Source organism: Sorex araneus, chromosome 8 (genome assembly GCF_027595985.1).
Source record: "Sorex araneus isolate mSorAra2 chromosome 8, mSorAra2.pri, whole genome shotgun sequence".
NCBI lineage: Eukaryota > Metazoa > Chordata > Mammalia > Eulipotyphla > Soricidae > Sorex > Sorex araneus.
The window spans coordinates 37847511-38131520 of NC_073309.1; the positions used below are offsets into that span (position 1 = coordinate 37847511).

The window sequence follows — 284010 nt, forward strand, 5'->3', positions numbered from 1 at the left end:
GAGATGGAAGTAGCCCCCTCAGTCCCACTAGTGTGGCCCAAACTCCAAAACTAAATAAATAAACAAATAAATAAAACTAAAATAAAGTATGTAGTTAAAACTGGCTTAGTAGTCTTCATCGGGGCCCTCAGAGGGGATGGGATGCCTTTCCCTCCCCACTCCAAGCAGAGCCTTGACAGTTGAAGAACTCTGGAACCCAGCCACAGCCATGCTCAAGGCCACTCTCCACACGTTCAAACGAGCCTCATGCATGAAAGAACCGGCAGAGGAACCCAGGTGCGCGGGACCTGGGGCTGAGATCTCCAAGCCTGCTCGGATTGGGACTGGGCCTTCTCCACCCAGACCCCCCCATTTTCCAGTAGCTTGGCAGCCACACCCACAAACTGCCCCCGGGGCCATGTAATCCCACCAACGGCCAACATCCAGAGACTAGAAGACCAAGCTCCGGGCTATTAGATATCTAATAGCCTTGCTCTCCCTCTTGGAGAACCTGACAAACTATCTAGAGTCTATTGCCCGCACAGGAGAGCCTTGCAAGCTCCCCATGGTGTATTCATATCCCAAATACAGTAAAACATATATTCATACCTCTTGGAGAGCCCAGCAATCTACTGAGAGTATCCCGCCTGCACGGCAGAGCCTGGCAAGCTACCCGTGGCATATTCAATATGCCCAAAACAGTAACGATAGGTCTCATTCCCCTGACTCTGAAAGAGCTTCCAATTCATTGGGAAAGATGAGTAAGGAGAGGCTTCTAAAATCTCAGGGCTGAGTGTAATAGAGACGTTACTGATGCCCGCTCCAGTGAATGGATGAACAACGGGATGACAGTGATACAGTGATACAGTTAAAACTGGCTATGTCTCAGAGGAAAAGGACCCTCTAAACTTACCTCTTCCTCTACATTAAAATTATCTTGAGATACACCAGAGACCAAAATGAAAAACTGAAAGTACAATACCCTTAGAAGAAAAATAAGAAAAAAAGAAATCATTGTGACCTGTGCAGTTTACAATGCACAATGGTTATAGCATATTCACAGCATTGGGCACATATCCCCCAAACCAACTTGCAAGAATTTTGATTACTCCAAGAAACTCGACTCCTTCTTGGAGTCTAGGCTGCTCCCCACCCAGCCAAGACTGATCTTTCACCACCTCTACCGACATGTCGAGTGCAGGGCACTATATGGCCTTCTGTGCCCAGCTTCCTTCTCCTTCTTTGTTTTCTACATTCATCCCTGCTGTCGCATACAGGAATCCGGGTCTCATTCCTAATACCATGCCCTGTTTAGATGGCTATGCTGCTGTCCATTTCCCGGTTCAACAGCTGGTGAAAACTTAAGTTGTTTCCACAACTCACTCTTTAAAATTGCACAAACGCAGTCAGACCCAGTTCAATCGCCGGTCACTCCACACGGTCCCCCAAGGACTGTCAGGAGTGACCCCTGAGAGCACAGAAAAGGGAGAAAGCCCTGAGCACCTCTGGGTGTGGCCCCCAAACCAAAATAAATAAATATGCACAAGTGACTCCAGCGGGCACTTCACTGAACAAAATGCACAAATGGCCCATAAGCATAAGAAAAAGTGCTCTGCATGGTTAGTCGTCCGACAAACACAAATTAAAACCACAAAGTGATTCCTCCACACCTAACCAGAGCTCGTTTCTGAGGGACCAGGAGCAAGGCGAATGACAAGCCACTTGGCCTGGTGGTTTGCAATCACGGCCACTGCAAAGTCAATTGGGCTGTTTGGGGGGTTTGGGTTAGGTTTTGCATTTGGTTTTGTGCCAAATACAAAACCAACTTACTCCTGGCTCTGTGCTCAGGGATCACGGCAAACAGAGCTCAGGGGACCACATGGACTACAGAGAATTGAACCAGAGATGGCCATGGACAAGGCAATCTACCTTAATCCCTCTCCTATCTCTCTAGCCCAGGCAGTTTTTAGACAAATGGCAACTACACATAAAAGTATAGAGTATACGGTTCCTATGTGGTGGCTAGTAAACAGAATTAAGCAAATATTTTGGCTTTCAAAAACTACCACTGGGACTCCGCAGAGTTTGATTATGTCAGTAACAAGCAAGAGAATCCCCAGCATAGGTTTAGTTTAAAGTTTGTCTTTCTCCTTAAAAAAAAAAAGAAAGTAGCAACTGACATTAATGTCAAAATTACATTAGCTAATTGAAACCATGATGGGTCAGTTGCAGATACAAAACTCCGACAAAAACCAAAGAAAACACTTTGTAATAATAACCAGTTAACTAAATGGAATTTATAATAAAGAACACAATATATTTTATTGTTATTACTAATAAATTGTGTCATCCTTTATTGAGAAAATTTATAATATGTTTCACTTTAAATTATTAATATGTTAAATAGATGTTAAATATAGAACAATTTTTTCCCAGGGAGCCTGCAGCTGAACATTTACCAGTGCACTACTGGGCACAGGGGAATATCTTGAGTGATGGAAATTATCTGTATATTGATTGCAATGTTGATTCCATGTGTTTATATTTGTCAAAGCCCCTTAAACCGTATGCTGAAAAAGTGTGCATTTTATTATATGCAAATTATATCTCAATAAATTTTATTTTAAAAAAACAGGACCAGAGAGATGGCTCCGAGCAGTGGAGACCAGGCCTTGCTTTATTGGCAAGGCCTCAAGTTCAATCTCAAGCACCTCATGCCCCCCCACCCCGCCCTGTGCCAGTAGGTGTGGCCCTGGGGCCCCCAGTCTCTGCCCTCTTCAAATAGCATTGCATCATTGGGCCAACCACTGCACAGTCAGGCCCATAGCACCAGGCAGAGAATCTGTGGGGACATTGGTATCAAAAACAATAAATAAGGCCTGGAGAGATAGTACTGGGTTAAGGCACGTGCCTTGCATGATGCCAACCCCACTTTGACCCTTGATACTGCAAGCCCCTCAGAGCACTTCAGCTTCTGGCTCTGCCAGTCAGTGGGTTAAGAATTTCTGAGAGGCATCTCCAATCTCCTGTTTATCTTGGGAGACTCACCCCCTCAAATAATTAGTATATAAATAAGAATACAACGTAAAATTGAGAACAACTGACTGCTAAGCTAACCAAGACTTCAGTAAAGTCCACATTATTGGGCATGAGGAAACATTTTGAGGGGACACAGCAGTTTTTCACTATCTGCACCAAGCAGACAGATGCAGCAAAATGTCCCCTAACTACTCGCCTGGTTCGGTCAAAAACCCTTGTTGGGATGCGGGGCCTCTGTCTCGGCATACGTTCCTCTCTCATTCATTAAATAATCCATCAAAATGATATCGGAGGTGAGCAGCTTTCACGGTAACCCTCGGCAGTGTGAGTGAAGCAAAGGTGTGTGTTTTGTGCCTTTCCAGCCTCTTGTATCTGTCTAGTCTGGATCCCCGGGTGCAGCCCCTCAGTCCCCGCCCATCCAGGTGGGGGTGAGCGGGGGCACCTTGGCACTGCACAGACAGGTAAGCCACGCCTGACAATGGGAGTGACAGCTAGGAGGGCAAGACTCAGACCTAGACCTGGACACTCAGCCTCGTGCAGCTGCATTTTCAGTGCTAGGAACCACCAGTCAACTCAGCCCAGCTTTCGTGTCTTTATCCACATCATCTTCATTAGGTGTTTCAGCCACACCATCTCATTACATATGTGAAGTGTGTACATGTAAGTTTCTATATTATTTATGGACTGTGTTCCTGCACATATGTCATATATGCAAGTTTTTTCAAAAAAAGTCAAGATACGAGGGCTGGAGCAATAGCACAGCGGGTAGGGCGTTTGCCTTGCACGAGGTCGACCCGAGTTTGATTCCCAGCATCCCATATGGTCCCCTGAGCATCGCCAGGGGTGATTCCTGAGTGCAGAGCCAGGAGTAACCCCTGTGCATCCCCAGGTGTGACCCAAAAAGCAAAAAAAAAAAAATCAAGATACATGCTTATTTGGGAAAATAAGGTTGTGCCTGTAATCTTTTATCACCCAGTGGGCCAGAGCAATAGTACAGCAATTCAGGTGCTTGCCTTCTGCACTGCTGATGAGAGTTCGATCCCTGGCACCCCATATGGTCCCCTAAGCACTACCAGGAGTATAAAGACAGGAGTAACTCCTGAGCATCTCCAGGTTTGCCCACTCCCCCCACCACACACAAAAAAGTTCATCATCCCCAATCTTGTCTTCAGCAGACCCAGTGGTGACAGAAACCATAGACCTCTGTGGAGTGGCTCTGAGATGCCTTCCTAGCATCTATTGAACGAAACAACTATTTCATGCTTCTTTATTTGACTCAGGTGAGTCCAGCTCAGAGCTTCCTTCTTGTTCCTCGTGTGGACCCAGCAGCGGAAGTATATGCCTTGAAACTGTCACTTGGTGGTTATTAATACCTACTGACCAGGATGGTTTTGTTCACTGCATTTTAATTCCCGGTGGATCTTTGAATTTTCATAGTGAAATGGTTCTAGCACGTCTCATAAATGAAAAAAAATTTTCAGAACAAACCCCAAGGGGAAAAATAGATGTGAGTGAACAGCGGGGGAAGTGATTTGATCCCAAAATGCATCCACGATTCTGCCCCAGAAAGGGAACGCATTCTGCTCTGTAGTATCACAAAAGGAGATGCATGGGTGCCAGCACAGGGTTTTGGTGCTCCTTACTGTCCAAACGGGCTAGAGCAATAGCACAGCGGCTAGGGCGTTTGCCTTGCTCTCGGCCAACCTGGGTTCAATTGCTCCGTCCCTCTTGGAGAGCCTGGCAAGCTACCGAGAGTATCCTGCCTGCACGGCAGAGCCTGGCAAGCTACCCGTGGCATATTCGATATGCCAAAAACAGTAACAACAAGTCTCACAATGGAGATGTTATTAGTGCCCGTTCGAGCAAATCGATGAGCAACAGGATGACAGTAATGCAGTGATACTGTCCAAACACAGTCGTGGTCTCAGTGTCCCACTTTTTCCATGTGCCAGGAGAGTCAGTCCCTTAGACCACAAAGAAGCCCTTCAGATGCGGTGACGAGGGCCAGGCCCAGGGTGTTTGGCTGGTGACAAGCACTGAAGATGTGGCAGGGAAGCTTTGTTTCTCCGCCCCTGTGCTGTCTGCAGTTCTTCCCATTCCCACCGGAGGCCTCCAGATGGTCAGTGTGTTGAGTCACAAGCCACGGCCTTGCAGATGAGGTCATTTGCTCACCCGCCAGCTCGCTTTTCCGTATCTGTTCAGAGAAGCTTAGAGGTTAGCCCCCATCAGGTTGGGCTGCCCCTTGCCTGCACCGGGAGAAAGCCACGTTCTTTGTACCTGAGCGGGTTAGCCTTTTACCAAGCACACTCTTCTGACACGAGTGTCTGGCACGTACCGTTCTTTCTTTCTTTCTTTCAGAGACTCCACTCTCAGATTCTGGAGCTCATCATATGGGGAATCTGGTCTCTTCCGGATGGATGAACCGGAATGAGAATCACGATGCAATCGAGATGCAACTGTTGGGGCCGCAGCAATAGTACAGCAGGGAGGACATTTACCTTGCACACAGCTGACCCGGGTTCGATGCCCAGTGTCCAATACAGTCCCCCCAGTCCAGGAGTGCTTCCTGAGTGCAGACCTAGGAGTAACCCCTGAGCATCGCTGGGTGTGGCCCATAATAGTTTTTAATCATAATATTTTTAATAATGGGAATTATTTAATAAAGGGAGTTATTTTTAATGCAACAAGGTTTTTTGTTTTGTTTGGGAGAGGGGCAAATTGGGCTGCATCCATGAGTGCTCAGGGGTTACTCATGGCTCTGTGCTCGGGCACCACTCCTGGCAGGTTCAGGGGACCATATGGGGTGCCAGGGATCAAACTGGGCTCAGCCCATGCAAGGTAAATGCCCTCCCACTGTATTATTGCTTTGGCCCCAAGATGCAAGAGGTTTTCTGGGACTCCTTGGCCCCCTCTCCACATCCCCTCACCCCCCCCCTCTCTCCCTGAGCTCCAGGAGATGGTTTGTGAGATACAGACTCAGCTGCTCTCCCGGGCGGAGAATAAATTTCCCCTCAGACCACTAAGTGTGGTTGGGGTGAGGCTTTCTGTGCCACAGGCGAGAGACCCAGCTTTGCACATAATTGTCCCCATATGCCTGCCAACTGCACCCAAAGGGTTGTTTTACTTGCTGGGTGCTAAAGTAACTCCTCCTGGCTGACACGGGATTATGATAACGGTTTCAAAAATTTTGCAAGCTGGTTGTTGGGCATAGTCATTATTAAAAATTAAATTTTATGAACTTTTAATGAGATTAATTGCATTGAAATACAAAAGAAATAAATACCCCAAGCATTGTTCCTAGTAATGTTATTAAGTTCACCCCATCTCCCCCTTCTCCTCCCCAATTAGCTCTTAAGGTTAATTTTCAACTATTGTAGCTCATGTGGGAATCTCTTCCCACTTCAAACACCCTCCCACCATCCATCCCCCTTCAGGGACCTCATACTGGAAGCCTGGAATTGGTCCTACAGGGGCTTTCGCACCAGAAAATGCTGACAATTGCAAACAAGATTCTTTTCTTGGGTTTTATTCACAGAACTCACCACTGGGTTTCGGCCTTTCAGCTAAGCCCAGGGCAGGCTGAACTGTGAGGGTGGTGGGAGGTAGGGACACTCCCCGCACATCGCACAGTAGGCAAGGGCTCAGAAGACTTTCAAGGACTGAGTTACCCATGGGCAATGCAGAAAAATAAGAACCAGAACTAACCAAGGTGTGTGGGGTGGAGGGCGGACAGGGTGGAGGGTAGGTAAGATAGAGAAGAGACCACTATGATAATAGTAGCTGGGAAGATCACGCTGCACAAAAGCTGAGGGTTAAAAGTAGGGAAGGGATAGAAAAAGAAGAAGAAAAGAAGAAGAAGAAGAAGAAGAAGAAGAAGAAGAAGAAGAAGAAGAAGAAGAAGAAGAAGAAGAAGAAGAAGAAGAAGAAGAAGAAGAAGAAGAAGAAGAAGAAGAAGAAGAAGAAGAAGAAGAAGAAGAAGAAGAAGAAGAAGAAGAAGAAGAGCGTTACAAAGCCATTCATGATTTAATTTCAGTCATACAGTGTTCCAACACCCATCCTTCCACAAGTGTACATTTTCCAGCATCAGTGTCCCCAGGTTCCCTCCCATCACACCCCACCCCTTGCCTGCCCCTATAGCAAACGTTTGTCTTCTCCCCCTCCCCCCTCTTTCTCTCTTTCTGCCAGGAGAGATTCTTGAGTGCAGAACCACGTCTAACCCATGAGCATTGCAGGGTGTGCCCTACCCCCCAGTTGAAGAACAAAGTGGGACTGAAGAGAGAGAATCCAATGGCTGGGGCATTTGCTTTGCATTTGGGAGACCCGGATTCCACCCCAGCTCCATTTGGTCCCCGAGCACTGCCGGGAGCAATCCAGGAGCACTAATTCAGGAGTAGGCCTGCATATCTCCCTCCCCCACACACACACAAAAAAAGTAAATTCAAATAAGTAATTGAAAGACTATTGTAGATTTCTAAATGCTTCCTCTTGTCACTGCCTTCCCCAGGCCTGAACAACAGCTGTGAAGGATCAGAATAAAGGAGGGAGGGGGGTGGGGGAGTGCTCCCCCTCCTGAGAGCAGAACCTGACCATGAGGGTGGGGTGAGAAAAAAAAAGCAAACATTTTTGTCTTTCCCAGGAACAGAACCACCTTGGAGTGACTTAGCTACAGGAGCCCCCACCCCAACCCCCACCCCCAATAGCAGACCCCATGCCTGCTCCCACAGACAGCCCAAACGGGCTTAGACAAAAATCCCATTCCGGGACCACATGCAACTGTGTGTAAAATAAGTCCGCGCTGAGCAAAGCAGCATCAATATCTATTACTTAGAAACAAATGAGAAGGCAAATCGGCAGCTGCTCCGCTATCCGAGGACCCCCCACCCGCCCCCGCCATCCCACCCCGTTCCGGGTGCGCCTCTGGATTTTTTCCCCCCCACTGGACCAAACTTTCCCTTTGCTTCCTCCCCAAAGGTAACTGGGTCCAGTGATTAAAAACGGACGCCTCCCCCGCTCCGCAGCCCAGCGGGAGCCAGAGCACGGCTGGTCCACGGGGCGGCAACCAACCTGCGAAGCCCTAACCTTTCAGCGGCAGCGAGAACAATGTGCAATTCAACATGTGGCACAAAATAGATCCGGAAGGCCAAGTTCCCTGGCACGCCCGCGATGGCGTCCTCGGAGCGCATCGGGCATATGGTGCCATAATGGAGCATGAATTTACAGCAACAGAGATGTACGAGGGAGATTAAAGCTTCATCTGTAAGGACATACTGCACGGCAGAAAAACAACTATTGTGCTTTCTGCTTTGTATTTTAATGAGGCACTGCAGCCGTTCGGTAGAGTGAGGGTGCCCTCTGCTGCTGGCTGCAGGCCCCGGGACTCCCAAATTCTTCAGGGCTGCCCCAGCCCCTTGCTCACAGCCCGGCTTGACCTGCGAGGGGGGGCGGGTGATGAGAGTAGGGGACAGAGGGGACCACAGTGCAGCTGCTGCGAGAACGGGGGGCTGAAATCACAGAAGCACACGGGGGAACGTGTCAGCCGGACCACCCGCCACCCCCGTGACGTGCTGAGATGTCTCAGGAGCCACGCTGATGCTGTCTCTCTCCCGACCCTTCTCTCTCATTTATCTTCCACGCAGCCATTGCCAGAAGTTTCTCTGGAGGGCGGGAAGGAGTGTGTGCCTTGCATGCAGGAGGGCCAGTCCCCGACACTGCAGGGTCCCCTGAGCACGGCCTGGAGTGACTCCTAACCCCGGTACCAGGCAGGGAGTATAGCCCAAAAGCACCACCAAGGGAGGCCCAGAAAGAAGTGGTTCCTGTAGTTGTGTCTCAGATCCTGAGATTCTCTGTGTCCTGCCTTGCCTAGGGACAGCGACCAAGTGCCCAGTGTGGTGGGTGCCCAGGAAGTCCCATCTCCCCAAAGGTCAGCAGGCAGTGGGCAGTGCTTCTCAGCCAAGCCAGGTCCACTGCCCCTGACTCAGACCCACCGAGACCTTCCAGGGAGCACAAATATTTCAGAACCACACGCCGGAAGTGTCTCTTCTTAGCCAGCCCACGAATTAAACTCCTACAATCCGATTCTGTTCCTGCATTACAGGTGATAGCTCACCAGGCCCATGCCTTGGAGGAGGCCTGTGGGGCGGGAAGAAGATGAGGGTCAGGAACCGGACTCAGAGAAACATTCTTTGAAACCAGGACACTCTTCTCCCTGGGATAGATGGTCGACTGGCCCAAGCTCGCCAAACATCCAGGTCGGTCCCTGACAGAGAGCGTCTTGTTGATAGGGTCAGTAGCTCCGATTCTTGGATTTCGCTTACAGTTCATACTCAAGTATTTGCAGCCAGCCAGTAGAGATACTGTGGATGGGCAGGATTGGTGAGAGAACATTTCCAGGTCATGCCGGGTACTGCAGGACGGGGAGCAAGATGCTTACTCGGCCTCGGGGTGACCTAGGTTGTTAGGGATCACCTATTCCGACGCCTGCGGTCTCCCTAGGAAGATTCTATTTCTGATGCTGTATTCAAGTCATACACATTTGTGTCTCTCCACCATCAATCATTCATTTCTACACTTAGAGCATCTAGTCATCTGCGCTGAGGGAGCTATGACAATCACCTTCTGGGTGAAGAAAGATGGTTTGGCCATCAAGGTGAGCAGAGGAGAAGGAGAGGGGGAGGTCCTGAGAAAAACACCCTGATCAGGTGTGCTGGAGGTGGAGTGAGACGGTGAGAGGAGTCTGGGTGAGCCTCAGTTCACTGGTGCAGGAACAAGGTCATCTTCTGACCTTTGTAAAAGGGTCTTTGACTGAGTTGGTGAGCCATGAAGTGGGACTGGAGAAGTGGAGGGGGCTGGAGCCATAGCACAGTGGGTAGGGTATTTGCCTTGCACGCAGCCGACCCGGGTTCAATTCCCAGCATCCCATATGGTCCCCAGAGCACCACCAGGGGTAATTCCTGAGTGCAGAGTCAGGAGTGACCCCTGTGCATCTCTGGGTGTGACCCAAAAAGCAAAAAGAAAAAAAAAAGAAAGGAGAAGTGGAGAATTTATGTAAAAGAGATTCAGCTTCTCCTTGGTGTCAGACACCCCCATAGGGGTGTCAAATGGGCTAGTAGACACCCTGAGTTAAGGTGATAGTCTGGGTTTGCGACCCAGCCACACATTGAGGACCCTGACTGAACTGTCAGGGAAGAGCATGAAGGGCCCAAGGAGGTCCCAGAGGTGGAAGGAACAAAGAATAGAGGGTTTGAGGGACTGTGGGGGGGAGGACGACCCTTCAGAGTTGGGCAGGGTGTGGGAAAGTACACTTGGAAAAAGAGTGAAGCAGTTCCAAAACACAGAGCTGTAACCCACCCCTCATTATCTCAATGGGAAAACTTAAGTAAGATAGTTTTTTTAAAATAATAACTAAAAAGAAGAAGAAAAAGAAAAGAGAAATAAAAGGCAAAAAAAGGAATGAGGGTAAGGGAAGGAAGGAAGGAAGGAAGGAAGGAAGGAAGGAAGGAAGGAAGGAAGGAAGGAAGGAAGGAAGGAAGGAAGGAAGGAAAAGAAGAACTGAGGAAGAAAAGGGAGGACAAATGGCAAGAGATCTATCACACATATTACTTTGCTAAGGTCTTCCACAAAATGCACTGTAGCACTGTTGCACTGTCGTCCCATTGTTAATCAATTCGCTTGAGCATGCACCAGTAACGTCTCCATTGTGAGACTTGTTGTTACTGTTTTTGGCATATCAAATACACCACGGGGAGCTTGCCAGGCTCTGCTGTGTGGGCGGGATACTCTCGGTAGCTTGCCGGGGCTCTCCAAGAGGGGTGGAGGAATCGAACCCGGGTTAACCACATGCAAGGCAAATACCCTACCCGATTACTATTGCTCCAATAATTGTTAAAATAAATAAATAAATAAATAAATAAATAAATAAATAAATAAATAAAAACTGTGGCTGGAGTGAAAGTACAGCGGATAAGACAATTGCCTTGTGTGCTGTCCTCCTGGGTTCAAACTCTGGCATCCCCTGAGCCCTACCAGGAGTAATTCCTAAGTGCAGAGCCAGGGGGAAGCCCTCAAAGAGGGGTAGGGAGACTGCTCAAGGGGTAAAACAGATGGTGAGCAGCACAGGTGAGGGTGGGAGCCCCCACTCCTAAACCCCCATGCCACCCTCTGTACCTGCCTCGTGTTATACAGATAACAACTCCAAAGGAAAAGAAGCAATTCTGGGGGACAAAAATTCTCTTTGTAATTATGAAAAGTATATTTAAGAAGTTGTCTCACATGATGATTCAATAAGTAAATTTATTTTTAAAAAAAGAAATCATTGCATTAAAAAAAATCTAAATCACACCCAATCTCTGTGATATGAAGGGTGTACCCCCACAGTTCCTGATGTGTGTGGCCACTGTGTGGCTGTGCGTTCATCTAGTCAACAAACTACAGGCTGCTCACAGTTATTCTTCCTGTCACTCTGTGAGGCAAAGAAGACAGAGAGGAACCCTTAGCTAGTCCTTCACCATCTTCCCCGGGCATTAACTACAAAAACTCACCCTCAGCACAAGAACACTAGAAAAACAATGGGAGCAACACATAGAAAAACGCCAAGCTCAGTGAGCAGAAACAACACCACTGAAGATATACACAACATCAGTAACTCCTCAGACAGTGTCTTTAATGACACTACGATGAGGATGTTAGATGAGTTCAAAGAACAGGTAGTCAGCAGAGCACAAGAAAGTGTAAGTCAAAATGAAAAAGCTACTAAGACAAAAATGACGGAAATGAAGAACATGGCAGGCGATATTTTTAAAAAGTCAACAGAAGTTCTGAACAGCAGAATAACAGAAGCTGAGCAAAAGATTGAGGAGCTTCAAGATGAGAAAGAGGAAACCATTAAGAAACAGAAGGCAGAAAATAGTCTGGAAAAAAATAAATAAACAGCAAACTATGGGATAAGGTCAAGAAGAGCAATATAAGAATCAGAGTCTTGCTGAAGAACAGGAAGGCCAATAAGAAGAAACAATCACTGTCACTGTCATCCCGTTCCTCATCGATTTGTTCGAGCGGCACCAGTAACGTCTCTCAGTGTGAGACTTATTATTGTTACTGTTTTTGGCATATCGAATATGCCACGGGTAGCTTGCCAGGCTCTGCCGGGCGGGTGTGATACTCTCGGTAGCTTGCCGGGCTCTCTGAGAGGGACGGAGGAATCGAACACGGGTTGGGTGCATGAAAGACTAATGCCCTATCTACTGTGCTATCGCTCCAGCCCATGAAGAAACAATAATTAAAGAAATCATTGATAAGATGATTGGGCTGGAGCGATAGCACAGCAAGTAGGGCATTTGCCTTGCACGTGGCTGACCTACGTTCGATTCCTCCATCCCTCTGGGAGAGCCCAGCAAGCTACTGAGAATATCCCACCCGCACAGCAGAGCCTGGCAAGCTACCCGTGGTGTATTCGATATGCCAAAAACAGTAACAAGAAGTCTCACAATGGAGACGTTACTGATGCCTGTTCGAGTGAATTGATGAGCAATGGGATGACAGTGACAGTGACAGTGATGGATAAGAAATTCCCAGAGATGAGGAATACAGGCACCAAGGTCCAAGAGGCCCAAAGGGTCCTGGTGAAAATAGACCCAATTAGGAGAACTCCAAGACATATTATACTCAAAATGGTAAAAGCCTAACTATAGAGACAGAATATTGAAAGCAGCAAGATCGATAAAAGAACTTGATACAAAGGAAAGGCCATAAGATGTACAGCAGATCTCTCCAATGAGACTCTACAAGCCAGAAGAATATGAAAAGATACAGTAACAAAAACCTCAGTGAACAGAACACCTCACCAACAATACTCTCTCCGGCTGCATCATCACTCCTATTTGAAGGAATTATGCAGATCTTCATAGACAGGCAACAACTCAGGAAATTCATACCTGTGAAACCAGTTTTCCAAGAAGCGTTAAAAGAGCTCCTTCAAAGGACGGGAGAAACTTCCCATTGGGTGGCACTGAGTATGGCATTCACTAATGGTGCATCTGGTTGTCCTCTACTCAATTAAGAAAGGTTAAAAACAGATAGCAATTAATCATCGTAAATGGACTTTCATTGATTTAGTTTCTAATATTCCTATTTACCATTCTTCTAATATCTGGGGATCAAGTAATATGAAATAAATTTGTTAGATGCCTGCCAAGGGGACAAAAAAAACCAAGAAGCCTCATTTATGACAGGAAAGATAGGATGATTACCGCAATAAGGTTCAAGTTCAAAATAAAAGTTAGTGCAATATGTTTTAGATGCCAGAGTTGAAAATTTAGTTATGTAAATGAGAATAGGCAGTATGCTATATTGTATTAAATGACTTAAATTTTCTTATTTACGTAGGCTAAAATCATATCACAATTAATCATTGCAAATTGACTTTGGTTGATTTATCTTCTGATAATTCCACTTGCCATTTCTTTAAATTTTGTTGAACTTTCTTTTTACCTAAGAAATACGAAATAAATCTGTGAGAAGCCTGCCAAGGGTCCAGGCTTGGGGATGGCAGGAACTCTGGGGACAATGGTGGTGGGATTGTGTTGCAACACTATATGCCTGAAACGGTCCCGCTATGAACAGCTTTGTCAATCAAAGTGTCTTAATAAAAATAAATAACAATAATAATAATACATTTTTGATCAAAATATACAATGTAATGGTACAACCATACCATCACACAGAATCATAAAAGCCTTTAAAATAAAAATATGATTTTGAAATGAATTAGCTAAAAAAGATAGCTTACCAAGCACAGAACTTCTCAAAGATTTTTCTCCTTTGTAGAATTTTAGAGTAAGTGGGGAAAAAAAGAAAAAAATCCTAAAACTCTGTTCCACATAGGAAAAACAACACTATTTCTGAGGGAATGCTATCATATTTAAATGTTGAAGAACAGATGAGCTACACACCTTCATACCCCTAAGGGAACAGCTGCCGAGTACAACCAAATCACAGATTGACAAGAAGCAATCACTGGGAGAAATCTTGTCTGAACATTTGGTGAGATACAAAGGTAGGTGGAATGTCAACTAAATGATATTTTATCCATATTCATAAATTGGGTACAGGAACTATCCAATGTGTGAGAAAGCCTTTGTTCTCGTCATATCTATATTTAGAAGTGGAGAGAAAGAATACCCCACGTTGGGCTGGAGAGAGAGTACAGGGCTTATCTAGCACTTGCCTCACATGCTCCAGTCCTCCAGGGCTGCCCCTGAGCATCACTGCATCACTGAGTGTGGTCCAGAGGCTTCAGCTCCACTGAGGTGGCCCTTGTGGTTGCTGACACAGAAGGGCTGGAGCAGCACTGCATCCTCGGGCCCTTGTATTGAACCACCAGCCAGGTTAACCAAGTATTGCCAGGAGCGACCTCTGGGTTCCTGAAACAGTGCTTGGAACAACCCCTCCCCCCCCCCAAAAAAAAAGAAAAAAAAAGAGAAAAACTCTACAAGTTGACATCGAAGGGTTAAAAAGAATTGGATGGGTGGAACAAGGAGAGAGAACAGAAAATAACTATGGCTAGGGAATCGACAGGTGTTCATTTCCTTCACTTTTTATAGATCTTAGTTTTTCCAAAATGCAAAGTAAGGAATTGAAGAAATAAACAATATGTAATGAAGATATATTGGAAAATATATAATTAATTTGTTTTGTTTGGGGGCCACACCTGGGAGTGCTCAGAGCTTACTTCTAGCGCTGCCCTCAGAGGTCACCCCTGGCAATACTAGGACTGTGCCAGTCTGCTGTGTGCAAGGCAAGTGCCCTGCCTTGTATAGCTCTGGCCTTAGTTAATTTTTTTCGTCTTTTTTTTTTCCTGCTCTCAGGTTTATTTGTACAAACAGCACAGGAGGACCCAGACTGGAGACAGCCCAGAGATCGCACCAGTCCTTCCACGTCACACTGACAGCAGCCTCTTAAGGAGCCTGGGCACCTTTGGAAGCTTGAGCTGGTGCTGGAGCTGCAGCCGTCTGGGTCTTACTCTGGGGCTTGGCTTTAGCCTTCATTTGGGGCTTGGCTTTAGCCTTCATTTGAACCTTGGTTTTAGCCTTGGTTGGATCCTTGGTTTCAACCTTGGTTTTTGGCCAGCAAAGCCTGAGACCCTTGGCAATGCGGGCACGAGCATTTTTCCCAAGCCTAGGGTGAGCAATATACACAAGTCGACTGAGCTTGAGACTGTTCTTCTTTATGATCACAGGCCTGGCCTGCTTGGGCTTCACCAGGGCCTTGATGGCCTCGGCACGGCCTTAGCATTATTGGCCTGCATCTTCTTCAGGCCCTTCTTGTTGTGCTTCTTGGCAAAACACATGTTCCTTAGGAATCTGGGGTCCACCCCTTTAAGAGACTCATATCGCTGTGACCGAGGTTTCTTAATGCCATTTCTGTGCCATTTTCGAGACTGGTTGTGCGTGGTGTGGTCCTTGGACTTGGCCATGTCTGAACCACAACGGCGGCTCCCCGAGCGCTTGCCTTTTTTTTCTGTGTGTGATGGAGGGCCCACACCCAGCAATGCTCAGGAGTTACTCCTGACTCTGAGCTCAGGAATTACCCCTGGTAGTGCTCAGGGGATCATATGGGATGCCGAGGATCAAACTCAGGTCAACTGCATGCAAAGTAAGTATCCTATTTTCTGTACTACCTGGCCCCTTTAGTTGATTTTTATTCCAAGTCATTTGGAGGTGAAATTATTTTATCTGGATGGTTTCTAAGCTGCCAATGTGTCAAATGTCAAGGTGGATGATGTACTCAGACGCTCCAGAATGTAGAAAGCGTGCCTGCTAACTCTTAGGACATTACTAACGGTGAATCCCAATACAACGAGGGCTCAACCTGAAAATCAAATAGGGACTCTAAGAAACAGAGAGTCCCTACAGCCTGAGGCAGCAGCAAAGGGGAGTTCAGTGGTGGAGATGTGTGGGGGTGTGATAGGTGTGTGCCAGGAATGTGACAGGGTCATGACAGGCCTAAAAAGAACCAGTGCATGCAAAGGAATGTATGGTTTTCTCTGATGAAGAACAATAAGGCACCTCCGCCTTCACTGCAGCCTTCTTCCTCTCTTCCCCTCCTCCTCCTCCTCCTCCTTCTCTTCTCCTATTCTTTTTTCCTCCTCTTCCTCTCTTACTCCCCTGATGTATCTCTCTTGCCCTTAATTCCTTTTTTAAATTTATTTTTTATTGAATCACCCTGAAAAAAACTTTTGTAATCGCATTTCGGTCATACAATGTTCCAACACACATCCCTCCACCAGTGTATGTTTCCCACCATCAATATCCCCAGTATCCCTCCTGACCCCGATCCCCCGATCCCCGCAGCCTGCCTCTATAGCAAGCACTTCTCTTTCTTTCTCTCTCTCTCTCTCTCTCTCTCTCTCTCTGTGTGTGTGTGTGTGTGCGTGTCTCTCTCTCTCTCTCTCACTCTCTTTCTCTTTCTGAAGGCACTGATTTGCTCCTGTCACTACGTGGTCATGCAAGCATCAACAGAGGATACACCCAAGCGCTGAGCTATAAGTAGCACCTGTACACCCCTGGTGTGGCCTGCACTGTAGCACTGCACTGTCGTCCTGTTGTTCATTGATTTGCTCAAGCAGGCACCAGTAACGTCTCCATTGTAAGACTTGTTGTTAACTGTTTTTGGCACATCGAATATGCCACGGGAAACTCGCCAGGCTCTGCTGTGTGGGAGGGATACTCTGGATAGCTTGCCAGGCTCTCCGAGAGAAACAAAGGAATCGAACCCGGGTCAGCCTCGTGCAAGGCAAATGCCCTACCTGCTGTACTATCACTCCAGTCCCGGGTAGCCAAAAATAAAAGGAGGAGGATTTTGGAGGGTCAGAGTGAGAGCTCAAGGGGTAAAGCACTTACTTGTCTCACATGTGCAAGACTCTGAATTTGGTCCCCAGCACCATAGAAACCCCAAGAATCACGCAAAATATTTCTGACAAAAATAATGGAAAGACCTATTTTTCCATTTGGACCAACAAAGCCAGGAGCTAGGTTGGAAATCAGGAGATGTCAGCCATTGAACACAAACACACAGTTATCAAGGGAGTGGGTTCTGGAGTCTACTATGTAGCACAGTAATGACAGTCAAAAATACTATGCCGTGGGGCCAGGAGACAGCTCAAAGGGCTGGAGCACTTGTTTGGCTTGTGGGAGGGGAGCCCCAGGTTCAATCTCCAGCATCACATGGTGCCTGAATACAGCTGGGTAAGCCCCTTTTCACGAGCCAGACCAGTAGTACAGCAGGTAGGGTGTTTACCCTGTATGAGGCCAACCCAAGTTTGACCCCTGGCACTGTATATGTCCCCAGAGGCCTACTAGGACTGGTCCCTGAGTGCAGAGCCAGGAATAAGCTCTGAGCACTACCATGTGTGACCCCCACCAAAAAAAATACAAAATACACTTTTAAAAATGACAGGGACCACCTCTCCCCGTCCCTACGAGGCCCCGAGTTGCTGCCCATGAACAGCTCCTAGCTCCTGAACAGCCATGATCCCAGAGGCACATAAACCAATCTGGGAAACCAGAAATCCCTCCAGACTTATTACTAAAATATCAGAAATCCAGCAATAGAAGACAAATTACCTAATGATGCCTTTTCAGAAATTCTGATTGTTGGGGGAAATTCCAAATAATAATGGTGGGTCTTTTGTCAAAATATTGAATGTGATCAAAGTGGAGGGAAAGTAAAGTGGAAATCATCTGCCACATGGGCGGGGGGGAGGGGTGGGATGAAGGGGTATACCGGGGTTCTTGGTGGTGGTGAAGGGACAGGTGTTTGATCATTGTATAAGCAACACTTAAACTGGAAGCTTTGTAACTGTTCTCACGGTGATTCAAAAAATAAAAATAATTTTTTTTAAATTACAGGGGACTTGGGGCTGGAGCAATAGCACAGCAGGTAGGGCGTTTGCTTGCACTCAGCCAACCCAGGTTCGAATCCCAGCATCCCATATGGTCCCCTGAGCACCGCCTGGAGTAATTCCTGAGTGCAGAGCCAGGAGTAACCCCTGTGCATTGCTGGGTGTGACCCAAAAAAGCAAAAAAAAAAAATTACAGGGGCCAGAGAGATAGTACAGCAGGTACTTGCCTGGGACATGGCCCTTCTGAGTTTGATCCACAGCATGCTATATGGTCCTCTGAGCACTGCCAGGAGTGATCCCCAAGCACAGAGGAAGGAGTGACCCCTGAGAAATAATGGGTGTGGCCCCAAAACAAAAAAAAACAATAATAATAACAAAATAATAATAATAAAGAAATAAATGACAGAGGAAATCCAATTGTATTACTACAACAAAACAGCAAACTAAAAAGGAAGGCTGTAATGGAGAAAATGAAGAACAAAAATATTATAAAATAAAATAAATAGCAAGATGGCAAAAGTAAGTGCCAAATAAAAAGCAGGATTTACCTGTCTACTGCAGGAGGCTTAATTTTAGAGCTAAGGATGTGAAACTAAAAAGCTGTGAAAGAGGGACAGACATAGAAATTGCACCCATTTGTGGAATGTAAAGTAACAGAATGAGAGACTAACACCCAAGAATAGTAGCGATAAGTACCAGGAGGATTACTCCACAGTTTAGAAGCCGGCCTCACATGCTGGGGGAAAAGGCAGCTCAGATAGAGAAGAGACCACAAAGTCAAGGGTGCTAGGAGGACCTGCTCGGGATAGGAGATGTGGCCTGAAAGTAGATTATAGACCAAAAACATGATGGCCACTTAATACCTCTGTTGCAAACCACAACACCCAAAAGGAGAGAGAGAGCCAAAGGGAATGCCCTGCCACAAATGTGGGGTGGGGTGGGGAGATGACAGGGTGGGAGGGATGCTGGAACCATTGCTGGTGGAAAATAGGCAGTGGTGGGGGTATGGGTACTCGATCATTATATGACTGAAATGCAAGCATGAAAGTTTATAAGTCTGTAACTGTACCTCACGGTGATTCACTAATAATTTTTTTTTAATTTTCAACCATAAATTCCCAAATATTCTTTATATCTGGGGACCATATTGGTGTTAACAAATCCTAAATGCATATAACCTATATGCATATAGGTTATAACATATTGTAATATGTTACATATATATGTTATATGTTATATATGCTATATATACATTATATACTATATATACATCATTATATAATATATATGTTATATAACATATAATGTAATGTGTTATAATAACATATTACAATAAAATTGTAATAAAATTTGCTTTTACTTAAAAAAAAGGAGCTGTAAAAGATACTCCCTGCAAATAACAACCAAAGAGAACAGAAGTAATTACATTAATAATAAAATAGACCTGAAATTAAAAACTGCTACAGCAAAGACATTTTAGAATGATAAAGTGATCAATTCACCAGAAGGACATACATATGCAACAGACAAAGCCCCTGGTTATTTTGAATGCCTTTAGAGTAGGAAGCTTCAATATTTTACTTTCCTTTTGAAGGGGGGGAGCTACTAGGCCATTCCCAGCAGCGTTCAGGGGCTCCTACCAACTCAATCATTGGGGGGCGTTTCCCGAGATGCTCAAGGGGATCATGCAGTGCAGTGCTGGGGACCAAACCCAGGCCTCGCCTACACAGAGCTTATATCCAACCCATTGAGCTATCTCTCTCTCTGGCACCAAGAAATGTCTCAATGTCAATAATGCAAACATCAGATTAATCATGCTTTTTTCAAAAAGAAGTAGAGGGGCTGGAGTGATAGCACAGTGGGTAGGGCGTTTGCCTTGCACTCGGCCGACCCGGGTTCAATTCCCAGCATCCCACATGGTCCCCTGAGCACCGCCAGGAGTAATTCCTGAGTGCATGAGCCAGAAGTGACCCCTGTGCATTGCCGGGTGTGACCCAAAAACCAAAAAAAAAAAAAAAGAAGTAGAGGACATGGTCAATACTAAAGACCCACAGAACCTAACAGACATACAAAACTCTACCCAACAACAGAATACATACGTTTTTTTTTTCCAGATGCACTTTGAATGTTCTCAGGATAGACCATGTGTTAGATCACAAACAAGTCCTAATAAATGTAAAAAGACTAAAATCACATAAAGTATCTCTTCTGATAGCAAAGAAATGAAACTACCAATCAATAGCAGAAGGGAACCTGGAAGGTTCACATATACATGGGTGTTAAACAACAATAAGTCCTTTAGCAAAATTAAAATGAAACCATAGGGCTGGAGCAATAGCACAGCAGGTAGGGCGTTTGCCTTGCATGACGTGGCCCACTCGGGTTCGATTCCCAGCATCCCATATGGTCCCCTGAGCACCGCCAGGAGTAATTCCCGAGTGCATGAGCCAGGAGTAACCTTTGTGCATCACCAGGTGTGACCCGAAAAGCAATAAATAAATAAATAAATAGATAAATAAATAAATAAAATGAAACCACAGTTGGGACTGGGGAGATAGTTGAAAGGTTAGATGCATGCCTGGCATACACCGGCCCTTGGTTCAATCCCAGCACTGCGTGGTTTCCTAGCAACCACCCAGGTGGCCCCAGAACTACTTGGGAAGCCTTAGACAAAATAAAAAGAAAGGAAAGGAAAAACGGATACAAAACCTTGTGAGCAGCACTAAAAGCAGAGCTAGAGGAAAACTACATCTTTATAAATCCAAGAAACGCCTCAAACGTCTTAAGGAATCATAAAAGAAGAACATCCATCTCAAAGCAGCAACAGGAAGAAAAGGATAGAGATTACAGTGATGATAAACAAAATACAGATTCAAAAAAACAGTGAAATCAGCATAAGAATAGCTCACTTTCTATCTATTTAACATAGTACTAGAAGTCCTAGCCAGAACCATGAGGATACTGGAAAGAAAGATGTAAAATTGTCTCTGCTCACAAATGTCAAGGTTTCATGTTTTTAAAAAAAAATGGCAAAAGATTCCACTTAAAAGAACCTGTTTGAGGGGCTGGAGAGATAGCACAGTGGGTAGGGCGTTTGCCTTGCACGCGGCTGACCCGGGTTCAAATCCCAGCATCCCATATGGTCCCCTGAGCACGGCCAGGGGTAATTCCTGAGTGCAAAGCCAGGAGTAACCCCTGTGCATTGCCAGGTGTGACCCAAAAAGCAAAAAAAAAGATAAAAAAAAGAATCTGTTTGAACTAATCAACAAATTCAGCAAAGCTGCAGGATACTAAATCAACCCACAAAACAACTGCATTTCTATACATCCACAATCTGAAAGGAAATTAAGGATGCAGTCCCATTTATAAAAAGAATAAAAGACAAATAAACAACCAAGGAAGTAGAAGACTAGTGCTCTAAAAACATCAAAATGTTACTGAGAGCATCTCCTCCCACCCTCCCAGCACCTCTGGGTGTGACCCCAGTGGCCCCTGGTGGTTCCTGACACTCTACAGCCCAAACAGCACCACTTCCTCTGGCTCAAGCATCAGATAGTCTCGTCTAGTCTAGATGGTCCTCACAAAGCAATGGAGAAGAACAGAAGAGAGCTTAGAAATAAAGGGTGCTGGTCCGACTTTAGGGGGGAGAAACTCCAAACAATAATAGTGAGTTTTTTGTTGAAATATTGAATGTAATCAAAGTAAAGTGAAAGTCAAGTGAAATTTATCAGTTACACAGGCGGGGTGGGGGACTGGGGAGGTGAGGGGGGTGTGGGGGAGGTATACTGTGATTCTTGGTGGTGGAATATGTGCACTGGTGAAGGGATGGGTGTTCGAGCATTGTATTACTGAGACTTAAACCTGAAAGCTTTGTAACTTTCCACATGGTGATTCAATAAAAGAATAAATTTTTTAAAAAAGGAAAAAGAAATAAAGGGTGCCAAGACAATTCAATAGGGAAGGGACAATATTTCTCAATAAATATTGAAAAGGAAATTGCCACTTACAAAAAAAATTTTTTAAGGGACCCTCACTTTAAACAATATTAAAAAATTAATTTAAAGTTAATGAAAGATCTTGGGGCTGGAGCAATAGCACAGCGGGTAGGGCGTTTGCCTTGCACGCGGCCGACCCGAGTTCGATTCCCAGCGTCCCATATGGTCCCCTGAGCACTGCCAGGAGTAATTCTGAGTGCATGAGCCAGGAGTAACCCCTGTGCAATGCCGGATGTGACCCAAAAGGCAAAAAAATTAAAAAATAATAAAAAAATAAAGTTAATGAAAGATCTCTCCTAAAACTACAGAATTACTAGAAGAAAATGAGGGTGAGGGATTTAATAACATTGGATTTGGCAACGGTTTCTTGGATATGCCTCCAAATGCAGAGGCAACCAAAGAAAAATTAAAAACATCAAAACCCAAACCTTTAATATATCAAAGGACACCCTTAATATAAGAAAGACAACCCAGACAATGAGATAAAAAAACATTTTCGAATTATATATTTTTGCAAATACATAAAGAATTCTTATAACTCAACCACAAGAAGAAATAACTCGAATTTTAAAAACAGGCAATGAAACTGTGTGTGCACGTCTAAGGAAAATATGCAAATGATCAATAGGCACATGAAAAGATGTTCAACGTCACCAGTTTAAAAACAAATCAAAACCAGAATGAGGTAGACCCAGTGTGATAGCTATTAGAAAATCAAAACAAGTGTTGGTGAGCATGCAGAGAAATTAAAATCCTTGTGCATTGCTAGTGGGAATGCAAAATACTGTAAAATTCTTTGGCAAATGATATGACAATTTTTCAAAGACTTAAATAAAAAGCTACCATATGATCCAGGAATTCTTTTTCTGGGGGAGAAGAGAAAACAAGGACTTAAATAGGTTATTTGCATATTATACCAACAGTATTAATCACAATTGTCAAAAGGAGACAGTAACTCATGTGTCCATTCATAAGTGAATGGATAAATAAAATGCACTTACAAATGTATTTATAAATAAATACCATGTAGATTATTCAGCCCTTTAAAAAGAAGCTCTGACATATACTACATTAAAGATGAATCTTGCCAATATTAGGTCAATCATAAAAGAACAAGGCATGTGACTTATCAGAAGCACCTGGGATAGTTAAGCCCAGGAAGACAGGAAGGAGGTGGTGGGTGTGAGAGTCTGGGGGAGATGGAGGTCAGCCAGAGAAGACAAACTTTTCTAGAAATAGATGGTGGTGATGGTTGTTCAGCAATGTGAATATACTAATGCCCCTGAGCTACACTCTCAAAGATGATCAAAATGGTGACTCTTGTGCATAAATTACCACATTAAGAAGACAAAGTCATAGCTGAAAAGGCTACTTTGAAGTTTTAAAAGCTATTATTTAGAATAAACCTATTTTGCTTTTAGAGAAAGCATAAAGTTCTCATTGTGAATACAGATCAGAAATCAATGAGATACGGAGATAAAACCAATGATAAAAGAAGCTGACAGCGAGGCAATACTACAGTACTACAATACTACAGTATTACAATATTACATTTGCATTGCTTGCGGCCGATCCAGGTTCAATCCCCGTCCCACCACCCAGGGCCAAGAGTAAGCGCTGAGCACCACCCAGCATGGTCCCCGAACCAATCAATCAATCAATCAATTAATAAAGCTGAGAATGTAGGAGAAAGGATGACAGTTTATTCAAAGGGGGGAAATGCTTAGATTCTCTTCTTTTAAAGTGGGAATAGGGACACCATCTGTATATCATTAGAGTAAGAAACAGAAAGTCTAAGTCTATTGCTTAAAGACATTAAGAACCACAAATAAATAAATATGTAATATCCAGAGCATGGGAGATAGTTCAAAGGGCTGGAGTTCATGCTTGCATGGGAAAGGTCTCAGGTTCAAATCCAGCACTGCAGGGGCCAGAACTATAGCACAACAAGCAGGTGGTGTGTTTGTCTTGTATGTGGCCAAACCTAGTTCAATCCTTGGCATCCCATACAGACCCCCAAGCACTACCAGGAGTGATTCTGAGAAGGAAAAGCCAGGAGTAAGCCCTGGCCCCCAAACAAACAAAACAGCAGTGCATGGGCCCCAATATTTCCTGCCCGAGGTCCCAGTGGCCCTAGCACCATGGGTCAGAGCAACCTCAGGGCCTGGGACCAAGCATCATCTGGTCTCACAGACTGGCCAAGTATTACCCACCACTGTGGCCCATGGGAGCCCCCGCACTGCTGGGAGGTGGGGAGGCCAAATACAATAACCAATTTGGAAAATGAAAACAGTGTTTATATCAATGTTAGGAAGCTCATAGGAAGTTATGGTTGTGGGAGGCATTAAATCCTTATCCACGCTGTGGGGATGGGGTGATGTAAATATACAGCCTTCCAGTCATTCACTCCTCCTCGGGCTTCGTCTCTACCCCAGTTCATCTTCCCTCTTTCCCCTCTGTCTCTGTTTCTCTGTCTCTGTCTCTGTCTCTCTCTGTCTCCCTCTCTGTCTATCTCTGTCTCTGTCTCTCTGTCTCTGTCCATGTCTCTCTCTCTCTCTCTCTCTCTCTCTCTCTCTCTCTCTCTCTCACACACACACACACACACACACACACACACATGCACACAGGACTTTAACTCAAAAATCACCTTCGCAGTGAGACTTTCCAGCCTCTTCCTACTCTGCCCCCAGCTTCCCTGCACTTATTGCCTAAGTAGAGCCTACAAAGGTTTTCACCTCACCTTGTTTTCCCGCCTGCCCCAGGACTGTGTAAGGAGGAGCTGGGGATCTATGAGATTTTCTTTCCTCACTCCTGTACTCACCGGTGCCAGAGAAGTTCGTTGGCACACAGGAAGCAGGCGGCACTTAGCAAATCTCGGCTAGCAGTATAAATAAAGGCGATGCTGCCACGTGCTGTGGGTGAGATCCGTGTACTCTGGGCTTGTTGATATGCCAAAAAAAAAAAACCAGTAACAAGAAGTCTCAAAATGGAGACGTTACTGATGCCCACTCGAGCAAATTGATGAACAACGGGAAGACAGTGCTACAGTGCTACTTCTGGTTAAATAAGGATCCATGTCTGGGTTCAGATGAGCCACACCCAAGAGGGGACGAGCCTCACCCGGACAGGATGAACCTTACCCAGAGTGGACTAGCAGAAAAACCCAGCTATGCGGGAACCCGTGACTGAGACCTCCAAGCTCGCTTGGATCGGGACTGGGCCTCCTCCCCCCATGTCCCCAGTTTTCCAGGAGCTTGTTAGTCACACCCACAAACTGCCCCCAGCACCATATAATCTCATCAACGGCCAAGACCCAGAGACTATAAACTAAAGCTCCCAGAGAATGACACAGAATTTCCTGGACATTATATTCTATTGATAGCAAGCAATACAAAACAAACCGTCTAACATTGTCTTTTCAGCAGGTTTGAGTGGTGGTGAGACTGGTGTTGAAATATCAAACGTAACCAAAGTAGAGAAAGAGTATGGGGGAAATTGTCTGCCACACAGGCAGGGTAAGGGTTGGAACAGGGGTGGAAGCGTGCAGGGGGGTGGGGGGAATACTGGGGATTTTGGTGGTGGAAAATGTGCACTGGTGAAAGGATGGGTGTTTGATGATTGTATGACTGAAGCTCAAACATGAAAGCTTTGTAACTGTATCTCATGGTGAATCAAAAAAAGGGGGAAAATAATAATAAAATCATCATCGTCATCATCATCATCATCATCCCGTTGATCGTCAATTTGCTCGAGTGGTCTCAGTAACGTCTCCATTCATGCTAGCCCTGAGATTTTAGAAGCCTCTCTTTACTCATCCTTTCCAAATAATAAAATAAAATTAATTAATTAAAAAAAAGTCTGTGTCTGCAGGCTTGGTTTCCCATGCCTCTGGTTTCCTCACATCCTTATGTGTGTGTGTGTTTCCCTGATGAAGGCCGACCTCTATGAGTTCATGTCGCTGAGCCATCACATCTGCCACTGCCCAGCAGTCTGCATGGCAGACCTTGACATGCTATCATGGGAAGTAGGGCACCATACTACCATTTTCATCATCCCTCCCTCCAAATTCTTACCTGTTGGCACAGGTATTGTTGATGTCGAATCACAATGCATGAAGTTAATTCAAAGGTGGGCTGCACGCCTTGTGAGTACCTGGAGACCCCATTACGGACTCCACGTCCCACCCTCCACTCCTGAACAAATCAGGGAAGGTCCCCAAATACAAAATAAACAGGCCGTGAAGTGTCTATACCCATCACGGAAGGTGATATTTGTAAATTCAGCATTAGTCATAGTAATCGAAAGGGGGAAAAACCATGTCCATTGATGGTTGTTTGGCTGCTCCATGAAAGATCAATAAATTAAATTTATTGATGGGATGGCATATAAAAACGGGTCCCTTGGGCCAGAGAGATAGTACAGGGGCGGAGGTATCAGCCTGGTGTGTAGCAGGTCTGTGTCTGACCCCTGCATTCCATATGGTCCCCTGGGCCTCCCCAAGAGGGAGCCCCCCACCAAATGTAGACCTAAGCACTGCTGGGTGTGGCCCCAACATCAAAATAAGAAAGTATTCTTTTTTTTTTTAATTGAATCACCATGTGGAAAGTTAAAAAGCTTTCAGGCTTAAGTCTCAGTTACACAATGCTCGAATACCCAGCCCTTCACCAGTGCACATATTCCACCACCAAGAACCACAGTAAACCTCCCCCCCTACTCCCCCGCCCCCAACCCCCACCCCGCCTGTTTAGTTGATAAATTTCACTTTAAATAAAGTATTCTTAACATTAGGAAAAGGCAGTAGCAAGGGGGAAAAGCTAAAACTTCTTTGGAGACTTGTTTCTTACCAGCTATTTCCTTTTGACTAAGGAAATAAAGACAAAGGTGTTTCTGAGGCCAGAGCAGAGGGGATTATGGTGTTATCTCATGGCTATAGAGTTTCCAACCTTTCCATTTGTTTATTACTGCCTTGGAGATCTCAGTCCCGGGTCCGCACACCTGGGTTCCTCTGCCGCTTCCTTCATGCATGAGGCTCATCCGAACGTGTAGAGAGGGGCCTTGAGCATGGCTATGGCTGGGTTCTGGAGGTCTTCAGCTGCCGGGGCTCTGCTTGGGGCTGGGAGTGAAACTCAACCCACACCCCCCAAGGGGCCCCCGTGAAGACAGTCAGGTGTGGGGGCAAGAGACTCTGCCTTCTCCACCCAAACCCAGATGCCCATTTTCCAGTAGCTTGGCAGCCACACCCACAAACTGCCCCTGGCACCGGCGTCATGTCAAGATCCAGAAACTATAAAACAAAGCTCCTGGAAGAGAGCGACATAGAGTCTCTTGCCCTCTTATAAAGCCTGGTTCTCCTTCTCACTGAACCTGGCAAGGTACGGAGAGCATCCTGCCTACAGGGCAGAACCTGGCAAGCTCTCTGTGGCATATTCGATATGCCAAATACAGTAACAATGATGGGTCTCATTGTCCTTACCCTGAAAGAGTCTCCAATGTGACACCACTGGGAAGAACGAGTAAAGAGAGGCTGCTAAAATCTCAGGGCTAGGACGAATGGAGATATTTCTGGTGCCCACTGAGCAAATTGATGATCAACGGGATGACAGTGATACAGTGATACAGTGGTATTACTGCCTGGGGGAGAAGGGATTCTTCCAAGGGGTGCTTAGGGGCTCAGGGGCCTCTCCCAGTGATTTTTGATGAGGGTCAAAGGGAGGGACTGACGATATGAGCTGCTCAGACCCTGTGTTATCAGGGGCCCTCAGAGTCACACCGGTGGTGCTGGGGGCTGAGAATGGGGGACCATGTGGGGCCTGAGGGCTGGCCAAACCCCTGAACCATCTCCCTAGACCTAGAGTTTTAGACTCACGAGACGAAAAGTTCTAAATAACTTGCAATTAAATAAAAATTGTACCTCAGTGTGAATGCAATTAGCACTGCTGCACTGTGCACACACAAGACGGTCTTTTTAATAATTTAATTTGCCACAGTTTTAAAAACAGCACAGGGTCAGAGAGAGAGCACGGGGGGGGGGGGAAGGCACATGCCTTGCACGTGGCTGAGTTTGATCCCTGGCACCACATACTGTCCTCTAAGCACCACCAGGCGTGACCCCTAAGCACCGAGCCAGCAGTCAGCCTGAACCTGAGCAGCCAGGTGTATTCCCCAAAACCTAACCGTAAATAAATAATAAAAACAAAACCCTGCACAGGTGACGCCTGCAGGAATCACAGGGGTAGGAGACTGAGCATGCCACCCCCCAAAAAACCCCACCCTATCCCCCATTCCAGAGGGTCACCAGCACAGGGTTGGGGGCTCCCTCCCCATAGACAGGTCTTTCTGGGATGGGGAGGGAGTGTTCCAGGAGCTCACATACCCCCCACAATCACACACACACACACACACACACACACACACACACACACACACACACACATATATATCTCCAGCTGCTGAGGAAAGATGGGTCTGTACAAGGTCTCAGCCTCCAGGTTTGCCTTGTTTTTTTTGTTTGTTTGTTCATCAGTTTGTTACTTTTTGGGTCATACCCGGTGATGCTCAGGGCTGATTCCTGGCTCTGCACTCAGGAATTACTCCCGGTGGTGCTCTGGGGACCATATGGGATGCTGGGGATCATATGTGTGTCGGCTGCATGCAAGGCAAAGTTTGCCCTACCCACTGTGCTATCACTCCGGCCCTCCGGGTTTGCTTTGTGCAGTGCTCAGGGATTGAACTCAAGGTTCAGGAGGGACCGTGCAGCGCCAGAAATCAACTCCAGGCCAACCCCAGGCAAAACTTCCACAGCCCGGGGCTGGAGCAATAGCACAGCGGGTAGGGTGTTTGCCTTGCACGCGGTTGACTTGGGCTCGATTCCCAGCATCCCATATGGTCCTCCAAGCACCTCCAGGAGTAATTCCTGAGTGCAGAGTGAGTAATTCCTGAGTGCAAAGCCAGGAGTGACCCCTGTGCATCGCCAGGTGTGACCCAAAAAGCAAAAAAACAAAAAACTTCCACAGCCCTTGGTGCCATCTCCAGCCTCGAGACGACTCCTTAATGGCCAGGTGACAACAACACGCTTCACCTTTCCTTTTCCCCTTCCACCCATCTTCAAGTGAGCAGGGTTTCAGTGTTTCGGAGTGAGCTTCAGAGTTGTGACCAGCACTGGTTGGAGTATGTTGCTGTCACCCCACTTAGACTTTCTCAGACCCGGATCCTCCTCTGGAATGGAGACACCATGACCTTGGCACAGCGCTGGAAGTGAGCCAGCGTGAGTGACGCCATCATGCTCCTCATCAATGTGCTTCTCATAATCAAATTCCTCTCTGATCCTTTTTTTTTTTTTGCTTTTTGGGTCACACCCAGCGATGCACAGGGGTTACTCCTGGCTCATGCACTCAGGAATTACTCCTAGTGGTGCTCAGGGGACCATATGGGATGCTGGGAATCAAACCCAGGTTGGCCGCGTGCAAGGCAAATGCCCTACCCTCTGTGCTGTTGCTCCAGCCCCTGATCCTTTTTTTAAAAAATGTTCTTTATTTTTTATTTATTTTAATTTGATTGGGGGAGGGTTGGAATATATCTGGTGGTGCTCAGGGCTGAGTCCTGGCTCTGTGTTCAGGGGTCCCTCCTGGTGGTGCTCAGGGGGACCATATACAGTGCTGGGGATCAGGTCCAGGGCATGCGCCTTAACCCCTGTACTCTATCCTGCCCCTACTCCTTAACTTCCTCCCGACCTTAGCAACTTCATGAGCTGTTCGCTGCTGTGTCAGGTGGTCATGGGTAAGGCAGAGTCAGAGAGACAGAGTAACAGGCCCCTGGAAAGACTCCTTCCTCCCACTGACCAGTGTCTCACAATTGCCTACTAACTCATTTTCCAAACCAATGACTAACCTCAGCCTGAGAGAAGACAGGAAGTCCACATCTCCTCCGCTTATTAGCATCTGAACAAAACTCTGCAACCCTGTAGCTTGAGTCATTTACCCCTGACCGGCAAACAGCTAAACTTAGTATCTCTCTGGGTACCCGAGGGGAGGTCCCTAGAATTTGATGAGCCACTCAGAACCAGCCAGGAGCCAGCCATGGCACTCAGGCCAGCCTGGCCTTCAGACCCCAAGGGTCAGAGTGACTGCCTGCAGCCGCCTGCCCACCCGGATGCAGTTCTGTTGCCCCCAGTAAACTGATGCTGTGCGTGTGTTGGGGAGCTGTCACCTGCACCCCTAGCAGAGCTGAGATCCCTTCCCTTCTCAGGGACCCGCTTTTTTTTTAAATTGAGAATTTTTTTAATTTGAAGCATTGACAAAACTTTCATGATCTAGTTTCAGTCACGCAATGTTCCAACACTCATCCCTCCACCAGTGTACATTTCCCACCACCAGTGTCCCTGTGGGGAGCTGAGTGGCCAAGGACAGTCATCTGGGAATGATGACTCCTACTGCCCATTCTCCTCCTCTGACTGGTTAACCTGGAAACGTTTAAATTCATCATACTGCAGGGACAACCCCCACCAAGGATGACTGATTGATTGACTTCTATTTTTAACATACACACACACACACACACACACACACACACATACACACACATACACACACACACCACTCGGGCAGATGTACAAGCTATGAGAAATATTTCATTGACTGCAGATGAGAGGTGACTAATATGTCCAATGAGGAAGCACTAAGCTTCCATCCAGAATAACCCCCAGGGGAGCCCAACCCTGCGGAAGCTTCCCTTCTCGTGGAAGCCAGCTGGGACACTAACGATGGGAAAATGAATCATTTAGATCAGAGGAGGACATGCATCCGGGCATCCTCGAGAGAGGAACACCTAAACTGAAGAGTTTAAATAAAATAGAGCAAAGACAACAGAAGCCAAATGCCAACACTCAATGTTGATGCAGGAATCTTAGAGACTCCTAGGAAAGGTAGGTATGATTCTCATTGGGCAGAATGCATCTAACATTAGATGCAAACAAAACAAAGTAGAGGAAGCTTTGGGGTTAAATCTGTCCCAGCTGGTAGACATTGCCTTAAGCTCCACAGCATCAGGGAAGAGAAAGGAATGGGGTCATCTGCAATCCTGTTAAAAAGGGCAAGGCATGGGGCTGGAGTGATAGCACAGTGGGTAGGGCGTTCGCCTTGCATGAGGCCAACCCGGGTTAGATTCCCAGCATCCCATATGGTCCCCTGAGCACCGCCAGGGGTAATTCCTGAGTGCAAAACCAGGAGTGACCCCTGTGCATCACCGGGTGTGACCCCCCCCCAAAAAAAAGGGCAAGACATAGGTAGTTTACAGAGGATCCAAAAGAACAGCAAAGGGAGGGCCCTGAATTAGAACCACTATGCATACTGCAGGGAAGGATGTAGAAGGCGGAATGCCCCAGGACTTTGGGAGGACCGGGAGAAAAGAGAGAGGAAGTGAGAAAGAAAGAAGAGCTAGATGGTTCAGGATCCAGGCCTGGATGAAGCCCTGGGGCTCCCCTCAATCCATCCAGACCAATTCTGATCTCCCCATAGAGCCACAGGTACCCCGACTGTGAGGAACCCGGTGACAGACTTTCTATACCCACTGGTGCTGGTTCCTCCGTTTTAAAATTCAAATCGAGCATTAACTGAACAGTACCCATCACTGGAGTCACTGGGGAACCACAACACACACCTTTTTCTTACACCCTGTGGGGTAGTCCACTAGGGTGTGCTTCTTAGCTGCACCTAGTTATGTGGGGCAGAATGTCCAGTTCTGCTATGGGGAGGTGGGGAACAGGGGGTGGGGTGGGAATCGGACGCGCAGAACAAATTGCATGCTGGCGTCAGTGTGTCCTGAAAGACAGCAGCGCCGCCTACAGGTTCCACCTGGCACTGCTCCACCATTTCTAAAACGGTTCACTCCAAGGGAAAAAAAGCAGCTCTTCCCACCAGAAATTCATGAGGAGGTGAGTGACGACACTGGGCCCGTGGAAACTGGAGAAGGGCTAGATATGTGGCACCAAAAATTGTGGAATATCCCAGAAAGAAATAATTACCTGCGACTAAAGAGGTAATACAGGGATTACAGTGGTTGCCTGCAGGCAGCTGATTCCAGATTGATCACCAGCATGGCCAGGAGTGCTCCCAGAGCACAGAACTAGGAGTCATCCTTGAGTAGTGCCAGGTGTGGCTCCCCAGAACAAAACAAACAAAAATGGAAACAACGTCCTTTGAAGCATAATGCCCTTAGAGGGAGCTTACCTATTTGCAAAAGCTTTTAAGTTTAATTTTAACTCAACCATGCTAGTCCCTGTATGTTACACCTTTATTGCCAATGAGGAAACCCCATTCAGAGGATTACAGATTTGCATGGGAGGTAAGGGCCATTACCTAGTTCAAGTCACTCATCTTACTGTGCTCAACCCATAATCCAACTAGCTTCTATTCCATGGGGCTGGCTCTCAGTGCTAGGTCTAAAAGACACTTTCTTCTGCATTTCCACAGGGAAGAGGCATAGATACCATTTGCCTTTGAGTGGCAGAATCCAGAGATGGTGATGACATCTTTATGGTCTTGTTAAATCCAAAATGGTTTAACAATTCTCCAACCATTTTCATGAGGTCTTGGCTGAAGATTTAAGGACTCTACAATTAAGAGGGGGAATTATTCTGCAATAAGTGGATGATTTCCCAATCGCCATTCCCAGTTATGAGCTATGCTTGGAAAACAATAGAAAATATTCCCACAGAAGGCTTAGGTATGTAAGAAGAAAGTAACTTATTGGGGACTTAAGACAAGAAAAAGGGAGTCCAGGGCTGGAGCGATAGCACAGCAGGTAGGGCGTTTGCCTTGCACATAGCCAACCCGGGTTTGATTCCCAGCATCTCATATGGTCCTCTGAGCACTACCAGGAGTAATTCCTGAGTGCATGAGCCAGGAGTAACCCCTGAGCATCGCCAGGTGTGACCCAAAAAGCAAAAAAGCAAAAAAAAAAAAAAAGTCAAGATGAAGAAAAATGACCCAAGAAGAAAAAAAAAACTATGAGGTTCTGAGGCCTTACGCTGGACAACTGAGTGCAAAGAAGCCTTTGAAACTATCAAAGATATCTTGCCCTTGACCTCTCCTTAGTCCACCAAGCCGTCAGAAGCCCTTGAAGGGGCTTGAGCAATAGCACAGCGGGTAGGGCATTTGCCTTGCACACAGCCAACCTGGGTTTGATTCCCAGCATCTCATATGGTCCTCTGAGCACTACCAGGAGTAATTCCTGAGTGCATGAACCAGGAGTAACCCCTGAGCATCGCCAGGTATGACCCAAAAAGCAAAAAAAAAAAAAAGTCAAGATAAAGAAAAATGACCCAAAAAGAAAAAAAAGAAAAGAAAAAAACAACTATGAGGTTCTGAGGCCTTAAGCTGACAACTGAATGCAAACAAGCCTTTGAAACTATCAAAGATATCTTGCCCTTGACCTCTGCTTTAGGTCCGCCAAACTGTCAGAAGCCCTTGAAGGGGCTGGAGCAATAGCACAGCGGGTAGGGCATTTGCCTTGCACGTGGCCAACCCAGGTTCAATTCCCAGCATCCCGTACGGTCCCCCGAGCACTGCCAGGAGTAATTCCTGAGTGCATGAACCAGGATTAACCCCTGTACGTCTCCAGCTGTGACCCAAAAAGAAAAAAAAAGAAGAAGAAGCCTTAAAGTTGTATGTTCATGAAAAGCAAGGCACGGGCCTAGGAGCACCTGTTAGGAACAGTCCCCCAGTCCACTAACTATTTCCTGAAACGATTAGAACAAACTACAAAAGACTCTCCAGGCAGGGGCTGCCCCAAGTGATGTTTTTGAGGAGTAGAAACGTCCACTCTGGGGCAGCCAGGGGTCATGTTTGTGCTCCTTCACATCGGCCTCTCCTAGAGTGGAAGCGGGAACTGAGTCACCGAGGGCAGCTCCGATAACCCTCCTGGGGTTTCAGGGAGACCACCAGCTTTACATGTAGGCACCCTGTTGTTGCCTCTGGCAGAGAAACTGAGACAGAGTCTGCCCCAGAACATAACTGCCCTGACATTGTGAGTTCTCTTTGCTCTAGCCGCTCACACCCGTCTGACCAGGCCCTGATTAACCCTGGTTGAAACCTGTTTGCTGAGGGCAGCAGCCCTGGAGGAAAGGCCACAGTGAGCTGGGTGTGGTGCCCACACCTCCGCCCAGGAAGCAGAGCTGATACATCGGACCTGGACTGTCCAAGCCAAGAAGGTTGATTTTTATACAGACTCCAAGCACGGCTGCATGAGAGTGCATGTCATGATGTAACTTGGAAGGAAAGACGATTGTTGGCACCAACAGGGAGGATATCAGCTCTCCCCCAGGAAATCTGGTCGTCCTCATTGCTATCCACAGCGATAGCTGCCGTGCATTGTTGGGACATCCGAAGGACCATTCCCAAGTGACTAGAGGGAATCAATCAGACCAGCTGACAAGGCAGCCAAACAGGCCACACATGGCTCAAGCATGCCAGGAGTTTTTTGTTTGTTTTTTGTGGGTTTTTTTTTTTTTTTTGCTCTTTTGGTCACACCCGGCGATGCTCAGGGGTTACTCCCGCTCTGCATTCAGGAATTACTCCTGGCAGTGCTCAGGGGACCATATGGGATGCTGGGAATGGAACCCAGGTCGGCCACATGCAAGGCAAACACCCTACCCGCTGTGCTATCACTCCAGCCCCAAGCATGCTAGGAGTTTTGATTCCACATCTGGGCGTGTCACTGTGTAAGCCCCGTTACTCTGAGCTGGGTGAGGGATGTGCCCGAAAGTGGGGCTTCTCCAATGCAGAGCCCGTCTCCACATGGAGGATTTACTGACATGGGATGGATTTGCTTCCTGAGACCCGGTGGACCCTCTTCCCAGGCCCCTGCATGAAGGCGGTGGTTATGAGAGAGTTACTATGCTCTCCTGGGTACAATTAGACCTTATTCTACAAGGAGCCCCCACTTGAAGAAAGCCCAAGAATTATCCAAGGATGTCATCTCTGTGCAGAAGAGAACCCCAGAACTGAGGTGGAATTTGCCCCCTTGAAAGTCTGGTGAATTAACGTCACATAAATGCCTCAGACAGCGGGAAATTTCAAATCTCTTCTAGCTTTTGTGGATGCTTTCTCAGGGTAGGTCATGGCTGTTCCCACCGGGTCAGAAAGGTCTCCTGAGAGCCATGTCTTGGTTCAAAGATATAATTTCCTAATTCAGACTCCCCAGTCGCATTCAGAGTGACCGTGGACGAGCATTTGTGCCTGAGAGGACTCAGAAGGCGACAAAGGTGGTACACATAAAACGGAGGCTGCCTGCAGTGCAGAGACCTCAGTCCATGGGGGAGAAGAGAGGAAGGACCCCACCCTGGAGAAGATTATCACCCAGTTAAGCCAGGAGACCAAGTGAAGTGGGATCCAGTGGGAGAAGGGCGTCCATGGGATCAGGGCTTCCAGAAGCAGACACAAGTTGAGCGCGTTGTTGTTGTTTGGGGGGCTTTGTTTTAGTGCCATCCCGGAAGGTGATCCAAGGTGACTTACTTTTGGCTCTGAGCTCAGGGATCACTCCTGGCAGGGCTCAGATCAGACTTGGTGCTGGGAATCAAATTCAGGTCTACACAAGTCTTGTCTTGTGTAGTGTGAGATAAGACTCTTATCTGCTGTGCCCTCTCGCTCTCTCTCTCACTCTCGCTCTCTCTCTCTCTAACCCCCCTCGAGATGAATCCTTTTGGACTTGAGCTCTAAGCTTCCATTTTTGGAAAATTCTCGCAGGACTTAGAAAACAAGGTAAAAATGAGGAATCATGTCCAGCAGAAAGGATTATTTTGTGAGCTCTCCCCCAATTTGCTCTCTCCCAGCCCTCCTACCAAGTGGACTAACCCTCCATCCTTCAAACCGAGAGACGGCCTGTTGCTGATGACCTGGAGGCCATGAGGGTCACAGGGCCTCAACAGCAGGTGGAGGAGAAATGGACCAATCTTGGGGCCAGAGTGATAGTACAGCAGGTAGGGCGTCTGCCTTGCACATGGCCAACCTGGGTTCAATCCCCAGCACCCCAGATAGTTCCCTGAGCACTGCCAGGAGTAATTCCTGGCTGCAGATGCAGGAGTAACCCCTGAGCATCGCTGGGTGTGGCCCCAAAACAAAAACAAAACAAAACAGAAAAAGGAATGAACTGATCTTTATGACTGCTGCACATAGCCATTTAAATTGAAAACCAGAGAGATAGCACAGGAGGGAAGGCACCTGCCTTGCCTGCAGCTGCCTCGGCCACGGTCCTGGTTTGACCCAGACACTGTCTACGGCTCCTAAGCACTGCCAGGAATGATCCTGGAGCACAGAGAGGTCAGGAATGATCCTGAACATAGGCAGACCAGTATAATCCCTGAGCATCACCCAGAGTGCCCCTCCACAAACAAACAAAAAAAACCTTTAAAAATATCAATTAAACTGGCATCTTTTATTAAGTCTTGGGTGTGTCACTTAAGAATCAAGATGAGGGGCTGGAGCGTTAGTACAGAGGGTAGGGCATTTGCCTTGCATGCAGCCAACCCGGGTTCGATTCCCAGCATCCCATATGGCCTTTACGCGCCCCCCGCCCCCCCCCCCGCCCAGCACCGCCAGGAGTAATTCCTGAGTGCAAAGTCAGGAGTAACCCCTGTGCACTGCCGGGTGTGACCCAAAAAGCAAAATAAAATTTAAAAAAGTCAAGATGAAGAAAAACGGAAAGTTTTTCTGCCTTTGGAGAGGACCTGGAGCTCTGAACTTGTTGAAGGACTGAAATGTCTCTTCGAGAAAAACATATCATGTTGTTAATTTTTGCTTTCTGACCATTTATATGCAGCCATGCCTGGAAGGACAATTATTTAGAGTTATTGAAACTTTGGCTGGTGCCACAAAAGTTGTTGGCTGCCAGGTGTAATACCATTCAAAGCCACAGGCGGTGAGCATGGGAACCACCTAGTCGGCCCTGAGCTTGACCTCTCCCTCCCAGCTTCTTGGAACATAGAGGCAATGAGAAGCCCCAAACCAGATGGCACATAAGGGTAATGCAGTGACACACAACTCTTTTGGTTTCTCCATCCCAGTGAAGTCCAGCACCAATGGGTTATATCATGAATCTACTATCTGTGCCCACAAGTCAGTTGCTATACTCCTGACACGATTTGACGGATTCTCCTGGAGAGAGAGTGTTGCTGTTTGGCTCAGATGCATCCAGCTGAGTTCCTTCCGAGGGCTACACATTCTGATGCAACCGTAAAGACCCGTGGGCATACAACAGCCTGTGGAATGTGACAGATTCTTGACAATGTTTACTGGGCACCTTAATAACTCTTTTTACTCTTTACTCACCAATGATACAAGATGCTAGACTGGCTCTCTAGAATTATTTTTCTTCTTAGTATGTGATTGCCTGCGGCGTGGGAAAACTGGATGGAAATGGAGACTTCTTCAGGTATTCCTTACTTTCTTGGAGAGTGGCAATCTGCCAGCATGTGTTAAGGACCTTACCTAAAACTCTTAGAATCATTGCTATTGGGAGCACAACTTCTCTTGCTAACATTGGGGGGAGAGGGGAATCTTAGATTCACTAGCTCAAGTTGTAGTCCTGGATAACAGAATAACCCCAGATTACACTTTAGCTGAACTAGGAGGGGTCTGTGGAATGATTTTCTGCTCGTGTTGTTCCTATAATTCTTCCTCTCAGTGTTAATGTGACCATGCTGTAAGTTGTCTGGCTGCAATAATCTCTGGGGCCACACACACATACACACACACACACACACACACACACACACACACACACACACACACCGTTTCCAGAAAGATCGACTCAGAGCTCTTCTCCTGGATCCCAGCTGGGATTCCAGCCAGGGTAGGAGATGTCCCAAAACTAGGCTGAACCATTTTTGCTGGGGGCCCTTTTGGGTAGGAAGAAGAATAGGGACGATTGGAAAAAATCTCAAGAGTTCCTTCTCCCATCATCCCCCTCTTCTATGCCAAATTCACACAGAGCCCCTAGCCAGCAGGAAGCAGCCAGACCAGATTCAAATCTGGCTGAATTCCCACAGAAATGGGAGTAGGTATTGGCAAGCTAAGCAGGCGTTAGACATGCCATCCTCACAAACGTCTTTGTCATGACCACACTCCTCCCCGCCCCCTGCAGGGCCTCCCAGTCTTCAAATAGGATCTCATGCTGCATGTCAAGGATGAAAGGCTGTGGGGGAGAGGAAACAGCAGGCCCTCTGCAAAGATTCCTGATCCCCATCAGGCCCCAGGACTCCTTCCACGCTGGAGAACAACAGGTCCCTGGAAAGATTCCCAAAGCTTTTGGGGTCCCTTCCTCCCATTGACCAACGCCTGCAACTCTCGGCTAACACATTCCCAGCCACCCAGGGATAAACTACCAACCCCACGGTGTTGAGGATGAAAGCTCACTGAAAGCTCACGTCCTCTCAATTTGGGTTGCTTGTCCCACATAAAACTTTGTTTCCTTATTTGGGGGCCACTCCCCAGCAATGCTCAGGGGTAAGTTACTCCTGGCTCTGTGCTCAGGATCTACACCCGAGGGTGCTCAGGGGACCATCTGGGGTGCGGGGTGGAGAGGGGGGTGGGTGGGCAAACCCTGGTCGGTTGCTTGCAAGATAGCCACCTCACCCGCTGTACTATCACTCTGCCCCCTGAATAAAACTTTTATTTCTTCCGCATCAACCCTTGCCTTCTAGTTGCAAGCACCTGAACTTGGCTTCAGAGACGTCATTAAAGGTGAAGGGTCTGGGGTTGGAACTCTGGAGGTGCGAAACTCAGTCGTGAATCACTTTGTCCACTTAATCATGAATAACTTTGTAAATGTGTGACTTCCGTTGTTTGTTTGTGTTTGTTTTCAAAAAAGAATTACAGATTTAAAAAACAACAGGAGGGGCTGGAGCAATAGCATAGCGGGTAGGGCGTTTGCCTTGCACGCGGCCGACCCGGGTTCGATTCCCAGCATCCCATGTGATCCCCTGAGCACCGCCAGGAGTAATTCCTGAGTGCAGAGCCAGGAGTGACCCAAAAAAGCAATAAATAAATAAATAAATGTAAAAAGTAAATAAAATAAAAAACAAGAGGATAAGATACCATCAAATGGCATCTAAGATTACTCCACGGAGGGCTGGAGAGAGAGAGACAGAGAGACAGAGAGACAGACAAAGACAGAGAGACAGAGAGAGGCCCACAGGTGAAGGCGCTTGCTTTGCAAGAAGCCAACCCAGAGGCAGCGCCAGGAGGGAAACCTGAGCACAGCCAGAGGCAGGGGTAACCGCTCTGAGCGTGGCCAGCCCAAGCCCCACCATCACCACCACCACCACCACCGGAAAAATAAAACACATCCAGCACGCATTATGATGCAGGCGTGCCCGGAAGGCACTGGCTCTCGGGGAAGCCGCACGCGCAGCCGGTCGCTGGGCAGCGGGCGAGCGCGGGTACCAGCCCCGGCGCGCGGCCGGGAGGATGCGCCGAGCGGAGCCTCTCGGCCTCCCATCGCAGGTTCGGGCATCTCCGGGAGGGCCTGGGCGCGGCGCGCGCGCTCGGGGCTGGATTGGTGACGCCTGGGCGCGGCGGGCGCCTGCGCAGAGGGCGGCGCGGAGGCCGAGGGCGCGGGCCGGGGCGCGGCGAGGCCCGGGGCGCGGCGTGGGTGGCAGCGCGGGACCCCCGGCCATGGCGGACGAGGAGCTGGAGGCGCTGAGGAAGCAGCGCATGGCCGAGCTGCAGGCCAAGCACGGGGTGAGCGCGGCCCGGCGCCGGGCGGCGGCGGGCGCGGGCCGCGCGGGGCGGCCTCGGGGCGGGGGGCGCCCCTGCCGGGCTTGGAGGGTGGGGGGGCGGCGGCGGCCGGCCCGGGACGCCCACCCCGCCGGGGCCCCCGCGGGCGCCGCACTCCCGGGGCGGGGGGAAGGGTCTCGCCCGCCGGCACCCCCCTTCGCACTTGGTCCCGGGCCCACCCGGCCCCCAGTTAGCTTCTAGGGTCCAGCCGTGCCGAGGGGAGCTCGCGGCAGTGTTGGGGGTGTTTGGATTTTTTTTTTTTTTAATTTTCCGGACCTGGCCCACTGTGCTCAGTGCTTGCCCTTGTGGGTCGGGCTTGGCCGGAGGCGCCGGGCATCCCCCCCAACCACGAGCACGCGCGCAGGTGCCCGCGAGAGCCCGCCCCCCACCCCCCTCCCAGTTTCTTTCCATCCTACAGTGGAGTCGCTTGGCCAAGGGTCGAATGGTTTGGGTTTTGTCTTGCAGGATCCCGGAGATGCAGCCCAGCAGGAAGCGAAGCACAGGTAGGGGTCGGGGAGCCCGGGTGTTTTTTTTTTTTTTTTTCGGGGGGGGGGAGGGTTGTTTGGAACTTGGAACTTGTCTTCTTAACTTTGAGTCTTGAAATGTCATTTCTTAGTAGAGAGGGTTCCCTCCCCCAACTTGTTAGGATGCTGTTTTTGCGAATGCGGTCCTTGTATTTATTTTTAAACTTTTTTTTGAGATTGAATCACTGATAGACCCTTATAAAGCTGTTCAGGATTGGATTTCAGTCAGACAGTGGTCCAGCACCCATCATCTCTCCACCATAATGTGCTCGCTTTACTCAGGGGCGTGGGGGAAGGCTGTAAGGACGTTCACAGCTTTGGTGGTGATGGGCTGATAAGTTTGTTTTCAAGCCCAGCTGTGATTGTCTTGGAAAGAAAGGTGGGGCTAGGAGTACCTTGGGGATGCGCTAGGCATCCACGTGTCTGACTTATCAACTGAAATACTAGCCTTACTAATTTTTTTTTCTTTCATCCCAGTACATACAGAGCACCTCACCCGCAGCAGAATGAATACTGAATTAGCATATGCAAACGATTTTTCTCATTGATAGGGCTTTGGGTTTTTGTGTTGTTGCTGTTGTTTTTAAACAAAATTTAACCATCCTCACCACTAACCTGCCGTCCATGGGTGCTACCTGTACTGTCCTTTTGGTGCCACCAGTTACTAAAACGTGTCACCCTACAAACCTAGCAGTGTAAATCACATTGGAAGGGAGGTAGAATGACTCTGGGGTTGTTCCTGGCTCTGCGCTCAGGAATTACTCGGGAGCTGCTCAGAGGACCGTATGGGGGAGGGGGTCAGAGGCAGGTTGGCCTCATTTTCCGCAAGTGCTCTAACCTGCTGTACTGTCCCCCCAGCCCCGAAGTGTAACTCTTAAATCACAGCTCACATTCCCTTCCCCGCTCCTTGCCATTGAAAAACTTATGCAGCCTTTACCTCCTGAGCACTAGCTCTGGTCCAGGCATTTACTGTGTCAGGAATAAAGGCAAAGAAAAGTTGCTGCCCTGAAGTCACCTGCATCTGTCTACTATTGGACAGGCAGTACATACCTGGGATAGTGCCTGGAAGAAAATGCCTTTCATAAATTCTGGGACTTGCTTTATCCTCACGTTTGAGATTGGGTCGTCTTATGATGCATCACTCATGTCCTGTGTTCTTCAGGGGACTTCCCTTTCTTCTGCCATCACCTGGGTATATCAAACCCCAAACCTCTTAGAATTAAAGTCTCTGCTTGAGATTCTCCCCTCCCACCACCTTGCTCTTTTGATTTCAGACAGCAGAGCTGCAAGACCGAAATACTCAACACTCAAGGTCTTGGTTTTGATTTGCGGGCCAAACCTTTTAGGTGCTCAGGCTCTGTGCTTGGGGCCACATCCGAGTCCCCAGGAAGGGACTCGGGCACAGCCACCATGCTATGGCTCCAGCCGAAGTTGGAGTTTTGAGGGACGTTTCTCTTCCTCTGCTTGGGGCCAGTTGAGTGCCCACATCTTTCCTTGCTGCTCTGCCGGGGAGGCAGGTTGGTTTCCTAGTTATCTCGTATTGAGGATGCCGTGCCCTGGTACCCAGCTTTAAGTTGGGTTTTCCCATTAGACATCTCAAGGCTGTTATGTTTTCATATACCAAACTGGTGTGTCTGTGTTTTATATATAGAAATGATCTATAAGATATGTTACACAGTTAACCCATTGAAGTGATAAATGACATAACAATTACACATTGTATATATAAAACCTATGTGTGTGATACATAAAACTGGTGAGATAGTCGAGGCATTTTATTTTATTTTTTAGCCGAGGCATTTTATTTATTTATTTATTTATTTATTTTAATTTATTTATTTTTAATTAGAGAATCACCGTGAGGGTACAGTTACAGATTTATACACTTTTGTGCTTATACTTCCCTCATACAAAGTTTGGGAACCCATCCCTTCACCAGTGCCCATTCTCTACCACCCGTAAACCCAGTGTCCCTCCCACCCTCCCCAATCCCATCTCCCCCCCACCCCACCCTGCCACTGTGACAAGGCATTCCCTTCTGTTTTCTCTCTCTAATTAGCTGTTGTGGTTTGCAATAAAGGTGTTGAGTGGCCGCTGTGCTCAGTCTCTAGCCCTCATTCAGCCCGCAACTCCCTTCCCCCACATGGCCTTCGACTACAATGTAGTTGGTGATCGCTTCTCTGAGTTGACCTTTCCCCGGAACGTGAGGCCAGCCTCGAAGCCATGGAGTCAACCTCCTGGTACTTATTTCTACAGTTCTTGGGTGTTAGTCTCCCACTCTGTTATTCTATATACCATAGATGAGTGCAATCTTTCTATGTCTGTCTCTCTCTTTCTGACTCATTTCACTCAGCATGAAACTTTTCATGCCCATCCACTTGACTACAAAATTCTTGACCTCCTTTTTTCTAACAGCTGCATAGTATTCCATTGTATAGATGTACCAAAGTTTCCTCAACCAGTCATCCGTTCTGGGGCATTCGGGTTTTTTCCAGATTCTGGCTATTGTAAACAGTGCTGCGATGAACATACATGTGCAGATGTTGTTTCGATTGTACTTTTTTGCCTCTCTGGGATATATTCCCAGCAGTGGTATTGCTGGGTCAAATGGGAATTCAATATCTAATTTTTTGAGAGTCGTCCAAATTGTTTTCCAGAAGGGCTGAACCAGTCGGCATTCCCACCAGCAGTGAAGAAGGGTCCCTTTCTCCCCACATCCTCTCCAACAGCGGTTGCTTTTGTTCTTTTGGATGTGTGCTAGTCTCTGTGGTGTGAGGTAGCCGAGGCATTTTAGACTCAGTGAACTGTAGTAATAGTTCATGGCTTGTGAGAGGGAAATGGTCTTGGAGGTCTGCGTCAGGCTTGAAACTCTGAGTCCTCAGATGGGGAGTATTAGCACAGCCAGCTCACTCCCTCTTAGCTGCAGCCAAAGACTCTTTGGGAGGGAAGGGTTGGCACTGACAGGCAGCCCTGGGCCTTGCATGTGTTTGGGCCCTTCCCGTTACCTCCCAGGCCCAAGAACCTTTGCTTTTGTCTGTTATGTGTTAAGTTTCTCGAAGGACTTGGTTTGGTGCCTGTGGATTTTGCAATATTTGAAGCTTCTGTCCTTTGACTGTAAAACTAGCTCCTGCGTAGGAAACTGCAGAGATAGCTGCGTTGTTAGTTTCCTTTGCACGCCCTCCCTAGAAACAAAGTGGAGCCTCTCAAAACTACAGGACCTTGTTCTAGCTTGATCACAGTTACTGAAATCTCCTGAAACTCCGCCCTGGCTCACAGCTGCTTCATCTCCAAGAACATTACATGGATTAATCACTTGGTTCTTCTGGGTTGCCCAAAACCTCACCGCAGGTTTCTGACACCTTTCTCACACTTGGTACTAAATAAGTGTTGTTAGAGGTTGAACTAAATATCCACCCTGAAGTATGGAAAATGGAAATGTTAAACGTGGTAAACCGGCTCTCAGACCCGTGTTTGTTGGGGGCCCACACCCTTCGGTGCTCAGAGGTAATTACTTTTGGCTCTGGTGTTGGGGATCAAACTCAGGTTAGCCACGTGCAAGGCAGGCGCCCTCCCCACCCTGCTGTCTCCCAGTTCCTCTTCTGCTGCTGTGCACCCTGCCCCAACCATAGCTGTCTCCACACACAGCCGGCTTCCCTCTTGAGAAATGTACTACTGAATCACATCTTTATATGCTCAATAGGAATGCTGGCGACTTCTTAAATTTGCATGACCTGTTTTTTGTTGTAGGGAAGCGGAAATGAGAAACAATATGTTAGCCCAAGTTCTGGATCAGTCAGCCCGGGCCCGGTGTAAGCATCTTCAGTTTCCTTTACGTTATTTCCATAGAGTTGACTTAGTTGAGCAGGGAGATCTATGTGAAGTTACTGCTCTCTCTAGATTAAATACTGAGTCTCACGTAATACTTGCGTTCCAAATTACTTGTAAGATGCGTGACATGTCTAAGTTAATATGCTTAGATCATGTTGAAAGTACCGTTTCAGTCCCTCTTAGCACAGGGATGATCTCTAAGTCTGTGAGGGTTAACATGTAAGAAGCAACTCTTAGTGGAGTCAGGCACAGGATATAGCTGTTCGTTGATGTGCTAATGGCCACTTGGGGGTTTCTTGCAATCGTGATTACACTGTATGTTATAATTTATCTTAAACAAAAATATAACACGTAGAATAAGCCAGTTGGAATGTTTTTAGTATCTTCTGTCTTGTAACTTGAAGCTCTTTAGAAGCCTCAGAGCACCACAGTTGTCTCTTTGTAGTACTCTGTGTGTACATATATTTTCAGAGGGCCATCACACATTTTCAGAATCAGTATAGTGTTTAGAATCCGCTGTCTCCCTTTTAACCTGAGATCAACCACTACCTGTCTGTGGCCTTGGCTGAGATTGATGTGCCTGAACTTTTAAGTTTCTTCATTTTCAAGAAGGGTCACAAAACCAACTGGCCTGCCTTCCTTGTTAATCTTCATACATAAAGTCTGAGTGCCTTAGTTAGATGTCAGCGTAGAGTTTAAACATGTCATATAGACGGTATAACATGTACATTTGTACAACTTTTTGTATGTTTGTTTGTTTTTAGTAAGTAATTTAGCACTTGTAAAGCCTGAAAAATCTAAAGCTGTAGAGAATTACCTCATACAGATGGCAAGATATGGACAGCTAAGCGGGAAGGTAAGCCTGGACTGCCTCATTGCAGCTTTTCTTTTTCTTCTTTTTTCTTTTTTTTAAAATTTTTTATTAGTGAATCACCGTAAGATTCAGTTATAGACTTAAAAACTTTACTTACAAACTTTCATGCTTGTGTTTCATTCATACAATGGTCTAGTGCCCATCCCTCCATCGGTGCCCATTTTCCACCACCAATGGTCCCAGCATCCCTCCCATCACCCCTACCCTGTCTTCCCCCCCACCCACCCCACCTCTATGGCAGGGCATTCCCTTTTGCTCGCTCTCTTCTTTTGGGTCTTGTGGTTTGCAGTAGAAGTATTAAGTTCATCATGTTCAGTCTGTAGTCTACTCTCAGCCCGCATCTCCCATCCCGAGCGGGCCCTCCTAGCACCCTTGACTTGGTGGTCCCTTCTCTATATGAGCTGCCTTTTCCCCCAGCACGTGAGGCCGGCTTCTGAGCTTTGGAGTAATCTTCCTGGTACTTATCTCTACATCTGCTTTACCAGAATATATTTTTTTAAAAAATCAATTTTCTCTTCCAGTAACAGAGTTCTTGTTGATAATTTCTATGAAGAGATTTCATAGAAAAGAGTTCGACTTACCATAAGCCCTAAAAGATAACCGATGGCCCCCCTGGAATGTTTCACTGCTCTCCCAGTAGTGCTGTGGATCGTGTTGGCGTCTCTCAGTTCCGGGCCTCTGAGGGTCAGCTAGTTTTAAGAGCTTGTCAATGCCCCTGAGTAATGCAGAGGCCCTGCCGGGTATGTCCTGTACACCAGGACCCAGACGCGCCTGCCTGCACCGGGACACAGTGTCTCCCGCTAGGAATCTGTCGATGGCTGAAAGACCGGCTCATCTTTCCATTATCTTTGTGTATCTCCTAAAATTAAAGTTTTCAGTCCCTGACACATGATTACATGATTACAGTGGCCTCAGGTGACTGTGCTTGTCACTGCTGGTGGTGACACAGGCATTCCGAGACACCCCCTCCCACCCTCCACTCCGGGTTTTCCTGAGGAATACTGAGGGGTACTGCCTCCCTCCCTCCTGAGGTTTTTATTTGGAACTTAACAGATCAGACCAGTAGTTTCAACCTTCCATCTCCTCCCCTCTTCCACCTGTGAAACAGTTCAGTCTGCTGAGAGACATTCTGTGTTTTAAGAAAGTATGTTTTTCTTTCCGATTATTCTAGGTTTCAGAGCAAGGTTTAATAGAAATCCTTGAAAAAGTTAGTCAACAAACAGAAAAGAAAACAACAGTTAAAGTAAGTTTCCCGGATGCCCATGGAAAAGAAAAAAGATGGGTTATTTCGAATAATGTGTTAAGTCTCTTCTGCTTCTGATCATGTGCCATCCCATCCTTTTCAATTGTAACACTTGGAAGTTTTGGGGGGAAGACTGCATATATTAAGTAATCTAATATTTTTTGGTAGGATTTACTCCTGGCTCTGTGCTCAGGGACTCCTAGTGGCGGTCAGAGGACCATATGTGTGTGGTGCCAGGCATAATACCTTCGTCTTTTACATGCAAGGCAACCACCCTGCCCACTATACTATATTTCTGGCCCCAGCACTCTTTTTTAAGATTTCTATCTTCATTCTTCTCCTCTTACAAGATCTTAAACATAGGTTGTTTTAAAGAAAGACAATAAATGTCTTAATGTCTTACAATACTAAGGAATTTTTTTTTCCCCAGAAATCTGAATTAGGCATTATTTTATTAAAAAAAAAATTTTTTTGTGGTAACCAGGGATCAAACCCAGAGCGTCACACATAGGAGGCATGTGACCCTCCGCTCTGCTTCCTTAACAAGTTGATGCCAGTATACCACTGCTGGCTCAAATGTAAATGGGGTTAAATTGACAGATTGCAATTAAGTGTATTAAGCATGTTATGCCACTCATATAATTCCCCCTCTCCCAGTTCAACAGAAGAAAAGTAATGGACTCTGATGAAGATGACGACGATTATTGAACTTAAAATGTTTAGAGACTGGACCTTAATGGAGCAATTTGAGGACAGATAATACTTGGCAGAAGTCCCAATCTAATTAAATGTTTACTTTGTTTACTGTGTATATGCCTTTAAAAAAAATAAACTTGTTATGGAAAACAAAACAATTTAGGCATAGTTGCCGAATGAACAGAAGGTCTGCATTTTGAATTTTTTCCTTTCCTACCGAAAGCATATGTGTAACAGCATGAATATATTCTCTCTGTAACTGTGACATTAGTGTTAAGTAGGAAAATGGCCTCAGCAGAAATAGAAACTGCACAAGCATTCTGCAGTGAGAGGGAACTAGCAAATGCAGGTTATAGCGCAGAAAGTAAAACCCGTCTGAATTACACTGGGCCAACTCTAATAGTTGTGGTCCAGTACTTCTGGACAGAGAGAATACAGAGGTGAAGGCACTTGACTGGCATGCAGTCCACCCCAGCACTACGGGTGGTCCACTGAGCCCAGAGCCAGGATTAGCGCTGGAGTACCACCACTGGCCTGCCCCACCCCCCGCAGGGAAAATAAAAACTGGTATTTCTAAAGCATGACCTTTGGCAGAGATTTCTTCCTAGGGACAGTAGCACTGTCTGTAGCACTGTCATCCCATTGTTCATCGAGTTGCTCGAGCGGGCACCAGTAACGTTTCCATTGTGAGACTTGTTACTGTTGTTGGGATATCGAATACGTCATGGGTAGTTTGCCAGGCTCTCCCGTGCGGGTGGGATACTCTTGGTAGCTTGCTGGAGAGGGGCGGAGGAATCAAACCCAGGTCGGCCATGTGCAAGGCAAACGCCCTACCCGCTGTGCTATTGCTCCTAGGGACAATACTTAGATTTAATGAACATTGATTCCTAGCTTGATTTCATTCGTAACCTCCTTTCCAAAGGCAATGAGAAGAATTATGTAACAAATATCCCATTGTCAACTGGAATTTCTTGTTAATTCAACAGCAGTAAACTGGTTTGTAGAAGAAATTCTTTTTTTTTTTTTTTTTTTTTGCTTTTTGGGTCACACCTGGCGATGCACAGGGGTTACTCCTGGCTCTGCACTCAGGAATCACCCCTGGCGGTGCTCAGGGGACCATATGGGATGCTGGGATTCGAACCCGGGTTGGCCGCGTGCAAGGCAAACGCCCTACCCGCTGTGCTATCACTCCAGCCCCTTGTAGAAGAAATTCTAACAATAAAAATCCAGTTGAGGTGACTTCATAATTAAATTGTTCAGTAAAATGTTTGGGTCCTTTGTGATTAGATATTTTGATAAATGTGCTGGGTTCTTCACTTATAAAGTTGTAAGGTAACTTAAAGTAGATGGGATCTTTTGTATTTTACACCTGCTAGGTCATGAACATGAAAATAAGCTTAAATCTTGAGTTACTGGTGTTTGACCTTTTAATTAGGTGTCTTAGCCCTCTGAAGCACCACTTTAGATAAACTTTATTAAACATTTCATGAGATGACTAGAATTAGTGTTGGGAAATGTGATTTACAGTCTACTATTTTTGACTTGAATTTGTGACTATAGTCAGTGAAGAAAGCCAGCATTCAGTTTCCAACAAATAAGTAGAACCATTAAGAACATTTGAAAAACAGGAACAGAAGGAAAGTAAAATTTGAGGATGTGAGAGCAAAATAAAAATAAAAGGTCTTGGGGCTGGAGTGATAGCACAGCGGGTAGGGCGTTTGCCTTGCACGCGGCCGACCCGGGTTCGATCCCCGGCATCCCATATGGTCCCCCAAGCACCGCCAGGAGTAATTCCTGAGTGCAAAGCCAGGAGTAACCCCTGAGCATCGCTGGGTGTGGCCCAAAAAGCAAAAAAAAAAATAATAATAAAATAAAAGGTCTTTTAGATCTGTTACATAATTCTCAGCAAGTTTTACTACCTGCTTTCTCTTGCAGAATGGTCACCATCCAAGTGGCAACTACTGACATAAAATAAAACATCAGATGTCTTGGGGCCAGAGCACCAGAGCAGTTATAGAGTGGGGAGGGCGCTTGCCTTGCACGCAGCCGGCCTGGCCTGGGTTTGATCCCCCATACCCCATAAGGTCCCCGAACACCACCAGGATGCAGAGCTGAGCACTGCTGGGTGTGTCCCCTCCCCACCCCCAGGGAAAAAAAAAAAAAAAACGAAATAAAGCATCAGTTCCCTGTCTTTAGGGACACTTGGGAATGGAAAGTGGTTCTGTGGAGAAGGGACGCAGCGCCACGGCAAAGCTTCAGGGTAGAGGCCTTCCAATCCTCTGAGAGGGGAGTGGTCAGTGTAGACCGTTACAAAATTCAGGGGCCTCTGCAATAATACAGCAGATAAGTGTTTGCCTGGTGGGTAGCCAATCCAAGTTCAATCCCTGACTCCCCACACAGCCCCGAGAGTCCACCAGAGCCAGGAGTGATCCCTGAGCACTGCAAGGTGTGGCCTGTACAGCAAAACCCAGCAACTAAAACTTTCTAAAGTCAGCTAACAATCCTTTGTGTTCAAAACTTGCCTCCACGAGATAGAAATTTGGCTTTCAGTGCCTGAGTGTCAAACCAAACTGTACAAAGGCTTATGTACAGAGAACATCTGGAGAAAAGCCTTTTTTAAAAATAATTAAGGCAGTTGTTCAGGATATCCCGAAGCCGGCTGGCTCACTGGTTACCAGAAGAGCTCCTGAGGAAATGTCTCCCTGGAGACTGGCAGTCCCAAACACGGTGCTCCCACTGCCAGGAAGCAAGTGCAGGCAAGTTGGAAACTCTTGACAGTATAGGGCCGGGCTGACTCAGCCAATCTGGCCTTGACCCCAGCAGATCTGGGGACTCAAGCCAGTTATCCACCCTTCTCTAGTCTATCATTAACCTATCATTAGACATCTTTAACCAGCCAGAGGAATTGTTAAAGAGGTTATACATGAAAGTTCAAAATTGCAGGAACCCCCAAACGAGGTAGTATCAATTACATGTATTTGTATCTTGGAAGTGACTCTGCTAGTAAGTTGTATAGGCCATAATTTTTTAATTAGGATAGCATGGAACCATAACAATTTAATTCATGATAGTCTCTTAAAAGTTGGCATGAGGGGCTGGAACGCTAGCACAGTGGGGAGGGCGTTTGCCTTGCACGTGGCCAACCCCGGTTCGATTCCCAGCATCCCATTTGGTCCCCTGAGCACCACCAGGAGTAATTCCTGAGTGCAGAGCCAGGAGTAACCCCTGTGCATCACCAGGTGTGACCAAAAAAGCAAAAAAATAGTTGGGATGAGGAGGGGTCAGGGTAGAACACAACATGCCTTACATGGGTAAGGTCCTGTGCCCAATACCTGGTGACCTGAGCCCTGCTAGATATAGCCCTGGTGTCCGCAAGTACCACCAGGTATGACCACTCTAAAGTGACAAAAAGAAAAAGAGGAAAACTGGCAAAAAAATTTACAAATTATTAATGCTTACCCTCTTTGGGTTGTATTACAGTGATATTCTGATTTTTGTTTTAGGGGTTTGGGGCCACACCATGCAACGCTTAGAACTTACTCCTGCCTCCATGGTCAGGGGTCACTCCTGGAGGTACTCAGGGGACCAGATAAGAGTGCTGGGGATTGAACTGGTGTCAGTCACATGCAGTGCAAGCACCTTACCCACTGTATTGTCTCTGGCCCTGTGTTCTGACTTAACAAGAAATGTGTGGATCGTAGGTCTGATGTGTACTGAAGTCAGCCAGGTCAGGTGTGAGTAATGATGTGTTCTGAAGTTGACATGTTTCAGTCCCACTCTGGTCTGTAACTGGAAAATAAAATATGTGTCCACCCAGCAGGAAAAAGTTTTCTACCCACAATGTATATGTCTATAGTGGTGACGCTGAGAAACATACAGTTTCAAAAATAGAAACCAAAAAAACCTTTCAGGACACACTGAAGAATCATAAAGTTTACTGTTTCTTTTTCCATCATTTGGCACATATCCAAGGCACGTTAGAAAATTAGAAATCATAAATTACTTCATAGAAAAATAATGAGCCCCTCCCATCTGTACATACGACAAGTTATTTCCATAAACATGCACAAAACCATCGCCCTATTACAAAGTTATTGGGAAATGTACTCAGACAAACCCTTGTTCGCAGCTCTAGGCCAATTAATAACGTAAAAAAATAAGAGTTTAATCTGTAGAAATTTATAAAAAGGAATAAATGGCAATAAATTTCAACTTAATCTGACCTGGTTTTGTGCTGTGTTGAATCGGAATCAAGAGACTAAGAAAAGATGTGCCAGACCTACTCGAGTTCAGTAACCATCCACCAGGGGTGACGTTTTAGGGAGATCCTTAATGGGAAAGGACATTTCTAGAGACACTGCAGCTGGTACATGTGCAGTGACAAACATCTCATTCGTTGGAAGAGATTATCCTAATTATTCCCACATACATGGAGTAGAACAGGCCGAACCTGTCCTTGGCTCCAAAGTGAACATTTAAAATGGCTTTTAGGCATCTTTGGGTTCAAGTGCTGCTTTGTAAAGGAACATTGTCTGGGTCCTGTCTTCCTCATTTCACTGTGACACTTCCGCCCGGCCTCCACCATACTAGGAAACCTCAGTGGCTTGGCTTCAGCTGATCCCAGATGGGGGAATTTTTTTTTTTTTTTTTTTGCTTGTGATTTGCTAACTTGCCCACATCACAGAAGGCTAGCACCTTACAGGAGGAGGTCAGGATCTGGAGAGGAAGAGCCGGATGCTTAACGGGAACCGGTCCGTCGGCAGGGCATGGAGAGCCCTGGGATTTCTGCCCATTTCCTCTCCAAGTGTAGCCATCATTGCACTGCTTCCCCTGGGCACAGAAAAGCTTTCGGGAACTTTCTCTTCGTCTCTCGAGCCAGTTATCTGAAAACTGTTACTTCCTAAGCTGTGCTCGTGCTCACATTTTGTGGAGGACTCTTCTCAGCAGCAGAAGTTACTCTGTCTCACTGCTAAGACTGGGACGCGCTGGCCTCCCGGGCACCCGGCAGGCCCTTGGCGACAGCCTCGTTGAGTGTGTGTCTCCGGAGCATGCGCCTGTTTCTGGGGGTGCCGTGTTTCACCTCTGTGCTGCCACTGCCCTGCTCGGTGGTCGGCGCTCGGCTCTGGTCCGGCGGGTTCTTTTGTTTCACTGGACCTCTTGGAAGCCCCGCCTACAGGAAGGTACAATGCAGACAGTTCCCGTTTGCAGGGTGCCGGAACTACCCCCACGAAGGTGAGCATCACCCATGAGCACTGGGTACAGATTCCTGTGACTGAAACCTCCCAGGCCTCCTTGGGAGTTGGGACGGGCGACCTTCCCTCACCTCCCTCACCTTCTGGAAGCCTGGGAAGCCACAGCCCAGGCTGCTGCCATCTAAGCCTGTCCACTGGCCCTGTTCCACCAGAGACTCAAATCTCGCAACGGATGACAGAGTTGCAAAAATTTCTCGGGCCCCTGTTCCTGGCTGAGACCTTTGGGGCACTCTCAGAGTGGGGTGGGCCAGCTCCTACCCCATGCTCTGGCAGCTGCTCCCACATCCCCAAAGCGGCTGCCCAGTTAAAACTTTAAAACTCCAGGGGCTGAATCGATAGTACAGGGGAGGGCGTTTGCCTTGTAAGCAGCCGACCCAGGTTCAATTCCCGGCGTCCCCTATGGTCCCCCCCCAAGTGCTGCCAGGAGTGATTCCTGAGTGCAGAGCCAAAAGTGACCCCTGAGCATTGATGGGTGTGATCCAAAGAGGGGGAAAAAAAATTTTAACTCTAGCCAGAATGCCCAGTAAAGAAGAATTCTGGATTTTCTGGCGTGCCTGGCCACTCTCCAACACTGACATCACAGTAGTATGTGGATGGGATGGAACACAGAAGCCAATCAATCTCGACTAACAAAAATACCAACACAGGTGGTTAACTTGCAACAACCACTTAGTAAATCCTCAGACAAGAACTTAATGTCCCCAGCATGAGATACAATCATTTTTAAAAACTTTCCTCTATAGAAAACGTTTCTGAGCATTCTGTATTAAGGGGTTACAAGCAATTATTGACAATAAATGACTGTCATCGTTCGACAGGGGTAGGCTTGAGGGGTGACTGGGGAAGTGGATACAATGGCAGAGGGCCAGTGACAGTGGTGGCGGCACTGGTGTTGGAATCCTGAATGCCTGGGAACAGATCATCATGAACAACTTTATGGTTTTTTGGGTTTTTTTTTTTTGCTTTTTGGGTCACACCCAGCGATGCTCAGGGGTTACTCCTGTCTTTGCACTCAAGAATTACTCCTGGCGGTGCTTGGGGGACCATATGGGATGCCGAGGATCGAACCCGGGTCGGCCGCGTGCAAGGCAAACACCCTACCCGCTGTGCTATCGCTCCGACCCCCATGAACAACTTTATAAACCACGGTGTTTAAACCCAGCGAGGGGGCGGAGGAAAAACCTACTTTCTCCAAAACAAGAGATTTAGCACGGTTGGATATCTCTCCCAACAAGCCTGGCCACATCTCATGATCAGTGGACACAGAGGCCAGCAGCAGTTCAGACATGTCCTGTTTCTGAAGCGTTGTCCCAAGCAGCGCCATGGGGGGCTGCTGTGTCCAGTCCAGCTGCTAACGCTGCAGGACTAAGCGAGAGGGCCACGCACGCAACTGTGGCTGAGCCACGCGGCCTCGTGTCTGAAGAGGCATCACCACCGATACACAGACGTGTTCTCTTAGGCAAGGGGGCTGAGAGGAGCAGAGGGGGCTTAGAGGAGCAGAGGGGGTTTGGAGAAGGGGTCATTGCCCCCACAACACAGCAGGGGCGTGGCTTCCTGTGCACGCGGCTACTTCTCACTTGCCCTCAGTTCCTTTCTTAGCCCCAAAGGGTCTTTTTATTTTATTTTTAATTTTAATTTTTTTTTTTTTGCTTTTTGGGTCACACCCGGCGGTGCACAGGGGTTACTCCTGGCTCTACACTCAGGAATTACTCCTGGCGGTGCTGGGGGACCAAATGGGATGCTGGGAATCGAACCCGGGTCGGCTGAGTGCAAAGCAAACACCCTACCCGCTGTGCTATCACTCCAGCCCCCGGGTCTTTTTAAATGTAATACGTGAAATCTGTCCCTCTGGCTGCCCCAGGAAGTATTCTAATTTTTATTGTTAACTTTCAACAGTCAAAGGAATAATGAACCTAGCAATGTGTTCACCCTGGATTAGTTATGGAAAAGTCAGGCTTAAAATAAAGCAAAGGTGATAATAAACCAGTGTTTAATAACTCACCTCATGCAAAGAATCCTCGGTAAAATTTGGGACACTTCTATCTCTTGTCATGATCTCTCTTGAACTCTTTGCCCTGAAACTGAAAGGAAAGGGAAATGTCGGAGATGGGGCTATGACACTCCGGATGCCCTTGGGCAGTGCAGCTCTGACTCAAAGCTGGGGACAGACCCCGCCCCCACCCCCCCACCCCCCCCCCACCCCCCCCCCCCCCCCCCCCGTCTGTCTCAGCGGGGAAACTGACCGCAGGGAAAGAGCCGGGGTTCTACTCACTTCAACTGACCAGCCGGGTGAACAAAGTAAAATTGTCTTGTAAAAGGTTCATCGGGGAGATCGTACATTTTTGAGTTCCCTGTAGATAAAGAGATAACCTTCTGAGAACATCCAAAATTTAAGCATTGATTTAAATTTAAAAGATACACACTCTTGCCATTTTCTTCGTTCGGCAAAAATGTAGAAAATAGCATGGTGCACTTGCTGAAGGAGATAGCTGACATCTTACTACTGTGTGCCGGCAGAGAAGAGACAAATCCTTAATACACTTCCATTCCCCCTCAGGCAATCACAGCCAGACAGCCTCGGGGTTACACAGATACAGAAATAAACTATAAAAACTTTTGGGGAAAAAAAAAACCAACTTCATTCCCATCCTGTTTATAACTTCTGTTCTCAGTGCCATCCACCAGACAACTGAAAAATAGTTTTTAGGTAGCCTTTGCCCCTGGCTGTCCAGGACACGGTCCCAGGAAGCTCTGAGAAAACTTTCCGGGGGGGGGGGGGGGGGGCTCCTCCCCAGACAGTGAGTGGAGGCCTGTCTTCAAAGGCAATGCAGAGGGGCTGGAGCGATAGCACAGCGGGTAGGGCATTGGCCTTGCACGCGGCCGACCCAGGTTTGATTCCCAGCATCCCATATGGTCCCCCGAGCACTGCCAGGAGTAATACCTGAGTGCAAAGCCAGGAGTAACCCCTGTGCATTGCCAGGTGTGACCCAAAAAAGAAAAAAAAAAAAAAGCAATGCAGAGAGCATCGGTCTACCTTCTTAAGAAACACTGCAACCAACAAGGGAGCCAGTGTTCCTACACCTCTGATAGAGATGGAACATACACACCCAGAGTGTATGCCTTTATCCCAAGCAGCCCAGCCTGGGTCATAATGCCACTTTACATTCACAGCTAGAACCAGCAACCACTCGTGAACTTCCACATCAACCCCCCCGCCCCCAGGAGAACAGCAGAAAGAATGTGAGCTCTTACATTTTTTCCTGATCTTAACTGTAACGTAGTCCTTGGGGTCAGTTTCACCGACATCATCTAACGTGGCCACACAGCTTGGTACGACCTGAAGTAACTCCATTATTTTTGAATTCTACAATTTGAAAGGGAAAATATATATATATTTTAAAATTCCTTCTATGCAGGTTATTGCCTCTTTTCGACCTGAAAGTCCTCGGCATGGCCTGGGTGGGAAAGCAGAGTGGCAGCTCCAGGCAGGACGTGGGCGCCGTCCAGCCTGGCTCTGCTCGGGGCCTCCCATCCTGTGGCTCCCAGTGAGCAATAGGGTCTATTCGTGTGGGGGCGGGAGCTCACCCACACCCCCGAGCATGCATCCTTATCACGTGACGGACAAAACATACTAACAGAGCTTTCAAAATGTCAGTTCTGCGGCTGGAGAGATGGGACGGTGAGTAAGGCACTTGCTTTACACAGTGGACCGGGATTCAATCCCCGGCACCCCTGTGATTCCCGGAGCCCCCTAGAACTGATCCCTGAGCCAGGAGTAAAGCCCTGAGTACTGAGTGTGCCTCCCCCTGACACCCCCCCAAAAAAGAAGTCAACTCTGAAATGACCCTGCAAGTCAAAAGCTGATAACAATAAATCTGAGTGGGTTGGATTTAAGGTGACTTTCACATGACAACCTATGTGGAAAACGAGGTAAGAGATTCAAAACCCCAACAGTAAAGAGGTAACCCCAGCACCCGGCGGGGGGGGGGGGGGAGGGGGGAGGGAGGCCTTTCCCTGGCATTTCTGCAAGAGAAAATCTCAGGGCTAGGGAGCGGCGACCTGGCCGGACTCCAGACGTCTCAGAGCAACCGGGAAACGAAAGCCTTCTCCTTCCTGCCGCCGAGCCCAGGGCTGGGGAGGGGCCCCTGAAGCCAGGGGTGAGCCAGGACAGGGCCCCTCGAGGGTCTGGGCGCGCTCCCTGGGACCCGGCCCCAGCCCGGGCCGCGTGCGCGCTCACCTGCTCGGCGCAGTCCAGGGCCGTGCGCTGCCTCTTGTTCAGCACCTGGACGGACGCCCCGTGCAGCAGGAGCAGCTCCACCACCAGGACCCGCTTCTCCAGCACGGCCGCGTGCAGCGCCGTGTTGCCCTTGTCGTTGGTGGCGTTGATGGAGGCCCCGTGCTGCAGAGAGAGCGGCAGGAAGGTGCGTGTGTGGGCGGTGGCACAGCTGGGGGCCGGGGTTGGTGGGGGGTGGGGAAGGGACACGCCGCCGGGCGCTCACCTGCAGCAACAGCGCGGCCACTTCGTGGTGGCCACCGGAGCAGGCGTAAATGAGGGGGGTGTTTCCGCTGAGGTCCTTCTTATTGGGCTTGGCGTGAGCCTCTAGGAGACACTTCACCACCTGGCGGGCAGAGGACAAGGGGGCGGCACCGGTCAGAATCCAGCAGCGGCGGGGCTGGAGTGATAGCACAGCGGGTACCGCGTTTGCCTTGCACGCAGCCCACCTGGGTTCGATTCCCAGCATCCCATATGGTTCCCGCCAGGAGTAATTCCTGAGTGCAGAGCCAGGAGTAACCCCCAAGCATCGCTGGGTGTGACCCAGAAAGCAAAGAATAAAAGAATCCAGCAGGGGAGCCCTCTAGGCTGCAGACAGGGAGAGCCAGGGAGGACCCGCCCAGCTGAGGGCAGCCCTGCTGCAGGCTGGGACTCGGGGGTTCACTCCATCCTGTGAAGAGCTCGCACCCTCGCCTCAGGCTCTAGGGGCAGGAAGAAGGGAGTGGAGAAGCTGACAGTGGAATTGAATGTCCCGACTGTCGGACTTGTGAACAGTCCACAGTCACGTTTCTGGCGTGGCTCAGCTTTGTCTGGACCACACGTGGCTGTGCTCGGGGATCAATCCTCGGGGATCATCACAAGGGCAAGCAGATGTGGTACCCGGGGTCACACAGCGGCCGACCAGTGCCTTACCCATGATACTCTCTCCAGCCCTGTCTGGACTCCCTGACCCCCCCCCACAAGCCCCCCTAAGTCTATCAAACATGGGGTCCCAGGGATCACACTGCTGCGGACCAGTGCCTTACCCATGATACTCTCTCCAGCCCTGTCTGGACTCCCTGACCCCGCCCCCCTGCTGAGTCCCCCTAAGTCTGTCAAACATAGGGTACCAGGGATCACACTGCTGCCGACCAGTGCCTTACCTGCTGGACTCTCCTTCCAGCCCCACCATGATTTTGGGCCCCCTTCTCTGGGGCCCCAGCTTTAGGGGGTACCACTGGGCACAGACTACGGGATATAAAGGTGGGGAGAGTTGGGCAGAGCCTCAGTGACAGGCACCCCAGCACTAGACACCGTGCCAGCTGGGGTGAGTCAGAACTGCCCCCTTGGTGCCCCCAGGAGGGGCACGCAGTGGAAGGAGGGGTTGGTTGGCTCTTGGGTTCTGGGTTCTGGAACGGAGTGACTGGCCAGGTGCATCTCCAGATCTCACCTGGGCAGGAGGAAAGCCCCCCCCCCCCCGCCGGCAGCATCTCGGCCAAGTGATCTACGCACCCAGGGCACTGCCCCTACCTGGAAATGGCCCTTCTGGCTGGCCAGGTGGAGCGGGACGGCCTGGCTGGCGTTCCTGGCGCCCACGCAGGCACCATGCTTCAGCAGGAGGGGGACGAGGTCGGCCCGGCCGTGCAGGGCGGCCACATGCAGTGGGGAGGAGCCGTCCTGGTTGGTCACATTCACACCCAGTCCGCTGGCAGGAATCTTTGCCAGCTTCTACTCGGCACCGATGGCGGGAGCAGAAAGGACAGTTCATAGTTGAGGAGCCAGGTGGCAGAAACCGAAGCCCTCCATTCCTGCACACACCCTGGACAAAACCTGGGGCCACAATGGGCTGCAGAATCAGGTCCCCTGCAGGGGAACTGCCCCTGGCCGAGGAGGGAGCAACACTTCAAAGGGTGAACTGCCAGGCATGGTCCGAGCCCCTCCACCCCTCTCCCCCCCAAGTAGAGAAATCATTAGAAATAAGCGGGAAGGCAGGAAGAGGGACACTAGCCGCATCATAGGGATTCTGGAAGAGAAAGGGGGAAAGTGCTGGTGCAAGAAACAATAGCCAAGAACTCTGAGGAGGGCGACGCATACTCTGATCCCAGAAGCCCCAAGGGATCCAAACAAACCCAAACAGGAGGACACAGGGTAATCAAATAATCAAAGTGGCAGGCGGGGACTGGGGGATGGGGGAGAAGAGAGAGAGAAAAAGAGAGAGAGGGAGAGAGAAACAGAGACACAGAGAGAGAGAGGTGAGAGACAGAGAGGAGAGTAAGAGAGGAAGGAGAGGAGAAGGAGAGGGAGAGAGAGAGAGAGAGAGAGAGAGAGAGAGAGAGAGAGAGAGAGAGAGAGAGAGAGAGAGAGAGAAGCAATAAGAGAAAAGCAAAGACACATACAGAGACCCCGTAAGATTCATAGAGTTTTTTCCAGTGAAACTTCAGGTCTGAGGAGAACGGTAGGATATTCATTCCTCAATGAAAATACTCTATCCTGCCAGGGAACTCCTCATATTTGCAGGCATGATAAAAGCATTTTCCGACGACTGATAGTAATCTTCACTGCCTCTAAACCATTCACTACCTCTAACCTTATTTGCCCAACATACAGATGGCCTCCAAGAACAGTCTTATCTGAAAGGCAAGGAAACAGCACTCGGAAACAGAAATGTAAGTGAGGGGAAGAGGAGACTCACAGAGGGAACCCCGAGAGTGAACATGAGATTTGTTTTTAATTCCAAAGGGCCAATAAGCTGCGAACTCTGGATGTAAAGTACCCAGAAACCTCAGAGCAACGGTACTCGGGAGAAGCCAAGAGGAAGAGTGGAATGGGAGCAGGTCTCTGCAGGGACAGGCCCGCCTCCCCACGCAAGCCGCCAGCACAAGGGCAAGCCAAGGAAACAGTCATACGGCAAAACACCCAGACTCTCAGAGAAAAATGGCAATTTTTGGTCAATAACTTTTTGTCAGTAATTTCTGTAAACAACAATGGACTGAACCCCACTTCTGCCACCTAGCAGAGATGTGCCCCAAAGCTCACAGTGAGCACAGGCTGGAGCCAACGAACAGCGGGGAGGGCGTTTGCCATGCACATGGCTGACCTGGGTTTCATCCCTGGCACCTAATATAAACCCCCCGCCCTGAGCACCTCCGGGGGAGTGATTCCTAGTGAAGAGCCAGGAGTAGGCTCTGGGCACTGCCAGCTCTGGCCCCCAAACCAAAATAATAATAACAACAACAAAATAATAATAAAGGCTCTAAGTCAAAGGCTTACTGTAAATCAATCTTATAGGTCAACAGTTGGTTTTTAGCAGAGGCAAGGATGCCATACATGTACTGGGCCAAACAGCACTCAAGCTAAAGGTGGAGATGAACATTACATACTAAGGCATCACTGTATCGAGAGAACCAAACGCTTATAAACATTATGTGCCAAAGAAAGGGGTAGCAAAGTACTTAAAGCAACCACTAACAAACCAAAGAGACACCAACACAATGGAACAGGAAACTTTATGCCAGATCACCCAGGAAGAAAAAGAGTAAAGAAATGAGGCCTTATGTGAAAAGCTGAAGAGCTGGGATTAACAGGCATGTATAGGACCTCCCTCTCCCTCTCATCCACACCTCAAAAAAATGGAATGCATATTCTTCTCTAGAATATGTAACACATGGGACATTCTCCAAGACAAATTACATGCTGGAACACAAAGTAAGTGTCCATAATATCCTGAGAATAGAAATCATTTCAAATCTCTTCTCAGACTACAATGCTACAAAGGTAAAAATTAACCATTAAAAAAAAAAAAACAGGAAAAGCTCAACCTTAGAAAACTACACAATGTACTACTCTGTTAAGCAACCATTAGCTCAAAGGGAAATCAAAGAAGTAAACAGATCCTACAGGAAGCCAAAAGCCACACTCAGGGGAAAGTTCATAGCAATACAGATTACATCAGGAAATAAGAAAAAGCACAAATATCCTAGACTCACCTCTCAAGAGACTATACGAGTAACAAATAAAACCCAGAGTAAATACGTGGAAAGAAATAATAAACCAAGAATATAGAAGTCAAGGAAGCAATTAAAAAAATAAAGCTTAATGAAGCCAGGAACTGGTTTTCCAAATGAATAAACAAAATTGACAAACTTTTAGCAAGACTCGCAAGGAAAAAAAGAGAACAATGCTAATCAGAAATTCAAGAAGAGAAGCAACAGTAAATAACCACATAAATACAAAAGATTGTAAGAGATCATGAACAACCTTACGCTACTAAGTGAGAACATCTAGAAGTGGAGAAAAATTTTTGTTTGTATTGGGGCCATATCCAGTGGTGCTCGGGGGGTTACTCCTGCTCTATACCTCTATACTCAGGAATCACTCCCGGAGGGCCCAGGAGAACATGTGAAATGCTGGGGGCTGGTCACAGGCAAGGCGAGTGCCCTTCCCACTGCATTATCTCTAGGGGCCCTTAGAAGTAGGGAAATCTCTAGAATCACCCAGCCTCCTAAGACTGAATCAGGAGGAAGAAGGAACCTTGACCAGACCAATCACTCGTCAGTTCAAGGGAATGGAACAGTCATCAAACATCTCCACAAAAATGCCCAGATTGATACATCTTTCACCTCTTTTCCCTCTTCCCTCTCCTTCTTCCTTCCCTCCGTTCCCTCCCTCCTTTCTTTCTTTCTTCTTTTTTGGAGATGGCGGTGGGGGTCCCACCCAAAGGTACTCCTGGCCCACTCCTCGCTCTGTGCCCTCCAGCAGGCATGGGGGACTCTATGATGCCAGGGATTGAACCTGGGTCGGCTGCTTGCAAGGCAAGCGCCTGACTCCAGCCCTCATTTTAACTAATTCATTTTTTTAAATTTTATTTTGTTTCTGGGCCATCTGATGCTCAGACTTACTCCTGGCTCTGCACTTAGGGATCTCTCCTGGTATGCTCCGGGATCATATAAGGGTGCCCAGTACGGAACCTGGGTCAGCAATGTGTAAGACAAGCATTTATCTCTTCGGTCCCAACTCGAGTCACCTTTTTTTTTAATGACTGTCATGAGAGAAAAGAAAACTAAGGAACACAGTCTGTATTCCTGTATTCGGACATCTGAATGGCAGAAAGAGGGAGAGAGAGAGAGAGAGAGAGAGAGAGAGAGAGAGAGAGAGAGAGAAGACCCCTCCCCTGCCTTTCCCACCTCCTTTCTTATTTTGGGCCACTCCAGGTGGTACCAGGGCTGCCCCAGGGGTGTCTGGGGGCCCACACAGTGCCAGGTTCGGAACCTGGGCTTCCCACGGTCAAAGCACCCTTGGCAGGGGCCTGACCCTGGTTTGATGCCCAGCCCCGCCTGACCTCTACCTCCACCCAGCACTACCAGGGTGACCTGGCAGCCAGGCCCTTGCCCTGAACCATCCAGCCCAGTTGCCCGAGCACAGCTGGGAGTGGCCCCGGCCATGCTGAGCATCAGTTATGAGACCCCAACCACTACAAAGAAATCGACAAAGGATTGGTTTGGGGGTGGGGTGGGGGGCAAACTCAGCTTAAAGAAAGGGCTTCTCACAAAGAAGTCAGGAAAATAAATGGGCAGTCAGTGAGCATATAAAATTTAGCTATCAGAGAAAAGCAAGTCAAGATCAGGGCCAAAAGTCAAGTGCTGTGGTGGATGTCCAGAAGCCAGACCACAGCCAGAGGGAGGCCAGTCTGCCCATTCCAGATAAAACCTCGTGACCACAGCCGTGGTAACAGGTAAGCCACACAGGACCCAGAAATGGCACTCCTGGGCTTTCAGCTTAGCCAAACCGAACTTCATGTGGCCACACAAGCCCTTTTTCTCTGTCGTATCTGCAGCTCCAAATCGACCTGGGTGTCCTGCGGCAGGTAAACAGTTCAACCACGGCACACACCGGCCAGGCAGTACCACGGGACAATCAATTGTTCATTAACCTCCACAACTGGGGGTTCATGCAGCAGGAACAGCACCAAGCCCAAAAGGGTGAGATTAGAGTCGCATGAATTAAAAAAAAAAAAAAAACAGGGCCGGAGCGACAGTACGGCGGGTAAGACTTGTCCGGCCAACCTGGGTTCAATCCCCAGCATCCCATATGGTCCCCTGAGCACTGCCAGGAGTAATTCCTGAGTGCAGAGCCAGGAGTAACCCCTGAGCATCACCACGTGTGGACCCCCAAAAAATAATAGAAATGGAGAAGAGCTGGGTGGTTGTCGGGACTCGGGTGAGATTGGGGACAGAGGGTGGGGAGAGAGGTGTGCGAGGAGGGAGTGGACACATGAGCCTTGACCGCACACACAGCTGACAGAAGTGACCACAGTGAACCAGGGAATCTGGATGAGCGGGTGAGGCCCAGGCCTGGGCAGGCCCTGGCTGGGATACGGTACAATGGTGACTGGGACCCCACGGCAGCTGAGCGCCTGTGTCCGTGTCCTGCTCACTCACAGGGTGGGCTGCCCGCACCATGTCCTCCACCCATCCTGAGCGAGCCCCCCTTGATGCCCCGTCTCTCAGCTGGCTGAGAAGCCAACAGCGCACCAGAGGGGAGGACACAGAGCGGGCCCTTGCGCCCTCCCGCACCTCAAAGCAGCAAACCAAGTCAAACCTTTTGAAAGGGGGCACATCTGGGGCACTGGCACAGGGGGTGACACAGGTCCAGGCCTGCACTGCCGACATCATCCTCCGCCTCCTCCAGGTCTTCCTCCGTCCACTCCAAAAGGTAACGGACCTGGAGTTGCAGGAGACACAGGCAGGCCCTCAGCTCCAGGACGGGTCCCCGCGCCCGTGGCCCCACATCCCTGCTACAGCCACGGAAGCCACCGGTCTCGGGAAGGCTCTGGGCACCACCTGTACTCACACCTTTCTGGACCCCCCTGCTCTGTCTGAGGTGTCGGGGATCAAACCCAGCACACTCGAGGCCTGTGGTCTGTCTACCATGGTCTTTTTAGACCTCTTAATAAGCTTATCTCACACACACACACACAAAAAAACAAACACACACGCAAAAAAAAAAAAAAAAAACCATCAACATTCACCCCAAAAGGGCTATGTGCAGTAAAGATGAGATTCATGTAAAATTTTTTCTTTGAAAAGACAAAATTTGGGGCTTGAGTGATAGCACACCGGGTAGAACATTTGCTTTGCATGCGGCTGACCCGGGTTCGATTCCCAGCATCCCATATGGTCCCCTGAGCACCACCAAGAGTGATTCCTGAGTGCAGAGCCAGGAGTAACCCCTGTCCATCGCCAGGTGTGACCCAAAAAGCAAAATATCTTTTTAAAAAAGAAAAAAATTATAGGAATGTAGATTTCAGCTCCAGGCATCTTCAAACGGAGCTTGCAAGCTCAAGTGGGGGTTTGTGCAGCCCCGTGAGGGTCTCTGCCTCTGTCTGACACACGGGTGCATGGGTCTGGCTTCCGGGTGGTGGCGCCATGCTGCTCTGGGGTCATCTGAGCATGCCCGGCAGGCCCCCCTCCCTACCTCCGTCCTGGGAGATGCTCAGTCCCACCCCTCACACAGGCCACACGACCTAGTGGGCATGGGAGGCCTCCCAAGCCACCCACACCCACCACAGAAGGCACGGGTGGACGCCCACCCAGGCCTGGCCCATTCCAGTCCAAGTTCGTATCTCAGTGACCGTTATTTGAGGAAGGAAATGGCCCCAACACACAGGAGGTCTGGCCCCAAGCACTGCGGCCTCTCTGGGGTGGCCAAGGGCTCAGGAAGCCCCACCCAGCATTGCCCCCTCCAAGGTGGCCACAGGAGCCCAGGCGGGAACGACCAAAGGCTTCTGCCAGGCCGACGCTGAACAGGGCTTGGGGGCCGGAGCCCCAGGCTGGGCTGCTCACCTCTTCCCCCATGTGGGGGTCACTCTGCTCTGTGGCCAGACCACATCCAGTGGTGACTCCTGGCTCTGTGCTCAGGGGCTCAAACCTGGGCCTCCCGCACGCACGGCCCACTGCAGCCCCTCGAGCTGGCTCCCCACCCCAGATGGCGTACTTGCACGCTGACCCGGGCACTGGTCGGGGGCCTCCGATCTCAGGGGCCCGGCCAGAGGGAGGAGAAGTGGCGTGTCTGACACGGGCCTCCTGTCTCCTCTCCTCTCCTCTCCGGCTCCCCCGAGGCTCTCGGGGGCTGTGAGAAGCCCTCCTTCTGTGTGCCCACAGCTCCTCTCAGGGCTGCCTCGGCAAGCCAGGCTCAGCTTGACACAGCACAGGGTGACACGGAATACCCATGCGCAGACCCTTCCTACTCCAGGGTGGCTACAATCAGGGTCCGGTCACTTCTGCCCACTGCCTCCAAGTCAGTCGGCAGTGGAAGGACCTGAATCTCTTTGTTTTGTTTTTCTTTTTTACTTTTTGGGTCACACTCGGCGGTGCTCAGGGGTTATTCCTGGCTCTGCACTCAGGAATCACTCTTGGTGGTGCTCAGGAGGCCATCTGGGATGCTGGGAATCGAACCCAGGTTGGCCGAGTGCAAGGCAAACGCCTAACCCGCTGTGCTATCTATCGCTCCAGCCCAGGACCTGAACCTCTCGGGAGGCATGTTTCAGTCAGGCTTAGTTTGGCAAAAGCACCCCGGACTGTTGTTCTTCAAAGACAAAGACACAGCGGTGCCTGAGCGAGGTGCTGGAGGCTTCAAGGAAGGTCACCTCTGCAGGCCAGTGTCCAGCTCTCGACCAGAGGCCAGGGAGGAGAGCTTCCCTGCAGCTGAACCTCTGCCCCAGGCGCCCCCACGCAGCCAGCACCATGCCCTCTGTCCACCTCATCCTCTAGCTGCCTCCTGGCCCAGGGCCATGGCCACCCAAATACCCACTGGGCTCCACGCCCGCCCCCCCTCCCCAGCCCTGTCCTCTCTAGCTGACCCTGGGGTTGGTCTGTCACTAGCTCTGTGCCCTTTTCTGGCAGAGGGCTATCTGTGGAGTCTGACCACTTGGCAGTGGCCAGGTGCCGGGACCCACTAGCTGCCCACCCCCCCAGGGTGGGACATACAGATGCCACACCATGTGACCCCATGGACAGGACAGTGGGGGGTGGACAGACACCACACCGTGTGCTTCCCCCCCACCAACATACACACAGACAGGACAGGCAGGGGCCAGCTGTGCACGGATGTCACCACTCACCATTTCTAGGTCTCCATCAGCAACTGCCCTTAAAAGCTTTTCTACCTTAATAAAAGGGGAAAAGTGTTAGATAATTTCCATGACGAAATAGTAACAAAAATAACAAAAAGTAGTGTATGACAACCTAGCCACTTTCTTTTTACCTTTTACTTTTTTTTTTGCTTCTTTTATTATTTTTTTTAAACTGGGTCAACATGAATTACTGACTCACAGAGTTATTCATTATTAAGTGTCAGGCACACAGTGTTCCCATATCAAGCCCTTCTCCTCCAGGGCCCACTTCCCTCCCGCCCTGCAGTGCCCCTGCAGCCGGCCAGCCTTGGTGGCAGGCACTTCTCCCTCCCCCGTACCCTCATGTTCCCTCCCCTCACTTGTCCCCCGGCCCGGCCCACTGGAAGACCCTCCTGCTCTCTGCTTCTACTGCCGCTGTGCGTCTGTCACTCCCCTCCACAGGTGCCAACCCACATATCCGAGCAGCGCTCATCTGTGTCCTGGCCTGTGGCGTCCTCACCTCCTCCTCCTCCTCCTTCTCCTCCTCCTCGTGTTTCCCTCATCTCCTTCCAAAGGCACCCACGGGTGAAAGTGCAGAGGGACTCACTGTCAGAGGGAGCCCTGAAGCCACTGGGCCTGCAGGTCTGGCCCTGGACACCACTGTCACCGCTGTTCCTTTTCTATTTTTTTTTTTTTTTGCATTTTGGGTCACACCTGGCAATGCTCAGGGGTCACTCCTGACTCATGCACTCACTGCACTCAGGAATTACTCCTGGAGGTGCTCGGGGGACCATATGGGATGCTGGGAATAGAACCTGGGTCGGCTGCCAGGCAAATGCCCTAACCGCTGTGCTATTGCTCCATCCGCTGTCACCGCTTTTCTCTGACGGAGGTAAGGGAGGGCGTGGGGGGGCACCCGAGGCTGGGCACTCCTGTCACTAGCCCAGCCTCTGGACACATGTCCCACAGGCTCGGGCCATGACTCTGCCCTCAGTCGGGGCCTCTGGAGCAGGCCCGCCTCGGGGTGTCGGCGAGGGTTCCCGGCACCTGACGGGGGTGGGGGTCAGACTGGACATCAGCACCAACCACACATTGTCATGGGAATGAAAATATCCACCTCCGGCCACGACACTCAGCAGAGCAGTTTAACAGGGCCGCTGGGGTGGGAGGGAGTCGACAGGGGACACACTTGCAAAATCAATTTTCTGTTTTTGGTTTTGCCTTGGGGCCACACCCAGCAGGGCTCAGGGCTTCCTCCTGGCCTGGTGCCCAGGAACCGACTCCTAGCAGGGCTCAGGGGACCATATGGGGTGCTGAGGATTGACACTGGGCTGGCCGCACGGGAGACAAGCAGGCGTCCTACCCGCTGCACATCTCTGACCCTGGCAAAGTTATCTTATTTCGGGGCACCTAAGGCACCTTTCCATATACTCTGCTTTGCACCCATCAGTGTCTCTGTCTTTCTGTCTCTGCCTCTCTATCTCTGTCTCTCTGTCCTCTCTGTCTCTGTTCTGTTTCTGTCTCTATCTCTGTCTCTCTGTCCTCTCTGTCTCTGTTTCTGTTTCTGTCTCTCTCTATCTCTGTTTCTCTGTCTCTGTCTTTCTCTCTCTCTCTCTCTCTCTCTCTCTCTCTCTCTCTCTCTCTCTCTCTCTCTCTCTCTCACACACACACACACACACACACACACACACACACAGAGTAAGAGCAGCCAAGGGAGCCAACCATGAAGCAGGGTCAGAGCCAGTTGGGCACTGGGCTCCCTCAGGGCCCCCGACCTCTCCCCTCCACCCCACCCAAGTCTCCGTCCAGTGCGCCCACGCTAGTCCCCAGGCCGCCGGGCCACCCTCCCGCTGGTGGCCTCACCTCCCGGTAGTCCTTCCTGGGCTCGTCCTGCCTGGAGCTGGAGGACGTGGAGGAGAAGCTGGAGGTGGAGGAGCCCTGGCTGAGGGAGTCCGCAGAGGGCAGCGTGGTGGGCTGTGCAGGGACCTGCAGCGAGCAGAGACCCTGCGGTGAGAGGCGGGCACGGGCGCGGGGAGCCCCGACACCACACCGGCCGCTGCCCTCACCTCGGAAGATGCCGGCCTCTTCTCCAGGGCTGGGCGCCGGGCCTCCATCAGCGCCAGAATCTGGAACCAAGCAGGCGGGACAGGGAAGCAGGGGTGTGATGTGACGGGCAGCCCAGGCCTCATGGCCCAGATCGTGCCCCTCCCTGTGCGTGTCCTTAGAAGGACGCACAACCCCACCGACCCCCCGGACAGACAGACAGCTCACTGGGCCTCAGAGGCTGCCCTGGGCTGTGGGTCCCGCGAGCCGGGTCGACTCCAGCTGCAGGGAGAGGGGGAGCTGGTACGCTCAGCAGCCGCGCACAGCCGGAGGCCAAAGAAAACGGGAACCAGCCCGAGAAAGGGGGAAACCACCGCGCAAATCCCAGGAGGAACCAGGCGCCAAAGCAGCCGGGAGGCCAAGTCCAGGCCCTGCCCTCCTACTCGGACGCACAGCCAAGACCGGCTCTGCACCCGGGATCGGCATCCCCGTCGCCCCCCACCCTGCTCCCCGAGACGGGACCAGATACCTTTGAGTTCAGCGCGCAGGTGAGCGGGCTTTCTTTGAGCCTGTTCTGCACGTCGGTGGGCGCGCCGTTCTGCAGCAGCGTCTCGATGATGCCGTGGTAGCCCCAGCGCGCCGCGATGTGCAGGGGGGTGTCTCCCTTCTCGTTGCCGATGTCCAGCCTGCATGACGCCACGTCGTAGTACACCAAAGCCTTCACGCACTGCCAACGAAGGGGGGTCGGGGTCGGGCAGTGCTTGGGAACTCACGGGCCAAGGCACCCACGCGGAGCCTCCGTCTGAGGGCGGCTCTGCTCACACCGAGAGCTCCCCTCTGAGGTGCTGGTCCAGTTACCACCAGGTTTGCTGTTGTTGTTGTTGTTGTTTTGCTCTAGCAGTGTCCTCAACTGAAAGTGACCTTTTTTTTTTTTTTTTTGCTTTTTGGGTCACACCCGGCGATGCACAGGGGTTACTCCTGGCTCTGCACTCAGGAATTACTCCTGGCGGTGCTCAGGGGACCATATGGGATGATGGGAGTCAAACCCGGGTCGGCCGCGTGCAAGGCAAATGCCCTACCCACTGTACTATCGCTCCAGCCCCTGAAAGTGACCATTTATTCCTTCCCACCACGTGCAGTGGGGGGTCCCTGGGACCACTGGCAGGTCAGTGGCCTTCACACCTAGAGGTGGTACCCTTTTCTTCCTCCCACCTAGGGCGAGGCTTTCCCGGGGTACCCCTGTGAGGGGGAGCCGGGGACGAGAAATGGCTCCCCGTCATTGTTCCGGGGGCCACGGCCAGTGGGAGACCAGCGATAGTGTCAGGGCTGGGGCTGGAAAGGCTACAGTATGAGCAGTGACTTTTGCCACCGGTGGACCCGCTGGCCAGCTCCTCTCTCCATTTCTAAGGGGACAGCTGATGGGGCGGGAGGCCACTTCCAGAAGCTCTAGATAAACGGAGCATCAGGGGAAGAGCCCCCCAGAGGTGACCCCGTGCACCAGACCAGGGAGCGCCACTTGTTCGAGAGAAGCCCGAGTGCTAATAATAAGGACAAGAAGGCGGAACAGAGCCCTGGAGAGACAGGATAGCGAGACAGGACAGAGAGACAGGACAGAGAGACAGGACAGCCAGACAGGACAGAGAGACAGGACAGCGAGACAGGACAGCCAGACAGGACAGCCAGACAGGACAGAGAGACAGGACAGCGAGACAGGACAGCCAGACAGGACAGCCAGACAGGACAGCCAGACAGGACAGCGAGTCCTGCCTTGCACGTCGCCGACCCAGGCTGAGCCGCCAGCAGTCCAGATGGCACCCCCGAGCCCCGCCACGAGTGACCCCTGAGGGCAGAGCCACAGAAGGACAGGCTAGATGTGCACATCCTGCCTGAGAAGATTCCGAGGGCCGAGGGACCGCTCTGCACATCAGCCATCAACCACTACCCCACCCACCCCTACAAAGGCCCAAACTCACCCCTGCATTCTATGCAGAAAAGTGTGTGTGTGGGGGGGGGGGGGCTGGAGCAATAGCACAGCGGGTAGGGCGTTTGCCTTGCACGCGGCCAATCCGGGTTCGAATCCCAGCATCCCATATGGTCCCCTGAGCACCGCCAGGGGTGATTCCTGAGTGCAGAGCCAGGAGTAACCCCTGTGCATCGCTGGGTGTGACCCAAAAAGCAAAAAAGCAAAAGAAAAGTGTGTGTGTGTGTGTGTGTGTGTGTGTGTGTGTGTGTGTAAGAGACAGAGAAAGAGAGACACTGGGGGGGTGGGTGCTGGGGATGACACCAGTTTTATGAAATTCCTTGATGTGAAATCATGCAAAATATAAACATGCTAAAATGTAAAACTTGAGGACGCACAAAGGGATGAACCGGACGGTAGCAGAAGAGCAAGAAAATGATTTCACTTCAGGCTAGAGGAAGAGGCAATGCAGTTTTCTGTCTCTCATTTCAGTAAAGCAGGCGTAACAAGTGCTAGGTTTTTTGTGTTTTGTTTTGTTTTGTTTTAATTTTAATAAGAAATGCAGGGGCCAGAGAGTAGGGCCTTGCACGGGACCAGCCCGGGTTTGATCCCCAGCGCCCCACAGTGTCCCGCCAGGTGTGACCCCAGAGTGCAGAGCCAGGAGTAAGCCCTGAGCCCCACCAGGTGTGACCCCCACCACCACCACACAACAAAAAAAGGAAGAAGAAGGTGAATATCATGCACCCACAGCTTCAATAACTGTCAGCAAAAACGCACACGGTCAGCCCATCGGAAGCGCACACTCCCCAGAAGTGGGCAGGGTGGGGGGTCAGCGAGCCCCACTTACGTCTTCGTGCCCGTAGGTGCAGGCCAGGTGCAGGGGGGTGTTACCGTTGTTGTCGGGCACCTCGGGCCCCGCCTTGTAGTGCAGCAGCAGAAGCTTCAAAGAGAGGCGAGAGCATGAGCCCCCTGCCAGGCCAACGAAGCCCCCCAGGGTCCCTCCCCCAAGCCCGAGGTCCGAGGTCCTTCTTAGCTGCTACACCCTGTCATTCCTCAAGAGGCCCATGAGTGTCACCCTGCTGTCCCCTGGCCCCAGGGAGCTGGGCTTCCTGCACCCGAAAGGGGCATGGTGGCGAGGGGCCAAGGCGGGGGGGGAGAGAGGGGACAGTGACCCACCAAGCCCGCAGCTCACCGTCACGCTCTGGTGGCCCTTCTGGCAGGCGAGATGGAGTGGCGTGGCCCCGTGGTAGTCGGTGGCGTTGACCACGGCACCCCTGGACACCAGCAGGTCGATGAGGGCCGCCTGCCCTGGAAGCACAGAGCGTGAGACACAGACGGGGCAGGCCCGGCCCAGCGGGACATCCACACGGGAGGTCCCGGAGCTAACGCCAAGGCTGACTGCAGACCAGCGGCCCGGGGGGGTGGGGTGGAGGTGGGGGGCAGTGGTCAGCACCAGCCCCCTCTGCAGGAGGCCGAAGCAAAGAGCCTTAGAGACCCACAGACAGCCCCGGGACAGCAGTTTACATGTTTACAAAACGCTGACAAGAAACGGATTCCCAAATGGGTTCTGACCGGGAGACAAGACACGTTTCTCTGCGTGGCCGAGATGCCAGCCCTGGGCACAGCGCGGCTGCTCTGACACGCAGCGGGGAGGCCAGCCCGTACACGCGGCCTGTTCTGCTCTGACGTGCCTCCCAACGGACGCCAACGTCAGGCTTTGAGAGTGGGGGCAAGCCCAGTTCCGAGGCCATTCTCACCGCAGGGCTTCAAGCCTGCCCTCACGGGACCACCAGCCCCGGGAGCGGGGAGGGGGCTCCCGCACTTCCCCTGGAAATGCTCCTGGGTGGGGGAGGCTGGAGGAGGGGGTGACTCTGGCCCACCCCCACCACCAGCCAGGCCTCTGCTGGGTCCAACCCTTTGCCCCCATAACCCAGGGGTGGGGGTGGGGGGGCAACCGAAATCACTCACATACCACAGAGGGCGGCCACGTGCAGTGGCGTATGACCCCGGTCATCCCTGGAGAACGGAGTGACGACGGAGGGGTCGTTCAGCCTCCTAGGAGAGAGCGGGGAGAGGAGGAGTCGGCCTTGAGCCGGCAACAGGGTGGTTCCTGGGATGGAAGCAGGTCTTGGGGGCGCCATCCACGCCGGGTCTGCCCCGGGGGACCAAGGGCCGCGGAGGCCATCGGAGTCCCCCGTCCCTCCCTGCGGAGACACCTGGCACCCAGCCTGCCCAGGAAGGGCCCCTCACCCGGACACCAGCCTCTCACAGTCGTCGCAGAAGCACAGCGGGTGGCACATTTTCTGGGCCGTGTCTCTGTCCTGGTCCTCCTGGCTCAGAAGTCGCTCCACTTCCTTCTGATCCCCCGCTGCAATGTGCTGAACCGGGTGGGGAGGGAGGAGACCCCACAAACAGGCCCGGGTGAGTGGGCGCCTCGGGGAGAGGGGGTGCAGCGGGCCAGGGGGGCGGGGGTGGGGGCTTGGGGGCGTGTGCTGTCTGGCACCTGGACGGGAGTGCTTGGAGTGGAGGCGTGGTGGCATAGAGGTGGTATCTAGGGACCAGAGACTGAGACGCCCCACTACACAGAGCCTTGCTCCCCCCAACCCCCAACCACCTCCCCCCAAACAGGGGGACCGTCTGGGGGAGGGAAACGGCTTCCGTGCACAGGAGACCCCACCAGCCAGGACAGGCTCCCTTGGGCGTGAGCTGTCCACCCTCGCCCACAGTCAGCCAGCAGAGGCCAGACCCACGCAGGGCACTGGCCACATGCGTGAGAGGGGAGTCCCATGGCCACTGTGCCCCGGGGGTCTGGCTGAGATCTCGGAGCCGGTTTTGAAGAACAAAGTCTCACTTTAAATGGGGTGGCTTGGAGCCCGCTGTGTGGCTGACATGGGAAGACGGTGGCTATACAGACCCCCCCCCAGGGTCTCCGGGCACCCACAGGGAGGGGAGGCACCCGGCAAACAAGGACCCACACAGACGCACGAGGAGGCTGCAGGGAACAGGAGAGGAAAAGGAGGCGCCAGACAGTGTGTGCCGAGCCTCCGGGCGACCTACCTTGAACAGACAGTCGATGGGGGTGGCCGCCATCTGAGAGAGCAGGCTCATTCTCTGCTTGAGGGACACCCTGTCCCCAAACCCCTCTGACTCCTGCGGGAAGAAGCCGCAATCTGTCTCTGTGTGTTACCCCTTCAAGACAGCAGGGAGGGCTGGAGCGATAGCACAGCACGTAGGGCGCTTGCTTTGCACGCGGCCAACCCGGGTTCGATCCCCAGCATTCCATATGATCCTCGAGCACTGCCAGAAGTAATTCCTGCGTGCAGAGCCAGGGGTAACCCCTGAGCATCGCCAAGTGTGGCCCCCAAAAGCAAAAAAAAAAAAAAATCAAAAAAACGAAAAAACATAGACTCGAGGCAGCCAGGGCCGGTGCCCAGAACACCGGGGTCCTCTCTCTCCCCACAGAGCTGAGGCAGAGCCCCGCAGCAGGGAATACTTTCCCACCAGGGTCAGTGGTTCCAGCTCCGCAGCAGCCCGGCCTGGGGCGTTCCCAGTGGGAAAAGTGGAAGGGACAAAGCCCTGCATCTGGCCAAGGTGCATGCATTTGTGTGGGGGCTGCAGATGTGTGTTTGTGTGTGTCAGTGTGTGTGTGTGTGTGTGTGTGAGAGAGAGAGAGAGAGAGAGAGAAAGAGAGAGAGAGAGAGAGAAAGTGTATGTATGTGTGTGTCACTGTGTTTTGTGTGTGTCTGTGTGTCAGTGTGAGTGTGTGTCTGTCAGTGTGTGTGTCAGTGTGTGTGTCAGTGTATGTGTGAGTGTGTGTGTGAGAGAGAGTGTATATGTGTGTGTGTCAGTGTGTTTTGTGTGTCTGTGTGTGAGTATGTCAGTGTGAGTGTGAGTATGTATGTGTCTGTCAGTGTATGTGTCAGTGTGTGAGTGTGTGTGTCAGTGTATGTGTGTGTGTGTCTGTGTGTGTCAGTGTGAGTGTGTGTCTGTCAGTGTGTGTGTCAGTGTGTGAGTGAGTGTGTGTGTGTCTGTGTGTGTGTCTGTGTGTGTGGAATGTGGCAGGCACATGCCACCAACCTCCAGCTGGGAATCTGCGCACTCGGGGCGGCCGCCTCCCTGCGGGCTTCTGTGCTGAAGCGGCAGAGGGGCTGCCTCCTCTTCTCTACCCACATGCAGGAAAAGCTCTCTGGCAAACTGATCTACGTTTCCCGCCATCAGACAGCAGAAGAGAGAGGGGTCTTGCTCTTTTGTTTTGGGGGTGTTTTTTTTTTTAATTTGTTTGTTTGGTGGTTGGTTGGTAAGTTTTGGTTTGGAGGCTACATCTGGCAACGTTCAGGGCTTATTCCTGGCTGAGATCAGGGATCACTCCTGGCAGGGCACAGGGGACCTTATGGGGTGCCAGGGGTCAAGCCCAGGTCAGCACGGGGATCCATGACAATGAATAAAATCTTGTCTTCACTGTATGTCTAAGGCCGTCAACACTCCTCACCTGCCACTCAGCGGCCTAGAAAGAAGCTTCCTCTCTTGGAAGGAGTCTTGGTGGGACGTAAAGGGGGTTTCTCACAGCCAGCAGTGGTCTGGAGCAGCCCCTCGAAATGCTGGTCCGCTGTGCACCCCCACCCCACCCACCCCCATCCTCACCCGGTGAACACAGGGCCTGGGTCAACCACCCAGCAGGGGGTGCGACACTGGCACCCTGAAAGAGGGTTAACTCGGCAAATGAGAGCACTTTTGTCCCCGGCCGCTCCTTGTTGACTAGAGCTCGAAGCTTGGAACAGGACTTGGCCTCCTCTCCCAGCTCCCCAGTTTTCTACTAGCTTGGCAGTCACACCCACAAACTGCCCCTGGCGCCATATAATCTCATCAGTGGCCAAGATCCAGAGACCCTGAAATAAAGCTTCTGTAAGAGAGCACGGAGCCACAAACACAGCCACATGACCTCTTATACTCTAGCCCACTGAGGTACCAAAAGTGGCACACATCTGTTTGGGTTTAACATATATGTTTGTAATCTCTTATACAAGGGCTTCAATGGCTCCAGGATGAAACCCAACAATCTTCACACACTTTCCTCTTCTGGTGGTGGAAAGGTGCATGGTGGTGGGATTGGTGTTTGATAATCTGTAATGAACTATTGTGAACAACTTTATAAAAATAAAATAAAATATTTTTAAAAATAAGAGAATTTTTTTTAATGTCCTAGAGCTTGAGGGACTGGAGCAATAGCACAGCGGGTAGGGCGTTTGCCTTGCACGCGGCCGACCCGGGTTCGATTCCCAGCATCCCATATGGTCCCCTGAGCACTGCCAGGGATAATTCCTGAGTGCAGAACCAGGAGTAACCCCTATGCAGAGCCAGGTGTGACCCAAAAAGCAAAATAAATAAATAAATAAAAAATGTCCTAGAGCTTGAAGCCCCGGTCTTCTTCAGATGTTCCGAGCCAAGTGCCCGGGCTGAAGGCCAACAGAAGCATGGCTATTGGGTGCCTGGGGTTCCTTCCTGCAGTCTGGTGGGGCGTGGTAGCATCAGATGGGTGGTGACAAGGAGGGGGACCAACTCTCCAGGGAGAAGGAGGGACCAGAACCTGCCAGGCCGTTGCCAAGCTGGAGCCAGATTCTCTCCAGGTTCTCCCCAACTGACTGGTCCATACAGATAAGACCAGAGCCATCCCAGTCACAGCTGTTTCCAGGCCAAAGTCATTACTCATGGACATACTCACGGTCATCTCTAATGGTATTCAGGGGAAAACACTTCTAAGAAGCTGCGGTCTGGTGAGAAAGTGGGACCCACTGGCTGGTGCTGTTTCTAATGCCCCTAAGGTCCGAGAAAGGGACACAGGTCCCCAAACTGCATATGTTAACCTCTTTTCTCGCCTTTCACTGATCAAGATCTCCAAATTCACCGCTTTGAGCTATCCCTGCAGCCCGTGACTCTGACGAGGACATGTGTTCGTGAGGCATGAATAGTATGAGTCCCCGTGATCACCTGCTCAGTAAATGCCCACAGCCCTGAGCAGCCGAGGCCCCTCCCTCGGGCAACTGTTTCAGGACCCCAACCACCCCCCCCGCCCCCGCCAAACCCGGATGCATGCCCACCTCGAAACCCCTCGAAAGGACACGACACCCAAAGCCAAAGGCAGGCAGGAAGGAGCGCTCACCGGAGGTCTGACGGAGAGGCTTCCTTGGCGGATATATTCAATGGCAGCCTCCACCGAGGTCAGGCAGTATCCCAACTCGTCTTTGGCGGAGCTGCTAAATCTAAAGTTTTTGATATAACTCAAATTTGCCATCCTAACAAAAAAAGAAAAAAAAAGAAGATGAAGAAATGTTTTACTGCTGTACAATGAACACCTCTGCAGAAGCAATAGTGTTCTCGGGTATGGGAGGTCGGTTGGCTCCGGGAAGCCAATGCCTAACAGACCTGGGTCTCTATCTCGAGCGTGTGAACCCTGACCAGCAAGGAAAACTCCTGGCTACCCTCCGGGAATAGGCCAGGCTGTAGGAAGCTGTTATCACACAGTGAACCGAAGGGTCGGGGGGAAGTGGGGGAGAGAGGATGGGTGGGAAAGACAGATAAAAACTACAGTTCCCACAACAGCTGCAGTTTCCCCCCCACCAGGGTTTCGCTGCCGCTCCCAGAGTGTGCGACCCACGGAGATCAACGCTCGGGGTCCCAGTCTCTCAGCTGTGAGCGCACCCAGTTACCCTGTGGGGGCCAGAGGGGGGGCAGGCAGGTGCTGCGTCTGACCCCTAAGCATGGCCACAGGAGCAGGGATGCGGCTCAGGGACAGAGCACAGTCCTTGCTGGTGGCGGGGGGGGGGGCAAGGGGGCCTGGCGCAATCCCTTGCACCCCAGAAACGCCCGGGTATTCGATTTCTAGAGCCAGCACAGACGCCAGAGCCGTACCCTGGCGTCCATGTCTAAAGAGGCCACGTAACAGCAAGCATTACCAATTCGGGATCTCTGTTTTCACAAGCAGGTACAACAGGACGGAGAGCAGGTCGTCGGCACACATGGTCTCCAGGCTAACTGCAAGGGACAGACGCACGTTTAAAGCCCCCCTGAGACCTGACGGACCCACAGGCACACCCACTCCCGAGCACCACCACCCCATCCACAGAACCAGGGTGCAGCAAGGCCACACACTGGGGCAAAAGAACATGGGAGGTCCCAGGGAGCCCCTTCAGGGGTGTCCCTGAGCAGAACCCCAAGGGCCCTCGCCGCCTCCCTGACCAGATCAGGGGTCCCGGGGGGCGGGGGCTGGTGTGCGGAGTAAGGCTTGCGCAGGGCCACCACCAGAGCTGCTCCCCGCCCTACACCACTGTGTCCTTGGCAGCGTGTGACACGGGCACACAGCCTGGCTTTGCTCGTCTCTGTGAATTTCTATTTCGGTCAGCCCTTCACGGTACAGAAAAGCTGACCAGGATGACCCCCACCTTAACCCCAGTACACTGGGTCATGTCAACCAGAGGCTCCAGCTGCTGTGCCCTCCACACCTTCAGAGCCTGCACACCCACGGGCCTACCCTACCCTCTCTGATGCTTCAGGGAGTACACCTGCACCCCCCACCCTGCAGATCGCACTCGTCCACTGAGGAGACCATCCCCATCTGCACACAGAGATCTGCAGCTGACACCCCTTTCTGGTTTATCCTGGTTTACTTTTTTTTTTAATTTGCTTTTTTTTGGGTCACACCCAGCAATGCTCAGGGGTTACTCCTGGCTTTGCACTCAGGAATTACTCCTGGCGGTGCTTGGGGGACCATATGGGATGCCGGGGATCGAACCCGGGTCGGCCGCGTGCAAGGCAAACGCCCTACCCGCTGTGCTATCGCTCCGGCCCCCTATCCTGGTTTACTTTTGACAGTGAAAAATGTCAGACAACCTGGTTAAAGAAGCTTTGGTACATCTACACAATGGAATACTATGCAGCTGTTAGGAGAGATGAAGTCATGAAATTTTCTTATAAGTGGATGGACATGGAGAACATCATGCTAAGTGAAATGAGTCAGAAAGAGAGGCACAGACATAGAAGGACGACTGCACTCATGTGTGGAACATAAAGTAACTTAACATGAGACTGACGCCCAAGGACAGTAGAAACAGGGCCAGGAATATTGGTCCATGGTTGGAAGCCTGCCTCATGGGGGAGAAGGCAGCTGGAATAGAGAAGGGATCACTAAGTCAATGATGGTTAGAGAGGGGTCACTAAGTCAAAGTTGGGATGGGAGATGTGTGCTGAAAGTAGATAAAGGACCAAATGTGATAACCTTTCAGTTTTCTGTATTGCAAACCATAATGCCCAAAAGTAGAGAGTATGGAGGAAACTGTCTGCCACGGAGACAGGGGGAGGGTTGGAAGGGAGGGGTTATACTGGGGACATTGGTGGTAGAGAATGTGCACTGGTGGAGGGATGGGTGTCTGATCACTGTATGACTGAAACTCAAACACGAAAGCTTTGTAACTGTATTTCACGGTGATGCAATAAAAAAATAACAACTGAAAAAAAATTGCCAGACACGTATGAAATCCAGGAGTCCGGATGAATGAACACTTGATCCCCAAGTACCCAGCAGCCGTCTGGTCAGTTTCTTCATTCATCGTCATCCCGGGGCCCTACCCGACCCCAGGCCGCCAGGACTGCACCCCGTCCTCAGGAGACTTGGGGCATCTGCTGGCGCTGCAGAGCTGGGCTGCTGGCAGCCCACCCCGGGACACCCTGGTCCCCACGCACCTACCTCTCTGGCTCGGAGACTGTGTGATCAGCTGCACCACCTTCCGCAAACACACCAGCTTCTGCTGCGGGGACGTGCATTTGTTCAGCTGGGCCAGTTCCCTCTTCGCCCGGGGTATGTTGAAACTGCAAAGCGGGAGTGAGAAGGGACGGGGAGCGCAGCGTGAGGACGCTCCTGCCTTCGGCTAAGAGCACATCTCGGATGGGCCTTCCTCACGAGAGGCCGCTCCGCATGGGGAACTAAAGCCCTAGCCCGTCCGAGGCTCTCACGGGCCCCGTCAGTCACCAGGTGACAGAGGCGCACCAGAACGCTGAAAGGAAAAAGTGCTCGGCCCTTCCCCACGGCAGAACAGCTCCGAGACGGGCAGGAAAGTCTCGGGGGGACCAGCTCAGGGCCAGGCGTGCGGCTCCGAGCTAGAACACGCTTCTCACGCCTGAGAGCCTCGGCTCCATCAGTGCTCAGCCCGTGATGCACCGGGGGCGGGGGGGGGGGGCGGGGGGAACAGACACAAAACACTCCAGATGGCCAGCTGAGGTTTTTATTCCTCCTTGCTTTGCTGTTGGTTTCTGGGCCACACCCGGTGATGCTCCGGGGTTACTCCCAGCTCTGCACTCAGGAGTTACTCCTGGTGAAGCTCAGGGGACTGCCAGGGATCGAACTCGGGTCGGCACTATGCAAGGCAAGCGCCTCCTACCTGCTGTACTGTCTCTCTTGGGCCCCTTTTCATTTTTCTTGTCTTTTTGGTGCCAGGGATGGAACCCAGAGCCACACACACACACACACACACTCTTGGGCCCCTTTTAATTTTTCTTGTCTTTTTGGTGCCAGGAATGGAACCCAGGGCCACACACACACACACACACACACACACACACACACACACACACACACACACACACACACACACACACACACACAGTACACACAAGTACACTCTAGCCATGTATCAACGAAACTTCAAACTGTTTTAGAAAGAAGACAGCCTAAGGTTCAACTAACGACAGCAGTTCGGGAGACTCTCAAATGAGGACTTAACGTCCCCGTGGTGAGCTAAAACGATTTCCACGGATTTTCTTTTACTGAAGAATTTTTTGGATAATTCCATTAGCCTCCTGGTGGTAACAAGCAGTAAAAATTAAATTACTTTGGGGGGCTGTGACTGGGGGGAAAGGGCGGGGTGTGGGGGAGGGGTATCTGGGAGACAGTGGTGGAGGGAAGGTGACAGTGACGGTGGGTTTGGTGTTGAAACACTGAACGCCCCCGTAACAAAGGCAACACAAACAACTTTCGAAACCAAGTTTAAATGAAGTGGGGGAGGGGAGGAAGAGACCCCCCCACCGGGAGGTGCCAAGACGGGCAGTGGGCAGTGAGGTGCCCGGCTGGAGTGCCCTCCACCCCTCAGGCATGCCGGCAGCACCCGTTTGGGGCTCCCTAAGGCTCCTGCCAACTTCCTCCCTCTCCCTGGGGCGCTGCTCCCAGGCAGGAACCAAGTCAGAGCAGCGAGACGGCCCCCCCCACACACACCCAGCTCCGCCAGTCCCCACCCGCACCTGAACTCGGGCTTCACGCCGATCTCCCGCTGCTGCAGGTCCTGGAGGCTTCTCGTGATCTTGTTGAAGGCAGCATCCTAAGGGCGACAGATTTGAACGGAGCTTCGAGTTTCGTGAGGAAACAGGGGACTCGGCTTCCGCCTGGGCTGCGGCCGGCTCCGAACCTACCTCGCTGGCCTCCATGGTCCCCACGTATTTGAAGATGAGATCGTAGATGTCGTGATGGACATACATCTGGGGAACCACGGGGGGAAGGGGGAGGCACCGGGCTCAGAACAGGGGTCCAAGGGACCCCGGGCGAGCCCCGAAGGCGACACCCTCCCCGCCGGCAAGGCCTTACCTCCACGGCCTGCTTCATCAGGGCCATGTGGGCCTCCTGCTTGGCGAGCACCTTCTGCAGGACCAGAGAAGCGTGGTTAGGAGCCTGGGGGGCGGCGGGGGGTGGTGGGAGGGCCAGGGGCACCCGGGGGTCTCTCCCGGGAGGAGGTGCCACTGCTCACCAGGTGGGAGTCCCGGAGCAGCTGCTGCAGACATTTGGTGTAGAGGGCATTCACTGAGTCCTGGGGACAGAGCACAGACACACGCTCGCACCTGCAACTCGCCCCAGAGCCGCCGCTGAGGAGGCTTCGCAAGCTACAGCCCGTGAGCAAGCGCGGGGGTTCAATTACGTGAATTTTTTTTTTCTCCGACTTTTTAAAAAATTTATTTATTTTTTGTTTTTTTTTTTTTTTTTGGTCACACCCGGTGATGCACCAGGGTTACTCCTGGCTTTGCACTCAGGAATTACTCCTGGTGGTGCTCAGGGGGACGATATGGGATGCTGGGATGACATCGAACCCGGGTCAGCTGCGTGCAAGGCAAACACTGTACTATGGCTCCAGCCCCACTTTTTTTTTCTTTTTTTTTTGCTTTTGGGGTCACACCTGGCGATGCACAGGAGTCACTCCTGGCTCTGCACTCAGGAATTACCCCTGGTGGTGCTCAGGGGACCATATGGGATGCTGGGAATCGAACCCAGGTCAGCTGCATGCAAGGCAAACGCCCTACCCACTGTGCTACCGCTCCAGCCCCCCACTTTTTTCCTTTTAATTTAATTAATTTTAATTTCTTTTAATTTAATATCTGATGAACAATGGGGGGAGGGGAGAATCGCCCTTAGGGGGCCAGAGAGAGAGAGAGAGAGAGAGAGAGAGAACTCTGCGGGCGGGGGGGGGGGGATGCATGCCTTGTACGTGAGAGGCCCCGGCTCACTCCCCGGCATCACACAGGCCCCCGCAAGCATGCAGAGAGTCCTGGTCCTGCTGACCCAGGCGGTACCACCGCACTGGTCTGAGAACTCTCAGCCTGTGCTGCCGGAGTACCACGGGGATCAGCCTCGGGACCCCACCCCAGAGCACGGGGGAAGCCCCCTCGGGGTCAGCACAGATGACGAGGATATTCACCTCTGTATTTCCTCCCCCCCCCCCCACCCCCGTGATTCTCAAGTGCCCCGGGCTGGCCTGCAGCCAGAAAGGAACACCTGAGCCGCCTCCCAGGTCTGTGTGTGTTGGGGTGGGGGGAGGGAGGGGGTCCAGGGCACAGGTCGGGGGCTGCGCGGGCCCCGGGGCAGGCTACTGACTATGTGGTGACGCAGGCTCTTCCGCTCGCACTCCCGGAACGCGCGCTGGAAGGAGGCGATGCTCCGGTCAAAGCGCTCCGAGTGTCTCCCCAAGAACTCCCTCACGTCTTCGATGGTCTTCAGGGAGAAGGGATCCGAAGCTGCCGAGGGCTCTTCTGCAGAGGGGGGGGCGCACAGAGAGGGTCCTGCTGGCGGAAGCTCCCGCTGTCCCCTCGGGAGGGGGAAGCTGCCACAGTTCCCTTGGTCCAGTGCTCACGGGGCCTGGGACAGCATTTGGGGGTGGGGGGGTGGGGAGGGGAGAACGAGGGGCAGGGGCAGCCCCAGCTGCAGAGAGCGGAGTGCTCCTGTTGCTTGGAATTAATTTCCCAGGACCAGGCCTGGACTGTTGGCGGTCGGGCGCACTCAGGTGCGTGGAACAACCTGACCCCAGACTGGGAGAGCCGCAGAGCGCGGCAATCTATTACAGGGCAGCAGTGGAGCGGTGAGAGCCAGCCCGAGGGTCGAGGCCCAGAGACAAAGCCGGAGACTCCAGGCTGGACACCCCACCCCACCCCACCCCCAGCTGGGACGGCCAGCACTGACCCTGATAGAGGGCGCTGTCCCCGCAGCCCGGCTCCGGGGCTCAGGGTGGCCTCCGGACCAGGATCGAGGCAGGCTCCTGGGTATCCGATGGGTCAGGGCCTGCACACGCGTGTTTTGAAACGAGGACAGAGGGGGGGGCTGGCTCCCGAAGTACCTGCACTCTCTCTCTTCTCCAGCGGGTGGGCGATGCACAGGATGCTGAAGCTCTCCTCCTTCTCGTTGTAGAAGGTCTCCTCAAAGAGAATGGGCACCGAGAGTGGACTGGCAAAGCCGGCGCCGAGCTTGACCCTGTTGCCCTGGATGGAGACCTCCTGGAACAGAGCGGGCGCCCCGGTCCTGCAAACACTGCCATCCCACTCCCGGCGACCGTCGTCTGTTTCTCCCCCCACCCCCGCCCCCTTGGTTCATCCTGCGGCTGTGACTACCTACTGCCCGGAGCCGCCCCCCCACCAAACCATCCAGCAGGAAAGGCGTTTAACTATGCCCGCAGACCCCCCCCCCCCAGGGCTCAGGGGCAGAACGAGCTGATGCTGCCGCACAGCCGAGTGTCCCCTTCCTAGACCTGGGGAGACGCTCACGAGAACACGGAGGAGAGTCTGGTCATGGTGGCGAGCAGCGAGGCCACAAGCTGGCTTCTGACGCCTCTCTCTCTCTCTCTCTCTCTCTCTCTCTCTCTCTCTCTCTCTCTCTCTCTCTCTCCTCTCTCTCCCTCTCTCTCTCCCCCTCCCTCCCTCTCTCCCCCACCCTCCCTCCCTCCCTCTCTCTTTCTCTTCCTCCCTCCCTCTATCTCCCTCTCTCTCCCTCTCTATCTCTCTTTTCCTCCCACCCTCCCTCCATTTCTCCCCCTCCCTCCCTCCCTTCCTCCCTCCTTCCCTTCCTCCCTCTCTCTCTGTCTCTCTCTTCTCTCTCTCTCTCTCCTCTCTCTCCCTCTCTCTCTCCCTCCCTCTCCCTCTCTCCCCCTCCCTCCCTCCCTCCCTCTCTCTTTCTCTTCCTCCCTCCCTCTATCTCCCTCTCTCTCCCTCTCTATCTCTCTTTTCCTCCCACCCTCCCTCCATTTCTCCCCCTCCCTCCCTCCCTTCCTCCCTCCTTCCCTCCCTCTCTCTCTCTCTCTCTCTCTCTCTCTCTCTCTCTCTCTCTCTCTCCACGAGCTACCCCAAGGGCTAAGCCTCACGCCATGTGACCGGGCTCCCAGACCATGTGCCAGCTGGGGATCAGGGCCGGCCCAATTAGGTAAGGAACTCACCTCCCCGCCCCCTCACCTTAGGACCTACCAGCTCCCACTTCAACAGAGAAAATGCACGCCCCAGCGTGACTGTTTCACCACAGGAAGGGCCCACCCTTGGGGACTGGAGCAATAGCACAGCGGGTAGGGCGTTTGCCTTGCACACGGCTGACTCAGGTTTGATTCCCAGCATCCCATATGGTCCCCTGAGCACCACCAGGAGTAATTCCTGAGTGCAGAGCCAGGAGTAACCCCTGTGCATCGCCGGGTGTGACCCCAAAAGCAAAAAACAAAAAAGAAAGAAAGGGCTAATAGACACACCTGCTTGTGAGGGGAAAAACATGTGTCATACGGGGCCAGAGCGATAGTACAGTGGGTAGGGTGTTTGCCTTGCATGTGGCTGACCGGGTCCAATCCCTGGCATCTCAATATGCTCCCTGAGCACTGCCAGGAGTGATCCCTGAGTGCAGAGCCAGTAGTAAGCCCTGAGCACTGCCAGGTGTGTCTCCCATGCAAAAATAAATAAATAAATAATTTTTTGAGGGTGGTCATAAAGTATGTGACAATTCTGTAGTGAAGTTTAGTGACAGAAAGAATGTGACAGACATATTCAGCGCCGTGCAGAGAGGAGAGAGCCAGGCATCACAGGCTCCTGACTGCGGGGCAGGTCGGACCCCTCCTGAGGCTGCCTCAGTGCACCCAGTCCTGAGGGGGCATCTGAGGAACCCACGTGAGGGGGCGTCTCCAAGCAACACCCAATGCCAATGGCAGGAAGGACAAAGACAGACTGAGGAGCTGACCCCGCCTGAAGGAAACTGGGAAGAACCAGCAAGGACCACCATGAAGCTGGGTCCAGGCAAGGAGCGCCCCGCGGGAAGGGGGTGTCAGCATCGCAGCAGCGCCCGGGCAGGCCAGTGGGGGTGACACTGAGGGGGTGCGGGGAGGGGGGAGGGACCTGGGCAGCTCCAGTGATGAGAGCAGGAAGTCTGTATAAACACATGCAAAGAGACACACACCCCCAAAACAAGCACGGCTGGACCGAGTGATGGCACAGCTGAGTGGGCAGTGGAGCGTTTGCCTTGCACTCGGCTGACCTGGGTTCTGACCTGGGTTCCATCCCCGCATCTCACACGGCCCCACCCTGCCACAATCACCTCCAAGAGTGATTCCTGAGTGCAGAGCCTGGAGTAAGCCTTAGGCACAGCCGGGCGCACCCCCAAAATAAAACAAAACAAAAACCCCCAAGATGGATCATCTCCTTCTTCTGGACACGAGGAAATGGAAAGACATCCCCTGCTCATGGATTGGAAGAATTAATAATGTCAAAATGGTAATTCTCCCCAAAGCATTGTACAAATTCAATGCGATCCCTATAGGGATACCCTTGACATTCTTCAAAGAAATGGAGCAAGTGCTCCTGAAATTCATATGGAACAATAAGCCCCACGAAAAGCTAAAGCAATTCTTAGGAAAAAGAAAATGGGAGGAATCAACCACCCCAACTTCCAACTCTAATACAAAGGGGTAGTAATTAAAACAGCATGGTACTGGAACAAAGGCAGAGCTGCAGACCAATGGAACAGGGTTGAATACTCTGACACACACCCCCAAATACATGATCATCTAATCTCTGATAAGGGAGCAAGAAATGTGAAGTGGTGCAAGGAAAGCATGTTTAACAAACTGTGCTGGCAAAACTGGACAGCTACATACAAAAAAATGGGCTTAGACCTCCACCTATCACCATGTACAAAAGTCAGATCAAAATGGATTAAAGACCTCAACATCAGACCAGAATCCCTAAGGTACATTGAAGATAAGGTCGGCAAAACCCTCCGCGACATTGAAGCCAACGGTATCTTCAAAGCTGACACGCCACTGGCCAAGCAAGTGAAAACAGAGATAAATAAATGGGACTATCTCAAACTAAGAAGCTTCTACACCTCAAAAGAAACAGTGACCAAAATACAAAGACAATCTACAGATGGGAAAGGATATTTACGCAGTACCCATCCGATAAAGGGTTGATAACAAGGATATACAATGCACTGGTTGAACTCCACAAGAAGAAAACTGCCGACCTGATAAAAAAATGGGGTGATGAAATGAAAAGAAACTTTCCCAAAGAAGAAATCCGAATGGCTGAGAGGCACATGAGAAAATGTTCAACATCACTAATCATCAGGGAGATGCAGATCAAAACAACAATGAGATATCATCTCACACCACAGAGACTGGCCCACATCCCAAAAAACAAAAGCAACCGCTGTTGGTGTGGATGTGGGGAGAAAGGGACTCTCCTTCACTGCTGGTGGGAATGCCGACTGGTTCAGCCCTTTTGGAAAACAATATGGACGATTCTCAAAAAATTAGAAATTGAGCTTCCATTTGACCCAGCAGTACCACTCCTGGGAATATATCCTGGAGAGGCAAAAAGCTATAGTAGAAATGACATCTGCATTTCTATGTTCATTGCAGCACTGTTTACAATAGCCACAATCTGAAAAAAACCAGAGTGCCCAAAAACAGATGACTGGTTAAAGAAACTCTGGTACATCTACACAATGGAATATTATGTAGCTGTCAGAAAACATGAAGTCATGAAATTTGCATATAAGTGGAAAGTATCATGCTGAGTGAAATGAGTCAGAAAGAAAGAAACAGACATAGATTGCACTCATAAGTGGAATATAAAGTAGCTGAGAGGTACAAGCTTGTAATGATGCAATTTCTGGCAAATATTTCTCTGGACTTAGTTACTAAAATACTAAAATACAGAAATCCAAAACCATGTGGCTGCTAGTGCAGCCACTTGACCTCATATCTCTTCATTCTCAGCAATGGAAAACAAATTATCAAATGCTTCCTTTTCAGCAGGTCTGACTTTAGAGGGGAGAAACTCCAAATAATAATAGTGAGGGTTTTTTTGTTGAAATATTGAATGTAATCAAAGTAAAGTGAAAGTAAAGTGAAATTTATCAGTTACACAGGCGGGGTGGGGGGCTGGGGAGGTGGGGGGTGGGGGGAGGTATACTGTGATTCTTGGTGGTGGAATATGTGCACTGGTGAAGGGATGGGTGTTCAAGCATTGTATAATTGGGACTTAAACCTGAAAGCTTTGTAACTTTCCACATGGTGATTCAATAAAAGAATAAATTAAAAAATAAAAATAAAAAAAAAGATGCATCTCCTTCTTCAGAGAACATGACAAGGAAATTATTGGTCTCCTCATTGTTTATTGATTAGAACAGGAGTTTATGGTTTCTGTAAAAAAAAAAAAAAAAAAAGGAAGAGCCGTCTATTTGGGACAGGGAGTGGGGGGGAGATAAAAGGGACCAGGGCAACAGTGTAACAGGCAGGGCACTGGCCTTGAACGTGGCTGATCCAGGTTCGATTCCTGGCACCCCAAGTAGTCCGCAGAGCCCACCAGATGTGATCCCTGAGCACAGAGCCAGGAGTAAGCCCTGAGCACTGCTGGGTGTGGTCCCCAAACCAAAAATAAACAAACAAACACGGAAAAATTTAACAGGTGGGGAAAGGCAGCATTCAAGTTTTCACTTCACTGTTAGGTCCTAGAGGTCTGAGCTTGTTTCTGACAAAACTCAGCTGACTGGGGGCCGGAGCAATAGCACAGCGGGTAGGGCATTTGCCTTGCACGAGGCCGACCTGGGTTCAATTCCCGGCATCCCATATGGTCCCCCAAGCACCGCCAGGAGTAATTCCTGAGTGCAAAGCCAGGAGTAACCCCTGAGCATCGCTGGGTGTGACCCAAAAAGCTAAAAAAAACCCAAAAAACTCAGCTGACTGACCTCGTGGGGTAGGACACAGGACAGAAGGTGACCTAATGTGACCCCAGGAGGGAGGGACGGGAGCCACAGGACAGCTGGAAGGGTGCCCATACCCCGGGTGGTTCCCTCAGCCCCCACCAGGAGTGATCCCTGGGCCGAGAACCCGGAGCAAGCCACACGCAGCAAAGGTAAGACTCCCAAACGGCCGAAGAAGAGAGCACCCCAGGAGGAGGAGGAGGTGGTGGTCCAGCAACCCCCCACAGGCCCTGCCCCGCACGCTCAGCTGGCCCTGCTTCCTAAGCCACGTCCTCCCCCCTCCTCGCCCCAGGTGGGTGCTTCTCTCCCTCTCCCTCCCACACCCCACGGGCGACCCCGAAACCCAGGGGACACGGGTACCTTTCCACTGAAGGTCTGGAAGTGCTCCTCCCCGGGGGCCAAGAGATAGGACTCGAAGTGGTAGGTGGACTGGACGCTGCTCGGCAGGCTTCCCTGGCAGGGAACCAGGACCTGGAAGACAGACAGGGCGCTTCAGAGACAGGGCCCGCAGGACGCGCGCGCGCGTGTGTATGTATGTGTGTGTGTGTGTGTGTGTGTCTTTACCCCACCCCTGGCTACCAGGACACGGGTTCCCTGCCCACATTAGCCAGATTCCGGGTGTGTGTGTGTGTGTGTGTGTGTGTGTGTGTATGTGTGTGTCTTTACCCCACCCCTGGCCACCAAGACACGGGGTTCCTTGCCCACATTAGCCACGTTCTGGTGTCTGTGTGTGTGTGTCTTTGCCCCACCCCCGGCCACCCCAGCCGCCAAAGCCACTCCCATCCCCCACCCTGAGCTCCCCGCCCATCTCTTCTCTTCCAGGTGCCTCTGCTGCCGGGGCCTGGCTGTGAGCACAGCGTACAAGGCCAGGGAGCCGCCAGAGAAGCTGCAGGCCACCAGACTCCAGGCGGAGCGGGGAAGGCCCGGGCTCCCGGGACCCTTCTGACCTGGCAGCCGCACACGCTTCGGAGGAGCTGGGGATCCCGCTGAGCTCCTGCACTCAGGGGGGCACAGTCCCCCCCATCCTCTGAGCGTGTCAGAGCAGTGAGAGAATGGGGGTGGGGGGTCAGAGGTGAGGGTGAGCACAGCCCCGGCCCTGGACAGTTCCCCACACCCGGGCATTTTTGCCCCGACACCTCCCTGAGAGCAGGAGCCCGGCCGCAGAGCCACCACTGGCCGCATCCCTGGACACCCGGGTCCCGGTGGGCAGTCAGAGCGCAGACTCCACCGGAGCTGCCAGGGAAGAGCGCCAGGCCCCTCTCGGCCTTTTGCAAGTGAAGCTGTCCCGACTCCGGGGGGGGAGGCACTGCCAAGGGTTCCCGTTCCAGGGATGCCACAGGGCAGAGCAGGGCGGGACCGTCGCACGGTCGGGCCCAGGGCAGAGGATCAAACCAGGTGGAACTCTGGATCTGCTCAGGCCCCAGGGGAGCTGCCCACTCACCCCCACTTCTCATGACCGTGACCCCCCGGCCCCCACCACTGGAGCCACAGTACAGCGGGCAGGGCTCTTGCCTTGCACACGGCCGACCCGGGTCGATCCCCGGCATCCCATGTGGACCCCAGAGCGAGCACCGCCAGGAGTGATTCCTGCGTGCACGGCCAAGAGTAAGCCCTGAGCATGGCCAGGACAGGCCCAAGCAAAAAAGCAAAAAATCTTCACTTTGGGGGGCCAGAGTGATAGGACAGCGGGTAGAGCGTTTGCCTTGCACGCAGCTGACCTGGGTTCGATCCCCAGCATCCCATGTGGTCCCCTGAGTGATTCCTGAGTGCAGAGCCAAGAGGAACTCTGAGCATCGACAGCTGTGGCCAAATCTCCTCCCCTCCCAAATAAAAAACCCACTGTGTTAAATAACTGGAAATAAAGCTTATCTCTTAAAAAAAAAAAAAAACAACTTCACTTTGGGGCCAGAGTAGCAGGACAGCATCACCTGGGCACCACCAGGAGAGACCCCTGAGCAAAGCAGAAGGTGGTCCCTGAGCACTGCTGGCTTTGGTCTAACCCTCCCCCCACCCCAATAAACCCCATGTATTAAAAAATAATATAGTAAGACTAGACTGTAGCCTCAATACAGAGCTTCTTGGCCTTGCAATGGGGTTACCCTGGTGTGTTACAGACAAGAAACATAATTCAGCACTGACAGGGAGCTATGCTGGCTCCCAGCCCACACGAGAAGAGACCATTTCCCCACTGTTTCTACTAAGGCTCAGCACTTTCACACAGGCCTCGAGCCGGAAAGTCCTGCCAGGAGCCGAGGTGGGCACAGAGGGGAGCTCTCTCTCGGGCTCCTGTGGGAACAGGTCCCAGGCATGCGATGCTCCAGGAAGTGTGGACAGTGCCCAGGCATTGCTGTGTGGGCTGCACCAGGAACCCCGCCCTGCTCTCCTCGAAACTTCCACACCTCCCTCTCACCCGTGTCTGCCTTTCTCGAGGTTTCCATCGGCTATTCAGCGCTAAGCTAGGGGCAATCACTGAGCAGCCCGGGAGCCAGAGGACCCGGCCGAGCCAAGTCCCCGCGCTCTCTCTCAGGGGCTGCCCTGAGCACCCCTGTCTTCCACACCCCAGAGTCGCACTTGGGGCGGGGAGGGCGCACCCCTACTTTGGACTCGTGACAATATGAAAGAATAACTGAAGCATTTTTCAGCTTGAATGATGGCACTGCGGTTACATTTTTAGAAAGAATCCTTATCATAAAAAAATACAGCCCTAAATCAGTACAGATGGAACCGCACGACCAACTTATATAATGTTCCGGGATGGGCTTCAAAATAACCCGGTGGCTGAAGGAGGATGGCAGCAGGGGTGACAGGAGTCGGGCCAAGGATCGGAGTGTGAGCGTGTCAGAGGGCACCCAACACTGCTTCCACTCTTCCTTTAGGCCTCAGGTCTAGTCCCTTCCCTTTGGGGTCTACTCTGCAATGACAAGACACACCAGCTGTGGGGACCATGAGGGGCTCTGGCTGTGGGGACTGTGGGGTGACTGACTGTGGGGACTGTGGGGGTGACTGGCTGTGGGGACTGTGGGGGTGACTGTGGGGACTGTGGGGTGACTGGCTGTGGGGACTGTGGGGGTGACTGTGGGGGTGACTGTGGGGACTGTGGGGTGACTGGCTGTGGAGACTGTGGGGGTGACTGGCTGTGGGGACTGTGGGGTTGACAGGCTGTGGGGACTGTGGGATTGACAGGCTGTGGGGCTGTGGGGGTGACTGGCTGTGGGGACTGTGGGGTTGACAAGCTGTGGGGACTGTGGGGTTGACAGGCTGTGGGGACTGTGGGGTTGACTGGCTGTGGGGACTGTGGGGTTGACAGGCTGTGGGGACTGTGGGGTTGACAGGCTGTGGGGACTGTGGGGGTGACTGGCTGTGGAGACTGTGGGGTGACTCTGGCTGTGGGGACTGTAGGGGTGACTGGCTGTGGGGACTGTGGGGGTGACTCTGGCTGTGGGGACTGTGGGGGTGACTCTGGCTGTGGGGACTGTGGGGTGACTGGCTGTGAGGACTGTGGGGGGTGACTGGCTGTGGGGACTGTGGGGGTGACTGGCTGTGGGGACTGTGGGGGTGACTGGCTGTGGGGACTGTGAGGTGACTGGCTGTGGGGACTGTGGGGTGACTGGCTGTGGGGACTGTGGGGTTGACAGGCTGTGGGGACTGTGGGGGTGACTGGCTGTGGGGACTGTGGGGTTGACAGGCTGTGGGGACTGTGGGATTGACAGGCTGTGGGGCTGTGGGGGTGACTGGCTGTGGGGACTGTGGGGTGACTCTGGCTGTGGGGACTGTGGGGTGACTCTGGCTGTGGGGACTGTGGGGGGAGATCCAGGGTCACACACGTGACACCGGGGTCCCACCCCTGCTAAGGCGCCGGCACGCGTGTGGAGCTGGTGCTGAACACACCTGGTTACAGTGGTCACGACACCCACTTTTAGCCGTGGTGCCCAGATCCCGCCGGAATCCTGCGTGGTGCAGGTGGGGCGGTGCCGGGGGCTACAGTGGACGCTCACACCTGCAAGGATGATTCCCTGCCATCAGGCCACCCCAGAGCACTATTTCTACTCTCTACGTGTTTGAGGTTTAGGACAAAACTTTTCAATGTTCACGAGAGGGGAAGGGGCCTCCCCTGGGGCTGAGGCGAGAAGCCCCAGGAGCTGTGACCAGGCTCCCCGGGCCTCAGGACCCCGGAGACTGTCCCTAACAAGCGCGTCAGGGACCGTTCTAGGAACGGTGGTCTCTCTGTCTTGTCTCTTATCTCTGAAGCTGAGGACTGAGCCCAGGGTGTCGTCAGCCTGCAGAACCGCTGGGTCCCCAGCCCCTAGGGGTTGTCTGTGTCCCAGCTGGAGAGACCCACAGACGGTGCTCCCGCCTCCATGCTCAGGGCCCGGCCCAGGCAAGGAAGGGCCCGGGAGGGACCCGCAGATTCTGAGACGCCTCCGCCACGCCGCCCGGCTACAGGGCCCTTCTGTCTGCCTGCTCTCCTAGGCTGCCTCCACCTCCCCAACTCTCCGCAAGCACAACCAGCTCCTGCTGCCGCTGTGCCCCGTGACAGCCCCCCACTATGGGCACGGGTGTCTGTGGGGATGTGGGGGCCCCGTCATCGCAGGTGCCTTCCGGTTCCCGGCAGTCAATGCCGCCGGGGCATTCTGCTGCTGGCAGAGGCCAGGGGCTGGGCTCTCCGGGCACCGTTCTCCTCCACCCGCACAGCGACGGCCAGTAGGAGCCTGGCCCGTGTGCGTGGGGAGCCAAGAGAAGGCTAAGTGCACAGGGGGCTCGCCTACGAGAGCTCCCCAGCACCTCCTGGAGTGGAGCTCAGGGGGCTCAGACAGCTTCGAACAAAGTTCAGCGACAGCAAACAGACTGGGGAGCTCTTCAGTGTGTGGAAGGGCCGCCCCCCCACACCTCCAGCTCCGCTGGGCCTGAGAAGTAGCATGTCACAGGGCCGAGCATGAAAGCACCCAGCCTGAGGGAGACCCACTGAGAAAGAGGAGAACTGTCTGGGCCCCCAGGGCCCACAGTGTGAGTGCCTTTCGCAGATAAGAAGGAGGCATGCGGGGGGGCCAGAGCAATGGTCCAGGGGGGAGGGCGTTTGTCTTGCACGTGGCTGACCTGGGTTCAATCCCTAGCATCCCGTATGGTCCCCCAACTACCACCAGGAGTAATTCCTGAGTGCAGAGCCAGGAGTAATTCCTCAGCACTGCTGGGTGTGGCCCCCCAAAAAACAAACTAACCCCCCCAAAAAAAAATATGGAGGCATATTCACATGTCAGAAGAACAGGATGTGTGCTCATTGGCAGAAAAACGGGACACTCATGTGGGTGGATCAATCAAGTGGCTACCTACTACTTATTTTTCAGCCAATCAGTAGCTTAGGTACTGTCTGACTACTCTGTTTTGATGTCTGTTTTACTGTTGTCTTTGGTTTCTTATTTGGGGGGGGGGGTTTCTATATTCATCACTGAATTGTTCACCTGTCGTCCTACTAATAGTCCTATTTTTTTTTCATCAGTAGATTGCTCTGCTAACCGCTTATTTTCGGCTTCTGTATCCAGCTCGCTTGCTTGCTTAGCGTGGGAATGGGAGGTGAACGGGGTCCATCAAAAGCTCGGGAAGACAATTCAGGTGGCTGCTCTTCTGTTCAAATTCTGGGCAGAGAGAACAGTCACTGATTCGCTAGTAAAAAAAATCCCTGACTTCAGGGGCCGGAGCGATAGCACAGCGGGTAAGGCGTTTGCCTTGCACGTGGCCAACCCGGGTTCAATCCCCGGCATCCCATATGGTCCCCCAAGCATTGCCAGGAGTAATTCCTGAGTGCAAAGCCAGGAGTAACCCCTGAGCATCGCTGGGTGTGACCCAAAAAGGAAAAAAAAAATCTCTGACTTCAATTGTGTGCCTCTCTCCCTTGGCCTGTGACACTGCCCAGCTGCCTGGGTATCGCCAGGAGAAGAGGGGACAAAACCCCAAACTTTCTACCCTCCTGCCTCATAAGTGTCATTAGGAGCTAGGATGGGGGCTAAGTGCGGGTCACACTGACACTGGCCATTGGTCCAGGTTCCATCCCGGGTAGCGCATGGTCCCTCGAGCACCACCAGGTGTGGCTCCGGCAGCTCCCAGGCACCGCAGGGGTGGTCCAAGCCATCCTCAGCACCACAGCACCCCTGCAGCCCGTCCTTGAACCCTCACTGTGAACAGAACTGCTGGGAGAGGGCCGTCAGCCCCTGAGCACTGCTTGGGAGCTCCACCGAAGCAAGGCAGCAAAACCAAAGCAGGACTCTGCGCTGGCAGCACCCTGCCCAATCCAGGTTTGGCACTCCTCCACGGAGCCCACAGCAGTCTAGGCCATTCTGGTCCTGCCTGTCTTTCTGGGGTTCTCCAAATGCACACCAAAGTTCCGTGCCACACTTCCTACTCATCGGTAGGACCCTGGAAACCCAGAACCCAGCACAAACTGGGGGAAGGGTCCAGAGAAATGAAGAGCTGAGGGCCCCATGTGATTGTCCAGTGGGTAGGGCATTTGCCTTACATGCAGCCAACCCAGGTTCGATCCCCAGCATCCCATAGGGTCCCCCCAAGTCTCGCCAGGAGTGATCCCTGAGCACTGAGCCAGGAGTAAGCCCTGAGCACAGCCATGTGTGGCCCAAAATCAAAGCTGGGGGGGGGGGGAAACTCATATCTTAAAATAGAGAATGAAATCTAAGTTCAATACGAGAAAACAGGAAACGCATCTGGGAACAGCGCCGAGATAGTCGAGCCGGTCCCCTGTCCCGTCATACGGTTTGTGTATGTGTGTGGAGAGTGGGGAGACTTTCATCTGGAACCTGCATCCACCATCCCACCAGAAGTGAGTCTCGGGGGCCACCAGGGCATTTATGAAGCACCGAGGCGCTCACCAGTCTGCAAACCCCTTTTGAGAATGCGTGGTCAGCCAGCAGACACAGAGGAGAGCACTGAGACCAGGCGAGGGTGACACAGGGTCCCAGCCACAGCCAGCAGGGCCACAGCTCACTGTCCACACCGGTCCTGCCAGCACTCCTTCCCCGGAACTCTGCAGAGAAGCTGGCCTCGCTGATTCTCACACCCACAGAGTGAGGCCAAGCAAGGCCAGACGGCAATGCAGCAAAATGTGGCACCGTCTTCCCCCCCCACCCCCAGCCCCCTGCCAACAGCCTTGGGACCCTGTGGTCTCCCGGGGACCACCAGGAGCTCCTGAGGGCACAGCAGAAAAAAGATCTCCTACTCCTCAGTATGGCCCCAAAAGAAGGTGACCAAGATGGACAAGTTCCTTTGAGGGCAGGAGGAGTTCGATTCCATGAATATATATATACATATGTATGTGTGTGTGTATGTGTATTTCACCTCAGCAACATGACTCACAACAGTGCTAGTATTTATGCATTAGGTGTCCACTGGCATTATGTGCCAACATCCCCTCCCACTGGCCCTCATCACCCCATCCCTTCTCACCTCACAATACAAAAGTTCTCATTTAAAACTTTTCCCAGGGCCTGGAGCGATAGTACAGCGGGTAGGGCATTTGCCTTGCATGTGGCCGAGCTCGGGTTCAATTCCCAGCATTCCAAATGATCCCCCGAGCACCGCAAGGAGTAATTCCTGAGTGCATACGCCATGAATAACCCCTGAGCATCAAAGAGTGTGACCCAAAAAAGAAAAAAAAAAAAAACCACCACTTTTCCCAATGGGGCCGGAGAGAAAGTACAGCAGAAAAGGTGTTGGCCTTGGGGCTGGAGCAATAGCACAGCAGGTAGTTGCCTTGCACGCGGCCAACCCGGGTTCGATTCCCAGCATCCCATTTGCCCTCCCCCCCACCCGAGCACCACCAGGGGTGATTCCTGAGTGCAGAGCCAGGAGTAACCCCTGAGCATCGCCAGGTGTGACCCAAAAAGCAAAATTAAAAAAAAAAAAAAGAAAGAAAAGGTGTTGGCCTTGCACGCAGCTGATCCAGGTACAAGCCCCGGCACCCAATTTGGTCCCCCAAGTCCTCCGAGGAGTGATCTCTGAGCTTAGGGCCAAGAGTAAGCTCTGAGCACTCCCAGGTGTGCCAAAATATTATAAATAAATAAATATAACTCTTCCTCTAAGTGGGTCCAGAGACTTGGCACAGCCAGTAGGACGCGTGCATGAGCTCAACCCAGGTTCAATCCCCAGCACCCCGTCTGGTCGCCCAAGCCCACCAGGAGTGAGCCCTGAGGCAGGGTCAGGCACAAACCCTGAGCACCACTGGGTTTACGCCTCCAAACTTTTCGCTGAAGTGAACTCGGAAGTGAGCCCACTCGGGAGCCGTGCTGAATGCCGGATGGGCGCCTTCCCGCAGGCCCCGGCGGGTGCTCCCAGAGCGGCACCCGCCCGCCCCAGCAGGGCACTTCTGAAAAGCAAGTGGAAGTCACGGCCGATAATAGCTCTCATCTGGGCAGCATTTCAAAAACATCAGAAAACAGCGATGGGGAGGAACCAGCGCCCAGCTAACAGGACGGCTCTGCACTCAGCTTCTTCTGAGACTCTGACCACACTATAATTAGCCTCGCCTGCCCAGGCGTGGCCGCTCCTCTTACTAGGATTTAAGTGTCAAGCGGGGAAAGGCAGTGATATATACTCCTATTTCCTGCTGACTCCCCTGCATCAATCACAATGCCCGCCCCAGGGCAGCACTCCGTACCCACGAAATACACGGATTTCTCTGGGTGAGAAATTTTTTTTTGCATATTTCATGGTCACCTTTGGAAACAGCTGAAATCTCTGAATTTTCTTTCTTTTCTTTCTTTTTTTTTTTTTTTAATGCCAAGGCTTCTAAAATCCAAAAAATTCTGGGAGGGGCTCAAAGGGTTAGAGCACATGCCTTGCACGCAGGAGCCCAAAGGCACGTCACATGGCAGGAACACGCCGGGACACCGTGAGAGAAGCAGGGAGTGTCTGTGTGAGGAGACAGAAGGTTTCTCAAGGGGAGGCACAGACAGGCAGTGCCAAGAGCCCAGCACAGCCATGCTCAGAGCCACACGCCCTGAATGCCACCAGCCTGGGCACCGGAAGTCACAGCACTGCAGGCGGCATGCGTGGATGCCATGATGCACCCACCGGCCGCCTCCCCCGAACCCTGCAGGCTTCTCAGTCAGGGGTCTCGCCGCCCCTGTTGGCTTTTATGGCTATGGCCTCTATTATAAGGAAGTGGGAAGGAGGAAGTGATGGAGGGATGTGTCCCCAGGTTCGGGGGAAAGGCAAGGCCAGTCCCAGGAGGCGTCCTGGAGAAAGACAGCTCGTGACGGTCCCTTTCTGCTCATCAGGAAACGGAGTGTGGTCAGGCGCTCGTGACAAGGAAGAAAGATCTGTCACGGGCTCCCTCTAAATTTCAGCGCCCCCCCCCCGCCTCCCACAACTCTGCCATATTTCAGGCCCCACCAGCCGTGGTGGGACAGTGCCCAGAACGGGCGACCCTTAGCGGAGACATACTTACGATGCCATGGATTTGAGCCACCCTGTGGCACAAGTCCGGACGCCACTTCTGAAGAGCCAGGTAGAAAGGGTTCTTCAGGAGATCTTCATCATACAGAGCCATAGGGACGTCAGAGGGGGCGAAGGGCGTCTCCTGGCGAGAGAGGAGGGAAGAGTGAGCGGGCCACCTTCTCATGTACACAGCACGGAAGACCCAACGGGCCAATTTCTAAAAGGCATCCTTTCTTTTTTTTCATGTGAAGTGTATCATGAATTAATATATTTTATTTGGCTGTTTAACAACTGGACAGACAGTCATGAAATATTAAAATTATTTCATAATTCCCCCTGCAGACTGTTCATGGCTATAGAAACCCCAAAGATGTCATGACCTCATTTTTTCATTTTTCGAATTTGGTGGTTAAATTTGAAACTGCTGAAAACGTGCAAAGTTACATGAACACTTTCCTGGATGGAAAAGGTAATGGAATTATTTATTTATTAAGAAGTATGTTTAACGGGGCTGGAGCAATAGCACAGCGGGTAGGGCGTTTGCCTTGCACGCGGCCGACCCGGGTTCGATTCCCAGCATCCCATAAGGTCCCCTGAGCACCGCCAGGGGTAATTCCTGAGTGCAGAGCCAGAAGTGACTCCTGTGCATCGCCAGGTGTGACCCAAAAAGAAAAAAAAAAAAGAAATATGTTTAACCAATATTATCATTTAATCAAATTTACAAATGTAAGGATAGTATTTAAAAGGCATCCTTGACATGCTTAAGTCTACCCTATAGTCTTCACACTCTATCAGAAACCATCAACAATAACCCACCAATTCAGGATGTTTTTTTTTTCCTGGGGGTGTACCTCACCCTATGGTGTTCAGGGGTCACTCCTGGAGGGGCTTCGGGAAATATAGAGTGCCGGGGAACAGACCCACAGCAGCCACATCCAAGGCAAAAGCCGACTCGCTGTACTTTCTCTCCAGCCCCAAAATGCCTTTTTCTTTCCAATTAAGTGAATAAATTATGTTCTGAAAATCTCGTTAAACTCCAAGTCAGTGCCAAAGTAAAACATGGCTATTTTGGGACTATCCTAGTTGTTGGCCTACACTAGGACATTTTAAAGATATCCCTATTACAGAATAATAAAGCAAACCTACCACCGAGCATTGCCAAATCTTAACATTTTACCATATCATATCTCTGATTCAGAGTTTAAGACATAAAACAATCGGGGCTGGAGCAATAGCACAGCGGGGAGGGCGTTTGCCTTGCATGCGGCCAACCCGGGTTCTAATCCCAGCATCCCATATGGTCCCCTGAGCACCGCCAGGGGTAATTCCTGAGTGAAGAGCCAGGAGTAACCCCTGTGCATCGCCGGGTGTGACCCAAAAACCAAAAAAAATAAATAAATAAATAAAACAATCAGGCTGAGAACTTCAAAACATTCCGTTGAGTAGTACAGCACGGGTTCAACCTAAGTAATTCCTAAGTGCAGAGCCGGGAGTCACCCCTGAGCATCACTGGGTGTGATCCCAAAAGCATAAAAAAAAAAGATGAACAATAGTACTGATGACAAAATGAGATCTACCAGAGAGTATTAGCGAATCCCTCCGGTACCCCTTCTCTCCCCCATCTCCTCCTCCTTCTCGGGCTCCACAGCTGGTGCGTACCCCTCTATCCCCATCCCTGGAGGTGTCTGAAGGGCCTCCCCCAATCCACATTACACTTTCCGGTCCACCCACGCTGCGGCACTGCCCAGCTGGGCCGTGCATGTGGCGTTCCTTGAAGGGAACGTGTCCCCGCTGACCCAGTAGCCCACGGCGAAGCTGCTGACACATTGGCAGCACGGCAGCGTGTTCTTGGAGCGCAGCGCGACGCCCGGCCGTGGGGGAGGCAGCGCGGGGCGCCTCCATCTGCGCGTTGGCAGACGCTGGACCACTTTCCACCCCCGCCCCCTGCAGAAAAGCGTGGGCGCGCCCCTCGTCCTCGCACCTCCACCTCGCCAACACTTCCTGTCTCATCCAGCTCTGACTTCTGCAGCTGTGAGCATGGATCGGCCCCCTCGCTATTCTGAATTCCATTTCTCTGACGGATGAAGTCATTTCCTTACATTCTGTAACTACATTTGGCTCTGTCCACTCCTCTCAAGCCTTGCCAGCCCTCTTATAATTTATAAGGTTGCTTTTTCCTCCCCCCCCCCCATCTTATGGGCACTAAAAGATGTTCTAACTTTTTAGAACATCTAAAAGATGTTCTAATTTTCTCCCCATCTGTGGGACTTCTTGTTGTTCAATTTTTCCACGCATTTTTTCCCCCCAGAAATAGAAGCATCTGAGTTTTTGCGCTTCATTTTGGTTTTTGTTGGGGGCGACATTCTCCAGTGCTGGGGGCTCACTCCCAGCTCTGAGCTCATGAGTCACTCCAGGCAGGGCTCAGGGGACCATACCCAGTGCTGGGGATCGAACCTGGGCCGACTGTGTGCAAGGCAAGTAAGTGCCCTACCTGCTGTGCTATCTCTCCAGCCCTGGCGTTGGGTTTAATGGAATTGAACCTGCCTCCATTCTGTACCTTCCTGGTCAGTTTCTCAGATCTCAGAAAGTGGCAGGAAACATGTGCCCTGAGGTTAGAAGATGATCGTCCACCCCTTGAATCTGAGTCGGGACAGTGATATGCTTAAACCACCAGCAGACAGACCTTTTCTGTGATTTCTGAGCGTCAGCCTCTAGGAAGGGGCCCAGCAGATCCCACACTCGCTCTCTTGGCACCTTGAGGCCACCGGGATGGCGGGAGCACAAGGTCTGTGTGAGGGTGAAGCGGGCACAGCCAACTGGGCAGCTGAACCAGAAGTGAGTGCCACTGAGACTGGCAGAATAAACACTCTGCCAGCCCCTGGCATAGCTGTTACTGTCACTGTCATCTCGCTGCTCATCGAGTTGCTGAGTGGGCACCAGTAACGTCTCCATTGTGAGACTTGTTGCTACTGTTTATGGCATATCCAATACACCACGGAGAGCTTGCCAGGCTCTGCCGTGCGGGCAAGATACTCAGTAGCTTGCCAGGCTTTCCAAGAGGGGCGGAGGAATCGAACCCAGGTCGACCGCTTGCAAGGCTAATGCCCTACCCACTGTGCTATCACCCCAGCCCCATGGAATAGCAGGAGATAACAAACTATATGGTTGCAGGCTCTCTGCATGGAGCTGGTTGGCTATACTCTCAAGACTACCAGGGGTTGGAGAGATGGTACAGTGGGTAGGGTGCCTGCCTTGAATAGACGTTCGATCCCCTACACCCCATAAGGATCCCCAAGCACTGCCAGGAATGATTCCTGAATGCAGAGCCAGGAGTAACCCCGAGCATTGCCGGGTGTGGCCCCAAAGCAAACCAAATCATCATCATCATCATCATCATCATCATCATCATCATCATCATCATCATCTTCCCATCCTTGCCAACTCCAAAGACATCAAAATACTCTCTATCATTTCTAAGAATCTTAAGGTCCGTCATTTTTAGATTCCCATTCATTCTTACGTATGTATCTAGTATAATTTTATGTTCCTATATTTTAGCTTTCCTTATATAAGCATTTTGGTCTATTTGGGCTGAAAGGCCATACACTCCACAGCTTACTTCTCATAATCCTGAAGTCTGGGAAGTTCAAGATCAAGGTGTGTGCAGCTCTGGCTGTGGGTGAAGGCCCACTGCCAGGGTGCAGAATGCTGTGTGCTTGCTGTATGGGGCAGGAAGAGAGCTTTCCTTCCGAGAAGGGCACAATTTCATGATGAAAACCCAACCCAGCTGCAAGACCTCATCTAACACAATTCAAGTCCCAAGGACTCGGGGAGCAGGGAGGGCTGGAAATGGCAGACACAAACGTGCAGTTAGCCCGTTGTCAGTTTTGAATCTTCGGCCCCTTTCAAGCTGGCTAGCGCTGCTACTGTTCTCATCCAACAAGCTCCCACGTATTTTTAGAACTAGTTCTGCTTCACTGGCCTAGATATGAGCTCTCCAACTGATAAAGGTAATTAAATATACTTTATGTAATTTAAAATTTTCTATGTGTCACATTAAAATTAAAAAAAAAAAAACAGGAGCCAGAGCAATAGCAGTAGGGCACTTGCCTTGCACACAGCTGACCTGGGTTCAATCCCCAGCACTACATATGGTCCCCTGAGCCCTATAGGCGTGATCCCTGAGTATAGAGCCAGGAGTAAGCCCCGAGCACTGCCAGATGTGGCCCCAGAACAAAATGTAACCAAATAAATTAAAAAATAAACAAATAAATTTTTAAAAATTAAGTAAATTTTAGTCCTCACCACCAAATAATTTTAACACATGATCAAAAATTCTAATTACTAATAACATATTTTACTTTTTCTCATGTGTAGATCACATAATTTTACGAGTCATCCTAAGCCCTGGTATCTCACGCAGAAAGCCCTTCCTACCATGTTATCCCAAAGTACCTAATTACTCCTATTACTTGTTTTGTTTTGTTTTAGGGGTTACACCCCAGCAGTGCTCACAACTTACTCCAGGGTCTGGCCCAGGAATCACTCCTGGTGGGGCTCTGGGAACTATCTGAGGTGCCAGGGATCGAACCCAGGTTGGCCTTAGGCAAGGCAAGCACCCAACCCACTATACCATATTCCTAATTCTTTATAATAGCACTTAAGATTCGAATCACCTATTCAATTTTATGAAAAATTCTATGGGGAGGAACCAGAAAGACAGCTCAAATCGTAGAAGTCATGACTTGCCCCGCACCCCCCACCCACAACACATGGTGTCCTGGTGTCATCCTGGTGGACCCTAGGCATGGTCCCTATTTAAAAAAAAAAGATCTGTTGGGAGTCTTGCTGAACTAGAGACTGGACATTTTCAAAATCATAAGTGCTAACCATAAGCATGCAATGTATTTTAATGTACATCTTCCATAATCAATGCAATTTTCCTCCTAAAAATCATAGATCAGGGGGCTAGAGCGATAGCACAGCGAATTTGCATGAGGCTGACCCAGGTTCGATTCCCAGCATCCCATATGGTCCCCTGAGCACCGCCAGGAGTAATTCCTGAGTGCATGAACCAGTAGTAACCCCTGTGCATCACCAGGTGTGACCCAAAAACAAAACAACTACAACAACAAAATCATAGATCACACCTTATACTCGGTATTATTTCTGGATCCTCTATACATTTGGCTGCTGCTGTGAATGGGGTCTCTACGGTCCCCACTCTGCTCCCCTTCCTTGCCACAGAAGGGTGGTTTTATCGGGTATCAGGACGGACTAGGAGAGTAACAGGCACTGAGGAGGCGCGTTCGAACCCTCTACTACTCCACGTCTCTGTGCCTCCCTCTGTGTGTGACCGGGAGTCTCAGTGGCTCTTTTGTTCCTATTTACATGGCACTCGCCATTCTGACTAAACTGCATACCAAGGTACCACCCCTTAATGCTAGCCCAGTTGATACCTTGGTAAGAATTAGAACCAGCACCCATTCATGGACCAAGGCACAAGGTAATAAGGTCACTGACCATCTATGGGTCCCTGTTTGATAACTCCCCTGACACACACAGAAAGTGTGTGTGGCGGGAGGGCGTGTCCTACATAGTGGAGAACCTGACTAACTAACTATACGCTTCATCTATGGTTAATGTCTGCCATTTTCCTTTAAACATCTAAGTTGTATTCATGTTTCGTTGTTTGTTTTTTTTCTCCTGGGAAGGGTAGACTGGGGAGGGGGGCTAGAAGGGGCTGGAAGGCTAGAAAGGGCCAGACCCAGTTGTGCTCAGGACTTACTCCTGTTGTTCCTGGCTTTGAGCTCAGGGATCACTCCTGGAAGGTCTTGGGGGGACTAAATATGGTGTTGGGGATTGAACCTAGACCAGCTGCATGTAAGATAAAGCGCCCTATAAGCTGGACTCTCTCCCCAGCCCTAAACTGTGTCTCTCAGATATTATGTTTAATGTACAGATCAAATCACTTCCCAAAAAGAAATAATAATCAGAAAAGATTTTAATTATTAAAAAAATTACATCATTTAAAACCTTGCAAAATACTATTGCTTGCCAAAGGCTCTGCACTTGAGCCTGCAGCCTGTTCTCATCAGTAGAAAAAGAAAGTAAGAAACTACTAAAAAGCATCAAGTGAACTTACACTTATGACAATGAGATAAATTTAAAACAAATTTTCAAAACTGTATTACTTTCGGCCATCTTCATGCCACAATCCACAGAGAAGCGGCAGGCATTCTGGTGAGCAACGCGGCCTGGAAAATGCTCCGGACCCGAGTCGGGGCCAGCAACACCGGGGGGGCCGGAAGGAGGAGGTGCCGCCAGCACACCTTCTCCAGATGGAACCCTGGCGCCACTGAGCAGCAACTGACACGGCTCCAGGATTCGGGACTGGGACAGATGCGAGCCGCGCGGCCGCGTTAGCGGCCGCGCGACCTTTTCTAACACCTGAGAACATACAATCTTTGAATGGAAAACTAATTATCAAATGCCTCCTTATTAGGGTTATCTTTTTTGGGGATATAACTTCCACAACAATAGTGAGTTTTGTGTTGAAATATGGAACTTAATCAAGGTGAAGAGAAAATAAAGTGAGGTTCATCAGCTATACAGTTGGGGTGGAGGGCGGGGGGTATACCGGGAATTTTGGTGGTGGAATATGGGCACTGGTGAAGGGATGGTGTTTGAATACGGTATAAATGAGACATAAACCTGAGAACTCTGTAACTTTCCACATGGTGATAAAATTAAAAAAAAAAAAGAATTAAAAAAAAAAACTGTATTACTTTCTACCTAATTATATTCCATAGTAAGAGTCACCGTTTGGGATCTTTGTCCTGGGACTGTGAAAACCTCTGTACATCCATATTCCATTTTTTGAGGGGAGGAGGAATTAGCTACACCCGTTGGTCTCAGGGCTTACTCCTGGTGGCGTAACAGATGCAGTCGGGAACAGATGCAGTGCCAGACTCAAACCCAGGAAGGGCCATACAAGGCAAGCACTGTACCCACGATAGCTTCTCTCAAGCCCCTCTTTACTCCATTCTTATGCTTAAAATAACTATCAGCAGGGCTGGAGCCAATAGCACAGCAGGTAGGGTGTCTGCCTTGCATGCAGCTGACCTGGGTTCGATTCCCAGCATCCCATATGGTCCCCTGAGCACCGCCAGTAATAATTCTTGAGTACAGAGCCAGGAGTAACCCTTGTGCACTGCCAGGTGTGACCCCCCAAAAAAAAACCTATCAGCTGCTAAGTATAATCAATATGACATAACTACAGGTATCTTTAGTCTCATATCACAGGTAAAACAAAGCTGCAGCTAGACTAGTGGGTCAAGATTACACAGATACCAGAATTTTTTCAAATATCCCTTTTTGAGGGGTTTGAAGACTATATCCAGCAGTGCTCAAGCACTGACTCCTGGCTCTACACTCAAGGGTTACTCCTGGTGGGCTCAGGGGGACCATAGAGGATGCCGGAGATCGAAGCCAGGCCAACCATGCACAAGGCAAGCGCCCGACCCGCTTACTATCACTCTGGTCCCTGAATAATCCATTTCTTAACCTATGTCCATCATATAAAATAAATGTGCCTGGCTTAGGGTTTACTTCACAACCCAAAGCTAGACAAGAGCCGTTACTCGTTTCTCCCGAAGGACAAGTTCCCATGGCAGACAGCCACATCAGTCCCACATCCAATTCCCTGGATCCAGTCTGGCCGGGGCTGTCTTGGCTACTGGCGCTCCTGGGGCCTGCCGGAAGGAGGCCCCCGCCCTCCCTGCCAATCCCCTCATGGAGAAGAGCTGAGCATGAACATGACTAAGGACAATCCCTTCCTCGGCCCTAGAGGCAGCTCTGCAACAATGCAAGTATTTGAATGATGGAACTCAATTAGTCCTGGAGCCCAGTTCATCCTTTCCTGAGTCCCTATCAAAACAACGGGCAGTATGATTTTGCCGGAACAGTCACAAAAATACCCACGACTCTTCCTGGTTACTGACACAAATGGTGCCACATAGGTGCGCAAAAGTAAAGATGCTCTGGGGTGGGGTGGGGGGAGACTCCTGTGAAACAGACTTCAAGATGACAAGGGAAGAAGGGAGGTCCGAGGGACAGCAAGGTAGCTCATAGCACCAACCATGCAAGCCTACGGTCACAGGTTCGATCCCCGATGCTGTTGCGTGCACCAAGCCCAATCCTGACAGCTCTGCTCCTGGAGCTAGCAAGCTCTGCTGTCTGGTTTCCAGCCTCCCGCAGTCGGGTGTATGCCGTCACTGCTAGAGGGGAGACCCACCCCCGACACGGGTGAGCATCAGGCCTGAGAAGCGTTGTGCAAGCACCACCAGCAAGCAGGTGTGTGCATGAATCATGGCAGCTAGAATAGAAGGATGGAGGAAGAAGAGAAAGAGAGAGAGAAAGAGGGAAGGGAGAGAGGGAGGAAGGGAGGGAGGGAGAGGAGGAGGGAGGGAGGGAGGGAGAGAAGCAGGGAGATAGGGAGAGAGGGAGGGAGAGAGGGAGGGAGGGAAGGAGGGAGGGAGGGAAGGAGGGAGGGAGAAGAAAGAAGAAAGTAAGAAAGGGGAAGAAAGGAAGGAAGGAGGGAAAGAGAAAGTAAGAAAGAAAGAAAGAAAGAAAGAAAGAAAGAAAGAAAGAAAGAAAGAAAGAAAGAAAGAAAGAAAGAAAGAAAGAAAGAAAGAAAGAAAAGAAAGAGAAAAAGGAAAGAAAAAGAAAGAAAAAGAGAGAAAGGAAAGAGAAAGAAAGAAAGAAAGAAAGAAAGAAAGAAAGAAAGAAAGAAAGAAAGAAAGAAAGAAAGAAAGAAAGAAAGAAAGAAAGAAAGGAAGGAAGGGAAGGAGGGAGAGAGGGAAGGAAGGAGAGAAAGGAAAGAGAGAAAGAAAGAAAGAAAGAAAGAAAGAAAGAAAGAAAGAAAGAAAGAAAGAAAGAAAGAAAGAAAGAAAGAAAGAAAGAAAGAAAGAAGGAAGGAAGGAAGGAAGGAAGGAAGGAAGGAAAGAAAAGAAGGAAGGAAGGAAGGAAGGAAGGAAGGAAGGAAGGAAGGAAGGAAGGAAGGAAGGAAGGAAGGAAGGAAGGAAGGAAAGAAAGAAAAGAAGGAAGGAAGGAAGGAAGGAAGGAAGGAAGGAAGGAAGGAAGGAAGGAAGGAAGGAAGGAAGGAAGGAAGACAAGCAGCTTCTCAGCAGAGGACCAGGGAGCTGCTCAGAGGGGCCCCGAGTCTGATTCTGGGTACCCCAGGGCCTCCCAAGCAAGGTATAGCCCCCAGCACTGCTGGCCCGGAATGCTGGCTCAAGCCGTCTGGCCTGCATTATCAAGCCAAGTACCGGCAGGAGGAGGCCCTGGGCACCCAGCACAGCTGCGGAAGTCACCCCCTGAGACACTGGCAGCGCACCAACACCTCCTCCCCAAGCTGGAGGAGGCAAGACAGGCGTCAAAGTATGTCTGAACAGCCTGGCCGGGTGCAGCACCAGGAATGCGCCGTAGCTCTGGGACTGCGGAGGGAGGGAAAGCCCAGAGGCAGAGAGAGAAGCAGCGCAGGACAGGGACCCTGCAGGGCCAAGGGCTGAGGAGACAGGCAGGTCCCCCGGAGCACAGAGGGACCGAGAATCTTTTAGACTCGATGAGAAAATGAGTCCAGGGAAATACCCCAAATGAAGAGCCGGTCAGCCAGCTGCAGCAGCTAGGGAAGGGGAGCCCCCACCACGCCACATCGGCACAGTCGAGCACTGGGGGAGACTCTGCCGCGGGTTCCCTCCCCAGCACTGCCCGCCTCAGAGGACGGCACAGCACTGATGGCCTCCCCACAGAAACACAGTCAAACAGAGCAGAAAACACAGGGCAAGTGCAGGAACTGGATAAGTGCACGAGACTCTTAGCGAGCGTGGGATGAGGCAGGGCGTGCTGCTCCTCGGCTCCAAGTTACTGAAACGTTATCTCCTGGTTACCGACCTCCAGGTGGGTGCGATTCACAGAACCTGCGTGGGACCATTTTTGAGGAAGTGGTGGAGAAGCGTTTGGGTCATACTCAATAGTGCTCAGGGATCACTCACGGCAGTACTGGGGGACTCTATGTGGTGTTGGGGATGGCCGTAACCCCTATACTCAAACCTGGGCCCTACAGCACCATATTTAAGCTTTCTTGTCCCCAAGTGAAAATATAAAATAACTTTCTTTTTCCTTCCTTCCTTCCTTCCTTCCTTCCTTCCTTCCTTCCTTCCTTCCTTCCTTCCTTTTGTCTTTCTATCTTTCTTTCTTTCCCTCCTTCCCTCCCTGCCTCCCTTCCTTCCTTCCTTCCTTCCTTCCTTCCTTCCTTCCTTCCTTTTGTCTTTCTATCTTTCTTTCTTTCCCTCCTTCCCTCCCTGCCTCCCTTCCTTCCTTCCTTCCTTCCTTCCTTCCTTCCTTCCTTCCTTCCTTCCTTCCTTCCTCCTGGTACTTAAAGCCACAATTCATCTCTTGCACTTAATTTTTAAATGCTATTAATTTTCATACTACCATTAGCAAGGCAAGTGCTTTAACAGTAAGCTACATCCCCCAGCCGGAGTTTAATTCTAACATGGGGACAAACGCTTAAAACTTATTTAGAGGCCAGGAGAATAATGCTTGCGCCCAACCCAAACTTCTCCTGGCACCACATGGTTCCCAAACATTGCCAGGTGCAGCCCTGGAGGTCCCAGGCCCCAGCAGAGCTATGGCCCACAATCACTGGCCCAACTGGCCAAGAGTCACTGCTGGGACCCCCACCCCAGACATCCTGAGCCCCCCAACAACAAACACAACATTAATACCCTAACAAGTTTGATCACAAGAAACAGTTTTACATTTGAACATAGCATTCAATATAAACAAACTGGAAAGGCAAGGAAATCCTCTTATAAAATTCCATTTTAAAATAAATTTAAGGGGCCGGAGCGATAGCACAGCGGGTAGGGCGTTTGCCTTGCACTCGGCTGACCCGGGTTCGATCCTCGGCATCCCATATGGTCCCCCAAGCACCGCCAGGAGTAATTCCTGAGTGCAAAGCCAGGAGCAACCCCTGAGCATCGCTGGGTGTGACCCAAAAAGCAAAAAATAAATAAATAAATAAATAAATAAATAAATAAAATAAATTTAAGGGGTGGGGGGTGGCAAGAGGAGGTGGAGGCAGAGAGATAGTACAATGGGTTGGGCGTTTGCCTTGTGCGTGGCAGACCTGGGTCCAATTCCCTACATCCGATATGAGCCTGTCAGCAGTGATCTCTGAATGCAGAGCCAGAAGTAAACCCAGGTGTGACCCCCCAAACCAAATAATAATAATAATAATAATAATAAATAATTACAATAATAAAATAAGTCTATCCTGGTGCCAGGGATTTATGGCGTGGAATTTGATCCCCAGCAGTGAATTAGCGATACCAAACCCCTGACAGTGTTTTCTAAGGTCACTCTATCAATGGGACAGTCAGGCAAAGGCCTTGAATCAGCCCTGGGCATTTCAGGCGTTTGTGGTTTTCAACTGCCGCCTGCCAGTCCGGATGAGTCTGGGTGGGCAAGGCCCCTCTGATGAAAGTACATGGCCGGGCCCAGGACGGTGAGAGTCGTGCTGCTCAGAGGCCACTTCCAGTCAAACCCTCCCTGCCTGCGACTGCTCCTGCCTTTCTGAGACCCTGACCAATGCCCCCCTTACCCTCCCTCACCCCCCGCTGCCCATTTATGAGCACATGAGCAACAGTCCCCAGCTGACTTCATTGAGAATACAGAAGAAAAGGTCCAATAACTTTCTATTCCTCTACAGTTGATAACACATGGAAGCCACATGGATGACACAACGGATGGCATTCCAGTCACTGGTGTCCCTCCTGGAACAGCAATGAAAACCTGTCTCAATCCGTCCCCAAGCTCCTCTGCAAAGCCCCCAGCCTGCACCCAGCTCACTGCAGGCATGCAGTCCACGGTTCCACCCACTTGAACAAAAGAAAAGGAGGGGTGTCAGAGATGCAAACTCCCAGGCACGGAGCATTTCTCACAGGAGCTGAAAATCCACGGTCCCTGTCCAAGGAAGCAGGAAGGGCTGTGCCCAGGCATGACAAAAGGCCCTAAACAAAGAGTGTGCTCAGAGCTGGCCACCAAGACAGCTGGAATGCAGATGGCCAGCAAGGAAGGAAAGGTGAAGAGGTGCAGAGGGCTGGGCTGGAAGCCCAGGGAGCACGAGTGACCACAATCACATCTCAGTCGCCACTCAATCTCCCTGCTCCTGGGGCTGCGGACGGACAGAATCACCAGGACGCACCGCCCAGCTGCGGTCCTGGACAGGTCACGAGCGGTTGGAGCCACTTCTCCGCCGTGTCTCTCAGCCACAGAGGCAACCTTTGGGGCAAGTCAGGTCTGATTTCTTTGGGTCTGAACCCGCTCGAGGTCTCCGGTGTCCTTCCTTCCATAGTCCCATACCCTCATTATTCCTCCCGGGCGAACGTTCTGGACACCCAACTGAAGCTGGTATTTCAGAAGCGGAGAGGGAAGTCTAGAGCACACGCTTTCAACATGAGAGGTGCGCGTTCAAACCTGGCCCGGCACCGTCTCCCAAACACCATCGGGAGCACCACAGCGGGAGGAGTCCCCGAGCACCGCCAGACAGGGCGCCAAAACCAAAGCCCAGAAGAGAAAAGGAAAGGAGCAGGAACCCGGAGATACTGATACTGCCACGGGCACAGGAGAGAAGGGATGTAGCAGCGCTGTGCAGAGAACGGGAGGCCAGTTCAGAGCCCGGACTGCAGGCAGGAACCCTGCAATGCAAACAGCACACTCGCGCCCCCCCGCCCCCCCCCTGCAATGCTGCTGCTGTTTCCTTTCCCACCAAAAGGGTTGTTTGTGCAGGTCACAAGTCATGCAGGGAGATATCACCCAGGGTGTTTGCGGCCAGAATAAGTCCACCCAACCTCAGAACGTCACCAGAAGTATGTGCTAGTCAGAAGTCATGGGGGGGGGGGGTGTTGGGCCACACCCAACTGTGCTCAGGGCTTACTTCTGGATTTGTGCTCAGGGATCACTCCTCGTGGACTCAGGGGACCATCTGGGGTGCTAGAGACGGAATCCGGGTCTGCTGAGTGCAAGGCAAGCACTCTATCCCTTAACTGTCTCTCTGGCCCCTAGCCAGAAATATCCGCTCCTGCTCCCATTCTACACTCTCTCCACCCAAGGCTTTTTGGCACTGCCCGCTGATCCCACTCCAAGAAGGGCCGGGGAGGGAGGGGTGGGGGGGTCAACAAGGTGAACTGTCGCCTGTCGCTTCCTTGGATGCCTCCCTTGCAGCCAACTAGAGGATCTCTCTATGAACTCTCAACTTCTCCCCTTGGCATTGGCTGAGAGCCTCTCCCCATTTGGCCTCCCTGCCCCTGGACCCATTCTGCGGCCTCAGATGCTTCAGCCACACCCAGCAGTGCTCAGCGCTTACTCCTGGCTGTGTGTGCTTTGGGATCACTTTTGACAGTGCTCAGGAATTGAACCCGAGTCAGCAACGTGCAAGGAAGGCAAAGCGCCTCACCACCGTTGTGTTCTCTCCCCCGCCCCAGGGAGACCTTGTCAGAGCTCTCCTCTCTAGGGCGGGCGGAAAGGTGCAACACTTGACCCAGACAGGGGCCTCTTGCCGTGAAACCATAAACTTGGGAAACCCCAGCCCGTGCACAAAACTCCTAGTCCTTCCAGTCTCACTGGGCTCACAATCCCGGGGAAAGCCCTGAATCCGCTTGTTCCCGCCGCCCACCGCGGGCCTGCAAGTGGCGGGTCCCCTGCGCCAGGTCCGCAGCAGACGGAGGAGCCGCCTGCGGAACCTCCTCCCGGCTCTGCTCTAGTCGATTCTCAACGAAAAGAACTTAACAGAACCAGAGTCCGATAACATCTCCTGCTGCTGAAGACCTTTCCCGGAGTGATCTTCATCCACAACAGCGAGTCCGTCCCCCCCAACCCCCACCCCATGAGGTCCCCCTTCCTCCCCTGCACCCTGCCACCCCCTGGCCGAGGCTCCCGAGCTCCCCGCTCCCCCCCCCCCATCTCCCAGTGCCCACCTCCACCCACACTACAAGACGGGCCGCCAAAACTAAAGCTCTCCCGGCGCCTGGGCTACGGCCCCGCCCGCTGCCCCCAGGTCCAAGCTCCCAGTTCAGGTTTCCAGCAGACCTGTCCACGGGCCGCCGGGTCAGAGGGCTCATTAAATACACACACAACACACACACAAACACACACACCCGCGTTAGCAGGATGAGCCGGGCTGCGGATCCCAAAGGGCACGGGATCGGGAGGTGACCCCGTCACCAAAAGGGGGTCCTGGCCCGTCCAGCCTGGGCAGCAGACGGCCCGGGAGGGAAAGAGCCCCTCCCCCTTTCCATTCCCGCACCCCGCCCGGGTCTGGGCCCCCGAGAGACGCAGCTGTCCCAAGCGAAGGGCGGAGCCCGAGAAAACTGCAGACACTTACTCGGAAGGTTATACATAGTTTCACTCCCAGTCCTTCCCCCAAGCCGCGGCGACACCTCCCGGCCTCTGGCTCGGACCTCACAGCGCCCACCAACCCTGGCGCGACGACTCTGCAGCACCACCCACCCGCCTTACTTCGCCGTTGGGCAGGGCCAAACTTCGATCCGCCCAATGAGAGGCCGCTCTTATCCAGAGTGACGTGTGCACAGAGCAATCACTGAACCCATCCTGCCGAGGTGGGCGGGAGGAGAGGCTCAGGCGGCGCCCGGAGCTTCCTACTCGGGCTGGACCAGAGCCTCCTAATTGCGCATGCCCGGGACTGGAGGGAGCGTGGCCAAGAGCTGATCTGACACTTGGGGGTGGGGTCCCAGGCTGAAACGCTGCCTGGCCCCGCGTGGGGCGGCTGGGGTGGGGGAGAGAACACAACGGTGGTTGGCCGGGGGGTAGGGAAGACTCCGGCGGCGCCGTCGGGCCGTACCCTCTGCGGCTCAGTTTGGAAAAGCGAGGTGCGGGCTTCTAGAGGCACAGCACTCAGCGTGCCTGGGTTCTACTGCCCTCACTTTCGTGGACACCGCGCGTAATCTCTCCCCTGTGGACTCAGTTTCCCCCGTCCACGTGTAAAGGAAGACTGGCTCTGGCCAGCGCTGGAACTCCCCAGCTGTAAGGGCGCGCGAAGGAGAGGGAGTTAGAGGACCTCCACGTGACCTCCCCGCAGGCGCCCCGCCTCTCCCTGGTCCAGGGGATGGATGGACGCGCGCGGCTGGGACGGGCGGGGGCGCGTGGATCCTAAGAAACCGCTCGGTGCCGTCCTTGACGGCGGCCCAAGGCGGAGCGCGCGGCTCCGGGACAGGCCAGCCCCCTGGCGACCGCACCGTTTGGAGCATGGGGACCGAAACTTGGGCCGCGCAGGGTCTCACCGCGGTGGCGGGGGCCGTGTGACAGAGCTCATCCGGGCAGGATGGTTCAGGGCACGGGAGGCAGCAGCTAATCCGGCTCCCTCTCCGCGCCAGGTCTGCGAGGGCGACCGTCGCGGGTCCAGAGCGGGGTCCGGCTGCGGTCGCGGCCGCGTGGACGTCGTGTCACGGCCATGTGGAGCGCACGGGCCGCGCCGGGCCCGGGGGGCCACGGTCGGAGCTGCCCGGGTCCCGCCGCGCTGAGTCGGGCTTGAAAGCCAAGAGGTGGCGCGGGCGGCGGCGGCGGGGGGTGGACGGCGCACGGCTATGGCGAGAGACGAGTGCAAGGCGCTGCTGGACGCGCTCAACAGGACCACCGCGTGCTACCACCACCTGGTGCTGACGCTCGGCGGCTCGGCGGACTCGCAGGACCTGCGGGAGGAGCTGCAGAGGACGCGCCACAAGGCGCAGGAGCTGGCGGCGACCTGCTGCGTCGGGCTGACGGCCGCCCTGCGCGACCGGAGCCTGGACGCCCAGGAGCGCGCCGAGTTCGAGCGCCTCTGGGTGAGCTTCTCCGGCTGCCTGGACCTGCTGGAGGCCGACATGCGGCGCGCGTTGGGGCTGGCGGCCGCCTTCCCCCTGCACGCGCCGCGGCGGCCGCTCGTGCGCACCGGCGTGGCGGGCACCACCAGCGGCGTGGCGGCGCGCGCCCTGAGCGCACGGAGCCTGCGGCACGCGGCGGCCGCGGCGGAGCACGACTTCGAGGGGCAGGACCTGCGCGAACTGGAGCGGGAGATCCTGCAAGTGAGCGAGATGATCCAGAGCATGGAGATGAAGGTCAACGTGCCCCGCTGGACCGTGCAGGCCAGGCAGGCTGCGGGCGCCGAGCTTCTGTCCAGTGCCAGCGCCGGCCCCTCCTCGGTGGGTGGCGTGTCGGTAGGAGAACGCAGGCGGCCCTGCGACCTCAGCAAAGCCACGGCCGCCGCCGTTTTCAGCGCCGTGCTGCTGGCCGCGGTGGTGCTGGCCGTGTGCGTGGCGAAGCTGAGCTGACCGACGCCCGAAGGCCACCTAACCGTCACCGCTTCCTCCCCGGTGGAGGGGGGTGGGGGACACAAGAAAAAGCCAACTGCCAGGGCTCGGGACGCGAGTGGGACCCAGCTTGTGTAAAAGGGGGAAGACTCTTAAAGCACGGTTGTGTCCGCGTCTACACGCGCGTGTCGGACACACATCTGGCCTGGGCAGAAAGAATTTGTTGTTCCTCTTCCTGACCCCTGGGTTCATTTTTCATGGGCCGCCTCGGCATTAAGGCGTACGCAGGAGCTTTAGCTCCTATTAATAGGAAATGGTCCACGGTGACCCCAGATTTCACGGAGTTAATGGATTACCACGTGTGCTCGCTGCGGCGTGTTTACACAGAGTCCACGCTTGGCGCCCCCGCCGCCGCGGGTAACAACCCCCTGCTGCCCCAGCTGTTTGGGAAGCAGCACAGGATGAAATGAAGCTGGCCAGGGGGTGTCCTTTGCCGCTTGGAGGGTGAGGGGGGGTTGTTTCCGGAACAAGAAGCAAGCACACGGTTGTCATGTAAGCGGGTTTTATTTACCTTAATCCCCCGTGGCCTAAACTTAGGGGAGTGTGCAAATAGCGGCTCAGAAAGTGAGTGCTAGGCGCAGTGAGAACTAGGCGCAGATTCCGTTTCTGGCAGAGTTGAGCCATTAGTCACCAAAGCAGCAGAAGAGGTTTGGAGTCGTGACACTCGGCACAGTGTCTGCTCAGGAAACCAGGGGGAGATGGGGGACCTGCGCTCCAGGGCTGGGATCCCCGCTCCCCCTCTCCGCCCTGTTCCCCCCCTCCCCCACAACACACACGAGCAGCCTATGGGAAAGGGCTGGCCCCAGCTGGCCTGGGAGTTGCAGCGAGGTTTGGAAAGGTTCACGTGCTCTTTAAGCGGGCGCTTCTCTTTGGTGGGGGCTTATTTTTGTTCCAGAACTAGACCAGAGTGTTTGATCCTCCTTTGGGAGGGCTGGGCGAATCCTCTTTGGAGCCCTTAATCCTATCTATCCCTTGGAATTTGTGTGCAAGCCAGCAGAAGAGGCAGTTTCTGAGATAGTACCCCAACCGTGCCCCCTCTCTCCACCCCCGAGCGAACGTGGTATCACTACTACACAGAAGTTTTGAGCCAATGAGCTCCTGAGGGTTAGAGGGGAACCTCTTTCCCTTGGAATTTAAGAAGCTTTTTAAAAATAAAAATCATTTGTAGATGATTTTGTATCAAGGGCATGTGGCTTTGGATTCATGGAACATTGGTTCATGGAACAAAGGTGTGGTCTGTGATGATAAACTTAAATTACAAAATAGACAGCTCTATCCATGTTGTGGTTTTATTTTTGTTTGGCTAGTTGGTTTGGGTTTGGGGGCCACACGTGACAATGCTCAGGGATGACCCCTGGCTTTGAGGTCAGGAATTACTCCTGGCAGTGCCCAGGAGGCCAGATGGCCAGGGGTCGAACCCTGGTCAGCCTCCTGCAAGGCAAGCACCCCTTCCTGCTGTACTATCACCCCGGCTCAAGCTACACCCATTTTTGAAAAATGGATCTTCCTGAGGGCAAAGTACACGTGGAGCTGTCAGGTATTAGGTGCCACCTGCCTCGTTGGGTCAAAAAAGGACAGAAGTCCTCTGGGTCCCCAGCTGGAATGTGAGCCACATCGCCACGCCCCACTTCTCTGGACAGAACAGTGCTGGGGGGGAAACAGCCGCATTGAACTCAACAGGTAATTTGGAATAAAACCTAGAGACTAGTTTGACTGTACTCGGACAAGGATTTCTTGTTTTCACTTTCAGCCAAGCAGAAGGGGGGGGGCGGGGAGGGAGCCAGGAGGAAGAAGCTTTCACAGGGCAGTGTGGCTGGCAGGAGGAGAGCAGCAGGCTGCCAAGGTGGTACCAATCCTCTCACCTCTGTCCCCACCCAGCTTCCTCCCCCTCGGCCTCGGCACACATCATAGCACCTTAGCTAGCCAAGCTCAGAGATCCTTCTGGTGATTGTAGTTTGAAAAGACCCACAGGGTCTTAAGCCATCTCGAAATTTAATGAAAATACCTCAGGTCAGGGAATTCCTCCCTCATCCGGTCTAGGTAAATGGGAGCAGAGGCCAGGCCACATTCTTTTGCACCAGATAATGCTTCTAACTCCCTTCTTCCTCCTATGTACAACATGTCAAGGAATCTGTCCCCTCCCTCCGAGCTGCAGCTCTCTCATGCCAGAGGAAACTGGGGCACTGTGGTGCAGTGTTGGAAAATATCCCTAAGAATCCAGCCCCAAGTACATCTTTCTATTTCTAACACTGTGATTCTGTCCCGATCAATATATTTTGGTTCATGGAACGAGAAAGCTATTCTTCAGCAGAACTTCTTAAAGGACCAACCCCTTAAACATGGTAGAATCGGAGAACAATTGGGATAGATTTCTTTGCTGTTGCTCTTTATACCATTTGACAGATTTCGTGGGTATTTACTGCTGTGTGAAGCCAGATGTGTATCTTAGTCAGAGCCTCCTCTGCCCACTGAAATTGTCACCGTCACTGTCATCCCATTGCTCATCGATTTGTTCGAGCGGGCACCAGTAACGTCTCTCATTGTGAGACTTGTTACTGTTTTTGGCATCTCGAATACACCATGGGCAGCTTACCAGGCTCTGCCGTGCGGGCGTGATACTCTCGGTAGCTTGCTGGGTTCTCCGAGAGGGGTGGAGGAATCGAACACTGGTCGGCTGCATGAAAGGCAAACACCCTACTGCTGTGCTATCGCTCTAGCCCACTGAAATTACAGTGATCAAACGTTATGCATAAAAAGAGAGAAAGCTGAACTGAATAAACATATTTATCCTGTTACCTGTTAACAAGAACAACTCTCTTAAGTTTGAAAATTGTGAGCGTTCGGCATAGTTGGCATTACTTGGAGCTGTGACTTTGCGTCATAGCACTAAAGTGCTCTACGCCACAAGCACAATCACTTTCAATTCGAACAAAGGCGGCTCTAGCAAGCTCTCGGCTCTCATTTCTTCATAGAATCCAAGAGACTGCTTTCTGAGGGAAGCCCCGTTTGGCTTAGGTGTTTAATAGCAAAGTTGGGGCTGGAGTGATAGCACAGTGGGTAGGGCGTTTGCTTTGCACGTGGCTGACCCGGGTTCGATTCCCAGCATCCCATATGGTCCCCTGAGCACCGCCAGGAGTAATTCCTGAGTGTAGAGCCAGGAATAACCCCTGTGCATTGCCAGGTGTGACCCAAAAAGCAAAAAAAAAAAAAAAAAAAAGCAAAGTCGTTAATTTGATAAAAAAGCATCTGGCTCTTAGGCCAGATTTCAAGTAATAGAAGAAACAAAGATGCAAAAGTGGTAAGACCAGGTAGAAATGATGAGGTTAGAGTTAGTCTATGACACAAAGATCCACTTTCTCAAAATCAAGGCCAGATTTCTCTACTTCCAATGTTAAGGGCCATTGGAACTATCTTGCGATACTAAATACCTGTGCAGAGAAAACATCCCTGAAGCCAAGAATTTGGAAGTCAAAGCAGGTATGGAGACTTTGTTTGCTAGGCAAACAAGGTCCAAAATAGCCCTAGCCGCCAAAATAAATGAAAAGACCCATGATGCTTGTAGGAGAAAATGTGTCTGGCAAATTATCTCTTTTTCTACAATGGGTTTCTGTAGGGGACAGAACCCAGGGACCCTAGATAAGTTCAAGCACTCTAACACCGAGGAACAACATTCTCAGTCCAGTAGATTTTTGATGTGCTCTAGGAATTCATGCTTTAAAAGCTTCCAGAGGAAATGTGTTTTGGCAAAAGAAAGCCCAAACACCGCAGATTTACCTAGGGGTTACAGTAAGCTCCGTGCGAGCTGGGAGGCACACAGGACTGAAGGGTGTGACGTGTAGAGATTCTGGTTTGTATGACAGCCTTGAGAACAGTGTACTTCCCACTGCAACTCGAATCTTGATCATGTTTTTAAAGTACCTTGTTACTCCCTGAGATGATTATTTCATAATGAAATCATTGTTTTAGATGCTGTTGAAGGGTGCAGGCCCCCAAGAGTGAGCTTGTACATCAGCCTGAGAAGTAAAGTACTCGTGGACTGGCCTCTGCGTTCCTTGGGGTGTGGTGGGGTTTCTCCTTTCGCAGGACCCAAGGCGGGGGCAGCTGCAATGAGCAGGATTCTGGCTCGGACAAGTCTATCCTCAAAGTGCCTCACTTCCCTCCTTCATGAACTGAGGGAGGCGTGAGGATGAGAGGGTCCCTGCCTGATTCACTCAAACGTCCCTTGCAGGAGGAAAACATTTAACAGAATGCTGTTAAATAAGAAAGGGTTATTTTAGTTTTTGTTATTGTTGATACATGATGAAATATTACAGCTAGGAGTTATTTTCTAAAATTAGTCTCTTGAAAAAGTTCCACATTAATGTTCAAACTTACTGTGATTGTGATTGTGTGTGTGTGTGTGTGTGTGTGTGTGTGTGTGTGTATCATACCCACGACCTCTCCTGCAGAAAGAAAATGCTCTACTGCTAAGGCACATCCCTAGCCCATTATTTTAGTCCATGGCAGAATTAGTGAATAGACTTAATAGTATCTTGTATAAATTCCACTTATTTTTAAATTAGACGAGAAGTTTAAAAATCATGCTTTTTCAGTCTCAGACCAAGAAAGCCTACTGTTTATTAGGGCAGGTCGTTTTACCCAGCAATCAGGTCACCCCTGCTTATTACGGAAAATTACAGGCACAAAACCCATCCTTTGTTATAGGGAAGCCTATTCTGTAAGTAATCATGTGCCCTCTCAACTTCATTATTTGCTATAAAAAAAATGTAAGCTCAGCCTGGATGCTTTTGCACCCTCAAATGATTCAACTTTCAACTATTGTGATGTTTAAAACATTCTTAGGGGCTGGAGCAAGGACAGCGAGTAAGGAGTTTGGCTGGCATGCGACTGACCCCAGTTCAATCCCTAGTGCCTCATATGTCTCCAGGGCACCACCAGGATGGATTCCTGAGAGCAGAGACAAGAGTAAGTCCTAGGCACAGTTGGATGTGGCCCCCAAACCAAAACAACAACAATAATAATATGTAAGGCATTCTTAGTCTTCTTCCTGCATGTTTGAAGTCACTGTCACTGTCACTGTCATCCCATTGCTCATTGATTTGCTAGAGCGGGCACCAGTAACGTTTCCACTGAGACATTGTTACTGTTTTTGGTGTGAGTGTTCTAATTAATACATTGACCTTTCACAATTTCAATCCATGAATGGAATCTGGAAAAAATGGTAGGTTCCAGAGGAATAGGCCTGGCTTCCGGGTAGCACTGATCTTTGTTAGATTTCAGGGCAGGTTCTTTGGTGTCTAGACAAATGTGTAGGAACCGCCACATCTGTGTCCATGAAGGCAAGACAGATTCCTAGGAAAGCATTTCTCTCTCTCTTTGACTAACTTTCATCACATTCCACAGAGGGTTCCCTTTCCACCAGTACCGTAAGACCTTAGGCATCCTTGCTTTTGGTATTTAAGTTTAGAGATTTATAACATCAAGGCTTGTGGGACAAATCAAAAGAAGGCAAACAAGAGCTCCTGGTAGGAAATGATTCGATCCTTTGAATATGCTATCGTCAGAAAGCAGAGCATCCTGTGCTTGTATGTATGTGTTAGGCATATGGAGAGGGACTACAAGAAAATAAACAGAAATAAAAATAAATAAATATGAAAATAAAGGGAAATGACATGTTTTTAAGGGATGGGATTCTAACTGATATTTTCTCAATCTTTTTCTTTAATGCTATGTTGTTTTTACAACAAAAATTTTGGGTGATCTTATCATTTATACTAAAAAAAAACTGTTATTAAAACCTAAATATTAACCATTGTTCGGAGCCAAAGAATACTACAGTATCATGCCAAAAACACAGGTTCAATCCTCAGCATCCCATATTGTCCCCTACCGGGAGTGATCCCTCGGTTCAGAGCCAGGAGTAAGCCCTGAGCACTTCCAGATCTGGCCACAAAGCAAAAAACAAACAAACAAAGACAAAAAAACAGAAAGAAAAAAATAACTACTGGTGTCTCGTGTATAATAATAAATCATTTCAGAATGTCCCCCAAAGAGGTGAGCATCCTATTCCGGGGATTCAGAAGATGTTTTAAGATAAAGGGGCTGGGGAGATAGCACAGGGGTTGTGCAGGTGGCTGACCCCAGTTCAGTCTCTGGCACCACATGTAGTTCCTGAGCACCACCAGGAGTGGCCCTGAGAACAGCTGTATGTGGGCCCCCAAAGCAAGCAGACACGGTGCTCCATGTGGTCCTGGGAGCCCTGCCAGGAGTGATCCCTGTGGGCAGAGCCAGCTCTGAGCACCACCAGATGAGGTCCCAAACCAAAAACCAAAAACTTCCATCAACAAAGATGCAATAGCATTGAGTTTAACAGTCAGAATAAGGCATGCCTGGGCTGGGGAGTTAGCTGAGGAAGGGGAAAAAAATGCACTATTTACATGTGCAGGCACTGAGCTCATTTCTTGGCAGCATGGTCCCCCACCAGCCCAACCTCTTGAAGGTGGGCTCTTGTGGTGTTACCTCACCCCCGAATACTTGGGTTCAGATCCAAGCTTCTGGAAGACGTTCTGAACCTCAGTCCCTTATCCTTACGATGTTCTTATCAACAGGGCATATTCTGAAATGAGATACTGTGAGACAGTGTCTATTGCTCCAAGCCAGCAGGTTTTTCCAGACCTGTTAACAGATGAAGACATTTTCAGGGATCATTAACAGTGGCTGCCCCTGCTGAACTCCTAAACACTGAGTAGGTGTGGAAAATTAAAAGCACATATACAGGGGGCCGGAGTGATAGCACAGTGGGTAGGGCGTTTGCCTTGCACGCGGCCAACCCGGGTTCGATCCCCGGCATCCCATATGGTCCCCCAAGCACTGCCAGGAGTAATTCCTGAGTGCAAAGCCAGGAGTAACCCCTGAGCATCGCTGGGTGTGACCCAAAAAGAAAAAAAAAAAGCACATATACAGTTACCCTACCTAAGCCAAAGCCACGTGTTCTTGCCAAAAAAGAAAACGTATCTAATGAAAAATAAGGTTACCGATGGAAACTTGGGTTTGTGAAGAGGCTGGAATCTACACATTTTTTTTCTTTTTTCTTTTTCCTTTTTGGGTCACACCCAGCGATGCACAGGGGTTAGTCCTGGCTTATGCACTTATTTACTCCTGGCGGTACTTGGAAGACCATATGGGCTGCTGGGAATCGAACGCAGCTCGGCCGTGTGCTAGGCAAATGCCCTACCCGCCGTATATTGCTTTGACCCTGGAATCTACACATTTCTAAAAGCCAAATTTACTGAGGGAAAGGTCGAGATAATTCAAGCTGTGGGATGCATGCCTTGTATGTATAAGGCCCTGAATTCAATCCTGCAGAGTATGGCCCTCAAGCCCACGGGCCGGCCTGCAGAGCACTGGCCTGAGAGCCCATGGGCCAACCTGGGGAGTAATACCTAAGACCCTGAGGCCAGCCTGGAGGACACTGCAAGACAGCCAGCAGGCTGACCCCGGGAACACTGTCTGAAACCCTGCAGGCAGACCCCGGGAGCACTGCTGGATCAGCCACTGCAAAACATCTGTGGTCATTCCAGACAGTGAGATTCAATTCACCGCCTCCCCCCAGGTAAGCAGCCACTCGTATATTCAGTTGTGCAACTGTCGCTACAATCAAGCCATGGGATATCCTTGTCATTCTGATCCCGCACAATCTCAGGCGGTGCTTGGCTCCATCCCGGCTGCAGGCAAACACGGATCTGATTTTCATTCTCAGAGTTTTGCATTTCCCAGGACTATTTTTAATGTGGTAATTCTTAGCACACAAACATATGGCTGGTCATTTGGGAGGTAAAATTTGGTTTTGAGGGGTTTTCAAAGGCGGAGTAGGGGGCAGTCCTCTTAAGTAGTACTGAGGGAACCAGGACCCAAAGGCCACTCCTGGTGATACTTGGCCTGGTGATTGGACAGTTCAACACTTGGACTGAGAAATTCAGTGCAGTTCGGCGGGGGGGGGGGGGAGGCGGCTGGAGTGATAGCTCAGCGGGTAGGGCATTTGCCCTGCACTCGGCCGACCGGATTCGATTCCCAGCATCCCATATGGTCCACTGAGCACTGCCAGGAGTAATTCCTGAGTGCATGAGCCTGGAGTAACCCCTGTGCCGGGTGTGACCCGAAAAGCAAAAAAAAAAAAAAGCAAATAAAAGGGAAATTCAGTGGCCTCCAGAGTAACACCCAATGATACTGGGGAAGGGGAGGCCCCTGGCTTCAATACGCAGTACCAGGGTTTGAACTTGGGTTTGAATGCAGCCCTGACCACTGAACTCTCACTCTACCCCCTATAGGCTGAACTCCAGAGACGTGCCTTGGTTTCTGAAAAAACTTGCTTTCAGCCTTGGTAGGCTGAAAAAAGGCTCCTAGCTGGTTGCCTCCCCATGCTGACCACATCCTCTTCTCATTTTTTCCCCCAACTGAAAAACCTGATAAATAATGGATAAGAGAAATGAATTTGGCCTCATTGAGCTAGAGACTGAAATAAAATCCTCCTTGAAGCTATTTTAAGAAGCAACCCATGTTTGGAAAGTTTTTTGTTTCTTTCAGGGTTATGAATGTTCCAATAAATCAAATAAGGAAATTTCTTTGGTGCAGAGAGCTGGAGAGGAGGCGAGAGAGATAGTACAGATAGCACAGCAGGCACGTGCCTTGAAGTCAGCTAAGTCGGCTTCCATTCCAGATAGCGTATTGTCAGATTCTGCTCTGGAGGGCATTTCTGGGCACCATGGGATGGTGGAGAGAGATGAGTTGGGGGTAGTCTCAGCTCTGTGCTCAGGCACTTGGGGCACTATATGCATTGCCAGGGATCTAAGTGAGGTCACAGGCAAGGCAAATAACCCTGTACTATATCTCTACCCCTGTTCATTGTTGTTTGGTTTGGGCCACATCCAAAGATGCTCAGGACTCACTCCTGATGGACTCACTCCTGGTGGGCTCAAAGGATTACATGGGGTGCTGGGGATCAAACTCAGATCAACCGTATGCAAAGGCAAATGCCTTACTCGCTCTACTATCTTTTTGTTCCCTGTTTTTATTTTTGAGGGGGGCTTTTGGGGTCACACCCGGCGATGCTCAGGGGTTACTCCTGTCTCTGCACTCAGGAATTACCCCCAAGGTGGTGCTTGGGGGACCATATGGAATTCTGGGAATCGAACCCGGGTCGGCCGCGTGCAAGGCAAACGCCCTACCTGCTGTGCTATCACTCCAGCCCCCGATCCCCTGTTTGTTTTTAAGACACCAATTTTATAAGAATTTGTGTGTGTGGTTTAAATTTGTTTGGTTTTGGGTCACACCCAGGAATACTCTTGGTTCTGGACTCACAAATTACTCCTGGAAGTGCCCAGGGGACGGTAGGGGATGCCAGGGATCAAACCCAAGTTGGCCACGTGCAAGACAAATGCCCTAGCCAATATTCCATCGCTCTGACCCCAAGAATTTGTTGACAGCAATAGACAGATAATATATTTATCTTTCAACTCTCCTAGAGCAGGGCATTTCATTTGAATATGATATTTCAACTCCTTGGCTACTTAGGGACTGTCCTTTACTTCTGCTCTGGTTCTGGGCCACCGTTCAGATAGCAGAGATTAATAGGATGTGCTCCGTGGATTGAATCCATCCACAAACACACTACCACTGTAAGAAGACCACAGGGCAGCGTGCAGCTGTGGCCCTGCCACAGGCCAAGAGCCAAGCAAAGGGCATCACGGGGCCATGTCCTCCAGGATTTTGCTATCTCACTCAGTAGGGACCAGGTTTGGGGTGAAAATAGTTGACGTGGATATAAACATTTATACCTACAAAAGGAGAGAGAGAGAGAGGGAGAGAAAAAGAGAGAGAGAGAGAGAGAAAGAGAGAGAGAGAGTGGGGAGGAGTGATGGGAGGGAACCTGGGGACCCTAGTGCTGAGAAATGTGCACTGGTGCAGGGATGGGTGTTGGAACACTGTACAACTGAAATCCAATCATGAACAGCTTTGTAAAGGTCTATCTCACAGTGATTCAATAAAAAAAAAAAGTTAATAAAACAAAACAAAACCAACCCAGGGAAGAAGCAGCCCCACTTGTTCTCCAGGAGGTGGAGCTGCTGAGGGAAAGATCGGCTTCCTGGGTTCCTCAGGGCCAGCTGCATGCAAGGGAAGGCCCTTCACCCCTGTAATATCTCTCTGGCCTTCACTAGTCTCATGTCGTCTTTTTCTTTTTTTTTTTTAAGGGGGGACAGGAAGTGGGGGCACAACAGTGGTATTCAGGGATAACTCCTAACTCAGCACTCTAGGAGCATGCCTGGCAGTGCTCAGGGTACCATAACATTATGTGTTGTCGTGGATTAAACCCAGATTGTCTGCATGCCAACCAAGCACCCTACCCACTGTCCTACCTCCCCAGACCAACCAGATGCAATTCTTACCCCCAATAAGGCTGTCACTTCCCTGGGTTTACCTTCGCTCTCCTTTTAAAAATATGTGCCTCCCTTGGGGCTGGAGCAATAGCACAGCGGGTAGGGCGTTTGCCTTGCATGCGGCCAACCTGGGTTCAATTCCCAGCATCCTATATGGTCCCCTGAGCACCGCCAGGGGGAATTCCTGAGTGCAGAGCCAGGAGTAACCCCTGTGCATCGCCAGGTGTGACCCAAAAAGAAAAAAATATATGTAAATTATATATGTATTATATATATATAAATATAATACATATATTTTTTTATATATAAATGCCTCCCAAGCAGGGGCCTGGAGCCCAGGGTCACCCCTGGAGGTGCTGAGGGAACTATGCAGGTTGAATTCCAAGACCAAAGAATGTAAGGCGTCTGCCCCACCCCTGAGTTACCTCCCTTGAGTCTACATCCTAAATACTCTAAATTGTACTTTCTCCCTGCTCCCTTTCCAGAACCACTCTCCTAGGAGAGGCCTTCATTCTTTCCAGAATTACCTGGTTATTTATGGTCCAGCCCCAACCATGAGTGGGTTCTGCTGTCGGGGTTGAGCTTTATCATTAGGATGATGTCACCACACTTCACAGCCTGCAATCACCTGGGAAGGAGACTGCTAAAAATACAGACTCTGGGGTGCTGCCCTCAGCTCTCCAAGATCCAGTAATGCCCAGTCTCAAAGCAGAACTCCACTCAGGAGGGGCACAGTTCAGGGAGAGGTGCTCAACTGAACTGTGTACTCAGACAGACGAAAGTTGGCAGACACTTTCAGTTGGCACCCATGTCCTCTCTTGACCTCCTGAGTCCTTCTTTTTTTTTCTTAAAGCTTTGCTTTTTTTTTTTTTTTGCTGTGTAGTCCGTACATCAAAATTTGCACCTTTAGGAAATGGTGCTAACAAAAATCTACCTAAACATGGGTGATACCATCTGTGACTTCAAACATTGCCCCCCCACCCCCATCGCATTTAAGCTAAGTTTGTAAATAAGACTCCAAGAGAACAGTCTATACCTACCTCCACCTCCCACATGAGAAATGTGTCATCTGCTAGAACACCTATGGGAGGTATTGGTGACTGGTGAGTAAAGAGATTCATTTAAACAAGCTCTAAGAGCTAGTAACAAAAATGGTTAGAGGCCCCAGGTTCCATCTCGGAAACAAGAAATATAAAAGACTGAAGTGTCTGGGGCTGGAGCACTAGTGCAGAGGGTAGGGCATTTGCCTTGCACACAGCTGACCCCGGTTCAATCACCAGCATCCTATATGGTCCCCTGAGCACCGCCAGGAGTAATTCCTGAGTGCAGAGCCAGGAGTAAGCCCTGAGCATTGCTGGGTGTGGGCCAAAAAGCAAATAAATAAATAAAAATGAAAAGATTAAAGTATCTGAGTGATGGAAACGGTAAATCTGGAGGTGGTGGGATTGGGTGGGTGTGTGTGTGCGTGTGTGCAAATTGTGTGTGTGTGCAAATTTCCCTCCCAAGGCCAGGATTAAACATCTTAAAGGTGGTCCCAGATGCCCTGAGAACATAAACCTAAGTGGTGGCAGGGATTCAAGAACTCTTCACCTTTAGGCTGTGCCCCAAGAAACTGATCGTTTGACATCTGGCCTGTCCATGAGCAGTCGCAGGAAGTTCTAAGGTTTCAGGAACTTCTAACGGTAGGATAAACGTCTCTCTTTGTTTTCTTTTTTTTTTTTTTGGCCAAGGCAATTCACGTTGGGCCTTCTCAGAGGTCCTGTTCCGTGCTGACCATTGTGAAAGCAGCCGCTTGCCCTGGCAGGCACAGCCCTTGTCTCTTGTCCCGCTCGAATGACGGGGCAGGGAAGGCGGCACGGCTCGCCATGCCCCTCCCACCGGCAGGCTCCGGCCGAGGCCCCTCAAGTCCGCTGCGTCCCGGGCAGCCGGCGAACCTGGGTCCAGCGCGACACAAAGGCCACTGTCGCCCGGGCCGGGGTGACCTCCGGGACCGTGCGCTCTGCGCCTGGCGCTCCCGCAGCGCCTGGAGCCGGAGCCGGAGCCTGAGCGGCGCGCCATGAGCGGCCCCCTGCGGCCCAGCCCCAGCAGCTGGCGGCGGGCGGCCACCGTGCTGCTGGCCGCCGGCTGGCCGCGAGCCGGCGCGACCGCCGCGACCCCCGCGACCGCCGCGACGACGACGCCGCCGCCGCCCGCCGAGGGCTTCCGCCTGCTGCTGCTGCAGCGCGCGCAGAGCCAGGGCTTCCTGCCCGGTGCGCACGTCTTCCCCGGGGGCGTGCTGGACGCCGCCGACCGCTCGGCCGACTGGCTGCACCTCTTCGCGCCGCACCACGGGCCGCCGCGCTTCGGCCTGGGCCCCCCGCCGCCGCCGCCGCCGCGCGCCGCCTTCCCGGCGCTGCCGCCGAGCGAGCCGGCCGGCCCGCCGGGCGCCGGGGACGCGGCCACGCTGCCCGATGACGTGGCCTTCCGCATCTGCGCCATCCGCGAGACCTTCGAGGAGGCGGGCGTGCTGCTGCTGCGGCCCCGCGGGGCCCCGGCCGCCGCGCCCCGGCCCGCCCGCTACCGCGCGCCGCCGCCCGGCCTGGAGGAGTGGCGCGCCCGCGTGCGCCGCGACCCGCGCCACTTCCTGCGCCTGTGCGCGCACCTGGACTGCACGCCCGACATCTGGGCGCTGCACGACTGGAGCGGCTGGCTCACGCCCTTCGTGCGCGTCGGCGGCCGCCGCTTCGACACCGCCTTCTACCTGTGCTGCCTGCTCGAGCCGCCGCCCGTGCACCCCGACTCCACCGAGGTGGTGAGCTGCCAGGTAAGGGCGTCGTCCAGGAGTGCGCCAGGAGCTGGGCCCCACCCCCGGCAGGAACCCCTGGAGAGCGAGCCCCCCCCCCACTTCGCCCCCAAACACCTAGGGAGTAAGAGCAGCCTCGGGGGTCCTACCATATCCAAGTGGATGTGGACCCAGGTGGCCTCCACAGCCCAGCGCCAGCTCCTCGGTGGTCCTACAATAACCCAAGTGGGCATGGACCCAGGTGGCCCTGCATCCAGCAGCAGCTCTTCAGGACCCCTACAGTAACCAAAGTGGGCATGGACCCAGGTGGCCCCTGCAACTCAGCATCACCCTCTCGGGGTCCTACAATAACCTAAGTGGGCGTGGACCCAGGTAGCCCTGCATCCAGCAGCAGCCTCTCAATGGTCCTACAATAACCCAAGTGGGCACGAACTCAGGTGGCCCTGCATCCATCAGCAGCTCCTCAGGGCCCGTACAATAACCAAAGTGAGCATGGACCCAGGTGGCTCAGCAGCGGCCCCTGGGGAAGTACGCTCTGCGCTCCTGGGCTTTACCGTCTCCCGGGCTCTGCCCAGCGAGCCGATGCCCAGCCGATGATGCCTCTTCTCCTGGCATCTCCGACAGCCCCGCGACCTCCTTTCTAGGAAGTTTCTTTCTTTTTGGTTTTGGGCCAAAGCCCCGAAGCTTTCAGCTTTACGCACTGCTCTGCGCGCGGGGAGCCTGTGCAGCGTTAGGGATCGAACCCTCTGGGCGAATGCGTGCCAGGCAAGCGCCCGAGCCGCTGTCCACTCGCGTCACCGCCGCAAGTTTCTGCGAATGGATGGATGAGCCCGACATGCAGAATCTCCTTTGTACCTGAGCCAGCAGACTAGGGTGTTCGCTCTCTTGTAGGGTTTGACGTAGTGTTCAATGCGCGGATCGCAGCTTTCAGGTCTTCCAGATCGTTGACTAGGTCCACTGGATATTGGGCAGAGATGCTGAGAGTGCCAGCGGGTCTCTTGCGAGTTCCGTCACATTTTACTACTTCATTGATTTTGAAGCCCTTTTCTATGCTGTTGCATGCACATCTAGAACCGAACAAGGGAACCCTGTGGGACAGTTACGGCGTCTTCTGTATCCCTGACAATAGCGCTTATTCTGAAAGCCAAGTTTTCTCCCTGCCCCCTTTTATGGTCACTCGTTTTGATTGGCCAATACAGTATTTAACTTGTCCGTGTTTTATTTAAAGTACGCTTTTTGTAGAAACAGCAGCATGGTAGGCAGTGTGACCATTTCTGCCTTTTACAGTATTTACATCATTTATATTTAATAGTATTACCGATAAGGTGAGGTTTGAATCTACCACCTCGCTGTTTTTTTCTCTTTTTCAAATCTGACCTGTCAGTTCTTAGCATTTTCTTCTTTTCCGAATTCATTTTTGGATTTTTTGAGTATTTTTAGGACTCATCTTCTTTGTCGACTGCCTTACCAACCATGTCTCTGTGGTTGCATGAGTCTGCAACATTTTTTCATCCCTCCACTTTATGTTAATGTTTTCATACATTTGACTTTTACTTCTATTATAAACCACACAGCAGACTGATTAGTTGTGTTCCAACATTTTTGAAGATTATAAAAATGGGGGGAAATGTCTTTTATGTCTGTATACATATATAGAATCTCCTTAGCAGTCTTCATTTATGTAGGGTTAATCTACGTTTATATCTTTGGCTAAAGAACTTACTCTCCTGGAATTAGTTGTAATTGCCAGGACAATAGCTTTCATTTTTTTCAAAAAACTTGTTTGGCTGGGTATAGAATTCTAAGTCAACTTCCTTTTTTGGTCAATAGAGATATGGCTTTGTTATTTTCTGGTATGTATAATTTTCCATTAGGAATCAACTTTTAACTCAGTAATCTTGTTCTTCTTTTTTTTTTTTTTTTTTGGTATGTGACTACATATTTACTCTTTTTTTTTTTCTTTTTGGGTCACACCCGACAATGCTCAGGGGTTACTTCTGGCTCTGCACTCAGGAATCACTCCTGGCGGTGCTCGGGGGACTATATGGGATGCTGGGAATCGAACCCAGGTTAGCCGAGTGCAAGGCAAACACCCTACCCACTGTGCTATCGATCCAGCCCCACATATTTACTCTTAATCATTGTTGTCTGGAAGTTTGATTATGATGTGTGGTATATGATCTTCTGTTTTGTTTTGGTTTGGAGCTGGGAGCTACACCTGACAGTGCTCAGGAAGTGGTGTAAGGAATTGAACCCTGGCCTCCTGTATGCAAAGTATGTGCTCACCCTTTTGAGCTATTTCTTAGGTCCACATGGGAATTTTTTTTCTTCTTCATTTCTTTGAATATTATTCACCTTTTTTTTCTGAGACTCTTGGTAACATCTATGCCCACCTCTTTGATAATGTCCCATGGGTCATGATTTTTCTTTCCAATCTTTTTTCTTTTATGTACTTTTTTTTTAATTGAACCACTGTGAGATACAGTTACAAAGTTTTCATGATTGAGTTTCAGTCATACAATGATGGAACACCCATCCCTGCACCAGTGTACATTTTCCACCACCAATGTCCCCCAGTATCCCTTCCTATGTACTTGATTTTAATAGATTCTAATTTTTTCTTCAAAGGAGGTGGTGTGGTATGGTATGGTGTAGTGTGGTGTGGGGTGTGTGTGTGTGTGTGTGTGTGTGTGTGTGTGTATGTGTCTGTGTGTCTGTGTCCAGGGATCAAATCCAGATACTCAGAGCTAAGTGCTTTTCATATATTGTTTCATGTGGGGTGTGTGTATCTGTGTGTGTGTGTGTGTGTCTGTCTGTCTGTCTCTGTCTGTCTCTGTCTCTCTCTCTCCAGGGATCCAATACAGGCCCTCACAACTAAATGCTCTTTATTTATATATATATATATATATATATATTTTTGTTTTTGTTTTGTTTTGTTTTGTTTTTGGGCCCAACCAGCTCTAATCAAAGTGTGGCTCTACTCACTCCTTGCAGGGCTCAGGCAAGGCAGGCTCCCTACACCCTGGCACTATCTCTCTTGCCTCTGTTTTCTTTATTTTTGTTTCTTATTTATTTGTTTGGGGGCTACACCCAGCAGTGCTCAGGGTTCCACCCTTCAGGTATTTTTCTTTCATTTATTTTGTGTTGTGTTGTGTTGTGTTGTGTTGTGTTGGGGCCACACCTGGCAGTGCTCGGGGCTTACTCCTGGCTCTGATTTCAGGATCACTCCTGGCAGGCTCAGGGGACCGTATGGGATGACAGGGGGCTGTGTCTGAGGCAAGGCCTACCTGCTGTACTATGGCTCCTTCCCCCAAATCTTCTGTCTTCAATTTTCTGCTTTGGAGCCACACCAGGAAATGCTCAAGGGCTCCTTGGTGCTCCAGGATTGCTCCCGGCTTTTCCCAAGGAACCATGCGGTGCCAGGGATCGATCCTGGGCTTCCTGCGTGTAAAGCATGAGCTCAGCCCCTTGGGCTTTCCCAGACTCCCCAGGAACTTCTCTCCAGAAGTTCCATTTAGTTATCTTTCCATATATTCTGTTGTTTTCCACCATGATCTGCTTGTGTTGTTGAGTCCAATAGAATATAATACCACAGTGGTTTTAATGTCACTTCATCAATTCCATCATTTCAGTAGTTTCTGGGGCTGTTTCTGTTCACTGGTTTGTGTTTTTGTTTTGTTTTGCTTTTTCGGTCACACCCGGCAATGCACATGGGGGTCACTCCTCCTGGTTCTGAACTCAGGAATTAGCCCTGGCGGGATGCTGGGAATCGAACCTGGGTGGGCTGAGTGCAAGGCAAATGCCCCCTACCTGCTGTGCTATTGTTCCCAGCCCCATGTTCACTGTTTTTTGTTTTGTTTTGTTTTTTGGTTTGGATTTGGCTTGGGGCCATACTTCACTGTACTCAGGGCTTAGGGATCACTCCTGGGGGGGTGCTACATGGCAATTGAACCCAGGTTGTTCGCATGCAAGTCCAGCACCTTTCCTCACTGTATCCTATCTCCAGCTCCTCATTTTTCTTTTTAGTTAATGAGAATCAAGAGCCACATTTTTCTGCTGCTTCATAGGTCTTGTGATTCAGTCATTTGCCTCACATGGTAAATGCTCTGTTTCTGAAGTCAGTAGAACACTCCCAGCCTTTATTTTTTTTTCCTTTGGGCAGAGATTGGCCATCTTGATTCAATTTTATTGTTTGTTTGACTTTATGTTTTCTGTATGTTTGACTTTTTGTTTTTTGTGTGTTTATTTTGGGGCCACACCCAGTCGTGCTCTGGGGTTACTCCTAGCTCTGCACTCAGGTATCACTTCTGGCAGGCTCTGGGGGGCCATATGGGTTGCCGGGGGTGGAACCCGAATCCCGGATCTGGGGCATGCACAGCAGGTGCCCTACCCGCTGTACTCTCTGTCCCTGATTTAATGATCCTAGCAAATTAGTAGGATCTTCTTAAGATTTATTCAAGTGGGCTTTGGGCAGGTTTATAGTGGTTTTTATAGTAGAATTAATTTTAAGGATTGCTCCACTAATGAATGATAAGCATCAAAAGTCTCTCCACTATGGTTGGAAGGAATTTGAAAAATTCCTGGCCCACTGTGAGCCCTGGGAATCCTTAACTAAGGCTCTCTGGTCATTGTTTTTTTTTTTCCCCCAGGAATCACTGTTTTCTTACGTTGGGTAAGACTCGGGGACACCTTGAGATTTCTGGAGCTCTACTGCCTGCCAGATTCTAGCCTGCCAGGACCTTTCCCAACCTGGTCACTGGTTCCGGGTTGCATGGGAACCCTGCAGTGTTGTGCCCTTCCTGGGCCCCAGTCTGTAAATTACCTGTAGGCTGGAAGGCTCTGGTTTGGTTTCCCTTCCTCATCACTTCCAGGGGCACATTTTTTTAAGTACCTGGAAATGATTTGACAGACTTTTCCCACTTCTCTGTTGTTTTCCGTGTGCTGGGGGAAGGTAGTTCTGCATCTCAGGACTGGAAGGACAGGTTCTCAGCTGGTTGTGACTGGCTGACTCCAGTCCGGGTACACTTGGCCATGTGTACACACGCTCTCCATGATTGTCACTAGGGTTCTTCTGGGTGGAGCTGAGGGTAGAAATGAGGTTACTGCTGAGAATCCTTTCGTGCATGGGCCAGCCTCCCACTGCAGACATACAGAGCCTAAAGTGTTCAGAGTCCCAAGGTGTGGAGACCACCTTCGACCTGTGTGAGCCCACCTACTTCCTCTTCCTAGAGCCCCTCCCTCAGAGGTTTTTATTCCCATGCCCCGCTTTGGTTTGGGGGCTGCACCCAGTGGTGCTCAGGGGTTTCTCAGGAATCACTTCCAGTGGTGCGCTCAGGAATCACGCTCCTGATGGGGCTTAGGGAACCCTAGGGGATGATGCCAGGGATCAAACTCTGGTCGGCTGCGTGCAAGGTAAATGCCCTATGCACTGTACTCTCTCTAGCCCCTCCTTCAGAGATTGAAGTCAGATTTTTTTTTTAAGAGGATCTACCTGCATTTCCATATCTGTCACTGTCACTGTCATCCCGTTGCTCATCGATTTGTTTGAGCAGGCACCGGTAACGTCTCTCATTGTGAGACTTGTTGTTACTGTGTTTGGCATATCCAATATGCCACGGGTAGCTGGCCAGGCTCTCTGAGAGGAGCAGAGGAATCGAACACGGGTCGGCCGCGTGAAAGGCGTAAGGATATGCTGTGAGATGCTAAGGATTGGAAATATTTTACACAAAGTGTTCTAAGCCATATTTTCATACTTAACAAGTCACCAGTCGTACATCTTATTTTCACCTGTGCTCTACACTAATCTGAACATGTTGAATGAGGTAGATTGGTGTCACTCATTTAACCTTTCATATTAAAAACAAAAACAAAAACTTTATTTATTTTGATTTTTTTAGGCCATATCCTGGCAGTGCTCCAGGCTTACTCCTGGCTCTGTACTCAGGGATCACTCTTGGTGGTGCTTGGGGAACCTTACGGGGGTGCAGGGGATCAAACCCGGGTTGGCTCTGTGTCTCGCAAGTGCCCTACCTGCTGTGCGATCTCTCCGGCCTTTCTTCTTATCCTTTCATCTTACCACTGAACTTAAGCTGAATTGAGAAAGCAGAAAGCTCGGGTCACAGGATAGAGATGAAGCAGCCCTTTGAGAAAGAGCTCACTTCTCCCGAAACGCAGCCTTTTCTCCTTCAGAATTAGTGGAGATATCCATTAAAACTAAATTGCCCATTTCACTAGAGAAAATCAGCAGGTCTGCCAGGAGGTGTGTTATGTAAGAAGGTGCAAATTTTCGACCTTTGTCGTCCATGGTTGGAAAAGAATTCAGCTCCCTGGGTATGGATGTGGGCATTGGTTTCCTCCAATGCCAGTGGATATTTAATATACTACAGAAAGAGCAGCTGGGGCTACCTCACATGCAAGAAATCAGCTTCCCCCACCTTAACCCAGGTGTGTGGAAGAAGAGCCGCTCCCAGAAACAAAGACTGAGGTTAAACAGGCAGGTTCTGGAGGCTGGAACAATAGCACAGTGGGTAGGGCGTTTGCCTTGCACGCGGCCAACCCGGGTTCGATTCCCAGCATCCCAGATGGTCTCCCGAGCACCCCCAGGAGTGATTCCTGAGTGCAGAGCCAGGAATAAGCCTGGAGCACTGCCAGGATATGTGCATCGCCAGGTGTGACCCAAAAAGCAAAAAAAAAAAAAAAAGAATACCAGGCAGGTTCTGGCTGGTTGATGCCCTGGTTGATTCCCCAGGCTGCCTGTGACCTTCTGGAAAGTTCCCCCTACCCCCAACATGACTCCTGTTGTACCATGTGACACAGCGCTGACATCCTGAGCTTCAGAGCTCTTTGACTTGTCACCTAGCCTGTTTGTGGGAAGAATAGGTGGTCACCAAATTCTCAGCCTGCCGTCCTGAGTTTTCATTTGATGCTTCCTGTCTTTGGAAATGCTCCACACCATAGTTCTTCTTATCAGCTTCGGCACCAGTGCCTGGCAACTCCCCTGACTCCAACCTCTTTTCATTTAATAGTTTTCCAGGTCAGAGTCCAATAATCCACCTCCTGAGGGGAGCTTCCCAGCTTTCCTCACAACAATCTTTTCATGTTGTCTCAGGGTCATTTTGCATGTCACATTCATAAGTTAATTTCACATCTTCCCTGAGGTCATAGATACTGCTCTAATGGTTTCATATTTTGCATTGCCTGTGGAATGATCTTTTGGAAACCCTGCCTTTTCTTCCAGTGGTCCTCTCCCTCAGAGGCGATTGAAAGTTTCATGTCAAAAGAAATTTGGTTGGCACCCCCTCAGTTCTATGAAATGAGAAGACTTGAAAATTTCGCCTCTCTCTCTGACTTGCACAAATTTTGTCTGGATCATGCACTGGAAGGGGTAGAGAGATGGCTGCCCATCACGTTAACAACTGCTGATGGAATGCTCCAGCTTTTACCAGGTAAACCAACAAAGCGTCAATACTTCTGTTAGAAGGCACATTTAACATCCTGGGCTACATGGTCTCACTGCCCAACACAGACATGAGTTACAGTCTGTGTTTTACGCATTATGGCGGTATCAGATGTGTTAAGGTTAAGGTCTCAAAACATCCATAGGACTGTATAGCACTGTCGTCCCATTGTTCATCGATTTGCTCGAGCGGGCACCAGTAACATGTCCACTGTGAGACTTATTGTTACTGTTTTTGGCATTTCGAATACACCACGGGCAGCTTGCCAGGCTCTGCTGTGCAGGCGAGATATTCTCAGTAGCTTGCCAGGCTCTTTGAGAAGGACGGAGGAATCAAACCTGGGTCGGCTGTGTGCAAGGCAAACGCCCTACCCGCTGTGCTATCACTCCAGCCCAAAACATCCACACTATTTAATTTTTTTTTTTTAAATTTTGGACCACACCCAGAGATGCTCACACATCTCGGAGCTCACACACCTAGAGTTACTCCTGGCTTCGCACTCAGGCATCACTCCTGGCTGTGCTCGGGGACCATATGGGATGCCAGGGATAGAACTTGGGCCAGCCGTGTGCAAGGCAAGTAAGTGCCTTACCCGCTATGCTAGTTCTCTGATGCTAACAAAACACCCGTAGTATTTATTATATACACAGGTACTGGCTAAATTATACTCACATAAGCACATATATGTAGCACTGCACTGTCATCACATTGTTCATTGAGTTGCTTGAGTGGGCACCAGTAACGTCTCCATTGTGAGACTTGTTACTGTTTTTGGCATATTGAATATGCCACGGATAGCTTGCCAGGCTTTGTCGTATGGGCAGGATACCTCGGTAGCTTGCTGGGCTCTCCGAAAGGGATGGAGGAATTGAACCCGGGTCAACCACGTGCAAAACAAATGCCCTATCCACTGTGCTGTCGCTCCAGCCCTTATATTTACATTTTTTAAAACTTGGACATTCTTATATATAATCTCACTTTCTAATTTCTATTTATTTTGGTGACACCATACACCAGTGGTATCCAGAGTCAAACTCAGGGCTCCCACATGCCAGGCATAAGCACCAACCCATTGAACATCTCCTTGGCCCACTTTTTCTATGTTTTAATTTTGTTTTTGTTTTTTTGTTTTGTTTTTTGGGCTGTACCCAACCATGCTCAGGACTTCTGGCTGTGCACTCAGGGATCACTCCTGGAAGTGCCCAGGGGACTATATGAGGTGTTGGGGCTAGAACCCGGGTTTGCTGCGTGCAACGCAAGCACCCTACCCACTGTGCTATCGCTCTGGCCCCTTTAATTTTGTTTCCTGGGGTTGCACCCAGCAGGGGACCGTGTGTCTGGGGGCTCCCGGCATGTGAAACATACGCACTCCAGCCTACTGAGCTATCTCCCCAGCCCTGCATTTTAATTTTGAATAATAAGAAATTGTAAATGATTAACTTGGTTGAATTCGGGAGGCGGCAGGTGGAAGAGTGTTTTGGGAGTGAGCTCAGGATTAAGCATTTGTCGCACATAGAGTGGACCTTGTGACTCGTACACGTAGCTTCCTGTCTCTTTCATCAGAATAGTCACAATCTTTGTTTGTTTTGTAGGGGTGCCAGAGAGTAGTCCTTGTCCTCACATGAGCCTGGCAAACACTCCCCCACTAAGCTATGTCCTCTGGTGATACTGTCTGTTACTGTACCTGCAGGACAGTCAATGATGTTTGTAAAAAACTAAAGCACGCCAAGGGGCGTGTGCACTCACGGGCTCTCTGGGCGGTTCTGTCTCACTGCCCGCGTTCAGTGCTCTGGAACCGCTGTGTGTGCTGTCGGTCAAGGGCAGGCGACAGAAGGAAGAAGGCCAAACTGGTTGCTCGATCAGTTTATTTCATTCTCTCTTTCTGCTTCTCTCCCTGCTCTAGATCTCTCTCTGGATCTGTGGATCTTGCCCCCCAACCCACTCTTACAGCTTAGTTAAATCTCCCCAGCACGAGGGGGTTGGGGTGTACACATAGGTGTGGTCACCATCAATAGGGTTGAGGTTCTTTTCCCTCAGGGGATGCTTCTCCTAAGACTGACTCCCTTTCAGCAGGAGGATCCACCCAAGGGCGGAGTCCCATGAATGTGTTTCACCTCTCCTCAGCCAGCAAACATATAAGAATTCATAATATTAATCATTTTGTATGGACACAATAAGAAATGCATTAAAGCTTATAGAATTGCTCTCCAGAGGCCATCTTGATCTCAGACTACAGTGCTCAGGCCAGATCAGTCTTTCCTATCCCTAGCAGGGTCCTAGTCTCATCATTACTTTTGGATCATGACAGCATTTGTCTATGATCAAGCTTTTAACTTATAGTTAAGAATTAGGCACTTTGGCCAGGCCCATCTCGATGCCAGGGTAGCACATAACTTAATCGCTTGCCCTGGATCCGTCCCGTCCCTCGTTGGGACCCTGCTTTTGGGGTGCTAGGAACTGAAGGCAACTGAGGCTTACGTGGAGAAAGCAGATGCCCGGGAGGGAATAATATTCAAAGCCAATTAAGTTCCAAGTTACAAAAACACAATATTGTCTTCTTGTGTCTATACAAAAAAGACATAGCTTTAAAGTAAATTATTCAAAAGGCATAAAGAGGGAAGAAAGGCAATGTTATAATATTCAGTGTCCTAGGAAGGTCTGGCTTTACAAATTAGCAGAGTCAGATTAAGGGAAAGTGGATTAACTGTTGGGGCTGGAGCGATAGCACAGCGGGTAGGGCGTTTGCCTTGCATGTGGCCGACCCGGGTTCGAATCCCAGCATCCCATATGGTCCCCTGAACACCGCCAGGGGTGATTCCTGAGTGCATGAGCCAGGAGTGACCCCTGTGCATCACCGGGTGTGACCCAAAAAGAAAAAAAAAAGTGGATTAACTATTTTGGGGAAGAGAGCATAGAGAAGTGATTATAGCTAAACAAAGGGATGGGAGAGATTCCGGAACACCTTGATGGGTGAGACTGGGGTAAGCCTAAACTCCGGGAAAAACCGGGACAAGCTACTCATGGCAAGGGGGGAGAGGACAAAGTAATGTCATCCTACAGATGTTTGTCTGCTTTAACCTTAAAATGATTAGAGCTTGGGGCTGGAGCAATAGCACAGCAGGTGGGGCGTTTGCCTTGCATGCGGCCAACTCGGGTTTAATTCCCAGCATCCCATGTGGTCCCCTGAGCACCGCCAGGAGTAATTCCTGAGTGCAGAGCCAGGAGTAACCCCTGTGCATCACCAGGTGTGACCCAAAAAGCTAAAAAAAAAAAAATGATTAGAGCTGTACATACTGAATTGCCACAAATATGGATGCCAAGGCCAATATCAATACTGGAATAGAGTAATGAGCTAAAACAGGAGAGTTCATGATGAAAACAAACCACTCATAACTATTTATATATTCCCCCCAAAATTGTTCTTCTTTTCTTTTAGTGGTACTGAGAAGCAAACTCAGGGCCTCAGGATAAACACTTGACCACTAAGCTTCATATTCTACCATTAAGCTACATGTTTGTCTCACGTATGTAAGGCAAACACCCTACCACTAAGCTACGTACTCTACCACTAAGCTAAATGCTTGCCTCATGTATGTAAGGCCAGCACTCTACCACTAAGCTACATTCCCCCCCAAATTCTTAACTGAGGATTGGGTCAATGTCAGGGAGGTATTAACACAAGAAACAAACTGAGATAAGCTCATAAAGTTAGGATTTTTTGATAGCTATCTCAGTCCTGAATGCATGAAATAGATTTTTTTAAAAATTACTGCCTCTATATCTCTATATACTGATTTCATTGAAATCTTTTATAAACTAATCCTTCATAAAATTAAAATGCTGTTTTCCAGGGGATGAACTGTACATCGAAGACTCAAAATTTATAGACAGCCAAATGTCCACTGAGAAGAAGATCGAAGAACTCATGAAGGAAGGCAAAAAATTTCATCGTGTGGTGATACGCGATCGCCACCTTTATCATATTCATGTGACTATTCCGTCCAAATCGAAGCATTTGTACCCTAAGAACTCCGGTGTCACTAAGAGCCATCTGTGAGCACTTCCCGTTGGCCTCACGTTGGCTGAGTCTCCTCCCAACTGCGGGCGTGTTGTGCCTGCAGGAGTTAAAGTACAGTCTTCCGTGTTTCAAGTGTTCTGCGGAGTTCTCAGGCTTATTTTCTTCATCAAACTTTATAGCGTATTTCACAAGCATAAAGTATTATCTTGTTGCCAAACTGAGATCAGTGGTTCACAAGTGATCCTACTTTGTATTGCTATTATTTCAGAAGTTTTAAAAAAGGATATTCCACTGCCCTTGTCCTTAATTATCCAGCGCATTGGTACTTTTCTTGGCGTGTTTGGAGATCCCCGAGACTTTCTGTTGGAGTTCAGTTAAGTGTGTTTGATTAGACTACAACAACTTTCAAGGGACCGTGTCATCATTTTCTTGTCTTGCGCTTGATGACAAACGAGACATTTTTAAATCAAGTGGCATTCATTTACTAAGTCTAGCAAACTGCAGTTATCTGGGGCAATATTTTAAAGAAATAATGGAACTAAAACAAAAGTTATACTAGTATTATTTGTTTATATTTTGGGCCACCACTAAGCAATACCGAGGGGCTCAGTTCCATTCCTGTGTGTGCTTGGCTGGAGGTTGAGCCCAGGTCTTCCACATGCAAAGCATGAATACCAGCTGTTGGTCTATGCCCGGCCCAGGTGTCCTAATTGTTCTTACTCTGGAGTGGCGGTGAATCCCGAGAATAGAGAGCTCTGTCATTTCAAGGTGTTTCCATGGTGTTTATTTCCAGTGTTTTTTAATATGGGTATGTTTTTTTGCCTCCTTTTAAGAGGAATAATGTTAATAAAGATGGGAAATGGTTAAGACTGTTCTGTTCCAGACCTTTGATACATACATTTTTGACTATGTGCAATATAATTTTCTCATGAAATGTTTTGGTTTTCCTACCTATAAAACTATACCTAAAACAATATAAAAATAATACCTAAAAAAAAAGGTCTTGATAACGTTTTGTGTTTTATTCAGTCCTGAGTAGGAGAATGTGTTTGGTCCGTGGGTCTCACTTTTTCACCTCAGGTGACATTAGCAGTGTCCGGAACATTTTTTTTGGTGCTGAGATGTCAGAGTGAGACGCTACCACCACCTAGTGGGCAGCGGCCAGGGGTGCAGTTAATCTCCCCAGCACTGAGGGACTCGAACTGGAAGATGGGAAATGCACCCTCAAATGTGCAGATGCATCAAGTGGAGGAACAAAAGTCTCTTAGACACGTTGTTCTGGAAAAACTGGTTAGCCTTGCAAGAATAAGGAAAATGGGTCCCTGTCTCACACCATACACAAACAGTCAAAGCGGATGAAAGGTCTTGTTAGATCTCAATCTATAAAGTAAGTCGAAGAAAACAACTCCCCGTGACAATCTCAGATTCCAGTGGCAAAGAAAACGGAAGTGAAAATAAGCAACTGGGACTGCATGAAGCTAAAAGTGTTTTACCGCAAAGAATATGTGGCTGAAATAAAAGGACACCTTAGCGAATGGGAGAAAGGATTTGTCTACCATATATCTGACAGAATCAGATATAACATAGTAATAACCAAGATATAGTAAAACAAAGTTAAGCAACATAAACAGCCAGCAATCCCATCAAAAAAAATGTGGAGGAGAAATGAAAAGACAATACTCAAAGACAAATGACCGATTAGCATATGAAAAAGTATTCATCATCACTGATGATCAGGATGTGCAAATCAAAACAACAACCCTCAGACCTGTGAGGTCAGCCTGTATGAAAGAAAATGAAAAAACCAGTATCAGCAGGAAGACAGTGAAAAACGGACCCTCATCCAATATATTGTCTGGTTCAGACTCTACGGGAAAAAAGTTTTGAGATTTCTGTAAAACTTCAAAGTTGGACTCTAATCTGAGCCAACAATTTCATTCCTTGGCACTACCTTAAAAACATTAAATCATTAATATGAAAAGAGACGATTCACACCTACGTTCACGGCAACACTGTTTACAATAGCTAAGATCTGGAAGCCACCCAAAGGCCCAAGGAAAGAGGGATCAAGGGGTTGTAGTCAGACGTGTACACAGGTGTACTCAACTGTGAGAAGAGATAAAATCTTGCCTTTGTATCAGAATGCAGATGGAGTCAGAGCAGGTCGTGTCAAGCAAATAAAAGACAGAGTGAGAAGGACAAACACCAGAGATCTCTCTCAAACAAAGAAACAAAGCAGAGGAATGAACAATATCAAATGATAACAAACCCTTGGACCCTGGCTGCGTGACTGTGGTTACTAAGTGGCCAGGTGAGGGCAGCTGGAGTGGGGAGGAAGAAGTGGATTAAGGTGATTTAAGGACAGTGGAGTAGGTCTTGGGTACTTTGGTTGTGGTGGCAGTAACTTTGTGTACCCGAAATATTAACACCATGGTAGTGTTTCCTTGATACAATAACAAAATTGAACTCTAGGCTTATTCTTCAAGCCTGTGTTTTCCCTTAAGCATGTGTCTTGCTTGTCTCTATGTTTTTTTTTTTGCTTGCTTTTTTTTTCTACTCTGGAGAAACCCGTGTTTACTCCTGAATATGTATTTCCTCTCTTTCTGTCCTCTCACATCTTTCTAAGCAAGTTTTGTTCAATAAAAATGATCACACACACACACACACACACACACATTGTACTCTTGAAAGAAGAAAAAAGACAATTTTTTTTTCTTTTTGGGTCACACCCAGCATGGCACAGGGATTGCTCCTGGCTCATGTACTCAGGAATTACACTTGGCAATGCTCGGGGGAACATATGGGATGCTGGGAATCGAACCCGGGTCAGCCTCATGTAAGGCAAATGCCCTACCCACTGTGCAATTGCTCCAGCTTGACAATTTTTTTTTTTTAATGAGGGGTGCTGGAGCGACAGTACTGCCAGTAGGGTGCTTACCTGGCATGCACCAGACCCGGGTTCTATCCCTGGCACTCCATATGGTCTCCTGAGGAGTGATCCCTGAGTGCAGAGCCAAGAGTAAGCCCTGAGAACCACTGGGTGTGACCCAAGAACAAAAGAAATGTTTTACAATGGCACATAGAGCGATAGTAAAGCTGGTAGGATAGTAAACCCACCTTGGACACGGCTCACCCAGGTTTGATTTTCCGCAAGTACCACCAGGAATAACTTTTGAGTGCAGAACCTGGAGTAACCCCTGAGCATTGCCGGGTGTGGCCCAAAAACAAAAAAATGTTTTGAATGGAAGATAATATTTACAAGACAACACATCTGGTGAGTGATACTATCCAAAATATATAAGGACCTCAACAAGCCCCCAGACAGTAATGGGCAAAGGACCAGAAAAGACTTTCTTTCTGAAGAAAGGTTCAAATAGCCAATAAGATACATTGAAAGATGCTCGACATCATTAGTGCACATCAAAACTGCAGCAAGCAAACCACTCAGGCCATTCAAAATCTATTCAACTGGCAATCTTTAAAAAGAGCAGATGAAAACAGCTCCTGAGGGACAGCAGCTGGGAGTGGGCAGTTCCAGAACCTTCCAGGGCTCCTGCGCCAGAGTGAAACAGCTACAAGTGAAAGAACTTTCTCTAAGTGTCTGAGATCATGGACCTTGGGGCAGGAACATGCATCAGCGCTGGTTCCTCCTCTTTCTGGTGGCAGCTCCCGGATGTGTCCTGTCCTAGGTACAGTTGCAGAGTCGGGACTAAGCCTGGTAACGCAGATGCTGTCCCTCGCTTGCTCTGTCTCTGGATTTTCTAACTGACTGTAGTGTAAACTGGGTCCTCCAGTCCCCTGGAAAGGGGCTGGACTGGATTGGTTGTATACAGTATGATGGAAACACAGACTATAACCCAAGTCTTCAGTCCCGAGTCAGCATCTCCAGGGACACCTCCAAGAACCAAGTTTACCTAAAACTGAGCAACTCAGTAGCTGAGGACACACCGTGCATTATTGTGCAAGAGACACAGGCAGGGCAAGTCCCTGTGAGCCCAGACAAACCTGCTGGGGGAGGTTGTAAGGGGCTTTTTTTTTTATTTTAAAATTAAAAGATATGAAGGAAATTTGGTAAAATTAAGTGGTATGCAAAAAAAAAAAAAAAGAGCAGATGATCGGTGCTGATGTGGGTATTTCCCCTTTGCAATCTTGGTGAGAAAGAAAATTGTATATCAGATACCAGAGAAAAGAGAATGGAGGCACTGCCAAAAATTAGAATTTGAACTTTCATGTGATCCAGCAATTCTAACTGTGGTATTTATCCTAAAGAAAGAAAACCACTATGTTTGCCCCATGTGTATTGCTGAATTATTTACAATAGTTAAGATGTGGAAACAACCGAAAATGTGCTTACACGTTTTTCCACTGAGCATAATGCTTCAAGATTCACACAATGGAAGACAAAAGAAGGGACCAGAACTATCAGAACTATACAGTGGGCAGGGCTCTTGCCTGTACTCAGCTGACCCAGGTTTTAATCCCATAAGCCCCCCTCCCCCCTAACCCCCCCCACCCAGCCTCAGCTTGCTAGTAGTAATCCCTGATCTCAGAGCCAGGAGTAAGCCCAGACCATTGCCAGGTATGGCCCAAACACCCCCAATTCCTGCCATTTGCAACAGTATGGATGAAGCATTATGGTAAGTAAAACAAGCCAGATAAAGAATACTATCTGATCTCACATGGGGAATCTAAATAACAAAAATCATTGGAACATCACATTAATGGTTACTAGAAGGGTGGGGTGAAAGAATTAGGTACAGATGGTCAAAGGTACAAAATTCAAGTTCTGCTGAGGTAGTATACAGTATGATAATGTGCAATTATAGAGTGGTAGATGATTGTAGTTAGCAGTATGATTATGGTTAACAACTGTATCATATATATGTTGTTTTATAAAAAAGGCTAATATTCAAGGTATATAAAGCATGCTAAAAACTCAGCCAATAAACAACCCCAGCAAAAAATGGAGTGAGGAGATGAATAGACATTTCCTCAAAGAAGACATAAAGATGGCCAACAGACACAAGAAAAAATATTCATGATCACTGATTATCAGAGAAGTGCAGATCAAAATGACAATGAGATACCATCTCACACTCGTGAGAATGACTATATGGAAAAGACAGGAAGTAGTGCTGGCAGGGTTGAAGTAAAAATTCTCTTTGTTGGTGAATTAGCTCCTGGAAAATGGTTTGGAGATTTCTCAGCATTATAAATCCATGTGACCGGGGCTGGAGCGATAGCACAACGGGTAGGGCGGGTAGGGCATTTGCCTTGCACACGGCTAATCCAGGTTTGATTCCCAACATCTCATATGGTCCCCTGAGCACCGCCAGGAGTAATTCCTGAGTGCAGAGCTGGGAGTACCCCTGTGCATCACCAGGTGTGACCCAAAAATCAGAAAAAAAAAACCACCAAAAAAATATTCATGTGACCCTGTCATTCCATTCCTGGGAATTTACCCCAAGAACACAAAAGCACCCTCAAAAGGCATATACACTGATATTCATCAGTCAATATCTGGAAGCAACCCCAATGCCCAACCCTTGTAGAATGTTGAATGCATAAAGAAATAATGGAATACAACTCAGCTATAAGAGCAGATGAACTCTTGCAGTCTGTTACTACTTGGATGGAATTAGTGGGGGCCATGCAAGGGAAGTGATTCATAAGGTGAAAGATAAATCCCAGATGGTCTCGTGCATATGCGTAGTATAAAGAAAGAAAGGGAGGGATTAGATAATCTAGTGCAAACAAACCCCGAGACTCGATCAGTAGAACTGGGAGAGAAGAGGGGCAGGGGAGTGTGGGATAATGGCAGGATCTTGAAACACTGGTGGCAGGACTGATGTAGGTGCTCTGCAACTATAAAATAACGACTTCAGTACTACTGTAAACTATGATTCCTCAAAACAGTTGCTAAAAGAATAAGTCACAAAGTATAAATACAACAACCGTGAGGTGATGATGTCAAATAACCTTGTGGCAATCATTTCACTATACATACAAGATCAAATAGTGACGTTGGACGCTTTACAATTTTATTGTATTTCACTCCTTCCCATAAAATCCAAAAATAAACTTATTTACAATTTTGTAAGTGGGCCAAAAATAGGAGGAAATAAGAACTTAGCAGCAATCAGATGATGCAGCAATAAACTTGTTAATAAAGAGGACAAAGGTTAATTTTAATTTGAGACCAAAGTTCAAAACGAAGATATGAGCAATTTCTTGCACGCCTAGTTGAATAATGCAACATTCAACTGTGAAAGAAATACACAAGAACAATCACACAGATGTGCCGTATTAGTAGGGTTGAATGGCATGATTGCAACCTACTCCCTTTTGGTGCAAAATATATAAGAAACAAGTTATGTTTTAAAACTAAAGTCACATGATGATCAAGCCAGTTTGAGATTAGGTTTTTAAAAATTATCTGGGAGTTGGGAGTAGCGGTCAGACAAGATGGTGCTCAGGACTTACTCCTGGCTCTGTGCTCAGGGGTCACTCCTGGGTGGTGCTCGGGGTGCTAGGGATTAAACCAGGATTGGCTGCATGCAAGATAAATGTCTTATCCTATACTATTTTCTCCAGCCCATTTATTAATCTTTCTGTAATAAATGACCACAATTTTTAAAGGAATGAAACCCAGAAACAGACATTTTATTGTTGTCACTGATTTAAAAAAATTTTTTTTTTTGTGGTGTCAGGGATCAAACCCAGGACCTCACACGTTCAAGGCAAGTGCTCTACCACTGGGCTGTATCTACCACTGGGCTGTATCCCCACATTTGTTTTCTCATTTTTTTTTTAGTGTGTGTAGGGGTGGGGTGGGGGCGGGGAGTCAACCAGATCCAGCTGTGCTCAGGGATTTGATTGCTTCTGGCGGTGCGCAGGGGACCATCTGTGATGCTGGGGATTGACCCAGGATCAGATGTATGGAAGGTAAGTACCTTAACCCCTATACTATCTCTCTAGCCCCTTGCTACCCACGTCCGTCCCACTCTCTCCCTCCCTCATGAGTGATGAGGGAATTGCACTCTGGCCTCACACATGGTAGGCACTTGTGGTCTCTCCCCGGCCCCACTGTTTTAAAATCGGGGAAATTCAGACTGATTATTAGAATTGATAACTCCAAATCAAGATCATTTGAACTACATCCTGGGGGAAGAGGATTGAGGGGGAACGGGAGAGACAGTACAGCGGGCATGGTGCTTGCACTGCATATACCCAGTCCAAGTTCGGTCCCAGCATCCTGTATGGTCCCAGAGTCCTGAGCACAGAGCCAGGACTAAGCCTTGAAGATCGCTAAGTGTGACCCCAAAATCAAGAGGGGAAAAAAAAAGAGGGATAAGGAGGAAGAAAAGTAATAATGTCCTCCTGGAGGCTACTTCTGAAAGTAGTTCTAAACTGGAGAGTTAGTACCGGGGTGAAGTGCCCTGCGTGGGTTAACCCTGGTTTGATCCCAGGCAACGCACGTTACGTGGAGCATTGCCAGGAGAGACCTCTGGACACAGAGCCAGGAGTAGTCTCCAGTGTGCTATCTAAAAGTCAAATAAAAAGGTGATACCAGTATCGCAAAACTGGTGTGGGTTGGAGTGATAGCACAGAGGGTAGGGCGTTTGCCTTACACGTGGCTGACCTGGGTTTGATTTCTCCGTCCCTCTTGGAGAGCCCGGCAAGCTACCGAGAGTATCCTGCCCGCACAGCAGAGCCTGGCAAACTCCCCGTGGCATATTCGATATGCCAAAAACAGTAGCAACAAGTCTCACAATGGAGACATTACTGGTGCCCGCTCGAGCAAATTGATGAACGATGGGATGATAGTGCTACAGTGCTACAATGCTCCTTCCCCTCAAAATTCACAGTCTCTGCCCTATCCCTGCCCTGCCCCTCCCAATGCCTGGTATGGCCTCAGTTTCTCTCGTCTCTCTGCCCAAGAAACCTCCTGCACACAGGAAGGGGAACATGGAGTAAAAGAATAGCACATTCCCCAAGCAGATGTATTGGTCCCAGCATCCCATATGGCCCCAGAGTCCTGAGCACAGAGCCTGAGCATTGCATGAAAGCCATTTCTTTTGTCGCAGAAAGCCATTTCTGCGACAAAAGACTGAATGCCTCCCAGCCCAGCCACGGTGTGTTGCCCTGATTAGTAACACTGTAGCACTGTCCTGTTGTTCATGATTTGCTTGAGCGGGCACCAGTAACATCTCCATTGGGAGACTTCTTGTTACTGTTTTTGGCATATCGAATACGCCACCGGTAGCTTGCCAGGCTCTGCTATGTGGGAGGGATACTCTCGGTAGCTTGCCGGGCTCTCCAAGAGGGATGGAGGAATCAAACCTGGGTCGGCTGCGTGCAAGGCAAACGCCCTACCCGCTGTGCTGTTGCTCCAGATCTGATTAGTTAAGTCTTCCTATATTCCTGGCATAAGCTATTTTGGCAATCCCTCACTTTTTTTTTTTTAGCACTTGCCTTGGGTTTTGCTTTGCTCCGCATTTTATTGTGGACTTTAGCACCCATCTGATAAAGTAAAATATTAGCCTATGGTTCTTATTGTCAGATTTTAGTACTAGGATTTAACTGCCTTATAAAAATGTGTTTGCAGGCCCACAGTGGGAAGGGCGCTTGCCTGGCACGCAGTTGACCTTACTTTCACCTCTGGCACCGCATATGGTGGAGTTATCCAAGTGCAGCTCTGAACACTGCCAGACGTGGCCCCCACATCCAAGAAGATAACAAAACTGCAATTGAAATACTTTTATTTCATATAGTTGAGTCATTAAAGAAATTCTCCAGAGCTAGGAGGCAGGTGGAAGGAGCAGGCATGTTACAGGAACAGAAAAGTGACTTCCTCGGGCTGGAGCCATAGCACAGCGGGTAGGGCGTTTGCCTTGCATGCGGCCGACCCGGGTTTGATTCCCAGCATCCCATATGGTCCCCTGAGCACCACCAGGAATAATTCTTGAGTGCACAACCAGGAGTAACCCCTGTGCATTTCCGGGTGTGAGCCAAAAAGCAAAAATAAATAAATAAATAAATAAATAAATAAATAAATAAATAAATAAATAAATAAAAGAAAGACAAGAAAGAAAAGAAAAGTGACTTCTTTCAGCCAGGGGAGGTGCCTGGGCCCCCAGGGCCCGGGGCCCTCACTGTGGGTATCTTTCCACTTCACCCCACAGAGACGCTTCCACACTCTGCAAGCCATAGTGGGAACCAATTTGGGAAGCCATATTGTAGCCTGGGATTGAGTCTGGAAAAATGAAGGCCCCCTACACTCAACCCTGGGAAAAGGCTCTATGGGATTTCTCTGCACTCAGGCACTTCCCACTGAAATCAGATGTGATCATTGGTGCCTCTCTCTCTCTCTCTCTCTCTCTCTCTCTCTCTCTCTCTCTCTGTTTCTCTCTCTACTGTCACTGTCACTGTCATCCCATTGCTCATCGATTTGTTCGAGTGGGCACCAGTAACATCTCTCATTGAGAGACTTATTGTTACTGTTTTTGGCATATCCAATACGCATGAGTCGCTTGCCAGGCTCTGCCACTCAGGCTCCATACTCTCAGTAGCTTGCCGGGCTCTCCGAGAGGGGCGGAGGAATCGAACACGGGTCGGCCTCGTGAAAGGAGAACGCCCAACCGCTGTGCTATCACTCCAGCCCTTCTCTCTCTAATTTTTAAAAAATTCAATGGCAGTGAGATACAGTTACAAAGTTGTTCGTGATTGGGGTTCAGTCATATAATGTTCCAACACCCACCCCTTTACCTGTGTACATTTCCCAGCACCCGTGTCCCCGTTTCCCTCCCCTCCCACCCCCACCTGTCTCTGTGACAGGCACTTTTCTTCTTTTCACTTCTGTCTCTCTCTCTCCCCTCCCTCTCTGTCTCTCTCTCTCTCTCTCTCTCACACTTCTCTCTTGGGACATTATGGTTTTCAATACAGATGCTGAAAGGTTATCATGTATATCCCTTTACCTACTTTCAACACTCAGTTCTTGTCCGGAGTGATCATTTTCAACTCTTACTGTCATACTGGACCCTTCTCTATCCTACCTGCCCTTCACCCCCAAGCCTCACATTTGTGACAAACTTCACAAATGTGGCAAGCTTCCAACCACTGAGCAGGCTTATGGCCCCTATTTTTCCTGGCCTTGGATATTAGTCTTATACTCTTTATTTTTATATCCTACAAATGAATGCAGTCATTCTATGTCTGTTCCTCTCCTGACTCATTTCACTCAGCATGATACTCTCCATGTCCATCCATTTATAAGCAAATTTCATGACTTCCTTTGTTCTAACAGCTACATAGTATTTCACTGTGTAGATGTACCATAATAACCAGTCATCTGTTCTTGGGCACTGGGGTTGTTTACAGATTCTGGCTGTTGTGAACAGTGCTGCAATGAACATACAGGTGCAGATGGTGTTCCTGCTATGTGTTTTTGGGCCCCCAGGGTATCTTCTCAGAAGTGGTATTGCTAGATCAAATGGGAGTTCAATTTCTAGTTTTTTTCAGGAATGTCCATATTAAAAGGCTAGACCAGTGGGCATTTTCATCAACAGCGAATGAGAGTCCCTTTCTCCCTGCATCTGCTGGCGCTGGTTGCTCTCGTGTTTTGGATGTATGCCAATCTCTGTGGCATGAGATTCATTCACTCTGTGGCTTTGATTTGCATCTCCCTGGGTATTTCTTTTGAGAAGATGTGGAGCTTTCAAGTGAGGTGCCTCCCCTGGCAGTGGGACCTGGTTAGCCCAATTCGGCTTCAGGTGAAGTTCTATCCAGCAGCTGGAGCAGTTCAGGTACTTGGAGCTGTGCTTTCCTCCTCAGCAGGGGTCAGCACAACCCCGCTCTCCAGCAACCCTGCCTCAAGCAATGGCTTGATCTTGTGAAATCAAAACATTATTTCTTCATTCATTCAGTCAATCAGTCACTAAGCCAAGGATCAAACTCAGGTCCTGACACTCTCAAGTGCTCAACTGCTAAGCAAGCTCCCTGGCCCCCAAACTTACTTTTTGCATGTCACAAACACGAGTGTGAGTCCTGCCAGGAGTGATTCCTGAGCACTGAGCCAGTGGAAACCCCTGAGCACAGGTGGGTATGACCCCAAAAGAGAACAAAGAACAAACCGAACAACAATTTAAAAAGATTCCATTTTTTTTTAAATTTTATTTTATTAAATCACCGTGTGGAAGATTACAATGCTTTCGGGCTTAGGTTTCAGTTATACAATGCTGAAACAACCATCCCTTCACCAGTGCCCATATACCACCACCAAAAAAAAAAAAAAAACCCACACAGTACACCTCCCATCCTGCCCCCACCCCCTACCTTGTAACTGATAAGTTTCATTTTACATTCTGTTTACTTTGGTTACATTCAATATTTCAACACAAACCTCACTATTGTTGTTAGGAGTACCCCACTAGATTCAGACCTACTGTGAAGACAAATAAGGTCGCACGGCCGCAGTAGCGGCCGCGCGGTTTTGAATTTCTGTACTTTAACAAGAAGTCCAGGGAGATTTCTTCCAGATATTAGATAATTGCAGGCTTGAAAACCCAATCTGTGGTCGTCTTAATATGGCGGCCACCGCGCCCTTCATCCCCGGAGAGAAAGAGGTGAGAAAGAGAAATACCTTTCCCCTCCTGGGCGGGCACGGGGCCGAGGCTTAGTTCTCAGGCTGGAGACATTCTGCGAGGAGTTGCCCACGCCGAAAGAGGTTTTGCTGGGTCTGGATTCACGCTTGTACAGCTGCGGAGAGGCCGCACATGCGTGCGGCCCCCGGGATCACATCTCGGCGGTGGGAGGGGCCGGTGCCTCCCCAAAAGATTCCATTTTTTAAAAATATTCTCATTCTTTAGTTAGCTTGCTAAAGTGTTGGTGAGAAGTTCAGGATAGCAACAACGCCCTCCCTGCCCCCTTCCACCTCACCCATGTAGAAATAGTATAGCCAGGTAGGCACTTGCCTTGACAGCAGCATCCAACCCGGGTTTCTATTCTCCCCTCTCTGCCCCAGCACCTCCACAAGTGGTCCTTGAGTGCAGAGCCAGGAATAAGCCCTGGGCACTGACAGGTGTGACCCAATTGCCACCCCCCAAAACACACACACACACACCCCTAAACTTACAACCTGAGTGCTTCTTGAATATTTTTTGTCTCCAAAGTAGAGATCTCACCTAATGCTGAGGGTCACTCTAGTCCCAATTTGCAGGTGAGAAAACAGCAGAGAGGACCCAAGCATTCAGTGTAGAGAAATCAGTGGTACAGCAACAAACGTGCAAGAGCTGGAGGTAGAACCAGGGCACAGTTTGAGGCCTTCGGTGGTGTACGGATGTCTAGGACGGAGACCCATTTGAGAGCCCTGGACAGCTGAGGGCCAAGGAAGAGGTCAGAGCAGAGAAGTCCCCAAAGACCCAGGAGTCAGTAGCAGGCCACATCTCTGTCTTATCCGAAAAAGGCTGACGAGGGCAGGGGCTTGCCTTGTCAGTACAGGAAGAAGAGACTCTGCCTGCAGGGGGCCACTGCGCCCAGGTGGGTCTGGACTGCAGGGAGCTGCAGCCAGGCGAGAGGACCACTTGAAGTGCAGCCCACCAACACCCGGCCCTGACCACACTGCATGTCGCCCCGCCCAACACCCGCTACCGCCCACTCCCTAGAGCCGCTTTGCCCATCTCCCGCCCTGACCACGGCCCCAAGACACAGCCCTATCTACAGCTCCACGTTGCCCCGCCCACCGTCCACCACCTACCACTCCCTAGAGCTGCTTCTCCCAGCTCCCCGCCCTGGCCACGCCCCCAAGACACATAGCCCACCCACAGCTCCACGTTGCCCCGCCCACCGTCCACCACCTACCACTCCCTAGAGCTGCTTCTCCCAGCTCCCCGCCCTGGCCACGCCCCTAAGACACATAGCCCCACCCATAGCTCCACGTTGCCCCGCCCACCGTCCACCACCTACCACTCCCTAGAGCTGCCTCGCCCATCTCCCCGCCCTGGCCACGCCCCCAAGACACATAGCCCACCCACAGCTCCACGTTGCCCCGCCCACCGCCCACCACCTACCACTCCCTAGAGCTGCCCATTCTCCGCCCTAGTCACGCCCCCAACACATAGTCCTGCCCGTCTTCCTGCCCACCGCCCACCGCTGTCCACTCCCTAGAGCCACCTAGCCCATCTCCCTGCCCTGACCACGCCCCAGACACGTATTCCCGCCCACATCTCCACATAGTCCCGCCCACCACCCACGCCGACCACGCCCCTGGGTCGTCCCTCCCGTCGCCCCGCCCTGACCACGCCCCAAAGCTAGATCCCCGCCCCCGGCCCCGCCCCATCCCGCAGGGCGCACCGGGCGCCGTGCGTCGCGGCGGTTGCACCGGCCGTTGGTCCTCCACGTGGACGCGGAAGGCCTCGAGGCTGGCGCCGGCGGGGATCGCACGGCGGGGGCGCGGAGAGAAGCGCGCCGCCGGCGGCGTCCAGGCTGGAGGCAGGAGCGTGTGGCCTGCAGTGCGTGGTGGCGGCCTGGCGTGCGTGGCGAGGGTCGGAGCCCGGCGCGAGGGCGCCCTCGACGTCGGATGGGCGAGGCGGTGGGGCGCCCACGGCGGCCGGCCCTGGGGGGGAGCGCCCCCGCCCGCCCCGCCCGGGACTCGCCCGGAGCCAGGCACGGGCCGCGGCCGCGACGCCGTCGCGTGTCCTCCCGGCGCCGCCAGCCCGCCGGCCCGCTGGCGAGGCACCGCCAAGATGCTCGAGGTGCTGGTGCTGAAGGTGAGCGCGCCCCCTGCCGCGCCCCCCGCCCCCGCCCGCGCGGACCCCCGGGCTCCCGAGCCACGGTTGCACAGTGGGTGCGATTCCGAGACCCCCAGTTTAGTTCCAGGGTTTCCCATGCTCCTGTTTGGGACAAGCCGAGAGTAAAACATAGTTTCTCCCCAATTCTTGAGACCGCACGCTGTGTCTTTTGTGCCTTTGCTTTTTTGGGTCACAGCTGGCGACGCTCCGGGTGACTCCTGGTCCTGCACTGAGGGATCTCTCCTGGCGATGCGCAGGGGACCATATGGGATGCCGGGGACTGAACCTGGGTCGGCCAGGTGCAAGGCAAACGCCCTCCCCGCTGTACTATTGCTCTGGCCGATCTTTTATGTTTTTTTTTTTTAAACTGGGCCTTAGGAGGGAAGATTTGTAACCCCTCCCCCCACCTCCCCCTGAGCACTGGGTCTCGTTCCCCTTCCCCAGCGCGTGCAGGCTGGATGGGCCCCTACTTCCCAGGGCCTTACAAGTCGTAACTTTGTAGGGAGCCCTCCCAGCCTTTGGGGGGGGCGGGGCGGGGCCCCTTCTCCCTCCCTGCTTGCCCGGGGTCCGTGGGGATGGTGTGGGTGCAGCTCTAGCAGGGCCCTGTGGCCTACTCCATAGAGTGGTACTGGGTTTGAAGGGAACAGCTGCTCAGTGCCAGGGCCAGACGCAGAGCCTGGCACACTCAGAGCTTGGCTCAGGTCCTATAGATTTTTTAAATTTAAAGTTTTGTTTTGGGGCCACACCTGGCGATGCTCAGGGTTCTTTCTGGCTCTGCATTCAGGGATCATTCCTAACTGCTGGGGGCGTGGGGTGGGGGGACCATATAGGATGGCGGGGACGAATCCAGGTTGGCAGTGTGCAAGGCAAGCACTGAAACCGTTGTACTATTGCTCCAGCCCCAAGCCCTGTCAGTTATTTATTTGGATTTTGGACCACACACACCGCAATGCTCAGAGCTTACTCCTGGCTCTGCACTCAGTAATTCCTCCTGCCAGTGCTCTGGGGAACCATATGGGATGCCGGGAATCGAACCCAGGTCTGAAGTAGGCAAGGCAAGCACCTACTGGCTGTACTAATATTGCTCTAGCCCCAGATCCTGTCTGTAAATGGTGTGAAATAGTTTCCCTGCGAGGAACAGAAGTCTGTTTTCACTTGAATGAATTTATTCAGGTTTGAATGGTAGCGATAAGGAAGAAAACAGACCAGAATTTTACCACAGGTATTTTAACTTTTCTGACAGAAAGAAAGTAGGCAGGAAAAAGAAAAACGCTGCTGCTTGTGACTGATGTGCACTGCCGTCAGAGCTGGGAATAACGAGCTGGGAAATAGCCCGGCGGCTCCTGGGAGAGCACACAGGAACAGGCAGCTTGCAACTCTTGCGCTGCGTGTGGTAGAACCCTAGGTCTGACCTGCCGTTCCTGAGCTTTTATTTATTTTGTTTTTTGAGCACACCTTGCTGTGCTCAGGGCTTACTCCTGGCTCCCCGCTCAGGGGTCGCTCCTCGGTGAGGGCTCTGGGGACCATGTAGTGTGCTGGGGATTGAACTTGGGTCGGCCTTTGGGCATGCGCAAGGCTGGCACCCTGCCTGTTGTACAATCTTTCCAGCCCCTAGGAGCAGAGTTTTTAAAAGGAGACATCCTAGGGACTTCCACGGACCTATGATACCCTGGGGATGTAGCTGGGCTCTCTAGAACACTGGGCACCCTCATTCACCCCAGCACCACAGGGGTGGCCTCTATCAAAACTTGCTTTTAACATCTTCCTCCAACTTGATATTTTGAAAATTTTCAGAGAAGCAAGTTACATAAACAGTAATAAAATGATGTAAATGTTCTATATTCAGTATGCCAAAACCAGTAACAAGTCTCACAATGGAGACGTTACTGGTGCCCGCTCGAGCAAATTGATGAGCCCTGTATCCAGACTCAGTAGTTGTTAGCGTTGGGTCACATTTGCATATATCTTTAAAAATCTATATCTATGTAATTATTTACTTTTGATAAGCGATTGATGCCAAATAGCTAGCACTGCACTGTAGCACTGTCGTCCCATTGTTCATCGATTTGCTCGAGAGGGCACCAGTAATGTCTCTATTGTGAGACTTCTTGTTACTGTTTTTGGCATATTGAATATGCCACGGGTAGCTTGCCAGAGGTGGGATACTCTCGGTAGCTTGCCATGCAGGTGGGATACTCGGGCTCTCCAAGAAGAATGGAGGAATGAAACCCGGGTTGGCTGCTGTGCAAGGCAAACGCCTTACCCGCTGTACTATCGCTCCAGTCCAAACAACAAAAATACCTAGAATTGGGGCTGGAGATAGTACAGCGGGTAGAGGCCTTGCCTGGCATGCAGCCAAGCTGGGTTTGATCCTGGCATCTCATACGATCACCTGAGCTCACTAGCAGTGATCCCTGAGCATCGCTGAGTGTGGCCCTGCCCCCACCCCCCTGAAAAAAACTAACCCTGAAATAATCTTAAAATAGGCAGATTTGAGTAGTAGTTGTATTCCAGAGAAGTTGTACATATTGATGGCCAGTGGGCACATAGAAAGTATGCTTGTCATCCTAATTAATTAATTTTCTAATTAAACCACAAGGCATTGTGGTTTTTTTCCTGAAAAAATAATTGCCTATTTCACACCAAGAAAGCTTACTTTTTTCTTTACGTTTTGCAAGTCTGAGTTCATTTCTTTGTCTCATCCAAGGAATTACGCAATCAAGTCATGCCAGTCATCTTGCTGCCACCACCCGTGGGTTCTGCACCTGTACTCAGAGGGGACATCTGGGACGGTCTTGTGCACTTTAGAGAGATTTTTTCCTGACTTTTGTTTTAAGGACCATTGTTTTCAGGGAATAAGAACATAGAGGATAATTTGTTTCCGCTGCAGTAGCTGCTTCGTCCTCAACTTGGCGGCCCACCATGCACAAAGGCAGTGAATCCTCAACCCCAAGCGAGTCTTGCATCATATTTGAGAAATGGGTTGAGATTCTTTTTTAGGGGGTGGGGCTTAAGTATATTGAAATGACTTAATATCTTTTGTTTTTGTTTTGGAGCCTGCCCTGCAGGACTCAGGGATTATTGTGGCAGTAGGCTCAGGGGTCACCCTGGAGGGCCCTGAAGACCGTATGGGGTGCCAGGGGCTGGCCGTGTGCGAGGCAAACACCCTGCCTGCTGTACTGTCTCTTTGCCCCCTAAGTATTATTTATTTTTCTTTTCTGGGTCACACCTGGCGATGCACAGGGGTTACTCCTGGCTCTGCACTCAGGAATTACCCCTCAGTGTTCAGGGGACCATATGGGATGCTGGGAATTGAATTCGGGTTGTCCGCGTGCAAGGCAAATGCCTTACCCACTGTGCTATCACTCCAGACCCCCTCAGTATTATTATTGAAAAAAACTTTTCCCATTGAACTTCCTTTGTACCTTTATTGAAAATTTGTTGACTGTAATACATGTGTATCTACTTCTGTTCTGTTGACTTAAAAATTCTTCTTTTTCTAGCATATTAGTTTTTCGTTACTATGTCTTGCAGTAAGTCTTGAAGTTAGATAGTGTGAGTCTTTTAAATATACTGTTTGTTCTTCGTTTCTGGGCCGTAACCAGAAGTGCTCAGAACTTGTTCTGGCTCTGCACTCAGGGATCACTCCTAGTAGGGCTTTGGGTACCATATGAGGTGAGGGAATCGAACCTGTGTATGCTGTTTGCAAGGCAAGTGCCCTGCCCGCTGTACTATCACTCTTTTCCACCACTGTGTTCTTTCTTTCTTTCTTTCTTTCTTTCTTTCTTTCTTTCTTTCTTTCTTTCTTTCTTTCTTTCTTTCTTTCTTTCTTTCTTTCTTTCTTTCTTTCTTTCTTTCTTTCTTTCTTTCTTTCTTTCTTTCTTTCTTTCTTTCTTTCTTTCTTTCTTTCTTTCCTTTTTGAGTCACACCCAGCAATGCACAGGGGTTACTCCTGGCTCATGCACTCAGGAATTACCCCTGGTAGTGCTCAGGGGACCATATGGAATGCTGGGAATCGAACCCGGGTCTGCCGCATGCAAGGCAAATGCCCTACCCATTGTGCTATCGCTCCAGCCCCTGTACTTTTTTAAGGAATTATTTTAGGTGTTCCAATTCCTTTGCCTTTCCAATAGGATTCTCATGATTAATTGGTTGATATCTGCAAAAATAATATGCTGGAATCAATTATACATATACATCATTTTGGAACAAAAACATTTGTTAACAATCCATTAGCACAGTGTATCTACACTAAAGGTTTTTTGTTTTTGAACCGCACCTGATGGTGCTCAGGGCCACACTCTGGCTCGGCCCCTCCGGGGGGAGCAGAAGCCCCTGCCCCGCAGCTGGTCTCTCTGAGAGCGGTTTCAGAGCTGTGCAGGCAGGATGTGCTGCAGCCCTTTGAGCTGTCTCTCTGACCCTGATTTTTGTTTTTCCCAGATAAGAGGTCATTTTTTAAAAATATATTTTAAAATTTATTTATTTCTTAATTAGTGAGTCACAGTGAGGGTACAGTTACAGATTCACACATTTTCGTGCTTGTTTTTCCCTCATGCAATGTTCGAGAGCCCATCCCTCCACCAGTGCCCATTCTCCACCACCCATGAACCCAGTATCCCTCCCACCCCCCCAGTCCCATCCCCCCACCCCACCCCGCCTCTGTAGCAGGGCATTCCAATTTGATATCTCTCTTTCCTCTTGGGTGTTGTGGTTTGCAATAGGGGTATTGAGTGGTCATCCTGTTCAGTCTCTAGTCTACTTTCAGCACGCATCTCCCTTCCTGAGCAGGATTTCCAATCACATATTACTTGGTGTTCCCCTCTCTGTCTGGGATGACTTTCCCCCAGCGTGTGAGGCCAGCATCCAAGCTATGGTAAGAGGTCATTCTTAACGGCAGTGGATTCGTTCTGGTTGTAGTGGGAACTAGAGTGGCCCCCTGGAGCCCTCGCCCCTCCCCTTCTCTCCCTTGCTGCTGCTGTTGCCATGACCCCGGGTCACACAGGGACTGTCGCCTGCACATGTCGTCGTGGTACTTGCTGAGGGCTGTGCTCCCTTCTCTGCTCCTGCACTTGGGTTTGTGCTGTGCTGTGCTCTCAGGGGCCACACCCCTCTGTCTCAGGCGGCGGTGCAGGTGGCGCCCAGCACAGTGACTCTGACACGGTGGCTGAATCTGCACGGTGCTTGCAAGGCAGTATTCTTACCCGCTGAGCTGGGCCACCCCAGGCCTGGCTCTTCATTCTAAAAACGTTCAAGCAGTGGGCTGGAGTGATAGTATAGCGCTTGCCTTGCATGCAGCCAACCTAGGTTCAACCCCCAATGTCCATTATGGTGCCCTGAGCCATGCCAAGAGTGACCCCTGGGCACAGAGCCAGGCAAAGTTCCAAAACAGACAACCCCCCAAATGTTCAGGTGCTCAGAAAAATGGAAGACAGACGAATGCAGACATGCGTTCCTGCCATCAGGTGCCTGGGCCCCAAAGTGTGGGAGATCAGGTGTTAGGCCCACTCAGTACCGGAGTTAGGAACTCCGTCTGGAAACTCACAGATCCTTGTCGTTCAGCTCAGCTTCCCGCTCCCTATTTGTGTGTTTCTGGATGGAAGTCTTGGCTTCTAAAGCATCAGTAGGTGGTGAGGTACGTGCTGGCTTTCAGTTCTGTCCTCTTGTGCTCCATTTCTGCTTCCGCTGTTGGGGATGATTTTTGTTTTCCTTTCAAAGACCATGCTCAGAAAGCACGTTTAGTTTTCTCTTTCTTAAGGGAGAGACAGAACACTAGGAGCATCGTCCTGGGCCCTTTGTATCTTACTCTCGATATTTTTAAAATTCAGAAACCAGTGCAGTCAGGAAACTAGAGACAAGAGCCTGTTGATCTCTGGTTTTGCTTTTACAAAATACAAAATCGCATATTGCGGCTAGATAGTACAGGGGCTGGGGTGTACATGCCCAGTCTGGGTGTGAGCCCTGGCACTGCCTGTGTCCCCGAAGATCACTGAGGACAGCCAAGGGGTCCCCTGAGCACTGCTGGGATGGCCCAGGTGGCCTGGGTGGTCTGGCCGGACAGGATCTGAGCAACAGCTCTGTACCTTGGGCCTCCATCATGGAACCATCTGACACACTGGGTGAGAATCACAAATTGCTGAGAGTGGTTTGGAGTGTCCCCAGAACCTAACTTAGGAGGTCCAAAGGTAAGAAAGACAGAGAAAAAGAAATAACACATTATTGGTTGTTTTTAAATTTTACCTGTTCCCCCTGCTTAGCTTTCTTGTGCTGTAACTGACATTGTAGAAGTTTAAGATGTACAATGTGTGTATGTGTATCGGGGGCCTTTATTTGGGTCTGATCATTTATGATAGAAGTGGCCAAGAATTTGGTACATTATTTAAATTAGAACATTGCCATGTTTCTAAGATTTGTTATATTTTTGGTTCTACTTTTAAATCATGCATTACTTTGTTTGCATTTAAACATTTTTACAGATTGAAGATCCCGGCTGCTTCTGGGTTATTATAAAAGGATACAGTCCCTTTCTGGATCATGAAGTTGACTATCAAAAACTAAATAGCGCCATGAATGACTTCTATAATAGCATGTGTCAGGACGTAGAAATCAAGCCACTCATGCTGGAAGAAGGGCAGGTATGTATCTGAATGTGCTTTAAGAATCATGTGTTGAAACGCTGCTCAAAATAGAGACTGTTTTGACAGTGAAGGTGACCAAAGCGCTTAGAGTAATTTAATTGCTTCCAATTATCGCCTTGTGTAAACTTCTCTTATTTGTATGATATTCTGGCTCAGGAATCTTTGTTTATTCAGGTGACCTGTGTTTTTACAGAGGTTCCTTTTGTAGCAAACTGTGGAGTGAGGCCGGCTGGCCCACCCTCCCTACATCTCTTTCCTTTTCTGTTCAAAACATGTTTACTGGTTGTCTGGGCAGAAATTTTATTGGCATTCCCCCTGAAGAGATACATGCAAACATTTATTTCTGTGCAGGAAATCTAACTTTGCATCCTCAGGCAATCTGCTGCGTTTTATTTTTTTAATCTTTAATTTTATTTTTTATAAAGTTGTTCACAATAATTTATTACCAACACCAATATTCCAACACTAATCTCACCACCATTACACTTTCCCAACACCATTATTTCCAATTTTCCCACCACCACACAAGCCTGCCCCAAAAGCAGGTCCTAAATAATTTATTTTGTATTACTTGTTATGAATAATCCACTAAAAATGATCCCAAAAAGTTTGCTTAGAGGGAAGTGTGTGAAGATTGTTGTGTCTCACCCTGGAGCCATTAAGCCCTTCTATACAAGATTACTAACAAGTAGTTGAGCCTTGAGTGCTAATTTTTGTTTGTTTGCTTGATCGAGAGTGGTTGCCTTCTACCTCACACCCCACCCAGTGCGGTGTGCTACTCTCACTACATGGATCAGAGTATGAGATGGCATGACTGCACGCTCCAGGAATTCAAAACTTTTAAAAAGGGTGATATAGCAGGAGATGACTTTGGGGTCCCGAGGTATCTCTGCATCTGCTGCCTTTTTAAACCCGTGGACATGTCTGTACGTTTTTGGAGAACAAAGTCACCCCATGACACACCTGCCACCAAAGAGTCCTTGGCACCAACCATCCTCTCCCGGACACTTTCAGCCCATCTTGGTCATAGAAACTCTAAATTTCAATCTAGCCAGGCCCCCTGCTCCCTGCAGCGCCCTCCCCCCACACTCATTTTTCTCCATGGTGCACACTGTGCAGAGCTGTGGGACATGGGTCACAGCCCTCGGGTTTAGACCAGTGTCATGCCGCTCACTCACCTCCACAACTTGATTCCTCTTTCAGTCGTGGTTCCAAATGACCTTTGTCTGCTAGGCGCCCATCTAAGGTCCCACATCACATTTAGCAATCAAGGTGTCTTGACATCCCCAGGTCCTGTTGACACTGGGATTTTCTTTTTAAATTCTAGGTTTGTGTGGTCTACTGTCAAGAACTGAAGAGCTGGTGCAGGGCTGTTATTAAGTCAATTGTGTCATCGGCAGATCATTACCTGGCAGAATGTTTTCTGGTGGATTTTGCCAAGAACATTCCAGTGAAATCTAAAAAGTACGTACCTCTTTGCTTTTTCAGGAGACAAATAATCAGTTTCAAAGGGCTGTGTTAATTTTCAAAGTAAGAGAATAGAAGCCATAAAGTAGAATTCCACCCTGGAGGGGGGCAGGGGAGACCCCCACCTGCCCAAACAGAGCCCTGACAGCTGGGAACTTCCAGAACTCAGTTGCTGCCACGCTCACAGCCAGACTCCACAGGCTCGGATGAGCCTCATCTAAGAATGAATCTGTTGGAAAACTCAGGCATGCAGGTTTTGTTACTGAAATCTCCAGTCTGTCACGGAGTTGGGGATGGGTGACCTCCCCCCACCCTCCTGTTTTTCCGGGAGCCTGGCAGTCACACCCACAAACTGCCCCTGGCCCCATATAAGCTCATTAACCACCCATGATCCAGAGACTCATAAATAAATCTTGAAAGCGATCAGTGAGCTGCACTCATGCTTCGGGACTCCAAAGTCACCATCCAGTTAAAAAATATAACTCCAGCTGTAGCTTTGCATCAATATTTTAGACTTCCTGGAGCGATATCCCATACTCTACACCACTGAAAGATCACACCGCATTGGATAGGATGCAAAGTAGAAGGCAATCAATCTTGATTAAAAAATTTTTTAACACACCAGGCTTAACCTGTAACAACATGTTAGTAATCTCTTGTACAAGGGCTTAATGGCTCCAGGGTGAGATACTATAATCTCTACATGCTTTCTTTTAAGGAAATATTTTTTGACATTTTTAACAAATTAATCATAATAGGCAATATGAAATAAATAATTTAGGACCTGCTATTGGGGCAGGCTTGGGTGGTGGTTGGGAAAATTAGAAATAATGGTGGTGGGAAGGTGCAATGGTGATGGGATTGGTGTTGGACTATTGAATGCAAGAAATCACTGTGAACAACTTTATAAAATTTTTTAAAAAATAGTAAATTAGAATTCTTCTTAGCATCAAGAATAGAAGGTGGCCCTCACAGGGAATGCAGGTCGTGAGGCCTTGCAGGAGGCTGCTTGGGCTGACCCAGGTAGGTTCAAATCCTGGCGCCACACAGAGTCCCCCAGCACTGCCAGGAATAGCCCCTGAGCACTTCCAGATGTGGCCCAGCCCCTGCCCCCCACGTACAGACAGGAGAAAGTTGGATTTTATTTTTTCAAAGAAGGAGGAAGGGAAGACGTGAAGCTGGAGCAAGCGTTGGAGTGAGGCTGTAGGAGCGGCCCTGTGGGGCAGTGTGGCTGCGGGCCAGGGCCTGCAGGCTGCAGGGGGAGCTCGGCCCCAGGGCTTCAGGCGTCTGCTGTCTGACCCCAGAGCGGAGCAGACACTCCAGGATGCTCTCCTGCCTGACAGACCTAACTCCGTGAGAGTGAGACCGTCACTGAAAATGTGGGGACAGTTAGTGCGAGTCCCCACTGGCTTCAGGGCCACTGTCCTTGAGCATAGACACTGTCCTGGTGTTTGCAGTCATTGGTTCACAGTTGCTTGTTCCGGAGTAAGATTGTGGCAGTTTAATAACTAAGCATGAGGACCCTCTTCCTCGGGAGAAATGCAAATAACCTTCAGGTGCAACGACAGATTTGTCTTGACTGAAAAATCTGAGGTGCTTGATTAGCTGATATTTTATTAATCTTTTCCTCCCCATGCCGTGAGATTCCCCCACCAAAGATGTAGTGAGTATCTGCTTATGTGCTGTCTTTCTCCTCTCGCTCTCCTCTACCATTTTTGAATAGTAAGGTTTCTTTCACTCCCCCAGTCAGGTTTTGCTCTCTTGGGCAAATGTCTAGGGTCACTTCCTGCTGTTGGTAGCTGTATTAAAAATGAATATAATTTGGGTTTTGTGTGTTTTATGTAAAATACGTTGAACGTTTGGGTGTACTTTTGAAATGTCATACCAGTTATTTATTTTTTAAATTAAATTTAATTTTTATAAAGTTGTTCACAATAATTCATTGCATTTAATATTCGAACACCAATCCCACCACCATTTTTCGATTGTTTCCACCCCAGATCCCAAACTGTGCTCCTAAGGCAGAACCGAAATAATTAATTTTGTATAGAGGAAAGTATATGAAGATTATTGTATTACCTTCTACTTTATTTAAAATTTTTTTTTTCTTTTTGGGTCACAACTGGCAATGCCCAGGAGTTACTCCTGGCTCTGCACTCAGGAATTCCCCCTGGCGGTGCTCAGGGAACCATATGGGATGCTGGGAATCGAACCTGGGTCAGCTGCATGCAAGGCAAACGCCCTACCCGCTGTGCTGTCGCTCCAGCTCCTGCCTTCTACTTTAAACCCCATCGAATGGGGTGTGCTCCCCTTGGTACATCAGTGTTGTAGAGGATGAGATGTCAGGAATCCTGGGCCATATTTACTCATGGGTGAGGCTCATTCAAGCCTGTGGAGAGCGTCCGTGAGCATGGTGGCGATTGAGTTCTGGGGTTTTTCGGCTGCAGGGCTCTGTTGGGGCGTGGAGGGAACTCACCTGCTCCCCCTCGGAGTTGCCCTGGGTGAGACAGCCCGGTGCGGAGTCTGGAGGCATCTCTGCGGCAAGTTGTTCTGTGTTCCCGATTTTCTTTATAATGGAACTATCTTTGTTTCACTCCGAAGCATACGTGTTGCCGTGGAAAGTTTTATGCAGCTTCCCTACAGAGCGAAGAAGTTCAGGTTATATTGCACACAGCCCGTTACCTTACACATTGACTTCTGTGAAGACAGTGCTGAAATTTTGTAAGTAAAAGTTTCTAACGAAGGTTGAATAATTTTTAAAGGTCTTTAAAAATTTTTTATTTTATAAAGTAGTAATAATATTTGATTACATTTAATATTCAAACACCAATCCCACCACCATTACACCTTCTCACCACCATATTTCGAATGATTCCATCCCAAACCCCAATCCCTGCCCTAGAGTAGAACTGAAATAATATATTTTGTATTGCTATGAAAAATCACTGAAAATGCTAGAAAAAAGTATCCGTAGAGGAAAGAGTGTGAAGATTGTTGTATTTCACCCAGGGACATTAAGCCCTTCTATAAGAGATCACTAACATGTTGTTAAAGGTTATATATATATATATATACATATATATACACACACACATATACATACATATATACATACACACATATATGTATACATATACATATATACACACACATACATACATACATACATGGGCTGGAGTGATAGCACGGCAGTTGGGCTTTCACCTTTCACGAGGCCGACCCGAGTTCGATTCCTCCGCTCCTCTCGGAGAGCCCAGCAAGCTACCGAGAGTATGGAGCCCGCATGGCAGAGCCTGGCAAGCTACCCATGCGTGTTGGATATGCCAAAAACAGTAATAATAAGTCTCTCAATGAGAGACGTTACTGGTGCCCGCTCGAACAAATCGATGAACAACGGGATGACAGTGACATATATATATATATGTATATATATATATATATATATATATATATATACACCTGTAAAAAAAATATTTCCCTCTTAAGACTGGCTGCCCTGTACTTTGACCCCATCAAATGTGGTGCAGTACTCTTGGAGTATGGGTAGAGTGTCTGGTATTTGTGGCCGTGTGGTCCAGGAATAGGTTGACTCGTGGGTGAGGTTCGGCCTGAGAATGTGGAAAGCAGCTGTGAGCAGGGCGGCGGTTGAGTTCTGGAGGGTTTTGGCTGCTGGGGCTGGTCCCTTGCGGTAGAGAGGGGTCTCACCTGCCCCCCCTCTGGGACGCCCCAAGTAAAACCGCCTGGCTCGGGGTCTGGCAGCGTGGCCATGGCAAGCGTCCTGCTATGCTCCCTTCTGGGAGAGGACATGTGATCTGATTGGTAATGGTCTTAAATCCAGTGTTGGATATTTCTGTTTGTTAACCCATCAATGCTCAGGGGTTACTCCTGGCTCTGCACTCAGGAAGTGCTCAGGGACTCTCTGAGATGTCAGGGATTGAGCCCGGGTCGGCCGCATGCAAGGCAAACATTCTATGTGTTGTACTATTGCTCCGGCCCCTCTATTTATAAGAAATTAGTTCCTCTTGAGAATGGCAAATCAATTCCCAAGGTCCTTTAGGAGCTGTCTTTGGAGTTAGTGTCTATTAAACATGGTCATGCAGTGGAATTCCCACAGCAGCCCCGTCTCCAGAGGTTGAGGTTGAGGTCAAAGGGGTTTAGGGGTCAGGCCTGGACTCCGTGCTTTTCACCCACTGCCCCTGCCCCTGGCCCCAACCTTCTACTTATAAAGTAATGACCTGGGGCTGGAGCCATAGTATATATAGCATGTAGGCATCTGCCTTGCCCCTGGCTGACCCAGGTTTGATCCTAGCATCTCACATGGTCCCCTGAGCACCTCTGGGTGTGATTCCTGATTGCAGAGCCAGGAGTGAACCCTGAGCACCCCCCAGCATGGCCCAAAAACCGAGAAAAGAAAAAATAAGTAATGAACTACAAAGAGAATCATCATTGAAACAATATTGGGTCAAGGAACATTAAAAAAAAAAAAAAGTCCAGAATCCCCTCTCCAGCCCTGCTTCCTCTCTCCTGGAGGCGCGAGGGCTGATCTGACTGAGGGGCCTCTCAGTGCTGTCACCCGCCCTCCTCTGGGTGGCGCCTGGAGTGAACATAGCCCAGGTGGTCACTTGTTTGCAGGTGGAACTGACGGGTGTCTGGTGGGACTGGGCAGATAGCTCCCAGGGCTGGACTGCGTGCTTTGCAGTTACGAGGCCCAGGTTTGGTTCCCTAAACACCAGCAGCCTCCAAGCACAGTGCTGGGGGTCGCCACTGAGCACCCCCGGGTGTTTCCCCCTCAAAGCAGAGAACAAGCAAATGCAGGGAAACTTCTATCCAACGTGAAGATTCGCAGAGCCACAGCCCCTGTCTTTGCTCCTGTGTCTTGGGTCTTGGCCGCCTTGCCTGTGCCTGCTCAGGACAGTTCCCTGCACTGGGTGGTCCTGCGCCAGGGCACGTGGCCTTTGCCGTCTTAAACGAGCACTGTCTGTGACTCTCAGAACGGCCCTGCCCTCCCCCCTGGGACTCCTCTTCTCCGCACCCTGCCACGAGGGACAGAGCTCCTGTTTCTTTCTTTTTTTTATTGGGGCTGCAGTCGTGGAACCTCTTGCAAAACAGCTTTAGAAACTATGGTGGCAGGGTGGCCTCCGGGGCGGCAGCCACTCACACAGCCGCAGTTACGTTCCCCTTTCCCAGCACACTGGACGCACAGCTCAGCCTCCATTCCCTCACTCTAAAGAAGACATCCTGACGATCCCAAACACATTAGGCCAGAGACAACTAGCCTGTTCCAATCAGAGTATACCGAAAACCCACCAGAAGCGACCACCATCGACCGAGCTCATCCAGAAGCCTTTCTCGAAGCAAGAGGGGAATACTGATAGTGAACGGGAAGGTCCCACCTCCATACTCCCTCAACAACATGAAGATTCGATGAAGAAAAGAGTCCAGAAGCCTCAACGGGTTACCCACAAATCCGACCTCTCCAATAAAGAATTCAGAGATGAAATATTGAAGATGTTCATTGAACTCAAAGAAACGGTGGGACAGGCATTCAGTAAGTTAAAGGAGGACATGAAAGAAACAGTGGAACAGACAGCCAAGAAAATGCAGGAAGAAATGAGAGCAGAGGGGCTGGAGTGATAACACAGCGGGTAGGGCATCTGCCTTGCACGTGGCCGACCCGGGTTCGAATCCCAGCATCCCATATGGTCCCCTGAGCACCGCCAGGAGTAATTCCTGAGTGCAGAGCCAGGACTAACCCCATGCATCGCCAGGTATGACCCAAAAAGCAAAAAAAAAAAAAAAAAAAAAAAGAAATGAGAGCAGAAATAGAAACTATGGTGATGTGCCGGAGCCATGAGTCACTGGGCAGGGCACTTTCTTGCACGAGACCAACCTGAGTTCTATTCTCAGCATCCCATTGTGGTCCCCCAGGTACCACCAGGAGTAATTCCTGAGCACAGAGCCAGGAGTAAGCCCTGAGCATCGCTGGGTGTGGCCCCCAGCTGCTCCTCCAACCCCCAAAAGAAAAGAAACTACAGTGACAGTCATTTCAATAAGAAGGGGCACTGGTAGTTTTTCGGCTTTCTCCCTGGGTTTAATTAGTTTGTAGGGATGGCTCACAAAGCTCAGAGAAACAATTTGGTTACTCGGTGACAAGTTTTAACATGCAGGAGCATCCAGTCTTTAGAGATGGCCAGGTGAGGTCTGAGGAGGAGGTGCAGTGCTTTTCTGCTCTCCCCAAATCTCACGGGACCGGGAGTGGGTATTGGGCTGCCCTTCTGAGTTTTTATGGAGACCTCATTGTCTTTCGTGGGATCGCCTGTTCCAGACCTCTGATCATAGTTCCATCCTCCAGCCTGAGGGACACTGCGGAAGCCGTGCCTTTACATAAGAAAACACCCGGTCCCGCTCTTGTCAGTCAGGAAATTTCACGGAGTTTTTGTACTTAAAAGGGAGGAAGGCTGAAGGAAGAGATACGAATGGCCAAAAGGCACATGAAAAAGTGCTCTACATCACTAATCATCAGGGAGATGCAGATCAAAACAACCATGAGATACCACCTCACACCACAGAGACTGGCACACATCCAAAAGAACAAAAGCAACCACTGTTGGAGAGGATGTGGGGACCCTTCTACACTGCTGGTGGGAATGCCGACTGGTTCAGCCCTTTTGGAAAACAATATGGACGATTCTCAAAAAATTAGAGGTTGAGCTTCCATTTGACCCAGCAATACTACTGCTGGGAACATATCCCAGAAAAGCCAAAAAGTATAGTCGAAATGACATCTGCACTTATATGTTCATTGCAGCACTGTTTACAATAGCCAGAATCTGGAAAAAACCCGAGTGCCCTAGAACAGATGACTGGTTGAAGAAACTTTGGTACATCTATACAATGGAATACTATGCAGCTGTTAGAAAAAAGGAGGTCATGAATTTTGCATATAAGTGGATCGGCATGGAAAGTATCATGCTAAGTGAAATGAGAAAGAGAGAGACAGACATAGAAAGATTGCACTCATCTGTGGAATATAGAATAACAGAGTAGGAGACTAACACCCAAGAATAGTAGAAATAAGTACCAGGAGGCTGACTCCATGGCTTGGAGGCTGGCCTCACATTCTGGGGAGAGGACAACTCAGAGAAGGGATCACCAAGTACAATGGAGTCGGAGGCCATTCGGGGGAAGGGTGATGCGGGCTGAATGTGGGCTAGAGACTGAACACAGTGGCCACTCAACACCTTTATTGCGAACCACAACACCTAATTAGAGAGAGAGAGAATGAAAGGGCAGTGGCAGGGCGGGGTGTGGGGAGATGGGTTTGGGGAGGGTAGGAGGGATGCTGGGTTTACTGGTGGTGGAGAATGGGCACTGGTGAAAGGATGGGTTCTCGAACTTTGTATGAGGGGAACAAGAGCACAAAGATATGTAAATCTGTAACTGTACCCTCATGGTGATTCACTAATTAAAAATAAATAAAGGAAAAAAAAAGAAAGAATAAAAAAGGGAGGAAGGCTGGATACATAGTTCTTCTTATGAAATCCAGTGTCACGCAGGCAAAGAACATGACGATGAGAAAAATGGGAAACAGTGGAAGAGTATTGGCAGAGGAATATTCGAGCTAATTGTGGCTGGCCTTCCCATGACCGTTCTTAGAGTGTCGCTTCAAAGGGTGCCATCTGTGACTGAGGGACATGGCCAATAGAGTGTCGCTTCAAGCCACACGTTGAGAATCCATCTCTGGAGCAGGCTTTGGGTTTAGGATGCCTGCTTCAGGCAGCTTCTGTTCTGGCTGCAGGGAGGTAACTGGTGGTGGTGGCGGCGGGGCTGAGGGTGTGCTCAGGGGGCCCCTGGAAGGAGCTGGCGTAGGGGGAGAGGAGCCTGGGGTGGGGTCAGACTCCTCAGCCCTGAGCAGAGCCATGAGCCTGGTGCCCAGTCAGAGCTGGATCCCCAGTCTGTGTCTTGGGGATTGTTATTAACGTCTCAGATTGTTATTAAGGGGTCGCATCTTTTCACTGTTGCAGACCCTCCAAGAAGTGGGACAGTGCTGCTGTTCAGTATTTCCAGAACATTCTCAAAGGTAAGGGGAGCGCCTGCTCGCTGCAGCCTGCTTCGGGCTGGCATCCAGAGTTGCTTCAATCCTCTGGGGCGGAGGGGCTTGAGGTGTGCCCCGCTAGCTCTTGGAGCCTCCGCATACATTACCTGATGCCTCTCCCGCCCTCCGTGTCTAACGTGTGTTTGCACCCCCAGTCTTTGCGGGGTGAAGCTGGACACCAGTTAGTGACAGTTAAAATTAGAAAGGGCTGGTCCAAGGAATCCCGTGAGCTAGTGTCTCCAGTTCCCGTAGAGCTGCAGCACTGCGCAGTCAGGTCCTGTGCACTGCAGGGACCCAGCAGCCGCCCAGCTGCTAGTGGAGATGAGGATGTCTCGGAGCATCTCTGCGCTGTGCTCTCTTGGCTCTCGGAGAGTCTCCCTGGGGGCCTGTGTCCTAAGCCTTGGCAGCTCAGAGTCAGATCATTTTGCTTTCCGCTTAGGACTGCAGCGGCACGGAGGGTAGCAGGATGCTGCCTGCTACCAGTTGGGGTCCCGGTGCCCCTCCCTGGCTGCTCCATTGTCTGCCCCAAGGAAAACGCAGATGCTTTGCCTTGGGGGAAATGGAATGCCGGGAGGGTTGCTGGCTTTGCAGTAGGGGAGTCTGGGGGGTACATCGAGGGGCAGTGGAGTGCCTGCCTTGGAGTACTGCCCTGCTTACCCCGGGGGCGCCTTCTCTGGGCCTCGCCACCTCACCTGTGAGATGACAGTGGCTGTTCTTTTTGTCTCACCGGTTGTGGTAAGAGTGAGATGAAATACGCTCATCAGGGCCTTAGCATAGTGCCAGCCCGACCCACCCTCAGAGCTGCCGTCGGGTTATTGAGTCTCCGATACAGTAGCTCAGGGCTCAGATTCCAGGGGCTGCTGGATTCAGCCGGAGGGTTCAGGAAACTGTTGCTCATGTGGCCTGGGAGACTCAAGTGGTCAGTGGCCACTGGTCAGTGGGAAACGGTCAGCACTGTTTCAGATATGCTTTCATGGTTTCCTTTATCCCCCACAGAGACTTCCCGGGTGGAAGCCAAATTATGTGCTGTGGAAGAAGATACTTTTGAGGTTTATCTTTATGTCACAATAAAAAATGAAAAGGTACGTTAAAGAATTTTAGAAGTAATTTCCTGATTTCAATTTTTTGTTTTAATAAAACAAAACACAAAACAAAGCAAAACAAAGCAACGAAATACCGCAATACAAAGCAAACATCAAGAGAAGCTGCCTTGGGTCCAAGAAGAGAAGAGAGCACAGTGGGGAGGGCATTCACCTTGCATGCAGTTAACTCAGGCTCAAAGCTGACTCCATATGGTCCCCCAGACACTACAAGGAGTGATGCCTGAGTGCAGAACCAGGAGTGATCCCTGAACACAGAGCCCAGAGAGTGCCCTGAGTGTAGAGCCAGGAGTAATCCCTGAGCACTGAGCCAGGAGTGATCCCTGAGCACAGAGTCAGGAGAGAACCCTGAGCACTGCTGGGTGTTGCCCCGAAACCCTTCCTCCCCCCAAAAATGAAAGTGTCCTTCATAAAAGTGTAGACATTTTCTTTCTTTTGTTGGGGGTTTCGCTACACCCAGCAGTGCTCAGGTTGCTCCTAGCTCTGTGCTCGGGAATTATCCCTGCCGGGGCTCGGGGGAGCGGGTGTGGTGCTGGGGAGCTCACCATCATGGCCACGTGCGAGGCAAGTGCTTTCCCTCGGCCGCCACTTCGCCAGACCCTGGGCTTTCTCTCAACGCTTAACTCAGAAGTTGGCACGAACACATTTTCTCTTTTTTGACGACTTTTCTATTGTAGTTTAGTGTTTTGGGGTAGCGTTCTGTTTACTGATAAAGCAGTTATTCCTGTAGTGCGGAGCATGACTCTTCTTTCAGAGGACTGGACGAAGTAAGCACACCCATTTGGTATGGGTGGTTTTTATTTTATTCTTTTTGTATTTTTAAAAATAGGGGCCATATCTGACGGTGCTCCAGGCTGTACCCTGTTGCACTTGGGGGGCCCTGCAGGGCTGGGGATTTGAACTCGGAGCCTCACGCATCCAAACCATGCTCTCTACCAGTCAAACTATGTCCAGGTCCCTTGAAAAACTTACAAAAATTGTAAGTTTTCTTACAATTTTTTTTTGCACTGGGGGGCGGGGGAGGAGGGTTTATTACCGAATCACCCGTGAGAACAGTTTACAAAGCTTTGAGTTTTCTTACTATTTTGCTCAGAATTATGCTCTCTGTGTAACGTGACATTTCTGGAATTGGTGTTTGGTGTAAAGTTTGAAGTAGTAATCTGACTAGTTTCTTGCCTGTATTTTCTTAATCACGGGCTGTCTTAAATCGAACAGGTTTGTGTTAATGATGATCTGGTTGCGAAGAACTTTGCTTGTTATGTATCACCCATGGAAAACAAAAGCCTCGATGGTTTAGGGAAGCCAAGAATGAGCCTGAAGTCAGCAGCCTTTTCCAGTAAACTCAACCCAGCACTCACTCTCTGGCCAATGTTTGTGCAAAGAGAAGATGGTCAAGGAATGAAAAGTGAGTGGATTCTCCTTCTCCGTCTCTTTATTATTTTCATTAACTCTTTGATTTGTAGGCATTGTATGTATAGACAGGTTGTTGTAGAGACTTCGGACTTCCCTTCCTAAGGAAATTATTTATTTATTTATTTATTCATTTATTTATTTATTTATTTAGGTTTTAGAGCCACATCCAGTGATGCTCAGGGCTTATTCCTGGACCTGTGCTCAGAAATCACATCTGGCAGTGCTCTGAGGACCATATGGGATTCTGGGGATTGAACCTAAGTCGGCCACGTGCAAAGCAAGTCCTATACTATCACTCCAGCCCAGAGACTCAGGATTTAATACTTTCGTTTTAATCCACCTGAGTTTGCAATCGGTTCTGAGATCTTAAAACTATGGCCTTTCGATTTTATGAGAGAGAAAAATACTGTTCTTACTTTCTTATTAAGTCGAAAATGTTTCCAAGACAAGGTTTTACATGATTGGCATTTAGAAAAGAGTTATTTATTAGCATGAGGATATGAGAAGAGTCCATCGTGGGTGGTGGAAACCATTGTGAGTGCCTTCCTCCCCTCGCCCCCCTGTGGGCCCCTGCCACCTATCCAAGTCGTACAGCGGAAGCCACAGTAGAGGAATTCCCACTTGCATTTTGGCTGTTATTTCACACTGTAACCCTGAGATGTGTTCTTCTGTCAGATTCCCAGGATTTGACTTTTCTGGCACAGTCTCTGCAGACTCCCTCGCCCAAGAGCGTTGAGCTAGGACCAGCCTCCCCACCCCTGGGTAAGCTCCCCTCATTCCCTTCATCTCACAGGGGTGTCTGAGCTCCTCAGAGACTGGGAATGTTGGTGCAGACTACGGTGATTGTAGCATGCTTTCCCTAATTTACTGGAAGGTGTTTATTTGCGGCTCATACCTAGAGGATTGTATGCTAATGTAAAAACCATGCTAAACGCTTGTTCATGTGTATGACCATAAACCAGCCACAGTCCCATGATTGTTTGTCCTCAGGCAATACATAGGGATTCACGAGTTATTTTAAGCAGTAGGAGTTCATAAATATAAGAAAGGTGTACCTTTAAGGACAGAAACGGCCGATTTTTGATTCCATATCTGTAAAACAGTTAATGAACTGGAATTGTTGGACGGAAGTGTCCCAACAATTTGTTTTGTTTTGTTTTTGTCTTTTTTTGTGTTAGTTTTGGTTTTTGGCCACACCTGAAGTGCTCAGGGCTGGCTTTCTGGATTTACACTAGGGGATCACTCCTGGCAAGCTTGGGGGACCGTAGCAGGTGCTAGGGATTGAACCCAGGTCAGCTGCATGCAAGGCAAGCGCCCTGCCCACTGTATGTCACTCTGACCCATGAACAACAGTTGGATGTCAACAAATCAATGCTAATAAACTGATGCCTGTCTTTTTAAAAATTGAATCACCATTTGATACACATGTACAAAGCTGCTTTCAGTCATACAATGTTCCAATATCCATCCCTCCACCAGTGTATATTTCCCACCACCAATGTCCCCAGTTCCCCCTTGCCATTCCCCTAGCCTATCTCTACCTCTCTCTCTATCTCTCTCTGTGTCTCTATCTCTGTCTCTGCCTCTCTCTCTCTCTCTGTCTCTCTCTCCCCTACCTTTTGGGCATTATGGTTTGCAAAACAGATCCTGAAAGGTTATCGTGTTTATTTCTTTACCTACTTTCAGCACGAAGTTCTTATCCAGAGTGATTATTTCCCTGTCTTTTTCACAGTGGTCCCTTCTCTGTCCCAGCTGCCTTCTCCCTCAGCACCAGAGGCAGGCTTTCAACCGTGGACCAGTCCTGACCCTTGTCTCTACTGTCCATGGGTATTAGTCTCATATTGTGTTTTTTATATATCCCATAAATGAGTGCAGTCATTCTATGTCTGTCCCTCTCCTTATGACTCATTTCACTCAGAATGATACTCATTCATGTCCATCCATTTATAATTTCATGACTTCAGTTTTCCTAACAGCTGCATAGTATTCCACTGTATAGATGCACCATGGTTTCTTTAACCAGTCTTCTGTTTTCAGGCACTCAGATTGTTTTCGGATTCTGGCTATTGTTAATAGTGCTGCAATAAACATTGAAGTTGGCATTTCTGCTGTGTATTTTTTGGGCCCTCGGGGTATATTGCCAGAAATGATATTGATGGGTCATATGTACTGAATCTCAATTTCTAGCCTTTTGAGGAATGTCCATATTGTTTTCCAAAAAGACTGGGCCAGTCAGCATTCCCACCAACATTTAACGAGAGTCCCTTTCTCCCCATATTCACACCAACACTGGTTGTTCTTGTTCCTTTGGATGTGTGCCAGTCTCTGTGGTGTAAGATGATATCTCATTTTTGTTTTGAGATATCAGATATCAGATCTCCCTGATGATTAGCAATGTAGAGCATTTTTCTCATGTACCTTTTGGCCATTTGTATTTCTTCTTTGAGGAGGTTTCTGTTCATTTCTTCTCCCTATTTTTTGATGGGGTTGGCTGTTTTTTTCTCCCAAAGTTCTACCAGTGCCTGATGTATCTTTGATACTAACTTCTTATCTGATGGGTATTGGGTAAATAATTTTTCCCAGTGTGGGCTCTCTTTGTATCTTGGTCGCTTTTTTTGAGGTACAGAAGCTTCTTAGTCTACTGTAGTCCCATTTGTTTATCTTTGCGTCTGCTTGGTCAGTGGTGTTTCATCTTTGAAGATGCCTTTAGCTTTAATGTCATGGAAGGTTCTGCCCCCATTATCCTCCGTGTACCTTATGGATTCAGGTCTTATATAGAGATCTTTAATCCTTTTTGATCTGAATTTGGGGCCTGGCATTAGAAAGAGGTCTGAGTTCATTGTTTTAGATGCAGCTGGCCAGTTTTCCCAGGACCACTTGTTGAAGAAACTGATACTTCTTTGATGCTTAGCACACAACTGTGGTCTTCATTTCTCTATAGAGTGTATGTATACCTGAGGGTGTGAAATACCCATATGTGAATCCTATATCCATAGAAAACTCAACTGAATTAATGCTGTAGTCAGCTGAAGTAGTTCCTATACTTAAAATTATTTTTAATGATTTGATGGTATTGTTCATTAGAAAAATGTAGATAATAAATGATCACCTACTATTTCTTTACTTTAAAAATTATGTTATTATTTATGGAGGTAGAGGGCCATTAATAAAAGTGCTCAGGGATCATTCCTGGTAGTGCTTGAGGGAACATATGGGATGTCGGGACTCAAACCAGGGTTAGCCACATGCAAGGCAAGCACCTTACCTGCTGTAGTCATCTACTTTTTAAACTGTTTCCTCCTTACTGAAATTTGAGTCTTTCCAAAGATGTGTAGATATGAGGATGTACATAAAATTAAATAATTAACTTATGGAAATGTTACTCTACAAAAAGTACCTCTTCATTGTACTTTTTGCTCAATATTTGGCTCTGATATCATTGTTGGCCCAGTGTCTGCCCCTGTGAACAGGGTGGGGGCCGTTCCCATCCCTTGAATTGGCTAGAGGGGCCATTCTGGACAGACCTGCCTGGCACAGTATCTGGCCCCTGGCAGCCTTTGGCACCTGTGTCTGCCTCCTGTCAGAGTCCCCTGCCAGGATTCCTGCTCCAGGGGTCCCTGTCACCACTGCACCTACGCTATCTCCATTCATCTTTCATTCTTTGTCATTGTGGCGGGGAAATACCAGGTGTCTCTGTCATCGTGTCATCGTGCTTAGTCACTGCCTGGCTTTCTAGGCAGCATGTGACCATGTCATTATTGTTTTAAATAGAAGGTTGCTGGGCTAAAGGCAATAGAAATGAGTGCCAGAAGGACTGGTCTTTAGGAGGAAGCTTGCCACAAGAGATGAGAGGATGGGGGAGGGTGGTTAGGACAGAGAAGGGACAACTGTGAAAATGATAGTGGGAAATAATCACTTTGGACAGGAACTGGGTGCTGAAATGAGACAAAGTTATCTGCATGAGAGAGAGAGAAAGAAGAAAAGTACCTGCCACAGAGGCGGGCTGCGGTGGGAAATATTCACTGGGGGAGGGATGGGTGTTGGATCATTGTATGACTGAAAGCCGACCATGAACAGCTCTGTAATGGTCTGTCTCACAGATATTCAATTAAAAAAATTAAAAGACAGTGTTATGCATGATCCCCTTTCAGTTACAGCATTGCAGACCAGCATCTGCGTCTGCGAGGGGAGAAGAAAAACCTGTTCTGCCCTAGAGGCAGGCTGGTGTGGGGTCAAGGGGTGGGGGAGGAAACTAGGAACATTGGCAGAGGGAGGGGATTGGTGTTGGAACACTGTACGCCTGAAACTCAGTTGTAAATATCTTTGTAACTATCTTACAATGATTTAATTAAAAGGTGTTTTCATCCAGTGATGGGTTTATAGAGTTGTGCCCCCCCCATAAATTGGAAAAGTCCAGGAATTATTCTGGGTTGAGTTCCTTTTCCTTCTTTTTTTTCTTTTTACCCAAATAAAGTATTTTTGGACAGACAGAGTATTTGGGCTTGCACAGGGCCTGTTTATGGCTCTGTGCTCAAAGGACCACATGTGGTGCCAGGGATTGAATTGAGGTCAGTAGCATGCAAGGCAAGCACTTGACCCTTACACTATCTCACTGCCAAATAATTTATTTTTCGTGGAAATTTATTCTGATGTAAACATATAATCTTCAGCATCCCCACAGTAATTTTTATTTCTGTATTGTTCTTTCCACTCATTGAACTTGGTGGTCTTCTTTGCAACTTTCCCATCAAATTTTCTGTTTCTGCGAGACTGTTAGTATTGTGGAATATGGAGATGGCTTGTATGGCCTCCTATGCGGCTGTGCACTCCAAAACTCTGGGACTGGGCCTTTCATGGGTGTGGTGGCTGCTGGCTGCTCTGGGAGGGAGGGAAATCTGCACGCCCCCATCTGAGAAGATCCCGGAGTATTCAACCAGGAGATGAACCTACCTGGGAGGATTTGCAGTTTGTAGTCTTTTCCCAAGTAATGTCTTTAGCCCAGTTTTACCTAGCTTGGCTATGTTATTCATTAAACAACTTTTGTTTTATTTATTTATTATTTATTTATTTATTTATTAGTTTTTAGGCCACACCTAGTGATGCTCAGGGGTTACTCCTGACTCTGCATTCGGGTCGGGGATCACTCCTGGTGTGCTCGGGGGACCCTGTGGGATCCTGGGGAATGGAGCCCCATGTTGGCCACATGCAAGGCAAGAGCCCTACCTACTGGACTGTCACTCCGGCTCCATCACTCAACAGCTTTTGAAATGTCAGTTTTAGTCCTAGATAAAAATATTGACATTCCACCACAGCCGCCATATAATCTCATCTGTCACCCAGCCTCAGAGGCTCATGATTAAATCCCAGGAGAGATCAGCTAGCTGCAAAAGTTCCTCAGATAACTGGTCCCTAGTTGAGAACTCGGGGGCAGCCTTCGAGCAGGTAGGCCAAGTCCTTGCCCTGCTGGAGCCCCAACAGCCACACGCACACCCCAATAGCTACTACCATGCTTATAGCCGAACTCCATCGCCTCATGACTGAGCTCCATAGAGAGGCCAAACTGCCAGAAATTTCAGGTATGCAAGGATTTTTCGGTCGAGAACTCGGGGCCTTCTCTGAGTCGGGGTGGGTGACTGCCCTGTACCGGAAGCCCGGGTAGCCACGCCCGTGCTCCATCAATGCCGCCAGGTCAGCTCACTGCCCAGTTAAATATTCTGGATTTTCTGGAGTGTGTGGCCACATTTGCAGCCATGTGACATATCCCAGCTATACAATACTAACATCCCAGTAGGTGCACACCAGAGTGGATGGGTATGTAATCTAGAAGCCAACGAAACTCAGCAGAAATAGTAACATGGGAGGTTCAACTAGCCACCACAGTTTAGTAACCCCTAAGACAAGGACTTAATCGCTCCTGGTGCGATACCACAATTTTCACAAATTTTCTTTTACTGGAGCATTTTTTGATCATTCCATTAGCCACTTATTGGTAGGGAGGAATATAAAGCTATTTTTGGCCTGCTACGGGGGCAGGCTTGCAGGCTGATTGGGAAAATGGGGACAGTGGTGGATGGAAGGCCATAGTGGTGGAATTGGGGTTGGAATATTGAATGCCTGTGACAAATGTATCATGAAACAGCTTTGTAAACCACGATGTTTGAATAAAATAGAAAAAATGTAAGAAAGTATTTGAGAGTCTATCATTTTGTTACCTCCTGGTTATTATTTTGTTTCCACCTGCTTTATAAATACCTTGTTCCTGCTGTGTTTTGATGTTTTGGATTTTTTTTTTTTGCCACATACGGTAATTTAGCTCAGGGTATACTCTTCATTCTAGGCTCCAAGGTTACTCCTGGTGGGATTTGGGAGGCGTATGGGGTGCCAGGGATTGAATGCATGGAAAGAACCCTACCCACTGTACTGCCGCTCTAGCAATGTGATTTCCACAGTCCTCTCATGTCTGTCGTGCTGTTAGGACGCAAGAGGTGCAGTTGTGATCCTGAGAAGTTGCTGAGACTGAGTTGTTATTGGTCAGTTATTAGTAGTGGGAAGCACCCCACCCCATGTATTACTGTGAAACAAGCATTTCCCAACATCCATGGATCCTGTGCTCAGAATGGACAGAACAAGAGTGGGGCTTGTTTCTGTTCTATGGTGTCTGCGTCACGTGGCTGCCACCTCAGCTGCTGCGTGTCCCAACCGTAGGAGCATTTGGGCTTCTTCACAGCACAGTGGCCACTTTGAAAAGGGAGCATTCAAAGAGCATCGCGTGCTGGTGTCTCACACTTGAAGTTGTTGGTCTTGTGACAAGCCCACCCGTGTCATGGGAAAGGAACACAGAGACGGTCCCTCTGGTCAGTGCGAGGAGTAGCCAACTCACCGTAAAGGACACTGGCATTTGATTGACATCTTGTGGCCTTTTGAGAAAAAATCAGTTTCAAATGGGGAAAATACATTTTGACAAATTTTGGGTTTGGGCCACCCGATGGTGTCCAGGGCTTACTCCGGGCTCTGCACTCAGGAATCACTCCTGGTGGGGCTCAAGACCGTGGCGCCAGGGATTGGACCCACTGTACCATACTGCTCTGGCCCAAGTAAATTATTTTTAATTGTTAATAAGCCAGCAAGAGAATTTTGAAAGCATTTTCTATAGTAAGACTGAAATAAGAATTTAAAATTTAATTCTCTCAAATGGGATTCAATATTGAGCCCTGTTCCATAATAATCGTGTGTGTGCCTCATGCCTGTGCTTGTCTCATTGTGTTCTTTTCTGTTCTGTTTTTGCTAATAGCACTGTCAAACATGACTTTTTCTTTTAATCATTATTTTTATATTGCAGATAAGACACTGAATTGCAGCATGGATTCACTGAGAGGTTTACCTAAGACAAAATCTGAAAAGGAAGAACAGTGCATCTCCCTGAATGATGTAAACAAGGTCGTATTTTTAAACGTTCTGTAAATATGAAATTGATATGTTATTTGAAGTTCCTTAAGATTTGCTGGGAAAACCAAAAATATGTTTGCTGTTAGAAATCTTTGGCTGTCGGGCCTGGAGCGATAGTATAGCAGGGAGGGCGTTTGCCTCGTACAGAGCTTACCCAGGTTCAATCTGCGACATCCCATATGGTCCCCTGAGCACTGCCAGAACTGGTCCCTGAGTGCAGAGTCAGGAGTTAGCCCCGATCACCACTGGGTACATGTGAGTTCAAGATGTGGGTGCACGACATGTGCATCCGGTGGCTGAGAGCCACCTCCCCAGGCTTCTCTAGCACAGGGTTAATATCCAACAGGTAAGGGCTGCCTCCCACCTCAAAGAAAAATGACCTCAAAAAAAAAAATCAACTTTGACTATAATAGGGCCAAATGCAGGTTTACCTGTTTGCTCAGTTTCCCAGGGGCCAGTCAGTTCCAGCCCGCGAGCCCTCACTCGGCCCTTCAGCCTCTCCACAGAACTGTGTGCTGATTCTCATTTTAACAGCATGGCCCCTTGGGCCCTCCAGGGGTTCCATCTCAGTTCTTTCTCCAGTGCCCTCTGAGATGGTGAGAGTAATCAGAGCGTTTTCAGCACAGCTTCTGAGTGTCAGGGGTCAGCTGTGGGGCCAGGGTCCCGAGTGGCTTGGTAGTTTCACCCACGTCCTGCTTCTTTACTGTCCACGTCCGGGTGGCCTGGGAAGTATCCGGGGTGGTTGTTTATGATAAGGAGCGCCGCAGGAGTTTTGTGCCTTAAGGAGATATAACTTCTACTGTACATAATTCTTTCTAAAAACAATTTTTTTTTTGCAGTGTGTTGAATCTTCAGTGTACTGGCCCACAAAGAGAGGCATAACTATATATGCTGAGCCCGATATACCAGCCCCCAGGTACGCGCTCGGGAGTCGGGGTAAATCAACTGGAGACCCACACATGTCGGGTGTGTGTTACGGTGGGGTCATTCCTGGGACAGGAGAGACGCAGCCTGCAGATGCCCAGGGCTCCAGCCTTGGCAGGATGGCAAGTAGGCGTAAGGTGTGGAACCAGGGCTGACTTAATGAATTTTAGAGGGGCCTGCTTGGTTCCCGCTCGCCCCCACTCGTAGGTACCAGCTGCCTCAACATCTTTACTCCTGTGGGATGTAGCCAGGTTTGTCCTGAACACGAGTCACTCTCAACAATTCCTACTCTGGGCATGGGGAGGGAGTCAGTAATACTGGCCATGACTGGTTGCTGGGTTCTGGGTTTGAGTTGCATTGACTCTAAGACAGTCTGGTTGGCAAAGGAATATGTGGAGTAGGAACAGGAGAGGCATGAGAAGGCCTCCCCACACTGAGAGGGTGGGCTTTTGGTGTCTGAGCCTGTTGGTAGGCATCCTGGCGTTTGCAGTGCCAGAAGAGGGAGGGAGGATTACCGTCAGATTGTCTGAGATTGTTGTTGGTACCGCGCTGCTGCAGGCTCTGAAAATAAAAACAATCTTGAGCCCCCTCCCCCCACACATAAAAAGTGAAAATTAAATGTTGGGTCACTCTCACTTTCTGGCTCAGACAGCCTCTGACCTTGCTCTCCCGCGGCAATCTGATTTTCCCAGTTCTTTGTATGTCAAGTAACGTGGACATAGTCTAGGTATTTTGAATAGTCTGGTCTGTTGACATCCTTCCGGGGATTTGATATTTGTTAATGTCTAATTGTTTCAGCAAGAGGTAGCAGCTCCATTATACTTACATCTCAAGTTCTGCCTCATTTTCTGTGGCCCTGAGCTGGCTTCAGTGTGGCCAGCTCCTCCAAGCGTATCCTGATGAGGTCAGCTTGGGGTGAGACTGGGACTTGGGTTGGGACATATGTGGAAATAGGGCACCTCCCTCCCTCGCCTCTGGCTCTCTCTCTTCCTTTTCCCAGAACTTTCTTCACATCTTATCATTTTCTAGCTGCTTGCACACCACAGCATTTCTCTTAATGAGAAATGTGTGAGGTCTCACAAGGACCTCTCTTGTGAGGTCCACGTCACAGGCAGCCGTCCACGGGAGAAATGAGAAAGAAACATGAGACTTGCCCACGGCCTTGAGACCACAGGCTTCCTGTGGAGGAAGGGAGAGCTTTCCCTCCAGACCTGAGGTGACAGACAGTCAGCTCAAGGGTCACAGCTGGCTTGGGGCAGGGCCAGGGGCACAGCCGGGAAGGAAAAAGCAAAAGAGAAAATCAGTTGCGCTTCCTGTACACGCTGCTTCTGCTGTGCTCTTTGGCCCACACACGGGCGTGCCCCTCTCAGGGCTGGGGGGTTTGTGGTTTGTATCTGCTGCATAGTCGCATCCCAGCCGACCCCCAGAGGAGGCGCGTCAGACCCAGGAAATCCCCTCTGCTGTATCCCTGCTTGCTTTTCACCAATGGACATTTGACTTCTCCCCCCCCCCTTCTCCCCCTACCTTTTTGGTCACTTTGTTGTGGGGAATTATGGTTGAAATAATCAGGGGAGGGAGGCTGAGGACGTCTTCACCAGCACGACTGTCCCAATGAGCTCCATACCGAGAGGCCACCTATTCCTCAGTGGTGCTGCTTACATTTTCTCTCAGAAAATGAAGACGCTCTTGGATTTGGTTAAAAAGGTTTAAAGTTTTAAGACATTCATTTTTTTGCTTCCTAGTACTCTGTGTCAGAAGCCAAATGAGAAATCCTTCAGATTGGCCGAGAAGAAAGAATGCGATGAGAAGAATGGCTGTGTGAAGTACGGTTTGTTTCTTGGCCTGAATTTTTTTTATCAAAATGAACGTGATAAAATTATAACAGGACACGTTTGCATGTGATTGTCCTACTAACGCCAGAGCTGTGGTCTCACTAACAGATCCTGCACGCAGTCTGTCCTGTGGGCTTCCCTGGTATTTTTTTCTCAGCATTTTCTAGAATGGGTTTTTCTGGTTAAATCTTTTATTCCGGGGTAAACAGTCTTTTCATACCTCCCCTTTCTGATTTTCTTGTCCAAGTGAACAATTTTATGAAATAAATTAGATCCAGTTCATCTTTAGGACTGTTAATTTTATTTAGATTGCTCTTTGCTTTCAGCCCAGATGGAGGCACTTATTAGGTATGTTTTTTGGTTTGGGGGGGGAGAGGGAGGAGGCAGACAGAGGATCTTGTTTCCGGGTCTCATTGAACCTAGAGTTCAAGGTCGCAAAGTTCTGCTTACCTGGTTTTGCAGGGCTTCACTCGTGTGTGAGGTTCGGCCCAAGTGTCCGGAGAGCGGCCTGGAGCGTGACGGTGGCTCCAGCATCTGAGGGAGGGGTCAAACCCAGACACCCCACCCCACCAAGCCAGATAAATACCTCACTGGCCAACCCCCACTACATCCACTATCCAGCCACTGCCACGCTCCAGGCTGCTCTCCAGACACACCATAAGACACTTAATACCCATTATTCCCGCACCATATTTGATAGGGTTCAAATTCGGTGTGAACCATGGTAACACCTCTAAGGGTGATTGGAGGCCTCCCTAAAAGCCTCTGTCCCTCTCAGAGAGCCTGGCAAGCTACCGAGAGTATCCTGCCCTCACGGTAGAGCCTAGCAAGCTACCCGTGGTGTATTCGATATGCCAACAACAGTAACAACAATTGGCCTCATTCACCTGACACCAAAAGAGCCCCCAATATGGCAGTGTTAAGAAAGATGAGCAGGGAGAAGCTGAAAAAATCTTGGGGACGAACTAGACTGCCAAAATGAAGAAAGACTGAAATGATTGTCTGTACTTTCAACACACGTACGCTGGCATCAGAAGCATCCATCGAGGACCTGATGGTGCAAGTGCAAAAGATCAAGTATGACATCATTGGCTGACTGAAACTAGAAGACATCAATCACATCACGCCATTTTCGACACTGGAGGAGAATTGTTCCTCGGAACATGTGATAACAGAGGCGTCGGTGGTGTTAGTGTCCTTGTCAACACGAACTTGGCCATGAGCATTGATTCATTCGAATCAATGCTTCCAGAAAGGCCTAACAACCGAATCGGACAATTATGCTTGAATAGATGTGGCTCACTGCCTGCAGTTTCTATCTTCGTCATCTATGCACCAACTTCCAACTACGATGAAGAAGAAATTGAGATGTTCTACATGGAACTGGAAAAGTTCTATAAAAAAGACTACACGTTCTACAAGATCATTGTTGGTGATTTTAATGCCAAGATAGATCCGAGAAGGTCGCCCGAAGAAATCCACGTTGGGACCCATGGCCTAAAATGGAACAATCAGGGTGAGAGACTGAATTTATCATGTCGACCAAGGCCATCCATGGTAACTCACAGTTCCAGAAGGCTGAATCTAAATGCTGGACATGGGAGTCTCCCAGTGGACAGTTCCACAATGAAATTGACCACATCATATTCAATTGAAGGTTTTGCCTGACCGATGTCGCTGTTGTCCCAAAATTCCAAACAGGATCGGACCACCATCTCCTTCATGCAAAATTCTACTTCACAGAGCAGGGAGAAAGGTCTGCAAAATTTAAGTCTAAGAAGGCAACTCCCAGAATGACCACCAACTGGGAGCTCTTTGGCACTATTGCAGCAATGTGGGAAGATGCCGTCCTTGACAACATCGACAAGGAATATGATCAACTGGTTCAGCACCTCCATGACTGTGCGAAGAATGCTGAGAGTGAGAAAGCCACAAACAGATGCCTGTCTTCGGAAACTCTCGAGCTCATTCGTCAATGTGGTTTGACACGAGCCTCAGGCAACCACAACCTAATGTCCGAGCTCACAAAGCTGTACACAGATGCGATAAAGGAAGACCTCAAAGAGAGAAGAGCAGCAGTGTTGGCCAGTGTAGCAGAAGCCGGGAAAAGTATTCACAATGCTCGCCTGTCCTTTGCCAACTACAGGACCAAGATGAATGCCCTCTGACGTCCAGATGGATCTATCACATCTTCCAGAAAGGCAATGGAGAGGATTATTCACGACTTCTATTCAGATCTCTTTGACAGCCATGCCCACCTGCCCACATACCAAATTCTGCAGAATGGATATGTCGTTCCCAACCCAACATCCTCCCTTCTGAAATCCAACATGCCATTTCGTTGGTAAAGACGCGTATAGCACCTGGTCTGGACAAGGTCAGATCTGAACACCTGAAGAATCTGCTGCCAGTACTCGTCAATACACTGGCCCGACTCTTCACACGCTACCTGTTTGAATGCAAGGTTCCGTCTCAGTGGAAAACCAGTAGGACCGTTCTGTTGTACAAGAAGGGAGACATCCATGACATCGGCAACTCTCGCCCAATCTGCCTGCTGTCTGTTGTCTACAAGTTGTTCACTCATGTCATCCTGAATAGAATAGGCAGAACACTAGACGAAGGACAACCATGAGAGCAAGCCGGGTTCCAAAGGGGATTCAGCACAATAGACCATTACACACAGTGACCAAACTCATTGAAGTTTCGCGAGAGTTCAATATGCCGCTCTGTCTAACGTTCATCGACTTAAAGAAGGCCTTCGATTCTGTTGAGCGGAGGAGGACGGGTGCTAGACTGCCAGCTGGCCGTTAGTGCCCCCCAACCCGGAAGAGGCTCCTCGGGCCATTCCAGGGCTGGGGTCTTAGAAGGCTGCCGCAGAGCTCGGCCTCACAGATCTGATCTGTGGGTGCCCTAATGCAGCCGCACACTCACCCCCTTGCAGGGCACCCTGGATGTCTCAGTGCCTCGGATGGCTCTTCCTGGGAATGAAACATCTGGTTTTATGCAGTTTTTAACATCGTTATTGTGGCTCAATAGCTTACCTCTGCAATGTAGTCTGTTACTTTTTTTTTTAAGTTAGATTGTCTTCTCCTTGGCTAAATGTCCTGTACCTAGGACCCTCCAGGTACCGTGGTACCTAGGTGCGACTGTAGGTGCGAGGGAACCTGTGTGGTTGAAGAGCCTACAGTAGAGGAAAGGGAAGTGGTGGGATTCTTGGAACTAGCGGGACACTTGGCAATGATACAGTCTTTCGTCTTGTCCCGAGCATGTGATCCTGGCACTGCTCTGTCCCCACCCCGTGACACAGCCTGTCCAGGTGTGCCGTGGCTCTCGGACTGCCACGGACACACAGAGCAGAACACGCCCTAACTTTCCAGCTAAGCCCTGCAGGAGTGCAGTTTATCTCACCTCTCCAAGAAAGAAAAGTCATAGCTCAGTAAGAAAAGTACCACACTTTCTTCTTTGCATTGTCCTTTTGCCTGTTTTACAGATTATTGCAGTTTTTAAATCCAGATCCTCTGAGAGCTGATGGGATCTCTGAATTGAAGCAGGTATTTGTAGCCCTAGAAAAAAATTTAAATATCAGTCACTTGTTAAATCCCTCTCCTTCCTCGTTCCATATTTGGGATTAGAAGAGGGATCCCCAATCCCTGACTACCAAGCTAGATATGAAGGGTCCTGGTGTGGGCCCCTGACACCAAAATCATTCTCTCTCTCTGTCCCTTCTCTCCCCTCTCTGCTCCCCTCCCCTCCCCCTTCCCCTCTCTTCCCCTCTTCTCTCCCCTGCAAAGGTGCTTTTGCTTTATTCTGTTTTTGTCTATTGACTGATTTTTCCCCCTTAATAATTTTTTAATGGAACAACATTTAAGAAAAATGGAAGAATTTTCTAGTGAGTTATCGCTTTGTAGAAATTACTCATTTACAGTTAAGATCGTAGATGACCTTCCTTTAATCTTGGTATTTTGGTGATTTTGACAAGCATGTGTGCCAGGACACTAACTTCTGGCCTCGGGCACCTTGAGTTCCCTCCTGAGACCGTCCCGGCAGTAGCTAGGGGCAGTACCTGCCTTTTCATTGGTAGCAGACCCTTGCGTTCTCCTCATCTCGGTAAAGTGGCTGCTACCACGTGCCGCCCCTCTGGGCAGAGGTGTCCAGCATTGTGTTCCCTTAGTTACAGAAGCTGAAGTCAGGCACCCGGCAGCCCTTTGCAGTGCTCCGTAACAAGATGGAACCGTGCTTGTCCATGGACATGGCACCACTTTCCGCAAACCTGAAAAAGGTGAGGCCAGCGCCCTGGGAGTGAGGGGTCACCTTCCTAGTGAAGGATGTTGTACTTGTATCCTAATCAATTTCTTTGCTTTAAAAATACTTTTTCAAGGGCTGGAGCAAAAGGCCTGAAACAGGGGCTGGAGCGATAGCACAACGGATAGGGCGTTTGCCTTGCACGCGGCCGACCCGGGTTCAAATCCCAGCATCCCATATGGTCCCCTGAGCACCGCCAGGAGTAATTCCTGAGTGCAGAGCCAGGAGTAACCCCTGTGCATGGCCGGGTGTGACCCAAAAAGAAAAAAAAATAGGCCTGAAGCAAAAGGGCGGGTAGGGCATTTTGCACACAGGCGGCAACCCAGGTTCCGTCCCCGGCATCCCATATGGCCCTCCAAGCATCGCCAGATGTGATTCCTGAGTTGCAGAGCCAGGAGTAACCCCCGAGCATCTCAGAGTGTGGCCCAAAAACAAACGAAAATCTCAAAAAGCAAATACTCTTTTTAAGTTTTCGTTATTTCTCATTTATTCTTAAGTCCAGGTTAAGTTCTAAGTGAATTATTTTGTGTGTGACACATTATACCTCTAAGTGCTTTTCTCAGGGAACTTCCCAGATGTGCCTCTAGAAAGAGGCTTAGGGAAAAAATGTGTCAGGATAATTTGAATATACTTATTAGCACTCTTCCTGTTTGGGTTTTTGTTTGGGGCCACACGCAGCTCTGTCTCATGGGTTGCTCTTCGCAGTGCCAGGACGGTGGGTGCTGGGGATCAAAGCCGGGCTTCCTGCATGCAGAGCCGGCACTCCTGGGCCCCACCTTAGTGCTCCTTAATCACTTTATGGACCCATAAGTTCACTGAGTAAATGGGTCAGACCTGTGTATCTACTTCCTTCCCAATACCAAAAAAAAAGTTTGGTAATGTTTTTTAAAGATAAGATGACAAGGATGAATGGAATGAGAGAGAATTTACTGCAGGACAAGGGCTTTTCATAGGCTTTCCAAAGATGAAACAGCAGCAGAGGGGGGCGGGGCCGATGGGAGGGCGTGAGTGAAGTGCTTGCCCTGTTCCCTGAACATCTACATACAGCCAGTTTCTCAGGAGAGAGATTGGAGGGACCACTCCTCCTACCCCCGGCCGCCCCTGCCGCCTGACTTTTTGTTTTGATTGAATGACTCTAGAAATGACCTTCAGATGATTTGGGGGTTATCCCAGTAAGAACGCCCATTCGCTGTGCTGTCCTGCAGCAATGTGCTCCGTGCATGTGGCGATGGGTTAGGTTGCTCTTGCTGCCTCCTTTAGTATGAATGGACGCCTAAGGGTGCTTAGACTTTCTAAGGAAGCCCTCCCCGTCACAAACACAGCGGATCCTTCATCCCGAAGAGGCTGATGAGGGGCCCTCTAGATAGTACGGCAGGCAGGGCACTTGCCTTGCGTGTGCCCAGCCTGGGTTCCCTCCCCGGCACTCTCTATGGTCCCCTGAGCCCCGCCAGGAGTGACGCCTGAGTCAGAGCCAGGCAGGAGTCAGCCCTGAGCACCACTCTGTGTTGCCAGCAAACAAACAAACAAACACAAAACTCTGAAGAAAATAATGTAGGCCATAGAAGAAAATGGTATAAAATTAAGACCCTCAGGAACGAGAGAACAGGCTTCATTATTGCGCGTCTAACAGTAATAGAGTGTTGAGGGAAACAAAGGCTTGGAAATTCAATTGTGGAGCTAAAAAACAATAGTAGGCTTCAGAGAGCAAACAGATGATCAGAAAGTCGAAGATAAAGGCAAAAAGATGAAAATTGGGAGGGGAGTGAGAGGACTGGTTTAATATTTTAGAACAGTAAAAATGGGATTTCTAGAAAGAATGAACAAAGGGGGCCAAAAATTCTGACAAAAGTAACGTGGGAACAATATCTGGACCTGATGAATACCTGACTAAGAATGAAGAGGGTCTCCTTGTCACAGGTGGAGCACAGCCCAGGAGAGAATCAGTGGACAGCGTCTTTCTAATCTGAACTCCCCGAGTTGCAGAGGCTCAGATTATGAAGGCTTTCACGGAGAAGAGATGGGTCCCCGGGATAGGGCTGGGAGTGAAAGTCGCTTTAGGCTTCCAGCAGAAGCAGCCGGAGGAGCTCTGACTAAACTGCTGAGGAGTGTGAGGCCTTTCGGCCTTGAGACCCACCGCAAACTAGGAAGTGCCAGGTCGGGTGAAAAGATTTCACACATGCAAGTCTCAAGTTTTACCTTCTGTGCCCTTTTCTTTTTTTTTTTTTTAATTATTTTTTATTGCGGTAGTGTTATTTACAAAGTTATTCATAGCTCCCAACTTTACAGTCATCCAAGATCAAATTCCATGTGTATGGTTTACCCGACCTCAGATCTCAACCTCATCACACCAGTATCAGACATCACTCCCGCCTGGGCTCTGGGGCCATATGGGGTGCCGAACCCGGATCAGCCACATTATAAGGCAGATGCCGTAACTGCTGTCCTATCACTCTGGCTCCTTCTGTGCCCCTTTTTAAGGAGCTCCACCAAAAGCGATGTAACCCAAGAAAGAAGGCAGCCTGCGTTGTGCACCGAAGGGTGGTGGTGCAGGCGGGCAGCTGTTTGCTGGGGCTGAGTCATGAATCCCAAGCCCAGCTGGGAGTCAGGGTAGGGCCTGGACGAGGACTTTCTGGCGCTAACGATGCTGATGAGGGCAGCCTATGGGAACCTGGGATGGACCAGCTGGTAGAGTGGAGGGGATGTTACCCAGGAAACAGCCAGCAAAGTCATGCTTTAGAAATTCTTCCAAGTGAACTTGGAGCCCAGGAGGGTCAGTGCACCTGCTGTCCTTTGGTCCATTCTTTGGTTGCGCCTGGAATCACCTATTTTGTGGCCGGAGTTTGGATTCGGGAGCGTTGAGCAAGCGCAGTGTTGGGAAGGTCCAGAGGGAGCTGTTCCAGGGATTGTCAAGAGTCGAGTGACTGCGGAGACGGGGCTGGGCTGGTTTCCGGTACTTACTGCATTCTTCCGGTTGTTTTGATGTCTCGTAGGCTCTTCAGAGAAATAAGTTTCCCGGCCCAAGCCACACTGCATCTTACGCGTGGCCTCCCATCGCGCGGGGCTGTGATGTGGTGGTCATCTCTCACTGTGGAAACGACCCGTTGTTGTACCTCCTGCCACTGCTCACAATTTTGCAAACCGGGGGCTGCTACAAGTCACTCCCGAGTAGAAATGGAGTAAGTTGAAGACAGTTTTATTTGCAGTGGTATGAGCGAACTATTTCACAGTAGGCCACCTAACTTTGGGTATGGATGGCTGACGTTCCACAGCGGATTCCAGGCCGGGAAGACGGACACTGTCTCCCTCCTGCCATTGCTCACACGGTCTCGTGGGCCGTCCTGCTGGGCCCTTGGTTGAGATAGGAGAGTTCGCTTTTAGGGCTGTGTCATTGATGGAATTATTTCACTGATAGAGTAATACATCTCATTGTCACAACAACCCTATAAGATGGTCATCCTGTACCGTCTTCGTGGTCTTATCCTTGAGAAAACCAGACTTACAAAAGGTTGTTAGTATCAGTGCTTCACAGCTGACCCTTGGCAAATGTAGGATTATCAGAATTTAGGTGTTAGGCCATCTTGTCCCATAGCCTAGAGATCATTTCACAGCAGCCCACTATTATATGAGAATCCTGCTTACTCTTCGCCCTGGCTTTCTCAGCGGTCATGGGCAAACCACCGAGCAAGGTGGACGCTGACAGCTGCTTGGCCGTGTGGGCTCAGCTCTGCGTACATGAAACGCTGCTGACCGTGCTCTTACCATCCCAAGGTGGAGGGTAGCGTCAGGAAAGACACGTAGCGCCTCCTTTGGAAAGAGCACACTTTTATTTTGCTAAGTAGATCAGGTAGTTTAATGCTTTCTCTGTGGAAATCTTCATCAACTGTTTTATGTTGATTTATAAAGTGAAGCAAGACACGTTCCCCCCGCCCCCCGCCCCTGTTGGTTCTGGGGATCAAGCCCAGGACCTCACTCGTGCCAGGAGGGTGTTCTAGCATCGAGCTGCATCCCCAGCCCTAAGTTGGTACTTACCTTCCTCCTCTAGCTGACCACCTACCCCTGAGGCCCAGCCGTGCATCCTGCCGGCCCTGCTCTCTCGGCGTCTCCCTGCATCGCCCTCGCTGGCCTGTCTGGAGGCCTGATGGCTGGAAGGTGCTCAGGAGAACTGAGGGCAGGGAAGAGGAGACCCGTTTTTGCTTTCAGATTGTGGCCGCCTGTGATGGGAAGGTGTTGGGTGGCCCGGGTACCCGCAGCAGTGTCCCGTGGAGCCAGTGAGCACAGGCGCAGGGGGCTTTTGGGAGCAGCCTACCGAGGAGACTTGCCAAGCCCCTGCACCAGGCGGTTCCTCCCGCTTCTGCGCGGAGCAGAAGCCCCGGAGCCAGGCGGCCGGGTGCAAGCCCTCTTGTTGCTCTGTCTCTGCCCTCGGGCTGGGGGCAGCTGGCTTCCCCTCTCGGAGCCTCGGACCCCTCACCTGTGAAGTCAAGTCATGGCTTTTGACTGCTGTGAGGGCTTAGAGGAAGGCGCAGCAGTCGCTTCCGATGTGGCTCAGCCCATGTAGTGACACCTGTCTAGCTTTCCCGACCGGTACAGTGATAGCAAAGCCCGCGTGTGCCAGACGGTGCAGGGACCCTGCTCTGCTCGCCTCAGCTCTGTCCGGAGTTACGTGCGTGTGTCTGTCTTTGCAGCCGCTGGCCGTCATCGTGTGCCCTGGCTGGAAGAAGGCCCAGTTCATTTTTGAGTTACTGGGGGACTACAGCCTGTCGTCCAGGCCTCTTCACCCCATGCTGCTGACAATTGGACTCCACAAAGATGAAGCCAAAAACATGAAGCTGCCAAGAGGGTGTAAGCGTCCTTTCCAAGCTGTTTGGATTTCCCTGGAGAACACAGTGGACCTGCCAGGCAGGCCAGGGAATCAGAGGACACGGGCAGCTGATGGCCAGGCCTTCGCTGTCAGGTCCCTGGGGGTGGGCATGGGGCAGGTCGGAGCTGCTGAGGAAACCACGTGGTTTGATGTATGGATCAGCCTTGACCGTCATTCTGAAGAGAAAAGCCTGCAGCTCAGGGAGGCAGACAGTGAAGAAGACACAGTGACAGGTCACACACAGTGACAGGAGACACGGGGACAGGAGGCACAGTGACAGGACACAACAGTGACAGGTGGCACGTGGTGACAGGAGAGACATGGTGACAGGAGATGCGATGACAGGTGACACAGTGGCAGGAGACATGGTGACAGAGGAGACACAGTGACTAGGAGACACAGTGACAGGTAACAGACACATGGTGACAGGAGACAATGACGATAGGAGACACAGTGATAGGAGACACAGTGACAGGAGACAGAGTGACAGGTGACACTGTAACAGGAGGCCTGGTGACAGTGGAGACACAGTGATAGACACAGTGACTGTAGGAGGCACTGACAGGTGGCCAGAGACACACAGTGACAGGCTAAGGTCTCATCTCACCCACCCTAGCAAGACAAACAGCTTTTTTGTTTGTATGTTTCAGTAGAAACTATGTGGGTTCTTACTGAAGAAAAATGGCAGAAAAAAAAATCATAGAACCCTAAGATGCCCATTGTGTTTTCTTCGAAAATTTAGGTGATGTAATTGTCACGACACCACATAGCCTCCTGAGATTGCTCAAATACCAAAGCTTGTTGTTCCTTAGACTCTGCCACCTCGTTTTGGATGAGGCAGAAGTCCTGTTCGTTGAAGCTAATGAACAAGTAAGTGTGCCCACTCAGATGTCATTACTTCTCAGAAATATGTGCATGTACATTTACACATAGAAACACGTGTGTCAGTAAAGCCTGAACTGCCTGTAGCAATCTGGAAATGTTTACTTGGGGAGGTAGCTTCTAAAATCAAACCGATTGATTTTCTCTGAGGCTGAAGCAGTAGTAGAGCCGGGAGGGCGCTTGCCTTCCACACGGCTGACCCACGTTCCATCCCCGGCATCCCATATGGTCCACAGAGCCCCACCAGGAGGGATTCCTGAGCACAGAGCCAGGAGTCAGCCCAGAGCACCACCGGGGATGGCCCTCAAAGAAAACAAAAATATTAAAACAAATTTTCTCTTTATCTTTTTGTTCTTCCTTTTGGGCCACACCATGGCGGTGCTCAGGGGTGCCTCGCAGGGTGGTGCTGGGTCACTCCTGGCCGTGCTCAGGGGCCCACCTGGGCCCTCGGGTGCAGAGCAGACCCTCCAGCTCTTCACGCCGCTCCAGGGGCTTTCACTTTCCTCACAAAGAAAAGCACTTGTGTCTGAGATTTCTTGTCAGGTGTTCTCTCTGGAGAGCAAAACTTCATGGGAAGGATTCCTAAAATATCTAATAGTTTTCTGACTGCGGAAGCCATCATTTTAATTTTGAAAGGCGTAGCTCTGATTATCTTTTATACTCAGAGGAAATCTGTCTTGGAGTATTTCCTGTTTTCTAATTCTCTGCCTGTTAATTAATGTAGGTTAGTTAATACTTTCAGAAGTACATTGTATGTGTTAATTTGTAGCTGGGATTTTGTCTGTGTGTCGAGTGAGGGTTGTGGGATGGGGGGTTCCCAACTGGAGCTCAGAGGTCCAGAGGCCCCAGTGGTGAGTCTGACTATCCAGGCAATCGATGCTGCTCAGGCCTGCAGTGCTGGGGGTACCCAGGCCACCCCGGCAGACAGAAGGACCCAGGCCACCGTGGCAGGGATGGGGGTACCCAGGCCACCAAGGCAGGGATGGGGGTGCCCAGGACACCGAGGCAGGGATGGAGGCCTCCAAGGTTGCCTGTGATGATGCTCTGAGGATTATGTTACACAAGGAACCAAATCTGGTCGGGCCACTGCCAGGCACGCACCCTAACCATTGTACTATCTCCTGGTCCTAAAACTTGCTCTTGGGGGCCACACCCGGCGATACTCAGACCTTCCTCCTGGCTCTACACTCAGGGGTCACTTCTGGCACTGCTCAGCTGTTGTTTGGGAGGTCCAGGCCCGAGCCTGGTCACTTCCTGACTGAGTGGGCGGGGTTCCGGCACCGCCCTGACTGCCCTCCTGAAGCCGGGGTGGGTCACGCTCCTTCGGCCTGTGCTGCTGCTGGGTCCGGGGCACCTGGGCTCAGCTTTCACGGCGTCTCCCGAGCCCGGGCTCAGCCTGGCCATCTGGGCTCCTCCTGGGAGCTGCTTGTCTGCTGCCACCGAGCTCATCTTTCTCTGCTCGGGTCACAGTACTTTGTCCTCAGCGAGGTCGATCCTTCACCCCCTAGGTCCCCATCACCATGCCATGGGGTTTGTCTTTGCATTTAACATTGTTTCCTGTGGGATTTTTTTGGGGGGTCTGGAAAGACTTGTCCCACCCTGAGAACAGAATGTAAGCTTCTCAGTTCTGTCAACAAAATCCTACTCAGTTTTGAGATTTTCTTTTTTTAATTAAAAGAGAGGAGAAATAATTCTGCCTCAGTTCTGTCAACGAAATCCTACTCGATTTTGAGATTTTTAAAAAATGAAATAATTCTATCTTTGACTTTTTTTTTAGATGTTCGCTATATTAGACAACTTTAAAAAGAATACTGAGGCTGAAGAGAGGGAGTCTGCGCCACATCAGATTGTTGCCACCAGCGTCCACTGGAACAAGCACATAGAGCATTTAATCAAGGAGTTCATGAACGACCCCCACATCGTGATCACCGCCTTGGAGGAGGCCGCGCTTTATGGCAGTGTCCAGCAGGTCGGGTGGGGGTGGGGCGCGGAAGGGCAGTGTCCAGCAGGTGATGCAGGGGTACGGGTAGGGGAGGGGCTGAACGGTAGTGTCCGACAGGTGATGCAGGGGTGTGGCGGGGGGAGGAGCTGAACAGCAGTGTCCAGCATGTGGGGGGGCTCAGGGTTTGTGGGGACGGGGGCGGGGTCTGGGGAGCTAAACACAAGCAAGGGACCTTATTTCCAAAAGAAGTTTCAATTTTTTGCACAGATCTATTTATGTGCATTTAGATTTCAGTGTATTTCATCTACACCCCTTTCTATTTTAATTGTAACTACCTATAAGAAGTTACAAATGGAACATCTTGGACATTTAAAAAAAAATCACAGTGTTACTGCATTTTGTTGCCAGATAGTGCACCTTTGCCTTGAAAGTGAAAAAACCTCCACTTTGCTCCAGACTCTTGATTTTGTTCCCAGCCTACCACAAAAGACCTTGATCTTCACCGGCTCAGAAGCTGAGACAGAGATCGTGTCTAAGGTGAGCCCTTCTATGTGTCTCTTTAAAGTCTTAAGTGAAGCGAAGGATTATCATGAAGGCGGTCGGTATGAGAGGAGAGAGGGGAGGCCCAGCCCTCACCTTAGGGTGACAGAAAGGAGTTGAACCTCCCAGGGTGGGATTCAGGTAGTTCAGGGTGGAACGTACACTTGAACTCTGATGGATCTCCGGTAGCCGAGAATGCTGAGGACAGTGACGTACTGGACGGGCATGAACTGTTGACGTTTCTCCTCCATTCAAAGAGGAGGTGAGTTCTGTTGATGACACTGGCATGGTGCAGAGGGGCCCAGGGTTGCCCCGAGGCAGGAGCCCCGGCTGCGTCACCACCCACAGAAGCCAGCTTTCCCCAAGCCAACCGAGGGAGGCATCCAGTGTGTTGTGTTTTGTAAGGGCAGGACACTCAGGAGGTCCGACTCATGAAGAAATCCCAGCATCTCCCGTACCGTGGTTGTCCAAGAGAAAATGACACGGAGTGATGGTATCCCATAGCTGGAAAAGTCAACTATCTGGCCAAAGATCAAGTTCTATCAATTCTAAGATGTTGAACTGAGGTTTCCAAACTTACTCAGCCTACTGCCCCTTTTTCAGAGAAAACAACAACAACAACAAAAAGGATGACTGTGCCTCCCCTGGAAATCCGCCTTCTTTTATTGGACAGGCCAAAAGTGTCCTTGCAATTGCACCCAGTCATCTCCTTGGGTTGTTCAGCAGCCGAGGGACTTATCACCCACTTAGAGAAATACTGATGAGAGCAGGCCAAGTACTGAGCACATAAAATGTAGAACTGTAGGGCTGGAGTGATAGCACAGCATTTGCCTTGCACGCAGCTGACCCAAGTTTGATTCCCAGCATCCCATATGGTCCCCTGAGCACCACCAGGGTGCCAGGGATTGAGCCCGGGTCTTGGCCACATTCGGGACAAACACCCTGCTTTCCGTACTAGCCCTCCAGCCCTCTGCTATTTTTATCACTGTCACTGTCATCCCGTTGCTCATTGATTTGCTCAAGAGGGCACCAGTAACGTTCTTATATTGAGACTTGTTACTGTTTTGGGCATATCGAATACGCCACGGGGAGCTTGCCAGGCTCTGCCGTGCGGGCAAGATACACATATACAAAAAAAAGGTATTTTTATACAGGTTGAAATTTTGATTTAATTCCAAAATGATAAATGGAAGTGTAGTTCTGACCATGTACTACTGCAGGGCTTGTGAGGCTGGAGAAATAGTTCCTTGAGGATTCCAGTCATGCCCCAAATGACTTCACACAAATTTGTGGTTGGCTGAAATCCCCTCTTTAACCTTCAGGGATTTTGTAAAAGTTCTACATTCTAATTTATAAATAGTGTAGATCATTTTAAAGGAGGAAAACTAATTAAAACAGTTGTTTAATTGAATCATCATGCTATGTACAGTTACAAAGTTGTTCATGATTGAGTTTCAATGTTCTAACAACCATCCCTCACCAGTGCACATTTCCTGCCACTGATCTCTCTTCCTCCCTCCCCCACACCCTCATCTCCCCAACGCCATCCCTGCAGCCTGCCTCTATGGCAGAGACTTTCTTCTCTTTCAGTCTTTCTCTCTCATTTTCTTTTTAGGCACTGTGGTTTGCAGTACTGCTACTGAAAGTGTATCATGTATATCACTTTACCTCTTTTTCAGCACTCAGTTTTTGTCCTGAGTGATCATTTCTAGCCATCATTGTCATAGAGGTCCCTCCTCTGTCCTAATTACACTCCCCCTCCCCTTTGTGGCAAGTTTTTAACCATGGACCAGTCCTCCTGGCCCTGGTATCTACTGTCTTTGGGTATTATTCACATACTATGTTTTTTTTTCTAATATCCCGCGAATGAGTACACCATTCTATGTCTGTTCCTCTCCTCTGATTTCACTCAGTGTGATAACTCTCCATGTCCATCCATGGATAAGCAAATTTCATGACTTCATTTTCCTGGTGGCTGCGTGGTACTTCATTGTGTAGATGTACCATGGTTTCTTTGTCCAGTCCTGTGCTTTGGGGCACTCGGGTTGTTTCTGGATTCTGGCTACTGTGGACCAAGCTGCAGTGAACAGAGGCGTGCAGATGGCTTTTCTGCTGCGTGTTGTTGGGCCACTAGGGTACCTTCCCAGAAGCAGAATTGCTGGGTCAGATGGAAACTCAATGAAAAAAAAATTTAAATCAGAGTAATTCACTTGAATATATGTCTGGCTATAAACTGTAGAGTTTCAGAATTTGTTTTGTTTTGCTGTCATCTCCTTCTCCAGAATTAGTGGGTGAGTGCGGTAAGACTTGATGTTAGGAGCATAGCAGTGACAGTTGACGGAGCAGCCTGCTTCGCTGACTGGGAACTGGCCTCTTTGGTTTCCTCTCCAGGTCGTGGAAAGCAGTTCAATATTTTGCCTGAAAATGCACAGAGACTTGATTTTTAACATAAAGAGTGTTTTAGAGCAGTGGAAGAAGAAGTTAAGTTCTGGCTCTCACATTGTGTTAGGTAAGTGTCTCAACTCCTCCTTAGGTCTAGAGAGGCTGAACTAAACTGGGGGTCTCGTTTTGTATGTATGTCACCGCCCAGGTCCCTCTTTCCCACATAACTGAGAATGCATTAGTGATGTGAACATCATCGAGAGAGCAATGCCCGGTCGGAGGCTGAGGCAGATGTCAGTGCCCCAGGGGCCTTGGGGTCGGCAGCATCCTTAAGGCAGACATTGGGGATCAGCGAAAGAGTTGACTTGGATGAAGCATGGTCATAGATGATTATTAAATTTAATACCAGAGGGGCGGGAGAGATAGCACAGCAGGTGGGGTTTGATCCCTGGCATCCCATATGGTCCCCCGAGCACCACCAGGAGTGATTCAGGATACTCCTGAGCATTACCAGGTGTGGCAAAAAAAGAAAAAAAGAGGACAAGGATTCAATACTAGAAGTATAAAACTCAAAACAAAACCATATGTGGGCAGCCTGTGTTTGTAGGAAGAGGCAGCTTTCAAGCTAAAAGGAAGATCACTTTTTTTCTAACTGTAGTCACTGGACTGACCTTTTTTGCAGGCGGGTGGGGAGAAATAATAGAAAAAGGGTTTCTTTTCATTTAAGAAGTAAATGCAATAAAGAAATGTGTTGGGACTGGAGCAGTAGCACAGCAAGTAGGGTGCTGGCCTTTCCTGTGGCCAATATGGGTTCAGTCCTGGAGATCTCAGATGGTCCCCAGAGCACTGCCAGGAGTGAGCCCTGAGCATCACCAGGTGTGACCCAAAAACAAACGAACCAAAAAAGAAATGCGATGTCTGGTTATTAGGATTACCCGTAGCATACATGCATACAGTGAGATTTCAGGCTCGTTTGAAATGGTCACGATCCTCTCTCCAGCCGTAACAGATGACTGCATACCGCTCCTGGCCATCACTGACGCGACCTGTGTGATCCACTTCAGCTTCCCGTCTTCGCCCAAAATCTTTGGTGGACGCCTCTATTGCATGTCTGATCACTTCCAGGGTACAACCGAACAGGTTTGATTGGCTTTCATCACCTCCGTCTCCCATGGGTGTCTTCCATGTAATGACAAATCCAGCGCCCACGGGCTGCTCTGGGTGATCCAGTTTTCTCATTCTCCCCCGGCCTCAGGGATCTTCCGCAGAGCAGGGAGACAGGAAGACCAAATCCGTCTTGCTGCTGACGGAGAGAAACGCGTGCCATGCGGTCGGTGTTCTTCGCTACTTGGAGCGAGCAGACGCCAAGATCCCGTCCGAGCTGTATGAGTTCACTGCAGGAGTCCTGGAGGCCAAGGAAGATAAGAAAGCGAGAAGGCCTCTTTGTCCATACCTTAAGGCTTTTGGGTTTTGCAAGTAAGCCTTTGTCATCTTTTGACATTTCGAGGTAACACTGAAAGAGGAGATGTTTGCAGCTTGGTGACTGTCCCCATGTGAAGCACCTCCCAGCGCTGAAGCAGCACCCTCGAGATACCCTCAGACCCCTGCCCCGTTTGCTTGAGCCTTAGTAGCCGGTCCCCCGGGAGCCATTGAGGGACCCATGGGTTGTTTCCAGTTTGGGCTCCAAAGCCTCTTGTACCTGGCTTTCTGTGAAAACATGCCCTTTTTACTCTTGGGTACAGGTACACTTTAGAGCAGAATTGCTGGGTGTGGGGTAGACATGCCCACTTTCTCCAAAGAGATTGATCATTTACTGGGCCCATTTATTAAACTGGATGAATTGTAATTGCTCTGAATCGATGAAGTATTTTCCCAAGTGCATGGTGATAAACCATCGTGGGTTCTTGTTTCCCCAGTAATGTCAAATGCCTTCATGTATTTGTGGGATGTGTGACCATCCTCTCTTCTGGTGACGTCCCTGTGCAGGTCTTCCCCCCTCTGGTGGGGGGAGAGGCGGTAAGGGGTTGCACCTGGCACGCTTATGGGTGTTCAGCTGTGCTCTGCTTCCAAGAAGTCTGGCTATTTTTAGGCTCTTGTCTGTCCTTACACATATAAGCATGGGCCTGTGGATTCCTTCAAAGACCCCAGTGGGAACTTTGATAGCAACTGTATTAATTTTACAAGTCAGTTTGAGGACTGTGATATCTTAACAGATATTGGCACCAGTCAGACATGCCAATCATTGATTGGCTGATGGGATGGGATAGTAGATATCTGAAACTTAGTGAGTAGGTTAACATTAAAGGTGTTCATGTTAAAGTCGACCATAACTTTTTAAAGTTTGGCATATGAAGTCGGTTATTAGCCTTAATTTCTATAATGCCTTTATAGAATGTTTACATTGAAGCTGCAGCTCATTCTCAGTTTGGGTAAAAGAATGACTTTGGGTTATGGGTTAATTGAACTTATGAGATCTACTGATGTGTTTCTAGTTTAGAGTGTATGTTGGAAATACATTTTGTTCATTTACATATTGCATTGAAGACTGCCTAGGGCCAGAATAAAGGAATGCTTTTAAATTTGTTTAATATTAAATTAGAGGATTCCTTTCAACTTATTTACATATTCTTAGTGTCAGTTGAATCTTTTAATTCATTCTTTTTTTTTTTTTTTTGGTTTTTGGGTCACACCTGGCGATGCACAGGGGTTACTCCTGGCTCTGCACTCAGGAATTACTCCTGGCGGTGCTCAGGGGACCATATGGGATGCTGGGATTTGAACCCGGGTCGGCCGCGTGCAAGGCAAACGCCCTACCCGCTATGCTATCACTCCAGCCCCCCTCTTTTAATTCATTCTTAAAGGGAGTAGAAGTTCTCTGATTTCAATTACAGATGAGATTTCCTGAAGAAAATTTTTAATTCATTTGAAAATTGTGATTATTTGAGGTCAGGGATGTGGGTTAGCGGCATGCATAGCTCACATGTGTGGTGCCCTGGGTTTAGTCTCCAGCAATGCCCAAACACTGAAATTTAAAAAAATACATATAACTGGGTTGTTTTCATTTGCTGTAAAAAAAAATCTAGTTACTTTTTTTCAGAGACAAAAGGATATGTCCTGACCGACATCATATTAATCCAGAAATAGACATGCCAAGGAAGATTTCAAACCAGGATCTGCCCAAGTTTGGCTACATTAAAGTAAGTTCTGTTATGGGTCCTTTTGTTGAGTGATTAATGGTTATTCTCATGAGCGTGTTTCACATTCTTAAGCAAGAGAATCCTAGTAGAATATAGTGATGACTCCCAGGGGTCAGTTTTCACACACAGCCCTAAATCTGTGGTGGTGGGCATGGGTCCTTGAAAAGTGCTGATTTTTAAAGCCGCAGCATGGAAAGAAAATCAAGATCAAACTGAGAATGAAGGAATGACTTCAACAAATACTTCCTGTTCAGGAAGAGGGTTGTTTCCTTCTGAGGACTCTTAGGAATAGTGCAGGGCAGATGCAGAACAATCCCTGATCATTCCTTTAAAGAAGAGTTGAGTTCTTGGGGCTGGAGCAATAGCACAGGGCGTTTGCCTTGCACGCGGCCGACCCGGGTTCTATTCCCAGCATCCCATATGGTCCCCTGAGCACCGCCAGGAGTGATTTCTGAGTGCAGAGCCAGGAGTAACCCCTGTGCATCGCCAGGTGTGACCCAAAAAGAAAAAAAAAGAAGAGTTGAGTTCTCGCTTTGCTCTGACTCCCTCTGCGCAGTCTTCCCACACCTTTGCCTGCTCTCCTTCCACCTTCCCTTTCTTCGGGCCTGCCCGTTGTCTCCATCCACACTGTGCTCCTGCTCTAGGTTCATCTTACTCATCTCCTGAGCCAGTGCCAGCCAATGCTTGCTTTGAGCCACTGTTGGTTTAACACCCAAAAAAGAAATAAAAAACTGGAGGACTTGGACATGCTGGCGCTCAGAAACGCAGACATCTTTATGCCGCCCCCTTCCGTCAAACTAACATTTCCTCACGTGAGCTCAGCCGGCTAGTAGGGCCCCCACAGGCTGCCCGAAGCCTGGACGCTGTGTGTCTTGTGTGTGCTTACTTTGCACGTGGCCAACCTAGACGCCACCCCCGGCACCACTTACGGTGCCCTGAGCACTGCCGTGTGGGGCCCCAGAACAAACACACAAACAAGAAAAACCCAGTATTTTTTCATGGAAACAATAGCAACAAAAACACCATTTTACTAAAACGTAAGCTTCCCCAGAGACCCTTAAGAAGTGGCCACACGCTTTGTCTTGAAGGGCAGCTTTCACACCCGACAGTGAAGTCACACTTAGCAGTGAGGCCATGATGTGTGCTTGAAGCTGCTGTTTTGGTTCAACAATCCAGCTGCAGCATCCAAACAGTTGAACCTAGCCAGAGAGTATACAATTCTAAAGAATGGGCAAGTCTAAATTTATAGATGGTCATAAAAATGAGGAAACACACCCATATAATCAGTGTAAAATCAGCATCACCGCTCAGAAAAACAATGGAATGCAGAAAGTCATTTTCCCTGCACCCTTCCACCGGAAAGATGCTTAGGGCTGGTCCCAGCACGAGGGAGAGAATGGAATGGCTGAAGGCCTGGGAGCCTCTCCACACTTCCCCCCTCCCCCTGACTGGCAGCCCCCTCCACATAGCCCACATCCTTGCCCCCTCATGCACTCTCGACCTCACCTGGCCGTTCATGCCTGTCCCCTCCTGGTTGCTGTGCCCCGGTGGACGTGGCTTCTCTGTCACCGCCATGTCTCATACACAGAACACTGGTTGTTGCCAGAACCGGGGTCTGAATGGCTTCAGGAGATGGAGATGCTGATGTTTCAAGGGTTTTTACAAAGCCTTACAAAATAAATAGAACGTTTGCCCATAATAATGACGTTTCAAAATAAATACGATTTACTCCCGTAAATCTTTCAGTAGATTTAAAGTAGAACTTTATATGGTGATAAGGTTTTCATTTTTATTTGGGGGCTAGTTTTCTAGCTTATGTTTGACTTGTTGGGTGTTGTGAGTGTGTGTGTGTGTGCGTGTGTGCACGCGCGTGTGCTCTTAAGTGCTGATTTCTGCAGGTACACTTGGTTTTAGATTGCTTTCTGACCATGCTTGCTGTGTATGTTTCAGATTATTCCCTTTTATATTTTGAACGCAACGAAATACCTTGGTCGTATAATAGATAAACATGTGGATCTTTATGCAACTCTAAATGCTGAAATGAAGGAGTATTTTGAAGATTTAAGTAATAAAACAACTGTTGAAAAAGTGGAGAAATTTGGATTATATGGATTGGCAGAAAAAGCAGTTTTTCACAGGTGAAACATCTTTGTACTTCTCTAAACTTTGTGAAGCGTGAGAAGTCTTTGAAAGGCACCAAACCCTATACATGTTTGTTTTATTTGGGGGCCACACCTGGCAGTGCTCAGGACTGTCTCCTGGCTCTGTGTTCCTGATGGCTTGGGGGACCCCTGGGAAGTGCCAGAAATAGAACCCGGGTTAAATTTGTGCAAGGCAAGCTGTATGATCACTTCAGCCCTGAAGCCTATTTGTATCTCTGTCCATTTGGCCCAGAGCATATATGGGAGAGCCTGGTTGTCCCCTGGAAGGTGCCTTTAGGGTCTGTCTGCCCAGACACCTAGCCCAGTTGTACATGTACACATGTATGTGATGCTACTGGAAGCTCATGTGACCTTAAATGGGTATATATGTGATCTGTCCACTGGCCCTTTCTGGGCTGCATGTACATATCAGTTGCTCTTCATCCTTAGAGAATCCCTGTAATTTGGGCATCCTTCCCATTTTGAGAGAAGCCAACCCAATCTTGGTGACTTTCCTTAGGTTTGTGTGAGGTCATTTTGGTGAAAATGGAATCTGCTCTGTTAATTTTCTTAGAAGGGATATTTTCTCAATACAAAAGTATCGCATGCATTTTTTTAAAAACCCTTACCTATGTTTTAACTAAATATACTGTTAATAAGTGCACTTAGAAGTTAAGTGACTTGATCTCTGCTATGAGATAGAACCGTGCAGCTAAGACTGTGACTCTTTCACGTGTGGTGGCTCAGTCTCAGTGTTCAAGTGACAGCTCCGATACCCTCCAGGGTCCAGGTGATGGAGAAGAGTGCGAAAGAAGACGCCTATGTCTTAGACAGTGTCCTGGTCAAGTTCATAGACGAGGGCAGGATGGGGCTTGTCACCCGAGACCAGCTGCTGCATCTCCCGGACCGTTTCCACACGCTGCCCCCGCAAGCTGTGGAGTTTATTGTGTGTCGAGTCAAGCCTGCTGACAGCGAGATTGAGTGGAACCCAAAGGTGAGCTCTTGGACTGTCAGAACACATCTAACACGGACCCTAGACAGAGTCGAGGCCTCTGAGGTCACGTTCCAGGCTGCTTTTCTGTTCACAAAGGAGCACACGCCCAGTGCAGCCCTGCAGGTCTGGGCACTGTCAGAGTTGAAGCACTGGTGTAAAGCATCAGTCAGGATAAGCCATCAAAAAACGGGTAAGGGGCTGGAGCAATAGCACAGCGGGTAGGGTGTTTGCCTTGCATGCGGCTGACCTGGGTTCGATTCCCAGCATCCCATATGGTCCCCTGAGCACCGCCAGGAGTCATTCCTGAGTGCAGAGTCAGGAGTGACCCCTGTGCATTGCCGGGTGTGACCCAAACAGCAAAAAAAAAAAACAAAACGGGTAAGACCTGGGGAGGGGGCATAGGTGACAGGCATTCCTGGAGACGGGACAGGAAGGGCAGCTGCATTCCCCTGTGCCCTTTTGGCTGCATAGCGAGGATGTCACCAGTGATGGTGGATGGTTGGGAAGTGCCCCTCATCCCCGGCGCTGTCCGTGGTGCTGGGGACAGGCCGGCACCTCCCTCCCTCATCACCAGGGCACTGGGTCCCCGTCATATTGATGCTCCCCATTCTTCAAAGGAAGCTTTGGTGAAGTGTGTTTTATTTCCTTGGGAGGATATAAAATAAATCTTTGCAACTGGCAGAAACAGTTTGGGTTGTAACCAGGCTAGGTAGGAGGCAGGCAGTGCACAGATGAACATTTCCACCGTAAAGGATATGCTCCCAACACAGGTACCAATGGCACAGACACTTAGGCCAAATTCCTTACTACTGAAATTAGTGAAAAATAACTCTCGGGTTCATAGAGATCGTGCAGTGAGGCGGATACAGTGCTTGCCCTGTGTGCAGCTGGCCTGGGTGTGATCCCCGGCAGCCTCCGAACCCTTCCAGGAGCAATCCCTGAGCACATTGCCAGGAGTAAGTCCTGAGAACAGCCAGGTGTGGCTAAATAAAAACAAAACAAAAAATAACATTCTTATAATAGCTATTTCCCCACCTGTTTCTGTTTCTTTGCCTGATTGTTTTGTGCCACGCATGATGGTGCTCACTGCATTTTGACTGTGCTCAGGGGTCACTGCTGGCCGGCTCCAGAGACCGTCTGAAGCGCCAGACATCAACCCTGGGTCGGCCACGTGCAAGGCAAGCGCCCCACCTGCTGTGCTAGCTCTCCAACCCCATTGAGTTCTTGGGCGGGGAAGGGGGCACATCTGGCAGTGCTCAGAGATAGCTCCTGACTCTACACTTAGGAATTACTCCTAGTGTTCTCAGGGGACTCTATGGGATTCCAGGGATCAAACCTGGGTCAGCACATGCAAGGCAGGTACTATACCCCCCCTGTGCTATCGCTCTGGCCCACTGTAGTACCACACAGAGTCCCTTGTGTGCTGGTACCATGTGGGTCTTCTGGGAGGCAGTAGCTGTCAGCAAGGAGGTCAGGGTCCTTGGTCTCCAGAAACGTGGTCTGTCAAGCAGATGGAACTCGCGTGTGTCTTGAAGAGGAGTCTTCTGTAAAATGCAGGGTTTACACTCAAAGGGGGAGAGAAACAACCAGATCCTGACGAGCCAGCCCCCTTCCATCCTTTCCGCTTTAAATTTGAACTAAAACTTTACCCAGCAGGGATGGACCAGGCCCCTCTGTGGCAGCTCGCCTTGGGGTGAGAGCAGTCAGGTGTCAGGAGAGGGTGGCCCGGCTCAGTGCCGAGTGCAGTGGGGCTGCGGGGCTGTGACCTGCTCCGTGGGTGAAAGGGCTACACTGTGAAGACAGGCCGACAGTCGGGCAGAGACACAGGGCCTGTCCCCGTGAGGGAGCAGTGCGTGGAGCCCCAAGGCAGAGACTGCTGGGAACTCAGCTTCAGCAGCACCCTAGCCCGTCAACGCGAGAGGCACAGTGGTCGCCTCATGTCGTGCTGGTGGGGCTCAGATGAAGTGACACAGACCACATTTCTCTTTGTTTGGGTCCACACCCAGAGTGCTCAGGGCCACTCCCCGCTCCAGCTTGGGGGACCGGGCCGTGTCTTAGTCCCGGGGCTCCAGAGGGACCATGCAGACCGTGCAGTGCCAGGGACCAAACCTGGGCTCCTGCATGCAGTGTGTGTGTGTGTGTGTGTGTGTGTGTGTGTGTGTCCCAGCCCTGTGGGCCATCTCCCTGGCTTGCTTATTAATACATTAGATAAATTAATTTTTCAGGTTACTAGGTATATCCATCACAAAATTATTGGAAAACCACATGATGCAAAAGTGATACTGGCTTTGGGAAATACGGTTTGGATTGATCCCATGGTGAGTGTATCATTTCCTTTACACTGCTTGAATGGGTGCTTAAATATCTAATATACCGACTTTATACCTGAATAAATACTTAATACTTAAATACATTTCACCATAAATTAAGGCATATTTGGCCCAGTGTCAGGGAGAGCTTGATTTCTCATCGAATTTGGGTCATAAATTTGGTTGGTTTGGTTCCGTTTTCTTATAGGGAATTTTTTACATTGTAACTCAGTGCCCAGACTTGACCCACGTTCACACAAAGACACTCGCTCAGTTGTGTCTCACATACACACACCCCCTCAGTTGTATTTGTCTGGCTTTTTCTCACATACCCTTGGTTTTGTCTCTCTCTCCTCTCTCTCTTTCTCTCTCTCATATACACACATACACATGCACGCGTGCGCACGCGCGCACACACACACACACACACACACCCTCATTTGTATCACAGAAGCTTTTCTTTCACAGAAACTCGCCGAAACTGTTCGGCTGTTCTAGCACATGGACACTCTCCAGGTCTTCCCACACCGCCTCCCCCAGCCTGTGCAGTGCCACAGCCCCGTTGAGTTCACAGTCACGGCACCTTCCCGTCCCTAGGGAGGCTTGCTTGTGTTCCTTATCTGAAGTATTGCGAGTGGAGGTCTGGGTGTCTCAGCTGAGCTGTGGGATCCGGCCCTGAGCTCTGAGAATGGGACAGGCAGAGGAGCCTGCCGCTCCCGGGGAGCTGGGCCAGGAGGAGACCCCAGCCCGTAGCCTCTCGGCCTGCTGCAGCTCGTTTGTGTGGAGGAAGGTTCTGCACCGCTGCAGCAGGGGCACACGTGGAGGGCTCACTCAGAGGGTCCCGGGCGCGTGGCAGCCTGCCTGCCTCCCCACTGGCCGGCGGGCCCGACCGCTGCAGCTCGTCGTGTTTCCTTTCTCTTACGCACCGGACACGGAAGAGAGGGGTTTGGTAGCCCAAAAGAGCAGCCTCTCCGCTCACTCGAGACTTAGGGCCCGGGTGCAGACCACGCCTGAGCGCCCGAAGACCCAGCTCAGGGTCGCCCTTGGCAAGAGAGGTGGGAGTATCCGAGAGCAGAAGGTCTGAGTGTCACTGGTCCCGAGACCAAGGGTGACCTCTCCCCTGCCCGGTGCTGGTTCTGCGGGTGGGACGGGGCCCTGATGGGTTCTGATGTCAGCTGTGGGCTGTGCATGCGGGTGCTGCCATGGCAGAGGCCCTGGGCTTGGACGGCACAAAGGCCACTGCAGGGCGGGGTGGGCCCCGGGGCAGGGGTGCTTCCTCGAGGGGCTTCCTAACGGCACTTTTCTTTGAGTCCAGGTGCACATCACCAAACTTTCAAATTTGAAAACTTCTATCATTGATTACAACGTTCGAGCTGAAATTTTGTCGATGGGGATGGGTGTTGACAATTCAGAACACATAGAACAGCTGGAGAAATTGTACAAAGAAGTGCCCGCCTGTGGAGAACACCTGAGCCCCATCACGTAAGCGAATCTTGGCCTCCTTTTCCTGCGCGGAAACCCCGCCACCCCGGTGAGAAAGGTGGTTTGGGTTGGTTGGTTGCTTGGTTGGTTTTGAGTTTTGTTTTATTTTTTAATGGAAATAGAAGTGTTTAGTCAGTTTCCGTGTACCAGCACATAGATTTAATAATTATCAAATTTGGGCAATCTTGTTTTTATCCACATCCCAGCCACCACTTCTTTTAGTGGTGGGTTATTCAGACAGATCGAGGGCCGAAGAGATAGTACAGTGGGTAGGGCTCTTGCCCTGCATGTGGCCGACCCAGGTTCAATCCCTGACATCCTGTATGGTCCTCTAAACCCTGTTAGGAGTAATTCCTGAGTGCAGAGCCAGGAGTAACCCCTGAGCATCCCCTCTCTCCCCTCCCCCCCCCCCAACAACAACAACAAAGGCAAATCCTAAATAACTAACTTTGGGGGAAGGGTGTTTGGGCCACACCCTGCTGTGCTCAGGTATCACTCCAGGAGGGATGAGGGCGACCATATGAGATGCAGGGGATTGAACTGGGGTCGACCACGTGTGCTGCAAGTGCCTTAACCCCACCGTGAAGAAGTTGTTCACTTACAGCTCTCATAGAATGAATTTATAATTTTATTGGCAATCAGCACACACAGAGAGAAGTACACGCAGTGTAAGCATAGTCAGCGAGCCTCACTTTCGCCCCCTGGACACAGTGGGACTCTGGCCGGGAGTGTGGACAGCTCTTCTCTGCCACCGCCATGCCTGAAGGGCAGCATGCAATGCGGCGCCTGGTACCTAACTTCCCCCGGCTAGGGCAGGATCTGTGACCCTCATCTCCGCTGCTCAGTGGCCAGGGGCCAGGAGGTACCAAGCTGTATTTATTTCCCTGATTCTGCTATGGATGGGAGAAAGTCCTCGTCTGCAGTACTCCAGGTGGTGTTGGGGGTACTGGAGTACTCCTACAGGTTGGGTGCACTGAGGACCGTGTTTCTGGTGGTGTGGGACTGCTGGATCAAGAGTGGCTGCCTGGCAGTGCCCAGGCCCCTTGGCAGTACAGAGGCGCCCACTGGCTGACCCAGAGAGGGATGAAGTGGCGTATGGAGAATGCCCAGTCAGAAAGAAAATGGCATTTCCTAGTAGGAAATGGGGCAAAAGGCCCGTTTACTTCACAGCATCCAGTTAGCCATGAGTCCAAAAGGGACTTGACTTTATTAAGCATCAGGGAAATGAAAATGGAGCCACACGGTACTGATGTACTGCAGGTCTCCCGGACACGAGAGGAGATGCAGAGACCATGTGTGGAGAGTCTTTCACCAGAGCTCTAGTACTGCCTCTAGCAGCATCGGCAGTAACTTTCGGGGAGCTTCAGGCAAGGCTCGGGGGACCCAGAGGCACCTGGGCGAGCGGCTGAATGCTGGAGGCTGCGGCTCTAGCGCTGCTCTGGCCCCGCAGTGCCGGGCCACACCGGGCCACGCCTGAGAGGGGGCAGAGATGCTCAGGGGACCACGTGGCGCTGGGGATCCAGGTGGCTGCATCAGCACCTGCGCCAACCTCTGTGCCATCACTCTGGCCCCAAGAGAGTGCACGTTCCATTTTGTTTGGGGGCCACACCCAGCTGTGCTCAGGGCTTACTCCTGGCGAACTTGGGGGATCATATGGGATGCCAGGAGTTAAACCCAAGTCAGCGCAAGCAAAACAAATGCCCTCCCTGCCGCACTACTGCTCCGGCTCCGGCCCGGCAACATCCTTGTATGTTTTTTTTTTTAATGTATTAAAGTACAACAGAATTTCTAGTATTTGTTTTTTCTTTTTTTTTTTAAGTAAATAGATTTTATTCAGAGGTTTCTGAGGGAGGGAGGAAGGGATAAGTGGGAGAGAGAAATAGTAAGAATAACACGCTCAAGGGAGAATGCGGGCTTCTCCAAGGGTGGAGGAAGCCCCTACACATAACCGAGCTTTAGACACAAAAGTATGAAAGCATGAAAGTACACATCTCAAGAGGGGAGATGCGGGCAACACGTGCTCGGGCGACACGTGCTCGGCCACATGGGCGCAAGCAGCACCTGGGCTCAGGCAGCATATGCGCTGTATTTGTTTTTTCTTTAAATTGTGCTAAAACTGACTCTTCTTCCTCAAGGAACCCTTCGCTATTTTTGAGGTTCTGTGGTTACAATATTACACTTTTTCAATGATACTTTTCATGCATACATGGTTCCAACATGGAGGCAGCAGAAGGTGGTCTTCAGCCCTTCTCCCTTTGCAGGCCAGCAGCGGGTCAGCCCTCGGTGGAAGGGCTGATGCCTGCCTGTCACTGCAGATGGGAGGCCCTGCGGCCAGAGACCATCTCTGCCCATCTCTGCGCATCTCTGCCTGTCCCTGCCTGTCCCTGCCTGTCCCTCCCTGTCCCTGCCTGTCTCCGCCTGTCTCCTCAAGGCTCGGCCTTCACACCGTCTCCTCTCTCCAGGGTGCCTGCTTCAGCGGAGGCTGTCGCTGGTCTTCCCAGCACCCAGCCAGGAGACAAGGACTCAGAAGGAGCCACTGATTCCAAGACAGATGCAGAAAACCCCCAGCACGGTTGGTTGTGACCGACAGTCATCACTGCATGGGCGTTTAAAAAGGGCATGTGTAGGCTTTCCCCTTTGGGGAGAATTCTAGAGAGGGTAACTTTAGAGAGGAACTAGACTTGGTAGTTTTGACTATTCAGAAGATGTTTTTCTTTGGTCGTTGAAAAAAATATATTGGGTTATTTGCTTATTATTTGAGTTTTGGGGCCCTGGTGTTGCTCAGGGCCCAACTCGTGGCTCTGTGCTCAGGACTTGCTTCTGAGGGGCTTGGGGCGCACAATCAGCTAGAGCTCCTCAGGGTGTGACCTCTGGTGCATCCCCTCCCACAGTGCTCGTGCCATCTCAGCACACAGGCACCTCCCTGCCATGTGTGACATCCACCCATGTCACTGAAAGCCCAGCAGTCATTTTTTGGTTTTTTGGCCCACACCTGGTGCTGCTCAGGTCTGACTCCTGGCTGTGCTCAAGGATCACTCTTGGCAGGCTCAGGGGAGCGAAAGGGGTGCTGGGGATCAAACCTAGGTCAGCTGTGCGCAAAATGGTACCTAGAGAGTGGAAACATACTTAGGAAAGTTGCAGGTATGTAACCCATAGGAAAATCTGACTTTTAAAAAAATTTTTTTATTGAATCACCGTGAGATAGTTACAAGCTTTCATGTTTGGGTTACAATCTCACAATGATCAAACACCCATCCCTCCACCAGTGCACATTCCCTACCACCAATATCCCGGGTATAGCCCCCCTTTCCCACCCTCCCCCTGCTTCCATGGCAGATAGTATTCCCCAACTGTCTACTTCCCCATTCTCTCTACTTTAGGACATTATGGCTTGCAACACAGACACTGAGAGTTCATCATGTTTGGTCCATTATCTACTTTTGGCATGCATCTCCCATCCTGACTGATTCCTCTAGCCATCATTTTCTTAGTGATCCCTTCTCTATTCCATCTGCCTCTCCCCTCCGCTCATGAAGAAGTCTTCCAGCTATGGGGAAATCCTCATGGTCCCTGTATCTACTGTCCTTGGGTGTCAGTCTCATGTGATGTTATTCTGTACTCCACAAATATGGACAGTCCTTCAAAAACTAGAAATTGAGCTTCCATATGACCCCGCAATACCACTTCTGGGAATATATCCCAAGGATACAAAAAAGCACAGTAGAAATGACATCTGTATCTATATATTCATTGCAGCACTGTTCATAATAGCCAAAATCTGGAAACAACCCAAGTTTCCTAAAACAGATGACTGGTTAAAGAAACTTTCGTACATCTACACAATGGAATACTATGCAGCTGTTAGGAGAGATGAAGTCATGAAATGTGCTTATAAATGGATAGACATGGAGAGTATCATGCTAAGTGAAATAAGTCAGGAAGAGAGGGACAGACCTAGAGGGACTGCACTCATTTGTGAAAATCTGACTTTGCTTACAGAACCTGCCCCTGACAGTGCTGGCGGCGCCCCCATGAGCAGCGCGGCAGAGCCTGTGAGAAGGTGCGTGGGCCTTGGTCAGCCTCGAGAGAGCAGCTCCCCACCCCGCCCTGCCCCCCAGGCCTGACACTCCTGTGCGTGTTTCTCTGTTCCCAGCTTCTACCCCCACATCAGGTGGTTCCAGAAGGATGATGTGGTCATCCTGAAAATAAGGCTGAGGAATGTGAAAGATTACAAGTGTAAATATTTTCAAGATAGAGTTGTTTTCAGGTAGGTTTGTTGATCTGCCTTAGCTCTGTGTATCTTACAAAGTAAAAGATAATGGGAAGGTTATTCGTATTATTTTTTATTATTCAAGAACTGTGATTTACAAAGGTATTCATAGTTGAGTTATAGACATGGAATGCTCCACCACCAATCCCACCGCCCGCATCCACTGCCCTCCGCCAGGGTCCCAAGGTCCCACCCGCCCCCAGCCTGCCGCCTGGCCAGGCACACCTTTAAGCTGGGTTGTGGCGGTTTGGGTCCTGTGTCTCCAGCATAGTTGACTCTGGTTTGGATACGTGGCCGTGCCACTCCTCTCCACAACCGAAGTCCCCAAGGCCCAGGATCCCTGCCCCCTGTTACTTTCCTTCCGCATCTTCCTCCCTTCGTGGTTGTTTGGGCCACACCCGGTTCTACTGAGGGATCTGCCTAGAGATCACTCCTGGTAGACGTGGGGACCCGAAGCAGGGGCCAGGGACCAAACCCAGTTAGCAGCATGCAAGGCGGGCGTCCTACCCACTGTCCTGTCATGCCGACCCCCAAAGAGATCATTTTCGAAAGCAGTTGACGTGAGTTCCTTTTGTGAACCCCAGTGCCTGGGTAGAAGACAGATTTTACTTGGCTGACATGGCCCTGCAGGCCAACATCATAAAGGATGACTGCAAATGCCTGATCGAGAATGACGAGCCTGTCATCACTCTTGCAAAAGAGAAGAGGGAACCTTGGTGCAGCTTGCTCAAACAGAAGGTGAGTTCATATTAACTATGGCCGGCCGTGACCTGAGGACATTTCACGCCCTCTCACTGTGTAACTGCTGTGTTGAACAGAATCCTAATGTGGCCTTCGACTTTGATCACTGGGAAGACTGTGAGGAGGAGAGCCACTTCTCCAAGGGTAAGAGCCTGCACCCACCAACCCCCCTGAGGGCATTAGAGGGCTGGGGTGTCCTGTGGACACATTTTAGACACGCAGCCCTGGCCTTCATACCATGGGCCCTTACCATATTGCTCTTAGGGATTTATTTTTCCTAGATGCTAGTGGATTATCAAGTTTTGATCATATGCATTATATAGTTTATTTAGGGGGTTGATAGCACAGTGGATAGGGCGTTTACTTTGCATGCAGCCAACCCAGTTCAATTCCTCCATTCCTCTTGGAGAGCCCGGCAAGCTACTGAGAGTATCCCACCCAGACGACAGAGCCTGGCAAGCTACCCACGGCGTATTTGGTATGCCAAAACCAGTAACAAGTCTCACAATGGAGACGTTACTGGTGCCCGCGTGAGCAAATCGATGAACAACAGGATGACAGTGCTACGACAGTGCTATTTAGGGGGTTGTTTTGGACCTCCCAAGCAATGCTGGGGGCCCCGGAGGCCTCGCCTGCTGACCCTTGGCCAGCTATGCCAGCAGTGCAATGCCAGGGGCCCAAAGGTGCCGGGCTTCTCAGGCCTTGGGGCACTGGGGGATACCAGCTTCAAATCCAGAGGTGCTGGGAGTCAGCCAGCACAACCCCTCCCCGTGCTCCTCAGCTGTGCTCCCACCCTGCTCTGTATTGTCAGACCTTCGCGGATTACTTTCCAGGGAGAGTAACTCAGAAGCAGGCAGATCCTACCTGGTCATTTCTTGCCTCAGAGAACGAAAATAAAGTCAGAAAAAGAAAGCCAGAATTCGGGGGCATTTTTCTTTATTGATCAGAATGCCTGTGGGGAAGGAGAAGGCCCAGGAATCTGTAGTTAACATGTTGTTTATGATATCTGAATCTTACAGTCGTCCACTCGAAACCCCTGCCCTACAAAGCAGCCGAGGTCGTTGAGAACGGTGACGAAATGTCAGAAGAGAAGGGCAGCGAGAGTGACTGAGGCCTGGAGACTCACGGGACAGTGCTGCCCCGGCCCGCGCGCAGGAGCCAGCCGCCTCGCCCGACCTGCTTTGTTCTTTAGGTTTTTGTTTGGGGCTGCACACCCAGCTCTGTTCAAGAGATCACTCCTGGCTCTGTGCTCAGGAATCACTCCTAGTGGTGCTCGGGGCACTGTGTAGGGTGCCAGGAATCGAACCTGGGTCAGCTAGATGCAAGGCAAATCCCCTCTCTATGGTCTCGTCTATCGCTCCGGCCCCTGGGCCAACGTTTATACTGCAGAAAGTCAGCCCGAGTCATGGTGGGGCATTGGGCTTGGTAACGGTGAGAAATGCCTCACTGACTGTCCGAGGGGCTTTTACTGGCCAAGGAGGGTACGAGCAGGTCCCTGAGCACGGGAGACAGTGCTGGCCCGGCCTGCTCCGGGCTCACAGCATGTCAGCGCTGGGCTTCTGGGCGGTTCATCTACTGGCTGGAGTCCTGGTGCGCCTTCGTTCCATGTAGACCTGGGCTGGCTACACGCCTGCAAACCTGGCCGCGGGCCCACGAGTGGGATCTCTCTCTCCCAGACACTCAGCGTTGCCCTTCTACCCAACCAGTTAGTTGGGATTTTGTTGTTGTTGTTGTTGGTTTTTTTTTTTTTTCGGTTAGGAAGGCCGCACTCAGCAGTGCTCAGGGCTTACTCCTGGCTCTGTGCTCAGGGATCACTCATGGCGGGGCTCAGGGGGACTATATGGGGTGCCGGGGATCGAACTCAGGTCAGCTGCGTGCAAGGCAAGCACCTTACCCACTGTACTATCTCTCTGTCCCCGAGTTGGGATTTAATGTAGCTGTTTGTGTATTCATATGTTGAAGGATTCTTAAGATAGTCTAGCTACTAAGAGTAAGTGTATTACTTTCTTTTCCTCCCTCCCCTTTTATTTTTGGCATGTGTGGTAGAGCCTGGAGCCTCATTCATGCCAGGCATGAGCTTTCCCACCACGCCATGTCGCCAGCCCTTAAGTTGATAAGTTGATGCCTCGTGAAGAGCACGGGCGTGGGCAAGACTGGGCTGGCTCAGCCCTGCCTGTCAGACGCACGGCCCTCGCGGGAAGGCCGCAGCCTCTGCAGGCGCCCAGGCACCCAGGCGGCCGGAGGGCAAGAGAGAGCTCTTCTGAGTGGAGCCCGGAAAAGAAGTGTGGGGTGCCCAGGGGTAGCCCTGCAAGCAGCAGGCGGTGGTGCGGACTCGGTCAGCATCTGCAGCTCCCTGACTGGCTGGGGCCGAGGCTGGGGGGTAGAAGGCGGGAGCCCCAGACGGGATGTGTCTGCCTCAGCCTGGATCTCAGCTCCTGTGCGGTACAAAGCACCGATGCGCGCGTGTATGTGTGTGTGCGCGCACGCCTGTCTCCTCCCAGAGAGGCCATCCCTGCCCCGGCTTCTCTGGCGGGCGGGCATGAGCCACACGACAGCTCTGTTTCCTCATCTGTAAAATAAGCGCACGAGCGCCTCGCCACACCCCACCCCACCCCGCGGTGCCCCGTGTGCAGCTGAGCCGGCCCTTTGCCTCTGCCCTTGGTGGGCACGAGCTGGGGTCCGGCCTGGACGACTCCTGGGAGGCAGCAGGTCTTGGCTGCAGGGGAGGAACTGGGCGGCTGAGAGGAGTGGGAAGCCCTGGCGACCCCTCCGGCCGCTCCTGCCGCTCCTGTTCCCAAGAGCAGGTCCGGCTTCCTGCCGCGCTGGCTCCCCGGGACTGCTGGCCCCCTGCCCTTTGTGCTCACGGGGTTCAAGCTTTCGTAAGACACAGCAGATAGGCAGCAAGCAACGGACCTGCATGTGTGTGCTTCTCCGTGTGGACCTGTGGCGAGTCCAGTGCCCCGCGGAGCGCAGCGAGGGGAGGCTGACGGAAAGACGGAGGAGAAAAATCTAGACCAGCTTTTCCACCCCGTATCGGAGGCTCTCGATGACTCTGGCTGCTGAAATGTAAACAGTTGCTGGTTTTTTGTGGTGGCTCTTCTGTTAATATGTACTGATCTCATGGTTTGAGGAAACTTCTGAAATGTAAGCTAAGAGTGTATTTTTGTTTTTGTGCTTCTAACCATAGTTAGCCATGGTGCAAATGTCACCTGCATGAATAAAATGTGTTTTCACAGAAATGTTACTTTGGGGAACTGGGGAGAGCACAGCGGGTGAGGTGCTTGCGCAGCATGCGCCCGACCCAGCTTACCCAGGGGTTGGTCCCCAGCATCCTGGAAGTCCTGTGAGCACCACCAGGACTAATTCCTGAGTGCAGAGCAGAAGTGACCCCTGAGCATCGCTGGGTATGACCAAAAAACTAAAGACCTTTGAATTTTGCCTAAAGGCCAAATGCAAACTAGTGTCCATCCACCAGAGTGTCCAGGGCAGGCTGTGGCGAGGCTCTGACTGTGCTGGGCAGGCAGCGAGGCCGTCTGGGCTAGGCCTGCCATCTGCAGCCAGTGGAATCCCAGGGGGACAGTGCTTGGTGGTGAGGGGGTACGTAAGGAGCAGGACATTGGTACTGGAGTATTTTAAAAATATATTTCAAAGCAAAAGTTTCACCAATTCTGAGTTCTGTCCATCTTGCTGGAGAGTTGCTTTAAGGAATTGCCTGTAAGTAGGCACCTGGGGAAGGAGGTGCCATACTGGCCATTGTCCTGTGAGGTGGCCTGGTCACCTGCTGTTCCCGTCACCTCTCCAATCCGGATCCCCTCCCAGAGAACCCAGAATGTCTAAAAAGTAACTTTTATGAATGTCTTGATCCGTTTTTTTTCTTCACAAAAACATTGGGAGTAACCACAAATACTGCTTACAAAAATAAAGTTGTCACAGCTTGGGTAATGGCCGCGGGAGCTCGAGCTTGTCACTCGGGGGCTTCCTCCGGAGGTGCGACTTCCATCAGCATCTGCAGGTGCATGGTGAGGGGCTCTGGAACGAAAGGCGCCCGGAGGTTCAGTCAGCAAGAGGCCAGCCAAGGGACTTCCCCACCGGTGTGCACGGGGCTGCTGCAGGCACTCCTCCAGGGGGGTGTCTCTCTGCCAGCGGGCACCGGTGGCCAGAGGCCATCCGAGACCATCCTGTGAGCCACAGTGCTCAGGGAGGGCGTGCTCCCGCTGAGGGGTCGGCCACCAGGTTATAGGAGGGAGAAGAAGGAGCTTAGTGTATTCCATGAAACAAAATGACTTTCGAGACGCAGGACAGAGGTGGCAGAGGGAGGGTCGGCCACTTGCCTCTGCCCTTGCGGGGACCTCTGCCCATCGGTTCCTCACTAACCGTCAGACTGTCCTTTGGGTGATACTCACTGGAGATTTTCTGAGCCCATGCAAACTTATAGTGGACGAAAAGGACGTAGAATATCAGGCCGCTGAGGATGAAGATGACACAGTACAGGTATTCCCACGCGGGCTCGCTGATGATGGGCGCCAGCACCAGGTACACCGACACCAGCGTCACCAGGATCGGGATCACGATGGGCACCTGCAAGGCACAGCGTGGGGTCAGGCGGGCCCCTGGCGTGGGGGGAGACCCCCTCTGAAGGAAGCACTGGCTAGAGAGAGTCCAGCAGAGGCCAAGGAACACGCTAATTCCAGTCATTCTAAGTAATCTCGCCAACCTTTGATTTCTTTCACTCTGCCTGTCTTTTTCTTTTCCCCTAAAAGATAAAGAAAATGCCAAATATGACACTAGAAGCCTGTAAAATAATTGTGTCTCAAATGAGGGAAGATTTCATGTGTTTCACACTCTTATTTCCCTCTGCCTCCCCCACCACCACCACACACACACACCATTTTTTTTCGCCTTGCCATAGATTAGCTGGAGATTTGGCAGTTTGTCCTATATGATATCTATTCTAGCTTTCCCTGACAATTTAATCCTCTTTACCTATCAGCGGGTAGGGCGTTTGCCTTGCACGCGGCCGACCCGGGTTCGATTCATTTGTCTCTCTCAGAGAGCCCGGCAAGCTACTGAGAATATCCTGCCCACATGGCAGAGCCTGGCAAGCTCCCCGTGGCATATTCGATATGCCAAAAACAGTAACAACTAGTCTCACAATGGAGACATTACTGGTGCCCGCTCGAGCAAATTGATGAACAGCGGGACGACAGTGCTACAGTGCAGTGCTGCCTGTCTATGTCAGAGAAAGCTGGGGCAGCGGGACCTCCCTTTGCAGCCCAACCTCAGGCAGCTTATGTCCAGTGGTCCGACTTTTCCTTACTTGGAACCTCCCAGGAAGTGCTGGGGGCAAAAGGATATTCCACCCGGATGTACAAGCCTGAAGATTCAGGGCAGGCTGCCAGGTGACACCTCAAAGTTTGGGGAACCACTGGGGTGACAGCCAGTGGTGCTCCCACTTCTGAATCACCAAGTGGGTAGACTGACGATGGGTAAGGAATCCAATTCCACCAGACCTGGACCCAGCCTCTTCTCCTGGGCACTTAGTTCCCCTGGGGCCAGAAGGGGCCATTGAAGTAGAAGTCAGGTTAAATGAGTCAGAAAGGAAAAGATAAACACCGATGATCTCACTCAGCCGAGTACAAGGGACAAAGCACAGGGTTACTCTTCCCCCCAGCCGAGACAGCCCTGAGCTGTCTGTGGGGGAGGGCGGGGGCCTCCCAGCACTCTGGTGGTCGACATGGAGCAGTAACACTGCAAATACAAAGCAGTAATGCTGAGACTCTTGTAAGTCCATTTCTATGCAAGTGCCAGAATGGGGGGTTCTGGTATTTCAGAATGCAGGTAATTCTGTCCTTCCAGAATTAAAGGGATTCTTGGGGCTGGAGCAATAGCACAATCGGGTAGGGCATTTGCCTTGCATGCAGCCGACCCAGGTTCAATTCCCAGCATCCCATATGGTCCCCCGAGCACCGCCAGGGGTGATTCCTGAGTGCAGAGCCAGGAGTAACCCCTGTTCTTCTCCAGTTGTGACCCAAGAAAGAAAAACCAAACAAACAGAATTAAAGGGATTCTTTAGCCTTTTTTGCTTCAACTTGTACACGGTGTTTCTTTTTAATTGGACCCATTTGTTAATTTTATTTCAGTTTGGGGGAGCGGGTTTGGCCTCCACCTGGCTGTGCTTAGAGATCACTCCTGTGTGTGGTGCCTGGGATGCTATTCAAGAGAAGAACCCAGTTTGAAATGAAAGTATGTGCCTCACCGTTAACAGTGACCCTCTCCTAGTTCATTGCAGGAGGCGAATCCATTTGTGCAAACCTACCTTTATAGGCCTCTCCAGGTCTTTCCTTGTAAATCGCATCACAATCAGGCCCAGAACCGTCATTCCATAAAAGAGCCATGCAGCAAAACTGAAGTAGTTCACTAATGAGTTTATGTCACCGGGGATGATGTAGATAATTGCTATGATGCCCTGGGAGAGAGAAGAGTGACGTCTTACTTGGTCCTTAGTGTATGCAGAAGACAGCCCTGTCACTTCATAGCTTTTCCTGAGGAGAAACGCTTCGGCATCAAGAAAGCTACGGATTCCTGGGCTGGAGCAATAGCACAGCGGGTAGGGCGTTTGCCTTGCATGCAGTTGACCCAGGTTTGATTCCCAGCATCCCATATGGTCCCCTGAGCACCACCAGGGGTGATTCCTGAGTGCAGAGCCAGGAGTAACCCCTGTGCATTGCCAGTGTGACCCAAAAAGCAAAAAAGAAAAAGAAAAAAGAAAAAGCTACGGATTCCTTCATATCCAGGGTGAGTCTGCTCTGAACTCTGATGACAACCATTCCCTTTGACACTGGGAAAGACTTGGACAATGGTTTAATGTTTTGAAGATGCAATTCGAAGCAAGATAAATGCAAGCTCTGTCAGTTGTGCCCGCTTTCTAGTCCCGGGTTTTCTCTTCAGAGGCATCTGGTCACACAAGAGAGCTGTGCACCAGGTCAGGAGCGGAATGGCTTCTGTCGGCTGCACGGCCCTGCCCTGCCCTTCACACATCCACTTCCTTATCTTGACTGAGAGCGGTGGGGGGAGAATCATGGCCTGAGTGGATGGCCGATAGGGACCCAAAACGGTTGCTCGTAGCTGAAGGACTCTGACCCTTGGCTGAGGAAAACCAGGGGGAAGATGCTGAGGGGCCTGTCCTGCACACGAATCCCGAGACTTTGAAATTACTGAACCCCAGAGAAAAGCTGTGGTCAGCAGCCGCTTGGTAAAGGCCTTATCCTCCTGCCCAAAAAGCAAGTGGAGTTGTCATCATTTACTGCCTGGGATCCATGAAAATACAAATTTCCGTGTCAGAAGAGTACGTGGAACCATCGTGAGAGATTCAAAGAACATCTTCCGTGGGTGACACGGGAGCCGTGGAGCTGAATGGCATTGGGGTTTGAAACGTGCTTATTCCGTGTGGAGGACGAAGGGAACCTGGGTCCTTAGGAAGTACATCAATACCAACTTAGTCAATACCGACTTATCAATACCAGCTGGTGATGCCACGCAAAGGGAAGGACTCGGAAGGGGTGTGTTTTTGTGCTTACACAAAAGATGATGGCAGGAGCCGGAGTCAGGCGCCGGACGCTGATGTAGGAGAGGACTTGCAGCATATGGCCCTCCCGGCCTGCCACGTACACGAGTCTGGAAAACAGGGACGGGAGTCTGGGTGTGAGCGCGGGCGCCTTCCCGTGAGGACCTGAGGCCTTGAGCAAGGGCAGGAGAGCCCCCTAAGCAGGGAAAGGGAGGTTCCGGGAACCCCTTGCACAGAGGAGACGCCAGATCTGAGCCCTAAAAGGGATGCAAGAAACAGTGTCAAGACTGGCTGGCACCGCTCAGACCCTGCCAGGAGCAAGCTGCGGGGGGGGGGGGGGGGGTCCCTGCACTGCCAGTCTGGCAACAGTGTTTCCATGTTGTAAAAAAAATCAAGAGCGGTAGGGGTAGGGGGAGCAATAGTACAGATGGCGGGGCATTTGCCTTGCCCTTAACAGACCTGGGTTCGATCCCCAGCATCCCATATGGTCCCCCAAGCCCACCAGGAGTGATTCCTGAATTCAGAGCCAGGAGTACGCCCTGAACACTGCTGGGCGTGGCACAAAAAGCCAAAAGGAACAACAATGAGAAAAATCAGAATAGTCAAGGGTAAGTGAGTGGACACATAGGGGCTTCATTCCCCTGAAAACAACCTGAGGAGTCAGTTCTCGGAAAGACTGTCGCTTAAAGCAGCGAAGGGCTGAGTGGAGAGTAGGTGGTTTGGTTTTTCTCCTTGACCACCAAGTTCTGTTCCCAGCCCGACACGGAATCAAAGAAAATTCTAAAAGAGGAGAAAGTTTTTTTTTAAAAAAAATCATCAGCAGAGAAACTCAGCACCTGTGAGAAAAGCAACGAGACGATGTGGCTGAGGCATAGAGGTGGGGAGGGCGGAGGTGACAGAAGCCGGAGTCGGGGGAAGTGGGACTCCTTCCAGCCCAACCCAGTCCTGGCAAAAAGATGCTCACATTAGGGACGAAGGTGTCCCAAGCTGTGACCTTGCAAGCTGAAACTACAAGACAGGGCACAGAGGGGCCTGGGAGGTGGCTCGGTGATTCCGTGGTCCTTAAACTCCTCCGGGTTTCTTAAACTTCTGTGCCCCCTTTCTCCCCAGAACTCTGTAACATGGTGAGTGCAGTCGCAAATGCCTGCGTCATCCCCCTTCTCAAGTCCTAGTTGGAACTATTAAAAAACAAAACCAACAATGACAATTTGGGTTGTCAGAGAGCTTCCGGCGTGGCCAGATTTTTCGAGAGCCCAGTGTTCAGTGACAAGAGCCAGATGGGGGCACGGCTCAGGCTTCAATCACTTGCCCACAGACACAGGACCATGAGTCACACCGAGGCGGCCTGCACACACAGGTGATGACCCTGTCAGCGCTGCTCCTGGGGGCTTCCCAGTGCGGAAAGCCCCAGAGATGGTGCCGGAAGTATCCAGGGCCAGCCTGAGAGCAGGGAATAAAGGGACAACGTACAACAGTATGTATGGGAGGTTTTGGGGGCCACACCCAATGGTGTACAGGAGTTGCTCTTAGAGGTACTCAGGGCCCAGGTGGTGCCAAGAACGACCCCGGCCGCCTATATGAAATGCACATGCTCAGTACATTGAACTATCCCTGAGAAATATCTTCAAGGTGAAGTAAATTCAAGGTTTTCATATTAGAATTCTGTGCAGCTAAATTATTCATACTGGGAAGATACATTTTTAGATAAATGAGACACCACTTTCCTATTCTCGTTTGGAACTTAAAAAGATCAGCAATGACAAAAAATTCAAAAGAAGTTGACTAGAGAAGCAATGTTAAGGAAACAAAACATATTGACAGGTAGGTACTAGATTCAACATTTTTAGTAATTTTAAATAGGGCTGGAGGGATAGTACTGGAGTGAAGGTGTTTGTCTTATATATGGCTGACCCCAGTTACCCTGGCACCACGGATGGTCCCCTGAGCACTGCTAGGAATAAACCGTGAGCACCAATAGGTGTGACTGGAAAAAAACCCAAAATTAATTTTTTCTCATGGACACTGCCCTCGGGCTGGGTTTATCAAGGTGTACCTGGCATTCTAGATGATGTAAAAGGTTATGTCCTTAGAAGAAACTCAAGACATTTGGTAAATTCATTTAGGTTACATTTTAAGAGAAATTGCTAAAATAATATATATCAGCTAGAAGTAAAAAGGGAATAATGGAGATTTTATGAATAATTAGATCAAGACTTTTTCTTTTTCATCTTCATTCACTAATGGTGGGAATGTTATTTGGTGCAGACTCTATGGAAAACACAATGGCTCTTTCTCATAAAACCTTTTTTTTTCTTTTTTTGGGTCATATCCAGCAATGCACAGGGGTTACTCCTGGCTCTGCATTCAGGAATTACCCCTGATGGTGCTCAGGGGACCATATGGGATTCTGGGATTTGAACCCAGATCAGCCGTGTGCAAGGCAAACGCCCTACCTGCTGTGCTATCACTCCAGCCCCCTCATAAAACCTTTTCTAAAAGCTCCCCTATTATACACAATTCTATTCCTTGGGCGCTATCCCAGATCCTAAGAACACAAAAACCACTAACTCAAAATGTTGAATACACACCTATGTTGACTGCACTATGTTCTATACATAATAGCCAACCCTAGAAACAACCTAAATGACCATCAACAGATCGATGGATAAAGAAACTGGTCGGCACACAGAATAGAATAGAGCAGGACATTCAGCTCGAAGAATACGTGCAGTCTTGCCTCTTGCTACAACCAGATTGGAGCTAGAGGGCTCACGTTCAAGGAGAGACAGACAAGTGTCAGATCTCATCTATACGTGGATAGAAGCAAAAGAGGAGAGAGGAGGTTTCTAATGACAACTCCCTCTCGGATTATGGAACTCGGTTGATGGAACAAGGTGGGAACTCGGATTATGGAACAAGGTGACTGAGTGGATTGGAAAAGCTTCCTGGATTGTAGAAGAAGACGTGGACACAGGACACCAGGTCAGAGGCGGAGGGGCAGCAACTATGCATACACAACAGGACTGTGACCCTGTCACATCAATATGCAGCTTAAAAGATCAGGTACAGAGCCAGAGAGAGAGCACAGTGGGTACGACACTTGCCTTGCACACGGCTAACCTGGATTCAATTCCTGGCACCCCACGTGGTCCCTTGAGCCCCACAAGAACTGATCCCATGGGGTGAGGGTGGTGGGAGGGATACTGAGGACATTGGTGATGGAAAATGCGCCCTGGTGGAGGAATGGGTGTTCAATCATTGTATGACTGAAAATCAATCATGAAAGCTTTGTAACTATCTCCTGGTGATTTAATTAAGGAAATTAATTTTAAAAAAGAAAGAATTGATCCCTGAGTGCAGCCAAGTGTGGTTAAAAAAAAAAAGTACAAGAAAAAAGATCAGATACAATAATGTAGCAGTTTAAAATTTTGTAAGGGAAGCCAAAATGATCATTTATATTTTTAAACATATATATATATGAACATTTATAAGATATTTTTTTAAATCAACTTATGCCAAAAAATATTTCTCAAGCCAGGAAAACACAAAAAGAATCTGTTAGGAACTCATCTAGTTGTAGTAGACGCAGCAGGGCTGGAGCAATAGCACAGCGGTAGGGCATTCGCCTTTCACGCAACGGACCGGTGTTCGATTCCTCCGCCCCTCTCAGAGAGCCCAGCAAGCTACTGAGAGTATCGCGCCCGCACGCCAGAGCCTGGCAAGCTACCCGTGGCGTATTGGATATGCCAAAAACAGTAACAAGTCTTACAATGAGAGATGTTACTGGTGCCTGCTCGAACAAATCGATGAACAACGGGATGACAGTGACAGTGACAGTAGTAGACGCAGTAAATGTGATCGTGCTCCTCTTGCTGGCTAGATACACGCTCCTGGGTGAGATTTGTGGAAAGGACAGCCAAGCCCAGTGGGCCTGGGGTTGAAGAGGAAGGGGACACTACCAGGCACTCCTGGCTACTACCGTCTAGTTCAGACAAACTAGAGTTTAAGGACAGAGAGTGCGTGCTGGCAAAGGACACAGTCTACCAAGAAGATACGAGAAACAGGAACCTTTATTTTTAAAAATATTTTGGTTTCGTTTTGGGGCCATACCCAGTGGTACTCAAGGCTTACTCCTAGCCCTGTGCTTGGGGATCACACCTGACAGTGCTCAGAGAACCATAATGGGGTGCTGGGGATCGAACTCAGTTTGGTCACGTGCAAGGCAAGCACCTTACCCACCATACTATCTCTCTGGCCCCAGAAATAAAACATATGAGACACAGGGACTGGGATAAGAGTACAGTGGGTGGGGCATTTGCCTTGCATACGGCCAATCCAGGTTCAATCCCAGATGCTCTTCAGAGCACAGATAGGAGTAATTCCTGAGTCCAGAGCCAGGTGTAACCTCTGAGCATTGCTGTGTGTGCCCCTTCCTCCCCCGCCAATAAAACTTATAAGGCACAAATCCACAAGGCTGGAAGATGTGAACAGTCACGGTAGAAGCTTAATGGGAATATAAGAATTCAGAAATTAATAGAATGTACATTATTTTCAATACCATCTTAAGCGTAAAAACTACAGTAAGCCACAAAGGACACGTCAAAACAACCGAAGAAGTGGTGATGACGGTAAGTCAGGACTACAAAGGCAAACATCTCCATCTATTTAAAAGTGACACACTTCAATTTTGAAAAGATGTGAATAATGCTAATTCCCAGAACAAACTGGGTGAAAGTGGACAGAACAGAGGTGCTGGGTAGAGGAGAGGCCTGCTCAGGCTGCTGCTGTGAATCCATCCTTTATTTATTTAGCTTTTTGGGTCACACCCGGTAATGCACAGGGGTTACTCCTGGTTCTGCACTCAGGAATTACCCCTGGCGGTGCTCAGGGGACCATACGGGGTGCCGGGAATCAAATCCGGGTTGGCCGTGTGCAAGGCAAATGCCCTACCCACTGTGCTATCACTCCAGCCCCGTTAATCCATCCTTTAAATCCCACAGTTCTCCACGAATCAACCAATCTAGACTCTGAGCATAACCAGAAAAGAGGAGTAGCATGCATGTGCAAGGAACATCTAATGTAGGTGTCTGTGCAGGTTTCGTTCCTGCAGCTGTGAAATGTTCCAGTGAGCATGAGATGAGACGAGAGTGGTCAACCAAAGGCAAGGGAACAAGCACATTGAGGATAACAGTTTGGAATGGGGTGGGGAGAGGACGGATCACTTAGCAAGACTAGGTCACAGGCAAAGATTGTTTTGGGTGAGGGCTTGGGGGAGCGAGATTCATGCCTTATTATAACTTTCTCACAGTGTTATACTTAATGGTATTTTAATAAGTAAAAAGCTAAATGTTAGAAGAAAACAGTTTCTTGAGAGGGGGAGAGTTTTCCATGTGGGACAGAAAAATAGAAACCAGTAAATTAAAGTCTTAGATTTAAGTTCATTGAAAGTGACATAATTCAATATAGAATAAGTCTCTGGCCAGATTCCAAGTTGCTCAAATCCAGAACACTACAAAATTCACTCAAATAATGGATCAATATCTAAATGAAAGAGTTACACTTGTGGAAACTTAGAATAGAAAGCATTGTGTGATTTGGGCATAGATTCTTACATATGCCAACAAAAGCATGAAAAAACAAACAAGCCCTGGACTTTATTTTTTTAAAAATATAGTGCTTCATGGGATTGGTGTTTGAATATTAAATATAATATTGTGAACAACTTTATAAAAATAAATTTAAATATATATATACACAATGGAGACGTTACTGGTGCCCACTCGAGCAAATCGATGAACAACAGATGACAATGCTACAGTTCTATAGTGTTTCAAAAACTGCCATTAAGAAAAAAGAAGACTGGGCTAGAGTGATAGAACAGCTGGTTGGGCGTTTGCCTTGCATATGGTGACCTGGGTTTGATTCCTGGCATCCCATATGGTCCCCTGAGCACCACCAGGAGTAATTCGTGAGTACAGAGCCAGGTGTGACCCGAATACAGAGAGAGAGAGAGAGAGAGAGAGAGAGAGAGAGAGAGAGAAAGAAGATGTCACTGAGTTGATAATAATGTGCAAAGAGTCCAGGATACTTGCAAAACCAGAATAGATTAGCACTTTAGTAAGACGATGAACTGCCCGATGTTAAAAGTGGACAAGACTTTATTGCTCTGGCAAAAGATAATATGAATAAACAATAAGCAAGTGAAAAGATTCTTGGTATTATTAGCCTTTAGAGAAGAGCATGTTAACATAATTACATACTAAGACCCAGTAGAATGGCTATACTCAGAGAGACAGTGCCAAGTGTTGGTGAGGATGTGAAGAAACAGAAACTCACAAGCTCTGTGCACAGGAATAGAAATGGGCAGAGGGATAAGCAGCTAAAAGCATCTGTGGCCTAGAGTAATTGCTCACGGGCCAGGGGTGTATAGCTTATATGTTCAAGGATTCCAAAATCCAATCCCTGTCCTCACATACCCCCTCCACCAAACATTGCAGGTGTAGTATGTGTGGCCCCCAAGTACCACTGCAGTAGCCCTGGTGGTCCCCAGCACCGCAGGGCTCAAACATTACACCATCCGGCCAGGTTGGCTGAGTATCTCCAGGAGTGACCCTTAGACCCTCTGAGTACTGCTTAGGAGGCTTAAAAAAAAAAAAGCCATGTCCCAGCAGTTCCATTCCAAAAGAAATGAAAGCATATCGGATGGGTATGATAAAAGACACGAGAATGTTCATGGCAGCATTCTGATAGCCCAAACAAAAGAACAATCTAAAACTCCATCTAAAACCAGATAAACAATGTATATTTCCATATATTGGAAAACTGTTCAATAGTTCAAAGATTTTTCTCCTCCCTCCTATGCCATGGGTGAGCTACAAATGGCAAAAAATATATATTAATTTTCCTTTTTAAAGATGAATAGTATTTTTGTACAAACAGACAGCTTTTTTTCAACCCAGCCATCGATCAGTAGGCCTTTGGAGGTTCCCACATACACGGAACTATTGCAAATACTGCTGCCTGACTGTATTTCTCTTTTATTGTTTCTGGGTCACACCCAGTGTGGCAAGATGGAAAGTACCTGAGGGGACTGTACAGAGAGCAGTGTCAGTGGGTGGAGAAAAGGGAGGGCATTTAAGGAGGGTGTCAGGTGCTGTTTGGGGGGTGGGGGGGAATAATAGGTGAAAAGAAGCCACAAGGATGTTGGTGGAAGATCTCAGGCAGGCTGATGGTGGCGAAGATGTTGATGGTTTTGTGCAACGAGCCCGAGGAAGTTAACATGGTCGTCGCCATGTTGCCTGAACTACAGTTTTAAAGAAGAAACGGAAAGTGCCACACAGAAACCAGTGCTTCTGTCTCCTGGGGTTGGGTTCGGCGCACTGTGCCCCAACCAGGAGCCTGAGCCGGGAGGAGTGCCTGCACTGCACGCGCTCCTTCCAGCCCAGAAGAGGTCGAGCCCTTGAGCAGGCCTGCAGAGCCCGGGGACTAGGGCCGGTTCCTCTTTGCTGCAGCCCCCTCCCCCACCCCTTTGCCCCCTACCCAAGGGTGAGCGCGGGGTGCCCTACCTGCCGGCAGTAAAGCAGCTCCCGTTAGCAGCCCCGATGGTTGAGAACGCCACGAAGAGGGGGACGACCCACGAGGCTGGGTAGAGAACTCGATCACCGAACGTCTGCAGGAGGAGAGGAACCTGAGGGTCTTTCCCAGGGGAGCAGGTGCTCCCGGTATGAAGGAAATAGGAGAGAAGAGCTTCCTCCAAGGACCCGCTGGCCCCTCTGGCTCTTGGGAGAGTCGCAGTATCCTTGCACCAGAACTGACGACCTTCGGGAGTGCTAAAGCCCCGCCCCCAATCAGGGCCACGCCCAATTAATAACCCACTGCGGCCACGACCAATTAACAGCCATGCCCAGTTAATAGCCACGCCCACCGTCACAACGCCCACTTAATGGCCACGCCCATTCTGGCCACGCCCCCATCTAAGCTACTCCCTAACAGCCCCAAGACCTGCTGTGCGCAGGGTGGCATTGCCTTGCCTTGCCACCGCCTGCAAAATTAAAGCTTATTTCCTTATTTTCAGTTCCAACTCCCCAGCCTCAAGCGTGATGCTCCCCAGCACCACTTCCTGGACCATCTTGGTCCCCCAATACGTTCCCCGGTGCCCCCTCGCGTCTTCTTGAACTTAGGCAGCCGTGGGGCGCCCCCCACTCACCCCGACATCGCCTGCGCCCAGCCCCGAGCTGCAGGGGCTGGGGGGCGGAGTCAGAGGGAACCCCAGAGTGCCTGTGCCCTCCCTGACCTGTGGCTTCTACTGCTCGCTTGCCCGTACCCTACCCGGGCCCACAGTGCCTGCATTGCAGAGACCCCGGCGCTCACCACGGCCACCGCCTGGGACTGCAGGAGCTCCGTGGCCGTCATCACAGTGAAGTAGGAGACGTTCATGAGGACGTAGCACACGGCCACCAGCGGGATCCCGATGATGATGGCCAGCGGCAGGTTTCTGGGAAGGACGGAGTGTCCGTGAGACTCTCGGAGCGCTCACGTCCGTCCTGGCCGGCCCTGAGCCCTGGGCAGCGACCCCCTCTCCCCCTCTCCCCTACCAGAACCCTTGGGGAATCGCGGGGTCCCAGTGTGGACAGCTGGCTTCTTCAAACAGGAAGGACACGCCTCTCTGCTCCTGCTCAGCAAAGTGCTCTTAAAGCACCATTGAGCCAGTGAGATGAGAATTCTTCCTACTCTGCAACCAGTGCTCCCCCAGCACGCAGTCTCCCGAGGTCAGGCAGGCGAATGAGAAGTCACCAGGGCGGGCCCACCCATTTTGAAGGAATCCCCTTTTACTGTTTTGGGGTTTCTTTTGAACACGTGTGGGGGCACATCTAAGTGGTACAGGATGGGAACTACTCCCAGTTAGGTGTGTGAGGTGGGCCACGAGGTGCCGGGGATGCCATCAGGGGCTCCTACATGCAGAGCCTGCACTCAGCCGCCTCCCAGCCCCGCACCATTTGCTCAGAGGCAGCAATGCTTGCTAGCCCACATTCCCCGCCTGCCCCACCTTCCTCACCTGAAGGGGTTTTTAAGTTCCTCTGTGATGTAGTTGAGTTGGTTCCTAGGGAAGAGAGAGAATGGTAGTAAGGCACCTCACAGAACGTGTACTTTCTCTTCTTTTTTTCTTTTTGGTTTTGGGGCCATACCGAGTGGTGCTCAAGACTCACTCCTGGCTCTGCGCTCAGGAATCGCTCTTGGCAGACTCGGGACGGGCGGGGGAGGGGCTGTATAGGATATGGGGATCAAACTGGGTGAGCTGCATGTGAGGCAAACACCCGATGCAGTGAACACCAGCCCCGTGATCATGTCCTGACACTGCAGCACAGAGGAATGACATGGGCCCCGACTGAGTGCTCCCTCCTGCCGGGAGTCAGGGCGTCTCTCCCCTCTTCCGTGGGATGGGGTGGGGGTGGGGTCATTCCCTAGGCTGGCATGCCTGCCCGTGGAGAGTCTTTGCCCTCTGTGGGAATCCAATAACTGTTCTACAATTAGTGAAATCAGGAGTCCTGGAGGCGCGTGATAAAAAATAAAGAGAGACAAAGGCCTGCAGTGGCCTTGGCGAGCGAGAGGGGCAGGATGCACCTGACCAGCAGCCACATGTCTGGCTCAGGGGACACAGACAGACTCCCACCACTTTACCCACCACTTTGCTGTTTCTGGTTTGGGGACCACACCCAGCAGTGCTCAGGGTGGCACGAGGTGCCAGGGATCAAACCCAGCACCCCGGCATGCAAACCCAGCGCTGGGTCCCGTGAGCCACCCCGCCCCCTGCCCTTGACATTCCACCTTGGAGACTGATACCCAGACTCAGCCCACCGGTGGCTGGGCTGCTGCTCAGGGCCCTGGTGTCTCTGGGGTCTGAGATCAGAAGCATGGGGGTGAGGTGCTTAAGAAAAGGGAGAAAGGGAGGTGATCTGGGGGTCCCCAAGAGCCCCAGAAATAAGAAGTTATGCTCCCCCCCACAGTGTCAGGTGGCATAAGGAAAGCCACACACACAGAGCATGACCCTCGGGCGCCTCACCATCCGTCATAGGCCCAGAGTCCGTTGTAAAATGCCAGGCCAATGGAGCCCATATTCAGATTTGCACCCTCAAAAGAATTCTCAAAGTTCTTCGTGTTTCCTGCAAAGAAGCCAGACAGAGAATAGTGGTGGTGGTGGTTGGGAGGATTGGGGGTCAGCTAGCCAAACTGGGGCTTTCGACCCTCTCCTCGGGACCAAAGGGGCTGGCCGGCCTGGAGCCTCAGACTGGGAACCCCGCTCTAGAACCCTGGGGAGCGAAGGTCCTGATGAGGAAGGAGGGAGAGTGCGAGGTGAGGTGGTCCATGCCTCCCCGCTGCCTCCTCGCCCCTGCCTCCCCCCACCAGCCACTCACCTTGGGCCAGGAGGACAAGCCCGCTGATGATGATGATGGCCACGATCACCAGCTTGGCCGCCGTGAACACGTTCTGGACGTAGCTGCCCAGCCGCACGCTGAACGCGTTCACGGCGGTGATGAGCACTGCGAAGAGAGGAAGCACTGTCCATTCCATCCTCAGGCAAACCCTCCGGCGTTGCCAAGTGCCCTCATGCCCCTTTGCTGTCCAGGAGCTGTGTGCCCTCTGAGGGTGCTGGAGCGAGCAGAGGCCCTCCTCCTTCCTGCCCCCGCCCAGCAGGGACAGATGAGGGCAGCTGGGAGCAGAGCTGCCCCTTCAACACTGTGACCCTAGACCCACGTTTTGGGTGTGGAGGAGGTCAGAGGGTGCCCAGGCCACCTGGGCCAGTCTTTGCTGCCCCTCCCCCTCCCACCAGAGCTGCAGGCCGGTACTCACAGATGGCCGCAGCTGCCAGGCACTTGACCACCAGGTCTGGGGGTTTGCAGCCAGAGTAGAAGGGCGCAGACACGTACTCAGAGAAACTGAGGCAGATGATGGCGAAGGACGTCGGCTTGATGACGAACAGGCTGGTCCAGGAGAAGAGGTAGGCAGGAATGGGGCCGAAGGCCTCCATCAGGTAGGGGTACTCGCCCCCCGACTTGGTAATCATCGTCCCCAGCTCTGCAAAGCACAGGGCCCCTGAAACACAGAGATGGGGGGTGCCCACCCCCAGCCGCCTGTGAGGCCTGATCCTTGCCCACCCGGGGGGCCCATTCACCCTGCCATACACACATGCACCCTAGCAGGGTGTGAGGTCAGGGTCCCACCACCCCAGGGCTCGGCCCCACGGCCCACAGGGAGTGATCGCAGGGAGCGGAGCATGTTACCCAGTGTGGCGAGAACCCCACAGGCGGCCCAGATGATGAGACAAGGTCCCACGGCCTCTGTGTTGCTGAGCACAGACTTGGGGGAGACGAAGATGCCGGAGCCGATGATGGTGCCCACGATGATGCAGATCCCGCTGAGCAGGCCCACCTGGGGAGTGCCCGGCACGAGGGCATTAGCGCTGCCCCCTACCCACATGCAGGCCCAATGGCCGGCCCCCCACCCCCCACACACACTGCAGTACAGCCCCGAGAGAGGAGGGGTTCCCAGCTGCTCCCTATTCCTGGGGCTTCACACCAGGCCCCTGAGCTGGGCATGCATGTCGGGTCAGACCCACTGTACCAGGAGGAAGCAGAGGCACAGAACATGGCAGTGCCCGTGGCTAGCTCAGGCTCCCTGCCCCAACCTCTGCCCTTCCCACCTGGCCAAAGTGCTTTAGAAAAAAGTCACTGATAAGGACTCGCCTCTTTGCTGGGCAGCTGGGGTGCAGCCGGGCCCCCCGAAGCTAAGAGTGAAGTCGGGGCTGGGAGTCTCAAAGCTGGGGGTGAGCAACAGAGACTCCAGGATAAAATCACAGGGTGGGGGTGGGGAGGGCGGACGGGGGAGCCTTGCTGCCCCTGTCCTCTGATTTTTTATCCCTGTGCAGCTCAGGAACAGGCAGAAGTGACCAATGAGGAGCAAACCCGGGTGGAGGCTGCCCGGAAAGGGACTCGAGGCAAACCTCTGGGGAGAACAAACTTGTGAATGTGCATCATATTGGAACAGGACGGGCCCGTGCCATCGTGTTTATCAATTGCACACAGACCAATGGGGGAAAATGCTTCTTGAAGGAAGAAAATGTGTGGCTCAAGCCTGAAGCTCACAGCAGCTCCCCAGAAGCCTGATGTTGCCTTTGTGGGGGTGGGACTAGGGGCGCACCCACTCGACAGGGTCCCACATGGGGGCTGGGGGGCAAGGTCCCCCTCTACTCTACTCTGGCCTCAGTGTCAGGTGGGGTGCAGATGGTCTCAGCTTTTTTCAGGGGGTCACACCCGGTGATGCACAGGGGTCATTCCCGTCTCTGCACTCAGGAATTAGCCCTGGCGGTGCTCAGGGGACCACATGGGATGCTGGGAATCGAACCCGGGTTGGCCGAGTGCAAGGCAAATGCCCTACCCGCTGTGCTATCGCTCCCACCCCCAGATGGTCTCAGCTTGGCTCACTGGCGCCCTAAGCTTTCCCTCCCACCCCAAATCCTTCTGTGAGGCTTGCCTCCCCGCCCCACCCCTTCCCCACTCCAAATGCCTCACTCGGCCAGGGCAGCTGAGCTCTCGAGGACTTCCTGGGGAGACCCCAGGCCAACCCATCATCCAACGGGACCTTCCCCTGAATCCACCTCCATCTCCTTAGGGCTGAGCCCACCTGGTCTGCCCCAGGGCCACACTCATCCATCAGCCAGAAGCTGTCCCCATAACACCGAGGGGACCAGATTCCCACCCAGAATTTCCCTGTGCTCAGGCACATTCATTGGCGTGTCCACTGGGATGACCCTCCTCCGTCACTTCCCCCTGAGACCCGCTGCCCAGCTAGACTCCCTGAAACGGCATTCCCATCCCCCAGGAGCCCCCCCAACCCCCCGCCAACATGACAACAGCAGGTCATGAGGAAGATGCTCTCGAGGGGACCCTGAGGCTGCAGGTCCTCTCAGACCTGCGGAAAGGGCCCAGTGTCTGGGCACACACCTTCCCTCCAGTGGCCCTGGCACGGCCACACCTGTTTCGCTGTCCCAAGAACATGCTGAGTGTGCTGGGAGAGAAGCAAGGCAAGTCCAAAGACTTGCTTATCGCGCGAGAGAGAAAGAGCGAGAGAGAGAGAGACTTCCCGAATCAGCACGCCTGCCCGCTGCCCGGCCCTTCGTGACCGCCCCGATGCGCCCGTAGCCCGAGGCCCGCCTCACCTCCTTCTGGAGAGTGGTGGTCTTGGGCTCATTGCTCTGGATGGACTTCTCATCCTCTCTCCTCTTTCTCAGGCTCGTCCCCTCCATGTCCCCCTCCTGCCGGTACTAGGAGGCTGGAGGCTGCAAGGAAGGATGGGTCTGGATTCAGATTCCGATTGCAGGCAAGAGGCAAACGGGAACTCATCGACGGCCCGGCGGGGGAAGCACCGTGTGAGCCACGATGACAGAGCAGATCAGAGGAGCGGGTCCGAGGGGTGCGGTTTGCTCCATGCTGCGAGTTCCCTGTCCATCCTTTGCCCATGGCTTGGAGCGAGCCTTGCTCTTCCCCAACTCCATCGTCCCCACAGGGCAGGGGCCCGAGCGACTGCAGCCTCCGCTCCTAAGCCCCCCCGCCTTGCAAAAACGTTTCCTCTCACAGGACCCAGCGTCATCGGACTTCACAAGAGACACGTGCCATTGGAACGCATCCCGGGAGAGATTGCGATGGAGGGAGGAATGTGTGTCTCGTGACGGCTCTCGGGAAAGGCCCCTCGTGCAGAACAGTCGGCAGCCCAGCGGGGATGGAGGGGAAGGAAGAGGCTTGCAGAGAGCAAGCTGCTCGAGGCTAAGGAGCCACAGGTCACAGCCCGTCCCCGGCTGGTCCCTCCGGCCGGGAGAGCCGCTCGCCCCATCACCCGAGGCCTTACCTTCTCCCTCGACCTTGCGGAGCCAGGGAGCTGCCCGGCGTTGGCTGTCTGCGCCTGCAGTCGCACCCCAGGAATGGCCATGTCTTATGCCCAGGAGTAGAGGGAGCCAGAAGGTACAGAGGTCAACAAAGCTAATTATTAAACATCCTTTTTTTTTTTTCCAAAACAACAAAGCTGAGATACACCACACCAAAAAGGCAGAGGCGATCCAAGGCCGCTCCAAAAGTGTTTGGGTTTTGTTCCCTTGGCTCTAGCTCCTATTTATTTTCCTTTGTCTCCTTTGGCTAGATTCCAACACCTCCCCCCCCCCCCCCCCGCCCCATATCAGTTCCATCCTCTCTCCAAAGACTGCCCGCGGAGACCGATTGGCAACAACTCTTTATGCCCCCAGGTTATCTTTACAGCCCTCAAACAACCACCTCTGGCACGAGTAGGAGCTGCCCAAGTGCCACCACCATCAATCCTGCCCTGGACCTTCTCCCCAGCCTGCTTCTGCCCCCTGAGGGCAGGTGGGGGTGTCCAGGTTTGGCTCTGCCAGGGACGGACAGGGGAGGGGCTGTGGGGCACTGCAGGGCACTGCGCCTGGCATGTGTGGCCCTGGGGCTGCCAAGCATCCTGTCCCCCGTTCCCACTGTGTTCAGCTCCTGAGAGACCGTAGAAGCAGAGATCCCAGCATGGCGGGATGCACTGACCCCCATCATGGGCCCCTACAGAGCTCCCCAGCTGCTCCAAGGAGGAGCCCGCCCCCGGCACACCCCCACCCCCACCCCGACACACACGCTTTGGGGCTGCACTTTTCCCTCTGTAGAGAATCCCTTTTTATTGGCTTCGTCTTGGTTCCCGATGATGGAAACCCAGGGAGCTGGCATCAGGCCTCCATGAGCGCCACCGGGAAGGGAAGGGCCCCTCCTCTCCTCACCTCCGCTCCCCGCCCCTCTGCCCTGTCTGTCTCATCCTCCCGAAGCTGATCTGAGCGTGGGTTTTGTTGTTGCAGCTAAGAGGTGTCTGGGGGAAGCATTGTTGTCCTTATCACGGCCACCAGCCGCCTGCAGCCCCCCCGGGGGGGGGGGGGGGAGATAGTTTGACAGTAATCTCCAGTAGCCATCTGGGGCCAAAGGTCACAGAACCAGACCTGGCTGCGTCAGTGGGGGGCACTTTGAAAGCCTTTGGGGGAAACTGAGCACTCTGAAAGCCGGAGAACAAGAGGCCCTTGTTCTTCCCCAGAGCCAGGGCCTAACGTGGAGGATGCCGGCCAGCTTTGAGGGGCCCAGCCCATGACTGGGGTATTCTCTCTTTGCCCGCCAAGCACCCCAAACATGTCCACCAAGAGCTGGAAGTCAGGAAGCACCCACGGCCGGTCAGCCTGGCACCACCCACCTTGCGGGCACTGCTCCCATGCACAACCCCACGCAGCCCGGCCCGCCTCTCTGCCCCAGACCCTGCACCTGGAAGCCGAGAGAAGTGTGTGTGCGTGCATGAGGTGACGGTGGGCCGGAGGGTCTGGAACAGCCTTCAGTCTGCTCACGGGAGGGACATGAGCTCGGCGGTTTAGTCTCCCGCCCCTTTGTGGGCTGGTTGAGGCGGCAGGAGGTGAGGACCGAGGAGGTGAGGACTCGGTCAGACTCTGTCTCTGCCGCGGGCACCTCATCTGGGTTCAGCTCAGTGCCGTTCGTAAGACCTGAGCTGGAGGGTTCTTGGGGTTTTGCTTCCTTATTTATTTAAAAGTATCTTATCCCGGGGCTGAGCCATCGTACAGTGGGTAGGGGGCTTGCCTTGCACTCGGCCAACTCAAGCACCCAGGGGTACCCTGAACCCTCCAGGAGTGAACCTGAGTGCAGAGCCAGGAGTAGGCGTTGTGTTTAGCTGGGTGTGAACCACAAACAAACAAACAAACAAACAAACAGTTATCAACGCCCACCCTGCCCCATTGGAGCTCACCCCACCGCTCCCCTCTCCTCGGGTGACCTTAGTTCTGTTATCGATATCCACTGGTTTGTCTTTTTTTTGTTGTTGTTAAATCTGTTCCTCAGTTTTATATTCCCATATTGCTCACAGAGGTGAACTCGTCCCCAGCACTTCTTTCATTTCACACACGCCATCCCTTCAAGCTCCCTCCACTCTTCTTGCAGGTGCCCTATTTCCATCTTGTATAAACAGCTGGTGCCATCATCCTTCGCCCTCACCCTGACAACGGCCTTTCCTCGCATCTGTGGTCTTTCTTGTTGGGTCGGTTTGGGATTTTGGTTTGGGGGACATACCCGGCGATGCTCAGGACTGACCCCTGGCTCTGCACTCGGGAATCACTCCTGTTGGTGTTTGGGGAACCACATGAAATGCCAGGGATCAGATCCAGGTCAGTAGCGTGCGAGGCCAGTGCCCTGCCCATTATTGCTTCAGATCCTGCGTCCATATCTTAACGAGTATGACTAACACTGCAGTAATGCAATAAACTTGGGGTGCTGAGATTTATGTGTTGTTTCCTTTTCTTCATAGAGACAATCAGAAATGAGATTGCTTGAGTATAGAGGAGTTATTTCTTTAGCTCTCTTTTAAATATATATTATGTACATATACATGTGTATTTGTTTTGGAGACACACCTGGTGATGCTCAGGGATTACTCCTGGCTCTGCACTCAGGAATCACTCCTGGAAGTACTCGGGAGGCCTGGAGTAACCTTAGTTCTAGTGGGATGCAGGAGTTGAGATCTGGGTAGGCGACATACAAGGCAAGATCCCCGTGCTGTCACCCACTTTTAGCTATGATACTTGCTGGGGTTTGCACCTCAGGCTGAGGTGCTCACAGAGACAGCTCCTGTGCTCCCTGGGCTCTGCACTTCTTTTGCTGTGGTACTCGCACACCTGCTCCCTAAAGTTTGCTCTCTCCATTGAGGTGCACAAACTTAGAGGTGTGGTACTCCTTGAGGGTTGCTGAAGTGCTCAGCAGATACTGTACCTCCTGGCCACAGTGCTCGCCTTCCTTTTGGTTGCCATGCTTGCCCTGACTGTGGTGTGTAGTGCTGGAGATCCCAGAGAGCCAGACCGCCAAGCTCAAAGAGCCTAGAATGTGCTTGTGCAAGTGAGGCACTGGGGATTTGAACTCAAGACCACACGCTTCTAAGACACTCACTCTAAGCCTGTCTGCCATTTCCCCAGGCCCTATTTGTAGCTCCACAGAGCTTCCCCAAATTGTTTCACCAAATTCCGTGCCCACCAACAGTTAAGGAGTTCTGTTTTCTCCACGTCTTCTCCAGCGCTTGTTATTGCTGATTTTCATGTCAGTCATTCTCATAGGCATGCTGTACCAGCATATTGTGGTAATACTTTGCATTTCTTTTATGGTCAGTGATGATAAGCATTTTTTTTTCACATGCTTATCGGAATCTGTGTGTTACCTTTTGCCTTTTTGGAGGGGCAGAGCACACCTATCAATGGTCAGAGTTTACTCCTGGCTCTACCCTCAGGGATCACTCCTGGTATTACTTGGGGGACCATAAGGAGTGCAGGAGATCAAACTCAGGTTGGCTGTGTGCAAGGTAAGGACTCTGCTTGCTGTATTATTTCTCTGGCTCTCTTTTGCCCTTTTTTTTTTCTTTTTGGGTCACACCCAGCGATGCACAGGGCTTACTCCTGGCTCATGCACTCAGGAATTACTCCTGGTGGTGCTCGGGGGACCCTATGGGATGCTGGGAATCGAACCTGGGTCAGCCGCATGCAAGGCAAATGCCTTACCTGCTGTGCTATCGCTCCAGCCCCTCTTTCGCCCATTTTTAAATTATTTCTGTGGTTGTTGTTATTTCTGTTATTGTTAAATTTATATAAATTTTTTCTTGGTGTGTGGGAGAATGGTCCACAGAGCTGGCGATGCTCAGGGCTTACTCTTGGCTCTGCACTCAGGAATTACTCCTGGTGGGTTGAGGACCATATAGGATACTGGGGATTGTACCCAGCTTGGCCACATGCAAGGCAAGTGCCCTATCAGCTGTACTATCTCTCCAGCCCATATATGAGTTATTTTATATATCTTGGTATATGAATCACTTATTATCAGGAATATATATTTTTTACCAGCATCTTCTCCCATTCAGTGATCTGCCTTTTTACTCTCTTCATATTTATTTGTCTGAACAAAGGCTTTTCAATTTAATAAAAAATAAGGTCCATGGGCTGACATTTACTCCATGCCTAACATGTATGAGGCCCTGGGCTTGCTCCCCAGGACCACACACGTACATACGTGGACACAATTTAACAATCAAGACTCAATTGTCTTTACTCTCCTTTGAAGAACCCTAGAACATCTCTAAAAATAATGTCATGAAACATTTCACCTACCTTATTTTCTGTGATTTCAGATCTCAGGGTGATTGTCTTTATTTTGAATTTTTCTTTTTAAAACCATTTTATTTTTATTGAAACACTGTGGTTTCCAAAGTTGTTCATCATACAGTTGCTTCAGGCATTCAGTGTTCTAGCACCATCTTGTCTGACCTTCCCTCCACCAATGTCCCCAGTTTCCCTCCTGCTTTCTTATGCACATAACAAGTTTCTTTCATATTGCTTGCTCAAAACAAATGGCAAAGAAACGGCACGTAGAATGATCAGGAAATAAATCAGTCAAAGCCAATTTGTGATTGCAATATGATTGTAACCCATGTAAATAAGAAAATTAAGACCATTCAGTACAATATAATAACATGCTTATTCTCATATACATAAGTTAGTTTTCAACTCTGGACTCTAAACTATACCACATTAAATTTTATTTTGTACTTGGATCTCACGATGGTAATAATCATGCCTTACCTGTCATTAATAAAACTTTAAAAATATTCTGTGCTCAAATATTTTGGAGTTTACATGCAATAAATAATACTTACATGCGTAATTAAAAAAATATTTTTCTTCCCTTTTTTGGTTGGGAGGCTCCCTAGCTGAGTCCAGAGCAGGCTGCATCCTGGGGATAACACAGCCTAACTGGAGGCCTGAGATTATGTGCTGGGCTGGAGGTGCTGGGGGACTATACAATTCTGGGGGCTGACCTCAGGGCTTTGCACATGCTAGACAGCCATTTGAAAGTCTGCATTCAATCTTTAGACTCTGATTTTTTAACCACCCATTTTATGGTACTCATTGTTTTAATTGATTCATAATGGAGTCTTTAGGGTTCTCTATTTATGGGTTATTATAGTGTTAGCAAATAATGACAGTTTCACTTCTTCTTTTCTAACCTAGATTTCCTTATTTCTTGTTGTCCGAGTAGTCTGACTCAAATCTGAAAACTTAGTTAAACAGGAATGGTGACAATGGACCGCCTTGGCTGGTTTGCATTTGACTTGATGGCTTTGTTGTTGTTGTTGTTCGTGGAGGTATTCTACTGCTGAGAGCTGGCCCTTCTATTTTTGACTTGAAAGAAAAAGCCATCCCTCTGCATAAGCCATAAGCTTAGAGTTTATAGGCTCTGACCTTTGTTATGCGGAGATATGTTCCTTTTAGCCTCCTTCTACTGTGAGTTTGGAATTGTAAAGGGGTGCTGAATCTCAGCAAGTGTTTCCATACATCTACAGACATTTTCCTCTTTCCTTATACTGATGGTGTGTCACATTGGTCAATTTGCATATGCCTACAAAAAACCCTGCTTGGTCCTGATGCTTGATCAGGAATTGATTGAATTGACTGAATTGCTGAATTCAGTTTGTCAGTGTTTTGCTAGAGAACCAGGGATTTGCTTAGCATTGAAGCCAAAAAAAAAAAAAAAAAGGAGTAAGAATTTTTCTTCTAGGGGGGTCAGAGCAATAGCACAGCAGGTAGTGCATTTGCTTTGCATGCAGCCCACCCAAGTTCAATCCCTGGCATCCCACATGGTCCTCCAAGCACCACCAGGAGTAATTCCTGGGTGCAGAGCCAGGAGGAACCCCTGAGCATCACTGGGTGTGACCCCCCCAAAATAAAAATTCTTCCCAAGTCCATCAGTCTGTCTAAATTCGTGAGTAAAAGCATCTTTTTTGTCTGTAGCATTCTCTTTCTGGGACATGCTTGCCTGGTTTGGCTGATGTTGGTGGATAATTCTTTGCTGGGGATCAGGAAAGTACATCAGGGATGCCAGGGGCCACTTTCCAGGGTTCTAGAGGGCTGTGGGGACCTGCGGGCTCGGGTGCCTGATCCCAGCAGGGCTGGGGGCCTTCAGGGCGGAGCCTGAGATCCAACTGAGAGGCTTGAGCATACAAGACGTGTGCCCCAGTCCCCGGGCATTTCTTTGGTCAGGCTGTTCTTTCTTCTTTTCAGTTCCTCCCTTCCCGAACTGAGTGTTAGACCCACAATCATTTAATTTGTCCCTGATGGAATTTGAAGTTTGTTCCTTACAAAAGTTTGCCCCTTATAGGATCATTTATTTGGCTTTCCCCCTTACGGAACTGAGTTTTCGACCAATCATGAATTTTCCTCAGGGAAAATAATATGAATATCTTTTTTTATTTCATTGGGAAGGTGTGCTCAGGGGGGTCACTCTCGGTGCTTGGGATCAAACCAGAGTCGGCTACGTACAGGGCAAGCACCTCACCCCCTGTACTACATCTCTGGCCTCTAATCTGAATCTACTTAAAAATTTCAAATTGGGAGTGGAGTGATATCACAGTGGGTGGGGCGCTTGCCTTTGTGTGTGCCCCACATGGGTTCGATCCCCGGCATCCCATGGAGTCCACCAAGCACCACTGGGAGTAATTCCTGAGTCTAGAGCAAGAAATAACCCCTGAGCACTGCCTGATGTGACCCAAAAAGCAAAAAATAAACAATGAAATATTAAAAAATTAAAACAATTTAAAATTGGATCCAGCAATAGTACAGCAGGTAGGGCACTTGCCTTGCATGAGGCCAACCGGGTTTGATTTTCAACACTGCACACAGTCCCTGGAGCCCCACCGGGAGTGAGTACGGAGCCTGGAGTAAGCCCTAAGCATTGCTGGCTGTGGTCCCAGCGCCTCCTCCACCCACCATAAAAGTGCAAACTTCTTTCATTTTTTCCGAATTTCCCCCTAATTTTTGACTCCTTGGGAATCCACTTTCTGCCACGTGGCACAATTCTCTTTGCCATTGTTAATTCCCTCTTACAGATCATTTTCAGGAAAGTGTCCTGTTTATCTCATCCAACTCCATTCTTTTCTTTCTTTTTGTTTAATTTTTTTTATTTTAATGAATCATCAGAGATACACTTACAGACTTATAGACTTTCATGATTGCATTTGTTTACTTATTTATTTACTGCTTTTTGGGTCACACCTGGTGATGCACAGGGGTTACACTTGGCTCTACACTCAGGAATTTCTCCTGGCGGTGCTCAGGGGACCATATGGGATGCTGGGAACCGAACCCGGGTCAGCCACAAGCAAGGCAAACGCACTACCCACTGTACTATCACTCCAACCCCTCAGTTATTTCTTAAGTCCCTGTGAACTTGACTTCTGTTTCTCAACAGCACATTTTGGCCATGCTGCTCTCTCTTCTTGAAGAAATGATGCCATCTTGTCACATCATCTTCCAATGGGTCTGTCTGTCCCCCCCGCTCCTGTGTTGGTTTTCGATGATATGTTTAGATAACAGAGTCTGTAGTTTCTCCACAGACTCTTAGACCCTCGGTCTCCGATTCATTTCCCTGGAGATAGGGGTTAGAGCCATAGCTCAAGTGATTGAGCCTTGAAGTTTGATCACGTACCACATATCACCACCCCACCCAGTACTGCTGGGCTTGTTAACCACAAACCAGCTGCTTCTCAGGTGCCAAGATCTTCCTCTACCCCTTGTGTCTGTGCCAAGCCTGATGCTTCAAACGCCTCTGTTTCTAAGTTCATTTGCTCTTGAGTTCCTTCCCATCATGCTCCGTTGCCCGGAACTTTGAGGGAGCAGGGTGGAACCCATATAACAGGCATTCCCTCCCTGCTTGAATCCTGACCGGGAGAACTTGTGAGGAGTCAGGGGAATGTGTGGACTTTAAATACGAAGCACTTAAGAGTCTAATCATAAAACAATTAGCCAGGTCAGCGCTGTAAAAAAAACCTCTCCTACTGGGAAACAATCTACCCTTGCAGATCCAGAAATTCCACTGGAAACCTTCCACTCCGCCTTCCGCCCACCTCATCCATCCTTTCCTATGTGCCACGTGATGCGGCTTTTTATGGAGCTAGACCACTGGTCTAGCTCAGGTTTCACCTATGCTTTTTTTCTAAAATGCGATCAGCGGGTCTGGCTCCCTAAATCCCCCACTCCCACCCCAATGCCAACATGATGAAGGGGCATATCCGCCAGCCAGGGCGAGGAGGGATCTGAGACATCACGTGTCCAGTGGGGAGCTGGCACTTTGGATAATTCAACTGCTCCTTCTTAGGGGAGCTGGTCCAAACTTTCCTCCCCAACTATTTCCTGCCTGTGAAAGTCAAAGAATAGGAAAAATAATGCTGAATCAGGGAAAAGAGGGAGAATAAGGAAAAATGGGGTGGGGGCGGGAGGGTGTGCTCTCAGTCCACTTCTTCTGGGAGGCCCAGCCCAGAGGATGGCCAGTCCCAGGAACTGTGTCCTGACTGTGATGCTCAACCTGAGACAGCCTGGTTTTATCCTTCTCACGGCCCGTGTGAGCCCGAGAACACTTCCAGAATGGGCCCTTCTTTCCCCCTCAGCAGCCATAATGCTACCTGCTGTTTCTGTTGCGGCCAACTCGCCCCTGGTGGGACATGAGCCCTCTGTCTGTTCTCTAACATGTTTTTGTTTTCCCTTCCTTTCCCCCCTATTATTTTTTTTCAAGGCACCGGAGATTGGAACCTGGACTTCACACATGCCAGGGAGTGCTGTCCCCCTGTGCTGCATCCCTAGCCCTCAAATGGTTTTTGTTTCGGGGTTGTTTCTGGTGGTGCTTGGGGGGGTCACACCTGGCGGTGCTGGGCCTCCTGCATGCAAAGTGTACCGGCCCACCGAGCTCGCTTCCTGTCCCCTCAAATAATCATATCTGTTTGTTTTTGGCCACCCTTGGAGGAGCTCAGGGCTTACTCCTGGCTCTGCACTCAGGGATCACTCTTGGTTGGGCTCACAGCATCCCATGGGATTGCGAGGGATTGAACCCCAGTTGGCTATGTACAAGGCAAGCTCCTTACCCCCTAAACTACCTGGCCGGGCAATCAAGCAATGATTTCTTAGCAAGGAAAGACAAGCAAAACCCTGCAACTCAGTGTTCCAGGAAACCCTACACAAAGCATGGACCTGCCATGTGTGTCCCTCCCCACATCCCCCCCACCCCTCGTGCCAGCAGCACTGACGGCTTACGCCCACCCAGTGGAAAAAGAGCACAGCGCTACCCGGCCCGATCACTCCACGCCCACTCGGAGCACCAGTCCTGCAGGGCTTGGGATGAGTGACAGACGGAAAACCCACATTTCAGCTCAGCACATTCCCGAGACGCTTGGCCCTTGGGGTGTGATCTGTGTTCTTGCTCTGCCTGACCTTTGCCACCTGCTGCACCGACAACCCCTCCCTGCTCAGACAGGCTGCCTGGCCCAGGCTACTGACCACCGTCTCCTCCTCCCCCTGCCGACAGTACCCCAATGGCCATTGGACACCAGGCACCGGATACCGGGCCCTTAAATCTCCCCCATGCTGCAGGGCGAGGGTGTGGGAGGGAGCAAACAGAACGCACTCACTGCTCGCCAGTGGGAGTGCGACGTGGTACAGACACTTAAGAAGTGGTTCGGTGATTTCTCCCTCTGTGGAAGCAAGATAGTTATAAAACAATAAAATGCATCAAATTCATCCCTTATAAGCTGATAGGGCAATGACCTTAACCACATTCACATGGTTATGTAACCACCACTCTCTCCTGCAAAACAGGCTCCCCTGCCTGGAGCTCTGTTCCTGGGAAACACGCTCTCCCGGCCCAGCCTAGGAATCACCATTCTCCGTTCCGTTGGCTTGAAGCGGACAGCCCTATGCGCATGGCTCTGTGCACACGGCCCTATGCACGTGGCTCTATGTGAAGCAGAACTACACAGTGTTGGCCTTACGGGGCTGGAGGGGTCCCATATGGGTTATCGTCTATGCACTCATGGATGCAGCAAATCCAGACCCAAATTTAATCCCAAAGAAAATTATGTAGAACCACGCGGAAATTTGCACGGCAAGGTTCCCAGTGGCTGGGTTTCTGATGACCCACATGACCGTGGCAGGAGACCGGAGTAACGTGGGATCTTCTGAAAGGAACCCGTGGCAATGACAAGAAACCGTCAGCATTCATCTAAGCTCGGAAGCATCACGTGAAGGTTTGTGGGACTGAGGAACCAGCACAGAGAGGCACATGCTGAGTGGTTGCATTTGTCCAGAGCTCTAGAATAAGCCTCCGGGAACAGATGCGGAGGGGCTCCCTGACCAGGCCGTGGCCAGGTTGTCTAACTTCTAAGCTTAAGCGTGTGTTCTGGGCCTCAGTGCCAAGATGGAAATGTATCAGGCTGTGCCCATTTGAGCCTCAGGTGGACCCACTGCAGATGTGAGGGTAAGAGCCTGGGCAGAGGAACCTGTGCTAGGGATGGACAAAACCAGGTATGGACACACCCCAGAGTCCTCAGGGATGGTGCTATGCTGAGTGTGAGGCACTGAGTGTGGTCAGCAGGCGGCACGGCCTGTTATTGACCAGGCATCAGACAGGCTGGGGCGGAGCTGAGGCGGAGGATGGGTTGGGAGGACTGAGAACCCAGGGGAGAAGGCGGGGTACAGAGACACCCCCTCAGGGTGGGGGCTCCAGGGCAGCCTGCTGATGGGAAGCCGACAGGAAAACAGAGGGTGCCCGGAGTGACCGTGATGGCTGGTCCAGAGGCATTTAGGGGCATGTGAAGAGTCGAGAGTCTCCAGTTACCTGATCACTCAAGACCAAGTGGGATTAAGTGGGCCCCATCCAGACAGTTCACAGGTACTTCGGTGGCGGCACAGCTGAGGGTCTGGGGGCCCAGGGAGCCTCCCCTAGCTCACCCCTGCTCCTCTTCCCATCTCTGGCACTCCCCCAGCTCTCCCGCTCATTTCCTGGGCCTGTGCTGGGCAATGACGATGCCCCACTAAGACGGGTCTGCCAGGCAGCTCTGAACTCCCTTTGCTCCTGACTCTGTTCTGGGAATGTGTGCAGTTCCTTCATGGACACTGTGTTCTCCCAGAGAGATGTCGCTCTGCATGTGAAGAGTCGAGAGTCTCCAGTTACCTGGTCACTCAAGACCAAGCGGGACAATGGGGCTGGAGTGATAACACAGCGGGTAGGGCGTTTGCCTTCCACGCGGCCAACCCAGGTTCGATTCCCAGCATCCCATATGGTCCCCCCGAGCACCGCCAGGAGTGATTCCTGAGTGCATGAGCCAGGAGTAACTCCTGTGCATCGCAGGGTGTGACCTGAAAAAAAAAAAAAAAAGACCAAGCAGGAAAAGTGGGCCCCATCGAGACAGTTCACAGGTACTGCGATGGCGGCATGATTGGAGGACTGGGGGCCCAGGAGCCTCCCCCCAGCTCACCCCTGCTCCTCCTCCCATCTCCAGCATTCCCCCAGGTCTCCTGCCCATTTCCTGGGTCTGTGCTGAGCAATGACGATGCCCCACTGAGGCAGGCCTGCTAGGCAGATCTAAACCCCCTTTCCCGCTGACTCCATCCTGGGAGTGTGTGCAGTTCCTTCATGGAAACCATGATCTCCCGGAGAGATGTCACTCTGCTTCTCTGCACTTCAGAATCCCGAGTCTCTCTGTTCATGCCCCAGTCACTAACTCCTTCAGGCCTCTTTAAGGTCGGCCTCTGTGCCCAACGCACTTGTCCTGGGCCCATCTACCATCTTCTTTCCATCACAGACAGGCATACCCAGGAAGGAGGCTGGGGCCATGCTGACCCTCTGCAGTGCCCACTCGGGAAGTGAGAGTCTGTCCTTGGCCTCATTGGTCTGGTCCTGGCCTGGCGGGGGAGGGGGGGACAGGGGGGCTGGGACATGGGGTTGGGGTGGGGGAGAAGGGGGGGTGGAGTTCACCGTAGTGGAGACACTATGGTCCATGCACTTTTTCTGGCTGGATAGGAAACAGAAAAGTTTGTCTTGGCTGGGCTATGGGCAGCAAAGAGTGGGCACAGCCTCCTGTAGGCCCACAGGAAGGCTTGGGCACTTCCTGGGCTCTCTAGACACTTTGGTATTTGGGTCCCCCTCTGCCAGAAGAGGCCGGGCGGAAAGAGGGCGGGGTCACAGCCTGCCCTGCCCCGCACACACAATGGAGCTTGGCAGCTAAACTGACCTGTCCAGGAGATGGGGGAGCGACTGTCCAAAAAGCTATCCCAGAGTCTCCAGAATTTGGGACACAGGTTCACTGCAACAATCCACAAAACGTCGGGGAATTAAAGGGATAAGCTTCCTCCCCCGCCAGTAGCAGTGGTGCTCGGAGCATCAAGGCATTTGTTTTAGGAATAGAGTCTGCCATCCACATCTACCCCCAAAGTGCCAGGATTCCTCCCTACTCTCTCTCGGTCCCTTTCAGCCCATGTGCCCCTTAATAACCTTAGTTCTGTGGTCAGTCTAAGGGTGTGTTTCCACTGAACCTGGTTTTTCCCCCCTCGCTTTGCTTCTTTGTATACCACCCATGAAAGACCTCATTCCGCACTTGACTTTCTCCTTCGCTCTCCTTAATTCACCCAGTGTGAGCCCCGACAGCTCCACCATGCTGTAGCAAAAGGCGAGACTTCATCTTTCCTTACGGCTGACTGGTACTATGAACAGTGACTTTTTTGTCCCCTCCTTTGTCCCGGACACTTGGCCTGTCTCCAGATCTGGGGTTTTGTAACCAGCACTGCCATGAACAGAGCTGTGTGTTTGTCTTTTTCTTTTATTCATGGTTTTGTGTGTTCTCGGGATTAGAGGCCGGGGTGTGGAATTGCTAGATCATACAAAATCCTAGTTAAAAAGACATTGTTTTTTGGTGGAGAAACCCCCATCCCGTCTCCACAGAGGCCAAGCCAGTTTACCTTCCCACCCACCGTGAAAGAGAGCCCCCTTGAATCCCCATCCCCTCTGAGCTGGCTGACGGGGGGTACAGGCCATTCTCAGGAGTGTGAGGTGTGAGGTGTCGTGTCTGAGTGCATCTGCCCCTTGAGGATGACAGGGGTCATTCCAAGGAGAAACAGTGAGAAGAAGGAGGAACAGAGTTGGCTGTGAGCCCAGGAAGTCGCAGGAGGGTTTTCCAGTCTCCACATGCCCTGGTTCCAGCGCCTACCCGCACTGGTCCTGACCCAGTGTCCGCCAGTGGCCTTTGTTACGGCCCCACCCACCCCACCCCAAGTGCCCACTGACCTTCGGGCACATTTGCTGACGTGCACAGAAGGGATTGGCTGAGGGTGGCAGGAAAGGTGTCCCCCCAGTGAGCCTCCTCTGTGGTCCCTGCTCCTCTCGAGCTGTTTCCCCACCTCCCCTCACCCCGCATTGCTGAGAGCTCCTGAGAAGCCTCCTCTTCCCATCCCTGCACACCCTCTCTGCCAGGACTGCGGTGAGGGACGCGTCGGTCAGGTCAGCCATGGATGTCTTCCCGGGAGGCTACTTCCCGCCGTCTCCTACTTCGCTCCTCCGTTTTCCCAGGAAGGCCAACACGAATCTGGTTCCCCTCCGCCCCACAGGACACTCGGTGCCCTCCCTCTTCTCTCCCACACTCCTCGGAAGATCTGCCTCTAGGTGCAGCCCAGGGCTCAGGGACTTATTCAAAAGAGGACCAGACTTCCTCTCAGAGTCAAGTGTGAGTTGTGCTTAGGCGGGAACCCTCACGAGGACATTCCGTCTCAATGTCCGTTCCATCAGCAAGTGACACCCTCCCCGCTGAGCTGAGGGGTTGGGGGGGAGACTGGCCCTCCCAGTGCTTTTCTGATTAAGTTGTCCTGAGTAGCTGTGTATGCTGTTTGATCTCCCAGCTCTTCTAGGCAATTCTACACACATCTCCGTTGGGGAACAGTTATCGCCAACATGCCCGGACACGTTGTGCACTGGGTCCGGGCAGGAGCCTGGCTGAGGGGCAAAGAAGGACGAATGTGTGGAGAAACCCCTCTGGGAGCAGTTGATCACAGCTCACTTTCTTGCCAAATACACACTTTTTTTTTTTTTTTTTTAGTCTTTTAGTCTTTGGGTCACACCCGGCGATGCACAGGGGTCACTCCTGGCTCTGCACTCAGGAATTACTCCTGGCAGTGCTCAGGGGACCATATGGGATGCTGGGAATCAAACCCGGGTCAGCTGCATGCTAGGCAAACGCCCTACCTGCTGTGCTATCGCTCCAGCCCCTACACACCTTTTTTTTTTTTTTGCTTTTTGTTTTTTGGGTCACACCCAGAGATGCTCAGGGGTTACTCCTGGTTCTACACTCACGAATTACTCCTGGCGGAGCTTGGGGAACCATATGGGATGCCGGGGATTGAACCCGGGCTGGCTGTGTAAGGCAAACGCCCTATCTCATTGGGGCCTCCAAAAGTTAGAGTGTGGAGTCGACCACCCCTCCAGGACAGAGAACAGAGCCTATAACACAAATCACATAGTGAGATTTATTGTTGCAGCTAGCTGGGGTCTGCCCAATGCAGTGGGCTTCAACAAGGGCCCCGAGCACTAGGTTTGGCAGGTTCTTATACTTTCATTTTGGCAAATAAGTATTACTCAGCAATCGCTGTTACCGACAGAGTACCCGTCTATTTTGTTGTTGTCGTTTTGGCCCGCAACATCCAGCCCACCTCCCTGACAGTTAACATTCCGGAGACCTAATCTTATTCCGGAGATGTCATCTTTCACAAAAGCATCTGGTTTTTCTGCTTTTCTTGTTCCTGGGAGCAGCCTGGGTCACTCAGAAGGCCACAACGCCTGTCATCGCGGTTCTCTGGCTAAGTGGGTCCTAACATTCCCCACCCACTGTACTATCGCTCGGGCCCCAATACATATTATTTTATAGGGTTTCTTGGCTTGCAGGTGGTCCAATCACATAGAACTTAACCCCATTGGCCTATCACTTTTTCCTCTCTGCTTTTTTGCCCCCGGTCCAATCCCTTGCAAGGCTATAGGTTGAGGTTAGGATGACCTGCTTAAGGCATACGTGGCTGTTTCTGCGTTTTAGGCGTATGTGACTAGGGGGTCGAGTGAGGCTCAAGGCTGGACACAGGATGCAGGCGCCTTGTTTTGCTAACTTTGCCCAGCCACTCCCTCTTGTGAGGTTTCCCTTCAGGGCCGCGTTGCAAGGTTGGTTTTTCCCTGCTCCAGTCCTTCCGCGAACACCGTCCTTCTCTCAGCTCCTCCCTCAGAGCCTCTCGCTGGGGCCCCATGGGGTTGGGGTGCAAGGGTGCTGGCCGCCCACCCCTCCACCCTCGGGGCTGGACCGAGTGGACGGGACTGCTCAGCAGGTGCTTTCAGAACCCCCGGGCTTCCCGCTGGCTGTGCTCGGAGGAGCGGGCATGTGCTCCCGGGAGGACTCAAATCCTGCAGGACCCTCAGCTTTGCCCGAACCTGAGGCCACAAGCTCTACCGAGTTGGCCGTAGGCACAGGGCACCCCGGCTGCCGGCTGCTGAGCTCCAGTCCCACCGGAAGTCTGATTCCAGCCAGGAGGGGCCCTGGCTGCCTTGACTTTGGGGCTGTGTTCCGGAAATGCACATTCCAGATTCCTGGGGGCCCGGGGCCCTGCCAGTGTGTCACCAGTGCAGGAAGAATCAGGGGCGACAACATCCATGGAGGCTCCACTGAACGCTGAGTTGGCTGAGGGACCTGGACAATCCTGGGGTGGCGGGTAGTGGAGCCCCCTCCTCCATCCTATGTGCGCCCCAAGGCAGTGCCCAGGGCAGAGTGGTACTGGGGTTTGACCTACGGGCAGGGTTTCAGGCAAACGGTAACTTGGACATACCCCAACCCATTCATGTGGCTCTGGGGTCTGACCCAGGTGATGCTCAGGGGCCTCACACATGGTGGACCGCCCCTCCCCCCACCCCAGTCTAGACCTGTCACCAGGGCAGCAGCCAGTTGCTCCACTCAGGACCCCTGTCCTCCGCTGCCCCACGGGACCCCGTCACTTGTTGCTCAGATCACTGCACACGGGACCACCATCACCGTGAATGCCCAGGGAGCTCTGACTTAATGGTCAAAAAATGTGTTGTGTTTCCTGTGGGATTTTATGTAAGAAATCCCGCCCCTCCCCCCACCACACACACACACACACACACACACACACACACACACACACACACACTACCACAGACACAAGCAAAGGTTATGAATCACTTTCTACACATTTTCAGTTTTCACACGTAGGTCCGTAGGTCCGTGAGGCACTATAAATATATAAGCCACTTGTAATCTAACATTTCTAGTGGCCACAGATTTTAAAGAATTAAAAATAAAAAAGAAATTCCAGTATCATTTAACCTAGTATGTGCAAAATGATACTTTAGCCTCTGACCGTGTGAAACTAATTTTTTTTTCATATTAAATCTTTAAAAGCTGCCTCTGCTTAGAATCCAGTCAGATGCTAGTTCTTTGGCCAGAAACGGTCACGACTTGGTTAAACTTCATGAGACTGACAGTTGAACGCTGGGTTTCACACAAACCCTGCTCCATCCAGACCCTGGCTGGAAGCTGGCGAACTGCACTGGCCACTGGCATCTCTGGGCCTGGGTCCTGGTTCCCTGTGGGCCTGGCCCCATTGGCATCACGGCTGTGGGTGGTCCTCTAGTTCTCAATGCGCTGCTCAGGGGTCCCTCAGCAGCACCCCTCGTACTTTGGCTGAACAGAGACTGTCACTAGAGTCCCCCCGCCCCTGAGCATCCAGTGGTCAGTGTTCTGTGGAGGACGCTGATGGAAAGGGGTGTGTGTGTGTGTGTGTGTGTGGCAGGTGAGGGCGGGGGACTCCCAGAGGCTGAGGGAAGGGGGTCACTACTTGGCCCCCAACCCCCGGCTCTCGGGTGCGGGTCAGCAGGAGAAGCGAGCATCTCTCCCGCACGACCTCGGCAAGTGGTCCTGCCTTGCCGGGAGGTGTTTGGGGGGCTGCCAGAGACTGCAGGGACCTCCTGGGTCCCCGGGCTGGTTGCCTTGGCTTCCCCGGCATCCCAGCAGGCCTTTTCCAGCATCGTGACCGGGGAAGGGCAGACCTGAGTGCTGCTCGTAGGAGGGCAGGGCAGGGACCCGCCCCACAGTACCGGCTCTCCCGGGGCCAGCAGGGAGCCCTCTCGCCTGTGGCTGAGACCCTCCTCCTGCTGACACGCCTCCCTGGCTCCACAAATACTGTCCTTCCCGCAGATTCCCAAGGCCTTTCGCTTCCTCCCCAAAGCTTGCCCAGTCTGTTCTCCGTGCTCCTCAGCGGCCCTGAGCTCTAATCTACTGGGGCCAGAGAGGTAGCACAGTGGTTAAAGGCACTTACCTTGCACGTGGCTGACCCTGGTTCAATTTCCAGCACCGCATAGGGTCCTTGAGCACCACCAGAGCACAGAGCCGGCAGCAAGCCCTGAGCACTGAGAGCTCTGGCTCCCTACGACGGCACTTCCCACCTCTTCCTGTGGGTGTGGCCCAGGGGTCACGTGGCCACCGATGCACACCTGCAATGTGCACTACAGCAGACATGTAAAAACGTTCGCTTCTATACCCGGGATATCGGGGAATGTGCACTGGTGGAGGGGTGGGTGTTTGATCATTGTGAGACTGTAACCCAAACATGAAAGCTTGTAACTATCTCACGGTGATTCAATAAAATAAAATTAAAAAAAAAAAAAGTCCAAAAAAACAAAAACCCGAACGTTCACTTCTAAAGGGAACCACAGAGGCTTCTAAAAGGCAGGAAAGGGGGCGCGACAAGCATTGCTCCCACAAACTAGCCACCCCAAGTATGAGGCCAGTGGCTCGTGTGGCTGCAGACACCGAGAGCTAGTCTCCAGGTCCTTGGAAGCTGGCAGGAAATCCTCTCAACTAACGTCAAAGTTATCTTGCCAGGTCCTTTATTGAGTACATTGAATTAAATGTGAAATAACTAGAGTGCATTGAATTAAATGTGAAATAACTATAATTTTTCTCTCTCAGCTTGCTGCCCACAAACACAGACCACATGACCAAGGAGTGATGCTGAGGCCCATCTGTCCACTGAAATAATGCGGGGCTTGGCCAGGAGGCGTCCTCAGAGCAGGGGTCCTGGGAGTTGACTGTCTGCCTATGTCCCCACACTCTTCCAGTGTGCCAGGGACCAGTTTAGCTGGTGGCACTGTCAGGACATCCATAAATGGTCCTGCGGGCAGGGATCCTCTCCCTAGGGGCCACCGAGGGGAGCGGAATGCTGGCCCCTGGTGTCCTCCGGCGGCGGGGGGGTAGGTGTTGGGGAGGGAGTTGACTGTGCAGCAGGGAACCCACATTGGTGCTCCCAGTCAGGGAGCCCAGGGCTGGAGGGAGACTGTGGCACAGAGACACCCTTCCCTCTACGCCGCGGGCAAGGCAGGCTCTGGGCAGCTCCATGGGACATGAGTAGCCGTGCCTTGATTGGACCAACCTATAAGATGCCACCCAGAGCTAAAGCCGAGATCCTGCCGCTGCCACCCACGGGCTCAGCAATGAACCACATTAACTTATGCCCAAGCTGAACCTCACTCCTCCCCCACCCTGGGATGAACCTCACTCCTTCCCCCCCTCCAGGATGAACCTCACTCCTCCCCCCTCCAGGATGAACCTCATTCCTTTCCCTCCAGGACGAACCGCATTCCTTTCAGATGCCCCATGGCTCTGCGGCCGGAGCACCTGAGCTGGCTGAGATACGTTACGTTTAAGCAAAACATAAGGAATGCATGAGTTTCAAAACGGTTTATTTCTTCCTCGCCCAGAGGTGGCGGAAGCTTGCCGCGTCCTGTCCTGGGTTAGTCCAGGGAGGTCTCAGGCCAGAGCCTCTCGCCCTGGGGAGTCCACGGGCCCTGGTGGCAGGGCAGGAGGTGGCTTCATGTCGCAATAGCTGAAGCCGAAGTTGTCCAGCTTGTCTCCCTGAGAGAGGCTTTCGGTGCAGAGTACCTCCAGGGCTCTGCTGTCCCGCAGGCTTCTCCTCTCCAGTGCGTCCTGGAGAAGCTTCCGGATTCTCTGGTTTTCCTTGGAGGTGGCCTCCCAAACAAACTCAAGTTCACCTTCCATATCTCTGACAGAAATAAAGGAAAAGTTTAAAATAGCACAATTATAAGAGGATGGACATGGAGAGTCTCATGCTAAGTTAAAAGAGTCAGAAAGAGAGGGACAGACATAGAAGGACTGCACTCATTTGTGGAGTATAAAATAACATCACATGAGGCTGACACCCAAGGACAGTAGAGACAAGGGCCCGGAGGATTGGTCCATGGGGGGAAGCCTGCCTCAAGGGCTGGGAGAAAAAGCAGTTGGGACAGAGAAGGCACCCTTAAGGAACTGATGATTGGAAGAATCCCTCAGGATGGGAGATACGTGCTGAAAGTAGACAAAGGACCAAACACGATGGGCCTCTCGGTATCTGTACTGCAAACCATAATGCCCAAAAGTAGAGCAAGAGTAACTGGGGACATTGGTGGTAGAATATGTGCAACAGTGGAGGGATGGGTGTTCAATCGTTGTATGGCTGAAACTCAAACATGAAAGCTCTGCAACTGTAGCTCACGGTGATCCGATACAAAACAGACAAACAAACAAAACCCTAAAGATGCCATTAAAAAAAGAAAATCTTAGCCGAGATGTGACCCCGGGGGCCGCACGCGCGTGCGGCTCCTCTGCAGCTGCACGAGCGTGAATCCAGACCCAGCTGAACCAACTTCAACATGGGCAGCTCCTTGCAGATTGTCTCCAGCCAGAGAACTAAGTCGTGACCCCATGCCCGCCCAGGAGGGGAAAGGTATTTCTCTCTCTCTCTCGCCTGTCCCTTCCAGGGGATGAAGGGCGTGGGGACCGCCATATTATGACGACCACAGATGGGGTGGGTTTACAAGCTTGCAATGATCCAATATCCAGAAGAAATCTCCCTGGACTTAGTTGTAAAAGTACAGAAATACAAAATCTCATTTCTCTTCACAACAGGTCTGACTCTAGTGGGGTGCTCCTAATAATAATGGTGAGGTTTGTGTTGAAATATTGAATGTAACCAAAGTAAATAGAAAGTAAAGTGAAATTTATCAGTTACAAGGCGGGGAAGGGGGTGGAGGGGGTTGGATGGGAGGTGTACTGTGGTTTTTTTTTTTTTCTTTGGTGGTGGGATATGGGCACTGGTGAAGGGATAGTTGTTTCAGCATTGTATGACTAAGTCTTAAGCCTGAAAGCATTGTTTTTCCACATGGTGATTCAATAAAATAAAATTAAAAAAAAAAATCTTAGAATCCTCCATGACCGAGACCTGAGAGAAGCTGCAGGTGCCCACAATGCCAAGCTGCTTGGTCATCCTAGTGACACCACCGCAACATCTCCAAAGTTCCAGCACTGACAGCCCCGAGGGAATACAGCACGGTAGCACTGTCATCCCATTGTTCATCGATTTGCTTGAGCGGGCACCAGCAACGTCTCCATTGTGAGATGGTTCACTTGTTTAATTTTGTTTCGTCATCTTTACCATTGAACTCAAGTCAGTGAAGCCATTTCTGAAGGTTCATATCCCCTGGAGTTCTGCCTGGTTTCCTCTGTGTATCTGATGGGTTCTGAAATCTTTAATACACTTTTGATTAACTTTTGCTTATTATCTAGGTCCAATTTCTTTCTTTTTTCTTTTTCTTTCTTTATTAGTATTATTATCTTTGCATATGGCTTTCCAGTTTTACTATCATAGTTCAGCATACAGCATTTGCTTGCTTGGGGCCACACTCAGCTATGCTCCTGGCTTACTCCCAGCTCTGATCTCAGGAATCACTCCTGGAGGGGCTTGGAGGACCATATGGGGTGCTAGGAACTGAATCCTAGTTGGCTGTTTACAAAGCATCCCATTGTTCATCGATTTGCTTGAGTGGGCACCAGTAACATTGACAGTACAGCCTTACCTGCTGTACTATCTCCCCTGACCACTTAAAAAAAAATAATAAGCTGGGTCACACACAACTGGGGTTGGGAGGGGGGTGATTACTCCAAGGTTGGGGCTGGGGTTAGGAGAGAGGTTGGTTATGCCGAGGCTGGGGATAGGGCTTGGGGATCACTCCTGGTGGTACTCAGAGGACCAGCTGATACTAGGTACTGAAAAAAAAAAAAACCAAACCCATCATGCACTGGACTGAGTCATCCTCCAGAGCTGGCCCCGTTTTTCCAATGACTGATGATAGTGAGCACATCTGTGACAAACTGGTCTTTGTGGGGGAGGGGGCAGTTCATTTTGTCTGACAATAAGAAGCAAAGGCAGATGGAACACAGACACATCCCACAATGCGATATAGACGTGCATCAAATCATCACGTTGAACACCTTAAGCGTATTATGTCATACTGTCAACTGTAAAAAAAAAACAAAACGTACAAAGCTGGAGAACCATTTTTAAAAAGGTGGAAAGCAAACAAGAAGACCACAAGGGTTCTGCCGACCCTCCGACCGGCATTTCAGGAAACAGGGATGCGACACGGGGCTGTGGCACCCACCTTTTCTGCTGCAGGGCCTCGTCCAGGACCTCCTGCTTGTCCTGCAGAATCCGGTGGAGGTGCCTCATCTCTTGCTGGTACTGGGCCATCCTGCTACTGAAGTCCTCTTGCTGCTCTGTCAGACGGTGGCTGATGTCGCCCACCTTCAGAGCCGTCCGCTTCCTGTAGCCCTGAGGGGTAGGGCGGACACTGTCATAAGGAGGTGCTACTGCCCATGGGCCTGGTGGTCGGCACGTCCATCGTCTATTCCGTTTGGGCATATTCACTGGCTCTCCACGAAAAGGACGAAGACATCACACAGTAGGTCTGTACACTGCGAACTCTAACACGCCTTTCCTCACTCTTGCTTTACGTTACTATGCTAACTCTCCTACTCCTTGCTTTTTCAGCGAGGAATGATATCCCCTGACTCTCAGTAATTACATCGGACAAAATTAGCAAGTCTATTCTGCTTTCCACATTCCTTTCAGCATCTCCTGTCATTGCTGTCCTGGTTGAACTATTTCCACATTGTAAGAAAACATACATGTTTTGGGGCTGTAGTGATAGCACAGCGGGTAGGGCGTTTGCCTTGCACGCGGCCGACCCAGGTTTGAATCCCAGCATCCCATATGGTCCCCTGAGCACTGCCAGGGGTCATTCCTGAGTGCATGAGCCAGGAGTGACCCCTGTGCATCGCCGGGTGTGACCCAAGAAGGAAAAAAAAAAACATGTTTTATTTGATCAGCCTATCCCTGCTTTGTAAGTCATAGTTGGCAGTTAAATAGTCTTTGCTCATGACAAGTGACTTGCTGCAGTTTGTCCAATCCTTTTTAGCTGGTTCAGTTGAGGTTGAATAATCCACAGGATGGCTTGATTTGGGGAAAACATTATACATTTACTCACTCAGAACTACCTGAAGAGCAGCTACGAAACTTTTGGCTTGTACTGTTTTTCCTTGAGTATTTACAAATGGCATTCTACTCCTTTCTGGTATCAGTGTCATGGGTTCAGTCTCAGTCCACTTTCTCTAGGTGTAGATTGAGTAGAATCTACAATGTAGATTCAGTTATAGATGCAAGTCTCTTAGGAAAAGTTTTTCTGAATTATGTTTTGGTACAGAGTAAGTTCCAGAATCTTTATTTCTTCCCTGGGGACTCAACAAAGGGTAACTTGGGTCTCTGTCACTTTCTCCTGATTTCACTTTCACATCTTGATTTCTGTTTTCTTGTCTGTGTCTTTCTGATTTCTATTCTTTATGCCCCTCATCACGCTTTTATGGTTTCCCCACGGCTCTCAGTAATTTGGTCTATTTGTGTTCTCTTTCCTAACATTCCTTGTTGCGTCGTGTCCCTTCCTTTCCATATCTTCCTCTGTCTGGCCACTTCCCTTAGAGAATCTTGTTTCCTCTTCGTGGAATTTCTTGCTAACTTCACTTTGTCACCTATCTCTCTAGCTCCTCATTTATCCACCTGCCTGCCTTTCCTGTCGTGCACATTACAACTCTAGTCTCCTGTATTTCTGCATTTTTGATGTATTTTCGATCATGTATAAGAAAACTGCATATCAGTATTTTCCTTTTCTTTTACTCAGTTGTAGAAACTGAACTCTAGGCCCCACACATGCAAGGCAAGTGCAGTGAGCCCCGCTGCCTGCAGCTCTGATCTCCCCGGATCCTGGGGCAACTTTGACTGCCCAGCTCCCCCACCTCACTTTTCCAAGTTCTATTTTCCTGGGGGATCCTGAGGTATCACGTCTGCATTTTCTCAAGCCTTTCCGAGTCTCCTTTGTCAGGACCATAGAGATGGCTCTGGCAGGCCGGGATCCCGCTTACCAGTCCCCCCTTCGGGTGCTGGGTGACCCCTTCTTACCACTCCTACTCAGATGAACAGGATGTGCTAACACCCCCAGATAAGGACAGCCACCCTGAACATCAGACATTCCCTTTTGGAAATGAAAGCCAACGAGAAAATCTGAGAAAACACAAACCCCATCACTGTCCGTCACTGTTCATAAAACCTCCCTGCAGGTTCCAGCACGACTAGCAGAAGTCTCTCCTGCCCTTCTGACACGGACAGGGAACACTGCTTCAGCTTTGGGTGAAACTGTAAAATAGCCTGTGTTAGTTTACTTCCCAATTAGTTACTGGACTTACGAATTCCACGAGTTCAACAGCCAGTTGCCGATGTAAGTGCCTAGACTATACCAGCGAGCAAGAGAAGGAGAAAAAGCCTGCCCTTGTGGAACTTATCTCTGCTACAAGGAGACAGAAACCAACAAACATGATCAAATAAAACATCTCGCCTGGTAAGAGGAGGTAATGTCTACAGAAAGGATAAAGCTGGGTGCTGCGAGTCAGGGCTGAGAATCCAAGTGCGCCTCCCGGGGGAGGTAACACGTGGGGACGTGGGGAAAAATACACAAGAGGTATTCGTTAACAAAGCAAGTGATCATCTAAGGTGATAGTTAAGGTTTGCTTCCCAGTGAAATACAAACACAAAAAAGGAAAACCCAGGGCTGGAGAGATAGCACAGCGGGTAGGGTGTTTGCCTTGCACACGGCCGACCCAGGTTCGATACCCAGCATCCCATATGACCCCGAGCACCACCAGGGGTCATTCCTGGGTGCAGAGCCAGGAGTAACCCCTGTGCATTGCTGGGTGTGACCCAAAAAGCAAAAAAAAAAAAGGAAAAACCAAAACTGAAATACTATCGTTTCTCGCTTGTGTTACACTTCTCTTGTGCAGTAATGTGATTGTGCCATTCACCACACCATTCCTTCCAAAGCATTGTTTGCTGTTCCTTGGATGATATCACATCACATTTACATGTTCCACTCTCACGCACTGTCTCACTGAGCACAGTTATGAGCAGTGCGGATGTGAGTATGCCTGGACACGCTTTCTGAGGCATCTCTGGGAGAGTTTAGATCCGAGAGAGAAATGGGAGGGCTGGAAGCTTTTTTGTCAACCTTCTACTTTTACTAAGTCTTTGCTTTTTGTTTTTGTTTTTTTGCTTTTTGGGTCACACCCAGCAATGCACAGGGGTTACTCCTGGCTCTGCACTCAGGAATCACCCCTGGCGGTGCTCAGGGGACCATATGGGATGCTGGGAATTGAACCTGGGTCGGCCGCGTGCAAAGCCAACACCCTACCCGCTGTGCTATCGCTCCAGCCACTTTCATTAGATCTTTGAACCAACTTCCAGCTCTAGCCACAACACTGAGGAGCTCCCGCCGGTCCACGTGAGTGCTAACTGCTGTGCATGGTGTCAAACATCCTAATCTTTCAACTTCTCACACGTTTTTCACCACCCGGCCACTTTTACGACTCCTCTTTGCCTTTGATGTTCGGAAGTGTCACGGATGTAGTTAGGAGCCTATTTTAAGTTCATCCTACTTGGCGACCAGACCACGATAACAAAGTATACTTTAAGGCGAAACTGGCCCAAATCATCATTTTCTTTAAAGCCGTGTCAGACAACAAGCATTCTGTGATACCTCTGATGACACCAATCAAAATTCCTTGAAAACAGAGACACACCTGCTAGCTATCCACGGTCACACTTGAAGGCGTCCATGAACTAGCAGGCTAAATTCGATTTTTTCTGGTCACTGCAAGCCACAGAGGAGTCCCCCAGAGTTCTGAGTATGGGGCTAACACGGGCATTTCTATTTCATTTTGCAAAGAAGTCCTCTCTTCAAAGAGAATCATACTTAAAACCCACATTGGACAGCAGAGCACAGAGCTGGTGCACCGAGGGCAGGGACACGGGGCGGGAGTGTGACATCTCTCCCACGGAGCCTGGGGCCCGAGATGCTGCGGAGGGCATGCGAGTCTTCCTTGAATTTCCTCAGCTGCTGGTCCTCCCTGGGGCAATCCAGTCTCTGAGCAGGGCAGTTCCAGATGCTGCCTGTAGCCCACTCTACCAGAAACTTGAAATTCCCTTCGGAACACCCCCCTGAGAATCAAGCCTACAAGGCAGGGGGGCTTCCAAATCCTAGCAGCTGGGAAAGAAATACCAGACAGCATTTAAACTTCGAAGGGAAAACGCGGGATACTTGAAAGCAACACTTGTGAAAGACGCAGCCTATTGTTTCCATGGTGACAGATGTTGGCATCTGAACAACTCCGGGATTGAAGAGAGATGGGCAGGAGAGGAAGAGAATGGGGTAGAGGTGAGGGAGGAGGTCAGAGGGCAGAGAGGGAGCAGTGAAAACAGTGTCTGGGGCGGGAAACGGGAAGGAGCAAGGAGAAGGCGAGGAAGGATTAGCCAAGTGGACACTGCTCTCCGATGGAAAGAAGCGAGGCTGGGCTGGGTCCCCGGGGAGGATGGAGCCCGGAGATCCAGGGGCTTCTGGGTTTAAACCTGGAGATTCTTCGGTATCTCTTCTCTTCAGTTTTTTTTTCTTCTTCTTTTTCTGGTTTTTGGGCCGCCTGGAGATGCTCAGAGTCCTGGCTCTGTGCTTAAGAATTATTTCTGGCAGTGCTTGGGGGATCATATAGGATGCCGGGGATGAAACCCAGGCTGGGCATGTGTAAGGTAAGGGCCCTACCTGCTGTACTACTGCTCCAGCCCCTTTCTTGCTAAATTTTATAAATAACTACACGGCATTTTATTGTGTGGATGAACTGAACTTTATTTTGTGAGTGGAGGGGTACTCTGTCAATGAAACTCTAAGTTGCTTCACTCTGTGGCGGAGTGACACAAACGTCTCATTTTCTAACATACATGGAGTTCTGCACCCGGGTTCTCCTTCCCCACTCTCCGTCCCAGGTGGCATCCTGGCGACTGAATGAGCACCTACCTTGACCTTTTCCTCCAGTCTTCCCAAGCGCACATTGCCTTCTAAGATTCTGTTGAGGATTCCACACTTCTCACTTTCTAAACATTTAGCCTATTAAAAAAAAAAAAAAGGGTGATAAGGAAAATAATGAGTCCCCAGTTTCACAGGAACAATGAAAATTTTTTTTTCCTTTTTGGGTCACACTTGGCGATGCACAGGGGTTACTCCTGGCTCTGCACAGGAATTACTCCTGACGGTGCTCAGGGGACCATATGGGATGCTGGGAACTGAACCCCGGTTGGCCGCGTGCAAAGCAAATGACCTACCCACTGTGCCATCACTCCAGCCCCACTGTCACTGTCACTGTCATCCCATTGCTCATCATTTGCTTGAGTGGGCACCAGTAACGTCTCCATTGTGAGACTTGTTACTGTTTTTGGCATATCGAATAGCCACGGGGAGCTTGCCAGGCTCTGCCGAGCGGGCAAGAAACTCTGTAACTTGCCGGGCTCTCCGAGAGGGGCGGAGGAATCGAACCCGGGTTGGCCTCGTGCGAGGCAAATGCCCTACCCGCTGTGCTATCGCTTCAACCGATCCAGCCCCACAACGAAAAATTTTTTTTTTTTTTTTTTTTTTTTTGCTTTTTGGGTCACACCTGGCAATGCACAGGGGTTACTCCTGGCTCTGCACTCAGGAATCACTCCTGGCGGTGCTCAGAGGACCATATGGGATGCTGGAAATCGAACCTGGGTCGGCCGCGTGCAAGGCAAACGTCCTACCCACTGTGCTATTGCTCCAGCCCCCACAACGAAAATATTTTTAAAAATTCTTTTGTAAAGAGAATTGCTACTCACAAGTTATTTCTGTTTTGCCACTTGCCCTTGCTCCCCCTCCCCCGCCCCCAATATCCCAGGAGACAAGAGTCCATGCTGCATGCGGGCACGCTCCGGGGCCGCACAGGAAGCCCTGAGCCCTGGGCCATCTGCCCCCACAGAGACAGCCGCGCCCTCTCCATCCCATGGCCCAATCATTTATTTTTTCGCCACACCCATCTGTGCTCAGGCATCACTCCTGGTGGGCTTGGGGGATCATCTGGGGTGCCGGGGATCGAACCTGGGTTGGCCTGCAAGCAAGGCCAGTGCCTGACCTGCAACTAGAATTTCGAGTTGACTTTTTGTTTTGTGGCCACACCCAGTGGTGCTCAGGGTTACGCCTGCTGGTGTTCAGAAGACCACACGATGCCAGGGACAGACCCCCAAGCTTCTGCGTGCAGAACCTGCATTCCGGCCCATGGAGCCATTTCTCGAGACCGACTGTGTGGCTCTTACGATGCTGTATAAGGGCTGACTGCTTTTTTTTTTTTCTTTTTGGATCTCATCCGGCAATGCACAGGGGTTACTCCTGGCTCTGCACTCAGGAATTACTCCTGGCGGTGTTCAGGGGACCATATGGGATGCTGGGATTCGAACCCGGGTTGGCCGTGTGCAAGGCAAATGCCCTATCCACTTTGCTATCGCTCCAGCCCCCTGACTGCTTTCTAAGAGACTCAGCGGGGAGCACCCCAAAATTGCAGTAGTACAGAGGACAACCCAGGCTTGTCCTGACGGCGGGAGCTATTATAATTTCCAAGTTTCTGTGACAATGATCTAAGTACAGAATGGAGCCTCCAGGCTGACTTTATTAGCATTTCTTTTAAGTAGAGACGAACATTTTCTTCCAAGCTGCTGTGCACCACTTATAATTCCTCTTGGGGTGGGGGGGAGTGAATCCATTTTACAAACATCTTTCTAACAAATAAAATAAGTCCATGAACCCGCCTGGAAGGCTTTCCATAGCTCATTCTCCCCGGAGAAAGGTCAAGTCCTACCATGCTTGTTTAAATAAGTAACAGACTTTCCGTATAGAAAAAGCATAAGATGCAGACAACTGAAAAATGATTTTTAGGGGTGGGGGATATGGCTCAAGGGATATGGCACATGCTTAGCATATTTGTGACCCTGAATTGAATCTCCAGCACCTCGGCATGGTCCTTTTAGCAGCACTAGATGGGTCCCAAATTTAAAGGAAAATATATTGTCTACACACACGCACACTCACTCTCTCTCTCTCCCTCTCCCTCTCTCTCTCTCTCTCTCTCTCTCTCCTCTTTCCTCTCTCTCTCTCTCTCTCTCTCTCTCTCTCTCTCTCTCTCTCATGATTCCACCTCTTGGAGATAGTCACCAGCTTGCTGTTAGGGTTTGCAGTAAGTCCCAGCACACACACACACACACACACACACACACACACACACACACACTCCCATGATTCCACCTCTTGGATTTGCAGTAAGTCCCAGCACACACAACACACACACACACACACACACACACACACACACACACACACAAACTCCCATGATTCCACCTCTTGGAGACAGTCGCCAGCCTGCTGTTAGGGTTTGCAGTAAGTCCCAGCAGACTTTCCTCCCAAGCACAGGACTTGGCACAGCATCTGTCAGCTGACACGGCGCAGTCTGCTAGAGGCATCTTTGAGAGCCAGTGTGAGGGCTCCAAGAATCCGGCTCGCAGCTTAGCTCTCCCCGCTGGGCAGCCCTCCCTCGCCCAAGGACTGCCATCACCGACCCGCCCCTCGGGGGCCTGGTGCTCCGAGGGGCACGGTGGAGGAGAGTCAGTGTCGGCCTCAGTGGGCGGTCTCGGGGCTTCTCCTCAGCCTCTCGAGGGTCTTATGTTCATCTCCCAAGAGGGGGGCGCTCAGAGATGCCTGTGTGTGTCCAGCAAGGTCTGGTCACTGCTCGTCCTACTTAGCTGGCTACATCTCTTTGGCGAGGTCACCTTCTGAGCTACCAGTTGCCACCAGCCAGAAGGTTCTTCCACCTTTCAAAACTCCTTTTTTTTTTGGTTGAAAGATAAAACATTTTGAAACTTGGAAATGAGTACTTGAAAATTTAAGAGATACGCTTTTCATGGATAATTTTGTCTAAAAAAAAAAAAAACCTCTCAAACTTATGTTTGGATAATAGCTTGCAGTTGATGTCACGAAGGAAACTTACCAAATATACAAGAAGATCGCGTTCTTGGGTTATAGTCTCTGCCAGGCCAACAAGATCTGCCAGATACTGGTGAGCAAACATTTCTTTCTCCATGCTTTTTTCGACCTGCTTTTTGAGAACTTCGATTTTCTTTTCAGATCTCCTAGAGAGTTACCCCAAATGGTGGAATGAAAAAAAACTCATTAGCCTGAATGGCTAGGACACAGTGAATACTTAACAGCTAAATGTATTTTAAAATAGCAATTATGTTAGCATTTAATTGTTATCCTTCAGCAGCCTAAATCTATTAAGTTTCTAGGTGAAAAAAGGGCGCAAATGGAGCTTCATTTCAAACTGAGCACGATTACTGACTTCGACCCAACTTGGTAAGAATCCCAAAATGTCTCACACAATTAATAGGCTCATTATATTGGTTATTCGATTAACTTTGGGCTTTCATTGTAAGAGATAATTTTGAAAAAAGGAAGTCAGTAATTCCGAAATAGACTTCTAGTAAATGGCGGTGAAGACCTCTTAGAACTTTGAGAAACTCAGTGTCATTGATATGACGATCATCCATCACCAAACGACAGACTTGAGAAATAACTGGGTCACATGACAGAAATGCTTTCCCGATGTGTCTGTTTTGATATCTCCAAATCTCGATGCTCCTTTTCTACTCGAAAGCCAATGTCAGAGATAAAAAATGCACTCAGTTAGGACACAGAGAGAAGCCACACAAGGGAAGAGGCAGAAAGGAGCAGTAACAGGCCCTCCGCCCTTTGCAGAACCGAGAGGACCAAGCTGTCATCATGGGGATACAGGAGAGGAAGAAGCAGGTGAAAAGACACCTAGGAACAGCGGGGGAGGGCTTGGGGTACCACAACCTTAATAAACGTCAACACTGCTGTGACCCTGTTACTTGAACTATAATCATCATCATAATATAATTTCTAATGCAAATGAAATAGAGCAGTCCATTCTACTTTTTTTTTTTTTTTAAAAAAAAAGGCTTAACCATGCACCCACCTGCATCTCCTCTGCGTCTGCCCCAGCTCCACCCGCAGAGCCTGGCTTGCGGCCGTCAGCTCGTCTTTCTCCAGCATCAGGCTCTTATTCTGCATCTGCAGGCTGGCCAGCGTCTCCACCAGCTTGTCCATCTCTGCGCTCTCTCGCTCTTCCTCCTTCTGCAGCTGGCTGGGGAACCAAAACATCCCGGGCTGTGCCTAGGAGAGCGAGGCTGGCCCACGGCAGTCAGAATCCTCTGGCCACTGTGGGCCGGGGTGGTCACCTGGAAAGTGCCGGCAGCAACACTGCCTGGGCTCGGGACAGAGGCCCCCAGGAGGGGCACCCACTCCTGGAAGGTCACCATCTACCTGTTTATCAGACTTGGATTTTTTTTTTAATTTTTTGGCTTTGGGGCCACACCTGGCAATGCTCAGGGGTTACTCCTGGCTCTGGGCTAGGGACTCACTCTCGGCATTGCCCTGGGGACTATATGAGACGCCGGGAATCAAACCTACTGTACTACCACTCAGAACGCCCTGCCCTGCCACTTTTGCCTTGACTTTGAACACACAGACTTGTCCATACTCCAGAGAGCAATTCTCCACATATAACTGTGATAATTGCCCCCCATTTAAATGTTGAAACAACTCTTTTTTTTTTTTTTGGTCACACCGGCGATGCACAGGGGTTACTCCTGGCTCACGCATTCAGGAATTACTCCTGGCAGTGCTCAGGGGACCATATGGGATGCTGGGAATCGAACCCAGGTCGGCCGCGTGCAAGGCAAATGCCCTACCCGCTGTGCTATCGCTCCAGCCCCTGTTGAAACAACTCTTATGCCATAGCAATGACAGCAAGTTCTCGCTTAACATTGTCAGTCAGTTCTTGGACGTTGCGACTTCAAGTAAAATGATGTAGGACCCATTGCGCCCAGGCTAGTTGACATGAACAAGAGTTTAATTTCTACAGTGTCTTTCTGGTTAGAAAAACATCATTGCACTTCTAAGTAAAGACCCCAAAATACTTCTAGTATTAAGCAATACTTTGTATTCATCCATTTGTTTTTCCCGGCCTCTTATTCCAGTGTAGGGTCTCTACTGTCTAGGGGGCTAAGGGTGCAAGGAGAGAATGAACCCCTGACAACAAGCCCTGAAACACCTTCCTCGGCAGGGTGCCACCCCCTTACGCAGGCGGAGACACCTGAGACGTGCCATGAACACGCACAGCTCTGGGCTATGCAAGGAAAGCAGAGTCCCGGCGAAAACCGCAGACGCTGGGGAATGTGCAAGCTCTCCCGAATGTTGGCTAGACTAGGCGCTGAGATCTCCCCCTCACCAATATGATAACAACAGGACACTGGGAATGAAGCATCATTCCAGGACCTGCTCCACAGGCACGTGCCTTTCTGATGACGTTTAAATGACGAACAAGGCAGACAGGCAAGCTCAATATTGAATCCTGTCTGGTTACAAAAACATCATTGCACTTCTAAGGAAAGAAGTGCGCTAGAAGTGCCTCTAAGTACAGGGTGCTCAAAGGAAGATCTCATTGGGTCTCTCAGCCAGTTTTCAGGCAATAACCTGGACTAAAAAGGTCAGACCATGGGAGACTGCACAGCACTTAAAGGAACCTGGCGGTGGGGGAGGAAGCTGGGCTCTGGGAGTCAGGAGGGGGCTTCCCCTGCTGGCTGGCTGGCAGCCTTGGGCTGTTGTGGGTCTGCAGGTCTACCTCACCTATCACGCAGCCTCCAGAACTTGTCAGTCTGAACTCCCAGTCAATAAAATAAAATAAAATACAAATGGGAATGAGGCTTGAGGCGTGCAGGGCCACAGACGCTGTGGAACTGGGGCCCGAGCCGCTGGAGACAGTGGAGAATAGTCTCCAATATAGAAGCTAGGCTGCCAAAAAATAAAAGGGAAAGATGCAGAATGAAAGAGTGAACATGAAGACGCAGAGCCTGAAGTATCTGTGGTAGGAAAGGTATGAGGCCAACATGTCAAAGGAAGGTGGAATATATTTTTGAACTGGAAAGGGTTTAACAGAGGCCGACAAACTTGGGAACCTGATGAAAATCTGCATTGTCAAGAGTTGTCTAGAAAAAAACACATCTTTTTGTTTGTTTGTTTCTTTGGGAGGAGGGCACACCTGGCTCATTCCTGGCTCTGTGCGCAGGGGTCACTCTGGTGGGCTGGAGGGGGCGGGGACCATATGGGATGCCCAGGATGGAACCTGGGTCAGTGAGGAGCAAGGCAAGCAACCTGCTCACTGCACTATCGCTTCTGCCCCAATGACTGCAGTATTTTTTTTAAGTTTTCACAATAATTTATTGCATTCAATATTACAACACCAGCCCCACCACCATTACACCTCCCCACCAGCATTATTTCAAATATTCCCACCACCCCCAAAGCCTGCCCCTAATGACTGAAGCATTTCTTTTTTTTTTTTCTTTTTGGGTCACACCTGGCAATGCACAGGGGTTACTCCTGGCTCTGCACTCAGGAATTATTTACTCCTGGCGGTGCTCAGGGGACCATAGGGGATACTGGGAATAGAACCTGGGTCGGCCGCATGCAAGGCAAATGTCGTACCCGCTGTGCTATCGCTCCAGCCCCTGACTGAAGCATTTCTTAATTCTCAAAGAGCTGGAAAAGATGGTGCAAAAAGATGGTGCAAAAAAGAAGATCTTTATCTGACAGTGAATCTGATGATAGGCTGTCAGAGAAGAAAAGAGATGACAAACCTGGATTGATCTGGATCCCGGACGGATATTGGTGCCACTGGCAGCAGAGGGGGAGGATGATTCTCGGGGAGTAGAGAGGCAAAGATGACGGGCATGGCCTCAAATTGTAATTGCTTTTTTGTGAAGAGACTCGCTTGACATTTTTTTTTTGTCCAGAGATGAAACTCAATCACTTATACACATTGCTTACATATACAATATCTGGGTTTTGGTTTTCATTTACTACCGTGAAGGAATAACTATATCCTAATGAAAATCAACTTTCAATACGTTCATTTTTAAGTGGTATGCAGATAAGTGAAATGAATCAGAAAGAGAGGGAAAAAGATAGAAGGACTGCATTCATTTGTGGAGTATAAAATAACATAACAGGGGACTGACACCCAAGGACAGTTGAGACAAGGGCCAGGAAGATTGCTCCATAGTTGACAGCCTGCCTCATGAGCGGGAGGAGAAGGCAGCTGGAATAGAGAAGGGATCACTAAGTCAATGATGGTTGGAGGGATCGGTCGGGACAGGAGATGTGTGCTGAAAATAGATAAAGGACCAACATTATGGCCTCTCAGTATCTGTATTACAAACCATAATGCCCAAAAGTAGAGAAAAAGTATAGGGGAAACTGTCTGCCATGGAGGCAGGGGGAGGGTGGGAAAGAGGGGGGTACTGGGGACATTGGTGGTGGGGAATGTGCACTGGTGAAGGGATGGGTGTCTGATCATTGTGTGATTGTAACCCAAACATGAAAGCTTGTAACTGTATCTCATGGTGATTCCATTAAAAAAAAAAAAAAAAGTGAAGGACAACACACACACACACACACACACACACACACACACACACACACACACAAGGCACATCCTAATTAAGTAGTCTACAACCTCCATCCCTCCCCACATTTCTTTGTGGCCACACCCAGCAGTGCTCAGAGTTTACTCCTGGTTCTAAGCTCAGAGATCACTCCTGGTGGGACTCGGGAGACCATATGTGGTACCGCAAGGGCACATTTTTACAAGAGAAGACACATTTTGCTCAGAGCAGTAAAGATAATGAGAGCAAATTTTTACCAGACATGATGTATGACAAAAACTATGGAAAGATAAAAAAAAAAAATGGGGGGGAGGGAATGAAAAAAAAAAACACTCAATACGCCCTTTGGCCACCTTGGAATTCTATATTCAGTGAAACTATTAGGCACTTGTTCCATCATTTTCCCACCCAATGCAAACCTTTCTGTCCTTTCCCCATTGTGAGGCTTCGCAAATAGGCTTTCCCATCCTTTCTTCTTCAAAATATTATTTCCTATGTATCTGTTCCTACTGAGAAACACCATGAGTTTTTGTAAACTGATTTTATTTCTAACAACTTGGTTCACATCCCGTGTTTCTAATGACTTATTTATAGACTGGTTTTTCTCCAGATGGAATTATATAATCTGCAAAAAAGTCACAGTCTCTCTTTCTTGCCATATGCTCTAGCTACCACATAGAAAGGCCTGGTGCTCACGTTTAGACATGAGGGCAGGGGCCTGGTATGGCTTCCGGTCTTAGCCAGAGGGCATCCTGCGTCTCACCACTTGGGTAGATGTTTGCTGTGCCTTCATCTGCTACAGAAACAGGAAGTTCAGATCTATTTCTAACACTTCCTTCAGAATGCTTACATCTCGATTCACAGGAGAATAGGAAAAGTAATTTTCTCTTCTTATCTATAAATGTTTTGGTATCAAGATTATACTGACCTTCTTTTTTAAAAAAGGGGGGGTATGTTGTCTTTAATGAAAGATCTTTGGATCTTGGGATTGGAGCAATAGTACAGTGGGTAGGGCATTTGCCTTGCACGCGGTCGACCAGGGTTCGATTCCCAACATCCCATATGGTACCCTGAGCACCACCAGGAGTGATTCCTGAGTGTAAAGCCAGGAGTAGCCCCTGTGCATTGCCGGGGGTGTGACCCAAAAAGCAAAAAAAAAAAAAATATTTGGATCTTTCATTCTTTAACAATTTCATTCTGTACCAACTCCTTACTGTGGTCTGGCATCCCTTTTGGATGGTTGAGCAGCTTTGAATGGGTGCAGCCCCTCCTAGGTGCCTACCCTACCAAACAGCTCAGTTTCAAGTAAATGAGCTCCTTGCCATGGTTTAGCATTTTTTCTTAATTTCCTTGTTTAATTTTTTTTCTTTTTTTGGGGTCACACCTGGCAGTGCACAGGGGTTACTCCTGGCTCATGCACTCAGGAATTACTCCTGGCGGTGCTCAGGGGACCATATGGGATGCTGGGATTAGAACCCGGGTCGGCTGTGTGCAAGGCAAACGCCCTACCCGCTGTGCTATCGCTCCAGCCCTCCTTGTTTAATTTTAATTTTCTTATTCCACAGGATAAGAGTGACTTAAGGCTCTTGGAAACACCTGCCAGATAATCTACCCAAGGGCTTTGTGGGTTCTCACTGTCGCCACTACTCTGTCAGTATTCCAGTCACCAGAGCTTTCTGATCATAATGTATTCTTTTAATACATTAATGGGGCTGAAAGGGCACTTTTAATTTCACTTATGTTTTTCTTTTAAGTAAAGAATGTTATTGGAAACAACTAGACTGTGGTCATTTGCCATGGTCAAAAGAAAAAAAAAAATCTCTTGTGATGTTAAGTTTAATGGCTGCACTGTATTCCTCCGTTTGGTTTTGAGGACACAACCAGTGGCTCTACTCCTGGCTCTAAGCTCAGTCCTGGTGGTACTCGGGGGAGCCAATGGGGGGCCGGAATCAAACCCAGGTTGGCTGCGTGCAAGACAAATGCCCCACCTGCTATACTATTGCTCTGCCCCTGTATTTCATTTGATGGTTGAATTTTTCCACTTAGCCCCGTTTCCCTATAGATATTGAGTTCTGTCACTGTCATTGTCATCCCGTTGCTCATCAATTTGTTTGAGCAGGCACCAGTAACATCTCTCATTGAGAGACCTATTGTTACTGTTTTTGGCATACCCAATACGCACGGGTAGCTTGCCAGGCTCTGCCCTGCGGGCTCCATACTCTCGGTAGCTTGCCGGGCTCTCCGAGAGGGGCGAGGGGCGGAGGAATCGAACTCCCTCGGCCGCGTGAAAGGCGAAAGCCCAAACGCTGTGCTATGGCTCCAGCCCATTGAGTTCTACGACTCCCAATTATCAGCGCTGGGCTTTTACACCCAGGAGGCCCCCAGGGATTCTATGGGGAGGCAGCCCTCCAACTGAGCGCAGACCTGCAGTCACACTGGGCCTGGGGGCGGGGGCTGGTGGCTGGGGAATGGGGGGTGGCCGAGCAGGGGCAGTGCCTGCCTGCACCGCTGAGCACCTGGAACAGGCTGGGACAACCTCTCCGGGCTCTGCCCGTGCCAAGCCAAGCGGCGTGGGGACTCACTCTCTCTGCGCGGCGTGGGGTCCTCACCTTTCTAATTCCTTTACAATCGAAGCATGAACATCCAGGGCGATTTTGCCATCCAGTTGTGATCGTAATTCCTGGCATTCCAGCTGTAAAGCTCCCAGCTGCTTCTTACTCTCACTCAGCTCCTTCTCTTGGCTCTGTGTGATCGTCTCCAGAAGCCGTAGCTCTTTCCTCAGCTGAGAAACTGGAAAGCGAAAGAAATAAAGAACTCAGTACAAAGACTGAACCAAAAGCAACTATGAATTAGGTTTTTTTTTTCTTTAAAAAAAATACTATGAATTAGTTTTATTAAAAAAAAAAAGGCCAACTTGTGGGGCTGGAGTGATAGCACAGCAGGTAGGGTGTTTTGCCTTGCACGAAGCCGACCCAGGTTTGATTCCCAGCACCCCGTATGGTCCCCTGAGCACCGCAAGGAGTAATTCTTGAGTGCAGAGCCAGGAGTAACCCAACCCCTGTGCATTGCCAGGTGTGACCCAAAAGGAAAAAAGAAAAAACATGCCCTCGGCCCAGATAAAATCCGGAGCTGCTGCTCCCGAAACAGACCCTCTGCTCCTAAAGACTATGATCCAAGAGGTCTTCTAACCCATTTTGGCACCCAGAGCGGCTTCTTACAGAAATGCATCTAGACTGTGAACAGAACTAAAACATCAGAAATCCAAACAATATTAGTGAGTTTGGGGAAAATTCCAAACAATAATAGTGAGTTCTCTATTGAAATATTGAATGTATTCAAAGTATAGAGAATAAAATGAAGATCATTAGCTACTTAGGTGGGGGCTGGGTGGGAGGGGGGTATATTGGGGTCCTTGGTGGTGGAACATGTGCACAGGTGAAGGGATGGGGTTTCAATCATTATATGACTGAGACTTATACCTGAAAGCTTTGTGTTTTTTTTTCACGGTTATTCAATATAATAAAATAGAATTAAAAAAAAAGCCAACTTATAAAAACCATCTTTTAAAAGACCTTTTAGATTTATAAATTAATACCAAATTAATGTTGGTATTAATTAAAGGCTGCATACTGAGAATCTAATAAACCTATAAGAAACGTTCATTTAATATATTCTTTTATCTAAGGATTCAGTATGTTGCTATTACTAAATATAAAATCTTGAATGATATTTGACTTCAGTCTGCGAGAAACTGGCCTTTCCAAGACTTAAGTCAGGCACACAGACACACACAAAGACAAATCACATAGGTGTGTGGGTATACATCACAATATTGTCTTAAAATGGCAAGATTTTAGCCTTTTATTTATTTATTTATTTATTTAATTTTTTGGTTTTTGGGTCACACCTGGCGATGCACAGGGGTTACTCCTGGCTCTGTGCTCAGGGGACCATATGGGATGCTGGGATTAGAACCCGGGTCGGCTGTGTGCAAGGCAAACGCCCTACCCGCTGTGCTATCACTCCAGTCCCGATTTTAGCCTTTTAAAAATTTTTTTCAGTGCCAAGGATGGCAGAGGGCCCAACCTCAGGCCCTCACACAGAAGGCCTGCCTCTACCACTGAGCGACATTCCTGGGCCCAAGATTTTTCAAGGTTTTGGGCTTAGGGATGTAGCTCAGAAGTAATGCACTTATCCTGTGTGTGTGACATCCTAGGTTCAATCCCCGGCACCATAAAAAGAGGAAGACAAAAAGTGATAAGGCCAAGATAGTCAAGATTTTGGGGGAGGTGGAGTGGGTGGGGAGGGGGAAGGTGGAGGCTGAGTTCTGGGCCACACCTGGTGCTCAGGGCTTGCTCTCGGCTCTGTGCTCAGGATGGAAATGGAGTCGGCTGTATGCAAGGCAAGCACCTTAACCCCGTATTACCTCTGGGGCCCTGATTTTCTTTTTTTTTTGCTTTTTGGATCACACCCAGCGATGCTCAGGGGTCACTCCTGGCTCTGCACTCAGGAATTACCCCTGGCCGTGCTCAGGGGACTATATGGGATGCTGGGAATCAAACTCGGGTCAGGCAAACGCCCTACCCACTGTGCTATCACTCCAGCCCCGGGCCCTGATTTTCAAGACTTTCAAAAACTCTTTACTGCGGTATTGTGATTCATAGTGCATATACATCATTTCAGCACCACGCCCGCCACCAAGATTTTAGAGACTTTTAAATTAAGACATCGAACATGGCCACACTAAGAGGCACATTCCTTTTGTCTTCTCTCTTTAAGTCTCCGTTCTCCAGTCTGTGTCTGAAAGTACATCCTAAACATTTCCAACCTATGTGACAAGGTAACAGTCTGCAACAGAAAGGAATTTGCTGGAAGTCTTGTGGAACTGGCCCACAGAAGGATCGGGGAGCACTGAGGGTGGATTCTCTCTGCTTCTCAGAAACACACATTCATGGACTTCGACGAACAGCGATCACTGGGAAGGGGGAACACGCACAACAGACTGAACGGTGTGGCCCGAAGGTCTGCCCTGATCCCCTGGCCAGGAGCGCCATTGTCCCTGTTCAGGTCTGCTGTGCTTGAGAAAGTTAAACTGGGAAAGCGTGGGAATTCGTTGTCTGTCATCCTTAATCCTGGAAACAAAGACGGGAGGCTCCCCTAATCCTGAGAGCAAAGACAGGGAGAGAAAGCAGGGATTGTCTCTCCCCCAGCCCTTCAGTGGGCGAGGCGACACCTCTGAGGAGGAATTCCTGGGGACGCTGCTCTCAGCCAGACCCGCTGGCTGCTCCCTGGGGATAACCATAACTCAAGGCGAGCCCGGAGCTCAGGCCTCCTGGAGGGGGCGGCAAAGATACAGGCAGGAGGAGGGCGGCAGGGGCTCACACCCGCAGGCGTCTCCCGCCCTCCGCGGCTCTCCACACGGGAAGATGAACCCAGCCTCTCTCTCCCGTGCTCAGGAACGCCGGGGTTTCAGTCAAAGCAGAATGACGGTCCCTGGCCTGGCCTGGCCTGGCCCCCCTCAAAGCCAGGTGCTGTGAGGCCCGTCGGGGCAGGAAGGGAGGGACAGAGGGAGACCGAGGCCGAGTGGGCGCTCACTCAAGGCGTCCGACTGAGAATGTTCCGGAAACAGCTCAGAGGCACCGGGCTCCTGCTCATTCATGATGCTCCACCGCCATTTGGGAAGAGACCCTGGTCTGGTTTCTGGAAAGGCACCTCCCGTGTCCCACCCTACCTGGCGCACACAGCACGAGGGCCCCCTAAAGCCAGCCCTGCTGTCACCGCCTGACTGAGAAATGTTAGAAAACTCAGAAAATGACTTTGAAAGCCTGCAGGGGAATGGGACACTGCGAAGGCTCAGAGAAATCGAAAGCCCCGGAGTGTAGGTGGCGGCGGCAGGACAGGACCTGAGCACCGCGTCCCCCTGCCCGGCCCCTCACACGGGTGCTGCCCCTCCTCGCTGGAGACGGGGCTCACCTTCCTCGTGGCGCTCCTGGTGCTCGTCCTTGGCGTTTTTTCTCTGAGCCTCCAACTGCTGTGTCAACAACTTGTTTTCCGCTGAAAGCAGGTCCGCCTGAGTCTGGAGCTGGTGCCTGCAAGTGAAACACGCGGTGAGACACAGCCCACTTCGGCGCTGAGGACACTCTCAGGTCCACCCGGGCGGCCGGTGGCATCGCCACCCACGCAGACACTCGCGCTCAGGACAGAGTCAACACCGCAAATCCTGCCGCTGGCCTGAAGTCGGAGGGAAAGGCAGCAAAGAATGACATGCGGCCCTGAATGACAGCGTCAGTGGCTTTCTGAAAGAGAAAACGTCAAATAGACACACACAAAATAAACACGCGCAAAAGTAGTGAGAATAAACTCCACCTCCACGCTGCCCAAGTTGAACAAATAGCCTCTCAGTATCTATACTGCAAACCATAATGCCCCAAAGCAGAGAGAGGATGGGGGGAAAACTGTCTGCCACGGAGGCAGGGGGAGGGCTGGAAAGTCGCGGGGGATACTGGGGACATTGGTGGTGGAAGATGTACACTGGTGGAGGGATGGGTGTTTGATCACTGTCTGACCGAAACTCAAACATGAAACTCAAACATGAAAGCTTTGTAATTGTATCTCATGGTGATTCAATTTAAAAAAAAAAAAGGGAAAAAAATCAAACAGCTACTTTTGTTTCCTCATTATAAATCTTTAATCCTCCAATCCCCTGGGCTATTTTGGAGCTGACGGAACTATTTAAAAAGGGAATTTAGAAAGCTCCACTTTGTTATTCAAAAGCACTCATTTGGCGGAGATGTACTGGAGGATGGAGTGATAGCACAGCGGTTGGGCTTTCGCCTTTCACGCAGCCGACCCGAGTTCGATTCCTCCGCCCCTCGGGGAGCCCAGCAAGCTACAGTGAGCAGCTCCATTGAGCTGGCCCCTGTGCTTTCAACATTCCTGGGCTCTCTCTGAGGCCGAGACTCACAGGAGACTAGGAGAGGACTGGGTGGTATCTGGGCAGAGGATGAAATATACAACCGTAGGGCAAGTGGATAGGGCGCCTGCCTCACATACAGCTGACCCGGGTTCAATCCCTGGCACCACACCTGGTCCCCCGAGCCTGCCAGGTATGAACCCTGAGCACAGAGCCAGGACTAAGCCCTGAGCACTGCTGGAGATGACCCCCAAACCAGAAATCAATATTTAAAGATCTTCAATAAACAGTCCCCACCATCCTAAGTGGGAATGGAAGATGTTATTCTTATCTTAGCAACACAAGGGGCGCTAAATTAACAAGATACCTCTGGGAGACAAACGGGGATCTTCTGATTCTTCATCTGATAAGAAACACAAAGACCCAGTTTTCCTACAGAAACTCACAAAATGAGGGGCTGGAGAGAGAGCACAGCGGGTAGAGCGTTTGCTTTGCATGTGGACGACCTGGGTTTGATTCCCAGCATCCCACTCCGAGCACCGCCCGGAGTAATTCCTGAGAGCAGAGCCAGGAGTAACCCCTGTGCATCACCAGGTGCAACCCAAAAAGGGGAAAAAAAAACCCTCCACAAAATGAGTCACTTAACAGTTCTTTTTCCTTTCTTTTCTTTCTGCCTTCCTTTTTTTTTCTCCTTCCTTCCTTCCTTCCTTCCTTCCTTCCTTCCTTCCTTCCTTCCTTCCTTCCTTCCTTCCTTCCTGCCTGCCTTCCTTCCTTCCTTCCTTTCTTTTTGGGTCATACCTGGTGATGCTTAGGGGTGACTCCTGGCTCTGTGCTCAAGAATTACTCTAGGCAAGCCTGGGGAACCATATGGAATGCCAGGGATAAAACCAGGATTGGCTGTGTGCAAGGCAAGCATCTTACCTGTTGGACTCTCTCTCCAGCTCCAGACACTAAATTTCTAACCTCTTAGAAACTCTTCCCTTTTTAGATGAAAAGAAATATTTGATTTAATCATTTATTCTTTTTTAAATTTTAATAATAATCACCAACACAACTCCACTCACCATTTCTCACTGTTAACAGGGTCACTCTTCTTTAACTTCTGGTGCAAATCTTCATTCTCTTTCACCACTTCTTGGACTCGCAACCTGAACATCTTCATTTCTTCCTGAAATAAAATAGATGTAAGTGCTTGTACATTCTCTCTCTCTCTCTCTCTCCCCCCTCTCCCCTCTCCCTCTCTCCCCACTTCCTCTCTCTCACTCTTTCTCTACCTTCTTCCTCCCCCTCTCAACCCTCCTCCCTCTCCCTCCCTCCCTCTCTCTCTCCCTCCCCTTCTCTCTCCTCCTCCATCATATCTCTCTCTGTATCTGTCTCTCTCTCTCTCTCTCTTCTCTCTCTCACACACACACACACACACACATATACACATACACACACATGCACGGCTTTACTTCTCGGTGCAGAGTGAGGACAGCCTTACACGCAGGGCCCAGAGCCCATCTCCCGCCCTCAAGGAGAGCTCAGTCAGGCTCTTGGGGAAAGGAAAGGACAACAGCTACGGCAAGGACCAGCGACCATGCCAGGTTTGAAATCAAACAACACTTCTCGACCTCTGCCTGAATTCTGATGTTGAAAACACTCTTGAGTACTAGAAATGGCAGGAAAAGGCAGAGAGACAGGAACGCAGTGCATGTCTCGCAGGGGTGAAGCCCTGGGTTCAACCCCGTACTGCACACAAAGGGCAGAGTTATCTTCTGCTCAGAGACTTGGGAGGCTTGGATACACAGCAGGTCCATCAGATGAGACTCCGTGAGCCAAAGTATGGAAGGTTGTAATACAAAAACACAACAAAATGCAACACCTCACCAGGAATACTCTATTCATCTAAGATTATCATTCAGATTTGAAGGAACCATACCGAGCTTCTTGGAACTATACGGAGTAGGCAACAGTTAAGGGAATTTGCAGCCTTCAAACCTGTTTGCAAGAAGCATTAAAACAGCTCCTTTTAAAAAATAAATAAATAGGGCTGGAGCGATAGCACAGAGGGTAGGGTGTTTGTCTTGCACGCTCCTCTCGGAGAGCCCAGCAAGCTACCGAGAGTATCCCGCCCGCACGGCAGAGCCTGGCAAGCTACCCGTGGCGTATTCGATAAGCCAAAAAAAAAAAAACAGGAACAAGTCTCACAATGGAAACATTACTGGTGCCCGCTCGAGCAAATCAATGAGCAATGGGATGACAGTGACAGTGAAATAAATATATAAATAATTAAAAATAAAAAGAGCTCCTTTAAAGGACAGGACAAACTCCCCATCAAGTGGCACCGAGCCCGGTGCTACGAACGGTACATGTGATTACATGTGATTGTCCTCTGCCAAATCAGGAAAGTGAAAACAAAAGGCAATCCATCATCATCACCACTTGACTTTTATTGATTTATCTTCCGATAATTCTATTTGCCATTCCTTTTAGTTTTATTGGACCAAGTAATAGAAAATAAATTTGTTATACGCCTGGGGTGGCCTGGCGTGGGGGGTAGTGAGAGGGATTCTGGGGACAGGGACGGTGGGACTGGTGTTGGAGTGTTGTGATGCCGGAAACAACTCTATTATGAACAACTTTCTAAACCATGGTGTCTCAATAAACATTCCTAGATGGGGGGTGGGGGTGAGACTTTGGAGGATAAATCAGACTTTTCAGATGAAAATTAAGCCCTTTCTAGGGCTGGAGCGATAGCACAGCGGGTTGGGCATTTGCCTTGCACGCGGCCTACCCGGGTTTGATTCCCAGCATCCCACATGGTCCCCTGAGCCCATCAGGAGTAATTCCTGAGTGCAGAGCCAGGAGTAACCCCCTGTGCATCGCCGGGTGTGACCCAAAAAGCAGAAAAAAAAAGAAAGAAAGAAAAGGAAGGAAGGAAGGAAGGAAGAAAGAAAGAAAGAAAGAAAGAAAGAAAGAAAGAAAGAAAGAAAGAAAGAAAGAAAGAAAGAAAGAAAGGGAGAGAGAGAAAGAAAGAGAAAGAAAGAAAGAGAGAGAAACAAAGAAAGAAAGAAAGAAAGAAAGAAAGGAAGGAAGGAAGAAAGGAAGGGAGAGAGAAAGAGAGAGAAAGAAAGAGAAAGAAAGAAAGAAAGAAAGAAAGAAAGAAAGAAAGAAAGAAAGAAAGAAAGAAAGAAAGAAAGAAAGAAAGAAAGAAAGAAAGAAAGAAAGAAAGAAAGAAAATCAAGCCCTTTCTAACTACAGCCCATTTTGGAGTGGCGGGGTTCGTTAGCCTTGGGGGGGAAGCCCCCAATAGCTGTCAGGCGTCAGCCTAATTCAAAGCCGTTAGGTCTCGGCTCCCCACGCCTCTCTCAGGCTCTGTTCCTGGCACAGCTGCCAACCTCCTCCAATGTGCTCCTTCTCAGCTGAGGCCAGTTTGGTGCCCTGTGCCAGGCTTCGGGCATGGGGGAGGGGGAGGGGGAACCTGGGGCCCATATTTATCCCAGATGCTTCTAAAGACGCCATGTCCGTAGCCTGCCAGTCACAGCCATTGATGGCTAACGTCCACAACAGCACAGGGAACTTCCTCTCACCTTTCTGCCCAGACACACTTGCCGATGGCTGGCAGTCTCCCGGTGGGGTGCTCAGGGGCTGTCCCTGGCTCTGTGCTCAGAAGTGGCCCCCGTGGTGATCGGGGGACCACCTGGTAGCAAGGATGTAAGCTGGAGCCAGCGGGATGCAGAGCAAGCACCTCGCCCCTGCGCCGCCTCTGGGGTCCAGTCACGCAGACCAGCGCCCTGCTGGTCTTGTCAACAGAGCTGACTGGAGTGCAACCACGCCCGCCCGGTCACACGGTGTCTCTGGCACGGGGTGGTGGCAAACAGAGTGAGCCGGGCTGGCCGGGCCTCACCGCGCTGCCCAGCGGCCCTCCCCGGGAGAGCAGTCCCGATCCCTCTCTTAGGGGGAGCCGCGGACTGTTCTTCCCGTGGTTTTCCTCTCCGTGAGAACTGTGAGTCAGTCAGGATTAGACTAATTTACTCGGGCAGGCGTGACGGCACAGCAGGCGGGACGCTTGCCTTGCCTGTGGCCGACCCGGGTTCAATCCCCAGCATCCCGTGGTCCTCCGGGCACCAGCAGGAGTGATCCCCGTGTGCAGAGCTAGGAGGAACCCTTGAGCTTTGCTGGGTGTGACTCAAAAAAGGACAAACAAACAAAAATACAAAGGACTGGGGAACTGCTTCGTGGGCCACCCTGCAGGGAGCGTCGCCGAGGGACAGGCTGCGAGTCAGAGAGTCCTGGAAACCCCAGCGCCTGTGTCCTGAGAGGACCAGAGTCTCCGGGGGGGGGGGGGGGGAACGCGGTGGTGGGCGTGGTGCAAAGCCCGGGACCCAGCCACAGGCCCACAGCCCTGGTTTCCGGTGGGCGAGTGAGCTCGGGGCCGGCGAGAGGACGCCAGGGCCGGAGCAAATGCTTTGCGTGCAGAAGCCCTCAGTTCCATCCCCAGCAGTAGTCTCCCCACCCAGCACCCCGGGGAGTGACCCCCGAGCACCCCCCACCTCCACCCTTCACTTCCAGCACTGCTGGGAGCGGCACAAAAACAACACACACACACACACACACACACACACACAATGCAACCGGAACAAGCTGTGCTGTTGTTCGCTGTGCCCATGGGCGCCAGGCGTCGAGTCTGGGGCCAAGGCCAAGCTCACTTCCCCCCACTCCCCTCTGCTCCCTCCCCGAGCGCCTCCACGGCTTGAAGCAGCATCGAAACCACTCACTGCCGGCCAACCTCCCCTCCATCACTGCCACCCACCCGTGGACCCTGGTAACTGCAGTGTTTGCAGCTACTGAGCGCTGGGGTCCCCTCGAGGCTGCCCGCCCTGCACTGCGAGAGCCTGGTGCCCTTGGGCTGCCCAGAAACCGGGGCATAGTACAGCGTCGCCATCTCCCCAGAGCCCCCCTGCTCTCCCCACCTCTGGTCCTGCCTGTCTCTCCCGACCTGCTTCCCTCCCCGCCCCACCCCCACAGGACCCTCTCCTCCCTCCCTCCCTTTAACAAGCACTCATCAGTGGGCTTACCCACCGCCAACCTATTTCCTCAACACCAGAAGCGGCCTCAGCTGTGCTACGCCGCGTTCCTCTCTCCGGGGACGCCGGCCAGCCTACCTGCAGGGTGGCACTGAGCTCATCCTTCTCCTTCATCCTGTCCTCGTAGGCCAGCAGCAGGGGAGACAGGTACTTCACGTCCAGCTGGACACAGTGGGGGACAGAAGGTTAGCACGTGGCCCCCGGGGACGCCCAGCGAGCGCCTCGGCACGTGGCGATGGGACAGACTTAACCCGGGATGGTCCGTCACGGCCGTTCGAGCACAGCGCGGAGGGCACTGGCCGGAACTGAAAATACTCACCAGCCAGGGTGGGGTGGGCCCTTCCGGGGGGAGCCCCTCAAGAGTCAGGCTCTAAAAAACAAATACAAATTGGGAGACAAATTGAGCAAGGCTTCCTCTGAGAAGTCGAGCCTCGGATGCTCTTCGTCTAGACTGAGCACCGGCCATGCCCCTGAGCACGGGCACGTCTATGCACACACGGGCGTGGGCAGATGTCACTGCCCCCTGTCCTCAGAGCACTTCAGGGCATGTTTCTTTAAAACAAAAACACACATTTAATCATTGTATCACCAAGTACCCCACAGTGTGATTATGCCTTTAAGAGATCTGGTTAAAATGAATAATAAAAGATATTTTTGAAAGCATTAAGAAATCTTTTTAGGGGCTGGAGCGATAGCACAGTGGGTAGGGCGTTTGCCTTGCACATGGCCGACCCGAGTTCGATTCCCAGCATCTCATATGGTCCCCTGAGCACCGCCAGGGGTAATTCCTGAGTGCAGAGCCAGGAGTGACCCCTGTGCATTGCCGGGTGTGACCCAAAAAGCATTAAATAAATAAATAAATAAATAATAAAACTAAAATCTGGAATATCTCTAGTAATATTTTTGGTTTTGTCTGGGTTCCACCCAGCAGTGCTCATGGCTTACTCCTGGCTCTGTGCTCAGGGATCACTCCTGGCAGAGGGTGTATGCCAGGCGAATGTCCTACTTGCTGAACTATTTCTACATCTCCATTTCCCCTTTTTTTTCATTATAGAGTTTTTACTGCCTTCGTTATGGGATAGAAAGAAGGACGAAAGTAAAGAAAAGAGGGAGAGATGAGGGGACAGAAAGACAACTCAGAGGGCCGAGCGCTGCATGCAGAAGGGACGCCCAGCACTGGCCAGGGAAACTATGACCCCAAGCACAAAGCCAGGAGGACTCTTCAAGCCCTGCTGGGTGAGGCTCAAGACCCAAACTAAATAAAATGAAACAGAAAGGTCCCCTAGAAAGATTGATTTTGGATATATCTTTCTTAAATCAAATTACAAAAGAATTTTTTAAAAAACCCTAAGTTTTAGAAATCAATTGTAAACGCTAAAAAAACAACACAAAACAAAAACACCCTGGAACCTGATTATCTTCGACTGGAAACATCACCTCTTCCTTGGAGAGATGTCTGAACTTTGTCTGGTATCTACTCAGTTCTGCATTCAAACGGTGGACGGTCATTTTCAGCCCGTCGTTCTCATCCACCAGCTCTTGAGCTTGCTTTCTCAGATTAAATAATTCAGGCATTACTGAAAGAGAAAAAAAACCAAAACACAACACAACATCAGCTGACACCTGCAGAGACCCCAGCATGTGTGGTGTGGGATGGCCCTCCTTCTCAGGAAGCTGGGGGGGAGAGGCGACGGGTTCCCTAGGAAGACAGTGACCTTCTCTCGGAAAGCCTCCTGCCCAGCTGGCTTGGGCCCTCCTGGGCATTTTCTGGGTGGGATGGAGGCCTCGTGAGGCTGGGCTGTCCACTGAGGTCAGGTATAAACAGAGCAGGTATAAACAGAGCGGGGGCATGGTGCCTTCTAGAACCCCTCACTGATAACCCATGTGGGCTCCACATCTACCAGAGGAGGGGATTCCTTTATAACAAAACCATAGCCCTCTCCTCTCCTCAAGTGTCCAAAGACAGAATACTCACCTGTCTTGCGGAGCTGCTGCTCTCGAAACAGACCCTCTGCTCTAAAGACTATGATCCAAGAGGTCTTCTAACCCATTTTGTCACCCAGAGCGGCTTCTTACAGCAATGCATCTAGACTGTGAGCTGTGCTACGACTATGTGCCGCCCGGGGAGAGATTTTCCCTCTCCACCCTGTTTTTCTGCGTGGAAAATGGTGGTGGCGGCATCATCCACATGGTGAGAGCCATCCCCTAAGACTTCCACCCAGAGGTATGAACTTTGCAATGTTGTGGCTCATAGGTGATCATGGGAAGGGGGCATTACCGACACGCCCTCAGCCCAGATAAGATCCGGAGCTGCTGCTCGAGAAACAGACCCTCTGCTCCTAAAGACTACGATCCAAGAGGTCTTCTAACTCATTTTGGCACCCAGAGCGGCTTCTTACAGAAATGCATCTAGACTGTGAACAGAACTAAAGTATCAGAAATCCAAAACCGCATAGCTGCTGTCTCAGCCGGGCGAGCTCATAGAATCTTCATTCTCAGCAATGAAAAGAAATTCTTAAATGATGCCTTTTCAGCAGGCCTGATTGTTGGGGGAAAATTCCAAACAGTAATTGTGAGTTCTCTATTGAAATACTGAATGTATTCAAAGTATGGAGAATAAAATGAAGATCATTAGCTACTTAGGTGGGGGCTGGGTGGGAGGGGGATATATTGGGGTCCTTGGGGGTGTAACATGTGCACAGGTGAAGGGATGGGGTTTCAATCATTGTATGACTGACACTTAAACCTGAAAGCTTTGCATTTTTTTTTTCACGGTAATTCAATATAATAAAATTAAATTTAAAAAAAAAAAGAATACTCACCTGTCTTTCTTTTCCTCTGAGACTCATGGGTACAACTGAATAGCAATGACCAAGTTTGGAGCCGGAGCAATACTACAGCGGGGAGGGTGCTTGCCTGGCACACAGCCCACCAGAGTTAGATCCCCGGCATCCCCTATGGTCTCCTGAGCGCCACCAGGAGTGATTCCGGAGAGTGGAGTCAGGAGTCACTCCGGAACAGCTCCAGGTGTGGCCCCCAAACAAAAAATAAAGCGATAATATAGCAGGTAGTGTAGCAGGTAGGGCATCTGCCTTGCACGCTGCTGACCCAGGCCTGATACCTGGCACCCCACAGGGTCCCCCGAGCAATGCCAGCAGTGACTCCTGAGTGCAGAACCAGGAATAACTCCTGAGCATTGCTGGGTGTGGTCCCCAAACCAAAAATTAAAACATAAATTAACTATTTAAAAAAAGACAAATGCCAGCCAGAGGCATTTCATAGGCCGTTATGTCTCCCCGAGGATGCTCCAGCCAGTGCACCCTGGCAGAAGCCCACACCCTGCCAAGCAGGCAGCTGACAGGGGTCAGTTTCTTCATGTACTTTATGGGCCCCAGCCTGCAAGGAGTGATTCCTATGTACAGAGACATGGATTACCACTCTGCACAGCAGGGTATGGCCCCAAAACAAAACAACAACAACGTTTTTTTTTAACTATCTTGAACACTAAATTATCCACACAGTTGGATTTTGTGGAAGTTTTTATTTTATTTATATATTTTTTTGCTTTTTGGGTCACACCCAACGATGCTCAGGGGTCACTCCTGGCTCTGTACTCAGGAATTATTCCTGGCAGTGCTCAGGGGACCATATAGTATACTGGGAATCGAACCCAGGTCGGCCACGTGCAAGGCAAACGCCCTACCCGCTGTGCTATCACTCCAGCCCCAAGATTTTGTGGAAGTTTTTTGAATGTAAGGTAAAATAAAAATTTTAAGGTCTGGAGTGACAGTATAGCGGGAAGGGCATTTGCCTTGCATGCAGCGGACCTGGATTCGATCCTCGGCATCCCATATGGTCCCCCGAGCACCGCCAGGAGTAATTCCTGGGTGCAGAGCCAGGAGTAAGCCCTGAGCATTGCTGGGTGTGACCAAAAAAGCAAAAAAAAAAAAAAGGGGGGGAATATAAGTTTTTTTTTTCTCAAGTGTTTCTTTCCCACTCCAAGGTAAGTCAGAAAGAAAAACTATCCTAGAGTTTTTAGCAAACTGAAAAAATATACACATGACCAAGGACTAAAAGCCTTAATATATAAAGTAGTCTTGAAAACCTATAAAACAACAACAACAACAAGCCCCAAGTAGGGGCCGGAGTGATAGCACAGTGGTAGGGCATTTGCCTTGCATGCAGCCGATACGGGTTCGATCTCCGGCATATGGCCCATATGCCGGAGATCCCATATGGCCCTCCCGCACTCCCCAAGCACCACCAGGAGTAATTCCTGAGTACAGAGCCAGGAGTAACCCCTGAGCAACGCCAGGTGTGACCCAAAAAGCAAAAACAAAAACAAAACAAAAACCGAGTATCTCAACTGAATGTGGTAAAATTTTGGTGACCGCAGAGTTAACACAACCCAGTCTCAAATCCCCGGCACCACATCAGGTTCCCTGAGCAGTGCCAAGTGTCTCTCCTGAGCACAGTGCCAGGAAGAACCCTGAAGCAATGCTGTGGGTGGTCCTAAAACACACACACACACACACACACACACACACACACACACACACACACACACACACACTTTCAGACCATTTTATCTGTTTATTTATTTATTTATTTATTTTTGCTTTTTGGGTCACACCCGGCAATGCACAGGGGTCACTCGTGGCTCTGCACTCAGGAATTACCCCTGGCAGTGCTGAGGGGACCATGTGGGATGCTGGGAATTGAACCCGGGTCGGCCGTGTGCAAGGCAAACGCCCTACCTGCTGTGCTATAGCTCCAGCCCCCCCCTTTTATATTTATATGTATTACAGGCACAGTACAGCTAGTTAGCACACAGTACAGCGGTTGGGATGCCTGGATTCACCACGTGGTCCCCAATCATGGCAGGTGCATCCCTGGAGGCCCCCAGCATTGCCAGGTTGGCCCAGATAATCACATTTTTGACCCCTTCACAGAGGAGTTTGCCTGGTTGTCCAGTGGGCCCCAGTCCTCCTGAGCACTGCTTGGGAAGACTCCCCGGCCTTGGCAGAAAAGGAGAAAAAAATTTTAAAAAATTTAAAAAATTTAAGCTAACCCCCGCAAGTGTATATGTACACACACACACACACACACACACACACACACACACACACACACACACAGAGCAGAGCCTGGCAAGCTACCCAAGGTGTATTCGATATGCCAAAAACAGTAACAATAGGTCTCATTCCCCTGACCCTGAAAGAGCCTCCAATCATTGGGAAAGATGAGTAAGGAGAGGCTGCTAAAATCTCAAGTCTGAGTGTAATAGAGATGTTACTGGTGCCCGCTTGAGTAAACTGACAAACAACGGGATGACAGTGATAGTGAGATATATATATATATATATATATATATATATATATGTGTGTGTGTGTATATATAATGCATACACACATGTAAGTTAAAGTTGAATTGCCCTTTTTTGCCTACCAAATTAACAAGAATAATATAATTCTCATCATTAGCCAAAACATGGTAAGACGGGGGCTTTGAATGCTACTTCTAGCGATAGAAACTGAGAGAAAAGAGACGTGACTTTGCTCAAGCTCCAAAAGGAGTCTTAAAGATTCTTTAGGAGAACAATGACGCCCTTGTATTTTAACTACTATAAGGATATTCGTGGGAATCACTGAAGTATTAAACACATACCAACAAACATAACAAAATAATGGGAAACACTTAAATATTATACTGCACAAACACGCATACCAACAAATAAGCACAAAGCGCAAACTCTGAAAGCACAGAAGGTGACGCGGCAGCACTGCGGGCCCCTCCGCCCAGCCGGGCCGCAGCCTCACCTTCCGGGGACGACGCTGTCAGGGCCTCTTTCAGTTTCTGGTTCTCCTTCCCCGCCCTCTTGAGCTGTGCCTGGAGGTCTTTCACCGTTTGCTTGACCACTTTCAGTTCAAGGGCAAGGGTTCGATTTGTGTCGTTCAGAAATCCATTTTCTTCTTTTAACTCCTGGAACTTCTCTTTGGCGATTTCCAGACCCCTCTGACGGGCTCTGCCGGATACATCTGGAAAGGCGTAAGGGAAAGCACCTTAAAAAATATTAGGACTTTACTAGGTGCTCCCTTCTCTATCTCAGCTGCCTTTCCCCCCAGCATGTGAGGCCACCTAGTAGATGTTGGGAGGACCCACTCGGGTTGAAAGCTGCGTGCCGAAAGTAGACTATAGACTGAACATGATGGTCACTCAATACCTCTATTGCAAACTACAACACCCAATGGGAGAGGGAACAAAAGGGAATGCCCTGCTGCAGAGGCAGGGTGGGGTGGTGGGGGTTGGGGTGGAGGTGGTGGGAGAGATACTGGGAACATTG

At 50.2% G+C, this 284010-nt stretch overlaps 7 protein-coding genes and 1 pseudogene across 7 annotated transcripts in view; 4 read left to right on the top strand and 4 right to left on the bottom strand.

Annotated features, from left to right (window-relative positions):
• Nucleotides 1-14969: 14969 nt before the first annotated feature.
• On the bottom strand, nucleotides 14970-15513 carry LOC101557206 (60S ribosomal protein L29-like; annotated as a pseudogene).
• A 23963-nt stretch (nucleotides 15514-39476) lies between these two features.
• PDCD5 (programmed cell death 5) lies at nucleotides 39477-47856 on the top strand. The gene is made up of 6 exons (XM_055146317.1): nucleotides 39477-39641; nucleotides 40143-40180; nucleotides 43949-44010; nucleotides 44794-44885; nucleotides 46075-46146; nucleotides 46804-47856. Exons 1-6 carry the CDS (start codon nucleotides 39576-39578, stop codon nucleotides 46852-46854), a joined length of 381 nt encoding a protein of 126 aa, XP_055002292.1. The 5' UTR covers nucleotides 39477-39575; the 3' UTR covers nucleotides 46855-47856.
• Nucleotides 47857-50760: 2904 nt separating this feature from the next.
• Nucleotides 50761-111000, bottom strand: ANKRD27 (ankyrin repeat domain 27). Its single transcript, XM_055145503.1, has 29 exons — nucleotides 110879-111000; nucleotides 96440-96571; nucleotides 87349-87459; nucleotides 82097-82253; nucleotides 81361-81515; nucleotides 80243-80302; nucleotides 80083-80136; nucleotides 79911-79976; nucleotides 79743-79819; nucleotides 78196-78317; nucleotides 76409-76487; nucleotides 75616-75748; nucleotides 72516-72608; nucleotides 71709-71836; nucleotides 71431-71513; nucleotides 70651-70766; nucleotides 70306-70398; nucleotides 68028-68225; nucleotides 67522-67581; nucleotides 67319-67441; nucleotides 65465-65509; nucleotides 62944-63066; nucleotides 57877-58074; nucleotides 56594-56713; nucleotides 56332-56493; nucleotides 55347-55458; nucleotides 54367-54445; nucleotides 54097-54175; nucleotides 50761-52012 (listed from the first exon to the last, which is right to left on the bottom strand). Exons 2-29 carry the CDS (start codon nucleotides 96539-96541, stop codon nucleotides 51812-51814), a joined length of 3129 nt encoding a protein of 1042 aa, XP_055001478.1. The 5' UTR covers nucleotides 96542-96571; nucleotides 110879-111000; the 3' UTR covers nucleotides 50761-51811.
• A 330-nt stretch (nucleotides 111001-111330) lies between these two features.
• RGS9BP (regulator of G protein signaling 9 binding protein) lies at nucleotides 111331-114047 on the top strand. Its single transcript, XM_055145999.1, has one exon. The coding sequence runs from the start codon at nucleotides 112098-112100 to the stop codon at nucleotides 112818-112820; it is 723 nt and encodes a 240-aa protein (XP_055001974.1). The 5' UTR covers nucleotides 111331-112097; the 3' UTR covers nucleotides 112821-114047.
• An 11009-nt stretch (nucleotides 114048-125056) lies between these two features.
• Nucleotides 125057-138551, top strand: NUDT19 (nudix hydrolase 19). Its single transcript, XM_004600984.2, has 3 exons — nucleotides 125057-126095; nucleotides 133312-133519; nucleotides 137383-138551. The coding sequence occupies exons 1-3, from the start codon at nucleotides 125349-125351 to the stop codon at nucleotides 137586-137588; spliced, it is 1161 nt and encodes a 386-aa protein (XP_004601041.2). The 5' UTR covers nucleotides 125057-125348; the 3' UTR covers nucleotides 137589-138551.
• A 12740-nt stretch (nucleotides 138552-151291) lies between these two features.
• TDRD12 (tudor domain containing 12) lies at nucleotides 151292-212451 on the top strand. Its single transcript, XM_055146135.1, has 32 exons — nucleotides 151292-151315; nucleotides 157810-157968; nucleotides 159299-159435; nucleotides 162040-162159; nucleotides 167463-167518; nucleotides 168530-168615; nucleotides 169849-170038; nucleotides 170722-170808; nucleotides 177386-177483; nucleotides 178332-178408; nucleotides 180159-180239; nucleotides 183739-183799; nucleotides 184420-184527; nucleotides 187541-187726; nucleotides 189233-189389; nucleotides 190151-190278; nucleotides 192068-192259; nucleotides 192641-192769; nucleotides 195164-195281; nucleotides 196155-196294; nucleotides 196410-196630; nucleotides 198252-198351; nucleotides 200302-200489; nucleotides 201276-201486; nucleotides 203712-203804; nucleotides 205111-205277; nucleotides 207740-207849; nucleotides 209277-209337; nucleotides 209431-209544; nucleotides 210132-210285; nucleotides 210366-210432; nucleotides 211308-212451. The coding sequence occupies exons 1-32, from the start codon at nucleotides 151292-151294 to the stop codon at nucleotides 211397-211399; spliced, it is 3912 nt and encodes a 1303-aa protein (XP_055002110.1). The 3' UTR covers nucleotides 211400-212451.
• A 1801-nt stretch (nucleotides 212452-214252) lies between these two features.
• Nucleotides 214253-231152, bottom strand: SLC7A9 (solute carrier family 7 member 9). The gene is made up of 12 exons (XM_004600703.2): nucleotides 231066-231152; nucleotides 229132-229279; nucleotides 228701-228943; nucleotides 228265-228390; nucleotides 227913-228012; nucleotides 226908-226952; nucleotides 226223-226346; nucleotides 225418-225521; nucleotides 217866-217962; nucleotides 216605-216754; nucleotides 214692-214866; nucleotides 214253-214317 (listed from the first exon to the last, which is right to left on the bottom strand). The coding sequence occupies exons 1-12, from the start codon at nucleotides 231150-231152 to the stop codon at nucleotides 214253-214255; spliced, it is 1464 nt and encodes a 487-aa protein (XP_004600760.1).
• Nucleotides 231153-250564: 19412 nt separating this feature from the next.
• The window catches only part of CEP89 (centrosomal protein 89), a 65203-nt gene continuing 31757 nt past the window's right edge, over nucleotides 250565-284010 (bottom strand). The window contains exons 8-19 of the mRNA XM_055146504.1: nucleotides 283487-283705; nucleotides 279105-279244; nucleotides 277987-278037; nucleotides 277746-277829; nucleotides 273663-273766; nucleotides 271659-271774; nucleotides 268295-268475; nucleotides 262157-262324; nucleotides 261149-261290; nucleotides 258121-258210; nucleotides 253336-253505; nucleotides 250565-250901 (exon numbers count right to left, since the gene is read on the bottom strand). Coding sequence (XP_055002479.1) covers nucleotides 250649-250901; nucleotides 253336-253505; nucleotides 258121-258210; nucleotides 261149-261290; nucleotides 262157-262324; nucleotides 268295-268475; nucleotides 271659-271774; nucleotides 273663-273766; nucleotides 277746-277829; nucleotides 277987-278037; nucleotides 279105-279244; nucleotides 283487-283705 — 1718 coding nt within the window. The 3' untranslated portion in view covers nucleotides 250565-250648. The remainder of the gene's footprint in view (nucleotides 250902-253335; nucleotides 253506-258120; nucleotides 258211-261148; nucleotides 261291-262156; nucleotides 262325-268294; nucleotides 268476-271658; nucleotides 271775-273662; nucleotides 273767-277745; nucleotides 277830-277986; nucleotides 278038-279104; nucleotides 279245-283486; nucleotides 283706-284010) is intronic.

What these genes read in the sequence shown, in the direction of transcription:
- TDRD12 (XM_055146135.1), top strand. Translation starts at nt 151,292, where the DNA reads ATGCTCGAGGTGCTGGTGCTGAAG. An exon ending in GAAAAAGCAGTTTTTCACAG is followed by an intron (nt 200,490 to 201,275) that starts GTGAAACATCTT and finishes GATACCCTCCAG; the next exon opens with GGTCCAGGTGATGGAGAAGA. An exon ending in GCGGCAGAGCCTGTGAGAAG is followed by an intron (nt 209,338 to 209,430) that starts GTGCGTGGGCCT and finishes CTCTGTTCCCAG; the next exon opens with CTTCTACCCCCACATCAGGT.
- ANKRD27 (XM_055145503.1), bottom strand. Translation starts at nt 96,541, where the DNA reads ATGGCTCTGTATGATGAAGATCTCCTGAAGAACCCTTTCTACCTGGCT. An exon ending in TGGCTCAAATCCATGGCATC is followed by an intron (nt 87,460 to 96,439) that starts GTAAGTATGTCT and finishes TCTGTCTTCCAG; the next exon opens with GTCCTGGTTCCCTGCCAGGG. An exon ending in CCAGGAAGGACTACCGGGAG is followed by an intron (nt 65,510 to 67,318) that starts GTGAGGCCACCA and finishes CCTTTTATTAAG; the next exon opens with GTAGAAAAGCTTTTAAGGGC.
- NUDT19 (XM_004600984.2), top strand. Translation starts at nt 125,349, where the DNA reads ATGAGCGGCCCCCTGCGGCCCAGCCCCAGCAGCTGGCGGCGGGCGGCC. An exon ending in CCGAGGTGGTGAGCTGCCAG is followed by an intron (nt 126,096 to 133,311) that starts GTAAGGGCGTCG and finishes CTTTTCTTCCAG; the next exon opens with TGGTCCTCTCCCTCAGAGGC. An exon ending in AATGCTCCAGCTTTTACCAG is followed by an intron (nt 133,520 to 137,382) that starts GTAAACCAACAA and finishes GCTGTTTTCCAG; the next exon opens with GGGATGAACTGTACATCGAA.
- RGS9BP (XM_055145999.1), top strand. Translation starts at nt 112,098, where the DNA reads ATGGCGAGAGACGAGTGCAAGGCGCTGCTGGACGCGCTCAACAGGACC.
- PDCD5 (XM_055146317.1), top strand. Translation starts at nt 39,576, where the DNA reads ATGGCGGACGAGGAGCTGGAGGCGCTGAGGAAGCAGCGCATGGCCGAG. An exon ending in CAGCAGGAAGCGAAGCACAG is followed by an intron (nt 40,181 to 43,948) that starts GTAGGGGTCGGG and finishes TTTTTGTTGTAG; the next exon opens with GGAAGCGGAAATGAGAAACA. An exon ending in AAAAGAAAACAACAGTTAAA is followed by an intron (nt 46,147 to 46,803) that starts GTAAGTTTCCCG and finishes CCCCTCTCCCAG; the next exon opens with TTCAACAGAAGAAAAGTAAT.
- SLC7A9 (XM_004600703.2), bottom strand. Translation starts at nt 231,152, where the DNA reads ATGGAGGGGACGAGCCTGAGAAAGAGGAGAGAGGATGAGAAGTCCATC. An exon ending in GCTTGTCCTCCTGGCCCAAG is followed by an intron (nt 228,013 to 228,264) that starts GTGAGTGGCTGG and finishes GCTTCTTTGCAG; the next exon opens with GAAACACGAAGAACTTTGAG. An exon ending in ACCTGGAGAGGCCTATAAAG is followed by an intron (nt 214,867 to 216,604) that starts GTAGGTTTGCAC and finishes TGTGCCTTGCAG; the next exon opens with GTGCCCATCGTGATCCCGAT.